The sequence below is a fragment of the Excalfactoria chinensis genome, chromosome 2, assembly GCF_039878825.1.
Source record: "Excalfactoria chinensis isolate bCotChi1 chromosome 2, bCotChi1.hap2, whole genome shotgun sequence".
Taxonomy (NCBI): domain Eukaryota; kingdom Metazoa; phylum Chordata; class Aves; order Galliformes; family Phasianidae; genus Excalfactoria; species Excalfactoria chinensis.
In genome coordinates this window covers 77,032,383-77,282,666 of record NC_092826.1, presented here as the reverse complement: position 1 = coordinate 77,282,666, position 250,284 = coordinate 77,032,383, and the positions used below count along the sequence as shown (strand labels likewise).

At 42.4% G+C, this 250,284-nt stretch overlaps 3 protein-coding genes across 8 annotated transcripts; 1 reads left to right on the top strand and 2 right to left on the bottom strand.

The window, feature by feature from the left end:
• Positions 1-23,491: 23,491 nt before the first annotated feature.
• On the top strand, positions 23,492-40,779 carry LOC140247895 (uncharacterized). The gene is made up of 5 exons (XM_072328098.1): positions 23,492-23,628; positions 25,923-26,149; positions 27,102-27,258; positions 29,698-29,867; positions 40,073-40,779. Exons 1-5 carry the CDS (start codon positions 23,492-23,494, stop codon positions 40,777-40,779), a joined length of 1,398 nt encoding a protein of 465 aa, XP_072184199.1.
• An 8,797-nt stretch (positions 40,780-49,576) lies between these two features.
• PHLPP1 (PH domain and leucine rich repeat protein phosphatase 1) lies at positions 49,577-183,519 on the bottom strand. The gene is made up of 17 exons (XM_072329061.1): positions 182,152-183,519; positions 108,831-109,027; positions 106,363-106,488; positions 93,457-93,623; positions 83,976-84,122; positions 83,267-83,497; positions 81,133-81,335; positions 79,526-79,586; positions 78,465-78,560; positions 74,498-74,653; positions 65,955-66,155; positions 64,860-65,022; positions 60,385-60,515; positions 57,339-57,443; positions 56,202-56,396; positions 53,512-53,740; positions 49,577-51,624 (listed from the first exon to the last, which is right to left on the bottom strand). The coding sequence occupies exons 1-17, from the start codon at positions 183,266-183,268 to the stop codon at positions 50,497-50,499; spliced, it is 4,653 nt and encodes a 1,550-aa protein (XP_072185162.1). The 5' UTR covers positions 183,269-183,519; the 3' UTR covers positions 49,577-50,496.
• Positions 183,520-206,861: 23,342 nt separating this feature from the next.
• On the bottom strand, positions 206,862-249,517 carry ZCCHC2 (zinc finger CCHC-type containing 2). Of its 6 annotated transcripts, none has more exons than XM_072329473.1 (15): positions 248,451-249,517; positions 237,538-237,649; positions 234,243-234,319; positions 232,583-232,654; positions 229,400-229,512; positions 227,123-227,217; positions 223,677-223,760; positions 221,946-222,003; positions 219,479-219,617; positions 218,012-218,076; positions 217,058-217,152; positions 214,588-214,716; positions 212,393-213,901; positions 211,307-211,379; positions 206,862-206,936 (listed from the first exon to the last, which is right to left on the bottom strand). In XM_072329473.1, exons 1-14 carry the CDS (start codon positions 249,393-249,395, stop codon positions 211,312-211,314), a joined length of 3,561 nt encoding a protein of 1,186 aa, XP_072185574.1. In that variant the 5' UTR covers positions 249,396-249,517; the 3' UTR covers positions 206,862-206,936; positions 211,307-211,311. The 6 variants fall into 6 exon arrangements, with proteins under 6 accessions (XP_072185574.1, XP_072185575.1, XP_072185573.1 ...); XM_072329474.1 differs by lacking the exon at positions 206,862-206,936 and adding an exon at positions 209,996-210,078; XM_072329472.1 differs by lacking the exon at positions 206,862-206,936 and having other exon boundaries at positions 210,543-211,379.
• Positions 249,518-250,284: the final 767 nt, after the last annotated feature.

The following is a 250,284-nucleotide window of genomic DNA, read 5'->3' as shown; positions in this document are numbered from 1 at the left end:
AATGGCAACTTCTTGAAGGACACTTGGCTATCCCTACAGCTTGAAATGCAATTGCCTCTGCCTTGTAGACATGCGTTTTCAAGTTACCAGTCATGCCATCGCATCATAGTCATGATAGCATCATCCTATACCCTACTATGTGTCAACTCAAATACTTTTCTTTACGGATGTGTGAAGTTTAATCTTTGGGGCTTGCAGGAAATTACTGTTCCAATGATTTTCTCAGCAGTAAAAAGTTTTCATGGCTACTGACACAGAAACATCAGGAGACCTTAAGTGCCTGCTTCTACAGAGCAGAGCTGGAGTCTGAAGACCTGACCTGCGTCCCACTTTAGGGCTCATATCTGCAACTAATCCTGTTTACTTACAGAGTTCCTCCAGGGGTTTGAAACCAATTAAATGTGGTCTCCAAATCCCTGAAAGTTGAAAAAGATTTTAATTCTATTTGGCAAGAAACAGACCTCAGCTGAGTTACAAATTAGCTCTGACTATCCTTGCTTCTCAAACCAGACACCAAAATCAAGTTCATTTTCATAACACAGAAAGAAAGTGAGCTTTATCCTCCTGCCCCTTGCCCTCAAAATTATTTCATGCTAATAATTTCCTAAGACTGTCTACTGAAGAAAAGATGAAGAAGAAACTCCTCTATCTGGACAGAGACTCTCTGACACCTTGATCTCACAGGTGCCTACTGTCATTTCAAGTGAAAACAGGGTGGAGGAAAAAGGGGAGGGTGAAGCCATCTGCCCCTGTTAGAAATGCAACTCAAGTACAGCTAATGCAGAATACTCGGTATACATTTTTATAATCAGACCTGTGTTCCAAGACCGGGTGTGTTGACGTATGTCAAAGCAGGGCTTTCCATGTGCTCGGAGGGGGCCGGAATTGCTGACGAAGCAGAAGAATCCCAGTGTGTTGCATGGACTGCTCTGCGGAATGGACATCACCATCTTCAATCAAACGCTCCTATTTTTTCTATGAAACTTTTGAAACCCGGGATTTGTGGGTAAATGGACATTCAGAGATAGAAAGAAAAGGTTTTAAAGCTCTGAATGTAACGTACCGTACAGTGCAGAAGTGCTATAAGGGGTGAAAAAAATAAAATAAAATACAGTGAATAAACTGTAGATTCAACCTCAAGATTTCAGATGGATAACTTTGTGGCATTATATGCAAAATATCTCCATTAACTTGGGAATGTAAGATGTTCAATGTTAAGGCTGTAGTTGATGTTGTGTCTTCAAAGCTGCTTTTTTTTTGTTTGTTTGTTTGTTTTAAGAGTTGTACATCTCAGCATTTTTACTGCTACTTAGTCACGGCACCTACACTTTGTGTGAGCAAAGATGGAACGAGCTTGCCTTTCCACTTTGAAATTACTTGTAATTTCATAGAAACATACAAAGGAGGTGTTTCGAAGATCACAAAAGTGGGACTAAAACTAGGATCGATTTTAAAGAAAAGAAAAAATGTCATAGAATCAGATGCACCTGCAGTGTTTTTAGAGTTTCTGTCAGAAGTGGGCATATGTGTGCAGGATTCATATGAGAAATATTTGAAATGGGAGCAACCAAGTATTGCGGATTGAGTGTGGGCTTTGTTTTTTTTTTCAGCTGCGAAGCTGAACGTGTCTGAAGCTGATTTCAAAACTGGAATTGGCTGCTATCGAGCTGATGTTTCATTCCACAAGCTAGTCTTCGTTTCAATTTGTGCCCATACGCCCATTAAATTTCATGAACTATTAGACCTCAAATTGTTTCAAAATTGTTTATTTTATTAAAGGTTTACATTGTCAAAAGTAGTAAAAGAGTAACTATCAATTCCAGTGCTGCTATACTACCAGGATAATTTGAATGGGTTTTATTTTTAATACCTTCCAATGGCAAAAGTTTTTTAAAGCTGCTTTAGAAATAATATGAAGACGACACGTGATGATACACATTTAAATGAATATTGAGGATTTTGTGTTCTGTTGTGTCTACTCACTGGACTACCCAGTGTATTGGTTAATGCCAGGCAAAAAGAAGAGTCACAATGACTGTTGATGATTTTATTTTATTAAAGAGCTAATGGAGTTTTCCCATCCTGACTGCAGAATAGTACAGTATTGTGGCTGCATTAGGTATAACGGTAGTTGATAATACATTTATTAAGAAACATAGTAGAAACGTTGAATGTATATAAAAGCTTGAACTTCTTTAATAAAATCCTCTCCTCTCACTCTTGCATTTCTTTTGCAATAATTCCTGTCTTTTATATTCCTCATCACATCTTCCCATAGAGGTTTGGTTTTTTCCCCCCACAGATTGCCTTATAGACTTGCATGCTCAAAGACTACACTTGAGTAAAAATTCATCCTCTGTCACTATGTGAACACACACACTTGGCCATTCCCAATGTATCCAAGCCGTCAAAGCAGAAAGTGAAGAGGGAGGCTTCTGAGGATGGTTAGGTGTGGAAGACCAGAGGACAACAAAGGAAGAGGCCAAGAGGTAGAAGCAAAGAGATCATTGAAATACCTCCCTGCTTAGAGGCGACTGTTACAAGGAATTGGTCCATCTTTCATTCTTTCCCTTGAAAAAGGGTGATGCAAGGGCAGAGTAACCCATTACAGACTCACTATGATTATTTTTCAGTAAAAAACTTCATTAATGCTGAAGGCAGTCTTTTGCATAACAGAAAATCCTTAGGAGTTTGAGAGCAATACTTGATTTGGCTGTGTTTAATTTATTTGTCATTAATTCGTTTCTGCTTCATTTATTAAGAAAATAATGAAGGAAAATGTTTTGTTCCTGGGGAAAGAAATAAAAAAAGTATCTGTGCAGTCCCTTAAGATCTGTTACAGATCAGTATCTTGGGAATAAACGGAAAAACGAGCAAAGTAATCTGCAAGGTCAGTGTTCTGGAATCAGAGCTGACACAGAGGATGTTTCTTAATAGAACAAACACTGGATCTAGCAAAGAAGGAACAGGGCTTGGGGGGTAAGGGAGAATAATATACAGATAGGGAAGGGGCTGGAAGATGCAGAGAATGACACTGGTGTGTAAGAAAATCTCAAGTTTCAGGCGATGCAGGAATCCACCCAAGATGGCCTGAAAATAACTTCTAACTAAAACCAGCTACGAACCCGTGCACTGTGATGTGACTGCAATTACTAAGAATGTTCAGCTACAGAATTGTTTTAAAATTATTCTTGAAGTACCCACTCATTACAAAAGCTCATTTGTTTGCTGTTGCGATTTGAGATTACGCAGCCTGAATAGGATTGCACTAATAGATGGAAAAGTGTTTCTTTGAAACCAGATGTGCAAAGGAAACATCGATGTGGTATGGTTCAAAGAATACAGATCCAGGACACCCAAGCATACAGCCTCCCTAGCTGAGTCACTGGGAGTCAGATACGCATAAGGACTGCGTGCTTTGAGCCTAAAGCATGACACTATGCTTAGCCATGCACCTGCATCCAACTTAACAAGCCTAGAACTCCTATTGATTATAAGTGTAGTGAAGTAGCATGTTTAAAGCCTGTCTTTTTTCCTCTCTCTGTCTTTAAACAAGCTAGCAAAATGATTCATTTGTATTACAAGTTAATGGCTCGGTAGTATATGAAAATTTAAACATCTTTTGATTTATGAGTTTAAAAATTCTTTCTCGTTGCAAAAGCCCAGCTTTGTTTTTCATTCCTATCTCTTTCTCAAGCAAGGCTAAACAAAAGGAAGACAAAGGAGCCAGTTTAATCTGTATTTCTTTTAAATCACACTCCTATACTAAGTTAATGCAGCTTCATCACACAATGAAACCTTTCTTGGCAACTTATACAGCATTAAGAATTCCACAGGAAAAAAAAAAAAAGTGTATATTTTTATAATTTAATTAGCATATTTTTTTTCTTTTTCTTCTGAATATTTGAATTTTAATTATCACCAGCATAAATGTACATAAGCAGATATCGTTTATCCAGTACCTTTGGATGATGTATGTACGGTAATGTAGTTTGTCAGTTTATCATCATTTAATATGATTATGTCGTTCTTTGTCTTTAAAATGTTATAAGAACATGCTGCCATTAAACTTTCCATGTCTGTCTAGTTAATATTGTGAAAAAATAATAAAGCACACTGTGAGTTACTTGTTTTGCATTTGACTTGTTTAGGATTGGTTGATAAGCCATGGCTCCAGTAGTTATGAGTGCAGTCTTGTCAATGAAACATGGCATTTCCTTCCTGCTTGTTCTGTTGACATTCTGCTCTGCGTTAACATCTTCAGGCTACAGTGACAGTGTTGACGTACAGCTTACCCACATGTGTTCTCTGAATCTCAAATATGCAATGATTTTGTAAAGCCCCCCCGGAACTGGGAATGCAACCGAGTTTGAGCTTTCCTGAAAACAAACAAGATCCTTGCTAAACTCCATGGCAGCAGAGATGACAAACTCTACATCTTTGAGGTTTATGTGACAGAGAAATATAAGAAAAATTTTACATTTTTACTTTTTTTTATGCTGTGGTATATTTTTGAGCTAATACCAAAATGTTTAATAGATGTGCAGGAATGTATATATGAATGTATTTATAACATTCACCTTTGTCCAGGGGCTGCCCATAAGATCAGGGGAGAGATGATATTCAGTGTAGCTAAGGTGGGTCCTTGGTCTGCCTGGACTGTCATGATGGAAGATGGAAGAGCTCTCTGCTTGCTTTGATCATTAGCAGACTGGTTAATTGGGTGCTTCATGTTCCTTAGCTATAACTCCCTCTCATAGCACCCCGTCACACTCACTACAACACTCAGAGCTGCGGGGCTGCAAGTCAGTGCCTTGACTGAGATTATCTGCAGGCTGATGTAGTCTAAGCTTTTCCTTCACTGTGGTTCACACTGGCTGGAACCACGGATTTAGTGAGTCTGTCAGCTCACATCACTCCTTTCAGGAAGGTTCACCAAGACTTTGAGCTTCGAATAATACTTTGGGACAAAATCACTTCTAAATGGGATTTACTATGGGCAGTGCTTGGAAAAGCACCAATGGGCACCCTCTGAATACAGTGTCAATTATGCACTAAAGCCATGCATCAGAAGTATCTGTGCTGCTGGCAGCTGACAAAGGACAGGATTTTGTGTTCATTCAGGCTGTTAAGTTCTGTTACTACTTTTCTTCTTTCTCTTGATCCCAAAAAAGAGCAGCCAATTTCACATCTGTGGACACAACCTCGTGAAGCTGTTGATTCAAGAAAGCAAAAAAAAAGCTCCAGAAAAAGCTACAATCAGTCAGTACTCCCCGGCATTCATCAAAGGTCTCTGTGCCTCAAGATACAGTCACCCAGGTTTGATTAGCTGCTGCTGTGTGAAATACAGTACACAGCCATGTCATCTACTAAGGAGACCCTGAGGATGCTGCCACCCGCTCTGTCTCATGTTTCCAACGTCTTGTTAAAAGTGCCATGAGACTCTTCTATTTCTTTACCAGAACTACTTTCCATCCTAGTGGAAAGGAGCTGTAAAAACATATCAGCAAATCTCAAGAGGGATGAGGGGAAAATAAAAGTAAAGCATTTTCATTACTGCTGCAGGTTTGTCACAGTCCTGTTTAGATACAGGGAGGTGTTCAGCTACTCTGCCTCTAAAAGGCTCATTTTAACTGGCCCTTAATTTGCAGATGTTGCCACACGCATTCAGTGGCTGGAGTTCATGTACAAAATAATAGCTGAATTTGTTAATAAGTATTTAACTCTAGGAATGTACGCAACTACTTGAGGGGGGTTTGCAGCCTAGCATGCTCAGTGCGCTGTCATGCGTGCCCAGCTAGTGAGTGGCTCGAGTTAGTCGTTTAATCCCTTTCAAGAACAACTCAGACACACATGCACAAACATCGACCCTTATGTCTGCATCCTCGAGGACAGAGAAGGTGGAAGAAGGCAGCCTGAAGCTTTCTGAAAGAAGCCACAGCAGAAGAATGCAATAGATTCTGTCCTCCTAGCTCAAGGACTGAACTGCTGAGCAGAGAACGAGGTTGCAAATTGCTTTACAAGTCAGGAAGCAAGCAGATCTGCAGTTCTGCATATACTGCCATTTCTTCCCTGACTATTGTATGAGACTGAAAGAAGACTGAAGGGACTTGGAGAAAGGTATCCTCAGCACTGTCTTATTTCAAGCTAAAACCTAAGGAAGGAACATGTGCTGAAGTCCCTTTAAGGAGGTTAAAGTAAGTTAGAAGGCCCAGGTAAATTACTTTAGTGAGTCTCCTTTTTCTGCCTGTTTAGATGATTCCAGTTATTGAAAAAGCTGGGAGGTGAGCACCTGTGAGTAAATGCCTACCTCATTACTGGGACAAAGCACAGTGTGCACAGAAGAAAAGGTCAGAATAAAGACAAAATGAACATCAGACCTGATAGCTGGGGAGGGGTTTGGCAACCTGGAAATTACACTGGTAGGAGCACTTTTAAAGCAAGCTTTCACAGGCCTCTCTTTTCAAAATATACACCAATGGTTTCAAGCACTGTAAATCATCAGAGAAGTTCCACTGCTGGCCGTGTGCTGCAGTCCCTCTGAGACAGCAGGCTCTCAGCCTGGTAGTAGCGGTAGTTCCTGCTGTTGTCTCTCGAGCTTCTTCAATATTTAATGAGAATGAAATTTATTCCAGTGTGAATGACTGCTGGATAACTGCTTGCCATTTGAATTTCATGTTACATCTGACCCTAACAGGAGTTAGCCTTCTGCTCATAAGTAACATTTGGTATCAAGAAGTCCCTCTGAGGAGACCTTACTCAGGTCAAAAGATAGAGTAGTCAAGATCTGTGCGCTGCAACAAACTGACTTGCACAGCCAAACAAGAAAAGATCATGTGGTTCTTAGTTTACTGCACCTTGCTAAAATTGAGTGTGAGCACTAAGAACATTCAGAACGGCTCTAAGAAACCTTAAGAGGATAAGAACACAAGAAGTTAGTAAAACCATTAGTATTAGTATAATATTTTTTATTATTACTATTTCAGGGCTTCCCAAGGTACAAGCACACTCATTTTTATCCTGTGGAGCGGGGAGTTAGGCTTGATGATCCTTATGGTTCCTTTTTAACTTAGGATATTCTATGATTCTGAATACTGAGTGGTTTTGCTAGCTAAGTCCAACCAGATGATGCCTCTTCACCTTCAATGGGAAACCTGCTCTGGAGCCTACCCAAGCAACTCATTAAAAATGTATTGAGTTGCCACTCTGCCACTCGGATATGCTAGAGAAATGTATTGATTTACCCTCTCCTAAATGTGTCCTCCAGATCTCCCAAAGCACACATGACCACAGCATTGGGAACACGATGTCTTGATTACTGTGAGAAACACTGAAATCAACACTTACTCCAGCAAGTCATGGTCTTACAGATAAAAATGTACATCTGGAGCCCAGAACTGGTGCAAAGCCTTGGAAAGCCACAGGTGACAGAAAGAAAAGCCAGGCAATCTATTGGTTGGTTGGTATACGTTCAAGGTTCATCCTGATTACGGAAAGGCATGTGATTCTGTTTCTGTCAAAGCAGCAGGCAGTTCATACATAACACATAAGGTATTTAGTCTGGCTAGAGGAAGATGAATTCCACCTGATTCAGCATCACCTAGTTAGAATGACACAAACAGGCTGCATCCCATTTATTGTAAATCTCTACAGCAGAAAATTAGAAATAATTGGTTGACTTGAGCCAGCAAGGGTTACACTGGGGCAATAGGTTGTGCAGTGCATTTATATTCTTGCGTACCACACAAATACATCATATTTCTTCAAAAACTGCTTTTTTTGGTCAAGTACCACGAACCCTCAATTTGGATTTACTGTACTACCAAAATGCAATAAGAAATCTGCATGCATAGAGCTGTATGTCCTATGCATATGAACAGAAGTAGTAAAATAATAATAATAACAATGACTTCTGGGTAGTTTGGAAAGGAAACAGTGTGAAATTGGAAAGTAAACCAAAGGATCACATGAGATGCCCTAACACATGATAAGGCATTTTGGAAATAAACTTTACAGTGTATTTCCACTCACTTCCCTCAAGACAGCATCACTCCAAAAGGCCAGGCTGCATCACAACACTGTGATCCCAAGTGATGTGATCTCATAGCACTGTTAAAGGCAAATCACAATGACTTTAAAGTCTCTTCCCAAACTGCTCCACATCCACTCAACAACAAAGAACCCAAGAGCAGGAACCAGCAATGCAAAACACATCAAACAACCCAAAGCAATAGTTTTGGCAAGCAAGCTTTTGTAGCATAAAGATGCCAGCACCCTGTAAAATGCCCGGCAGGCAGAGGAGAAGCCAGGGTACCGCATCATAATTAATGTACTTGGATGCTTTTCACCAGGGACTGCAGCACAGACGCTTTCTGTAATTCTTTCAGCAGAGCCCTGTTAACAGCCTGTGCCGTCTGCTTCAGTGCGCAGACGGTGTGGCCTGAAAGGGACTGCTGACTGCTCTGTTCTGTCCTCTCACAACTCTGCTTGAAGCCAAAACTGGCAGAAAACCAAGGTGTTCTCTCATGAGACTGTAAATTAATGTTGCTGAAGGAAACAGGCTTGTAGTTCATGTGGTTCAGAGCTTGCCTTCCATCTGGCGTCTAACTCCAAATTCCCTCTGCACCTAGGAATAAAGCAGGTGAGGTGTCTGGTCCACTCAGCACCCCCTACACATTACTGATTTCCTTTCATCCAGGTCTTAAAAAAAAAAAAAAAAAAAAAAAAAATCCCTGTTCTTGCTATGGTTTTGGAATGTTAGAGGGATTTTTTTGCACTTAAAAAAGCAGCTGTTGCTGCTTTGCAAACTTTCTTCTCATTAGGTAATTCATTTAGTGCTAGCAGAACGCACAGCCTCCTCCAACACAGCTCTATAAGAAGCTGGTTATTAGACACGTAAAAAATGTGAGTATGAGAAAGAAACAGATGTATTTTAAACAAAGGGGCTAAATTTTAGCTCCTCCTGGCTCCTCCTCCTCACAGACAAGGTATTTAATAAACCCTTCACACCAGCTGCTGACCACCTACATCAGCACTCCTTTACATTCTCCCAGTATTTGCATTAGGGACAAAAAAATCAGTCTTTAACTGAGGCAGCACTGCTTCCAGTTACATCTCAGTCACAGCTTCCAGGTGTGGAACTAGATTTCAGCCTTGTTCCTTTGTGTCTGCTTCCTTATTCTCCAGCAAGATGGAGGGGGAAAGTAAGGCAAAGTCAGAGATGCTCAAGATGCTCAAGAAGCACATATAGGAAAGAAAAAAAAAGAAAGGATGCAGCTACCTCCAGAAAGAGATGAGACAGTCTCAGAGTTTTAGGTAGATCCAGGCTCCTAACTCAAGAACTTTCTCTAACTCAAGAACTACTCCCACCATTATCTACTGCAAAACCCCCATCAGCATTAGCTGGGTTAAGACCTACTGCATGCACTTGAAATGGAACCACCGGTAGCAGCAGAACAGATTTAACTGTTTGTTACACAAGGTTATTCCACTACCTAAGAAAGGCAAAGGTCTTTCTTCGAATATTTTTGCTTTTCTTAAGCTCACGTTGATGATGGGGGAGGGCTCTGTAGCTGGAAAAAGTCAGGAAACAGTTGGAAAGAGTCAGGGAACAATCCCAAGTCCTGCTCCTCCCTTACTCTGGCAAAAATACAGCTGTCCCTTTACAATACGTCTAAGTTCCTTTGAGAACCTCACCAAGATACAGTCGCAAAGGTGCTGGAAAAATGGAACATAATACATAACTGCTACATGCACTGCAAGTGAGCACAGCTCATGCAAACACAGATGTGTCCAGGTCTGAGCATTACCAGTATCTTCGCTTATTTTGCACGCTTGGCTAGTGATGTTTTACCTGAAGCTTTCCCAACTCTTTCTGGAGCTCACATCTTCATGCATCTTCAGAAGCTGGCTATGAAAGACATGATCCAATTGCCCCAAAAATGCTCAAATTCTTTGCTACAGAAGAAATTGAAATAAAATAAAAATTAATAACATCCTGGCTCAACTCATTTTTTTGCACTTGTTAACTACTTGGGAAGAACAGACAGTCAAAAATATGTCACTTTTGGCAAGCAGAAGTATACACACCCACACAAATAAATACCTGTCCTTCATTTTCAACTGCGTGTCCACTGCCAAATCATCCTTTCCTTTACTCACAGCTGACAATTGCACAGATGTCTGTAACGCAGCTTACTCATAAAGACACATTCATTGCAAGGAGATACATGACAGACTTCACACTTAACAGTTGTCAGCATAACTTCATTAATATGTCTTAAGCATCCATTTGCCCACCCCCACCCACTTCAAAAACAAAATTAAAACCCACTTCTCTTCTGTCATCACATCCTCCAACAACCATCACCACTCACTCAAGTGCTGGGAAAATAACTCACTTCTTTTTCCTTAATCTCAGTTGACTGAGCCTTCTTCCAATAAAAGCAGTGTACAAACAAGCTCAAAATCACAAATGAAAGAAGACATTTTTATTTCCCGAAGACCACATCTGTTGATCTTGTTGACCCTTCCAATTAAGTGCTATGATTCACCAGTGACTGGTAGCACAAACATACATTCACATCCTAAATTCTGTCAAAACATTACAAAATTAGACAGCACAGAGCAGCTACTGCTGTCATTTTCATGATGTGCCCATGACGACTGTAGCTGGCAAAACAAATGTCCTGGTGTTATAAAATTCCCTTTAATGCATAAAGTATTTCCTAGAAAAATAAGCCCGCATATTTCAAAGACAACAGGGTGCTAGAGGTCAATTATAAATGTTCTCTACTTGTTAGAAGAGGCCTAAATGCCCTTGCTTATGAATCTGAGGGAAGCTTACCTTATTGATGCTTGAGGTAGCAGCCCCATATGAAAACTACAAAAGGGACAGGACACTAAATAGGGATGCCTGTATCTTATATTTGTTTAATAATGATCTGAACACATAATAGTCTACAGACAAAACCAACTATACAAAAAAAGAGATGTTGGCAGATTTCATTTCTCTAGTATAGACACTTACCAGTCAAAGCTGTTTATGACTCATGCTGATGTTAAGTTTTATATTAAAACAATCAATTAAACCACCTGTTGGTGTCACCAGTGAAAAGAATGATAACGAATCTGAACACACCCACTTTGCCATAAAGGTTTATTGACAGCAGTGAGCATGGACTCAGTTACAACACTGTTCATGACCATGGACTCAGTTACAACACTGTTCATTTCTCATGCTCTGAATAGAAACAAAATGTTTAGCTCCACTATCTTTTTATGATTAAATGATCCAAGAGACAACTACAGCACAGTGAGTTCAAGTAGGACTCAGTCATGCAGGTGAGGGGTTTCCTCCTTCCTCTTTCCTCCCTACTCCTTCTAGGCTTCAATTTTGCAAGATGTTTGCAACTTTAAATCCTGGAAAGAGCTAAACGTGTTGTGAAGCTCATACAGGTCAAGCCTTTGATGACCTTCTGAGCCGGAAGAGTGCTACAACCTGAAGGGAATACACATGCAAGGAGGTGAGACACCAGCAGACAGAATTTTCCCTCTCTGTTGAATTTGGCTTAGGAGGGAGTCCCAAGCCTAAGAACCATCCCACTGGTGTCTTGTTGAGCTTCTTTTCTTTCTCTCTTATGGAACGTGGTGGGGGAAGGATATTACACAGCTAGAAGCTCCCCAGAAAACCTTGGAATAGCACTCTAGTGGAAGAAAAAGTATAAATCTATGGAGGTTCTGAAACTACTAAAACTGCTATATCAGAATTGCAGAGTATAGTAAGCTGGTACTGAAGGCTGCAAAGTAAGAAAAAAATCAAGTTCTGGAAAACAAAGTTTCTCTATTACCACATATATTTTAGTGGGCAGAAAATCCAAATTCATAGTTACAAATGAGAACTTGAGAAAAATGCAGTCATCCTGACAAAAGCAAATATATATATATATATTGCAAAAAAAAAAAAAAAAAAAAAAAAAAAGGTCTAAATGCAAAAGCGCTTAATGTAACACTAACTCTGGTGCTGATTTCTACTTGTACAGCCAGCTCAATGCTGCTGAAGATTTAACAAATGATGTAGCGATTATTTGATTGCCCCTTAACACCAGCTCTAAAATAAAAGGAGAAAAAAAAAAATAAATCACTTTTACATGCATAGAAAAACAAAAAAATTGCCTTAAAATGTATTTTCCCTCAAGCAAGCTGTAAATTGTTAGGTTTCAAAACAGACAGAGGAATCTAACATAATTTGTCTGGTTTCTAATTGTTAAGATAATTCATAATTAAAAGCTGGATGGGGCAGAATTAGGTGCTAGGGAAAGATATTTGGGCTTACATCAACCATCTGAGTGGACTGAGACCAGATGAAAAAGAGAGAACAGATCTGCTATTAAACTTCTGCCTAGCCTTCACTGGAGCTGTTGTTACAAACTTCGAGTACAGCTGCACTTAATGAGTTTGTGTAAAAGCAGACATCATACAAATGGGAGAAAGTAGGAACTTCATCCAATTAGATAAGAGAGTTGGCCAGCAGCCTCCACCAAACTGAAAAGCTCTTCCAATTTTAGGGATGAGAGCTAATTATAACTCTATTTTTGTGTGCGTGCAATGCTACTAAATTATTGAGAAATATTGTCCTGTCAAAGAAGTATGTCATCTGCACAGACTTGATCATTATAGATAGAGCATTTGCCAGAGAGAGTGATAAGCCTTGATAACAACAGAAGGCATTCTGCTGTCAAACCTCAAGGGTGCAAATGGCTCCCCTGCTTGAGATTCTTCTCAAATCACTTCTTTAGTTTATTCATTTGGGCAGCTGGGTGGAATGGCAAGAATTTCTGTTTCTCTTCTTGATAGTGAGGTTGCAAGGAAGGCATATGGGCAGTGGTAGCTCCAACAAGCGTACTTGCTGGAGAAAGCTACTTCGAGACATTCACCATTGAAACTAGTATACAGACTGGGGGACTTTTTCTCACTCTTTTTGTTACCGTACACAATACGATGAAGAGTCAGAAGCAGCTGGATGTGAATGGATAGAACAGTTCTCACTGCTGCTTCATACTGACCAGCTTCTCATCTGGAAAGTGTACTCAATGAAAAGATGTTCCTTCTTCTGATGTCTCAGCAGTCCCAACACACCTCCTGAGTACATCACAGCACATCACTCCACAATACAACACACCATAGCTACTTTGAGTGCACAGCTCCTTCCAGCCACAGCCTAAACAGCCTTTTTGGCTCCATGTCGAAGCAGGCCACACAGACACCTCCCAGCAACACTGTCCATTGAGTCCAGTGATTTTCAAGAACCAAATGACATTTTGTATAAGGAGAAAGAAGAGTGATAGTGCGTGTGCTCATTTAGTGAAAGTGCACACTCAGGGCAGTAGGGAGGGGAAGTGAAATTAGAGAACATATTAACTGAGCATTGGAAAACAGGCTCAAACACTGGAGCTTTTTTTCCCCTAGTTAACTCTGTTATTTCACTCCACTTGTGATGCCTTTGGAATAAGGGATTTTGAGCACCGCCAAATAATGCCACTTTAATAGCGTAACTCCCAGCCCTGTGCTTGCTGGCAACCTCTGTAGCCTGTCAGCAAAAAGTCAGCTAGTTTTCTTCTCAGGACAAGAGGAAGCCACTGAAACTCCCTGAAAGAAGACAAAAAAACAAAACACACAAAAACCAGAGCAGACGGAGTGCACCAGAAGGCTGAGACCGCTAATAGGACAGCTGTAAACTAGGATGAAAGACTTAAATACAGGATTAAAAGGGGGAGTGAGAAGAGTCCAAAAGAGCTGTGTTTGTATCTAATCAAGCCATGCTTCCTAAACAATACATTTTAATTCAATTATCTTACAAGCAAATAAACCAATTAACTTAGACTTATATAGCCAGTAAGAAAACAGAGCAAGAGGCATCTCAATAGACTTACAGCAATCTTCTGAACTTTGAATGAAGGCTACCAGTGCAGTTCCTAAACTTGACACAGGCAAGAGAGAGGTTTAAGGCTTCCAAACAAAGATTCACCATGTGAATTAAGAAAGACTAAATAAAAGCTGAAGAGCCTTATTAAATGAAAGGCAAATCACCAAGAAATCAGCTTTCGGGGATCAGCTGAACTGCTGCATTGTACTTGCATGGAAAATTACCCAGCAGCTTTTTCTGAACCAAGAAACACAAATCAGTTTTGCTCAGTGAATGCATGAGCCAAACTCTTCTATTGTGATGGTTTCAATAGAAGCTCAAATAACTTTGACAGCCTGGAGGGGGAAGGGTGTCTCTGACCCAGTTTCTATATTACAGTGTAGTTTGGGTGATGGTGGTACGAGTGTTTACAGCAGAACCTCTTCTCTTCAATTTCCCTCTCCTGCTTGCCCACCATTGCTTTGTTTAAATAATCCACAGCTGTTATCATGCGTGCAAGAATAAGATTAATTGAGCTTAATGATTGCTGGCGACTTCTTATATGCATTCAGCTGGTGATGTCTTCAGCGTAGAGGCCCTTTACACAGTGTAAGAGGAAAATTTGTCTTTTACTTTGGCTTTCTCATTTCATATCCATTTTGAAAGCAGAATTCTCGTTTCCTCTGGACATCTTTGCTTAAAACAGAAATTCTGAAGGTCAGACCCTCTTCACTCAATGGAAACTACATGATTTTTTTTTAGGCTCTTGGCCAAGAAGTTTCTTGCTACTTCTCACGCCACTGATCCAGGAGAAAACACGACCTCTCCTTTGTGTGGAATGACAAGAGGCTGCAGAGGCAGAAAATGAAACTACTGAACAATGCAATAAATGGTTGAAGAAAGACTGCGCATACACAGGTGGCATGGAAACCTGGACTCCCCTTGTACAGACATGTAAGAGCAGTGTTCCCTCAAGGCACCAGGGCAAGGAGTGAGACAGATGAATTGGGATGAAAACACTAAAAATCTGAGTGAGAGTGGCAAAATCCAAATGATATAGATGATACATGCAGCTAAAATGATAGACCTTTCACACAGCAACGGCTGAAATATACTTACGACTCTGAACACCCACAGTAATTATTTTCTCTTTAAAAAGCTCTCGCTGCTAACCACATTTCAATGCTGTTTTTAACAGATCTTGAATTATTATGAACCCTCACTTGTCTGCTTTGATATGTCACAAGCCATCACTAACCTGACAGCTCGCTGGCAGACTTTCAAGCATTTTCAAAAATAAGAAACCAGCCTCACTACAAGTGCTTCCTCCACTTCCAGCCACCGAAACAAAATCTAATTCGGGGCACTGGAGACTGCAGAATCAAAAATAAAGCTGAGAGAAACTAAAAGGTTACACTGATAAAAGGAATGGAACAAAGAGGGAAAGAGCAGTAGGAACAGTTTTATGTTAGCCAATAGACTGCTCAGAGATGTACACTACGGCAAGGGGTAGCTCAAATTTTAAGCCCTGAGATACCCAAATGACTGCAATGCACAGGCTGGGATCTCACCAAGTGACTTGCAGAGTGGGTGCATTAATTTGGGGGCTACTGCATAATCCAAACCCATGCAGCAGGAGGAGGTGAGCCAGCAAAGAATGCTGAGGATATCCTTGTCTAATCCCATCAGACAGCAAAGCAGCCAGACACATAAGAAGCTGTTGTCATCAGATGCATGAACTTTTCCCTACTCTCTCTTACTTTACTTGGCTAAAGAGTGTTGTCCAAGGTTTTGGTATGTGGAAATTGGCTACTCTTGTAATAGTCAGGTATATTCATTCCAAAGTGAAGAAGAATAGACTAAGACTAGAGAGGGGAAAGCATGAAGAAAAAGATGCAGTGTACTTTTTTTTCCCTCCCATAAATATATGTATTTGTATTCTCATTCTGCCTGAGAAATCAGGTACCTGTTTTGCTTTTTTTTCAGCAGCTTTTCTTCTTTTTTTCTTCTTTTTTTTTTTCCCATTGAGGAAGAAGAGATAGGTTGGAACATTTTGATCATACATCTTACTTGCTTTGTTTTAATCCAACAAGTTTGATTTCATTTTCTCAAAATGCATCTTTTGCAAGCATTGCATAGCATCTGAAAACTCTCATTTGTTAAGGAAGAACTTATGGTTAGAATGTTTGTCCATTTTTTTTGGCAATTCCTTCTTCATAAGAACTGTGTCACTTTCCTGGGACATGTTAGTATGCTAATTTCAAGGCTGTTTTGTTTGCTTGGAGGACAGAGACATAAATATGCTGCCATACCTCCTAGTTGACTTAAGGCTATTCACATACCTTTGGGCTCCTCAACTCCAGCTATAAAATGAGTATTATAGCAACTTTTACTTTACAGAAACACCATGGAGGAAGAAGGTATGAAATAACCCACATGAACCAGGCTTTAAAAGGAGGCTGGAGAGGATGATGATTACTTGGTTCAGATTGACTTAACTATGATGTGAACCTGAGCAAAGCGGTGTTATTTTCAGAACAATCAAAGCCTTAAGATGCTCCTACTTTTGCAAACAGCACCACAAAATCTCTAATGGATTACAGATAGGCAGGACTTCTGTTTTATATCTCAGCCAGAAGACAAGAATCATCCTGCTTCTCAAAGGACTAAAAACATGTCGTGGGTCAAACAGACCGTAAGGGAACACAGCCAGTACTACAGAGTCAAGACCTATGGAATAAACACCATAATTCCCAAAGCACTTCAGTTTTATCTCCAGTAGAAAAGCCAGGCTCAGCCCTGCTTTGCTAATGGAATATGAAGAGTTTTCTGCCTGTGATGTTGTTTAAACACTATTTGTAGCTCCCCTCATTCAGTTTACAGTGTTTTCTGAACAGGGTCTCGGCCCCAACAAAAGATGATTTAACTTACTTGCTTGTCTTTGAAACCCCTAGTCTGGATTTTTACTCATCTTCCACTGAATATTCCCTCCCAAGAGCTGACCTGGATGCAGCAGCAAGGCAGCAGAATGGAGCGCACATGTGCTCACAGCACCCAGCCCCAGGAACAGGCCTTCAGCACAGAAGAGAGCCCAGTGGCTTCTCTAAAGCAAATTATCACCTGGTATCAGAGCTGGTGGGAAAGAGGAAAACAGACAAAAACTGAAAAAGCAAAACAGACGATTAAGGAGTAAAGAATGGCAGATGAAACTAAAAATAGTCCCCTTGGCAGTTATAAAGGAAATTCGTTTGACAGGAGGCTGCTTCTTTTGTCAAGAGTGGTTTGTTATGCAACAGATGATACCAACACCGGCTTCTCTTATCTTCATTGTCAGTTTAACTGACAAAAAGGAGCTCAGTTTAACATTACTGGAGCCACAGCAAGACTTACCATTTGTTTGTTTTCAGGCATGTGAATGTTTTAAGAGACAGCCCAGGGATAAATACTGGTGAGAAACTGTGGAGCAAGCCCAGCTAAGCAATTCTGTGAAAATCTTATGAGTACAAGTTCATGATTAAAGGCAGCAATTAAACCCCTGCCCACTGCTGTTCTGGTTCCCCAACCTCCCACTCCGACATTACCAAGAAGGGAATCACAGTGACTTTCCTGCACAATGGGAAGCTTAATGCTCACAAGTTCTTCCACACACAGACATCCAGGGATGTCCTTTCCTGTCCCCTCTGTTGTGCTTCTCACAAGAACATACAGGGCTGGAGCATTCTGGACAAAGGAAAAAGTAAAATATAAATGATCAAAGTTGTTTCATTTGCTGGTGAGGTCTGCTTTTCCCTTATTTTTGGTCCTGATGCTGAGCATTTGGTAACATTTACTCCTCTAAATCTGAAGGTAAGAAGTAGAAACTAAGAGGATTTAAAGACACCAGCTTAACATCTTCTCTTTTCCCAGAGGGAAGTGATGGCAAAACCGTGGAGAGAAGAGGGAGAGACGAGACTCACAGCAGCTTCCCTGGCAGTCCTCCACAGGCGTGCAGGTGAGGCTGCGTGTTCCTTATTAAAGCGCCTTCTGGCAGGCACGCAAGCTTTTAGAATGCCTGCTGATTGTGGCTGCCAATATCTGCTGGTAAGGAGGTAAGCAAATTGCAGCGCGTCCAAGTTAAACAAATAAAGGCTGGGGCTTTAAAAAGCACCAGAGACCCACATAGGCACACACATGCTAGGTAAGAGTGAGCACTTGGATACAATGTAGATGCAAGTGGGAGTGAGCACTTGGATACAATGTAGATGCAAGTAAAAACTACTCTAGCTGGTCTTTCGATTGGGCTTTCCTGAAATGCTCGTTTTCAGACCCAGTATTGTGCACTAAACAGTGGGTTAGTTGGAAACAGGGCACTCTCAGCCTATTCCTTTCTCTGAGGAAACGTTCAGCAGAACGAGCCTGTAGCCCAGCAGTCTGTCTCCTAGGTGAGCAACTGAAGGCATCCTGTGTCCTGAGCACCCCAAGTGTTTGCTGGGAAGATAAGCAGCGGAGTGTAAGATAAATGGGTGATTAGGTCTCCCAGTCAGAGGAAAGCCTTCAGTGAAAAACACGGGCAGATTTTAGCTTCTTCCTTCAGATTGAAAGCATACCGTGTACATGCAGGAAATACTACAGACAGATATATATATTCTAAAACTTTCTAGAAATAGCTCGTTCCGTTTCCCACTCAGTGAAGGGAGAACTCAGTGCAGATGCTGCCCCACAACAGGCACACCTGTCATTAACGGCTCAGGCCACAGGATGCCACTGTTGCATTTCTTTTTCAGGAGGTCAAAACAGAACTGCGACAATTGGTGTGAACTGGATACCTAAGTTTAATGCCCCTTTCCCCCCTTTTTTAACACCGTGTAGACATTTGCAAATGTTACGGCCTCAGGCAGTCCAGATGTAAATAGCTCAGTCCCACAGTATTGTGTGTTTTGATCGGGAACAACATGTTTGGATACCTTTTAAGGCTACGTTATTGCACACAGCATCTCTGCGCCTTCATAAATTTTCTACGGACTAGAACTCTTCCCAATGGCTGCCAGGAGTGTTGTCTCCAATCCTGATAGTTTTGACCACAAAACAAATCTCCGCTGTTACTGGATTTTATCTACGTTCAGATGAGAAAAGAAAAACACTAGATGGGAGAGCAGATAAAATGAGAAAGAAGGCAGACTGCTCATAATTCTTACCTCTTGTAAAAGAGGAAAGAAGCTCCGACCATGTTAATAAAACTTCACAAATATTTTACTAATATAAATACTTTCATATAGAAGTCTGGAATGTAATGTGTTCATGCCAGCAGACAGTAAAGTGGCTTGAGCTCCCAGAAAGCTCCTCTTGCTGTAATTTCATGTGATTTACAAGCTGGCACCTAGAAACATGCCCAGGACAAGAGATTTCCAGACAGGTAAAGACAGAGGCTCTTCACCAAGCTATATCACTGTGACTTCCAGAGCAATGCATGGATCTGGGCAGGTTCTAAGTGTCTTTGAAAACCAAATTTCAGTCCTGAAATATTTTTACGTTTAAATTGTAAACTATTAAAGAAAATGGTGTATGGGATTGCAGCTTCTGTGAGATTGCTGATCTCCTGTTTTTCCCTTGTGAGAATCCATCTGGAATACTGCAGGCAGGTCTGAGCCCCCCGCACAAGAAAGATGTGGAACTGTTGGAGTGGGTCCAGAGGAGGCCACTAGGGTGCTCAGAGGCCTGGAGCATCTCTCCTAGGAAGACAGGTTGAAGGAGCTGAGGTAGTTTGTCCTGGAGAAGAGATGGTTCCAGGAAGACCTCACTGTGGCCTTCCAATACCTAGAGGGAACGAGAAGGAAAATGACTTTGGACATGGACTGATAGTGATAGAACAGGGGGAAATGCTTTTACGCTAAAAGAGAGAAGATTTAACTTAGATGTGAAGAGGTAATGTTTGATTCAAAGAGCGGTGAGGCCCTGGCACGGCTGCCCAGAGAAGCTGTGGTGCCCCATTCCTGGAGGTGCTCAAGGCCGGGTTGTATGGGGCCCTGGGCAGCCTGAGCTGGTGGCAACAGATCTGCCCACAGCATGGGGTTGGCGCTGGGTGGGTGTAGTGGAAGTGCTAAGTCATGGCTTGAAACAGTGACTGAGCACCTGGTGGGAAGGCAGGGCCAACCCAGGGGAGCTCAGGTGCATGCACAACTGGAGGGGTTGGAGCCAGGATCTACCCAATCCCAGACCTCACTGAAGGGTTGGCAGTGAAGGTGATGGTATCTCACTGGAAATCTCTGCCTATATAAAGCTTTCTGAAGATAAGCAGCTCTTTTCCTTCATTTCTGTCTCCATAGCTGCTGCATTCAGGCTCAGCCTTGTTTGCTGCAGCCAAAGACTTTGCCACCCCTAGTATTATTACTCTACTTTCTATCATGTTATAGCGTGACAGTGGGCTTTATGGTCCCTTCCAAATAAGCTTGATGCTATGATTGATTCTTTTAAGTTCAGCACAACATAGATGTAATTCTTGATAAAGGACTCCTCAGAAAGGAGGAGAAAAAGAAAAAAGGAAAAATTTAACATAACCGATCTCAGATTTCAAAAGCCATTTTGATTTTGCTCATTACTTGCAAATAGGAATGATGGCTTGCAATTGAGTGTAAGAACAGGAAAGAAGAAAACGAATGATGAAGTTTTCAGATACAGCTTGGGTGGCCAGTAACAGCAGGACTTGAGGAAAGTCAGCATGACAATGACAGATGTAATGATGCAGAGTGTTACAGATGCTGATGTTATAGCTGCATAGTTCAAGCTGATATAAATAAGAAGGGGCCCATAGATTACATCCTTCTGGGATTCAAGGCTTCACCCTCACAGCCTGCAATGTGTTTTGGATGTGTTCCAGAAGCAGCCTATTCCCCAGCCGGAGGCTAGATTGTGTGGCAAAATCCCATTTTTCTGTAGGCCATACTGCAAGATCTTTAAATCAGAAATAAGTAACTGCTCAGCAGACTTTGGGAAGGACTTAGCCCATGGAAAGAAACAACCACCAACCAAACAAGTTATAGGCTACCTTGCACAGAAATAAAAGAAGCCTAACAGTGGTTTGCTATGCTTTAATAAGAAGGGTTTGTAGTAGCATACAGTAAGGATTCCTTTTGCTGAAGAAGTACTTGGTGTTGTGCTGTTTTTCCCTCCATGACAGGAGAAACTGACCAACACATAATGAATTACTTTGTTTCAAAATTCAATTTACCTCCATCCAAAAGACTAGAGATTTCAAAATCATCCTAAGGAAGAAAAAGCAATAAAAGAAAGCCTTCAACCCAAATTCTTTCCTTCTTGTTTCTAACAGCAAACAACAGGCTTAGTGTGAAAGCAACACTGAGAGAGGGTAGGAAAAAGAATTTCCAAAGCTAATTTTAGTCCTGCTGATCTCAGGAGCTCAGTGTTCCCATCAAACTGAATAGACTCCAGTGGGGTGCCCCACTGTCTAGCTGGAGAAATCTACCCACGGAGACCTGGTTGTGGCACCTTATACCTTACGTCTTGTTTGGTTTTCAGGGTTGTTGTCATTGGGTGCTTTTCTTGGGTGGATTGGTTGGGTTTTTCTTCTTCTTCTTCTTCTTCTTCTTCTTCTTCTTCTTCTTCTTTTTCCTTTGAGCAAACATCCAGGACTGCATTGATCCAAGACACAGATGTTACCTACTACAGTAAATCACTAGGAAAAAATCAAAATGTTTCACACTTCATTTTCTGTAAATTACTCCCTCTGGACTCAGCATTCAGCCAAAATTCATCCACAAGAGCTATTTCTATTAAAGGGAGTAACTGATGGCACAATCAGGTATATCCTTGATACAGAACTGTTTCTTCACATACAAGAGGGTGTTTTTCCTGCTAGAAGTTAAGAAGAAACAATGAAAGCATTCTTTTCCTTGATGGTTTCCATCTAAATTCAGCCAGTACTGTATCCAATCCTTCCATGAGCTTCCTATTTTATTATTTTTTTTTTTTCACTTGAGAAACATATTCCTACCACTTGCTCTGCTTATTTCTTCCAAACCATCTTCCTGTACTGTGGGTTGTTTGGTGGGTTCTTATGTCATATATAGATAGCTCCACTAACTATTACCTCAACACCTTGTATTCACTTCATATTTCCTCAGGGTAAATCCCTTTGGTTATACATTTAAGATTTGAATGTAGACCTCAGCACGTAATTTTGGGTGGATTTTGGCTCTGTCATTTCAGCAACTTGGTTCCATAACGACCTTATCCACTTTTTAAACTCCTTCTTATCTTGGCTGTCAGCTTCACTGAATTTTATCCAGTCTATAATCGCATCCCTTCAGCTCCACACAGTCTTCCATCAAACAAAAATGGCACCACCCTCACTCCTGTTAGCCCAAAAAAGACACGCTTTATCAAAACCACTTGTTAAACTGTAGAGGTTGGCTGCCAAGATTCTTTCATATTTCAACCTCTTCTTCCACACAAAAAAGGAAATCTATTTCCAACCAAGTCTTCCTGTGATTATCATTATTTTTTTACCCTCCATCTAGCATATTTCCTGCCACCAAGGGAGAAGTATCCGCTGTTGTATGAACCTTGCTTATGTAAGGGGAGTCAATATTCCTTGTATCTAGTGTCAAGAGCAGAGCAGATATCCCTTGCCAGATGTAAATTAAGAAAGGATTTTCCAAAGGTTTCCATCATACAGATGGGAGAACAGAATTAATATAAGCACCCTAACCGTCTTCAGCATGAAATCTGGCAAACTGTCCCACACTACCTTTAATTAGAGACTTAGATTAAGAAGCAGTAAAGCACTCCTGCTATTAAACTGTCTGCTACCAGAATCACAGCCTCAAACTGAGAAAGCGTTTTATTCATTATGTGAGTCAAGTGAAGTCCCTGGTAATTGGAAAAAATATACAGTGTCACATTCATTTTTAAGAAGGGTAGAAAGGATGACCCAGTGAACTATCAGCATTTCAGATGCTATTCTGTGCCTGAGATCATGAAAGATCATGGAAGAGATCATCCTGGAAGCATATGGAAGGGAGGGAGCCAATACAAGACAAGCAGCACAGCTTTACCAAGGGCAAATTCTGACCAGCCTAGTGGCCTTCTATGATGGTGTGTATGGGTATTTGATAATCACAGCCTGAACCTCTGATTAATCATCTGAGGCAAGTGTCAGGTCAGCTGTTGGAGCACTGTTGAGAGTAATTTAGCTGTGCTCCCAGAAGGGGTGGAGCTTGACTCCACCTCCTCTAGACCTCATTTAAGGGCTGACCACCACTAAGGCAGCATCTCTTGGAGATTGCTCCTTGGTGGAGATTGCCTCAGCACTTCCCAGTAAATGAATCCACATTGGTGAATTTTTCCTTATAAATAACCTTTTGAATGTCTGTTACCATCTTTGTATCATTCCACCTTACATGGTGTAACTGCATCAATGTACAAGAGAAGAGCCACTGATGTAATCTATCTGGACTTCAGGAAGGCATTTGACACAATCCCCTGCAACATCCTTCTCTCCAAATTGGAAAGATATGGATTTGATGGGTGGAATGTTTGATGGACAAGGAACTGGTTGCAAGATCATACCCAGAGAGTAGTGGTTAATGGCTCATGTCCACACGGAGATTGGTGATGAGTGGTGTTCCTCAGGAGTCAGTATTGGAACAGATGTTCTTTAGTATCTTCATTAATGGCATCACCAGTGGGATCGAGCACACCCTCAGCAAGTTTGTGGATGACACCAAGCTGTGAGGTGCAGTGTCGTAGAATCATAGAATGGCCTGGTTTGAAAAGGACCACAATGAACATCTAGTTTCAACCCCCCTGCTATGTGCAACCACCAGACCAGGCTGCTCAGAGCCACATCCAGCCTGGATGCAGTAGATGTGCCATCCCGAGGGACCCAGACAGGCTGGAGCAGTGAGCACAGGAGAAAAAACCTCATGAGGTTCAACAAAGCAAGTGAGAAGCCTTGCACCTGAGTCATGGCAAATCCTGCTTTCAGTACAATCTGGAGTATTTAAGGATAAAGCACAGCCAAGAAGGACTGGTGGATGACAAGCTGGACATGAGCCAGCAATGTGCTCTCACAGCCCAGAAAGCCAATTGTATCCTGGGCTGCATCAAAAGAAACATGCATAGCAGAGCAAGGGGAACAATCCTGCCCCTCTGTTCTGCACTGGTGAGACCTCACCTGGAGTACTGAATCCATATGTGGAGTTCTCAGTACAGGAGAGAAAGTGACCTGTTGAAGCACATCCAGAGGAGGGTGACCAAAATGATCCAGTGGATGGAACACCCACCTGATGAGGTCAGGCTGAGAAAACTGGGCCTGCTCAGCTTAGGGGAGATCTGACAGTGGCCTTTCTGTATATGAAGGGAGGCTATATAAGAAGGAAGGGGACGGACTCTTTAGCAAGGTCTGTTGTAACAGGATGAGGGGAAATTGTTTCAAACTAAAAGAGGAGAGATTTAAACTAGACATATGAAAAAAGGTTTTTCCAGTAATGGTAGCAAAGTACTGAACCAGGTTTCCCAGATTGATGGCAGATGCCCATCCCTGGAGATATTCAAGGTCTGGCTCCACAGAACTCTGAGCGACAATATGTCACAGTAGGTGTCCCTGTTCATTTCAGGGGAGTTGGACTAGATGGCCTTTATGGGTCCCTTCCAATCCAAATGGGTTTATGATTTTGTGAAGTAACTAATGGTAGGCAGTAGCGTCTTAAGCTGCAGTTCCACATTAAAGCTTCAGTTCCATTAAGCACTCACCACTGCCAAGAGAGGTAGCCTTCTCCCCACATCCCTCCCCCAGTTTCTTCCCTCTGAGACGTGCTTTTGCCAAGTCCTTGTTCCAGCACACATTTGATTGCAGCACAAAGCCAATTCATCTCACTAAAACAGCAGAAAGTAAATTGGTTTTGGCTGGAAAGCAAGCTGAATTGGCTTACTATGTGATCAAGTGAGCACCAGAGTTGGTGCAAGACAAAGAGAAGACAAACTGTATGGCTAAAAACAGGAACAGTAAAAGAGGACTAGGAGAGATGGGAACGGTAAACAGCAGAATAAGCTGTTAACACAGTTCAACTGGAGCAGGAAATCATAGCCTTACTCTGCTCCAACAATTTACAAAATGCATGTGCAAGTACTCAGTTCCCATAGCCATCTCCTCATTCCAGGGGCAGTTCCTCTGATACCCACAAATTACTTAAAGGGGATTTTGCATTTAGCCCTACAATAGGGCCGCACTGTAACAGCCGCACATCTTAAGCCCAAGTTCAAGAAGCACTGGTACCCCAAGCGCGTTGCTGTATAAGCCTTTGGAAAGCCAAGGATTTTTTTTGTCCCAGCTCTTCTCAGGGCTCTGCCTTGCACCACGGGCCTCAGGAAACTTTCCAAAGCTGCAGATTAGCTGGGCACCGTGCCACGTGAGCCCCACCATCCTACTGTTCCAGCACCGACAGCTCTCTCTGTGGGACTGCACAATGAGCATCCAGTACACAGCAATGCCAGTTCACGGGTCTGCCCATGGCTCTCTACACAAATGGAGATATCCCCTTCCAAAAAGGCTTTGTGTTTGTTGGTTTTTCAAAGCCTGCGGACAGCGGGCATCCTGAGGAGCAGCACAGAGTTCCTGTGGGGAAGCATCACAGGCTGGAAGTGCGGGGACACAGCCCTGGAACAGCCACACATTGCTTCAGCAGAGAAAGGACTTTCAGCAGAGCGTCACAAAAACAGACTGTACACTGTGTGCTTGCACGGTCAGTTATCTACAAAGCAGCTTTACACCTGAGGGAATGAAGTGGCCAAGATACCAACTAGTGCCACAGCCTTTGAACAGCACGTTGCCACCCATCTGGACCAGTTTCCTACATTTTGTTTTGCTTCATGCCCTCCACATCTCGCACTGCAGGCCTTCCAACCCCAGGCACTGCATGGAGAGGAAGCCGGCTTTGATAGGAAGAGAAATCATTTTAAATAGGCAGCTGCCTGGGAGCCTGAATTCTCATTTTACTGACCTTCCAGTTCTGTACCCTCTCAGGGCCCCCTCTTGCCAGGAAAACCGAGGCCTCCGTTTATTAAAGAAAACAACGCCAGGGTTGCTCCACGGCCCCGAGGTTTCGCTCTCCCCCGTGCCTGTGCCGGGCGGGGTGACAACAGGGCCGCTGCCTGAAACCGAGCAGGTATGGCGCAGGTGCTGCTCGGCGCCAGGGGCCGCCTCCCCGCGGAGGGAGGAGCGGCGGAGGTGGAGGGCGGACCTGGACTCAGGTGAGGGGCGGCGGGGAGAAGCGGGTCGGGGGTCCGCGGGGAAGGGTAGGACCTCGGCCCGCTGCGTTGTGAGGTCTTAGCCGCCTTTCAAAGAGCCCTCTGCTCCAAACAGAGGAGCCGAGCTTTCCCCGAGGAGGAGAGTCTCTTTGTTAGTTCGCCGGAAAGAAAAATCGACTTCTTTCCTTAATGGCACCCAGAGGAGAGTGAAGGGAAGTCATTAACTAAGTGAGGTCTGAGCTTGATCAGTCAAAACCACATCGACCGTGGGTGCTGCTGGGGCTGGCAGCTGGAGCTGAGGGGTGCAGAGGTGCTTGTACTGTGCGGAGTGACCCGTCACAGCTTTGGGCTCAAACAGACAGCCTTCAGCAGGATCTGTTGCGGCAGGACAAGGGAAAATGGCTTCAAACAGAAAGAGGGGGCGTTTAGATTGGATATAAGGAAAATCTTTACAATTAGGTTAGTGAAGGACTGGAACTGGTTTCCCAGAGAGTTAAAGGATGTCTCCCTCTTCCCCTCCTCCATCCTTAGAGACATTCAGGTCAGACTGGATGGGGCTCTGAGCAACATGATCTAGCTGTAGGTGTCCCTATTCATTGCAGGGGGGTTGGCCTTTAAGGGTCCCTTCCAACTCAAACGATTCTATGATTCTCTATGTGACCAACGCACCTTGTCCTTGAAGCAGAGGTGGGAGAGTAAGAGCATATCTTATAAATAAATTCAGTGTAAGAAGTGTTGAATATAGAAGAATGTCCTGCTTGATCCATAGGAAAAGGTAGAGAAAAATACTCCATTGGAGTTATTTGTAGTTTAAAGAAGTTTACTTCCTACTCTTCTTAAGGAAACCTTTACTAAGTCTGGAGTCAGCATGACATGGATGCATTCTGTGGGCACTTGTCAATGAATAACTTTGAGTGGAGCTGTAAAATGAATCAGTTTTATTCCTCTGGTGCAGGAAGTGATTTTTTTAAAGAAAGAATACATGTAAGAGACAAGATGGCTCATGCTGGGAAACCATACCGAGATAAGCAAGGCAGTTACCATGAGAAATGCGGATTTGAAGGATACAAGGAATACAGAAAACCAGGAAAACCGAGCCCATACAATGGAAGGTATGTTTTAGCACCGTAAAGGAGCGTATCACAGCAAACCTGCTACATTTATCCTTTTGTTTGTTTGTTTTTCAATACATTCACATTACAGTAGTAAAGAAAGCATTTGAAATCGTGAAGCATGAGAATAACACGTTAAGAATCAGGAAACTATTTTTCACTTTGAAATTTTAAACAGTTTTTAATCTTTCTATTGAACTCCAGGGTAGCTGCAGGCTAAGAGGAAGCAGAAAGAGGCCGTGTGACACAGGCAGACCTGTGAATTTCATAGGGTTGTCTGGATAAAGACAGATCACAAGTAGATAAAGTACGGCCGTGGCTCTTTGTACAGCTGCTTAAGGGATTGGTCAGCAGGTCACAGTAAATCAAGTCTTGCCAATACACATTGTATTCTTAAATGTTCCAGCAAAGGGACATACTGAATGTGCAGGTTGGTCTAGTTCAGCTTTGAACAAGTTGATGGTAATCCAAAACAGAATCAGTTTAAATAGTTGCAGTCAATAAATGTACTTATTTCAGTGCCTCAGGTGGCACATCATAGCAGGTCAGCCACCATCAATGCAATAAGTAAATAAGCAAATAGAAAAATCAATTCTTAGGATATTATACTCCTCCTTTCAGCCTGGATGGCCTACAGCATATTAGAACTGATCCTAGACTGTTTTTAATTGAGGGCGTGCTGCTGGCTGCTTTGTAGGAGATCTGCAGTTGTAAACATTAGCAAATGAGTTCCGACAGAAAGGTGTTCTGCACACCTGCTTAGCCTATGGGGGGCATGTTTGCAAGGCAATAATAGAGTCAAAGGGCAGGAAGGAGATGGGTACAGTAAAGGTTCTTTAAAAGCTGGAATACTGAAATCCATCCCAATAATACACGTTTAAGCAAGAAAAAACAGGATGAGAATAAAAGCAAGAACAGCTGTAAATCAAACCACTTCTTCTTAGTAAGGCTCTTCTCTGGACTTCCTGCTTTTGCTGTTGCTTATAAATGACAGGACACACTGGCAAATGGGAAAAGGAATATAAGGGCTAACAGACCATCCCCTGTATACACTGAGGATTCGAGAAAGGGAAACTGCAGCTACAGATCTGTAACAGCCATGGAGATGGTTCTTAGAGTCAACCAAGAAACTGACAAGAACCAGCCTTCACTGCAACTAATCAGAAAGATTTTTCAGCTTTTTGTTTTTTTCTTTTTAATGGAGTTTGGCTTAACAACATTTCCCCTGCTTACCAGTCTTGAAAAGAATAACTGATTTTGTAAGGAAGTCACAGTATTTTGGCGAAGTCTTAGATTTATTGACCAAAAGATCTCCAGATCCCATAACTGAAGAGATGGGAAGAGTACTGTAGGAACTGTAATTTGGGTGCCTAATGCTCTCATCCCTTGTGAGCCAAAACTATCTGGCCAAGGTATGTCTTTCACAATGCATTTGTCTGAAACTTCTATAGTACGCTTTCTCTCAGTGCTGAGGAGGAGTTGCATCACCCTGAGCTGGAAAGTCCTGAAGGAAAACAGGAGCAAAGGCAGCCAGAAGAGGCCCATTTTGAGGGGGGAAAAAAACATCTAGAAGAAAGATGTTGTTTTTTGGGTTTGTTTTTTATTTTTTTCCTAATTGTGCTCAGATACTGAACATTAGGGGAGGGTTGTTTTTTTTTTTTTTTTTTAATTTTGTTTTGCCTATTTTGTTTTCTGGCAAGTAGCAAGATACAATAGAGAGAAGCAGCTGCATCAGAAAGTACCAAAGGGATTGCTTTCAAGTTAACTGGAAGTCTTATAAATCACACGGCTTATTTAATTTATGTGACACAGCTGCGCAGGATGCCTTGGTGGTTGCACAAGACCCAGGACAAAGGTCAGAAAAATCAGGAATGTTTCAGCCAAAAAGAGCTGTTGGCAACTACACGTGGAGTTGTTAGCATTGGTCTTGTTATTGAAGGTCTTAATTAAAATGTAAAAAACTACAGTGAACATGATTTAGTGTGAACGCATACGATAATATTTTTAAGTTAAACCTGGAGTTGGATGAAGATAAACCATAGTGCAGTGATGCTAGGAAACAAAACTACAGTTGGAAATGCTGATATGTGGATAAGAAACTCAAGATCGTAATCAAATAGGAAGGCTTAAAAAAGAAAATGTGGAATGAGACATAAAATGCCTCTTAATAACTCAGCGTCATCCAGATGTACCTTGAAAAGTCAAGTTCAAATTCTCCTTCAGATGAAGGAGAATGTTGAGATTAGACCAAGCGTTTACAAAACAATTTACCGTTTCTTTTAAGCTAAGCGTTAACTCATTTTAAAAGATCCAAACACACTTTTCACGCAGAATAATGCGTAAATCTCATCAACCTTAATGTTCATTAGGCTTGAGGGAGCCTATATGTCATTGCAGCATGATCTAGTTACTGTATATTACCCATTTACTCCACTGCAGGTTAGCACAAGATACCCGTGGTGGCCAGAACTCAAGGGCTTCCACCGTTTGCTCAGAGCCGTACTCTAGAGCATCAGCAGCATCACAGGAATACTTTGACCCACCACCACAGTATTACCCCACCAAGGAAACCTTGTCGATGAAGTGTTCAAAGGTATGCACAACAAGAGGTATGTGCGATAAGTTCTTCTCACACTCTCTACCAACTCTGTATTTAATCCAGTCATCACTGGTGCACCTTTATAAAATAACAGCATGTGAGGCAGAACTATTTCACAGACGTGTAATCCAGTAAAACAGCTCTTCAGAAATAACTGTCATTTTTTCATAGCTAGAAAATGGGCACAGTGGGGAGAGAGGGGGAGAGAGATGACCATTAGTGTGGGGGCAATTCAACCTTTACATTTAGCAAATTCAATCCTGTAAAAAACAACAACGAAAAAAAATGTAGCTAAAATACACATTTCTCCTTTAAGGTTTTGGAAAGGCTCAGTACGGTCTAAGTGGAAGGCTGAGGTTCAGAGTCTTTGGTCAGAAGCTGATAAGGCTTATGAAGAGCTTAGTGTGACCTGTACTTTCTTTTCTCCCATTTGCTTCTCATTATTTCAGTGCATCAAGCATCATTAACATTTTCAAAATGTCCCAGATTTGGATGCATCACTTGACGATGATGATTTCACTCCCACCCCTCCCCCAGGTATTGCTCAGTATTTTCCAAAAGTTTAATGGCCGAGCTTACAGTGGAGGAGGGAAAAGAGATCACATAGAAAACAGACCCCTTAATTAGCAGATCAGTTTCAAAAAACAAAACGAATAGAAATTGGAGGTTGGTAAAATCATGAGAATTGGACCCACTCAGCGAACTTCTGAAAGTACAGACAATTTGGTGCAGTTTCTTAGAATTGTTTTGCAGCATTCTCTGTTCCCTGCAATCAGATAGAAAACATTGTAAATGAAAAACTAACATGAACTTTTTGAAAGGAAGTCAGTGCATGTGAGCTACGACTACTGACAGCGTCGAAACTTCCTGGAAATGCTTTTTAACTCTCTCTTTCTTTTGCCAATGGTTTATCAGCAGTCCTGTGAAATCCCCCTTCCCAATTGCCGTAATTTCTGAATAAAGTAGTATCAAACAAGGACGGGAAATCAAGTGACCTACTGCAGTCTCTTCCAAAGCAACAACTGAAATGCGAGCCTCAGCCCCTAAGTGTGCATCACTCTCCTTTCACTACGTATCTTACTTTTCCTTTTGCCCAGCACTATACGGATGCTTTTTGTCCAAGTTGCCTGGTTTGTCAAACTATAGAGGAATTCTAGACAACCAGAACTCTAAGCAGTATTTACTTCAGCAAAACACCGTGCTTCTTGCCTGCAGTATCCCAAAAAACTAATGTTGAGGTTTCACAAATGGACTGGTATGAAACCAGTGATCCTTCTAGCACCGTAGCTGCAAGCTGTAGCTGGAAAAAAAGAGAAACACTTCTTGTGTCTTTTGTTATTGCCTCCTTCCCTCTCTAATCATCTCCCACACTTTTTATTTTGTTCCTACAACTGCATTAAGAAAATAAACCCAACCAGAATATAGTGGAAGAAACAACTGCCAACTGATTCTAATGTCTTTTGCCATCAGGAGCATTTGATAGCATCTAAGGAAACTTCAAACCATTCTGCTTCGTTTTAGTCCTTTCTTCTTAAAAAATAGAAGGAAAAAACAAAACAAACAAAAAAAAAAAAACCACAATAAAAACCCTGTTTAAAAATGCTGTGAGCAATTAACAATTCAAAGCTGTGTAGGTAGGATCACCTGGGCAGCAGTACCAGATTGTATAAAGATTAAACATCCTCCCAAACTATATCTTAAAGTGCAAGTTTGGGAGGAATGTAGTAGTTTGGACCGATAGCAAGCAAGCTGTCCTCTGGAATACTCACTTCAGACTGCTGGAATTTTCTGAACTGAAAACCAGCATGCACTTCACTTGTGTTTCATACCTTTGTACTATCTCCACCTGTTTAATTCTAGGGATGCGCTCGCATTCCACTGCTAACAGAGGTGCAACTCGTGACAGGCAGCACAGAACGAAGATTTCTCTCTTAACTCCATCTGTTTAAAACCAGGCATTTCCTTGTTTTCATTTAACCACTACAAATCTGTGAGGTGATCTTTCCTTTTATCTCATGGGAGTTTGTGTCCTTTATGAGCTTTTGGCTGGAGGCTTTACCACAGGCTCTCTGGAAAATCAGATACACTACCGCTTGGATTGCCTTTCTTCTTGCATCTCCTGATTCTTTTGAACCACTTCCCTCTATGAAAGTTTTGACTCTCCCTTGCTCCAGCTTTATGCATAGTTTCTATGTTTATATTTAATAGGAAAGTCACACCTGGGGATCAGCAGGTCACAGATTCAAAAGACAATAAAAACAAAGAAGTTGGCCACCTTCTCCCTCTGTATTACACAACAGCTTATAGAATGGTGTCAAGCTGCATAGGCATTCAATATGATTGTATGAGAACTGGAAATAAACTACTCTTGATAAAGACAAACCATTCATGAGCTGAGAAACTAGTGCTTGGGTTAACCATTTCTTACAGCTGAAGCACAATAGCATATGCTATTTTAAAACAACACAGAGGTTTTGTCCTTAGAATACTTAGTGCTGAAATTCTTTAGGAAAAACACATCCAACTTGTTTTTCACTGCTGGTGCAGATTAAATTTCTATAGTTCTGTCTAATGCTTGGGAAGATTAAATTAGTGATAATGTTTGCTTTGTCAAATTCCTTCCTTTTGGTTACCAGAGGGAACATGAGAAGTGTTTGAGTCTGGCTGCCATGCTCCTTCCTTCACGTTAGAGAGAACAAAATCTGTGCCAAACTCAGGAGGGAAATGCTGATCTTATATTGGTAACGGATATTTGGTCACTTTTCCTCAAAAACTTTATCTTACGTACATCGATGTGAATGAGGTGGAGTGATGTGACTGTAGTGTAACACTGCTTCTAGTTTTGCTGAAACGGTGAAGGTAAACCAAATTTCTCCCATCCTCAGTCACTGGCAGACTCAGAAAATAGAGTACTTTTGCCCTGTACAGAATTGGACTTGTACTAATCAGAACTTCAGTACTAACATTTTGTTGCTTTCTAATTCTTCAGCCCAATTGGCAGATAAGGGAGGTAGCACTTTAAAAGATGAGGAGAAAAAATGGTCATCTGTAACTGAGTAGTAAAAGTACAACTGGATCTCTGGTCTTTGCTGCCACAAATAGAGCTTAAAGAGGGCTTGTGAATAGTGTCCGATTTCTTAAGCATATTGTAGGTGCTTCCAAACTATCATGTCTTTAGCCTGCATTACAACAGCTGCAGTTGTTAAATCCTTCAGGCTGATTTCCTTTCAGAACAAGACAGCGTTATCGTTTGTCACAACAATAAAAGCCTCTGACTTCAAACATAGGAGGAAATATCAAACCAAATTTATTAGGAGGAGGAAATAGAATTAGGGAGTAACAATGACTTTCTCCAAGATATACTTGTACATTAACAAGCCAGCATTAATTCAAATGTAAACATCTATAAGTTTTTGTTTTCACAAAGCAGTCCATGTTTTTCCTGTAGCTCAGGATGCTGGCAAGTACTCTTAGAATGGAAAAAGTACAGAGGTGAAAAGTCACCCTGAGCAGAGGGATCTCACTGTTAGACACCCGCTTTGAGGAATGCCATTGTTCATAACAGTTATACTGATACCATTATGGTACAGTATTATGTCCTGATGCTGTTCTTTGAGAGTCTGATCTGAGAGCAGGAGGGAAAAATACTTTGCAGAACACTGCATAGCATCTGATGCCGTGGGGCTCTGATGGCAAGGAAGAAGTGTTTTGCAGGAGGCATCGGATTGAATTAAAAGCCTTTCCGTAACTCTACTTACGTAGGGTCATTAAATGTACGCAGTGCAGATAATTTTATGGATTAAAATAAGTGTTAGAGAAGTATATTCAGCAGTACAAGATAGATCTTTTCAACAGCGTGGTCAATAGGATACATATGTTTCTGTGGAGGCACCTAGTGGGATTAGTCTTTATCTTCACATTTTGCCTCTGCATTCTTAGCTCTTTTAAACTGTGCTTAAAGCTGTCATATGCTGTTCCTGTAACAGTTAATTTATTTCAACATATTTTTGCTACGAGGATGGAGCACTGCATTCCCCTGTAGCTCATTTGTAGTTAGGCTGCATTCCCCTCCTATCTCTTGCAATGTATATTTAAATACAGGATGACTAACGCGCTGAATTTGCCATCACATTTTTTAATCCTGGAATTGGAAAGAAAGAAGACATTTATAGGAGGAACTGGATAGAGCTACACAAATGAAGATAATCCAGACAATTCAAAATGCTTAATGAAAATGGCTCATTTACAGGATAGAGTGCATAGCAGAGCTGCAGGTAACCTTCCTGTTCCGAGAACTATTTCATATGGAATTAAGTCTTGTTTGCTGTGAAATACAAATAACCACTTAGCTCTATAAAAACATGAAGGGGAGCTACAGTAGATACAGATACCAGTTTCTACCTTCAGCAAATAGTTGCCCTGTCAAGGTATGGGTCTTGACTCTGCCCATGGTCCATGGTTACTTGCTGGGAAATCATTGTTAAGTTTGCACTCTACCAGTGTAAAACAAGAGTGATACCATCCTTCTTGCAAGACCGCTAGGTTTTTTCTTCCTTTCATTTTACTCAAATTCTTAGAAGCAAGAAAAATGCTTCTTTACATAAAGTAGCTCTCAAAGCTAATTGATGATACAGCAAAGCTATGCTGTATTAGATGTGGTCGTATTTCTTGAGCAACTGATCGCAGCTGCTTTAAAGGAGGAAAATCCACCCAGTCAGGAATGCTGCTTACCAGGTATGACAACCTACAGCTTGTGAAGTGAGTAAGGAGCTCCAGTTCACAGGTTCCTCCAACCTGATCTACCTTCAGCCAGACTGTGGTTACTTACAGAGCAATAACACCGCAATCTTTGTACTTTCAGAAGGTGGCCACATTTCAGTTTGAATGAAAGGAGTGCCTACAGAAAGTTGGCATAAGTAACGAGCCTTTCATTGTTTTCTGGTCCACCCAAGTTTGTTTCAGTTACAAGATATTTGTTTTACTACTTGACGGAAGCATGGGTACAGTAGGAAGAAAAAGTGCCTTTTCCCAAAAGGCAGAACATGAGGTGACTGTGCCAAGACCTACCAGCACTACAGATATGTCTAAAGCCTTTCACAGACGTTGCATTTAAGTCAGTATTACCAAGTGCTACAGTTTAATGCACAACCTTCTACTTTCTACCTCTTAGAGGGTTGTGGAAGGTGGTTCATGCTGGGCTAACAGCAGAAAAATTAAGAACGTGCTTAGATGTGATGCTTGAAGGAGCTACTGGGGGAAAAGAAAAAAGTAAGAGTAGCATCTAGGCAGGGAAACAACCACTGAAACTGTCTCAAAGGCAGGTAAACCAGTTTCATACAGTGGTGGGAAACTGTGTGGGGATTGATACTAGTTCTGCAGTTCAAGCCAACTCTTTTCTGTGACAGCTGTATAGAGCAGGTAGGACAATAGTTGTTCAAGGGAATATTACACACAGAAAAAAAAGAGACTGTATATTTGGATTTGAGTATTCCAGTTATGCTTGTGTGACTTCTGTGAGTCATTGAAAGCAAGGCTGGTTATCCTTTGAGATTTCCTAGTGGAGAAACTGCATTTAGTAAAGCGGGACAGCATATTAGAAGATAGTTGTTCCTTTTTTCTGGAGCACATGAATAATTAAATTTTCCCAGTTTATAGCTATTTCTCCCTCCATTTCCAGTAAGATGATATCTCAAACAAATGAGCCTACACGTAGTGGGCGCTTATGTGCCATTAGAATTCAGTTGGCTTTGAGTACAAGGTTCCCTTGGGTCCTTTGAAAAGCCAAGATTCAGTGAACGACTGTTGGTCTCACATTGCCTAACTCTTGCTTTTAGAGTTGTTGTTTTTATTCCTTCTTTGAACATCGGGGAGATTTCAGCATAAAAAGCTTTCATTTCAGTGAAAGCTAAATCCCACCAGTGACTGAAGAACACGGAGACCTACACAGACAGTGGTGGCATGGGGAAGGTTTGTTTATGAGAAAGCTCTCACAGTATTGCCCAGTGAAGCTGGTTTCATTCTCATTACTGGTTTCAGTCAGAGTAAGATCTTGCTTTGTTCTGGTGTATATATAAGGGATGTGATACCATTAGCAAGATAGACAGTTTAATACTTTGCTTGCAGCTTTAATATTTTAATCTGTTTTGACTGTTATCTCCATTTCATTTCCTCTTCATTCTCCTCCAGTTTTTCTTCCTCACTGTTTCTGTCACACTTTTGTCCCCTTCCTTCCAAAAGGGGAATATCTCTCTTCCTCTGATGTTTCCTCCCTCTCCCACCCATCACGTTCCTCCTGCCAATTTAGCCCAGAGGTGACCAAAGCTATGCACCCAGCTGTGTACTTACCCTCCTGTGGAATGCAAAACCTGCACTGTCAAGAGAAGTTCAGTGCATGAGATCCTTTTCAGGACTGACTGCGGCTTTTGTAAGTCACTATATTTGGTCAAAATACTTGTCTGTTCCTTTGGAAAAAATCAAAACAAAACACAAAAGCCACCACTGCCTCTGAAAAGCAGACAGCTACCCAAACTGGAAGGCAAAACAACAACTTTCAGTGAGAAAGGCTGAGTGAATTAATTTTACTGTGTGTGCCATAGCCTTTAGTTCCTCTCTTCTCTTTTCCTCGAGCGACCCCTAATGGGATGTGGCACCAATTTTCTGTGTGGGTTGACAGAGTTTCCTTATCCTACCTGCTTGCCCTGTGCAAGCCTGTCCTGGTCTATGCCCCGGCACTGGGACTGAGGTGTCCAAGAGGGACAGCTGGACACCTCTGAGGCTGCCGGTTGGATAACGCTGCTCCTGGTGGCACCTGGCCTGCAGTGGAAGCAGAGAGCAAGCAAAAAGGCACATGGAGAAAACAGATGTAAAGTACCTGAAAAATATACAAGGAAGTTAAATGGAGAGGAAGGAGTGATACCAAAAGTGTCAGTGAAGAGAAGGAGTCTGTGTGCAGTCAGCTGAGGGAAAAAAAAGTGACTACTGTGCCAAGATGCAGTGGATGGAGACACTTTGAAGGCTGCATCTACTTAGTCAGGCCCTTATGAGGTCAGGGGGAGTTCAACAGAAACAGCCAAGACTGACTGTCCTGCAGATGAGTTTTTGTCAGCTACAGAAACACAGGGACAAATGTGAATTGACCTTATTACTTTATGGACACATATGCATAGCCGCACCGATCCTGAATGCTTGGGGTTGTTCTGCTACAGGGGGAAAAGCCTCTTCACAACTTTACTGCATACATATGAGATTCAAACACCTGCGAGTTACTGGTTACCACAGTCAGATGCAGTATAGGTTTATGAGACAAAGCACGCAGATTAAACAGCTCACCACACCTGAAAGGGAGAATTTCTGATTCTTCTTGGGCTGTGTTATTTCCCCTGCTCAACTTGTGCCAGCACAATTGCTCATCAGACCCTCTGTGAGTCACTTCAAGTTGCTAAAGTAGCAGGAAAAAACAGCAGCACACAAGAAAGGAGCTGAATCGTTTCCTGCTCTTTTAATTTATTAAAACAGCTCTTGGAAGGACGTGATGCTTGGCCAGAGTATTGCTGGGTAGGGGAAGAACACGATGACTGCCCAGCCAGCCAAGGAGCTGTTAGAGTAAGGTCAGCTGCCTGTGGATCTAGGTGCCTATAACAGCCTGCCTGCTTGTTTTGCTGCTTTTAAGCTCACTGTTTGGCATAAGACAAAGCCATTGATCAATGTGCTAATGCCATGGCAGTAGCCAAGCATGCATGCAATACAGAAGAGAAAAGAAAACAGTGAATAACAGATAAATAATATAAATTGAAGAACTGCATTTGATGGAAGAAAACCTATTTGATACAGCAGGTATCCTACTCGTGGCAGTAAAGATTGGGTCCAAACAGAGCTAACGGTTAAATTGAAATTATCATCCCCTGCAGATTTGGATTTTATGGAATGAGTGAAGCAATCCTCTGGAAAGCTCCTGGCAGCACCTACAGCTTTCTAGATTGCATCAGTTCTTCTCACCTGTAGTGTTGAAAAGCCGAGTGGAAAAGAAGCATGGGAAAGAAAGTGGCAGTCCAGGAACCCAGACTTGAATCTCATAAGTTTCTCAGTATGGAGGGGGCTCATTCCCCAAATCAGCTGTTCACTATGCTATTTTTATAGCTTTTAGCTATAACAGATAACAGGTCCAAGTTATACAAATCCTTTAGGGTACCTAGGTCAAGATCTGAACATACTGTAGGGCTTGATATTGCCAATTGAAGGCTGCATAAGGCCTTGGGAATTCCCATTAGTAGTCCACTTAAAAAATTCTGCTGGCTGCCATCACAGACCTTTAATTCACAGCTTTGTTCTACGTAGGTTTCATCATGTTAGGATTCTCCTCTGACATGGGAGTTCTTGTAATTGCACTTTCTTATTGTTTTTAAGTCAATCCACACATTGCAGATAACTCCTGGAGGAGCTGCTAATGAACCTCTTTTCATCCCTTCCACTCCAATCAGTTTTACAGCAGGCATGTGTGAAAGCTGTTCAGGTACATATAAAACCCACCCAACCTGAGTGGCTGCTTTAGGCCATTTTTCACAGGTGCCATAAAGCACCTACTACTGCAGTTAAAAATACAACAGCCCTCACTGGTTTTATTTTTCATTCCTTTGGCAAAGGGACGCATCATGCCAGTCCTACAGTAGCAGCTCAGTGAAGGCAGGGCTTTGTATGAATACTTAGGAAGTTTTGGAACAGCAGCACTGAGGATTGGAATGGGTTGTTTTCACAGAGTTATAAATATGGGGAGATTTGCAGCAGGTGCTAACTCTTAACAACGGAAAATTGCCCTTTCTAAAGCTCAGCATGGGGAGGTACAGGAAAAGCTGATACTTAGCATAGCCAAAGGTCCTTGTCAAACCACCACAAGCACCTTCCAGTGAAGGGAAACAGCAGCAGGAAGGTACTTCTTGCCTCAGCCCTCTGGGAATAAGAAGGGGTAGAACAAGAATACCCAGTAATCCATCATCCCTCGTGCACTGCTTCAGCCCTTTCTTTTAAGACCATAATACAGCCTTGACAGCAACAGAGCCACAGCTCAGGAGGAAAATCACAGAATCACAGAATTGTAGGGGTTGGAAGGGACCTCTAGAGATCATCAAGTCCAACCCATGCCATGCTGATCAATGTTAATAGCATAAAATGAAAGTCTGTATGCAAGACAAAGATCCCACCCTCCACCCCCTTTAAAGGCAAGCATAGGACAGCTCTGTCAAGCATCTTACATTCTTGGCTGTCAGGCTGCAGCAGGATAAGTCTCAAAATTCAGTAATTAGCTTCAGGACTTGAGGAACAACACGTGATACACTATGGGTTTTCATTTCCTGAATAGGCAACACTAGCTGTGCTACGCTTCAACATCAGTCATGTTTACTAATCTTAGTCTGACCCCTAGTGAGCTGTCACAGAATAATCAGATTCATCTAAGCCGTGCTGGTCCTTCCTGACAGGCATCTACCATTTCTCCTAAATTACTCTTATCAGTAGCATAGCACAGGGCAAAGAAGATTCAAATTAGAAGCCATAAAGCTTTCTTTTGAAACTGGACACGTGTAAGAGAATACACGAAGTATCAAATTCCCTTACCTCAATACATCAGGTATTTTTGTTCTCTTCCCCCGCTTTTTCTCTGCCATCAGTTTCATTAATATTTATCAAGAGTTTTTATTTCTGAAAGAGATGAAGAAGAGATACGTAAGACATTGAAATAACAAACCCTTAGGCTCCAAAATCGTGTCCGCTAAAGCAGTAAACTTTGAAGGACCTAAATAACTTGCACGATTTGTTAAAGCCGTCGGAGGATTGTAGGGTTTTGTCAGCTTTCACCTCTGCGTTTTGTTCAGACTGTTTATGCCAAGTAGTTACAGGCCAAAATACAATCGTTATTCGCTTTGCTTGGCAGTAACACAAGCGCAGTAAAATCTTTATGGATTTTTCCCCTCTCGGAGTCCCATTTATCAAACAAGCTGACAAATTTTTAGAGAAGTAATTTGCCCCGACTTCTGAAATGTGCCCATGAGACCTGACACTTTTTTCCCCCTCCCTTCTTCCCCTGAAAGAAGCACTCTGTTGTTGCTGTAGCCTGGAGGATTGTCTCAGTAATAGCGCTCTCTGGTTATGTTTTTGGATGTACTTTTATCACCCCCAGTTTGCTCGTGATTCTGATATCTCTTCCCATCTTTCTGCTCCTTGCAGGCATTTTGAAGTTCGTGGAAATCACCGTTAACCTCCTGGTGCTGATTTGTGTGGGTGCTGCCCAAGCTTCAGTTGCAGGCTTTACTTCCGCTGGCGGCTTGGGCATCGGATCCTTTAACCTGAATTCAGCCTACAGCCCCTTCGAGGGCACGGAGCTCCGGGAAGTGAGGGAGCTGGACATGCAGATCACCCAGATGAGAGCCCCCTGCGTCTACGGCGGAGTAGCCTTCAGCTTAGCAGCAGCAGCGCTCACGCTCGTCTTCCTCGTTGTGGGGGCAAAACCCATCCACCGCCTCAAGATGGGGCTGCTCGGTGGTGAATGCGCCTTCAACCTGCTGGCTGGTGTGGGCTACATTGTTGCAGTTGGTCTCTACTTGTATCTTGTCACCCAGGTGAACTCCACAGAAGCTTGCAAGAGGCGAGAGAGACTGTACGCACGCCGTGGTTACACCTCCATGAACTGCGTGGTCCAGGGTGGTGATGCAGCTGTTGGCCTCTTTGGTGTAGCTGCTGCCTGTTTGTACTTTGCCAGCTTTGTGGTCTGCATCCTCGCTATTCGAACTGTGCGGGCCTTCCGGAGTCACACGGCCAAGGCTCAGCACAGTCCCAAGAGCAGCGTTAGAGACAGAAGTGTCAGAAATGACCGCCCCATCCGCAGGACCTCTGAACGCTCCCACAACATCCAGGCTCTTGCCACATTAGTGTGAAGTCAGTTGTGGACCTGTGCCAGAGAACAGCAGGCTTCAGTGAGGGGCAGAGCACTAGGCTTTTTGCCTACTAGGCAACGAGTCCATAATCCCCTGTCCAACAAGGTACTGGAAGTATGTCTCAAATCACCAAATGTAAATAAAATGTAATAAAATAGATGCTGGGAGGATATTCTAACAAGACTTTTTTTTCTTTTTTCTTTTTTTTTTTTTTCTTTTTCTTTTCTTTTTTTTTTTTTTTTTTTTTGCATCAGTCTCTCAGACAGACTCCTGCCTTTAAAATGTGTTTGATTCTAATGTTTCCACACTGCACAGAGCAAATCTGAACAGAGGACTGTTAACAGGTTGTAATTGCAGTGGTGCCAAGCCGGTGTTAATAACCACTCCCTTTATTCTCTCTTGGCATAAGGAATTGAATATAAATCCTGTATGGGCAGCCAGCTGTGCAGAGAAGTCCTTGAACAGATCCCGTGCCTGTTGATGCATCCTGTTGGTTTAAGCCACAGTAGTCACAAAGCAGAAGGCACTCAGGAGCCTTTCTGAATCGCAACCTGAGCTACACTTGTGACCTGTTTCACTTGGAACAGTGAAATATTTTACCTTTCAAGTCATGGGGTCATCACATGGCAATCATGTGCTCCTGTCGGAATGCTGCCAAGATGAACTAGCTGCAGCTAACTTCAAAGGCAGTGTCTGGGTCCTGGCTCCAGGTCTGCTACGTTTTTCTCATCTCACTGAGCGCAGATCAGATGGTAAGAGGCAGCACATGTGTCAGCTATCCTCTTAATGAAGATACTGCTTGCCTCTGTAGCATGGTTTGGCTTGCTGACTACAGCTGATGATGAGCAGAGCCCAAGTCAGGTAAGCGCTGGCTGCCATTGAGCTTTTCAAGGAAATTCTGTAACAATGACAAAATGTTCACATATCCTTCCAGTATCTAAACATGAAAAGCATGAGTGAACAGCCGTAATTGTGTGCCCCCAGGGTCGAGAAAATAAGAGAACATCTTTTAAGAGTCCTCTTTTTGAGGAAGATAAAATAGATCACTGGACTTCATAGATGAGAGAGTGAGAAAAAAGGGCTATTGCTGGAGTACATAAGATTTGTCAGCTTGTGGGGAGGAAAGAGGCAATTTTGAGTCTGGCTGTGATCTTTCACTTTTGTGTAGCTCAGAATCACTGTCTAGATGAGGCCCTTCTGAACCATCATAGAGTTCATTTGTTTTATACATTTTATATATACCTGTATACTCGTGCTTACAAAAACATATATCTCAGAGTATTATAGTTGAGCTAATATTCACCTAACAAGAAAACATTACAGTTCTGATAAGGAAATGATTGCACAAGCCTTTACTGCAAGTATTTAACATTGATATAGTATCTTAAACATCTCTTTAATAATCAGAACATAAATAAGCTCTATAGCATGACTATGGAGCAGACAGGAGACTCCTTGCAAACTTGCTTTGACTTGCATTAACGATGATAGCCATGAAATTGAGGCTTTGATTTCTAGCTCTTTGCCCAGAGCCAGGCCTTCACTGTGAACAGTAAGAGATGGAATCCTACAGGGATATCTGGCATCCAGCTAAAGCCATAACTAACCACTAGTGGTTCAAAAAGAATGTTTGACTTCCATCCATCTTACCGCCAAGGCAATCCTGTCCTTTTCTATGCAACTCAGCTCCCTGTCAGTCTCATCTCTGCCTTCCGCTTCCTACTTTTACACCAATCGTTGGTCTTGGCCTCTTCATGCACAGCTGAAGGGCCTGCTCCCTATCTCAAGACTTAACCTGCAGCCCCGGTGTTTCCTTTCAAAGAGCAGAAGGTAAGAAGTGAGAAAGCTTCCTGGAACATGGGCTTCCAGGCCTCTCATGTTAGCAGGCTTCACCTACACAGTAAGAAATACCCACTGCCTTAGTTCCTTCCATTTGTTACGGTGTTGTAGGGACTGGTGGCTCTCTTAGTCCTCCTAGATGCAGAACCCTGGGGGTGACTCAAGTCTCAGCTCAGATTTCTGGATAAGGTTTGGCTACTGTGTTGTCCCATGATGTTTTCTATTGTAAGAAGCAGTGAGCCGTGAGCAGATGTGCCAGATTTCAAGAACAAGGTTGGGTCACTGGGCCTTCCAGATCTGTGTGGCAGGAAAGCATCCTGCCTGATGAATGCCTGCAAAGACCTTGTTTCTGCCCCTCACAGAATCACAGAGGTTGGAAGGGACCATCCCTGGGTCCAACCCACTGCTAAAGCAGGTTCCTTCCAGGACATGGAGAGCAAGTGCACCACAAGCAGAAGGTCCAGAAAGGAGGTCAGAGCAATAAAGAGGGCCCAGTGATTGCCAGTTTCTCCACTCACCTTCATGGAGGGGCATGTAGCAGAGGCGAATACAGATCCCAGGATTACTCCTCAGAGGACTCAAGCAGGGAAGAGGAAGCTTTCCTTACCCTCAGGGCAGGCCATATACCAACCAGAGGAAACCAAGATCCCTGCCCACCACAAGTCTAGGCCTGGGGGTCTGCAAGTGCCCTGGACAGACAATCTGTGTTAGGTAGAATTCAAACCTGCATTTCTTGTGGGTCGCATTGTGGGCAGACAGACTTTCAATGTAAGTTCCTCAAAGTGAGTCAATCCTGCTACATCAGGAAGCCTTCTGGGGAAGCTGAGCGGATTCAGAAGCTTCAGAAAGAGGAATGAAAGAACAACTACCCCGACCTGTGCAGGTGCCAGGTGCAAGTGTCAAAGCTGGATCTGCCAGGCAGGAGAACAGCCCCACTGCAGATGGTCCCTGGTGCCAGGCACTGGGCTGACTGAAATAGATGATTTATCTCAAAGTCACCCTGCACTCCTGTTGGGTTTAAACTATCAATTCACACCTGTCTCCTTCGGTGCAGGAGCAAACAGCTTCAGTCAGTCTGGGAGTAAAAATCCCATCTGAGCTCACAGACATTTGTTATCCAGAGAGGAACCCCTCCCACGGCCTCAGAGAGAGATGATCTCAGTCAGAGCACTGAAATGTGAAGTCATTTTTCTGACAGAATGCCTCCCCGTGCCCTTGTTGTGAGGAGGAAGCAGAGGGCACAGATATTTGAGATGTCTGTGTTAAGAAAATCATTCAAGAAAGACCACACCACTGATTCTGCATCCCTCCGCTCTGCACAAACGGCTGTGAAATGTTCATCCCGGTGGGCTGCGACTCTCTGAGCATCCGTTTGCCCGACTGTCTCCTTTATTCAAATAATTGTCTTAAAATTAATTCAGTCTGGGGAAAATCTATTCCAAAATGGAGCAAATTAGCATCCCAAGATGCGAGCTGCTTCTTTCTCAATGTGAAAGGCAACACTGTGGGGGTTGGGGCCAGTGGAGAAAGAAGATATTTGCTCCTGAAAATAGGCTCAACATAACCTTTACATTTACTAAATAATTCACTCATCTGGAACCATAAAACCATCACAGCTAGAAGGACTGTGAACATTCCCAGAATATATTAACTTTTACCATGACTTGAGCCTTTTCCAGGGCGGTTTGAGTGTATCTGATGCAAAGAAACAACTCTGAACACAAACCGGTTGTGTGAGAGCAGAATTCAAAGCTCAGCTTTAAGGAAACTGCGATCTCAGTTTACGTGAGAAACTGCTTCAAAGCGATGAGGATACATACAGGGATTAGAGAACCGAAGAACAGCTCAAGTGGAAACTGTCCTTTTGTTAATCCATATATTTTATCCCCAGCTCAGCTCTACCTTCATCTGAGTTTGTCTCCCAGCAATTTTCCGCCTCAACTCAGATTCACTGTAAGTTGAGCTCTTACTGCAAAGCGGGCCTTCTGTAACTCCCATCTCTCACCTACATTTGCAGATCTTACACATCCCCTTTCCTAAAGCTCCGGTAAGTTATCAAATAGGACCGTAACCACGTTGCTTATGACAGCTGGGACACTCGTCATTACTCACCTCTTTCACATTCATCCATCTCCAGGAATAGGTGGTATTCAATCTGTTACAGTGGCTTAATGCCTGCCCAGCATAAAAGTGTCACAGATGCTCACCGTCACCCGTCATAAATAAAACATGAGGCTCCTTGCAAGGTCTGCAGATCGTCCCTGCGTTTGATGGAATTGGTTTTGGCGTGTGACAGTGCAGGACTGGAAAGTCGCTGGATGCCCTTCATTACTACAAATGGGCTATTGATCTCCAGCTGTGCCATTAGCACACATTGCACCTGCTGCTGGAGCTCATAGGACATGTTGGAAAGCTTAAGTGAGGGGAATGCGTCTGTGCACAGGTAATTAGTCTCTCGACAGAACGTACAAAGGCTCACAAGACAGACAAGCACAGGTACGGACCACTTGTCTGAAACAGGCTTTGAAATACTACTTGAGAAAGGATAGCAGAGAGGTTAAGACATCTGCATGAAAGCCTCAGTTTTTGCTAACCCATATTGCTATCCAAATTAAACAAGGACAGCTGAAGTGCAGGAGGAAAAAAAGGGCTGAGATTCGCCCTGCTGCTTATTGAGCACTGCAGGTTCATTAGCTTTGAACACACTGCGCGCCTCGCATATGCATTACTCATAGGCTTCCCACTGTAGCCAGGTTTATAGTACCAAGAGATGCCTGAATTCATCATCTGTACACCCACAGCACTTTCTGCCCACACAGCCCTTCTCTGCAAAGCGTTGAGGAACCCGGGGCAGCAGCTTCCCAGCCCTCAGTGTGTGGGGGCAAGGCTCTTGGCACAGAGTGGATGACAAGAGCTGGCAACAGAAAACTAAGGAGCTTAGGACTTCCTAACTGGAGATTGCCAGTGTGCGCAGTCACTATTGGGGTGCACAAGCAGTTGGAAAGGTGTTATTCCTTCCTGGAAATCACAAGAATGTGTCTGTGGGCACGGCTGCCCTGGCCTTACCAGGAAGCTCCTGCCACTGCCAGTGCTACTGCTGTGCAGAGTGTTGGGCCGAGCCAAGGCTACTGCAGAATGGCTTTGTCCGTAGGCGTGAGCAAGGGCATAGGAGACCGGGTTTCACTTGGGCCCTTGGCAAGGAAGCTGTAACCATATTCTCTCATCCCGTGGTAACACAAGGGGGAGCCCCTGTAGTTTTCAATTAGCAACGAGAGCAGCAACACATGACTTTTTACCCCACATGCAAAAGCTCAGCTTCAATTACAAAGAGAGGCCTGAAAGCCACTTCTTACCTTCATCACAAGGAGAGTGCTTCTAGCCCAGACAGGTGCAAGCCACAGCTCACCAGGAGAGGAAGGAGCAGCAGGCTGAGTGACTTCAGGCTCATTTTCCCCTGTCCTGCTTTGTCGATTCAAGGCACATCAACAACCCCACGCAAAGACTACGCTGGTACCAGAGGTGACAGAGAAACCTCGTGGTCAAATTCTGCCCACTGTGATGAAAGAACAGGACAATCCATTTAGCCCCTCATTAAAAGGCTCTGCCACAGGGACTTGCCAACTCCCAGCAATCCCATCAGCTGCCTGTGCTTGTGCCCAGAAGGCACAGTTTTGGCTGCTAGGGCATGAGCATCTATTTGTTCTTAACCTCAAAAAGGCATAGTTGGTTTTGCTCTCCGTTGCCATCCAATTTTAAATACAGAGCACCTCGGCATCTATTCTACGTATGCAGTTCTTTGGGATCAAGAGAAGCATTAACCACATGGATTTTCTCCTGTCTCTCCTTTGTAGGGTTTACAATGAAACAGCATCTTATAAGTCACTGACTCACACACTTCTGCTGTACCAGCCTTCCCCCATAGCTGCGTCTTAGTTTTTCTTTAAAGCACTCCACAGCATATATTGAACCAGTGAAACAATTCCATCTGTTCTGTGAGTCAGTGGTGATGATTTCACTGTTAAAACACAGGGACTTCTCTCTGTGCAGCTGTGCTAAATCCAACAAGAGAGGAAAAGGGCATGCCGTGCTCAGAGCACCAACTCCAGACGGCACCACAGCATTGGGGCCCCGCTGCTGGAGATCCATCTAGCCCTGCCTGGCACCTTACAGGCCATGGTCTCAATCGGAATTATTACAGGATGGCTTCCTAGCACCACTGTGCCCTCACACTCATGCCCAGCTGTCCCTCCAGCACATGCAGGTTCAGACACAACCCACAGGTCCTCACTGCACAGCAAGTGCCAGCACTCAGGTAACAATTGCATCAGTCAGAAGCAAATCGATTAATCCAACAATACCGCGACAAATTGGCCCTGGAGCAAGTCAATTGAATTAAAAGGCAGGACAGCAAAGCAGGTTAACTGAGAAAAGCGTTAACACAGTCATTTAATGGAAACCTTGATGTCCTGGCTCCAGTCGAGTGCAAAAGATTCTTTTTGGGTCAGCTACCGGCCACACACCCCCCTCCAGCCAAAGCGCTGGGACACAACTCCAGCTTAGAGCTCAGATCTGCTCAATGAAATGCTCAAGGGCCATCCCCCGTTAGACAAGCTCATCTCTCCATCCACAGCAGGCAACATCTAGGGAAAGCAGGCTGACTGGGCTAAGGATGCTGTTTTATTTGCTCCTTTAAGTCCTGCTCCATTGCTACAAATACCTCAAGTCTTTCTACACCCCTGACATGAAGAGCTGCAAGCCCAGAGCTGCAAGTTTGAAGCCAAAAGACATCATCAGTGACTGGTGCAGAGATACAGGCAGAGACGCGGGATCATACGTATCTGTGACACCTGGCAAGGCAAACCACAGCCTCTCAAAATGATGAGCAGATGCCACTGTCCTCCAGTGTTATTACTGTCAGAAGCTAGATCTTACTTTGTACGGGCTCAAACACCATCCCCTCAGTGGGGCTGACTGAAGTGATTCAGGGCACAGGACACGAAGGCCATCCATTCAGATATCACTAGAGGACAGCTGGTGTCAGGGGAATTCTTAAGGAATGACTTCAGATGGTGCGTGACACTTCAGTAACACCTACCCCCTCCTGGATGTGCTTCCAAAGTGACAGCGTCACGCTTTGGAAAACACACACGTACAATTTGCTAGAACATGATGCGTATGAGTTGAAAGCACAACGGCTAGCGAGCAGGCTGAGATCATTACAAAGAGAATGCTTAAAAGGTAACGTATGGGGCACTGCAGTAGCAGCACGGCCATCTCCAGTAATGAGGGAGACACTCTGCATGGATATTTGGCTCATTCCGAAAGCAATAAGCCACAGGAAGGCAGCAGCACCACAGCACTGGTTACCAATGAGCCCCTGCCCTATCCTGAATGCAAAAGCACTCATGCCGATGGGTTGCTCATGCACAACAAAACGCATTATGTAAGAGCACCACGGCAGAAAGCAAGAAGAAAAAGGTTTTATGCCACAAAAAAGACTTGCATGCAAGCAACGGACTATCTCCTCAATACCATCATATCTCCCTACTTAAAGTTACCTTCTGGGAAACAATGCAACTATGTTCACTTTCCTGCCTCCAGCTACCTACCTCCTCCTGTCCCTGCATTTCTGTTTGTCTCAGATACAGCTGCTGGCAACTTTCAGTGGACTCGGAAGGTTTGATTATAAAGGTAGCGTGGCTCTGCATTTCCTTCAGTCAAAAGCCTTCCCCTCTGTGCAGCACCCCATGCCTTACCCCTGCTATAGCCGTCCCAGATCTGCTAACAAATCTGCTTCTTTTCTCAAGTCAGGTAGGTCCTGATTGCTCAGATGGTCTAAAACGTTCTGTGCACTTAACCATAAACTCACGTACGAGTAATGCACCGAAATGAAGTCGGTAACCTCAGCTCCAGTGCTCACCAGATAAGAACACATTAACATCCTTTGTGAAAGAAGGCAGAGATGTTGAGAAAAGTCCCAAGTTGCAAAAACTGTACCTTGTTTTCCAAATTCCCCTTTAAGTCTGGAACAAAACACCCTTCACCCTGTTTAAAAACACTGAATTTTGCAGAGATGTTCCCAGACGGCCAACCTATTGATCCAGTTACAGGAAGGGGAACAAGAGGGCCCCATGAACACATCAATCCCTCACATTGTGACTGGTTGAGACAGACCACTAATACAAATGTCTTCTTCAGACAGACGAGAAACCCTCTGCCCAAATCCTGTCGCTTCAGTGCCACAAAAGCTCTGACTTTGGAATGCAGTTCTAAAAGGGACCATGCTGGAAGCAGTAGGCTTTGGCGTGCTCTCGGTTTTGGCCATCTACACCTCACCTTTAGAGACTGAGGAGGAAAAGCAAGCAGTTGGTTGGAGGCAACACTGAGGAAGGGCGTGGGACCTTTCCTGCAGGATTCACAAAGAAATGGCTATCAGTTTGCTATCAAACTGCTCATTTAACACATACAACCAAATCTGAGTTTACATAGCTAACTTCGAGCTCTTTTCCACCTTCTATTTTTCCTCCCCTCTCCATATCCCGTGTTCGCTTTCTCCCTTTCTTAGCCCATATTACCCCCTCATCGTTTCTACCTTCACTTACTCAGTCCCAATGGCATCGATTCAGAGCACTGCTCCTCTTCAGTCTTCTGGTATTGTCAATACTACGGTGAAGGGCAAATTGATAGCGCTCCATTTGTACTGAGAAATAAAAACTATGCTGATTCCTCATTGTTGTCCAGCATCTCTTAAGAGCGTTTTGCACAGCCATTGGGTGACTTGCTTGCTAAAATTTCTAAGAGCACACGTACGGTTCTGCAGTTACTGTGGAAAAAAAAGCATAGACTAAGATGGAGAAGTTTGAACCTGCCACAGTCTAAACAGGCTGTGGTATGATGATGAACTCCAGCAAGCTGCTAGAAGGCTGCTGCTCAGCTATTCAGACAAAAGCAGACATCATTTGTAAATTTCATATTTATTATAACAAAAATTATGACATGTTCATTTGTGCATTCGGCTTTAATATAACTCTTGGTTTGTAAATGTTCTACAGCAAATGAGCTCTATACAATCATGCTGGTTGTGGCAGCAATAAGGAACACAAATAAAACGTGTCTGTAAAAGGATAGAAAGAGACCAGAGCACAAAGTGGGTTTCTTTCAATGGCCTGTACCATCTAACTCTAGCTAACCTGTATGCAGTCGCTCCTTTCGCTGTGCTCCATGACCGCGGTCCAAAGAATTGCTTAAGAAAAAGGTCAGTTTTTCAGGTTGTGTCCTTAATGCCGAGGCTACAAAACATGTAAGCATCACTATACAACACTGAGCTATTTACAGTAATTTCCCAATCAACTGTTCTCTCAGAGAAAATTAGTGAATCTCAGTGACTTAAGTCACCTGAAAGAGTAAAGCAACTCCTAGGAGTTAGTCTCCATATTCTACAAATGTCTATCATTTTCAAGACCAAAAAAAGCCTTTTCTCTCAAAGAAATACAGTATTACAATATTACTTAAATCATTTAGCACTGGCTACTGCCCTGCTTTTCAAACAAAACAAACAAGCCATTTTAAAAAATATTACATCATCATCTGTTTCTCAGCAATATATTAAACCTTTTTATTATTTTTTGTTGTTGTTTTTACATTTGATATGTTAAGGGAAGATTAACTATCTTAAACTTTACTGGTAAAGCATCTCTAGAAGAAAGTCAATGAATATTAAACCTAACAAACTGAAAAGCTGCAGTTATCTGTAGTGGCAGGATAAAGAAAAGGAAGTGTATAAAGGAAACGTAGAAGGGAAACCCCTGCTGTAGCGTGCGCCCACTGGGTCCTGCACTCAAGTCTCCTTGCCTGTTCATTTCTGAGCAGTAGAATGGGTCATAGTGGCGTATCGTAGTAGTCTGCCAGGTGGTCCATCTGGTACTGCCGCTGCTGCTGCTGTTGCTGCTGCTGCTGTTGTTGTTCCTGGTGCTGTTTCATGATCTCCTTGACTTCTTCTTCCAGCTCTGGTGGGATGATGAATTGGTCATCTGGGTCCGGCTGTGCCGGAGCAGCAAAATATCCCCCTGTTTTTCTGAGCGGTGCGTCTGTTGCAACTTCAATCAAGTTATGGCTTCTCTCTTGGGGTGCCACAGAGCCGTTGCCCCTCCGACGCCCTATCGTGCCTGTGGCAGAATATTCGGCTTTCTTGGGAAGGCCGGGCTCATCTTCGTTGGCACTGATGACAATACCTTCATCACTGGCTTCCACAGGCACTTGGAGAAGCTGCTTCTCCTTCGCTCGGCTGCAATGGATGTCCACCTCCACTTCCACGCGGCTGCCATTGGTGAACACCCCCTCTATTGGCTCCTCGTCATCGCTGTCAAGGCCGTTGTCGGAGAAGGCGCTGGAGAACGTGGCGCTGGAGAGCTGCCGCTGGAAGGAGTTGGACAGGCAGACTGGATGCAGCATGCAGCGCTGCTCCCCAGGATAGGCTGGGCTGCTCTCGTTCATGGCTACCTGTGGAGGTTCATCGGAGGCTGTGGACCCCACCTCGCTGCTCATTTCTGATGTGGAGATCTCGCTGCTGATCTCTGAAGCCATGCCGCTGCTTGAAGATGGCATCCCAAGAGCATCCGCTGGCCTGTCCTTGATGACCACATTGACAGACTGGGGGAAAATGCCTGGGCTGGGGGGTGGGACCCCATTAAGTTCACAACAGCAGAAGCTGTCCTCTGTAACATTGAGCTGTACCACAACCGCACTGATACTGTCGTTGCAGCCATAACTTTGGGCCAAAGTGCAAAGCTTTTTGGCAGCTGCCAGTGCATCAGGCACGTTTCTGACTGCTTCCACTGCCTCATCCATTGAGAGGCTGTCCCACAGCCCCTTGCTCCCCAGAATGAAGAACTCATCTTGTGGAGTTAAGGTAATGGACTGGACGTGAGGACGCGGCACAACACTTGGGTGAAGGAATGTGTATCCCAAGATTCTCGTTGAATCTGTCACACCATTCACTTTGCCATCCTGAAATGAGAAAGGATAGAAAACTGGAAACAAGGCAAACAGATACATGGCTCTCCCATTTTCCTACATTTTACCTGTGCCTGTTTTTGTAGTATCCCAATTACAGCCATTGACTGATGGGCAAATGTAAAAGCGACTTGCAAGAAGACAGAGCTGGGATGAGAACACAATGATGGCTGCTTTCTAACCTTACACTCAGCTTCCTACACCCCATTGGTTTGTCATCAGCACCACCTATGCAGACCAAGAAAGCAGAAGTCTGCAACAAAGACCCATCTATTCTGCTCCTGCAGCTGTGAGAGCCAACTGGACTAATGTTTTACCTGTGAGTCAGAACTGTCCCTCCTTCACCCACAATATCTGGCTTTATACAGGGCAAAGTCATACACAGCTCCATTTGATATAGGGGCAGGTCATTCAGTTATGACTCTTCTCTTGCAGGTGTAACAATTGTAGGTTTCATCTTGGCTCATCACTTCAGAAACAAAAGTTCATTTCAAAAAGCTTCAAATGAAGGAAGTCAAATGCAGCAGAGAGCGAGTCTGCATTTTGCAGTCAGCTGCACTGTAGTGAAATGTTTTACATGCTCTAATTACTTACTGTGCTTCCACTGATAAATAACAGTTCCAAAAAGAGGAAGAGTAATGTTTGAAGGGAAAGCACCAGCAAAAATGGGCATATTTGGGACATAAATCCCATTCCCATCCAAATCCCAGAATTCTGTCCTGGTTAGGATCTGTGCTGCCAGAATGAGCATAGCAAGCACCTGAAACAGCAAGCCTGGTTACTTGGCAGCCTGTGGAGAGAGCTGCAGCCCGCTAATTATGTGATTGAGATGAACAGCAGAGGTGAGGATTTACGCTCATTCGTTGCATCTGATGACAGCAGCAGTTATTATACAGCAAGTAACCACAGAAAAACAAACCAAGACTAAAAAAGGCTTCCCCTTTAAAACCCTGTCAGCTTGTTAACTTCCCTATTAAGATTCTAACAGAAGTGATAAGCCATCAACGAAGCATGAAATCAATGAGTCATCTCAAGATTCAGCACAGAAATTTCCCTTTTCCTTTACAGAGCATAATGAGTGTGCCTCAGTGATGCATGCTATGTTGGAGTGACTCCTTTCTAACTTGTCACGTTTGAGATTCCAGTCATCACCTCTTCTTGGCAAGATTAACAAGCACACGATTTTATTACACACACATACCTGCTCATGGGTGTACAGCCATGAGTTTTTTGCCCTTTCCTCCCCCATTGAGAGCATACAACATTTCTCTGTTCTTGTGCATATGTCACAGAAGGCAACGCATAGCTGACAGTGGTGGCTTTAAGCTTGTAAGAAGGCAGCAAATAGCTTTCTCCCCTCTTACGGCCCTCCAACTGAGCAAAGGATAGGTTCTTCCTTTCAGGCAACTGCTGTCTTCAAGAGCCACTTGTCAGAGGGCACCTTTGGGAACAGACAGCTCAGACAACAAAGCCAATCTGCCAGGAGTAAGGACTCTCTTGCAGTAAGGATGAAATAGTTGCAAGTGCTCAGCTCTTATCTTTCTAGATTGAGGGGATCTTTATGACAGCACCAACACATTATTTGCTCTCGTCATCTCAAAGGGAAGGTGTCAGCTCCCATTTCACCACAGCATGCTCACAATAATTCACTCTTGAAAGCTAACCAAAATCTAGCATGGCAATTAAATGGAAAAACAACTTAATTGCATGACATGAACCACCTTGAAAGGAGAAGCGCTACGCTGGAAGTCAGATTATTAATACCATCTCTTACAGGTTACAAATGCAGATGCGTAATTTCAAATACCACCATGCAAATATCCTCAAAGGAAGCTGCGACTGGCAGCAGTCCTCCTTTCACCCACACCAGAGTTCTCTAACCTCTGTGATAATGGCCTTATGCTGCTTAATCCTCTTCAGCTCTTCTTCACAACTCATCACATAACACCTGGACAAAGGCAGAGGTTTCCCATTCCGGCAGAGTACAGTTTGGCACTTCCCCACATTTGCTGAGGTTAACGTGAAGCATCCGCCTGGGTCCATGGGATCATGTTTTATATGGCAAAGGACAGCAGAGCCTCCAAGCTTTTGTCCAGCTGTTCCAAGTTTCCTGGAATTTGAACAAAACACGGATTGTTCTTTAATTGAAAAGCAAGTGTTATGAGTACTACTGAGAAACAACTGCTATTCTGCAACCACGAGCACTCGGGACACTGACTATTGGATCACTGGGACAAAAACAAAAGTCTCCACTGAAGACCGTGACACTGTAGCAGCACTGCAGAGTCATCACATACAGCACTCAAGCTGTGTGCTATTTCCAGCGTGATGCAGATACTCCAATCTTAGAATCAATTTTAGAAAAATCTCTGCACTCCAAAGAGCCACACAGTCAGATCCCTTTCTCTGCATTTGAAAGAAGTCTACTTTAAAGGTCACGCAGAGGGAAACAAAGAGGGTTAGAGAAGTGCTGAGGGCTAATAAATCAAGTACAGGTAGAGCTCACAAAGAAAGTTGCGTTAAACAGAGTTTGGGCTCCTGAAGCTGAAGATTTTACTATGAAAAACAGTAATTTTAACTGTAGAGATCCTAGTTTTGAGCAGAAATAGAAATCATAGGTTCATTGTTTTGTGATGCCTTCAGAATAATGCTTTCAAAGATTCAATGACAAAAAAAAAAAAAAAAAAAAAAAAAAAAAAAAACCAAAAAAACCCAACAACACAGTAGCTATTATTTGCATGATAAGAAGGCACACTTTTTAGTTATCATGTTGGTTGCTAAAATGTTAAATAGTTTAAATTAAGACAAGGGAGGTTGACGTTAGATATTAGGAGGAAGTTTTTCACACAGAGGGTGGTGACACACTGGAACAGGTTGCCCATGGAGGCTGTGGGTGCCAGGCTGGATGTGGCTCTGGGCAGCCTGGTCTGGTGGTTGGTGACCCTGCACGTAGTAGGGGGGTTGGAACTAGATGATCTCTGGGGCTTTTTTCAACCCAAGCCAGTCCATGATTCTACGAAACAGGTTCTTTGAAATATTTGTTTGCTGTTTCAGCAGGGGTCACAATAAAAACAAAACAGAAACGAGGACAAAGAAGCATGGATAAAAGTAAAGTTTTCAGGATCCTGTCATTAAAATGTAAGTTCATTTCAATACTAGTAATTTTACTTGAGTAAAATGAAGTAGGACTGAAGAAAAAACCCGTCTATCCTTGCCAGTATGTTATTTATCAGGGCCTTCCCCTGCAGTAATTAAGAACTGGAAAGCTAATTACAGAGGTTACTAAAATCTACATTAAGGCTAAGTACAGCTGGCAACAACTTTTGATTCAAAATGCTGGGGAAACAACGCACAACTAAACTTGCACCCGGGCTTCAATATGCTTTTCTGTTTATTATTATTATTTTTTAAAGCACTTTAGGAATGCTGCATAGTATCTGTAATAATCCTCAATGAATGGCTGCATGCAACTAGAATGAATGCTATTTCTGGTTCACCAAAGGAATGGTTAGCTTACTTTGACTCGAGCCCTGCCTCCCACAAATACAGTTCTTTTGCAGGAATGTACATTCCTGTGAAAGTCCACGAGTGGGAAACAAAGCCACCAGTAAATGCCTTCAGTACTCAATGTTTATATTGTTCTTGAAGGTTTTAATTAGATGGCAACATCCTCAGCTACCAACCTAACCATGGCAATTATGCGAGGCAGCATTTTCTCCTTTGTTTATAGGGTTCAATTCCATCCTGCCACCCCTATTTCCCAATATCAGAATTTGAATATTTTCCCTTCCAAAGCTGTAGTTCCTGAATGACAAGAGATGCTACTTTCAACTCTACCTGCTTCCTTCATCTGGGAGCTGCTCATTTGCTTTCTCTTGTTTCCCTGACCCCTTCATTCTCTTTGCACAGTTCCCTCCATACTCCTCCTCCACTCAGTGTCCCTCCAAGCACAATTTCTTGTTCTGTCTAGAAGAGCGTGCACACACACAGGTCTCCAAACCGCCACACGCAGCTGCTGCTACACTCACATCTATTGTGTCACAGTCTTTTCAGATGGGTCTTGAACAAATAATATTCTTAGGTCAAAGAAATGACAAGACAGACTTTTTCTTTTTAGGGAGTTGGGAGTGCATGTTTTAATATTTGCATGGCTTTAAATAACCTGACTTGGTACAGAAAGAAACAGAATCAGCCCAAGCTCTGCAGGCAGTAATTGTAAGGAAATTTAAAAGATGATCAAGAAATTCATGACACTGTCTTGACTATAGCACATTCGGAGTCACAAGACAGAGAAGAAAAAAACTGAGGTTGGATATCCTTTATGTTTGGCTGTGTGGGAAAGGCTTGGGTTTTTTCCCCTCACATCCCAAAGGAACAGAAGGCAACATCCAAAAAATCAGCATTGAAAGAATATACAGTTGCCAGAAACTACCTTTCTCCCCCCCAAACCATTCCTCCCTCCCTCCCACTTTTTGTAGCAAGTGAAGAGCAAGACAATCAACCTGAAAAGGAACAAGCTGCCCAATGAGCGTACACAAGGTAAAAATAAATGCTTCAGATCCAAGACTCACCTCTGCATAACGATGAAAGTGTTGATCATGTATTCCTCTTCATTTTTTGTTTTCTGTAGCTCTTCCGCCAAGATGTCACTCATGGTGCACTGCAACAGATATGGTACTTCCACATTGCGGTCACCGTCAAAAACACCATAAAGTGCCTCTCTGTTGTCACAGAAGTTATTGGCTGACAGGGCTGCCACACACAACCTAGTAAAGCAAAGCAGAAGAACAACAAGATTGCTATCCAGCACTGATTTCTCATCTTGTCATTCTGAGAAGAAGCAGCCTGGTCTGAGAGCCAGTTTTAACTAATTCCTTTCACAAGTTCCTCACAATTGCTTTCTTCTGTGGAGAAGAGGAAGGCCCATTCAACAGTGCTAAAATGGGGAGATAAATGTATTGAAAATTCGAGCCAAGACCCAAAGATTCTTATTCCTTTTCTGCACGTGGACAGGTCTCCTGCTTGTATAAAACAAGCCTGTTGGGGGGGGATGGGGGTGGTATACATCCCAAACATCATTAGCTGAAACTTCACTTGCCCCACCAAGAGCTATCTTTATGACTCAGCACGTTGCTGACCAAGCTGTGTGTTAAATTAGTAAACAGCAAGTAAAGGTTTGCTTGGCACTTGCTAGGGAAACCTAGGTAGCAAAAGATTTCTACAAAGGTATTTAAGGAACAATAAGATTCGTCACTTTGCCAGTGACACAGAGACTAGCAGACTCTTGGTGTGTTATTTGTCAAGTGCTGCCTCAGTCACAGAAGCTCCACATACTATGAATATTCAGTTTTGGCCATTTTACTTCTTCCTTTAGTATCTCTGATTTGCTTGGTAAACATCCTTTAGTTGAAGATAAAAGAAGCTTTGCAAAGAGGAAAATGCTATTAAATGCCCCGATCTTTCGCAAGTACCAAAGGCTTGCATAGAGAAAACGCGTCAGTTACACTTGTCTCTTAGCAACATTCCTGACAAAGAAGAAAGCTGGGAGCCAGGCAGGGGCCCAGTATACAAATATAGAGTCATGGCATGGCCTCTGCCTTTGTGAGGCCCAAAACATCCCGAAACTGAAATAGCGGATCTCTTTGTATCTGCATAGAAGCGCTCTGCTGCTAGGATGCTTGTATAATAAGAACAACGCCAGCTCTTACTTGTTCTTAACTCCTGACGCCTCTGTGTAACCGTGACTCCACACAGCCGGAGCTCCTGAAGCATCACCAGCCGAGGGCTGGTCAATCTTGAAACAACGGATATTGCTGTAAGAAGAAAGGAAAAGATGCACTGGATTCACAGGCTGACACGATTCAGCTTAAAATCTAAGAACAGCAGTTTTTTTCTTCCCAGTTCTCAGCAATACATTTAATAGAATAAAACAAAGCAGGACATCTAAAGCAGTTACTCTACTGTGTCTGACTACAAAGAACAAAAAAGCAGTAAATAACGAAGTCTCTATAAGGGTGTCAGCTGCACTGTTTGCTTACCCAGCTTTTCTTCTCCCTACCCTCATCCCTAAGCTATTTGTTTACAGCTCGACCCAGTGGGAACACAAGGCCAATTTGTCACCAACTTAATGGAAGCCAGTATACGGAGTGATTTTTCAACTAAAGCCCTTCTCACTCATGTTAAGAACAAGTTCGTATGACCTGCATCATCCCCTAAATTAAAAGATAAGTCTTCAGAAGCAGCAACATGTAGTAACAGCCTACTACAAAAATGCCCACAAGTCAGAAATCAGCTCCATCCCAGCACTGTCCTGACTTGCAAGAGCAGGTCTGCAGACCACGCTGTGAGCACAGACCTTCTGCCTTCCATAATTTTACAGTCCAGATTTTACCTGGGCCCTTGATCCTCTGCCCTCCAATTTACTACCAACATAGCCTCTAGCCTGAAATTCAAATACCTCGCATAGCGCAATAAAGACTTGAAAAAGGACCATCCCTATCTGTTTATGCGCTTCTCTTCATAGCCTGGCTTTGCTGGGGAGGAATGACCTGCCCTGTGCTCCCTCCGCTCTCTTCCAAAGGCAGGGAAAGCAAGCTCCCTGCATACAGCAGGAACTTCAAAGGCACCCAAACCTTTCATGAGCCAAATGAATCATAAAAGGACAAGCAGAAAGGTCTAACTGTTTGCTGAGAGGATTCATTTTTCCCTATCCAAAGCCCCATCTGACCTGAGCACACAAGGAAGTCTTTTTCACATTTCACAGCCTTCCTCAAATAACCCGAGGGTCTGTCACTTCCACTCTGATTTCTTTTAATGCAAATAGTCAGGACATACATCAGCTAGGGCCCACTAAAAGCAAATAAGCCACAAAAATCATGTTAGAGCCATTGGTGTTTTGAGCCCTTGGCTTTGCAGCCCTCTGTGTGACAAACATAAGGCAAACACCTCACCAATGGCATCAGAAAAGAAGTATCTGATCCTGATCAAACTGGAAACCTGGATCTATTCTAAAGTAGCGGATGATCTACATCTGCCTGTACCTGCAAAATACTACGAAATACAGCAGCAAATGCACTTTCTTCACAGGCTTCTAATGCAAAGCACTTATCCTGCAGAGCAGAGGAGTTTGGATCAGAAGGGTTTTCCAGTTTCTTCTTGTAGCTGTGTTGACTGACCCTGGGGCAGGCCAAGGACCCAGGGCTGTATCACTGCTTTCCAGCAGTGGTTAAAAAAAAGAGAAAAAGCTACCTCAGTGCATTGCCTTCAGCTTCCTCACTGGTGTAATTACAAGGAGACCATGTGCTCATAAAGGAACAGTACCCAGCAGCATATCCTACACAGGGAGATGAGCTAAGGCTTCCATACAGTATGCTTTACTTTCCCCAAGTTCATGATGTTATAACTGAGACAGAAGCTCTTTCCTAAACATCACAGTAACAGCGTTTATTTATTCTTTTTACCCCTCCCCTTTTCATTATAATTGCTACTGAAATCCTTCTTATCAGAAGCAAGAATACATATTAACCTACTGCCTGTTTGATTCCTGCTGGGGCACAGATGGAGTGCTGCCTTTCACATGCAGAAGAAAGATATAAAAAGCACCAAGAGCACAAGTGTTTTTATGCCTGCCACAAAAAGTAAGGGCAAGGAGCATCTCCTCTCTCATGTTCAGTTGTGGCAGATCACTGTGCATCTATACAGACATCCGCTATATCCCAAAGGAGACCTGAAACACCTGACCTTGGCTGAAGGTTATTTACTCACACAAGAATAGGTCTGAAGTTGTAAGACAAATAATTTATTAAAGAATGAAAAATATATATGTATGCATAAGAAAAGTTTCTGTGAATTGTGTGAAGACAATGTAATATGTCAGTGAAAATACGATGTGGCACTGGGTGATGCTAGTCTTCTACAGCCCAGGTCTTAGTTTTGCATAACGCTGCTATAGGGCATGAAGCCTGATTAATGAATAGGCAAGAGATGAGCTTGCCTCTCTTGACTGTTGGACATACACAAGGGTCTGTGAGGGTCTGTAAGTTCAGGTACCATTAAGAAAGCTTTGGTAGCACACACCCACTTCTCTACAAATCATAGCAACATTCCATTTCTGGCATAAAATGAGAAGCTCTTTAAGAGAAAAAGACATCCCTTCCAGCCTTATTCCCCCCTCCTTTGTCTGCTGCAGAACACAGACTCTTGCTTTTTATCTATAAAAACTTATTATAATGGGACTTAATACTTCAGTGCTTGATCTTAAGCATTTAAAAGCAAACTACACAAAGCAACACTCAACCCTCAGAAGGTTATCAACCATTCTTGGTATCATTCAGTATTTAGGGATCAAAGAGACTCAGAATTAAACAGAGCTGGTGCAGTTCCCTTCAGGACGTAAGAAAGGCTAAAAGCAGCACCACTGCCCACAGATTATCTGTTCTAGTGCAACTTTTCTACCACACGCTGCAGGAGGCAGCACAAGGCACTTGGTGCATTTCAGTTACAAATGGCACTTGAGTCATAGAGCAGGAAACAAACAGACAGGAAGTAAACACAGCATCCCAGAGAGGGATATGATGGATTACAAGAAATGTTTTGTGAGGGGGTAACAGGAAGCACAGTGGCAAACAGATGAAGAAAAGAACATAATAATAAGCAGCTATCAGCATCTTAATGGTGCAATCTAACGTCAGAAGTAACATGGACATGAAACTAGTTCCTTCTTCTGCACCCTCTCCACTCTGTAAGTCAACTTACTTCAGCAGCTCAAGGGTTTTGTGATCCAAGGCCAATCTAGGGTTTCCAGTCAGGTCCAGCTCTTGCAGTTTTGGAGGCAAGTTTTCAGGCAATGTAATTTCACTCAGTTCATTGCAGCTTAGATCCACACACTGCAAAAGGAAAGCAATCAAATAAGAATCCAGCTGGCATTAAGATCAGTTTGTGATCAAATGCAGTAATGTATGTTGCTTGAATAGGAGAGACCGCAGTCAAGGCCTAAGATGATTCATTTAAGTGATTCTTCATATGGCATCTACAAAGTCTTCTTCCCAGATGCCTGGGACACCCAGAAACATGTTTGCTCCATTTCAGTTTCTGACCAGGTGTAACCTTATTGCAAAACTAGTAAAGCTTGTCTCTGCTCTTTTCAGGGGCAAATATGATCACCGTATTTTTATTAACAGATGAGTATTAAAGAAAAAAATGTCACTGATGAAAATGGTTTGTAATAGAAAATTATAATAGAAAAAGGAAACAGACAAATGAGGTTAGGAATTCTAAGATGCTGTCACAGCAATCTCTCCTCTGAAGTTCACTTATTCAGCACAGGTACAAACATATTCTGAAGCTGATATCTACTGAAGGATTTGGAAAATAAGAAGTTACAAATACATGGAGTGGGGCTGAGCAGAGGAAAAATAACGAAATACCAGAGCAGTTTTAAGTGTGGCTTTAACATAGAAGGATTCATGTTTAAACATGAAGTTATTTTAATAAGTAGAAAAAAATTAAAACTCAAGTATTTATGGCCTCAAGTTGCGCCAAGGTAAGTTTAGGTTGGACGTTAGGAAACACTTCTTTACAGAAAGGGTAGTTAAACACTGCAATAGGCTCCCCAGGGAGGTGGTTGAGTCACCGTCCCGGGATGCGTTTAAGAGCCATTTGGATGTGGTGCTCAGAGATATGACTTAGCAGAGGGTTGTTAGAGTTAGGGTACTATGGTTAGGCTGCAGTTGGACTTGATGATCTTCGAGGTCTTTTCCAACCTGAGTAATTCCATGATTCCAGAAAAAAATGACTGAAAACCAGCAGAGAATCCCACTGGCTATGCACCAGTTAAGTACAAACCAGGTAGAGCAAGTGCCCTAGAATGACAAAATCCCAAACCAAACTGTGTTAAAGTTGCATATCTGTATGGAAAGTCAGTACACAAAAACCTGAACAAAACCAGCAGGTATAGCAAGAAAAAACAGCCAAAATTTTATTAGAGGACAGAAGAGGCTGATATTTAACCAAGAATACTATCCACGTATTTCAGAATGATAATTTCCTATTTTCAACCTGGAAAAAAGAAAATAGACCTTAAAACCTCTGGTAAAACCGAGGACTGAATAGTTGGAGGCAGGCTACAGGGAGAATTTGCTTAGCTGCACACTTTGACTGACATGTAATTTCCAATGATAAAAAGCATGAAAACAAAAGTCTCTTAGGTATATTCAAAGACACCGGGTCCTAAGCTGGACAAAAAAAGCATAAGATAACCCAGTAAAATTTGGAAGAGAAAGATCTCCAAATGCTGTTAAATATATGCAACACACATAATGACCCAAATCTCAAATCCTGAGGTTGTCTGATACGGACGACTAATCATGTAGGAAGAACAAACTGCTGACATTATCTAAACTTGATATGGAAATCAGAATTTAAAATCCATCATACAAACTAAATAGCAGACAGCTTAGGAGAAGAGTTATGCAGATGAGCTTTTTTGTTTGTCTTTTTTTTACTTCTTTGCTGCTCCTTGCTGCTTCCAGAGAGCCAATAATTGCCTCTCAGAATAACAAAGCTGCCAGCAGGCCTTGCTCTGCTCAACACCATTGGAAATCTGACGGAAATGAAAGTATGAAAGTGGAATAAGGAGTACAAAATAGCAAAATCATTTCAATGTTTTCAGTACATGCCCAATACACTAAGGGTAGTGACAGTCTGCTGAATATCCCTTGGTCCCCATGCAGTGATGAACAGTTTATCCATCAAGTCAGGATTTCTCTGATTTGATTTGTATTGTTTGAAGAACAGGTTAGCAGGGACTTTCTAATAGCTACATTAAATGTAGTCCTTATTCTACTTTGTGGGCAAGTAGCAAAGCACATTTCCTAATTGATTCTAATTTCCTTTTCATTTAGCCCCATCCATGGAGTGTCAGAAGAACAAGAGCAACTGTGTGCAGGACACAATGCTAGGGTGGGCCAGGTGGTGCAGTGTTTAATATTCAGCATTTGCTCAGTTGCACAGGTGTAAATGCAGTGCATCTTGTCCATGGCTGACAGGGGCTTGAGTTATCTCCACTTGTGACTGACAGTGGGTACATGAGAACTCAGCACATGAGAACTCAACTCAAAAAAGATACCATGCAAGGTATCTCAGAGACATCCACAGAGCTTTTTGAGGCAGTGGACAACACAAAACTTCTGTATCCTGAACAGTAGCAAGTAAGATCAGCTTAGATACAGCTGTCTCACGAAATGACCTCATATTTGGAAATCCTGAAGTTACCTTAAGTGCAAAAGCATGACCTTCTGTAATTAGCTTTCCCTCTGGAACAATTTCAAACAAAACAGTAACTGCACTACTAGCTGTTCCAGTAGCACTGACTCAAAAAATGTAATGTCAGCCTCTCAAGCTAATTAAGTACAAAAGCAGAGCAGCCATTACCTCAGGTAACATTTTCCCAAGAAATCACGGGTGCTTGGATGCCACCTCAATTAAGATTAACCATTATGTATGACAATCACAGTCATAACATGAAACTATACAACTCTGTGCTTTGCTACAAGCAGGCTTCTTTCACCAAACTACGAAACCTGTACTCAAATTTTAACTTCTTAACTTGCTTTGGAACACTACAAATGCCCTCCAACATCAAAGAATGAGCTCCAGTTTAGCCTAATAATATATTCAGCCACAAATCAAAAGCTCAAGCTCCAGCCCTGACCCAGAAAAATCATCAAGAAGCCACAAGATACCCTCTGCCTACAAGCACAGCTATCTGGCAACAACAGAAGCTCATTTCAACTAAGTCAAAACCAGACTTAGGTATTGACTAAGGCACACAAGTGAAGTCCCACAGCACTGTACCCTATCAGATGAAGGCAGTCCCACTATTCCTGCAGTCCCAGAACTATCAGTGAAATCCATGCCTATTTCTTTCACTGAAGTAACTGTAGGGAACCATCAGAAAGAAAAAACACTAGGTCTTCATGAATGCTTTGCTACTCAGCTACAAAACATGGTAGAGCACCAATGCCTTTATAAAATACTCATTCCCCAAAACACAGGAACAGAAAGGAAGTTGTTGGTTATTCCTGATCAACATGTTTATGTTATCCTCCTTTCTTTTTCCATGGTTAAAAACGCCCTCACACTTTTAAAGAAATATTTACCGTGCAGAGCCTTGCTCTCCCACCCCAACTCTTCCTCTGAGAAGAAAAGTTTTACTTCTAATTGATTCTAAATGGCCTGCAGTTTCCTCTGACCATTGTTCCAGAGAGGGAGGAGTATTCAGAAATCCACATTTGTTTGAGATTTCCTGGCTAAAACCACAAAGCTCATCTTTTTGTGTACTCACTGTCCTCCCACTTCCCTGCATGACCCCAGACACTGAAGGACAGTGAGGAGTCTGAGAACTCAGCCTTTTATTCCGCAGACTGTAATGAAGGACACAGAAGTTGTTCTGATCTCGTGAATAGTTAACCAGTTCTCAAACCCAGGGAACAACTTTTCAGTCATACCAGAAGCTTGGTGCACTATGAGTTAATCTCTCAACTCTAAGCAATGGAAATAACATGCACCCCAAAATACTCTGCAATGTGGCCAAGAGTGAAACAGAAACTTAATTCACAAAAGCTACACAGTCGTGTTCTTCAGCACAGTCGAGCAAAGAACGTGTCAGGAAAAGTTTGGTAATATGCACAAGAGATGGATTAAGCATTCTTCCAGTTGTACAAAATGACTGCAATTGTGAAAACAGAAGTAGCTTGCCTAACTACCCAAATCTGGTGCTCCAGGAATTTCTCTCTGTCCCCCAGGCCTATCCTATTTTGCAGCCTCAGCATTTTTTAAAACACACACTCTAAACAAAGTCCCTTCCTAAAGAATTAGCAATTGCCAAAGCAGCAAGAGTTAGTTATGCATATTAGGTGTGTTAATTATGTATAGCTCTTGTGACATGTTTAAGTCATATTGCAACGGGCTGTCATAGGAAGACAACTAACACTTAATTGGCAAAGAAGATGGGATGTGGTAAAGATGAGTGTAAAACCAGATTTTGAGGCACTTCCTCCTTTCCTCTCAGAGGCAGGATGGGGGCGAATATTTTAAATAGTAACTCAGACAAGAAAGCAGCTGTCAGATCTCCGCAACTGAGAATATACTATCCTGCAGCAGCGAGAGACCAAAGGGGAGAACAGAATATGGTCAAGTGTGCATTACAACTGTATACTTCACAGCCTTACCTTTATTTCAGAAAGCTGCATGACTTCTGGGAAGACTTCAATGCAGTTGGAGTGAGCAATTACAGTATGCATGCGTCTACAGTTCATGATGGTTGTCGGAATGGCTTTCAGCTTGTTACCACTAATATCAATTTCCTCCAACTCTTCCAGCTTGGCCATTTTGCTACGAGAATGAAAGTTTTGAGATATTTTCTGTTACTACTGATGCATATTTTATTCTGAAGTGGTGGTAAGAGCAATGGTTTTCACTATTTCAGTCCAGCAGCGACTGTTGCCTCTCCTCCCATCAGATTCTAACAGTCATGGAATTAAACCTGTGCTTGTATCAATTTCCATTACGCTACTTTTGAAACAGCTTATTTTGCCTACATTCCCTTTATTCATCAATTCACTTCCACGCTTTTTCCTCCTTTCCTCCAGCTCCAGCTTTTCACTTCACCCCAACTTCCCCCCCTCCATTTTCTGGCACCCTGCTCAGCTCCACCCACTTATTCATCTCCCTCCTGCCACCGAAGCCCGGTTACTCAAAACCCCACATCAAGGACAGCGATGTCTCTTCTTTTATTTATTGGCATCTCCTTTCCAAGGTTGTACCCCATCAGCTTTACAGCGCATCTTACACTTGAAAGACTTCTGATTAAAACAGTGAACTGAGAGTACAGCAGTTCATCTAAATTGCTGCCAAGGGAGAATCTCCTTCAGGAGCACAAGGATTTTGTCCCAGTGTGGAAGGACATTCCCAGTGCCAAAGGACATTTCCAGACTGTTACGCTTACAAGTCTTCTGTGAACAGAATCCCACCAGCTGTAAGCAAAGTGACCGAGCTGGGGAAAACAGAAGGCCTCCTTGCCTGACCTTAAAAGTGTACTGCCATCATGCTGAAAAATACTCCAGGTGCAATCAATACACACTAACACTGTGTAACGCAAATGGGTAGCAATGTGCAACAGGGCATAGCAGATGAATCTACCCACTGCAATGTCACCACATCTGAAATACAACCTTTCCCACTAGATCACTGTGCACCTTAGTTTTGCTATGAATATGTTTCATGTTGCCCATCAGTGGGCCAGGGCAGTAAAACCAGTTACTCACCTTGCAGGGAAGCTCTGTAGGCGATTGTAAGCCATATGCAAGATTTTCAGGTGTGGATGGCCTGTTAGTAAGGGTACACATTTATCCGTGAGGTTGTTATTGGTCAAATACAATTCCTGTAAGATGCTATGGGTCTCCTCAGAAAGAGTGGCTGGGGGAAGCATTTCCAGTTTGTTGGCGGAGGCATTAAGAAATCTCAGGCTGCAAAGAAAAGTTGTGAAAGGGATTTCAGTTTTGTCTACAAGTATGAACAAAAATTACATTTGTAAGTTCAGATAGTTACAAAACAAAGGCCAAAAGCACAAGTTCTCTTGACAGAAAAATGAGAAATCTAGTCTTACACCAATAATACTTCTGATTCCATTTTTAAAGGTGCCCATTTACGTGAACAAAGCACCAGCAAAATGAGTGTGTCAAAATGCCTCTATCCCTTTAAAACCTCAATACAGTTAACATTGCTACAGATGTACCCTCAGGTAAGAACAAACCACATCATTTCCATATTTGTTCCACATAAAAATGAATTCCAAATTCATCATTAATGAACCATGACGGTATAGCTACCCTTCAAGTGACTAAGAAGTCATTGGTAAAGAAGTCAACTAGCTTCTCAGAATTTTAAATACTAGCTAGGGATTGTTATTTATATTCTGCTGTTTTAAACCTGCAGGCCTGAAGCAACTACAAAATATGATAAAGAGTCTTCTTTGAATATTTGGACAATTGAGATCCAACACCAATCACAAAAAAATCCCAAACAGTAATTTATCTTAAGTGTTCTAGAGAGAAACAGAGCCAGTGTTCAATTAAACTAAAAAGTAAGATGCTTGCTGATCTGTGCAGCAAGCAAGCCAGATCTGTATGTAGTTCTGGATCACCCTTCCCCTAGCAGAAATCCTTGTCAGTGTTTTCTGAATTCCACAACAAGCAGCAAGGACTGAACAAATAGGGAAAGGAAGTTACTCTTTCCCTCTCAGAGGACCCTTCCCAGGGTGGGAACAAGGCCTGCAGAAGAATAGGCATTGCCTGCTCTTCTCAGCAAGACTCTGCACCCAGATGATTCATATTCCGAGTGAGTCCGGTGATGGCAGAGGCAGAGAGGGAAACATTCTGTTGGTATCTTAAGGGTTAAAATTCACACAATTCCAAACAAATGGAAAATTAAGACCATTTAGCCTTTAATAATTAACCCTGGCACAACCGTGCCTTTTCAAGAGATACAAGACTGCTCTTCTTCCTTCCTCCTCTTGTGCTTGAACTTGAGCTACTGAAGTACGCCTGTCAGGCTGCAGCACCCATGTTCAAACCAGGCTGCAGTGCTCCTACCACCTAATGGGAAATGGCAGTCGCAATACTTCCAGTTGCATTTAAGAAACAGGACTCAGAAATGAGCTAGCTGAAGCCTACACAGCCAGAGATCAGGACACAAAAGGCGTATGTGCTCTTGTCATTGATCTTAAGAGAAAGCTATAAAATATTGATAGCTCTTCCTCTGCTCCACCTAAGCATGCAGCAACTGGCACTGACCTTTAGGTCTATTAATGAATGAAATGGATTTGCATGAGCCGCAGCTGGTTGAAACTTGCTCAGCAGCAAATAAGGGTCAGACATGCTACGGAGAAGTCACACGGAATGTCAAAGGATTTAAAAAAAATATATATTTCCATTAGAATCAGAAATCTCTCAGCACTGCACAGAACAAAAAGTAGGTTAGCTGTTTTACACAGGCAGAGGAGTCCACCATGGAGAAACAGCTTAATCCTCAGGCTCATTCATTATTCACAAGGGTGGTAAAACTCCAAAGGAGGAGGGGAAAGGAAGGATTAATACAGAGCAGGGAACAAGCAACTGAAAGGGTTTTTTCAATGTTATTTATTTTAAAAAGATGCTGCTCAATTTTGCCTGTTAGGCATGAACTACACATACATTAAACCCATTTGAAGTTGGATTACTAAATTGAAGCATACCACATCAATGGCCTCTGTATTTAATTAAACATCAACAAGCACACCTAAGGCCTAAAGTACGGACAACTACTGCTTGGACAACTTGCTTCTGAAATCCATGACAATCTTCACTCTTTCCACAGAAAAGGCACTTTGATTAACATTAAAGCCATGGTACCTTTTGTACTGCTCAAAGTACAAAATGGCCATCTCCAGCTCAGTTTAGAAAGGCTTAATCAATAAAAAGGTTTGAGGATGGAGGGAAAAATAACCTTTTACAGGAATAGGACAGAGATGAGAAAGTAGCAGCAGAACACCTCCCAGGAAGAGGCGCCTTAAGAGGAATCTGTATTTTGGGTACGTTCCATAGGCTGTAGTGCTTCACAGGTACCTTCTTTTAATGACTAAATGGGGCCACACAGATAGCCAACCTAGAGAACATCCTACAGCTATGAAGTTCTAAATGCAGAGGATGCAATTTTGTTCACATACAGCTAGCCCAAAACACAACTGCCAAAGCTTCAGGAAAGAACGCCGTTCTGATAATGCTGAAACTGATACAATCTACTGTATGGAGTACAAATGAAATTCATAAGAAAAAATTAATCAAAGAGTCTTGGCTGTTTCTGTTAAGTTTTCAACACTGATGGAACAAAACAAGAAGACTCAAGCTGTTCCTTCACTGGCACTAAAGTGGTTGAAATCTACAAGCTCCTGCCAGAAATAGGCTTTGATGCACACAGTTTTCAGTGGAAAAAGGAAAGAGTAGAGCTGTTGCCCTGTATCCTACTGCCTCCCAGCCTATTGCCAACAATGAAAATAAATCCCCAGTATTCTGACCTACTGCTTAGTGCCTTGATTCTAACAACACTTAGATGGGTGGAAGCATTTTCCCAGAAGCTTAGGACAGAAACCCTTTGGTAGCAGAGTATCTCACCTTTACCACACCTAACAAACACCTTCACATGCACTCTCTCAGCCAGGCAGCACTCAGAATTAGGATATTCGCACAGTAATCTCCATCTGTGTTTTAATTCTAATGATATCTTTTTGGAGAAGAGTATGTTGTTTATTTACATGTTCCTTTTGACCAGCTGCTACATTAAAATGGTGAAAACATTCCCTAAAGATCCTTCTTTCAAGATATCCTCTCAATTAAAAAAAGAGACACCATCCTTTGGGCAGGGAACAGAATGAACCAGCAGATTGCTCCTGCACACAGCTCTGTTGATTCTGTGCTGTTTTATGTTAAAAAAAAATAAATCTATTCTTGTCCATCGAGCTTCACCTTGCACTGATTTAACACAGAAGTCCTTTTTCAGCTTATTTTCACACCCCTGTTTCTCCATCCTCAAGCAGCGTGCCAGCTGCACATCTTATGAATGCCTTCTGGATTGTGGAAATTTACTTGGGCACAACTGTTCCCATCTCACTTGTGCGCGGACTTTAACTGATTCACGTTCCTTGAAGATATCCCACTCATTCTGCTTATCAGATGGGAGCAGAATGTCAAGTATTAAGCTCAGTCCAAAACTAATTGTTTCCCCTTCCAGTTCCACCCACACCACTACACCATAAGCTCAGCTCATGAAAAAAAATAGAACATCGCTACAGAAACTTGAATTCAGCAGCTTGCACACATACCGGATTATAACATAGTGAGGGGAGTATGAATTAACAAGTATGAGAAGAGTGTTGGGGATTAAGAAAGAAAGGCATTGGCAGAGAGCTGCCAGAATTCTTCAGCTTTGACAAGGTGCAAATTCTCCTCTGGTGTAATAATATAAACATTGAACTCTGGCTAGAATAAGTCACCTTTGGTTTTATGGGGTATTAAAGTACAATCCCTTGTTAGATGTAACTTCTCCAAGACAGAAAACAAAGGCTGTCCCAAAGAATACACTAGAATCAAGGACATGGACCGAATTCAACAAAACAGGCCAAGTGCGCATGCAGCATTCACATGTCTTTCCTATTTAAATCCTGAGAACTCTGAACTGAATTTGAACTTCTGAAAACAAAGATAGAAAGCCTACTGGAAACTGCTAAAGGTTCTATTTTCTTTTTTTCCTACAACATTCATGTCTACTCTAGCATGCACAGGGGCTAAATATAGACTGTTGTCAGGTTTCACTCATACAGCATCTCCCGGCTCCTCACCAGTTTCTGAGGCAGCCTGGCAAACCTGGCTTTGGCAAACCGGCAAACACAGCCATCACTGGAAAATAATTAAGTACTCCAAAACACTTAGGAACATCCAGCATTAGTAAGAGCAACAAGACAACGTTATCCTACGGCAAAGTAACAGCAAGACAAAACTGAAAGCACTGATAAATGTTGGAAAGAATACTGCTGCTGTAAAACAAAATATGCAGAGAAATCAAGTTCTCCAGTTTGGCCTGTGCCCCGAGATCTCTGTCAGCAGAGAGCAATCAAATCAAAATTTCTTCTGCAGTCCCTTCTGCAGAGACATGCCCTCCATTTCTGAGCAGATAATCCTAAAGTAATTTATGATTGAGGTTGCAAATGTGTGAGAAAGAAACATTCAAGACAGGTGTGACTGGGGAGAAAACGTCAAAGCAGCTCTGCCAACCTATTCGAAAAGGGTATTTCTGCTTCTGAAATAAAGAAACAACAAATACAGATGGAAATGTTCAAGTGAATCCTCTTTCCTGTTGATGAACTGCCAAAAAAAATAAAAGGTAAAAAAAAAAAAAAGCCCAAACACTTGACTCTTGTTGCTACCTCATCTCTTACTAATCTATCTTCAGCTGTGTCTGATTCTAAAGATAAAAAAGATACTGACAAATCCTCCTGCAAGCCCTGTCCTAACAGCAGTGAAATGAATGCAGCTAAGCATCTCTGCAACAAAAGTATGTGCAGCAACCACTGAAAGAGCTCTCTGCATTCATTTGAATTTGTTTTCTCCTTTACTTTTGTTGCATCTGTGATATGTACCAGTACTTGTATGAAAAGGCAGCAATTGCTGCGGGTGGAAATAACAAATATTAAGTGTAAATGGATCACCTTCCAGAACTCCAGCAAAAAACAAACAAACAAACAAACAAAAAGACAAAAAACAGCATAGAAAAGCCCAACAAAAATAGATTCAAACAACAACAAAAAATTCAAAACAGTATAAAACAGCTAAACAAAGTTGAAAAGAAGAATCATGAAGCAGCTTAGGGGACAGGTTCCAGATAGGCTCTACAGCTGCCATTACAAAGCAACAGAAAGCTCAAGATGGGCAGAGTACAGCTACACACTTTCACTATCCAACTACCCCTATTACCAATCTTGTGGCTCTTAAAAGAGCCTGACTATAGCTACAGCATTCATGCTAACTGGAAAGGGAAGCTTATGCAATGGGTAAACCCTTGACCTTCATCACTATTTCCCCATTTTTAAACCTAACCTGCCATTACAACACATGAAACGGGGATTTAAACAAAAGGTGCAGGGTTACAGGGGCAAGAAAAAAAGGTTAAGGATCTTGCTTGGGAGCTTTTCCCCCCAGCAGCCATAGCACTTGCATGAATTCTCTATTTCTGCAGCATCTGGTAATGAGATATGAACAGATTATCTGGCTGTCTCCATAGTGCTCATCTTGCCAAGAAAATCCCCACCCAGCAAGAGAAATCCATGCTAACATGATCAAGATGTGCACACTTTCAGCGTAATAAACAGAACCAACCTCAGTCTCGGTCAGAGCAATGTCTCACAGAAAAGACCTTGATTTCTCCTCAAATAACAGTTTAAAACAGAAGAAAATTTAAAATAATAATAATAAAAAAAAAGAAAATCCAGACCAAGAGAATGCATTACACTCTTCATCAGAGAATCCAACTTCTTAACTGGTTTTGAAGAATTAAGGGAGAAGACCGATCAATGTCTGTGGAGTTTATGAAGAAAATACATTTTTCAGTGTTTTATTTCTGTGAAAGTGACATTCCCTGTATGTGCACCAGCGCTCTGGCCTCCCTGCCTTCCTCAGATCTTCTAGATGTTAAAGCTCACCAGCACTTGCCCAAGGCAATTCAGAGCCACTTAGTTAAATAGGATCGAGAAGGAGAAAGTGTTCATAATTCACAGCATGAGAATTTGAGACAAGATATTATCTGTCAACCACATAGACTTGAGTATCTTTCTAAAAAACAAACTCATCTTTTCATGCTGTAAAAGCTAAGTCATTTTATGGAGAGATAAGGGTTCTGCAACATGACTTGTCCAACATTACATAGTGGGAAAAGATCATGGCGGAGTGCTCAGGCAACCCCTTTCTCTTGATGTGTCTGGCAGCACAGATTGTGCTTCCCAAGGAATGCTTTGAGAAGAGAAAATTTGTTTTTTTTTCTTTTAAAGCAAGCAACCAAAACTCCTCAATACCTTTCCCCAGTCCAGGCTCATGGCTACTGACAGATGCAAACATTTGAAAGCAAAGCAAAAAAGAAAGTACTGCAGGAAATTCCAAACCTACAACTCTTACACCGAGCTCTGATCCGCACTGCTATTTTCCTTCACATGCATCGCTTCTGCAGCATTAATAGGAGTGCCAGCATGGACAAAACATTGAATGCAGTCAAAAGCAGTAATGGGGTAGACAACATGTGAATCTCCTCACAACTGCTTCCGTACCACGAACAAGGAGGCTGCAGTGCCACAGCAGATAAGCTTTGTTGATACCTGTGCTTAAAAACACATGCCCTGTGCTGCCTGAAAGCTGCATAACATCAAGGCCGCAGCTGGGAAAAATCCTTAGGTCTGCATTAGCCACTTCAGAGCATGTTTTTCAAAAGAATTTGACAATTTCTTTTCAGTGCACATTCAGCCAATGTATGGAAGCCCAGCCCCAGTCTTAATTTCAGCCTGTGCTTTTTCCTTTTGGCATCACACACACACAAAAAAGCCCAAAACAAAACCTCAGACCAACTGTCCATAGCTCTGTAGCCCTGTTTAAAATGGTGAGTTGTGACCGAAAAATAAATTATCCAAATTCTCACTCACTACCCAAACTGCACCAATCCGTATTCCAGCCCTACAATCTATGCATGAAATTTACAAAAGGATTTCTCTTTGCTTTTTGAGATGCCAGTAGCTTTCTGAACCTGATTTGATGATTCTTTCCACGTTAGCAGACAGGAAAATGGTGCTTTTTGTATTTTAAATAGAGCTAACTTAGCAATCGTCAATAAAAAAAACTTGCACAAGGTTTCATTTCTAAAGTTCATACAATCTCTATTGTACAAGAGTCTGAGAAGTCACCTACAAGACCATTACAGCTGCTGATGTGAAACTTCCCTGCCACATGAACAGACTATGAACTTCACCATTTTTAAACAGAAACATAACAGGTAATCACGATTATTACAAGCGCAGCATTGCTAAGTTTCGTTGTTTTGACTGCACTTTACATGAAAGCCTCAATTATAGCAATAAATTAACACTGGAAAAATTTTGCTGGTTATCAGTTTGTTCCTAAGGCTGTACCCTACTTAGGGCTTAATGGGGACAGGCACGCAATAGTCTAAAAGAGAAAGTGTAAAAATCAAGACTGAAATGCCATGATGGTTGCCAGAAACAAAACTCTGTCCTAAAGAAATCCCTCCTTTGGGACATAATTTCCTTGGATTCAGCAACCTTGAAACTGTGAATCCCAAAAAGTTTAAACAGAATGTTCCCACCAGAATGAACAGTATAAAAATGGGGGGGTTTAATATTCTTAACTAGACAATAATTTGTGGTAGAGAGAGACCATTGTTCCTCTTGCTTCTTTGCATCTCTCCAAACCTAGGAGCTAAGTGTTCCTTCTGTTGCAGTTCAGACCAGAAATAAAACCCTGCAGCACAAACTCTGACTGTTAAATTATGTATAGGCTAAAATATTCAGAAATACCAAGACTATTTGTTAAAGTGCAGAGGTGCAAGGAACACTGACACCAAGCAGGGCAATACCATCCACCACCCAATTATGCTATGAATCCCTGGTATTTTAATCGCAGTCACTTCACAGGATATGTTTAGATCAAGGAAGAAAGATTATGAAGACTTTGAGACTACAGGAACAGCAGTGCAAAAGCAAGAAGCCAAAAATCAGATGAAGTGGTGACACCAGCTAAATTAGCGACAAACATTTGAAAGGCATAAAAAATTCACAAAGCGAGGACACAGGAATAACTGAGTTATTCTGACAGCCTTATGCACAGATCTTGTTTTGTTTGATGGGTATAAATAAGTTCTAGCCTGTGACTGAAGGGATGGAGTGGGGGTAAAGCTTTCACACTCCATCAAGCAAGACTAAGAAATATATATTTAAAGAAACTGCCACTAGCTCATCTCAGTGTATGTAGTAGAAAATAGCATGTGCTTCTCTTTACAGTTGGATTTCAAGAAGTAGGTGTTCCAGCAGGAGCTCAGTAGAGGAAAAAAAGCTACCATATAAGGCAACAAAACTAGAATAAAAAGAATTTGTGTTTTGGTCCTTCTCACACAAGGCTTGGCAACTTTCAAATTAGAGGAACCCTCACATTACCCTTTCAGCTATGAAATGAAACACAAAGTAAGGTTTTTCACGCACAAGTCGGAATTCCTTTACATTTACCTGTCAGCTTTCAAAAGTAGGTTAGATGGCAGCTCAAGGAGCTGGTTGTGCTGCACATCCAGGACCTCCACTTGCGTTCGTTCAAGCCGATCTGGTAGCCTTCCTAACAAGTTATGTCCTGCCAGCAGTTTACGCAAGCTGCTGTTGTAAAACAACCTGCAAAAAAGAAAAAAACACCCAAAATAAGAAAAATCTCAGCTTAAGGTCTGCTTAGTGATCTTCAGTTTGATGCCACAGTTCATTACAAGAAAGTGATTCAGCCAACTGATTAGTAGACACTGTATTAGTTACACCCAGATCTGAGAATATCTTCCCACTCTCCACCAACTTCTTAAGAAGGTAAAAAGGTTGTTCAGAGACAGGTAAGGAGATTTAAGGATGACTAAGGAGTGAAAGTAGCAAGAAAGGGTTACCTTATTGCAGTGTATAAGACATGAACATTTAACATGACAGTGAACTAGGGTAATTGCTAACAAGGGCTGCAAAAAGCCTTGCCTGTGGGATCCCTCTAGATAAAGAATTTCAGAAGTGTGGGTGAAACAAGTCACCTCACAAACTTCATAGTAGTTGATGCATCATGTACCGATTCAATCCAGTGCAGTTCCCCACCCCATGTTTTCCTTTTCCCTTAATACCAGACAAACATAAAGCCTCCTTTCCAGTTCTACAGCAAATGAAATTTATCTAATCGGCTTTACTTTCTTGAGCTTTTACAACCGATAGATGACCCCAAGTCCCATCCCCCACTCTGCTTTTGTGGGATGTTAGGGTATACTAGGGATAGGGAGAAAAGAGCAGTATGAGGGGAAAGACTGGTTATCAAACTGTAAATCTGTGATATAAAACACTTAAAGAGTTTAAAATCTGCACCAAATAACCTCAAAAAAGGCACAAGTGTTGATTTTGAGCAGAAATCACTTTCAACAAATTAAGAAGAAAAAAGATTATTCTGTCTGCCACCTATCTTAGATTCCTGCTGCCACAATCTTTAATCTGGCGAGCCTGAGGGCTGTGCTGACCCATTTCAAGGATTCTCAAATTACTCAGCATTACAGCAAAAAAAAAAATCTTCTTCCCTCAGTTTCAATGATCCATAGACCCATTAAGGGCCTTCCTCCTCCCTCTTTGCTACAATCCATCAGGTCACTGGATTACTGTGCCAAAATAATCAATGAAGTATGCCGAGTATTTTCCCCTTGACAGATACGGTCATACTCCACATCCGCGTGCCAGTGTTAACAGTTATCTCAGTTGGCTGGATCATCTGAATTATGACCACGGATACAGGTCAACTGCCAGACACATCATTCCAGAAGGCTCAATACAGGGTAAAAAGATTTATCATACAGACGTATGCGTATTTATCATGCTTTTTGTATTCTATATATATATATATATATGTTTGTAATTCCAATTTTACATCAATGTGAGAGATTTTATAGGATCTGCCTCCCTATTCTACTTCCTTTCATAATCAAGACTGGCTGGTATCACCAACACCAAACACTACAGGGAAAAAAAAGCCAAACAACAAGAGTTGCAGGAGAATATCTCCAGAAAAAAAAAATAAAAATCACACTTGGGGTTTTTTTGGCTTGGTGGGGGCAGTGCCATTTTTAAATCAGCAAAGCACAAGTCACGGTGAAAGCCTTAACAATCCTCTCCTGTATGGAAATGCATTTTATAAATAATTCAAAAGAACTAAGTAGGCCTTTGGGAGATTTTTTTCTCTCGCTTTCAAAGTTGCACAACCACCAAAGGAACTGCACTCCTTGAAGAAAACTTGAAGCACCAACACGCAGCTGAGGAAGCTCCTGACAAGCCTGGGACAACCAATTCTCAGGCCGGGTGAGGAACCAATCGTTCTCCCTCTGAGCAGCCTCCCCACTTGCCTGATTGCCACTGAGGCTCTGATGGGATCTGATGGTTTAAGTCTAAGCACGCTGCTCAGCATCAGGCATCTTTGTACAAAACATGGAACTGGATGAATGCTTTCACGAAACCTTTAACAAGCCAGCATTCAAGAGAACGCAGCCTTGAATATAAGCAGATATTTTCAAAAAACGGTCAAAAAAGAAACAAACCAAAAATATATACAGACATCTGTTCACCGGTGGCAGCAAGGTCATTTTGGCAGCCCTTAATTGAAACATTTCCATTTTTCATCGGGGAATTCTCTGACATCTGTCCCATTATGATGAATTTGTCCTGCTTTCTTAAGTATCCTTTTAGTTATTTTTCAGTACTTTTAAAGCAGAAATGGGCTCCATTATAGCCCAGCAGCATACATTGCTCCTGTTTCCTTTGAGAAAAACATCAGTATGCAGGCCTCTCTCTCTAACTTTTTGGCTTCAAGGCTGCTTTTCTATGTCAAGGGGGGCAAATAGAAACAGCCTCAACCATAGTTTGTTTAGATTAGATGCAACCTTCAGCCTTCCAGGAAATTACTGGACAGTCAAGGCTTGAACATTTGTGGCTAGGGTTGCAAGCATCCTCCAAGGAGTGAGCTGTTTGTTTACCTGATGTGTTTTTAGAGTGCTATTCCATACAGGGAAAAAAAAAAAAGCAAGCATTAATGTACATGAACTCTTACTGAGCACTCATATTTTTCTTGATACTTACACGAAGTATATATGCCTGAGCTGTTTGCATTTGAATTCAGAGCCAAGTTTCCCTAAACGTTAATTAATGTTTAAGGCCATGTTTCAAACTGAGCATTAAAAATGAGCTGACTTATTAGGAACTAAGCTATCTAGACACATACTACAAAGAAGAGCTTTCAAGAGATAAGCTGTTTCCTGGGGTTAATGATAAGATGGCAGGAGAGACAAGTGGGATGTTGACTGTACCTAGTTTTCAGCTAATCATTAATCTCCCAAAGATATCCGGTATGCCTTGATATTCCTTGCTGTTATGAAGTGCAAATGAAAGGCAAATGAACTTTGGCTCCCCCCACCTTCTGAGTAGGTGCAAGTTTCACTTTGTGTGGAAAAAACAGTGTGATTAACAGTCTGTATGTTATGCCATTAGTTTGCTCAGTAAATCTCCTCACATCCTTTTCTGCCCAGATTCCTGAAACCTATTCTCTTCCCACCTCCAACACTAAATTCCCAGACTCAGACAACACCAACTTTTTTGTTTCTGGTGCTCTTTAGCGCAGCACAGCTTCATAAGTAAAACAGCTCTTCACGCACTATCTGTCCAGTTTTCAATGGCTCTCTGTACATCCCCACGCATTTTCAACACTTGTACCCAGCATGCTCTCCCTCTTTCACATCATCTCTTTTGAAGCACGCAGCGCAACCAGAAAGGACAATTCTTTTCCACTGAAGTCAGGCACTTAAAAAAGCTCAAAACCAGAACCTGACTGGTATTTGGACTGGGACTATCTAGAAAATAGTTGCAAACAGCCATTCATTATGTAACTGATTTCCCTTCTTGTTCACTTCCTTTCCTACCACTTTACCAACTTTTAGAGTCTTGAAAGGGAGATGATCCTTATATTTAATGCAGTTACTATGCATGCAAAAGCCTACTTGCTTTATGCAGCTTTACTCTCTCCTCTCAACCCTTTTTCACATCTGAAACTCAAACTGGGCTGTAAAACAGAGTCTCTAGGCACCACTAAAACAGAAATAAGTTACAAGTCCTGGATGTCTAAATTGTCATGTAAAGTTATGGCTGTAAATATTTAATATTCAGTATTAAAAATGAAGGGCTTTCCTCCCTGAACAGCTTCAAAACTTCCATCTGGAGTTCAAAGGCACTGTTTTCTCTGCATGAAAGTAAAAGAAGAAAGGCTCAGTGGATGCTTGTGGCATGATGACACCCCACAAGGTAAAAAATAAAATCAAACAGAAGACAAAATTTGCCTGACAATCGCTGGAACAGACTAAACACTGAATCAGCAATTATTTCTGAACTGCTTATCTTGTACCACATTCTGCAGCTGGTTTGCAAGACTCACCGGGCAGGCAGCTCACTTATCCGATTGTGGCCAACGTCCAAGACTTCCAGTTTTCTGCTGTCACATACCCACTCAGGCAGGTTTTCCAGATTATTTCTGTGAATAAATAACACAATGAGGTCTACCAGATCATTATCGAAATGCTTCTCCTCCACATATACTTCCTGCGATCATATCCTCTAAGGACACTGCAGTAAGACTTACAGTAACAGCATAAAGCTAACACATTATTACCTCCCAAGATATGTAGCCTCTAACCAGGAAAGGAAAAAAAGCTGCTTTCCAAGTATTAAGGAAGGAGTATTAAGAGTATCAGAGTATTTAGAATGAAGTCATCTTTCCAAAGGAAAGGAAACTATTTCAGTGCACATTTGTGAGACACCCTTCAAAAAATACTCATGGGCTCCAGTGGAAATATCCCTTTGATGCCCCACAAATTCAATTTTGAAACCCAGTCTGCTGCTCTTCACTAAAGAGAGTAAAACGTTCAGTGCATCTATCTTAAAAGCTGAGGGTTTTGTTTTTCTTGCACTTTTCTCCACTGAAGCTAGCCATTCTAAAAGTTAAGTTCTTTAAGTTTTTCCAAATAGCTGCACTGCAAGCATCCAGCTACACACAGTGGGGCACTCGCGTATCCTGCCTTAAAGACAAAAGCCAGTAGTGTAAAATAAGTGTACAAAATTGATTGCACATGCATTCACATATCCACTACTTCAGTTAGCATACACAGATGCAAAAATGGGCATCAAATCATATTCAAGCTCTTGCAGACTTTAAATTCACAAACAGGACCCTCAACACACAACATCATCCTCAACAGTTTAAAAGAGCTTTAAAGCAGGCTGAAATTAAAAAGAAATAAGTTAAGAGGAAGCAGGGAACAGTTGTTGGGTTTTGTTTTTTTTCTACTGGACAACAACTGCCTTTGAGAATCAGCACTGTTGTATCTCAAGGTCCAATCCCTACCTCCACTTCAACTCAGTAAAACACTCAATGTTCCTTCTCCATAAACTTAATTAATATGTATTTCACAAACCTAAGAAAAAAGAGAATACTCTTACCTAGAAACATCCATGTAAGTCAGGTAATTAGGAACTGGATACACATCAAGATGAACAAGTTCTAGGAGGGGAAAATAAATACGATAAAGCTTTGCAATTTGCTACTCTCTAATAGGTACTTTAAGTAGCTAACACTCAGGTTTCAGAATAAGTCAGTAAACTAAAAAATCTGATACAGGTCTGGTCTTTTTCTTCCCCCTCCATTATTATTTCTGAGTATGCTTGTTAAATCAGGTTATATTTGATATGACAAATACTACGTAATTCATTAGAGAGGAGAGAATAGAGAGTTAAAAATTTTCCCAACAAAACCCACTATTGCCCCAGATTTGTAGCTTCACTTCTGCCACCCAGGTTTATCTGCTCTTGCCAAATAGTCAGTACTCTATTTTTTTTCTCCCCTCCACTAACAGTACAGCCATGGATTCTTTGCTCTGAAAGAGTAAGCTAAGGAACACTTCCAGAGTCCTCTAGGTTATTATGAGGAGACAAAACATCCATTACCCAAGAGTTTCTGGTTACAAGTAGTCATATAAACCTTTCATAGCTCCTCAACTACAGCCAGCAGCATATTTTGATGGCCTCTATGGTTCACACCCTAAACTTTCAGGTAGCTACGCTGATGCTTAGCACCGATGTTGAAACAAAATCAGCAGATGATTAAGCTTACAGAAAATCCACTGAAGTGGATATAATAAACATCACTGTTCCTTTGGAGACAGTCTTAAAACAAAGTGGCTGTGGGTGCAAAGAGAGGACAGCATCATGCTCTTCCTGCTGGCAATGTGACCAAACAGTTGATAGCAAGATCCAGGCTAACTTGGGTTCTCAGCTCACATTGCACAGCACATGCTCAGATTATATTAACTTTCCTTAGCTACAAAGATTATTACATGAATATTTTATGAAAGCACAGGCCTGGATATCGTTAAGATGACAACCAAGCACTGCAGACTGTTCAGAAAATTCACAGTTGCCTGAGCTGGTGTTTTGTTTATTCCACACCAAACTACTCCAACCAATAACAATGGTAGTGAAAATTGAGTATTCTTAAGTAACAGCAGCTTCTACAGAGAGATTAAACAAACCTTATTAATGGAACACAGGAAACATTCAGCTGGAAAAGGCTATGTCGTTTGTATTATAGAATGCAAACAAAGTTACTCATGATAGGTTTTGCAGCTTTCCAGCAAGAGTAAGCAGTTAGAAGTAGTAGAAAAATATGTTTAGTTTGTCTCACAGACACTTGCCCAAACTTGAAGTCCAGGGAGAAACAGTAAATTCCTTATTTACTTCATAAAACACGTAAGTGACAGCTTCAAGACCCCTCCCTGCTGACATAGAGAATTCTGGCCCAATTTCTAAGATTTTCATGGTTTTGCGAGCTCCACATCAGTATTATAGTGCTACCTGGAAGTCATTTCTGAAGCTCTGAGTTGTCAATAACATGACATAGCATACGTGAAAACCTTTTATCCCGGAGTCATTTCAAGAGACTGCTGACTCCTCTCAGTTATGTGTACTGTATTCTATAAGCATCCCACAGAGAGCCAGGCACAAAAGCCAGAAAGCAGATGACAACACAGCTGCCCTGGAAACACACTTACCATTTGAGGAAGCATACAGGGCTTTGAGAAAATATCCACTGATTTTCAGAGTTACCAGTTGATTTCTTTCACAGTGTAACACTTCAACATTGTTAAATATTGTTGCATCCAGCTCTCCAAGTTTGTTGTCTCTGAGGTCCAATTGGGTCACGTGGTGGAGAAAGTCTATTTCATCAGCCTCCAATCTCCTAATTGAATTCAATCTTGAAGACAAAAAGCGAGATTAAATGTAGCTACATGAGAGGGTCCTGCTGACAAACTAATGCTCACTCCACCATCGGTTGCTCAGGACTAATTTCGCACACCTCAAGGTTCTAATGAATTTTGATTTTCAAGTAAGTTTTCCTACCTCGTGGGATTTCAAAAATAGGATGGATCAGCTCTGTTGTTTTACCTATCATGAGAAAAGAATGATGCCACCAGGCTTCTTTCTGTATTACCTTGAAAACCATTGGTAATAAGCTCAACAAAAATCTAAGTGCTATTGTTACCGTGTCTATAAAAATAAAAGATAACCTGTGCCTGATAGTATGGAAAAGATAAAACCAAAGGTGTTTCACAAGCATCTCCTGGAAAGATGAGATCCTAGCAGACAAGAAGTCTGTAAGTGTTCATGTCTCCTACTTTATTGAAAGGCCAAACTGAGACTCATGAATTCCCAGACTTGCTTGCCACTTCATCATGTTCCACACTGGAAAACCAAGCAAAAACCCAAGACAAGTGGCTCTGTCAGATAAAGAAAACAGTTGTTTATCACACCTTCACTGCAGTGCAGTTGCTGACAACATTCAGCAAATTCTGGAGAAGTTACAATTGAAACAATATTATCTTGTAATAGCTATATTTGAGATGGCAGAGTACTTCAAAGAATTCCAATTCTCAGATCTGAACAGAACACTAAAGTCAGTCCACCAACTTGTGTTGGCTCGTTATTCCTCCTACTGAGCATGAAGGTACCTACTTACAGTTTTGCTGTTGCTCTTTGTTTCAGGAGTCACCCTTTATACAACAGCTGTATGTTTTCAAAGTAACAACATTTTTCCACTGAATGAAATTAGGGAATAAGCTCCATCCACCGTCACAGGCTACTCTTTTCTGCTTCCAATTTACAAGGCAGTGCTCACTTCTGATTTCGATGAAGCAAAACACTTCTCAGCACAGCAAGTACAGTTTACGAACATAACAGACATGAGATAGCCAGGACAGCTTTATAAAGACCTTTGAGAAGTCATAACGCCTACTTCGATCACTTTTGTACCTTCACAAGATACAGTCTTTGACTACACTAAAGTGAACCACACTGGTTAAATAGCAGATCTTAACAAAGGACAGGAGAAAGTGAATTAACAAGAAGTTAAAGTTATGTGTGATAGAGAGGTGACTTGTAATCATTTTATCTATTTTCTTGACATACTTATGCTGTCCTTTCCTTGATTGCAAAAGCTGACAACTACAGAACAGTACAGCACATTAAGTTTTACCTGGAATGGTTACATTTAGCTAAGCAGTTACAAAATCCATCACTATTTGGATATCATAGTAAAGGTTACGCATTCAGCCTTGCTCAACTGCTTGCAATACCTGGGTTCTCCCAAGACAGTAAGAATGGCCAGCACACAAAAGCCATTTGTAATAAGGATCTCTTTAATATCTGCAGAAGGCATCAATGAAATACTATCACTTGTTGTGGACTAGGCTTTGTAACACACCAAGAAACATGATCTGTTTTTGCCCACTCACTTCAAATTCTCTTATCATCATCTTACATATCTGTAATATTACAGATAGAAGCTTTTTTCAGATAAGTAACTGTAATTTATAGTATAGTAATACTGCACTAACTAGAACTGCGGGAGACATCAGCATTCCATGCACCAATTCATTTGATCTTTTGGTGTAAATACTCATGTCCTTCAAAACTCATGATCCTAACTACTGATCCTAAGCGCAACCTCTTCCTCAAAGAAAAAACACTATGTCTTTGCAAGTGCTGCAAGTTATGCAACAGTCAGAAACATGAACTAATACAACAGATTCATGCCCAGAGGTTATTATGACAACTAAATAAATTGTTTCAATACCACTAATTTAGATTCAATTTAGATTTCTTTTTCCTCATTTTTCAAATACCTACCTTAGGTCCACATGTTTAATGTGAGGCATCCTTTTTAACACTTGCAAGTTGAGTGTATCCACACAGTTTCCTGACATACAGAGTTTGTCCATAGCAGTCAGCTTCTCTAATACTCCTGGAATGTCAGTGAATTCATTGAAGGACAGACTCACATAGCTGAGCTGATGCATATGCTCCAATTCATCAGGAAGGGACTGGAGAAAGTTACCATCCAGCAAAAATGTCTGCAAGCTATTAAAGATGGGGGGAGGGGAACGGAGAGTGAAGAATGTGAGTGACCTGTTAAATCACATATCCTTCCTATAAACACACAAGTCTGCTGTGGTTACGGTGAAGTAAAATATACAAAGGGCAGAAGAAAAACAAAGGAACAATGGTTTAACATCTGCTACATAAGATACTGAGCAATTAAAAGCCTTGCTAACTATGAAATTTTGGCCATGCTAGTAGATACCTTCAAACACCTCCACATATGTGATGACTGAAGCATGTAAGCAAAGCGTATTAAATACTGGGCACTTGAAGAGTTTCAGATACAAAGAGAGCTTACTTGTAGCACAGAACTGTTTCTATATAGATCTTCGAGACAGTTTCCCCTGACACAACCCAGTTAAGTTTATATTGCTTTTCATAGCAAGATTATGTGCAGAGTCATGTTTATTGCCTTTATTATAAGGCTGTGTACATTAAGTTTTAAGAAAGTACTTGCTTGTGCATCTCGCCTACAACTGCTGGAACATTTCTGAGGGCATTGCAGGACACGTTGAGCTCCGTCAGGGTTGGGATACTGCAAACTGCCAGTGGGAAGTCTCCTAAATTATTATTGGAGAGGTTAAGGCTCTTCAACTTGGTGAATCTACAAAGAGATGAGAAAAAAGCAATGAAAAAGTAGTGAAGCATAATACACACCAAGTTGCTTTGCAACAATTAATGCAAAGAAAGTCTGGTTATTTAAATAAAAATCACACGCGCTTTTAGTTTATGTACTCCGAACGAGCACGGAAACTTTCAGGTACTTGAGTTCAGTACCACTTGCAAGAGGATCAACAATGTTAAGCTGATATAGGAAAATAGGTCCTCTTGAACAACACACTAAATGCATGTAACACAGATCGGATCCTTGTAATCCATGTAACATACTTAATTTCTAAAAAGGTCTTCTGTGGCATCTGATCCTGTACTAAGCACTGCTGCATTTCTCAACACATTTTCTGATTGTAAGACCACTTTAGTGATGCTGGTTACGAGGTGCAGGAAACCTCACTTATTTCAACACAGTTTTGTTTCAGCTCCATTCATGCAAACAGATACTAATGCCTTTCAAACAAAAAACAAACTCATTATAACGCATCAGGGTTTGGATTAAATAAATAAATAAATAAATAAAAAGGAAATAAAGCAAAATTCAAGTAAGACTTCTGTAGCGACAGACAAATTCTCCAGATTTTGATTAGGTGGTATCCATCAGGATGTAAAAGCTTGATCTCAAAATGCTGTCCTTGACATTCCACAAAACTCAAAATTCCCCTGGTTTATCCAGTCAGTCACAGAAGCAACTTGTGTTTGCTCACCCTGTTAAAAATGACCAAGGATGAACAAAATAACCAAGAAGAGGACAATTCAATTAGCCAGCACGGACATTCAGCAGTGTTATTATGGTTGCCTAACAACCACTGGGAGGTATGCTGAAAGACAAGTAAATGGATGAAAAGATCTGCGTCAGAATCTGATACATGGGAAGAAGTTTCTTTTCTGGCATGGTTTATTCCGTAATATTTTATTTAAGCTTAATTTTCCCTTCATTAACTCTCAAGCTCTTCATTTTGTAAGCGAGCTTTTATATAACATGAAGCAAAACTGCACCTACAAATCCTTCCATTTCACATGAGAGTAATCTCAGATAGTATGTGCCAGTGCATCCATAGCCTCTGTACTGGCCCAACACATTCTCATCTCAAAGCACTTCTTCCCCAGTTAGAAAACAAGAGCAGAAAATACATTGAGAATTAAGCCACTTACAAATCTATAACACCCAGGCCACTGAATGCCAACACGAAAACACAAATGGTTTCTCCATAGCACATCTCAAAGGGGATGTGGATTTTACTTAGTCCAAGAGACAAACTAAACACACTTAATATTTACAATTGTTTCAAACAGACATGGGAATACTGAGCCATCTGTTGGAGAAGATGGAGACAAAAAAGAAGGAAAACTCATGGACAGAACTAGCATAGATTTTGAACACCCCATACTATGCTGGAGGCAGAAGAAGTTTGGAACAGAGTTAGATGGAGAATAAATGAAATCTTGCAATCAAATTACTGCTGCAGGGAAAAGAAACGCTACCGTGCAGAAACAATGACTAATACATCTCTAGAGGGAGAATGGTAAAAATAAAGAAGAATGCTAGGGTAAGCTAGCTGATGCTAATAAGGGCTGTTAGCCACACACGCACAGAAAAAATTAAATGAAATACCTTCCTATTCTCCTATTTTAGGAGAAAGGGCTTAAAAATCTTGAACCTAAAAACTAATACCCGCTATCCTGCATTTATCTTGAAGATTACTGTAGTCTTAGGCCAAAGATAGAATGCCATCCTCAGCTCTGGTGGGACAGCTGTTCCTCAGCTTCCTCAAAGTCAGCTACAAATACAAGTGCCAGTGACTATGAAAAAAGGCATTTCAAGTGAGTTTTTCAGTACTTAGGTGTATAAAACAGTGGTGAAGACAGGAAGTCAGTAAGTAAAATCTGACGAAGAAGTTTAAAAATGCAAACATTCCAACTTTCAAGTCAACCACAAAAAAGAATTAACTCATTTAATAATCAGTATGTAGGCTACAGCCTTTGCCTGTACTACTCTAGAGCCTCAGGAACAGTTTCAGGGCTTCTGCCCATCAGCCAAGTGAAAACTACAGTCTACTAGAAGACTCCAAACACAATCTTAAGATAAAATTACAGAAGATCAAGCTGTTATATTGAGAAAAGAGGATTTGAGGTGGGGAGGTAGAAAAGGAAGAAGCTAAAAATACATGTTTACATCAACAAGCATCAAGGCAGGGTTCAACTTAAATGTTTTTCTGCATGCATTCTCTTGTGAAAATCATCCCAGGTCCAGGGGAAACATTTTTTTTTTGAATGTGTTGTATCTTTACTATCCTAAGGTATGTTTTAATATTAAGGGTCTTCTGTGACTTTATTTGTATACTGAACTACCAGTTAATCTAATTACTAAGGCGATGAACTGTACTGGTCAACTGGTCTAAATAGCACAAGTAGCACCTCCAGTACTGTATACATATAAACCAAAAATGCAGAAATAAGCTTATGTCAAATAATCCACACACACACACACAAAAAGCTTACTGTTAAATTGTACTTAAAGTTGGAAGACAAATACTTTAATTATGCTCATCTGCAACATGCTAAAGTCACATTCCTTCTTACGGAGCAGCATCCAATTACAATAAGCAGCAACATGTGCCCAAAGTTAGTCTGCCTCTCATCTCTGATCACTCATATGCCAAGCTATCTACGCCACAAATGGGTGAGTGCACTCCCGTTATGGAGCACTGCCATGCAACACATTTGAAACGCTGAATTGTTTACAGTGCTTCTCATATTGAGATAGATTTACAGTCAGTAGCTACGCTATAGGTGCTGCTGAAGCTATAAATCACAAATGAGAAAAATATTTGACAGACTTCATTTTTCTGTTGCTGTTGAGTTTACATGACGTTGGCTTTCAAGCATTTTACAGAACATCTACGCTGTTTTCTCACCCCCAAGTCTTTACTCCTAACAGAAGCTGGGGAACACATTGATGTTGCCCCCACAGTGTCACAGGAAAGAAGGAAACACTGTTCATTTGAGGTATGACAGTGTAATAACCTCACATCAAGTCAGTATAAATGAATTCCTTCCTCTTCTTCTACCCTCCCTGGTTCTAGGATACGTTATTCCTTAGAGAAAGTCAAACTGAAGAACAACACTGCTTGACATGCTGTGTTTGGTTAGCTTAGTAGACCTTCTATTGTAATGACCAGCGTAGAAATACTCATCTGGCCAAAAATAGTCCTATATTAAGCTAGAGCAAAGCATGCAAGTGTCAGCTCTTGCTTTTAAACACACAACATGTCTGAACACTAATTGCCATAATTGAGAAAAAAATAAAAATAAAATAAAATAAAAAAGCGTACTTAATCCTGAAGCTGCCACTTCAGGAGTGGTATTAATTTGACATATGCAAGATGAGGAGAGGGGCTAACAAGAGTCGTTCATACCATGGCAAAGCAACGAGCTGACACACTAACTTCAAATTCACATCTACTTGATGTGCACAAAGGAATTTCCATTATACGGTACAATACTTGTCTTTCAGTATGCTTGGAGTAGGGTAAGTATGCTCAAGATGGCCATACACCATGACTGGAACACAGTCAAAAAGCCTAGCCTAACAGAGCCAGGCTCAGCTTACTCTTACCAAAAGCACTTTAACCCTCATGTTATACTATAAACCCAACAGAACACACGGCCTACAAAGAGACTCAGACTACATTAAACAATTGCTTTCCTAATGCCATCTCCAGCATTTGGTTTATCTGATGATTGTGCTCTGTGGTTGCAGTTGACCATCACTTCAAGCAGCGACACTGCTGTCCCTCAGCTCCAGCATCATTTGCTAGCAGAACTATGGCACATGAATCTCCGCCTTCATACATGCCTGCTACTTCAGCCAATAACTTAATCACAATAAACAGTCCAATTTTCTATCATTTTGCAGTTACATCTGATTCATCCACCCATGGTATTATCACCTAAAGGAGCAGCGTGTCAGAAAAAGTTCACAGCATCTCCATTTACACACAGATGTGTAGCTGCAAGAGCCTTAAATAAATCAAACAATTAATATAAACTGTTCCAACTCTCTTGCTCTGCTAAGCTGAACAAGGGAAGACCGGTTCTACAAAAGCTAAGGAAATTCACTTGGATGCCTCAGGTGAAGGCTTTTCCTAACTGAGGTCAATGGCAGCACTCCAAGTTTGACTACAGAAGAGTTTTCCACAGATGATAGCAGAGAACAGGAAGGAGGAACTCTCTTTTGCTGGACAAGACTCCTGTTCATCTAGCAGCCAAGTAACTGATGTCACACCGCACAAAACCAGCTGGAATAAAGTCATCTCAGGCAAGGGGATCAGTTACAGAGTTTGAGAGAAAAGATCGATTCTGCTCAAGTCAGAAGAAACTTGAACAAATTCACCACTGCTTATCACATTCCCCGTCAGTCGAATGGATAAATGAAAACACAGTTGTGCCTGAATTTTCTTGTTCTTCCTTTTTCTTAAGCCCCACAGGGAAGGGGAGGGGAAAAAAAAAAGCCCCACACAAACACACAAAAGGAAAACATCCAAAAAACAGACATAGCTGCAGTTTTGGTATTTTCATTACCCTTTATGCCAACGTGCCGGACAGTCATCCTGACATTTCTCTCCTCTCCTTCCATTTAATAATATAAAAGAGGCAACAATTCTGGCATGCAGACTTGAGTCTATATGCCAAAATTAATTGGTAGATTGCCTTAAAGAGACTGCACTGCAGGAATAACCTTAAGTCCAGGCAGTGATTTTTCAAAATAGAATCACAGATGTTAAGCCAAATTTGGACCAACTTCAAGATAACAGTAAAGCTCTTATTCTATTACAAAGCTGCTAAGACAACAATAAAGACTGGAAAAACAAAGAAGGCTTTGTTAGAGGAAATAATATAAATCTGCATTACCGTTCTTTGTAGTTATCAGTTTCTTGCACATACCTAGAGCACACTGCTTCATTAGAGGGGAAAGAATATCCTCAGTGAAAGAACAAAATTCCTAGGAAAGTGAAAATGTGTTCTCCTCCATATTGGAAATGCATATTTGAGATGCAAAAACATGAACTAGGGGATGGGTTTCCAACCTGAACATGATGACAGGCCATTCAGAAACATTTATTTCTTAAGACTGAACTGAAGTGTGCACGTGAATAGTTATTAGTGCAGCCCTTCAGAGCACGGTCAATCCATGAGGCATTCTTTGTGCAATACGTGCTGCTGATAGCCTCCAAGTCTTTATAGCTGAAGCAAGGAATCAACTCTTCACACTATCTGTTGTTAACAAGCAAGTGTAACAGCTATTAGAAAATAAGCATTATCCTAATAAGTTATTACATGTTACCTCTAAATATGTGCATGTTGAAACTCACGACAAGAAAAGCCTCACTTTGGAAGCCATATTGAAAAACAAAAGACAAGTCAGATTGGCACAGTGCAGCATAGCTGGATTCCATACACTTACTATTTTTCTGATGTGTTATTTAAAGAGATACGACCATTTTTAGCTCAACAGTTCCACTGAATTGAATCTGGTTAACAACTGCAATGTCTATATTTGCAATACATTATTTTAAAAAACGTGATTTTATAGCATTCTTCTTAGTTCCACCTATTTTTAATCCTACAACTACTACGGAGTTTACTGCTTCCAGACTAAAAGCTGCTACCTTTCAGTTGGAAGTCAGGAGGAATTTCAGAAACACTTGTATGAATATCCAAAGTCCTTTAGTCTTCTCATACACTACAGAATCAACTTGATATTACTGCCACTAGCCCAGAACAATTCCAGCTGAGAAGACAGATAATTTCTGAAGGGGCTCTGGGAAAGAAAAATACCAACTGATTTTGAGATAAAAATCCATATAATCACTAACAATCACAGCTGGAATAATCGGTCTTCAGATAAAACTATCAAGCATTGTTTTCTTTACTGTTAAAACACACTTTGTGACTAACTACATTTTCTCCCTCCTCACTGCTTTTTGTTTGCTTGCTTCCCTTACATCAGCCCTGCAGCATGACAGGATTAAAGATCTACATACAACTTCCTCTTCAATATTGACAAGCAAACAGTGTTTTCGGTGCAAACAGTTATGTTTTTTTTTCCCCTCAATCACACTGACTGAAACAATTATATATACAACGTGCCCAGCCCACTGAAACAGAACAACAGTAAACAAAGACTGTGGCTTATTCATTTACTTCAAACCTCTCCAAAAGTAATAATCCCAAATTGTATGCGTTTCAAGAAAAAAGTGGTGAAGTTTGATTGTAGATAAGGAGAAAGAAGTCTGGGAACAGTGTACACAAGTCTCAACTTTATGGTATATTTTAACCATTAACTGACATTAAAACAATGCAAGTTGTAGAATTTGTGACAAGACAACATAATGTCTTCAGTCGTTCCATCTGTGGTGTACTGTGGCTAAAAGCCCCAAGGGATTTATGGTTTATTTTGACTACAAGGCTATTCATAGAATCATAGAACAGTTTGTGTCAGAAGAGACCTTTCAGATCACCTAGTTCCAACCCCCTGCTATAGGCAGGGACACCCACCTCCCTCTGGACCAGGTTGTACAAAGCCCCATCCAGCCTGGCCTTGAATGCCTTCAGGGAGTGGACACCCACAGCCTTGCTGGGCAAACAGTTCCAGTGTCTCATCACCTTCACCGCAAAGAATTTCTTCCTAATATCTAGTCTGAATCTGTCTTAATCTACCCTCTTCCAGTTTAAAACCATTTCTACTCATCCTGTTGCTACATACCCTTATAAGAAGTCCCTCTCCAGCTTTTCTGTAGGCCCCCTTCAAGTACTGGAAGGCTGCTCTAGAGTTCTCTCTACTTTAGGCTGAAGAGACCCAACTTTCTCAGCCTGTACCCACAGGAGAGGTGCTCCAGCACTCTGATCATCTCTGTGGCCCTCCTCTGAACCTGCTCCAACAGATCAGTGTCCTTGTGCTGGGGGCTCCAGAACTGGATTCAGTATTCCAAAAGGGGTCTCACGAGAGCAGAGTAGAGGAGCAGAATCACAGAATGACCCGGGCTGAAAGGGACCTCAAGGATCATGAAGCTCCAACCCCCTTGCCTGGCAGGGCAAGAGTCACCTTCCTCAACCTGCTGGTCATGCTTGTCCTAACATGACCCAGGATACACTTGGCCTTCTGGGCTGCAAGCGCACATTGATTGCTCATGTTGAATCTTTCATCAACCAGCACCCCCAAATCCTTCTCCTCAGGGCTGCCCTCAAGCTATTATCTGCCCAGCCTGTATCTGTGCTTGGAATTGCTCCTACCCATGAACAGGACCTTGCACTTGGCCTTGTTGTACTTCATGAGGTTGGCACGGGCCCACCTCTCAAGCCTGTCCAGGTCCCTCTGGATGGTATCCTTTCTCCGTACAGTGTCCAATTGCACCACTCAGCCTGGCGTTGTCTGTAAACCTGTTGAGGTTGCCCTTGATCCCACTGTCCATATTGCTTACAAAGATGCTAAATAGTGCCAGTCCCAACATCAGCCCCTGAGGAATGTCATTCACCACCAGTCTCTACTTGGATACTGAGCCACTGACGACAACTGAGCATGACCATCCAGTCAACAAAATAGCGTGCAGCCTATCCATCAAATCCATTTTTCTCCAAATTGGTGACCAGGGAGTTGCATAGGACACTTCACACATATTATCACAGAACACATCTTTAACTTCTAAGTACTTAAATTAGGGAATTTCTCAACTATAAAATTCCTCCTATCCATCCTATGCAAACCCTAACCCTAGGTTTTATAGTTGCCTTGCAGTAGTTTGAAGGAACATGAGTGAATAAAAATGACTTTTGATTTATCCGATCAACTTCTAACCCATATAGCCCGCAAAAGTTTTGAAAATTGTATTAAATTGGATAAAGAAAAAGAAGTCATACAACTGGCAATGAATTGTCAACTTCTCCAGATCCTCCCTTAAGTAAAATCTAAGAAAACAAGACAGTTCTCCTCTGTTAACTGAAATCTTTCTCCCTTGCGTATTCAAACCCACATTAGTGATGAAAATCGTAATCGTTTACTAATGCTGACTTTCTGCAAGACTTTTTTACTATTCCTAAAATTGCAGCACTAAGAGAACATTAAACAGACAAAACATCACCCATCACATTATTTATAAATGCTAATCCCAGACAGAATTAGCTGCACGCAGACAAAAATATTTAAGTATCTCCTATACACTTTGTCATATTTAGAGAAGACAAACGTTAAAAATTACATTCATTAATTGCCTATGTTCATCATCTGATCTGTGCTAAAATTTCCACTTTTGGAGTGGAATTTCCATATTTGGAGATCTATACCAATATTCACGGAACACTTAATCCAGTATTCCTCTCCAAACTGTTCATAAACTTGTGGGAGCACTGCCTACTTTGTGAAGTAAACCTGTGGGGTTCATTCATCTTCCATTATGCCAATTATTTTGTTCTTCCTGAAGAAAATTGGAATTACACAAAATACAAAAGTCAGAATAATCCATCTTGCATTTTTTGGGTTCTTTTTCAAAAAGGAAAGGATTTAGAAATGTGGTTTCAAACATGCACTTGAACTGTCTATATCTACAAATATAATTCTGATGTATTCTGCAATTCAGTTACCACTGAAATTAAAATCACAGGTTTATATTGAGCATAGAAAGTTTATCTTTCTGAATACAGAAAGCCTGCTGATTCCACAATTCTGAGACACACACATTAAATCATTCACATCACTGATAGCGCTGTTATCTTATCTTTCAATTTGTTACATTCTTGGTGAGCTGCAGTGGAAAGAACACCTGGAAGGTCACTGTTACTAAGGAAGAAAAATTACAGTTGAGCAGAGAAAAAAGATGACAGGAATCTGGCTGAACTTATTAAATCTTCCATCAAGACTTTCTTAGCTTGAGAGATAAGAAAAACTCAGAACTGAAGTCACACACAGCCTTGTCCCCACCTAGGACGTTGCTGTTGGGAAACTCACCAACTCATTCTCTCATGCATGCAACAGATTCAAGGATTACAGTCTGGCCTCAGCAGGTTATGTACAAAGCAATTCACTCTGAAACTGCATTTTAGATTGAAAATGGCTTCCAGAAAAGAATGCAAACACTAAGTTTCTCATTAAATTTTATCTGTTTCTAGCTAGCACACAAAATTCACTGATTTCCCAAGCCCTACAACCTGATCATTCCTATTAAGGAGGAGGTACTCATTATTAAACCAGCATCACTTAAGGAAAGTTCTTGCCAGTGGTCACCTGGCTCCAAGGGCAAAGAAAAACCAGTAGAACCAGTAGACTTTACCTTTGTAATTCACTAAGTGCTCTGCTTGCTGATGGGCTAGGGTTTAGCTTCAGGAAGTTCTGCTTTAAATTGAGATGAGTGAGGTCTTGGCTATAAAACAAGTTGGCAGGCAGATGCTCCAAGCTGCAGCATGAAAGATCCACTGAGCTTATGCGCTGTGATGCAACCTGGAAGTCAAGAGGTATACCAATACATTAATACCTTAATAAAACAAAAACATTTCCTTCACCTCTACTAGAACAAGATAAACTGTTTTTAAATTGCAGCCTAAGTCAGTGTCAGCTAATTCCACACAGCTAATGTCACTGCTGCAGGTTGATCCACAATCCTGCTTCACCTGAGTACTAAAATCAGGTCCACAGATAGCCCACAGGGGGACAGTGCAAAGCTCTGTCAAACTAATATTGAAAATTAATCCATTTTCATCAATGAAGTGGGATACTCTATGACAACAAACAAACAAACAAATAAATAAAAATAGCAAAAAAGATATTTGACAAGTAACAGCAGAAAAATAATGCACAAGTCCTCTCTGTTATAACACAGCCGGTCAGAACGCTGAGGCAGAATATCACCATCATATCCCAGCTTCAAGGGTTGACAGCTGACAACAAAGAGCGGAAGTAGTTATAACGTCTATATACTACTGAAAAAACAAAATCAGAACAGAAGCAAAGCACTACGCACTTCTCATTGTATTGGAAAACTGCCAAGGGTAATTGATAAAGTAGATCTGTGAACACAACATGCTTCTCCAGAAAGGAGAAGACAAAGTCTACGAAGGCCACAGAAATCAGGCACCTAGAGTTACATAGGGCTAGCATTATTCCACAGTGCTGAAGAGTGTATTAAAAAATGCTCTCATACAGTCTTATTAAAGAGTCACGGAGTTACCTGTGTCACAAAGCACCACACCTCACTGAGATACAACACAGTGAGGATGATGGGCAAGGAGATGGGATCAAGAACAGGAACAATGAAAGACACGTTTGTAGCAGACATGGTCTAGATTAAGGGAGAAAAAGTAAGCAACTTTACCAACATCTTACATTTCTGGGGCTGCACAGCAGTACAGCAGTGATGTGCTCTGTTGGCCACTCACTGCAAGCAATGCAATCATTTTTGCCACTGGCACTTTGATTGGCCTCACATGCTATGAGTGGAGAAGTACAAATACATCTAAGGGCCAGAAAGAAAAATAAACCAAAAAGCCTTCATAAACAAAGCCCAGTGGCAGTTTATAAGAGTCTCCAAACTCCAACCAAGGAGATATAATCTAATCTTCTGGGCAGAGACACAGCCCTTTCCACAAAGGATCCTGAAGGGAGACAGATGATTTTTTGTTGGCATAAATGAAGTAGCTTGCCACTGAAAGGAAGGCCAAGGACTTTTTTTTTTCTTCCTTTTCATTCCCTCCTTTCTAATGCAAGCTACACAAGCCTGAGGATAAGTGGGCTCTATTACAAACACACAGCCATGAGCTTCAAGAGGAACAGACGGTGCAGTGTTTTTCCTCTAATAATCCAGTCCTCCAACATCCATCAAAATGCTTCAATTTTTGCTACTCAATTAGTTCAGTCCTTTTGTCATTGTTTTCTTCCTCACACAGTACTAGGAAAAAAATTAGCCATAATCTATTCCTCAGCAGTCATTTCCGAAAGGTAAGTATTACACCTATTTATGGTGCCAGAACCTTCCCAGTACAGTGCACTTCTCATCATGTGGAAAACTCTACCAATGAAAAAAGCACTGACATCCATTAAACTCCAAGGAGAATGTGTCATTTCATGTGTAATGCTTACACATCCTGTTGCTCCAACTACTTGTTTGGAATGTGATACGAATAGCAATAAGCAACCCAGCAGTACTTAGCAAGGCCTGTCAGTCCAAAACATTTTAAAGTTCCAGAACTCATAACTCAAAGTGAACCAACAACTCCACATTCTACTGTGGTCTCAAGAAAGGATGCAAATACTTTTTCTGTGGGAAAAAAAATATATATATATCTGTTAAAAGTGTTTGTTTTTACAAGTAACATCCCATTTGTGTGGCTTTTTATGTTGGCTTTGTTTGTTTTTAAAAGCAGCCACTCTGATGTACAAAGAATTTCATTAATCATGCCACTGATAAATTGTACAATGGCTCTTCCACAGATAACTCTGAATGTTGAAAGAGCATTTTAAGTGGAGTTAGTTCTGGAATTGGCTGTAATTTTATTGAAGTCTTCTTTTGTTGCTGCTAGCAAAACAGCACTCTAAGAATCATCTTCTGAATCATTACAAGGAACACTAATATAAATAAACGGTTATTCTCATAGGCAGAGATAAAGTCTTTTCTCTTTTTGTTACTCAATAGTGCTCTGTAACAAATTCCTAGAGAACAGAGGAAAAAGATGAAAAACAAAGAAGAGTGGCGAAGAACAACCTCTCATTCACCAGAAAATTTCATCAGTTGTTTTGAAGTTGAATATTGAAGTTCTGAATAAGGGGATATTTCAGTCTTGCATTTCAACACATTTAAATGCAGTAAGGCTGCTCGTGCATTTGTTTGCTATTGTTTATTAGAAGCAAATAGTTCTTCCAACACATGACACACTTTTTAAACAAAGAACTGGTTTTCTTCTACTCATTTGTAGGGAAATCACTGCAGAATCACAGTGATAACAGGTAAGAAATCTGACTGGAACACCCTCTCACAGGCAAAGAATAAAACATATGCTGAGGAAGAGATATGATCTGCAGCAAGGAGGGTTTCTATGAGAAGAGAGGAAAACAAGACATTCCATTGTTATAAAATATCCCAACAAGTTATTTGGGTTGGGTTCAACAAGTCTGTGCTCCAACAAAAATACTGAAGAGCCAGTGCGGTAACAAGACTTGACAGAAGTGCTTTCCAAATAGATGTGGAACAAATATTAAGGTCTCACTATGGCTTGTTAGGTGTTTCATTTTAAAATTCTTCTGAAGAAAAATATAACTGTTCTAAACGCTTGATATGAAACCAAATGCAAAGGTAATTATTTTCTCCTAATCTAAATTAAAATGAAGTAGAAGTCTTTGACGCAGGATCTGATGCAACCTTCAATTCTGATGGTTGGACTAGATGATGCTGGAGGTCTCTTCCAGATTTCCAGATCCTATGAGAGCGTGTGCATGTGTGTGCCTACATACCTCCCCAAACAGGATGAAGCCATTGCTCAGACAAATCCCTCTCGAATGTCTTCTAATCACATCCAAATCTGCACTCATCCCTGACACCTGCTTTCACACAACATCCCTATCACATTTTACTATAGAAAGAAATGGAGGGAAAGGTTGGGGCAGTGACATTCTCCATGATGGTATGACACAGTCTCACTCGCTATCTTTGCCAGAGAAGACGTGAAACAGCTTCACAACAGTGCAGCTCCAACACATAGCCAAGACCTGCACTTCTGAAGTTTTATTGGATTTTTAATCATCGGAAATACAATGAAACATGATAAAACATACAGCTCCTCCTCACTTCCCAAATCTGATTTTTAAGCACTTTACAGTCAGTCATTTCATTGTGAAGTCTTCCATTTTAATACCAGAGGAACTGCAGCACAGTATGGCCACCAAATAAAACTCACTTACGCAGCCCTGGGTCTGCAGCATCTTAAGTTTTTTGTGTTGTTTTCTATTCAATCTCCAGGTGTGTACAGCACACTGAAATGCAGAATCCAAGAAGTGGTATAGAACTGTAGTACATATGACAGAGAGCCTTGTATCTACCTGCTGCAAACACCAAATTGCTGTCACAACAACTTTTTTTGTGTTAGCAATAAAATGCATCTTTATTCTGTGAATACCACTACAACTAATACTGCTAGAGAACTCTGCCCCTGCACGTGTCCTGCTGCTCTCCACCTGAGAGCCGCACAAGTGACAAACAACTAGGAATCTCCCAAATACGGATACTTCTTTTTAAACATGCAGTGTTTGTGCCACAGTAGTACTTAAAAGGATAAAAAGCTCACAAATGTCAGCAATATCTTAAAAGAAAAATAAGTTTTCATTGAGGTATTTCAATAATTGTTTTGTCAAGAAGGAGTCTACTTTAAACATGATGAAAATGCAGTATGGGTTCACTGTGGCCCTTCAGTAGCTAGCTATAGAACCCCAAATATTTGCATCGATCCATATTCTTGCCTATTCTGACTCTGCTGGGCTCAAAAACTGCTTTGCTTTGTCCAGCAGTATAATAGCACCTCTGTCACCAAGCTGTGCAACAAGTCTGATTACAGTCTTTGTTTTAAAGCCTTGGCAATATTCCAGAAATGATCTGTCGCTGACAATGGATGTCAGCAATGGACGCAGCTGAGCCCAGCTGTATGGACAAACACAAGCCTTGTTTACACAAGACCATCTTTTGGTGTGACCTGCAGAGTGAATTCAAACAAATGTAATTATATCTTTTTCCTGTTTACCCTCAGCCCATTCCCCACAGCTCTATTCAGATAAGAAATTACTATTTAGGACTTCAACAGAAGACAATTAAAATAACTAAACAGCCCACACTGTGAAGGCAGCCAAATTCTCTATTTGAACAAAGATATGTTAAATTACACCTGCTGTAGACATGCTAATAGAGAAGTAGTATAATTTTTCTCCTCTAGGATTTGTTTTTAAACAGCTTGATAACCATCACATCCCACCAATGTACACATAAAGATTAACTAAACAGTTACACTTGAAATGTCTAAACTAGCCACTTAGAGCAAGAAAGCTCTCCTCAAAACCAGGTTTATTTCAAATCCTAACCCTCCTCTCCTCCCTGTTCCAGTGTCACAGCCACATACAGTAGTGGGACCTTCAGAGCAAGTCACACGGCCCCTGCTCCACCCTCAAGAGCTAAGAAAGTGTGCAGGCTGCCAAGAACTTTAATGGAAGAGGAAAGAAAAGAAATAAGAAGGGTTTTCTGTTGCTTTAAAGCCTTAAATTTGTGTTTTTTAAATGACAACTCTAAAAACAGAAACAGTCCGAAGGGTGAAAAGTTCAGTGCTTTTCTGGCCTCTCCATTTTGTTTTCCTACCGACGTGAACACAGATGTATACTGACCAAAGCTAAGGGCCTTGAAAAGAGAAAACAGAACTTTGCAGAGGCTTGAAAACACCTCAGCCATTCAGAAAATGTACAGGCACAGGTGAGAGCAGGAACTGCCTACTGAAACCAGTGGTGGCAGCAGGCACACGTGATATTGTCTGCCAGCAGTCACCATCACTTCTTAACCCCTCTGTTCTCCCAGGTGAGGCTCAGGGGCTGTGCAGCAATACAGACAGGAATCTCCAGCAAACACTTCGTCTAGATGAAGCTCAGGGACACAAAGGTTGTTCTGCTTGCCCTGCTCTCCCCTCTTTAGTTCTAAAGGAAGATGTATGCAGCATGCAGAAATGGCTTATTTTGACTTGAGGATGTTATAAAAAGCTGTAGGAATCCCAATGAAGATAGCAGTAACACACGACCGTGTGAGGTGGGGGGTGCGGGGTAAGATGTGTGCAGGTAGCAAAGCAGAAGTTGCACTCCTTCACCCTGTATGATGGAAGCCCAGAAGAAATCACACAGATGCAAAAGCCAATGACCCAGGTTAAGAATCAGAACCCGGCAAGTGAGGATTTATCAGAATGATGGTGTTAGCCCTCTGTCGTTTCAAAATGTTTAGACCTGCCTCAAGTAGTTATTCTGGGACAGCAGTAATTTCTGTTCCCTCACAAGGATAACTGCTTTTCTTTTACAAACCCAGTACTGACACTAGGACTACACAAGCAGTGATACTAATGCTGCTGTCACACCTAAGGTGCAACCCAGAGTTAAGGGATGGTACTTTGCTGTAGCACTGAACTTCTTATAATTCGGGCATACAAATCTCCATTTGGCGGAGCAAGGAATATTAAACATCCCCGAAACAGCTTGACTTAAAACAAGTTGTGATTCACCACAGAATTTTGCAAAAGAAACAGGTGAGTCTCCCAAAAACAGAGAAATACCTTCTTTTCCTCAAGTAACTTCTGTTAGATGTAAGTCTTTAACTAGACAAACAGCTGCACAGCCAGTAAGCTTGCAATGAGCAGCTCTCCAGCAAAGGCTTTCTTTCAGTGTTTGCTATAGACTGACTCTTGCTAGTGAAACTGCCAGCACTTCCCAAATTCCTTCACTTGCCTGACTCTCCCCACTCCCACCAGAAGGGGTACTGGTTGGCTTTTGGTGGGCATTGTTTGCTGGGTTTTCTGGTAAAATAAGCAGCTACGGTAGGTCCTTGATTTCTGACATAGTTTTTCCTACGCTGTTGTACAAACTGCATCACATGGACTAATTCTGCAATAAGATTGACTATTTTCATGTCATTATTTCATGGTAATTTAGAAATGCCTTCTAACCCATGGTGTTGGGCTTTTTTTTATATACCAACAATGAATCTTGTTCTGCTGGCCTGGGACCTAAAACTGGTTATCAGAACTTAATCCCTCTTGTTGGAGACCTTGTTCCTTCTCCCTCAGCCATAGGAGGAAGAGGCCTAGCATACCTAAAATTAGTTTTGCCTAATCTTTGTCTTTCTTTCTCCCTCTTACTATATGGGTTAGAAAGGTTTTCAGCCATTCAATTTCATTACTGACTCCGATATAACCCTTCTTATACTTAACTGCTGTGCAGTATGCTGGTTCCTGCAGCCTCCCACCACAGGGAGTGGGATCTGTTCACCACAGACACTTAGGTCCCCTGGGCTTCGTTAAGAGCAGAGTTACACTTTTTCTGCTCAGTCCCTACCACCAAAGGCTACTGAAAACACTTTGGGGTTCTCCCACATTGAACTCAGCTTAAAAGGTAACATCTGCAACACTTCACACGGCTTCTAGCTGCAATCTATATTCTTTCCCACATAAAAGCAGGAATTGAATAAATTCAGCTTCAATATCAGAAGCTGATTTAGAGGCTTCAAGAATCATTACTTGAAAGCTATTCCAGATGTGTGGGTGATAACTAGTTCTCCATTCTCACTCTTGGCACATTATTTCAATAGCTACTCTTTACTGAAGGCGGCAATAAGGACTATAGACCCAAAATTTCAGCAAGAAAAAAAAATAAGAAGTGAAGCTTTAGTGTGACTAGAACAGAAAGTAAAAGAAAAGGCTTGGTCAAAACTTACACCACTCGGAGCCAGCTGAACTGTTTTTAAAAGGAAAAACAAACAGCAAACTACAAAGCTTCCCTCCTGAACTATTAGAAGAGATACTACAACAAACAGAAGTTAACTTCTAAAACATCAATTGGCCTCTAACAATGAAAGGCATGAAAGGATAGGTTTTGCAGGGAAAGAGGAGAAGGAAGAATACTTTCAAGTGTTATAATCCAAAGAGAAATGAAACTGGCTTGAAATTTGTTTTGCCTCATCTGTTGTTTTCAATGCAAGTCAACAAGAGGCCACCCATAGCCAGAATGCGCAGATATCACTGCAGAACAAAGGTCCCAAATATTGAAGTCTTCACACATACACAAAAAAGGAAGTCAAGTTCCATACAAAAGGCAGAGGTTTGTTTATGCTAGAATCCTTGCAATCACTGCTAAAAGGAAGCTGTGATTTTATTTTTAGGGATCTATTTTTAGAGAAGGCATTATCTCAGTATTGTCATTTTATGGTATTAAAGGGAAAAAATGGTTTCCTTTTTCCAAACTTAGAGTCACCACATTTCCTGTAAGAAAGGAAAAACATAAAGCAAAGAAGACCACACCAAAACAAACAGAAAACCTCCCCACAATGGAAAATGAGAAAATCTTTCAGGGATCTTCTTTCCTGTACTAGATAGTGAATCAGTTACAAACAGGCTACCGATACCTTTTAGTCTTGCAAATTTGAAGAAAACTAGATAGCTGCTGTTCTCAAATAAATCCTTTTTGAAGCGCCTTGGATTGATGAAGGGTTATTTTTAGAAGATGCCATTGATGTTGGAATTACACCACACTACTCACTCTTAGGTCATACGCTAATAGAGGTTCATTTCCAAGCCTCCAAGCACTGCTAGCATATCAAGCCAGCTCCTGCAGAGTCACACATTCAGTGACCAGCAAATCCCTGACCTCCAACCCATCCCCGACATACACATAAACATGGTACGCTAGAATCATGACCATACAGTCAAACACCCCTCCAGAGAAAACAGGTTTGGTAATAACCCTGCAATTAAGGATTTTCTAAGGATGGTGCAACTCATTGCAGTATCTAGAAACACACGAGAAACAAAACAATTGGACAAGGCAAGGAAGGTATAAGGTAGGGCCAATTTAACCATGGGACTGCTGATTTCAAGTTACCTCTACAGACTGAAGGCCACACTCTGTGTTAAAACGCTCTGTAATATCTGTTTTCCACCCACAATTGATTACCTTCCAGTATCTCAAGGGTGGATGAAGGTATTTGTCTTATCAGTAACACACAATTGCTACTCACTGTATTTCCTCAGAACCATTCCCATAAAACACAGAAATCAATCAGCACAGTCTCCTGTTTTGGAAGTATATTTGCAGAACTGCGACCAGACTCAAGAGTCAATTTTAAATTCTAGAGAACTTCTTATCTATAGAAATGTGGTCTACAACACCAGCCTTGTATGTAGTCAGAACTCTTATTTTATTTCTAATGAAGAAAAACAATCACAGGACTTCATAGACAAGCTTCTTTGTTTACTCATAGCTAATGCTTACACTACAAGATGCACTGTATCACATAACTGCTGTAGCAAAAAACTGCCTAGAAGAATGAGTGAAGCAGCTACTCAGAGCAGATCGACCACAGGGAAAAAACACTACAGAGTGAATCCTGCACGGCTGTTTTAGATACACCTCTGTATAAGCTTAAGATGGATACAACTGCTTTAGAAGTCCCTTCACTATTTGTACAAGATAAATTAAATTGAGATTTGTTTTTGTTTTCTGCAAAAACCTTCTTTCATAGTGCAAATGGATTTACATACATACAGCATGCTCTGCCCTGACATAAAAAGAGTAAGGCCAATATGGCAGCATGTCCTGCTTCCTTCAGTTTGCTATTCTTGCTCTTTTTAGAGCTTTTAAAATATAATGTACACTGCCAACACGATTTACTCTATCCTAGCAGCAGGATTCGGTTGTCCAGAATGACACAGACATTTCCAATGCAAGCTTAAAGACAAAGGTTACTGAAACAGAGGGGAGAAAACATTCATACAAAGGTACACAGGAGAAAACTCTCAAGTTTTAGATTTATTTTTTTTAATAGGAGTGTTGGGGACTTTTATTTCTGTATAGGTACAAATCTACCCTGGCATGCACACCCCACTCAACAGCTTACTCCCCAGTAAACACGCTATTACTAGAGCAGCAGCTGCACAGTGCAACTGTGGTCAAAGGACAGCAGCATGCCCTGTACATCTTCATCTACCTGTATTACACGCAGCTATGCACAGGCAGCTCACATGAAGCAGTCATGCATTATTCAGTCCTTGTCTCTCATTGCCACTTCTTCTACCTGCCCCATTGAACTGAACGCCACAGCGGGAAATAGTTGTTGCAAGAAGCTGTCAACACACTTCCTGCCCTTCCAGAGCAGAAGTAGGGGAAGTTCTGCAGGGTCAGATAACTCAGCTCAGCATGCACAGGGATGCATGCTGCTTCCAAGAAAACAAAATCGTGCACCGTACCTTTACTTCGGCTATGCAATACTAAATTTCTGAGATAGATGTAGATGTCTCCTTTTAATTGTATGCCTTGGGATATGGAGGACTGATAATTCTTTTTCCACTAGCTAAATCATCTATGCCATTAGTCATGTAGTAGTCAACACATAGCAATGTCACGCACTGAAAAATGATTAACTGAGTGTAGCTGTTACAAGTGCCATACAGCAGGAGCACACCGTCGCACCCCAAAAACAAAGGCTCACAACTGCAAGTTCCACCACTCCGTTACACTTCACACAGCAAAACACCCTCTCCTCCATCATGTTAAGGGTGCAGCTTTTTAGTTTTGTTCAATCAACCCACCCACCTTCCACAGTTTTGGAGGCAGTGAAGGAGGAAAGCCCTCATTATGTATTCCTCATTGTTAACTGCACGTTCTCCCCTTGTTCTTCTGCAGTTTTAATTCAAGTAGTAAACAGTGGAAGAAATTGTGCAAATACCAGCACCACCATGTCAACTTTATGCAGATAAAATTCTTCAAAGCCACAAAGATGTCCTCCTACCCCCCTCGATCCTCATTACCCCCTATGGTTGTATAAGCTTATTTTTCAACGTTTGGCAACAGAGCAAGCATATTAGATCACAAAGGACCAAGTTTGTTGCTCTTGTTTTCCTTTTGAGTTTCCTTAATTAGGACTCCAGTATTTGGAAACTGAAAGGAAAGAAAATGCACTCTGGTACAGCAAACTATCAATATTAACGAAGAAGGCACACTTCCAGCTTTTAAAAATATTCTGATTGAGGTTAAATCTGCATATCTAAAAGCGACCTATTTGGAGTAAGTATGCCACCAAGTTCAATATTTAGGGCAGTACTGGTGCAATAATTTTAGTCAGCTCTAAATGCAAGAGCTCTGTTCACCTCAAGATAAGCAATCATACAAGAAAAACAATCAAAAAATCTATTCATAAATCTCTTCCAAAAATGTACCGGGGCAGAGCATCAGAGCTGCCTTGGCTAGGATGTATTTGACTTCTAGAATGAATCAGATTATACCAGAGTGATGTTCATTTTCAATTAAGCTAAACCCAACTCACCGCAAACACAAATTCAAATCTTCTCCAGCAAACATTTACTTGTTGTAGAAGTGACACACTAAGATTTCTCTCGTTCTGCAATGCTCCTAAAAAGTCAACACTGCCAATATTCTGTGGGGAAAAAGACTGCAGAGCAAGCATTCTTTGCAATGTCTCCTTTCATGATTAAGCCTGTTATTCACAAGTTAAAATAGCACCATTTGGCTCTTCTGAGGTACACAGACAACATGAACTATTTTTCCATAGTTAAAAACTGAATGGAAAAATTCTAATGAAATATTTTAGCTGTGATTGCTTTCTGTACTAAAATTTACATTAAAGCAATTATCAGAAGCCTCTGTTTTCAGCAGCATGCATCAGGAGCATGAAGGACTACAAAAAAGCTATCAGTTAATGTAACTAAGTTAATGTCAACATCAGTTTCAAAACTAATGCCAGCAAACAACAGTTATGTATAAAACACACTTAGATATGACTCAGAATTTATAAAAGCGCAAGCATCTTATACAGGTTCCTTTTCAATCGAGGCTGCGTAACCCACAGAACACAACTAGAAGCTGTACGTTGGAAAGCCACATTTTCCCTCCTAAATTTGCTTGCCTTTAGACATACAACACTTTATACAGCATTTTTGTGGTTAGCAAGAGCATTTAAACTTCTCTGAACTCAAGACGCTTTTGTGTTCACAACACCTGAGGCAGACTACCCCATATAATTTTATTTTGTCCTCTGCATGACAGCCTTGGTTTGCCTGAACTACAAAACAGAAAATGAAACTTATTTGTGCACATAGACTGGGAATGATTAACCTTACAATTAAGCTTTTGGGCATGGGTAGCGTCAGTTGGAGTAAGTTAGCACTACTAGTTTTTCTGTTTCTATTCTTCAGGAACTGTTACACAGCACAGTGCTTCCCACACAACTGTCTTGCATACAATCATGCTTGTGTCTTTCATTCTAAGGATAGAAAACCCAAACATTAAAAAGGCAAATAGAAGTGGCAACATTCTGTCTCCAGGAATCCTGAAAGCTAAGACTCATTTCTGAGGAGATGAAGGAGTGGTGGGTTGGGGAAAATTAAGCCTCGCTTTCTTCTTGAAGTGTGTTTTACCAAAATGTATAGTTTTCTCAATTCTAAGGGTCTGAAAAGACACAAACTGCGTATTTTATTTCTACCCTTACATAAGAAAAACAGGAGGATCTCATGAGTGCATGGGGATATGTTCTCATACTGGCTACCTTCCCAATGCTGTTAGTCATTTGGATGAACCAGAGAGAAAAAGGGAAGCACAGCAAGGCACCGAGTGAGCTTATGCTGCCAGTAATTCAGAGGGGCTTTCTGGCTATTTATCTCTACTTCTGAAGTTCATTGTTTTACACTACTTTTTCTCACTCATTAGGTTTGCCTTTCATTTATCTGATGTCAAAGCCTCTGGAGATGAAAGGACATTACTCTCCCAGACAGAATCACAAAGCAGCAAGAACTCAAGAATCTGCCAGACCACACCTTACCATCTTGCAAATGTGCACTGGGGATTTGTACCTTGAGTCTGAACAGACCCAGCAGGGATGCCAAAACAGAGCCCTTTTAAAGAATTTAAAAACAGAGAAATCACAAAGGATAATTTAAGCGATGCATGCGCTAGGAGGTGCAATAACTACTGCTCAAAAGAAAGCTTGATAAAATAATCAAGTCTCTTAAGAAAGCCCATGCAACTCAGGCTGTACCACTGGCAATATGCTGGACAAATACATCACCGCAATCTAAAAAGACCAAACAGTTCTAGTGTGTCATAAACATTTCCAAATAGTACTACACAAAACCCAATTGCTTTAACATAGCAAAGAACATATCAAGTAATAACTAATAAACAGATTAGGAACCACTAGAAAACCAAAGAGTGCCAACCGCACAACAAAAGAACTTGCATAGTATCACGGTACAGAAGTCGCAGCATAGACAGAAAAAATCACGTTGCTATTACCTGTTATCAAGAGTTCCCATAGAATTCCGCTCTCTGTGCGCTACAAAGAGCAGCACAAGCTCATAATAATGTGAACCCAGAAGATAACATTGCTGTATGGAGGACAGAACTGAGGGTAACACTTTAAATTTCATTCAGGAATTGATGCTCTTACCTTTGATGCTTGTCGAAGCCATCGTAAATATTCAGTGAAGTTATCAAAACAAATGTAGTAAGTCTGGCTTTGAGGTCCAGAAGAGCTAAACGCTAAGCAGTGCTGGTGCTTTTTCACTTCTTCCACCTGCAATAAAGGCATAAAACCGTTAGTGAACAAGAAACTAAAACCTCCCTACAGAGTAGCCCAGAGAAAATTAATGTGTATACAGGAGGAGCTCTTCAAGTAGAGTTGTACTAAAGCCTCTCAAGTACTTAAGCTGGATCTTAACTGTCAAATACTCATGCAATCTACACAAGCAAGAACTAAGAACAGAAGCAAAACCTTTAAGCTTGCTTGTCTGTTTTCCAGAATACCAGATAAACTTCTAAAACAAACAAAATGTCCGAAAAAAAAATTCCTCGCCACATCACATACGCTCTTGTCATATGACAAAAAGACATGCAAACTGGAGATGCTGCAGGCAGATAAATTTGGCAACAACTTGAATTTGAACTGATAGTGGATGGCAATGCTGAAATAAAATATGTTGCTGCTATTTTCAACATTTAAGATTTCTCTGGAGATTGTTTCCTTTAAACCTAATTTTTTGGTGGTTTTTTGTTTGGTTGGTTTTTTTTTTGGAAATTCTTTCCCCCATGTATCTGAGCCTTATTTCTGGTTGCCATCTTCAGTACAGCATGTAAGATATAAAGAAACCATTATAAAGAAGGAAATTGCCAAGAATGACATCTTAAGAGGCTGAGCACCGTGGAATGCTTCCTATCTACAGCTATCTTTTCGCAACCTAAAGGAGCACAATTTATACTTTTCATTATTAAAATCAAGCTTAACCAAATGCTTCTCTTACACCCCAATTAAATTCTTTGGCATTTCTCAACTCGCTAAAAACACCCCAGAATACATCATCCTGCTACCACACACGCGCAGTCCCACACAACTTATGGTCTCAGTGCCTCAGCGCTGCATTCTGGAAAGCCTTTGCAAACCAGGAAGTGCAGAGTATTTATGAGGTTTAGAACGAATATTTTCTGAGTAATAATTTAAAAAACACTAAGTTCCGTGCCAAGCATCCTCCACTCAAGCTTTGTCAGCAGAAGCCCTCAGTACATTTTTTCTCTCTGCTTGGTTCTCCTTTTCTTTTAAAATTTGCTGTCAACTTTCAGCTTTAAAGTCTTCATGTGTTTTTGTGATGCATTTCTGAGCAAATACACTTTTTCTTTTTTAATTAAATAAAAATGTTTTCCTCTCAAAAAGAAGGCCAACGAGGACCAGAACTCTGCCCTGTTCAGTGTACTGCAGCCAGGAATACAGCTCACTGCCAGAGCTCACATACTGCTGCTAAAAAGAGGCGAAAAATGTCTCTACTTTGGTACCTCCATGGAAGAGCTGAAAAATCATGGAAGTGTGAGAGAAAAGAACTCATAGAAATTATTACTGTCCATTCTGCTAGTATATAATGCACCAACTCCGGTCTGCACATCTTGTATCAGGAAGCTTTTTTTCCTCTCCCAATAACTCCAAAGAATCAAACTTAACAGTATACAAAGTAAAACAGCATTATTTCAGGTGTGAATTCATTCTTAGACCAATGATTCTCTTCTTACCTTGGCTAATTAAGCCAGCAATAGCACACTGAAATGACATTCAGGCTGAAACAGTAACAGTATCTTACTGTCTTCAGTAAAGTTCCACAGATCTAAGAACAGTTGAAGGTGGAAATGATCTCTGACAGTCATCGCGTCCAAACCCCCTGCTCAAGCAGGGCCACCTAGAGCAGGTTGCCCAGGACCACGATCAGGCAACTTTTGAACATCTCTAAGAGGGAATTTCTACAACTTTTCTGGGCAGCTTAAGTCAATGCTTGGTCACTGATATAGTGGGAAAGAAAAGAAATTCCTTGTGTTAAGACAGAATCTCCTGTGTTTCAGATGCTTTTCATCAGAAAACAAAAAGCCAGTTTCAGCTTTTTGTAGAAGAACGTGTTTGCTGCTGCAAGCTTATATTCCATCACCACACAATAATGCTGAAAATGGAAAAACCAGAAAACCAACCCAAAACACAAATAAAAACTGCTGTTACTGCTAATTTTCAGATCTTAGAGTAACACAACATGGATAAAAACTGATGAAAAGATGTGGTAAACTTCATACACAATACAGATTCATGTATCCTTTGTGAACTTTTATGCATATGAAACACTATTATGTGTATAAAACACTGCACGCAAGGCAGTTGAATGTATCCCCCTCACTTTTCCTTAGCATTTCAATCCAAACATTCCAAATCATTAAGTATGAATTTTACTCAAATTAAAAATTAGTTCTATACTCTTGATTTTCTCCCCCAGAAACAAGCTTTTGAAAGGCGTTAGGAATCATGGTAAATGAAGGTGATCTCCTCCACAAAATAAGAGATGGGGATTAAGGAAACGAATGAATAAAATACAACTAAAAATAAAATCTTACTTTGCCACCAATTAGAGGGAGGACATGCATCTTTCCCGTCTGGCTTTCTTTTACTGATGAGACAATTAGGCATGTTCCACAAAGGATAGCTTGACGTCTTGTCCATCTGTTGACTGGCAAATGTATTTTCCCTTTTCGAACATTGTACATTCCTGAGAGCTGAATCCGCTCGGAGCTGCCAATGCTGTGGGGCTTTCCTGAAATGGAAACAAAAACATCCATTTAATCATGGAAAATTTTTGCCTCTTTCATTCAAGTCATTCTGGGACTTCATCATCAAGTTCTTTAGCTGTGGACCACAGTGAAATGAGCGACAACTGCTTCAGAATCAAGTAGTTGATACTTTGTTACCTTCATTTGGTATGTGCAAAAGGGAGTGATGTACTGCATGCACACTCACACCTTTGCATTTCTATCCATCCTTAACATCACGGCTGAATAGCTTCAATAGCTACAGTATACAGTTCCTACTCTTTCTCCAGCCCATCTGTTCAGTCCAAACACCAGAGCAGAGGTAATACGCAATGAAAGCCACAACGCACACAGATGCAACCCCTGAAAGACCCTACTTCGGTCTGAGAACTTCAAAGACGGTGAAGTAGTTTTGTCTATACTACAGTGAATTCACTATTTATGATATAGATTATTAGCAAGGCTAGCAATTAGACCAAATGTGTTCAATGATGGTTTATGTGGCTCAGATTCTACTATCTATTAAGAATATTCTATTCTGTAAAAAACATCATTAGTAAGGACAACACAAAGACAAGAATCTCTCTCATCTCTGTAAGAGAACTAAGTTCTTTTAGGATATGGATAGGAAGAAGCACAATTTACTCATTCTAACCTGATGAATTTATCTATTTCAAGTTATCATATCAAACCCTGAATAATCCAGTCCTTACATTTGGATTCATCCAAATATACTAATATAGGTAAGGCAATCATGTTCAAGTTAACTAAGTTGAAATTCCTTGAAGGACACCGGTGGTAGTTAAACTTTGCAAAGGAGCTCTCATGGATGAAGAACCAAGGGCTACCGTAACCTAAGGTAGCTACCAAATCACAAGGCAAGATAAACCATTCATTTTCCTACACTAATACTTAACAAAATTCTTAAATTAGTAAGTCAAAGCATTAATGACTGGCTGGTTCTCCAGGAAAGCGGGGAGTTCGTTGATCCTCTCTTCTAATTCCAGTATTTTCAGAACAGTGCTAATTAAACTAAAGCAGTGACAAGCGCTGCACACTATTACTATAACTTGCTATTACTAATCTTGTGTTCGTACAACAGCTCTTTTGTCTTCATGAGTCTGCTCTTGCCTTCAGATTGCTGACAGAAGACAGAAGACACCTACCCTGGTGGCGCAGTGGTATAAAGTGCTGCTTGCAGCACCGGAGGGCCCGGGTTCAAATCCCCCCTGTGCCGCAGGGGGTAGAAGTGCCGCTTCGCTACACAGAGGGCTCGAAACCCGGGAGTTGGGACTCGATGATCTCTAAGGTCCCTTCCAACTCGCACGATACTATGATACTATGATACCATATGGCCACCCCACTATAGTTCTCTCACCCTCACCTGCCTCATGCCAATTCTTACCCATGCCTTAAGAAGTAGTCTTCCTAAATCTTCCTTACAGATTAATACGCCAACACCTAGGCATAGTTAGCCTCAAGCCTTGCCCCATTCTAATAACCAGTAGCATTAAGACTACCAGTGCCCGCTAGTAGTTTGGATCTGCTGGAATGTTACTCTTGCTTGAAGCTAAAAGACAAACCTCCATGCTAATAAAAATCTGGATGCCTCAAGAAAGCAGTAACTTCATTACCAAGCAAATTCAGATCCAACAATAGAAGCTGCGATTAAACACTTCTCTTAAGCCTGAGAGAACAGAAGGAAGTAGCAAATATCTATTCTTCATAAAGCCATAGTACTGTTAGGGAATACAAGTGAGTAAAATAGATCAACACAACCCTAACTAAACAAAATACCAAATCAACATGTAATACAAAAATCACAGTTGCTAAAGTAACTGACAGTTTATCTAGTTCATGCAAAATGATGGACTTGACTCTGCAAAGCACTGCTCAAAGAATCTGCTACACAACAAAAACACAATAAAAATCTCTGTAATGGAATACAAAGTGCCTGTGAATTGCCAAAAGTATGGTTGTATAAGGAACGGTCATCAGGACTATGGACAGTTTGAACTCAAGAGTGATATTTCAACTAAGTTCGTCTCCCACGGCACATTTCTGGGCGGAAAACACCAATCCTCAGAAGTTCTTTTGGATTCCTAAGTGGGTAACAAAGAACATGAGATCCCCACTGCAGTGCTGCAGCCTTGGCATGAAACATGAGAACACTCAGAAACAGAGATGTAACATTACCCTACGTACCGTACTGGCAGAATGATTACTGGGATATGACAGCAGGTGCTCGCTCTTCACAAAGGGTGCTGGAAAATTAAAGAATCTTCAGAAAAGCTACAAGAAAAGAGCCAGGAACCTGAAAAGCCTGTTTCCTGGAACCAGATTAAACCATTTGTTTTCTTGAACTAGCTCCATGAAGTTAGGTACAGCTGGACCTGTAAAACTATCCACTAGCATCTACATGGAAGTTCTTCAAACTTCAGGTAAATTCAGAGGTAGTTCAGTTGCAAGTCACATTAATAATTAGCGTCACTAGTAAATGTTTACTAGAAAAGCCAGAACAGAGCTATCACAAAGTCTCCATGCTAGGTACGAACTGTACTTCCCTCTCACATCACAGACAGATTTGATGGGAAAATTACCAGGGTGAAAGTTTTTACAACAGTACCTTCAACTTCTAAGCACTTAGGACATATTTTCCTAACAAATTCTGCCCATTGCTACATTAAAGCTAAAAGATTCTTGATAAGAACATACAAAACTAAAATATTGAGCCTATTTCATTATAGCAGAAGATTTCTTTCTTCTTATTCCTGCCTACACCACCGCATAACTTGCAAAACCTACATCTGATGTTGGATCACACCATGTTGCCTGAGATGGAATCAGCTCATGTATCATTCAGTTTTCTTCCTTGTAAAGGGTCATTACCATTCAGACTTAATAGTATCAAAATGCTTCATTATCATGCAAAGAAAAAAACGAACCTCCAGAAGCTGCTGACTTCTTTTGTTTTTAGCTAGAGGTTAAGTAAATATCTCTAAATGAACTTAAGTTCTGCAGGTAATTCAGAGGAAAAGCTGATTGAAAAGAAGCAAATTTGTTGACTGAAAGATAAGCCCGAACAGTGCTTAAGGGCTCAGCAACTTGCAGGCAAAAGAGCACATAGGTAAGAAAAACTGAAATGTGAGCAGGTTATGGAATTACCACCACAACAAAAGAGGGATGGGACTCGGTGCAGCAATCCTAACGCTCACTGCTCCTCACTTCACCGAGGAGAGCAGCAGGTGGCAGAGTGTCACGCCACCCACAGCCAGCTCCTGCCAGAGCACACCACTGGCACCGAGGGAACAGGAAGGAAGACTCACGTGTACCCATGCACTTTTTACAACTTAAAACATAATCCAATGAGAAGGCCCCAGTAATCAGTGCAAACGGCCTTTTCCCTCAACAGGAACAGAAGGGATGGGACAATACGAACGTCACCAGCATATCTTTAGGCGAAGGATCAAAGAGTGCAAGTTATGATATAATCAGAGTGCCACCACCAAACATCAATTAAGCAACCTACGAGTGCTGGTGAAAAAGGATCACCTGTTCTGAAATCATCCCGCCTCAAACCTCCCACTTGAGATTCAGAAGACAGTGTGTGATTCATGTTAACGAATTTCCTTCAGTTTTAACTATGCCCAGAGGGAGCCGACGAGTTTCCAGTGGGCCCTGTGATATACTGAAGCTGACAGTTGCACAGATATAAAGGTAATGATGATCCTTTGTGACTTGAAACACAAATTCAGATCCTGCCAAAAGCTTGAAGATAATCACCATCGCCTCAATCAGAGTGGAGACAAACATGCCAGAGTATCTAGAAGACTTGCATACCAGAAAATGTTTTTCAAATGCTAAGCCCAACCAGAACAGTTGGAGTGTTTTAGCAAGAAACCAGAAAAAGATTATTTTTCATTCTTGTCAGGACTCCAAAACTACTGCAGCTCCTAAGCACACCCACAACAGGACTTTTGTTCCGCACGAAGCATTAGAGGAGATGCCTCAAGGAATTACAAACAGACCACTCATTTGGCTATCTTGACATTCATGGTTGAATTCCTCTCAGTTTTAGCTTGTCCTAAGTCCCGGAGGGAAACTACTGGTATTTAAAAAAAGGACAGAGAAAAGCAGGGAATTTGATCAAAATTCCCTATTCTCTCTAGAACCATGAACCATTCACAGGAAGCATGGATGGGACACCAGACACCCTTCAGTTATCTTAAAACACAAAGACTTTGCAACAAGCAGCTTGAGGAAGCCACCACTACACCATATGCTGACTCTGACCTAGTGCAAAGACTTCAAATCTTACTAAATACCCACAGCCACTTGCTTTGGATGCTGAGTAGAGCTCTTCATCCTAGCAATAGAAGGCATATGGAATATATTACCATCAGAAATTATGAAATACCAGCTCATTATGGGACATAAAGAGTATGTGGAGGAGAAAGCTCTCGAAGCTCTACAGCTGATTAAGTTGCAAGTACTTATTATTCCAGCCGGTTTGAAAAGTACAGCCAATGAAGTCTGCTTCTAAAAAACTATTTAAGACATTACCAAAATAAGAGTGGAAGAAAGTGCTGACATAAAGAGACGCGTTTACTTTTGTGCAGCAGGTTTTATTTTTATTGCTAATGTCGGTCTGTCAGAATGAAAGCTAGCAGTTCTGAGATGCACGTGGCACAGCTGGCCGGCTCAGTGGAAGGACCAGGCTGCCTTTGCTGAGCAATCTCAGGTCCTGGTGGTATCAAAGGCTGAATGCTCAGTGGCAGTGTCCAAGTTCAAGGCTTTTCAGAAGGGACTGAAGGACTCAGTCTCAACCCTGATTTAGGGTTGGTCTTTTTCAGCTGCAGCTGGGTCAGTAACAGAGGTCGATACACTCATCTGCACATGTCCGGGCCCTTGGACTAAGGCCAACATTGCATCAACCCTACCACATCAGCTGCTCACTGTAAGCAGTCCCTAAGCCCTTTTAGGCAAACCCAGCTGCTTTCATTTCTTGTCTCCTCCTGACCAAAAAGAAAGGCCACAGCAACAGCCCAGGGTGAGCAGTTTGGTATGGAGAACAGAGGAAGATCACGCAGAGGCCAGACCTGCAGCAGTCACTGGAGAGAATACGTAATTAAGCCCACCTACGATTTTCAGTAAGTAATTTTAGAAACAAGATACTTCCCACACTAACACTTAAACATCAAGTGTTGCATTATTTGTTTTTTTCCCCCCCATATCTACCACACACAAGTCAAAAGCCAGCAATCAGTTTGAAGACGTTGCTTGGAATCTGGTGAGGAAAGCCAGCTGGTTTCCCAACTGATGCGGTGAAATCAACAGAGCAAGTGGACTCCTGGAACACTGTTCCTCTGACTTGGTTTTGGGAAAAACCTTGCCCTAGCCCTTCCTACAGACCCAACAACACACAACCACCACATGCATAGAATCACCGAGATCGGTAAAGAAATGACCTCCAAAATCATCTAAGCCCAACCATCCACCTACCACCAGTATTTCCCTACTAAACCATATCTCTTAGTACACAGCAAGAAGAGGCTGGCATACCATTGCCGAACCCTTACTACCAGATTCTTCCGCAGATTTCTACTTCTGCCCAAATCCTTTAATTAAACACAGAGAAAGCTATTTCCTGCAATACTTTTGAAGCATTTCAGTCATTTAAGGTTGCTCCCCCTTGCACTGCAGTCACACTAAGCATAGTCGCGATGACTTCAGGCAAGGTCTTGGTGCAATGAGATGTGTAAAAATAAAGCAGTGAGGTGGATTTAGAAAAATAATTATAATAATGGCAGCAAGCACAGAAAGCACAAAAAACGCAAGTAAAAATCCTGAAATTACTGTACTGTTCTCATTTTTACTTAAAAGAAATATGAAGAAAGCCTACTTAAGAGTTCACATGCTAATTGTGGGTTTTTTTTCCTTGCTGAAGGAATCACATTTATCATTTAAGAACAAAAGTACAAAATTAGCAGGTTTTACATTTATTCATATTCAGTACCAAGAATTCAACTAGTAGTATCTATCAGCAATCAGAAGATATTTTTGCAAAGATAACAGATAAACTTTACCTCATATATGCTCTAACTAGCAAAACCATTCCAAAACTAACGACTTGGATTTTTGCACACAAATCTGCTTAGACTCTTACAAATTCCTACAAGATTTAACACAGCTGCTGATTGACTCTGTATTGCTCTGTGGAACAGGTGTTCAGACATCATCACATAGCTTCTACGGGCACGTAACTATTAGCACAGACTTTTACAGTATTTTGGTGCCCTCCATATTAATATGAGAGCTGGGCTAAGAGCTGAAGTGGTTTACTTCTTTAGAAATCAGTAGTTCAAGCCCTAGTACTTAAAGCCTGACACCTTTTCACAAAAGACACAAAGCATTATATATATATTTTTTAACTGTCTCAATTCAGCTTTTTTCTTAAATTAATGTTCTCTGTGTGACAAACAGAGTAGAAGACAGATAGGCTTTCAGTCTTTATGAAGCCTATCCCTGTTTACTGGAAGATCATCCTTAAAGACAGGCATCATCACTGGATGATATCATGCAATAAAACATACAGTCACCAGTTCTATAGGAATAATCCTGTGATTATTCCTATACAATTCCTATGTAATTCCATTTACATTAAAGTTTGTATGGATTTCTTAGTACAGAAAGCAACTCTCCCTCTCTTTTTTCCCCCTGAAGTTCAATTTTTATTCACTTGATCATTTCCTGTATCTTATTCTCAGTACTTCCACACAAAAGACCTGAAAATACGGTATCAGAGACATTGCAAGCAAAATTTAACAGTATTTCTGTCAGGTATTGGGTATTTCTTCAGAGGAAAATAGTTGTAATAGATATAGTATCAAAAGCTCAGTATCAACCTGAATAAGCCAATAGCTTCTGAGGGAATAAAAAGGAACAGTAATTCAGCAGAACACGCTTAGACTCATTACTGACATAGCACGACTTCAGTGCCAGGATGATTTAGGTGCAATGGTGAACAGGATACTGTATGCAATTAAAAGCAAGAAGCACAAGTTCATCTGGATTACTGTGCAGGGGTAAAAGATCCAAAGCCTTTGAATCCAATTGTTTCATCTTAGCAAGTGAGTTGAATATCTAGCTGTTCCTCAGCATTTTGAAGCTTTTTATCAGTTAAGTAGTAAAGCACAAGCAAACAAAAGCCGAAGACTTACTCAAAACCTGCCTATTCTTAAACTCTTCATCCCATCTTCAGCTTTCCCTACAGGAACTCTTGTGGCTGAAACAGAGGTCTCCACACTCAAACTCAGCCCACAGCACTTGCCACTCGCTCTCCTCACTTATCTGCAGGAAATTTAAGCAAGCTGCATGCTGGCAGACAGGGCTGTTTTGAGAAAAGAATATGACAACACTCAAAGCACATTTGATACCTTCAGTTTTGCATGTATTAGAAACAACGGAGTGCAAGTTGAACTCTAGTATTATACCCAAATACTTAAATGCTTCAATTTGAAGAAGGCTCATAAAGCTCCATTCATAAAGAATCTCTATCAGTAGTAAAGCTCAAGTGGGAAAGCACAATATCCCACTTCTGCAGAGAAAAGATAATTGAAATACCTCGAGAAGAAGGAACCATCAGGAGATGTCTTCTTCCTCCCATGTTTGAACAGGGCTGTAAGAAACCTTATTGGTATCCAGGATTCCTGGAAGTACCATCTAAAACAACCTTCTCACCTTGAACTTCAGATTCATTTAATGAAGATGTTCAAGAAGTTCCTCAGTGAGATGTTCTACCAATTGTTTTGGCTTAAAATAAATTTAGAGCAGCGTCTAATACAGAAAATATTTGTCCCTCTATCCGACCGCATCTCTTGTAATTCCACGACTATTTTATCAACACACTTCATGCTATCCCTGATCAGGATTGGGATCAATTGCATGCACTAAAATGTTGAAAAAGTTTGCTAGCGTTATCACAACTTGGAAAATAGCACAACTTTAGTAGGACAGAACAGAACCCAATGACTTTTGAATTCACCTTTCCCCCTCTCCTCCCCAACTCAATCCCCATAAAGTACAGTTGAAGAGAACGCTGGAAATGCACTTTTTGTGAAGTCATGCCAAACTGACTTCTAGTTATCATACTCCCAAGGTGCAAAAAAGCCACAAACAGAGTAAAATCCTTGGCATTCTAAGTCTAATGTAATTGCTGTATTGGCAGAAGCTCTGAACTAACCAACTGTTCCAGGCAAAGCTGGAGTCTTGATGGAATTCAAGAGCAAAGTTGCACTGATGACTCCACTGAAGTTAACAGCAGCTTTCAGGTTTTATCAGCATTAGATGCTCAACATGAAGCGCAGCAAGTAAGCTCAAAATAACTACTTGAATGCACTCTCTGCAAAGGAGGAACAATGACAGCCCCTGGCAGAAGTTCTAAGTTCATCTATACGCTTTAGCATTACAACAAAGAAATCTCTGCTCCTTACCAGCAGGAGTTGAGCAAAGCTCCCCACAGCCCCACAGTTCCCTGCCTTAACCTGAGGCTGAAGTATGTGGACAGTCAAATATTTTAAATATATGGCTACAGAGGAACAAGCACTTTTGAGCACATTAGATTAAGCATTGTTTAATATGAATGTCACATATAATACAAATGTTCTCTGTCAATGTATTCTAGACTAAAATGCCATAAACCTCAAGATGATTAAACTATTTTTGCATGTTAAATGTATTCAAGTTCCAAGTACAAAGATTTTCTACCTGCTCTCTCATTAGAAAAAAAACTAAATTTGGTATTCTACAACATATCTAAAAGCATATGGTGATCTACATTCCTATAAAGTTAAAGCATTTTAAGTATGACATTTCCTACAATAGACTACTGTACCAGCACTATTGTACAGATCAAAATCTAAATGCAAGTTTCATTATAGGACCCGGCTGATGAGCATCTTATGTCAAAACAGTTCTGTGCAGTATTACAAAGCTATTACTAGCACATATCAATTATGTCTAGTATAAAAATCCCAAATAATTTTAAAATGAAATAGTATTTAAAGATGTTAAATGCTGTCTGGTAAAGTCCCGTCAAAGTTTATGAGTGTACAAAGAAGGCCAGATTTAAAACTGTCAATGCTCACGAGCATTACCTAATAAGTAAATAAATAATGGAAACTGTAGGTAAAACAGAGTGGTCACTTCAAGTTACAAGAAGGCAAAAGAAAAAGAAAAAGAAGGGGAAGGGGAAAAGGGAAAAGGGAAAAGGGAAAAGGGAAAAGGGAAAGGGAAAAGGGAAAGGGAAAAGGGAAAGGGAAAGGGAAAGGGAAAGGGAAAGGGAAAGGGAAAGGAAAAGGAAAAGGAAAAGGAAAAGGAAAAGGAAAAGGAAAAGGAAAAGGAAAAAGGAAAAAGGAAAAGGAAAAGGAAAAGGAAAAGGAAAAGGAAAAGGAAAAGGAAAAGGAAAAGGAAAAGGAAAAGGAAAAGGAAAAGGAAAAGGAAAAGGAAAAGGAAAAGGAAAAGGAAAAGGAAAAGGAAAAGGAAAAGGAAAAGGAAAAGGAAAAGAAAAAGAAAAAGAAAAAGAAAAAGAAAAAGAAAAAGAAAAAGAAAAAGAAAAAGAAAAAGAAAAAGAAAAAGAAAAAGAAAAAGAAAAAGAAAAAGAAAAAGAAAAAGAAAAAGAAAAAGAAAAAAGAGCAAGCATATTAGTCAGACAAAATACACATTGGTTTTAAACACTGAATATTTCTAGTTCAGCTTCATTAACACAAGATTTTAATGCAATGACTAGAAGGAATTCCAGCTGGGCAATGTCCCTGTAGACCAGTCTTACTCCATCCTTTAAAGCCAGCCAGCTCAACTTGCTAGGTAAGCATACTTGTCCTACTTAACTTTTCTCTTAACAGCAAGGGCATCTGCAAAGAGTTGAGCAGAAAAAAGGATGAAATTGCAGCAACTGGATCAACAGGTGCCCACAGAAAGCTTCACTACCTTGATTTCTGGCTGCTTACAGCTGAGGAGGTGTTTCAGTTGCTGAAGAAGGTGCCCCATTGATCCTCTCTCAACTGACTTGTCATTCAAGTGTTTGAGTTTTTAATTTTACATGACAAAGGTTGGATTATGTTGACATACATTAAACGTGTATGTAAATGCATGCAAATATGCACTAGTAAAAGTCAACTTACATAAGAACTCTGTACTTCAGAGCACATTTCTGAGGGGAAGAAAATAAAAATAAAAATAAAACAAGGAAAAAACGGCTGATTTTCTCAAGTAAGAGAACAAGGAAACAGTGGGGAGTGCGAGATAAGTATCACAAAGAAACATGAAAGGGAACATTTTTCTCAGTGCCCTTCTACTCCTGGAAACAGAGGCAGAGATGATTTATCACACTTCCCCAGATATCAGGATTGTCACTTTCTTCTGTTTTCCACAACAGAGACTAGAAGTAACCAGATAGCATATGGGAACTGTCTACGAGCGCATGTCATACAGCTTCATTACAAAGAGCAGGAAAAATAGAAAAACCAGAAGAGATTGGCTTTTTCCATTCCATCCGAATTAAAATAAACTATTGCACATGAGTCATCCCAAACCCATCAGTTTTCTGTCCAGAGCACTCCAGAGGTCCATGAAAGTACAACTCTAAGTGCTAGCTAATAAGGCACTCAGAAGTTAAGAATTAAGAATTCCCTTTTTGTGCTACACAGCTCTGCAAGAAAAATACTGAGAGTTTCCACATCCATAGCAAGAGAAGAAAAAGCCTGTGCAAGGGTCCAGTTTTCAGGCACACACTCCCATTAAGAGCTCCCAAAACCACTTCTAAGGCAGGAAGTTCTGAGATAAAATTAAAACAAGATCAAAATTCAGCTTCGACAGGAAAGTGAGTGTGCTAAAAACAACCCTGTGAACTTGAAGTCAGAGTACGACTAGCTCTGGCTCACGATAATTTTAGAAAGAGATCCCTAAGTATTCACTTTGAGTGCGCTGCACAACACCGGCAGGATCGATTTGAAGCTGGGGCTACTCTGCAAAGCTCTCTGACCATTACCCAAGTGAGTCTGAAGTGTCCAACCACACACCCGAGAAACCTATCCCAAACACTGAACGCCTTTACTGGTGTTTGACAAGACCTTAAAATACCAAGAGAGAAGAGCAGTCCAGCTGGACAATGTTCAGTGCAGTACAGAGCACAGGAAAGTCTGTTTATGTATATTGATTGCGGTCAGACCATAACATTTCAATTTTCTGTCACAGAAATGAATGCTTTCCGTACCATTGGAAATATATATATATATATATATATATTGTGGCTAAAAGACACTATTTGAATTGTGTACTCAGAAAAAGCAGAGAAACTCCAACTGTCCCACCACTCGATCCGTGTCCAATACTAGCATGTAATGTCCTCTCAAGGAAAACAAACCCCCAACGCTTCTCCTCCCTTCCAAAAAGTACAGCATTTTAAACTTAACATATCTAAATCTCATTAAATCTGTGTTGAACCCTCCATCCTGTAAGTAATCACAATAAAAACTAAAATATGCAAGATCTTATGTAAGCAGGCCCTATTTTGATCCACCCACTGTGACAGTTCAATTGTCTAAGTGTTTGGGTTCTTACGAAGTAAGAGATCATATCACATTTATTTCTCTGAAAGTCACTTCACAAGTTACCTCCGCGCAGTGGAATGCAAATGGTCTCAATTTTACAAGCATGCTCTAACAGCAAAAATCCTCTGCTATGTAATCTCAGCAACCAACGTGCTGAATTCAGCGAGAAGGAACGTGTGAGCCCGGATCAGAACACTTCTCTTCGCCTTGCCTTTCCACAGCTCTGCCGTACTACTGCGTACATCCATAATACAATGGTCCACTTCAGAAATCACTGCTAGATCTGACCCTTCTAGAACATGCATGAAGCTCACTGCCAAAAAGAAAACCAAACCAACACAGGAAAACTTCATGATGCTGTCTCATCCACATACACTCACAGGGTTAAGTTTTAAAGGCACTTGGATAGATTTTGCAAGCTATCTTTCCCAAAATACTATCTTTATTAATTCATCCACCTGCTCGCTCAGCTTTGAGGAAGAACTGAGACTCCTGAAGATTTTTCTCCCCCACACAATTTATGTTCTACACATCTTCATCTCCACTCCAGAAGAAAAAGATGTTGAGAATGTATCATGCTTGTAAGCTGGCTTTCTTTCTTTCTTTTTCTTTTTAATCCTATGCATAAATGGCATATCAGTTTCATTTCTAACACTGGAGAAACAAAAATCTGTTCAGTGAAATTTATTATTAGTGGAAAAAACAATCTTTGAAGTTAATTACAACTGAACTATTTACTTTGCACAAGAAAAGCGTGTCGGGTGCCAAATGTAAAACATGTTGCCAGCCTTCAAATTGATGCCACTCTATTTTACTTCAGTAATATTCAGAATGGTATGTATTTTTAATGCAAGGTGCTGCCTCGTGAACTGAGTTAATGGATGATTTAATTAATTTTCAGGAATGTAAAGTAGAAAGAGATTTCCTGTAGCTGGACAGTTCATCTTTGGCTACAGAAAGGACAGTGGGAACTGAAACATACAGAAGTACTCAGCTGAGGGCTTTTCTAGAAATAGTAAAAGACAAAGAAAATCCCATTTATTTTTCCTGTGTTTCATTATTATTTGGATATGCACAAGCCTATAAAATGAAGGATACATGCTTGAATGCAGATTCCTTTAAATCTTAAGCAAAAACAAGCAAGAGGGAAATACTTCAAAAGAGGACACGTTGCCTCACTTGTTACATGTGAAAGCATACGAGAAGAGATAACACTAAAAGAAGACATTGCAAGAAGAGAAATCAGACAAACTAATTTTTATCAGCTGCATTTGAAATTAAGCCTGCTCTTCTGTTCTTACTAGAAAGCTGATGCTGGCCTGCAGCATTCTACAGGATCCGGGGAACGGGGCTAAGCCCCCAGACAGGGTCCATTACTCTGCCCACACAATAAAACTCATAAGCCTCAATCAGCATTGGCAAATGTATCTCACAGCACTAGGCAACACACCAAGTCTGCTGAAATTTGCCTGCTCCCCCAAAGAAAAAATGGGGAACAGCTGCTCAGTCAGCTCCTGCTGCCCAAACAACCAAATCTGTTCTCAGTTATAGGAACTGTTGTCATCTTCACATGGGGATGTTATTATCTTCATGTGAATTTGCATGTCTGCGTGTGCTGTTTCATACAGAAAGCTGTTGCTGCTGCCACCAGCAGAACCAACTTCTGTGAGAAACAGGGGAACCACATGCTTGATGACACACGAAAAAGGCAACTACAGACAGGAATGCACTGCTGTCAAATCCAGATGATGAGAGGAAGACTCAGACCAGTGGAAGCTCTGCAAAGATTTAGCAGGAAGCATAGCAGGAACGTAGTCTCCACAAGAGGGAGAAGGAAAATGCTCTTCTCAAGTGCACCAGTCTGCCTTGCTCTAAATCCTACTCACAACTCCATGCACTGGCCTCCTGCTGGCTTCTGAAGCAAAGTAAGCCAAGCAATGACCTGAAACGTAATTAAGGGAAAGGAATTATGTAGTTTACCTCATCCCATTTGAATTCTGCATTTTAAGTCATAGCACAAAAAGCTGTTTAGATATAAATTTGTCTTACTGCTCCACTGAAGTATTTTCATGAGAACTGTTAAGATGGCAATCCATGAAGTGAGTTCAACATTTTGGTTCACATTTACTTCATCATTTTCCTACAAAAGCATACAATTGCCTTGACTGTTGACAAATAAGGAAGCTTTGAGCAATCACTGTAACTGCATGCAAAAATTTATACAACGCAGCATTTGAGCAAAAGTCATTCCCACAAGTTTTTGCCCTCTGCTCTTGGTGAGAATTAAAACTTCTGCCTTTAATTGCTGTTCATTAATACTCCTGTTTTCCTCCCACTTTCTCTGCTTCTGTGTTTCAATTTTTGTCAGTTATAGGGCAGAATTCACCATTGTTTCTCTCCATAAGCTGGCTTCAGCAGCGATGAACCAACTCAAGTCCCATCCTAAAGCTTACCACATAAACTAAAGTTGAGTTTTATTAATATGACAGAGACTGCTTTCCTGAAGCTACCTCAAATTCCTGGTAAAAATGATGCAAAACACATGATGATTAGATCACAGCTCAACCGAGAACTGAGTGTCCTGTCACACATCATGGAAGCTTGACAGGCTTCACCACTTGAAAATACTGAACAGTTGTCACAACAAGGTAAAAAGGAAGCAAAAAGATATTTAGCAAAGCTTTGGGGAAAAAAAAAAGGTGCTAGAATTGTAAGACACCTCTGCAGAGATGGCTAATACATTCTAACACTCACAGGTGTACAGAAAGCCAACAAGGACTTAATCAGGAGATTAAAAAAAACAACCACCCTTCTCCAAAACTCAGGCTTTGTTTGAACTACTGACGTGGAGATATCAGCTTCAGGAAAGTGTTAACAGCTGTCACATGGTCCTGTCTCACTGAATCATGAAGTAGTCATGAGTCCAAGCACTTTACATGGTTTCAAAATCATTTAACCGTGGAAAACAAATTCATTGATCTGCCAGCACCTGATCATTAGAGCAAACAATTTTTTTTCCGGATGAATTGCTTTGCTTCTTAATCAAGCTCTGAAAGGACTTATCAACTCGAAACTAGCAAGCCGATGTAACTTATGCATTTTAAAGCCAGAATGAAGACCACTTCTACTCAAAAAAAAGATCCCTGCATTATTATAGTTTTTACTGGAAGCAATTATGACATAACTACAAAGGTATGCTTTCCCAGGACTTCAAACTAACGCAAAAGAGGCATCCTGAATCCATAGGTGGTATCACATTTTTGCCACTGAGGATTACATGCACCAAAAATTCTCATGTTCCCTTAGTAAAGATTGCTTGTGGAGAGCATGGAAGTAATCTCAACACACTGTGCTAGGCCTCAGGATAATAGATTGAAATGCTAACATTTATCGCCAGCTTTTCTTGCCTTCTAGATTTTGTTTTATTCACCATTTCAGAAGAAAAAAAAAATCCACGTGGACAAAATTACTTCTAAAGCTCTCAGTGCAATCTGAAGTAGAGCAGCTGTGTTCATCCAACACTCATTAGGAGAAAATCTGTTTGGGAGCAAAGTAAATACAATTCCACGCAGTCGGACTTTCTTCAAAATCTACTTGCAGGCATTATAGTCTCAACTAACAATTGTCACAATGATAACCTCAGAACAATAGCTCATATTTCTTGGAAACAGTTGCAACAGATAGCTTCCCCCATGACTAAATGTAATCATCCTGAAGACGGATCAGAGAGAGAGTCGTATCTCTTCCATAAAGGAAGGCTGCTGAAAGCTAAGAATGTTTCAGCAGCAGTTTTAGGGGCATATCTGGTCAGAAGACTGCAATAATGAAAACGGTGCATTCTGGAAGTCTACCCTTTCCAGAGAGCAAATAATCTTTACCAAGTCACCTTCAGCTTTACCTGAACAACTCTGAAGAAAATAACAGTACTCCTGTTAAACAAGGCCAGACGCACAGCATTTTATGTACTCCTACTTTCTTCTTATGCTTAAGACGAGTAATGCTACATGACAGTAGAAAATTCATTACTTAATTAACAGGAACAAAACACTTCTAAGTGCTTTCACAAATCTAGACGTACTGAAAGACAAAAGATGATACCAAGAGCAGGACTTGCACTTGTAAGACTCGCAAGAAGCTGCAGGTGCTCCTCTGACAAAAATAAGGGTCATACCAGACAGGAAAAATAGGGAATGCTGCAAGGTCCTCTGATGGCTATTTCCACCCAAGTGGGAAAAGCTTGCCTCTGGTATACTGCCTTCTTATGAGGTTTTAGTTTCAACAGATATTCAAAGCACCTATACCACACTCACTGACAAAAGAGGGCTTCAGTTTAACAAAATTCTGTTAATCTGACAGATGCTCATGTTTTATTTAATATACCAGGTATACAATGTATTGTCTCTTCTCCGGGAGGGTCAGTCAGCATCATAAAACCGCACATCAGAAGTAACACGTTAAAGCAGGCACACAGAAACACTCCAAACACGAACAGAGAAGTGGATTCAGAGCAGGTATTATTCAGTCTTCTACATTACTTATCACACTAAATGAGTAGCACCAGGACTATACACACAAAAAGGTAATACACACAATAAGGTAAAATAAGCCAGTGTATTTCTGAAGTAGAAAAATACCCAACCACTGCACCCCCCAATAGTTCCTTTCTAGAGCACACTAAACCTTGAGGCTCTTTATTATTTCTTTAAGGCTAAATTATCACATACCTAAATATTGTCAGCTGCAAGGTGCAAAATGTTCTATGGACGGCCATTATCAGCCTTATCTATCCCCAACACACCTCCTGTGTCACTATGTATCCCCAGCTCTATCCTACCCTCTTCTTCTGTTACCACAGATGATCCAAATAACATCTTCCAGCCTGCAATTATAATGAAGTTCGCCTGATTTTCTTTCCATTTTATTAAAGCATTGCCCCAAGACTTGTCATCCCACTGCTCTGAAACAAAAATAGTACGCTTTTGAAAAGAACCCAGCCACTTGTTCTTACAAAAAGGAGATTATCGTGCCAACACAAAGGTTGTTGTTTCTAACCGAGTTACTCAAGCATCCTGCAATAAGCCATTCAGAAGTTCATCGTTACTTGTCCAAACAGATTAGTCATATTAGTGCTGAAGCAATGGCATTATGTAAAAGGCTGCTTCTCTCTGATCTGCTTCATTAGCTTCAAATCATATTCACGAAATACAACATGCTACTTCAGCATGTCTGCGGCAATCAGCAGTTAAAACAATTTATTTTACCATCATCCATGATATATGAACACATGGGTGGCCAAAGTATAGCCCAAGGGTGCCAGGCTCGCACAGCTGCATACCTATCCGGAGCACAAAAGGTGCAGCCCATGGAATCCAGGAGCAGAGGTTCTCATCCCTTCGTTTCCAATTTAGTGGCTCTGTACAGCCCACAGTCGGGCAAAGGCAGCAACAATGTGCTGCTCCATTTTCTAGAAATTGTGGGTCATTCATATCTGCTGATGAAACCCAGCAATTCTTCAGCAGACAGAATTTAGATATTTATTCAACCTGACAGAATCAAGCTACTTAACAATGGGAAGAGAGCAGGGATAAAATAATGGGACTGGGATGTTATTAAGTAGAGAAGAGGTAGAACAAATACTGACATACCCCATTGTTCGTCTCAAATGTGCGTTATTGAAGTCAGCCTTTGGAAACTAGGACAAGTGATCTGAATCATGAAAAAGGGCTTTCAAATATATCCTGTCTGGTCTTTGTTTGGATTTGAAGAAAGCAAGCAGCTTCCCTGAGTTGGCAAGCGCATTCTCAGAGCTCTTCTGTTAAGACCCATTTCAATTCATCCATTTGAGATAGAACATTTTCCACAGAAAACAGGCTAAAGTTAGCCTCTGGATTTGTCTTCTGCAAGAAACCACACAAGTTATGGATGTTGCAGTACGTAGGCCAGACAAAATTTAAAGATTTACTGAATAAAAAAACAGACATTATTATTTATAGGATGATAGTATTGTATCTGGGATCCTAAACCTGAGTCCCAAGGTTCAGTATACACATTATACTGCCAGCAAACTGGCTCCCTGGCCATTTACCTGATACATAAAGAAAACCTGATCCTGCAACTGATTAAGAAAACTCTTAGCTGTGGGTCAGACCACACTGACAAATTCAACCAAGTCACTCCTATCCTCGCCTGTTTGTGAAGCAATTCATATTTTCAAAGACGCTACAATTTCTGATTCACAATCCTGTGCATCTAACTAGCATGAGCTGCGTAACAGTCTTGGTGCTGATACCTCTGGCTCTGCAAGCCCTCTGCCCCACTCACAATGCTACCCAACAAGACTCTAATTTAGACTACTGGGGATCTCAAACTTGATCTAAGCATATTTATCTGCCTATAGGCCTAATAAAACATAGCATCATTTTAAGAGATTCTCATTTATGTATTTGTGCACACTGATATTCAAAGTCTCAGAAGGCATTTCGTATTTGAGGAGGAATGTATGCTGCTTATCAGAGAATTCCCCCAAGCCTGCTGCACCAGCTGTACAGGATGACTTTTTGGTAGATGGGATAAACCACAAGACTGCACTGTCAGTAAAGATTTGCCTTCCCTAACAACCCCCTGCTGGCTTTAGAGAAACTAGTTCCCCTCTTTCAGTACTTAAGAAATTTCACTTTTTACTGGATGAGAGGTAATGGCCTCAAGTCACACCAGGAGAGGTTCATGTTAGATATTAGGAAGATTTTCTTCCCTGATAGGGGGGTCAGGAATTGGAACAGGCTGCCCAGGCAGGTGGACGAGTCACCATATAGATGTGGCACTGAAGGACGTGGTTAGTAGGCACAGTGGGGATGGGTTGATGGTTGGACTGGGCAATTGAGAGGTCTTTTCCAACATGAATGATTCTATGATTCCACTGGAAAAAAAAATTAATATAAAATAAAATTAAATTAAAAAAAAAGCTGTTCAAAATATAAAGCTCATGAATAGCTAAAACTAAATGACATGTTGGAACAAAGCATTGCTCTTCCAGAGGGCTTCATCCCTTGAAGCATTTAGTACTGCTCCCACCATCATCTACACACAGCAACACCAGAGCTGCCCAAGCTTGCAAGTTAAAAGCTAAAACATTCTGAAAGTGAGGTTATGCTTTCATTTCTATCTCCGTTTAGCATCACTGAGATCCTCAAAAAGGACCAAATCTATAAGGAGCAAGACATGCAGTTTCAGGAATTCCTTTCCTGTGACACTAAAACCAAAAATAGGACTCCATATTTAGTGCTTTTTGTTCTTCCATTCTGGATTGAGAACTTGGGAAGGGCAGATGTAGCATCAGAATTTGCCGGACAGTGATTCAAGGTTAGTGGAGTGAGTGCTATTTCCTAACTTGCAGAAATTTTCCAGTCTTCCATTGAAGCAGGAGACTCCCCAGTTTAAACACATTTATACAAAGACCCTGTTTATTCATTAACTTCAATTGGTGTACCATACATAGCAAAAGCGAACACACCACACCAAATCCCAAAACAAAGAATATTTCCCACCCGAAAGCACTGTACTTTTTCATTAGAAAAAGGCAGACATATACCAGACAGGCATCTTAAATACCAACTCCCTGACCAGCCTGGACTATTTCTAGAGTGCTCCTTTTGGTATGTTCTATTCCCGTAAGCACGTGAAACTATTTTCCACATGCCTCAGGACACAGCCCAGCACCTGGAATACAATTGCTATCCCAAATCACATGATACCAAGACAAAAGTAGTGATATTACACCAAAACTCATCACAGTGTCATAGACACCTCATAACCACAGTCTCCCAGTTTTTTCCCTTTTCCATTTTCTTCACACAAACAGGAATTTCCAGTGGCTGCAACCTCAGCGTAACGTACCGTGTTGTTGTCAGTGCCTTGAAAAACTATAGGTAGATCTATTCTAAGAACAGTGCTTCAGATTTAGAAGTGTTTGTCACGTTTTTCTGTATCGTGAAGTCACCCTCCTCACAGAGATCACCAAGAGGGCACAAAGCTCTTAGTCATAAAGGAATCAGCAATCCCCTACCACATGCAATGGGAGACTAATACCAGGATGAGAGAAGACAACAGGTAATGACACCCACATGATTTCAACTATAGAAGAAGTATACAGATGAAGATCTATTTGCAGACTACTCTACATGGCATACTAACGTGTTATCCTGCTCCTCAAGCATATGGGAGTAGATATTAAGCTGTTACAAGAAGGTGAGAAAATAAGAACAGCCACCTGCTTCAAACTGAAGTTCTCCTCATGATTGCCTACATTTCTTGACATTAGGCTTTCTAGCTCTGCGTGATTCTATTTGCCCATGTTCACTTCTTGACCAGGAATCACAAGGAAACAGCTCCTACATCCTACCTGTAAGCATTTTTACTTTCTGTAGTTATAAAAAACAACAGTTAAAAGACAGAAGCACTGAATAAAATAGGCCCGTACTTAGATGAAAGAGACCTTCAGTTCAGACAACATGGATGACATTCCACAGTGTATAATGCGGTTTTGAAGAACAGAGAATAAATCTGTCACTTAGAGACAGATAAGGCTGTCTTTTGAAGAGCCTTGATGCTGACAAACTTCAGCAGCTACAAACCCAGCTCAGATAAGATTTCCTCAAGTAAGCTCGAGGTTTAACATGAAGTATGTGTGCAACGGAACCTCAAAGCGGCTGTATTTAAAAATTGCATCCCCTTACCAAAAAGGGTCTACGTGTAACTCACAGTTGTGATGAAAAGGTCAGATGACCCATCTCAAGCCTGAGATCAGGGATGATGTAAGAGTGAAGTTTCAATGTTTGGAGCATGTTGTTTCATTAGGGACTAGGAAAATAGAACAGTTTTAGTTCCAACTTGAAATTTATTCAGTGAAGCAGAAGAGAAAAAAAGCCACCCATAATTTTAAGTGCTCAAAATAGCCAACTTCATCTAGAGCTTCCAGGTGATAAAGTTCTTCTGTAACATTCATAAGTCAACATTTTGTCCCCAAGTACCTTAAACCAGAAGAGCAGGAATGAGCTATAGTCCCACCTTAAAATGCCTAAAATTATGCTGGCAACATCAAAACAGCAATAGAGTTCACCACCTTAAAAAGGCAAACAACAAAAGCTGAAGGCTGCTGATGTTGGGCACTTTCAGAGCCAGCTGAGAATTGGCTTCAGCAAACACTGGCCACACAGAAATTGTTGATCCCCTCCAGTGGCAGAGGAAGCTGAGCTTGCAGCTGAGCAAAAGTGACAACATAGCTCCCAAAAAGCATACTCAAGTTAACATCTACTGCAGGCAGAGCTTACAAGAGTTTGAGTACATGCAATCTCTATTTATGCCCTAACTGAATGCTACACATCAGGAGACAGTCTGCCCTGAAGCAAGTATAACCAACATCTTGCTGAGTTAAGGTTGCTGATTGTTCATTTACCTCTTCAAAATCCTTCCCCAACAATTCAGGCATTTCCTACCAGATTCAGCTTAGCTTTAATTCCAAGTCTGATGTCAAAGAATACAGCTTTCATGAACTGGAAACGCAGTTTTGATATGACCTAAAACCCCACTCAAGTCCCATAGCCTGTGTTTCCTTCTTACAGCCTAAACCCAGGCAAACTCCATGACCAGAGGACAGAGATATTTTATCTCTTGGGCTTTTTTAGGCTTTGTTCTTAAAATAACAGAAGGACTGCTGCAGGCAAGGACATTAAATGTCACATTCACACTGGGTAAGGGGTACAGGACAGTACCAACTTAGCAGCGGAGACGAAAACCCCACAAGTGCATCACATACACACACTGCTCTTTGTCTAAGATTGGGGTTTAAACCGCTAGCCTTTTCTCTTCCTCTCTTCCTCTTCCTACCAAATACACATCTTAACTCTTCTTCGTCAGCTCCCGCTGTGGAATGCAGACAGCACTAATTCCACAGAAGCAACACCAACCCAAGTCAGTGGCATTTCTCAGAGTCAGTCACCAGAAACAATTGTACCAGGGGAACAAGCTTCATGTGCAAGATAAGAAAGTAAAGTACATTCTGAGAACAAGTACCAGCGTCTCAGGAGTTTAAGAAGAGTTAGCCAAATTACATGGGAGGAGAAAGAAGTTTTCTTGAATTTTACTTCATCAGTGGTTTTGGAACAAAAGATAACGATTACGCTACCTTGTTCTTTCTCTAAAGGAAGAGGTGGATCCTGTCTCGTCATGAACTCCACACTGACAAAATAAGTGGCCACAAGATAAAGAAAGAAACTATAAGCTGCAAGTTAAACATTTATCATTCCAACTGCCAAAAAAAAAATCATGTCAGTAGCTAGTGTTGTGGCAGTTGTTATCCAGTGACACCTACAACTGCTAAGCATTTAGGTCTCAAGAAAATACAAATATACATGCAAATATATCGCAGCCCCATAAGCCTTTAGTTTGTCCATTGGATTTCTAAGGGCTGATCAACTTTCCCATGTCTCACTTTTTCTAATTAAAATTGCACTAAATCCTGCATGCTGAGGAATATACCAGTGGTTCTCTGCATCCACAACACAGCTTGTAGCATGGATGGCAATGCCACTTCCCTGGAGCTGGAGAACATCTTCACTAGGAGAGAGGTGGAGGGAAAGGTCCCTGATAATGAATTATCAATTTAGCAGCCTAAGAAATCTGTACAGTAGAGAAACTCAATTCACCTTCCTATATAAGGGAAGAAGTTATTTTAGAACTGACACGCTCTTAACATTTCTGACAACAATTTCTGAAGCAGTCAAATATTTTAAGTAGTCTCACAAAGTAACATACAGGGAATCAGCTGCTGGAAGGGATACAAATTTGGTATCTATGGCATAAGATATAGCAGACAACAGAAAATACAGCAGTTACTGAACGTATCATACTTTTTAATATCCTAGGGAAAAGCAGCATGTATTGGGCAATCTAAGTTTTTCTGTCACTGCTATGGGTCTGTCGTGTCAACAATAATGAAGGATTATATTAATCTTTTAATAGCATTTCAGCAACAAAAGATGTAAGCAAGGTCTCAGTAGAGCTTCATCAACAATGTTAACATGAGTTTTGGAAATCACTGCAATTGCTTGTCTTCATGCCCAGGAAAGCAGTCATATATGCTCTGCAGCAAGGTATCTGGCTCCTTCTTGTTCATCCAAGCACTGCGAATGGTTTCACCCTGTGGCTGCTATCTCCCCAACAGACCTTCAAAATGCTCATCCCCTTCCCTCTGTTCCAAGGACTGCCAGGAATGGTTTCTTCTCTTTACTCATGTCTGACCCTCCCCACCCCCCATGAAATGTCCAACCATCAATTGCATGATACCTAACAACAATCAAAAATTTGAAGAGAATTGTTAACTTTAGCGACAATAAAATAGAATAAAGACTAATTAGTGTAATGGTTCACTTCCTATACTGCCTAGCCATCTTACATACCACCTCCGCACTCTGAATACATGAGAGCAGGCACTTCCTTTACGGTTCCTCCTCAAACCATAATTACACGACACCATGCATCCAGATGAGCAGCAAAATTGTCTTAAAGTATTCTCAACCCTTCCAACCCCACTTCTGCAGTACACTTCCACAGCATTCCTTTTCTGCCTGCCAGCCCTGACATTACACTTGTTCGTGGGAATGCAGCATTGGCCTGACCATGGAATTATTATGCCTTCCCTTTTGAGTTTTTCTAAGCCATTATTGCTTCTTATTGAATTTCCAAGTCTGATGTTTGCAGGTGACTTCTACCGCATGTAATAATTTAGATACAAAACAATAGGTCAGGTGGCAATCATATGAACAGAATACTTATCAACTAAACCACGAAGCCATAACTGCTATGCAGTTTCAAGTTATAATGCTTCAATCAGGCAGCAGAAGCACCGGTATGTGTGGTTTTAAGAGACAACACTAAGAAAAAGCACAGGAGAGCCATAACAGAGCATGCAGCAAGTAAACTCTAAGGCAAAAAATTATACAGCTACCTTCAGTTAGTCAGATGTTCACATTTGCATGTCAGCATCCGAATCAGAGTTCTTCATCATTTAAATAATGTCATAAAGATCAGGGAACGAACTCATAAAAAGGCAAAGGGCTAACAACAATTGAATGCTGCGCATCCTCAACCATGTGGTCTAACCTGAATCTTTCTCATGCCAAAACAGCTTAGGACATGTACAAAGCACACACTGATCTCCATCTACAGGTAGGGAAACTTCCAAACACACTTCCAGAATAATATTAAAGTGACTCACCTATAAGAAGAGGATCCCAAAGCTTTCATGAAACAGTGTTTCAAAAAGGAAGAAATCAACTGCAATTCATTGTGTTACAGGCTGTATTATTTGGAAAATATTGTACAATAAGCTGTTTGCCTATAAAAAAAAAGCATCACTGAATATAGCAGCATTTAAATCAGCACGTTCCAGACTTCAGTTCCAATGCAGGTCTCTTCCTAAGCATGAAAAGTCTCTGCATTACTCCTTCCAACCAACCAACCCCTTCCAGCTGATACAGCTGACTGATTTAACTATCTGTCCAACCATTCTGTGAAGCAGAAAGGTTGTTGAGCTGAGGCCACTGTGACAAAATGAACAGCAGTACAAGGAGTTACACTACGGGAAAGTGCTAAAACAAGCTCACACCCTGCTTTTACAGTGCTCTAAGGGCTCTCTGCCCAAAGGTTTACTGCCACAACAAATGCCGTGCCTGAAAAATGTGGTATTGTTTCTCCCCCTGGCCAATTAATACAACAACAGCTAGAAAAGTCACGGAAAAGCAAGGTTGATAACACTGAGTATGACAGTTTATCCTCTCCAACATGTAGTGAGCACAAGGCAGCCTGAGACAATCTGGCTGTCACAAAAGTATCAGATATTTAAACTTCAGTTTATTTCCTTGGATCAGTAAACACACAAATCACAACGTTTCTTCTTATATTGTCTTTACCTGGGCAGTTTGAATGTACACTCCCGCTGTCATGCTAAAGAGTCCTGATGTGGTTATTTTTATGCTCCTTTAAACAGATGCATTCCATCCCACGTGCAGGGTCAGAGGTGGCACCTTCCCGCTCCCTCATGCATTTGTTTCTGTTCTAAATTTGCTCAGAGCTGGCTTTCACTTTACATATCTTGCAGAGTTTAGAGCTTACAAGCCCCAGTACAGAAACTGATGGAAGAAAAAAAGTAGCAGGTGGGATTGTATAACAGCCCCCTACATGACAGATACCTCGCAAAGTACATTTAACAATTTCTGTGGTGTTGTTGTTCCTGTTTTGATTTAAATTATCTAGGAGCAAACTATACAGTCTGCAACTCTGTTTACCTACCATCATCTCTTACTCCAAGCCCAACAAAAAGAACACTGGCGACTCTGTCATGTGTTTGAATGCAGTTCTCATCATCTGGAGACACGTTAAGGAAGAAAAAGCTCCCTCTCTTCCATACAGAGTATAAAAGAGTTCTACCTGACAAGATATCCTCCAAAACCTCAATGAAGGTTCCCCTCTACCCAGGTAACGCATCTGTCAAATTTCTGGGATTACAGGGAAAAACTATCAATGAATTCAGATCAAGTTTGGAAAGTGTCACCCAGCCCAACAACAAGGTGTTAAGCAAGAAAGAAAAACCCTGAGGAAAACTAGGCTTTCATTTATACTAGCAAGCCTCAAGCATGCAACTCCCTTCCCACAGGGCTCAAAACTCTTCAATTATCACTTCTCAATTTGCAATTTACTGTTTGAACCCCAAGGCTGCTCGCTCTCAAACTTCTTCAAGCTTCAGAATTTTAATTCAAAAAGTCAAATGCAACAGCCACAGCTCCCTAGTGGTATATTTGATTCTTCATTAAGCTTAGGGGGTTTTATTTACTTTGTTTAAATTTAGCCTAGTGCAAGCAGAACAGCGTACCAGAGAGAGCTTTACAGTCGCAATCATTCTTGGGCCAATTACACTCCTGCAACCTCCTCCTTCCAAGGGGCTCAGACTTATCTACAGAAAACAGACTGAAGCAGAAATACTGTCACAGGCTTAGCAGCGTTTGCTCTGCCAGAGGCTTGGGCACCCTCACTGCAATGAAGGCCAAACAGTAATGACTACAATGCTCTTTCTACCCTGCAGCAATACTGCCCAAGATCACACACACTCCTATGCTGCAAGGTACAGGTGGTAATTTTACTGAATATACACCTCCAAAAATCCCTCTTATCTGACCAGATATTTGTTCGCTGCTCACATTCCTTGCCCTCCCATCCTAAACAGGAACATGAGAAGTAAAAATAAACCACATGGGTGCTAATTCTTTAAGATTTGCAGCTTTCGTAATTAAAACTTTGCCTCACCCTGGCACAGCGCTGCTGCTTATAGCACTTGTAGCATACTGGGGACAACTGCAAGGGAAAGGTTTTAAACAGCCTCCTTTATTTCTTCATCAACAAAGAAAACACAACTAAGATACAGACACACGTTTCACAGATGGTTTGAGGTTGGAAGGGACCTCTGGAGGTCATCTGATCCAATCCCTCTGCTCAAGCAGGGACAAGGTTACATTTAGATGACTGCTCCATTAAGAAGCAGAACGAGGAAATGTATTTTTCTGTACTCTCCCAGAAGCAATATAGTATAGACCAGGTACTTCTCAGTCATTTCATAGCTGGAGAAATTTAATTACCTCATTGTATCTACATTAAAACCATTCCACAAGCTAGGAAGTCGACTTAAAACAAAGCACAAGTTCTTCATCATCCTCGCTCTCAAAATGAATTTTATCCTGAAATCTCGTCCCTTTTTACTGGTTTTTGAAATTACACAGTTTAGAACATGTAAGAATTATGTCAAAACAAGAGGTAAGGCTGGCAAAACTTTAGGAATGTACCCTGCGTGTTGTTCACCTTGTTTCTCAGGCATCAAATTTAACCAAGGAATGGCAGTCACATTCAAGCGCGACGGCTCTCCATCTCCCAGCAGAACTCAAGCAGGGAAGGCAGACAACTTTCATGGCTGTGCCAGGACCTGCAGCTTAAACTGAGGGAAAAGAGGGAAATGTGCAGGAAGTGGAAGCAGAGTTGTATAGCCTGGGAGGAATACAGGGCTGTTGTCTGTGTGTGCAGAGATAGGATTAGGAAAGCCAAGGCACAGATGGAGCTGAACAAGGGATGTGAAAGACAACAAGAAGGGGTTTTACAGGTACATAGGCAGGAGGAGACAGGCCAAGGAGAGTGTTCCCCCTGATAAAAGGTAATGGGAAGCTGGCTTCCTCAGACATAGGAAAAGCCGAGGTACTCAGTGAGTACTTTGCCTCAGTCTTCACTGGTGGTCAGGCTTCTCATGTCTGCCAGGACCATGCATCTCTAGGTGAGGGTGTAGGGAGTAGTTTCTGTTCCACTGTAACGGTGGAACAAGTCCAAGCCCTCCTCATGAAAATGAATGTGTATAAGCTCACAGGGCCATCTGATATCCATCCTAGGATTCTGAAAGAGATGGCTTATGTGGTTGCCAAGCCATCATATCTGAAAAATCCTAGCTGTCTGGTGAAGTCCCTGGAGACTGGAAAAAGGGAAACATTACTCCCATTTTTAAGAAAAGGAGAAAGGAAGATCCGGAGAACTGCAGGCCAATGAACCTTTATGACTGGGAGAATCATAGAGCAGATCCTCGTAGAAGCTATGCTAAGGCACATACAAGACAAAGAGGAGGTGATGCAAGACAGCCAGCATGGCTTCACCAAGGGCAGATCTTGCCTGATCAGTCTGGTGGCCTTCTATGATGGAGTGACAGCTTTGGTGGATGGGGGAAGTGAGATGGATGTCATCTACCTGGACTTCTGCAAAGCATTTGACATGGTCCCTCTCTAAGTTGGAAAGGTGAGGATTTGAAGGATGGTCTCTACAATGGGACACAGCCAAAGGGTTGTGATCAATTAACGGTTCTTTGTCAGGGTAGAGGCTGGTCACAAGCAGCATCCCTTAGGGGTCAGTCTTAGAATCGGTACTCTTCTACATCTTCATCAATGACACAGACAATGGCACTGAGTGCACCCTCAGGAAGTTTGCAGATGATACCAAGCTGAGTGGTGCCGTCAATACACTGGAAGAAAGGGAAACCATCCAGAGGAACCTGGACAGGTTGGAGAAGTGGGCCCATGAGAACCTAAAGAGGCTCAACGAGGTCAAGTGCAAGGTGCTGCTCTTGGGTCAGGACAACCCCAGGTATTTATACAAACTGGGAGAAGACTGCCTTGAGAACAGCTCTGCGGAGAAGGACTTGGGGGTCCTGGTGGACAGAAGCTGGACATGAGCGAGCAGCACGTGCTTACAGCCCAGAAGGCCAACCGTGTTCTGGACTGCATTAAAAGGGAGGCGATTGTCACCCTCTACCCAGGGTGTACTGTGTCCAAGTGTGAACAGGTCCAGAAGAGGGCCACTAAGATGATCAGAGGGCTGGAGTATTTCCCCTACGAGAAAAGGTTGAAGGAACTGGGATTGTTCAGCTTGGAGAAGAGAAGGCTCTGGGGAGACCTCATTGTGGCCTTCCAGTACTTAAAGTAAACATAAACAGGAGGGGGAACAGCTGGTTATGAGGGTGGGTAGTAATAGGACAAGGGGGAATGGTTTTAAACTGAGACAGGGAAGGTTTAGGTTAGATATTAGGAGGAAGTTTTTCCACACAGATGGTGGTGACACACTGGAACAGGTTGCCTAGGGAGGTTGTGGATGCCCCATTCCTGGAAGCATTCAAGGTCAGGCTGGATGTGGCTCTGGGCAGCCTGGTCTGGTGGTTGGTGACCCTACACAAAGCAGGGTGTGTGAACTAGATGATGATCACTGTGGTCCTTTTCAACCCAGGCCATTCTATGATTCTATATGATTCTATGATTCAAGGTAGTTTGCACAAACCAATTTCAAACACTGCCTTAAACATACCCTGTAGTATAATATCCATCATTTCCAATTATTGTTGGGGGAAGAAGGGAGAGAGAAAAATTAGGGTCAGAATATATGTGGTAAGAACTTTATCACTTCCAAGATACCGATTATTATTTAATTACTGCTACTGAAGGCAAATTGTTTGAAGACTGCCTGCTCATCCTCAATTCACAATCTTCTAAGGATTGTGGAGGTTCAGACTTCACCTCCCATCAGAAGATGTATATCATATTCACATAAAGATAGAAGCAACTAAACCCTATGGAGAAGCAAATGACACTAATTATTCTAGGCACTCTGAACAGTTACATTTTTAGTTTAATGAAATAAACTCATGCTGTTAAGAATCCAGAGCAGTCAGAGCAGGCAGGCAGGCTTCATTCCTGTGAAGTTCACAGCATCTGCAACTAACAGCAAGTGATGCTGAACTAACTAGATACATTGTAGTTACAGATGGCAAATATTAGCATCACTCCTAGAATAAATAAGTTAAATATGGAAAATTACCTTAAGGTACTTCAGCAGTGATTAGGTAACATTTTAGTGATTCATCTTATTACTGTAAACCACAGGAGATCGGTGTTCCATCACTAGTAAGGTTATAACAATTCACAACTACCACAAGAGGGACAATTGTGATTCAGATGTAGGCCCATTTAAAGAAGAGATGCTCCGGGGAAATTTCCATCTACTACAGAACTTGAGCACCTCTGGATTCACTGGTGATAGCCAGGATGGCAGTGCAGACAGGAGAGAATTGGATTGTTTTCATCTGTACGGATACCCTTTCATTCTGTCTCCACCAGTTAAAGTATTTTCGTGGTGATGGTGAACAAAAAAAACACTTGTAAAATAAGCAAGGGAGAAGGCATTTATTTTTCAAATATCAAAGTCTTAGGAAATGGAGAAAAGGTTGGAGGATATCCACAAGAACAAGCAATTGCTTTTAATCACACCAGGAAGTGCATAAGGACAACTTGTAAGTAGTGTAATTACTGCTTCTGCTTCTCATAAAGGATTAGTTTTTCTAATTACTGCAAATATTTTTATTGCCACAATGCACACTGAAGAGTAAACAAAACTGAGGGAACAGCTCTCACAGTCCAAAGGACAGAAGGAACATATCCAGCAGTGCAGGCATTTCAGATTGTAAAGTCACTGGTCTTGCAAGTTAGCACCCAGCCCTTTCTTCCCTTTCTCCTGCAATCCTCCCCCTACCGCACTGAAAGACTTGGTTCTTAATAACAGCAGTGATTTTTTACCAGCTCTTTCCATTCAGCTCCTCCATAACTGACTGCAGTATCACCCCTCCCCTGCAACTTGCCTTCACATCTTTCCATTCAGTTAAACCAGATTTCATCGAGACCAGAAAGCAGAGCAGCTGGGATACAGACATGCCTGCCTCACTACACCACGACTGTGCTCGTTTATGCTTGCTCCAACTACCTTGTTTATGTCTTGTCTATACAAAGATCTCCTGGGCAGGAATTAATATCTTGTACAATGCCTAATATGATGGGAACCCAATTCCAATTAATCACAAGCACTTCCGTAGCATACGCTATCAATGTTAGCTCGCTTATGTACCAATTTTGTTGCTATTAACAGGCAAAAGCAACATTTCCAACTAACTCCGCTTATTGAAAAAGCCAGCTTACACCCCAAAGCTTCTTAAAAAGAAAAAAAGACTTCTCTCCTCCTTGCTCTAAAGACTCTTTTTCTCTCTTTTATTCAATACTTATTTCAATGCTACTGAATCAGAAGAACTCTAGTTCTAGAGTCAGGAAAGTTGCAATGCACTGAAGAAGGTCATGAATTCACCTCCAGCAAAGCAAGTATTGAAGGTCTTACGGGCTGGAAGCAATTGTCTTCAAGCATACTGGTTTGGGAGTTGGTAAACTAGGCACGTTCATATGAAAACAACAAATATTGTAACTGTTTTTGTTTTAAAACATCAGTTTTTAGGGGATTCATTTACAAGCATAGTCAAAAATTTCAACTGAAGTGAAGCTTCCAGGATGGTTGTAGATAGTTTCTTCATATTGTTCAGTAAGACATTAAATATCAAATCAACTCATCCAAAGATCAGGAAGGATGCAGAAAGCCAAGGCGAGGAATTCTAACAAGAACTACTTAGCAATACAGAGTTGAGTGGAGAAGATGAAACAACATGAATGTCAATACACAGGGATTTTAAGCCATAAATGATTGTGTAGGTTCAAACCAGCTGATCCTTCTGACATGCATCAGAGCTCAATGTACCTACAAAAGCCACAATCCATCTGGCTAATCATGTAGGTGAGTACCTTCCCAAACCAAGCCACTCCAGCTGCTGACAGCCAGTCTTGTGGATGGCATTTTAGTGGAACATCACTATAAATCCAAAGAGGCTTAAGGGAAATGATCTTGTGAAGACCTACTGAATAGAGTCCAGCCAAGGAGAAAGATCTGGTGCCTATGGAACATCTATTCAGGTTGCAACACTGAATGTAAATAAAGTGTTTGTAGGGGGTAAGTGTACCAGTACAGCTGAAAAACTGTACCCAACTTCAAGTCCAGCAAATCACAGAATCACCAAGGCTGAAAAAGACCTCCAAGATCATCGAGCTTCAACCATCCACCTACCACCGATATTTCCTCACTAAACCACGTCCCTTAGTACAACACCTCGCTTGAACTCCTCCAGAACGGTGAGCCTGACCAAGCCACAGGCTGCAAGCCTCTCCAAGAGAATATCGTGGAAGACAGTGACACTGTTGAAGGTTTTGCTAAAGTCTAGGTAGACTACCTCAACAGCCCCTCCATTATCCACCAAGTCAGTCACTTGATCATTGCCACATGATATCATTCAAGATGACCTGTTTCCTAACCATCCCTGGCACTGAGATCAACCCGACAGACCTGTAGTTCTCCAGATTGTCCTTATGACTCTTCTTGTAAGTGAGTGGGAGACTCACACTGGTAAGCCTTTAGTCCTCCCAAAACTCTCTGGCTGGCCAGGACCATTTACAGATGGTGGAAATTGGCTTGGTGACTATTTACGCCATCTCCCTGAGGTGGATCCCACCTGGCCATATGGACTTCAAGCCTGCCTTTTTCCCTTGTAATTTTCTCCCTGCATATCCTAACAACTTCTTTGTACTCTCCCCAAGATGCACATCCCCTTCCTTCACAGGAAGCAGACTTTTTCTCCCACAGTCCCAGCAAAAGTACCCTATTCATCTACATCAGCCTTCTCTCCTGCTGGCTCACCTTATGGCACAGAAGGAAAGCCTGCTCCTGAGTCTCTAAGACTTCTTCTTGAGGAGGAGGACCAGCCTTCCTGGACCCCTCTCCCCTCCAAGACAAGCCCAAGGGATTCTCCCTACCAGTGTCCTTAATAGTTCAAAGTCCATCCTCTGAAAGTTCAAGGTAGCAGTTTTGCTGACCTCCCTCCTGACTTCACCAAGAATAGGGAACTCTGTTTTGTGGTCATTGCCCAAGACAGCTGCCAACCCCTGCATCTCTCATCAGTGCTTTTGTTTGTGAATAGCAGGACTAGCAGGGCACCTCCCTTGGTAGGCTCTCTTACCAGTTGCATCAGGAAGCTATCTTCCTAGTCCTTTCTAGAGTGCAGTTGATCACTTTTTGTTGCTGTCACTGCAGAGAACTTTGCTTAACAGTGGGGAGCTGAAAAGATGTGAATGTGTTGTTCAAGTCTAGTCACTCTGTAAATCCTTAAAGGCTGAGCTATCAAGAAAACACCTCAACCTAAAGTCATCTTCAACCAAAGCAGCAGACTACATTTCTACAGTGATTTTTATCACAAACATTAAAGTAATTCACCGTACAGAGATATACATTCTCCCAGATGTATAAAACCTTAACCTGAGAGCATCCACCTAGCCTTAACAACTTTATTAGCCAAGCATGTCTGGATTGTCACACTTCTAAACACCTAGTTTGGAGGAACTCACACTATTAGAAAATGTACTGGCAACAGTAGGCAGATATTATTTATAGCAGATGAAAGGAAGCAATGCAGGAGGTCATCCTTAAGTTCAGAAACATTTTATGGTATATGACTTATGCGCATGGCTGATTCTGATTTCACACTTCAGCCTTTTTCCCTTGCACTCAGATTTGAGATTAATGCTCCATTTAAATAAAAAACAGATATTTAAATTTCTCCTTTTTTTTTTTTTTTTTTTTTTTTTTTTAATTTTCAACAGAGAGACTATCTTTATGAACAGGATAAATTCTAACAACATGCCAGAGAGTTAAGTCTTAATCACAGAATCACCAAGGTTGGAAAAGACCTACAAGATCATCCAAGTCCAACCATCCACCCATCACCAGTAGCTCTCACTAAACCATGTCCCTCAACACAACGATGTCCAAATGTTCCTTGAACACCTCCAGGGTTGGTAACTCCACCACCTCCCTGGGCAGCCCATTCCACTGCCTGACCACTCTTTCAGAGAAGCAGTATTTCCTAATGTCAAGCCTGAATCTCCCCAGTGCAGCTTGAAGCCATTCCCTCTAGTCCTTAAGTATTCTTATCAATCTTCTCATCTAAGCAGCTACAGTGTCATTTCTGCTTCTTGCTCCAGTAAGCAGAAGCATACCCTCCACTTTCACTCCATGCTGGCCTGGTGCAAGAAAGAACCTAAACCCTTCCAGATATCAGCCAAGTGATTTTTTCCTTTATTTTCTAGGTAAGGAAGTTGTGGGGGAACAGTGTCCCACAGACACCTTTTTTGGTTCTTGGAAAGTAGAAGGAACAGAAGTATTTAGCAACCACAGAAAAGCAGAGCAGAAGAGCCACATAACCTACACTACTTACTACTGGTGCAACACTGCCTTCAGCCACCACAGAACATTCAAGGTAACACTTAATTCATAATCAATATATTGTCTTCCATGCCTGTAACAGAGCTTACATTCCATCTCCCTTCTTCAGTTCTTTTTTTGTCAAGTATGTTTAAAGATGAGAGCTTGCAAGAATACAGAAACCTAGAAGCAACTCAAAACAGCTCACAGGAAGTCTCATACCTTTCCATGTGGTTTTGCGAAGCTAGGAAACAATATGCCCTGCCTCAGAGGCTAAACTCCACTGAGACACCTCTTTCTTACAGATAGTTCATTTTTGAGAACTGCTGCGGTTGCAAAGAAAGTGTCAGCAGGGTTTTGGATGATGTGTTTTCTATGCACATTCATCCCCACGTAATTAATAACTAAGTAATCGCAAATCAACTCAGAATCCTTCTGATCTCTTTGGCAAAGAAAAACAAAAAACAAGAAAGCCACACACTCATAAGAAATTACTTATGCTGTTTTACTCCTCTTACACACCACACTCTTACACTGCCAATGCCTCCTCTCTTCCCAACAGCCCTCATCTAAGCCAGTTGCTTCAACTGTTCCCATGTATATACTTGTCTTTGTAACACCTGGGAATCCTAGTCATAGCAATGGTACCCACTATGCTAGATGATATCTACATAAAAGCAGAAAACTTACACCCACAAACAAAAAACAACCTACAAGACATGCTTGTACCAGGCAGCTCACTTCTCCCCTGTGGCCACCTCTTCCCTGAGCATCTCCTGTGAAGAGCATGACAAATGTGTACCACCGTGAAAATGCAGCTATCAAATCAATTGCCAGACAGAACAAATCCAGTTTGTACTTACTGTTTTAATAGACATTACCTCAGTCACGCTCCAAATACAATCTGAGAAATCTGGAGCAGTAGAGAAGCAAATGCACCATTTCACACTTTAGAGTAAAAAGAGTAGTTCACCTTTTCACGTTCTCAGAAAACAAAACCTCCCTCTAACAACTACAGCTTGCTTCATTTGCTAAGGATGGTACTGTGGAAGTGAATTGTTGCTATTAGGATACAGAAACCAGATTCAAATGGGGACTACTCTGCAAACCCAGTGTCGACTACCATTTACCATCAGCTACTTGTTTCCTAAAGACATGAAAACTTATAACTTCTGGTTACGGCACTGTAACGAGAATCACCAAAGCAGCAGTTAGCAAAAAGAAGTTCTACACCAACTCTTTCAATGTCAAGGAAGTTTCCTACCACCATCTAGATGTCTGGCAGACTTGATACATGCAGAAACATTAAGGCTCACTCTGTGCCTTGCATGTAGCATATAGTTCCTTCCTTTCACAAGCGTCAGAGCTGTCATCTCCTCTTTCCCAGCTGTTATGTGCTCAGTAAGAAGTCATCACAAATTTCACTGAGTATCAACAGAAGTCATTAGGCCTGTGAATACTGCCACAAACACTCATAGTAAAGAACTCATGCTATGCCAAGTAGTAGTTAACACATTGAGACTCCACTGCGGGCCTTCACATCCTCAAAATTACTAGCTAAAACTTAATGCAAGCACATGAGGGAGAGATTGGAAAAGAAGGGATACAGTGAGATTCTTTCATTCTGCAAGAGAGCATTCACATAACTCAAAGAGGGACTTCACTCATGTATAACAACAACGTGAGAAAAGGAGATATTGCTCTAGAAAGAAGGAAAAAAAAACATCCTCCAATTAGCAGCCTGTGCCTTATTTACTTTGCAGATGCTCTGAACAGTTCATTTTTCACCAATGCCACAATGACTGTGTCACATGCTTGCAATTACCACCATGAGACAAGTATCATCTTCATCATTCTGCAGATGGTTAAGATGAGAGACAGCCTTGCCTTAGGCCACAATGAGTCAGCCGTAGAAGGAGGATCTCATCTCTCATTCCTCAACTCTTTCCTTCAGACAGCGAAGTTTTACTACTCCCACTATCTTAAGAATTGATATCTTGACTTGCTAAAGTGGATCTAATTAAAAAGATCTAGAAAACGGGAAACAAACAAGTGCTCATCCTCAAAAACAAAAAACAAACAAAAAAAAACCCTCTAAGTAAATTAGTGAGTTCCGTGATAGAAAATAAGAATATAAAATAATTCATTCCTGTTTAGTTAGCTACAAAGCCACTCCCTCGCCTGCAGCCACAGCTTTAGCTTTCACTGCATTGCTAACTTCTCACAAACAAAGTGTCAGCTCAAACTTTCCCCTTGACAAAACGAGCCTGATCTGTGCATGGGTCATCTACACTACCTGCAAAAGATGGACAACCCAATGCTTGTGCTCCTTCATTAAAAAAAAACTAGTATTAGCTTTACCTCCAGCTTCCCAAGTACTGACTAAAACAGTATTTCATTTTTAGCTAAACTTATGCAATAAATGGTAGAAACCCGCCTATTTCAGGACTCTTTGACAGCTACGGTTTCTTTCTGCTGACAATTTACAGACAGTTCACCTTTGTAGTTCATCTACAGTGGACAACAGGAGGTTGAACAACAAAGCAGGAAAGCCCAGCTCTAAACAAACAATGCACATTTTAAATGAAGGTTCTGCTGTTGCTTTTTTGATGTAAAATATACTATTATAGAAACAAATGCTTTCAGTTTGGCACTCCAGTTCACTCTTTCCGACACACATTAAGAGGGCAATTGCTTTGCATAAGACTGAGCTGACAAAGCATGCAGTATTGATGTAGCACTGAAGTTTCTGCCAGCTGATTTAGGTCTTTGATGTGGCTCAGACTGTAGGAGCATCCCTGACACAGCGCAACAATGTCTCTGCCGACAGGAACAGCAGGACTCCTTGCAGCTGCAGATCTAGGCTGGTCCATTCCAGACTGTAGTCTGGTGGTAGGGTTTCCTCATCAGCATTAAGCTCTTTTGCTCGCAGCGGGCAAAAAGTGTTTAAAAGGGATATTATACACAATATTTAAAGCACTGCAGACTGAACTTTTCCCTCTTTTAGTGAAAGAAAATAAGTAGCAACTGTTTTCACTGTCTCTAAAGAAAGAGGAAGAAGGTTTCGTCAAGCAACGTCTGCAACCTGGACAAGACAAACAACAAGCTGAATTTTAACTGTTGCTTTTGTAGCCTGTGTGGATCCTGGGCTACAGAGATCACGTACATTTAGAGCACAGGGAAGACGTGGCAAAAATTGTTACACTTATTCATATTCCCTTCCATCCTTCCTGTTCGCTCTTTCATATCCTCTTCACTGCAGCTCTCCTGCTTTGTAGAGTCCCAGCTGCTACGATAGAAACACCAGAAGCTCCCATAGTTTCCCCGCTATGGCTGTCAACCTTTGTTTTCCTAATCTACTCCCCCCACTGGGTATGTTAAGGAACAGTGTTTGACTCCTGCAAGTTCTCCAACACTTGTGATTCGCAACAAATAAAGGCAAGTTACATGTTTAAAAGCAAGTCCTACAATAACTCAGCTGCATCACTTCAATGCTGACTTGGCATTACATGGTACACAGTTTATTCAGGTTTTCTTCAACTACAACACACTGCACTGAAGGCATTCTCAAGGAGCTTGTATCATCTCCTTCAGCTTTGCCGTGATGACACACGTACACCTGCAATGCAGGAGTGCAAACATACATGCATGCACAGAAACACATCTCCTATTTGAAAACAACAACCACCCACTTTTGCACGGAAAGCTAGTAAGGGGAGGGGAAACAATCAGCCTGCTCCAAAAAAAGAACTTCTGTAAGAGAAACTGAAGTTGTGCTACTCCAGGATCCCAGATAAAAACTGCTGTAGGAGAGGGATGAGCCAGTGGTGAAAAGACTCCCGAGGCCGGTAAATAACAGTAGGCCTTACTTTGCATTAAGGCTTTAAAGGCCTGGTGACCAACCCAGGTCTGCCTGCATTGAGCTAGGGGCCAGTTCAATAGCTATGACAGATAATCTGCGTGATGTGCACCACTGAAAGCAGGTAGGTGACATTCAGACCAAAGGCCTTCATAAAAGGCTACAGGTTTCCTACTAAGTGAATTCATGACTTACATTAAAAAAAAAATTCATCACCCAATCAGGCAATCCAGATGGATTACCAGAGGACAGAAGCCTCTATTAAAAGTTAATATTAGAAGCGTCAGCCAGAGACCCACTGTTGAATAATTCAAAGCAAGAAAAGGTCTCTCCCACCTCTCAGCACCTGCTTTGAGCAATGCTTTGTCAAGATGAAACAACCGGTTCCAGCAACTGACGGCAGTGCTGAATACAGAATGAAGAGGCATACAGAAAATATAATAAAGTGAGAAAAACTTAGCTGCATAAGGCCTCTGAACTCTATGGCTGGAACCAGGGGAAGCCGTTTTTAGCAGCTATGTCTGAAAACCTTTCTGCACAATTGGAAGAGGACTAGCAAACAGCAGTCTTCCACATTCATAGTGTCACTCTGATAGAAAAAAGCAGCTCAGTTTCAGAAAGCAGGATTTAAGATACTCTTTCGGACAAAAACAGCTTGTTTGGAACTACAAGCAAGCTCAGGAGCAGTCGTTTTCAGCATTTCTTCTGACTGTGAAGAACTGAAATATACTAGCCATTTCTCCTTCACTTCACAGTTGTATCCACCGAGTCAAGTCTCAATACTTTCAGGCCTAAAACATTACCCTTTTAACTTTCCAAGCCTGGTCTGCCTGCTATGCTTTTTTTCCTCTCTCCTCAGTAATTAACAGAAAACAAACCGAGAAGCAGCTTAAGAATTTGCCCTGAGTTGGCTGAATTAGCACCACAATTTCTGTAAAATCCAGTCTTCACACTGCGACATAACAAAAGCTGAAGCAACTACCTGACACAGAGTAAAAAACTGACACCAAGTTTAACAGAGAAAATGAGGAGGAGCTTACAGTTTTTTCTCCACTCCCTGCTAAAGATTTTGCAGAGGACCATCCAAGTTTCTCTCACCCTCCTCATAAAATACAGTCTTTAGAGCTCCCTGCATAGCAGCCAATACGTCACTGTTGGCAAAACTTCATCTTGTACAAGAGAAACCACAATTCCATCAGCCTGCAGTACTAAAGTGTGCTTTAAGAACATTCAGACGTGGCTTTGCAATTAAATCTAAAAACCTGTCATCAGCCTATGCAAGCCTAAATAGGAAAGGTACCAATTACCAGAACTCCCCATTATTCTGTACGCTGCTAACTTAGAAAGAGCACGCACCATCAAAATTCCAATCGACATCGAATACAATTCTTTTCATGCTGAAGAGCTACAGAGATGCTGAAAGGAGCGATTTTCCCTGCATACCACTCTTTTCTGCGATTTCATGACTCAATTTCTCAGAGCAATCCTACTCAGTTTTCTAAATTGAACCAGCTACCTCTGAAGAGAAACCACACAATTATTAACAAAAACAGAACCACATAATCTGCCCGTTCTGTGTGGCAGGGAGAATGCAGCTACATTCAGATGTCTAATCCACTCACTCAGTGAGTAAGACACTATTTTTTACAGAGTTGTGTACAGAGAAAATTACTTCTGGAAGGTGTGTTGAGTACCAGACAATAAATGACAAAGAAACACCTGCAACCAGGACATGCAGCTTACACGGAGCTAGAATCAACTGCTCCATGCCTCAATTACTAAGTTTATTTGAAAGGTAAGAGCTGGTGAGACAAACCTGCTTTTCCTCACCAAGGCTCAAGATGTTTTCAGCTTAAAAGCCTCTACAGGAGATTTAGATATAAAGAGTCCAGATTCAAAACTCCAGCAGCAATAGAAACCCAAAAATAGCCTCACTGGAACTGTCTACCTCAGAGAAAAATCTTGTTTAAAACGTATTAATCAGATGCCTACACTGCCTTTTTTGTGGTACAGAAAATTAGACTTCAATTCCAGTCTTCCAATAATTAGTACCAGGGCAACCACCCTAACAAACACATATCAAGCTCCCTCGTTCTCCAAGACTGCACTAAGTATTTGGCCAGAAATGATGCAGGGACTCCTCTTCTTGTTATAATAAAATATCCACTCCTCCACAGAGCCCAACAGCTACAGCAAGAGAAAAATTTATCTCTTTGACACACAGTTCGAAGCCTGCAAGAAGTAATTTCCTAACCCCAAAATACGCATGACAGCTAATGAGATTCCAATACAGGCAAAGCACAGCACTGCAGACATTTCATCCAAGAACAACTGGTTACAATTCAAACACTTTGTTGAATGCTCAAGTAAAGATGAAAATACAGGGATAGAACATAACATTTTCAACATGAGGATCTGCAACCTGGTAAAGCCTGCGAATGGAACACCAACCACTGAAATATAATGCACAGTAACGAAAAACAACAAAGCTTCTTAAATTAGATGCAACACCAGAACTGGTGTTCAGTTCCCTATTTCAAGCACACTGAGCTTGAAAAATCAGCATTAATATATACATATATATATATGTATGTTATTTTCTTTTTGTATCATATACAAAAGGAGCAGTTTCTGTTTCTGCTGCGTAGTCAAAGAAGTCCTTTCCTATTAGCATCTCAGAAGGCCAGAAGCTCAATGTTTCATACGGCTGCTATCTCCCACCAATGCAGTTTCCAAGCTACTTTTCCTCAAAGTATGCGTACAGTAACATTTTTAGTTCCTGGAAAAGCAATACAGAGGTCTGAAGATTTACAGTGGAAGAGTTGCATGTATGTATTCCAGCAATTTTTTATTATTATTATTTTTATTTCCCCAGGATACTAAAGTGCTAAGATGTTAACACTCCTCCTCTAACCAAACATGCATACAACCCCACTTCTTCCACAGGAAGGAAGCTTACTTCCCTTAATCGTAGAATCACTCAGGTTGGAAGAGACCTTAAAGATCATCGAGTCCAACCACAACCTAACCATCCTACCCTAACCAACAGTCCTCTACTAAATCATGTCCCTGAGCACCACATCTAAATGTTTTTAAACACATCCAGGGGTAGTGACTCAACCACCTCCCTGGGGAGCCTATTCCAGTGCTTAACAACCCTTTCTGTAAAAAGGTTTTTCCTGATATCCAACCTAAACTTACCCTGGAACAACTTGAGGCCATTTCCCCTCCTCCTGTCACCAGTGAGAAGAGACCAACCCTGCTCTTGCTGTAAGCACCTTTCAGATATTGGAAGAGAGCAATAAGGTCCCCTCAGCTCCCTCAGTCTCTCTTCATAGGGCATATTATTCTTCAAGCCCTTCACAAGCCTTGTTGCCCTTCTTTGGACCTGCTCCGGCACCTCAACATCCTTTCTGTGCTGAGGTGCCCAAAACTGAACACAGCACTCAAAGTGAGGCCTCACCAATGCCGAGTAGAGGAGCAGGATGACTTCCACAGTCCTGCTCACCACATCACTCATGATACAAGCCAGGATGCCACTGGCCTTCTTGGCCACCTTGGCACACTGCTGGCTTACATTCAGCCGACTGTCCATCCTTCCTGAAAGCGATTTAAGTATTTTTCTTGAGGTTTCCTACAAACAATCAAGCAGACACTATGTGGAAATTGAGCCCAAGGAGACTAACCATCTCACCAGCAACTGCATCACTATCTTGTAACAGAAAGATGTCTAACAAACCAATGCCAGATCTGTACTAGTTTTGGCTATATTGTACAAGTTATAAAAATTGAAATGTTTTAGTAATTTAATTGCTTCAGAAACCCGAATGCTTTTCTTGCCTTTCTCACTATTTGCTTCAGGGGATGTAAATCAACACATCACAGTCCATGTTTATAAAAAGCCTTCTCCTTCTCTTCCCACCCACCCCCTTTCATCTTATAAGATGAAATTAAAATAGAAAAAAGTACTAATGAATCATATATACTAAAGAGAGGGTCAGTCCTTCACCACCTAAAATAAAAGCAGAAGTGTCTTTCTAAGAAAGCAACTGTAGCTCATGCACATCAGTACCAATACGACATCTCACACCTCTACCACTGATCTGGAGAAGCTGTGCAGTAGGATCTCTCCCAGAGATATTAGAACACAACTGCCCTAACATAACAGCTTCCACTCTTCTCTGAAGGGAGGAGACTGTGACTGTGAAGGCCCATGGGAAAGGAACAGGCCTTCTCCAGTACTGTCCAACCCAACTCTCAACTCTTTCACAGCGCTCAGTGAGATGGGAGAATGCTTCCCAGCACATTTCTATTGGTACTCTCGCATGACAACAGCAATGCTTCCCTGCACTTCCGTTTCTGAAGTAAGGGTCCACGTAGTGAAAGATGAGCCAGTATTTCTGCTAACCCTTGCATTTCATCTACTTGTGGAAGAAGGTAAAAGTGTTCTGAAGAACCAGGGGATGAGCTCAAGGACATGCAATCACTGATAAAAACAGCTTAGTTTTGTGAGCCTACAAATCCCCTAGCAGGGGATGACACCAGGAATTCCTTTAACCTTTCTTTTCTAAAGCTGAACCCAATCTGAAAGGAACAGGATTTCCACTCCTATTGTCAACAACTTCTCAGAATAGCTAATCAGCACTTAAGAACTGCTGTGATTAGAAATCAGAGCTATAGAGTGTGCTTTCATTGTTTTCTGCTTCTCTGACAAGGAAAGCCTTACTGATTTCCAGGAATGTTACAGGATGAAAATTCGGGATGAAGAAATGACAAAACACTGCATAAACACAATGAACAGATCCACCACACAGAGCCTCTTTTTACCTCTGAGCTAGATGCTAGATTGCCAAAGCTACAATGACTAAGAACAAAAACCTAAGCACTGAGGTTAGATGTCTCCAGCAACAAAGTATCACTTTATAATGAGACCCACAGCTTATCACAACCATCTCAGACTGGGGAGCAAGAACGAGATCATTCCAAGTTGCCATCTCTGAGTCTGAAGCCCAAGCCCTCCTTCCCTCAAAAAGATACGCACTTGAAGGCTGCAAATTTCTAGGGAAGCAGAGCTTCTTGCTGTAAGAAGTTGCTTAGTATGCTATACATCTCTTGGAAAATGTGACAAAATAGTCATTTCTGGACCGTGCAAGGCATCCACTGTGTCACCTTCGTGCCTATTAGCTCTTGAGTAATAGCTAAGGAAAAAGAACACTGGAATGTAGGACCCTCAACTATTAGGTAGTTTTTGTAAATGATATCAGGAACCATTTCTCTCCTCCCCAACTACCACGATCAATATTTTTTTAGTCAGGACTATACATAAATCAATGTTTAAGATCTACAGCAACAAAGGAATCCACACGTTCAGCTGCTTCTGGAAGACAAATACGTCATGCTGTTCCACAGTTACTGAAGACATGGTGACCATCCACTGAAGATGACAGATGAGCATCAGGACTTAAGGCTTCAACTGCCATGATGCAGAACACTTGAATGATCACTTCTAATGCCTCCAGAGCAGCAAAAATTGCTCCTGTGCCTACACATATAATTCCTGTAACTCCCGATCAGTAAAGATCCGTGCATCAATAAGGAAGACACAGACTGAAAAATCACTCAGACAACAATATTTACTCGGTTCCAGGCCACAGAAGTTAAAAGATAGCTTTCTCATTAGCGTGCTATGTGTATCTTGCTAACCAGCACCATCCTCCCAAAAACAGTAAAACTGAAACTTCCGTGAGGTCCAATTACACGGAGACCTCCGCTAGAGATTGAGAAGAGCAGACAGGAACAAACCTATATCATACTCTTCCGCATGAAGAGAGGGCACAGTCTCCCTCTGCAGCCTGGATAATATCCAGGAAAGACAATGAAAAGGCTGAAAAAGAAAGAAGCAGAAAATGGCTCACTTTTAAGAACTCAAGTGTCCTCTTTTACCCTAGTAATTACAGAACACAGCATTCATTCATCCAGAAGACAAGAGTACAATAGTTGTTTGTTATCATCTGTGTTACAATCTAGCATTTATCTAGGCCTGCCACAAGCAGAACAGAGCAAAAAGCTTAAGGAAGAACTGGAAGTCCCACTAGAGGTAAGAAATTACAGGCAAGAGAACAAGAACCAGGACTGATGCTCTGTCCGCAGCTCACAGTTTAACCACCTGGGAATCTACTTCTTGAGCCTGTGTTTATCAAAATCTCAACTAAGCAACAGGCTTCACTGGTCAGAGCACAAACCACAGAAAACTGCTCAATTATAATCTACTACTTGACATGGAAGTCTGTGTCCTGTAGAAGAGGACATCCATACGCTTCATCATTAGAAATCATCTATCACTACAAATTCCAAAGCCTGTAACCAACAGAAACGAAGAAGTTAACATTTGCATTTACACAAGAACCTTTTCTTCTGATATGGCCCCTTACCAGATCTTCTACAACGACACCTAATCTCAAATTGTAGAAAAGCAACAGGTGTTCCCTTCCTATGCTCTTCCCAGCAGAGGGGTTCATGCTCTCACTGCTGGTGCTGCATCAAGATGCATCCATTTAGATTTTTCCAAACTGAAGACTTTCACACACATCTGACCTAATGTCCACTTAATTTCAAAAACACCACCAGATTCACCTATGCTGGTGAGATGAAATTGAGCAGTCTGCTATCAGACACTGCCAGACAGAATTTTAATAAGCACTTGGTTGACCACCTAAAACAGCAGGTTGCATCGCAAAAGCTACCTTGTTTATGATGAAGACTAAGGTGGAAAAGAGCTAGTTAAACCAGTGAGCTTGTCTGCCCAAGCTTCTGCAGAAAGAAGTCCAAAAACATGGAGGTACTGCACTGGAAACAGGAAAAAGCAGCGTCTATCCCATGCTAAAGGGATTCAGTCTTCAGAGGATGAAAGAAACAGGACTTCAGAAACATCCTTGAATAACGTCCTGCCCAGAAACAGTAAGAAAATTGAACATCAATACATACTTCATCCCTCTCCTCTATTACAGAAACACAAGTAACACTGGTAAGCATTTTTCTAGACATACTCTGTTGCAAAGGGTGCGACCCACTGTTATACTTACCGTACTAATGTTTTATACGCTTAAATAGCGTGCACTGGCTAAAGAAATGTAATCAACTGAATACAAATATTTGTTTGGACTGTTGCAGAACAGCAACATGTATTTTTTCCAGAGGGATACACCGGGTTGAACACATAATTACTGGTTTGAACATGTAATTACAAGCTCAACTGTAACAATACAAATAGACTAAGCCTGCACTGTTTAAGTTTCTCATGCTTAGCCTTCCAAGTCAGACCCCTGAAGCCAGAATTACATTCACAGAAGACAAACTCTTTTTCCTATATGGTCAGAAATATAAACAAGTTTAAGCAAGCTTTCAAATCCCGAATGATCAAATTCAGAGTTACTCAAGGGTAATTTGTCCACCTCAAAAGTTTTAGCTCAGGCACAGAAGTTTTATTTCCCTTCCCATCACATACTTCTCATAGCCTACTATAACAATAACACCACCAACAGGCAGGGCATGGGATGGAGCCCCCAGCAGCCTGATCCTGTGGACAGTAACCCTGCCCAAAGCAGGTGGTTGAAATCAGGTGTGCTGCAAAGACCCTTCCAACTCGAGCCCTTCTGTGAACCTATGATCTGCATCATCAAAAACACATTTGGTTTGGTTTTGTTTTAAAGTAAGGCAGACTTTCCCACTAAGTTCTTTTTCCCAGCTAATTCCCTTCTTGTCGAAGTCCCAAGATCTCCTAACACCCTCTTTGCTAACAACTTCCTGCCAAGTAACAGCCATACATAGCTTCAGGAGACAGTTGTCTGTACTTCTGTTCTTCCTCTGAAGAAATAAGTCCACTTAGAGCCAAACCACCCGCAGCCACAGCTCTTACTAAGTAGGGCATCCTGCAATATGGGTACAATTTTCACACTGTACTTCCATCTAGGATAAGTATTTGTAGGAGTACACACAAGAACTTTAATCAAGTCCATTTTCTATGTTTTGTTGTACATTCAAAAACTACTTCTGTACTTATCAGTAATACACTCCAGAGTTTTTATGGGAAAAACACAATTTCATACTAAATCTGCAAGGGTCATCTCCCTAGTGAACCAAACCACTGGCAAAACTGCATGCCCAAACAAAGAATTCTGCTATTCTACAGTCAGTTTGCAGATAACAAAATAAGCCCAGAAGCATCTGATGCACATGAAGTAACACTCAGATCTTCAAGACTCCTGAAGAAGCGGCCTTCCAAGGTGCCAGCAGCATAGTCATAGGCAGTCCCAAGGTTTATTCACAATCCCACTTGCTAAAGATCACAGACATGTTGGTTGGAGGGGCCCTCAGGAGATCCAGGCCCCCATCCTTCAGTCTGAATGGCAAATACATCCAACTGTGAGCAGGTAGCCCTGGGGTTGGTCAGCATAGCCTGAGCCACCTCTGGGCTGATCCTCCCAGAAGCCACTTCTGAGCACATGAAAGGCAAGGAGGTGACTAGGGACAGGTGGCAGTTTTCATGAGGTTAAGACTGGCAACAAGACAAGGGTCTGCGCAAAGTAGGTGAAGTAGGTGTTGTTTATTACAGTTTAAGCAGACCGTTCTGTTTGGTCTCCTGCTGCATCCTCAATCTGGTGAGATAAGGACAATAAATGGACAATAAGGCACTGTACCAAGAGGCTCAAGGACCTTACTGCTCTCTGCAGTAACCTAAGGGTAGTTGCAAAGACAGAGTAAGAATCTTTTCAAAGATCCACAGTGAAATAGCCTAAGAGGCACATAGTTAAGACATAGGAAGCTTTAATGAGACTGCAGGAAAAGCTTTTATAATATGAGAGTCCATCCTTCAAATCCATACCTCCTCAGTTTAGAGAGAAGGATGTGGTGAGGGACCATGTCAAAGGCTTTGCAGAAGACCAGGTAGATGACATTTGTCACACCATTCTACTATCCACCAAATCCATCACTCCATCAGAGAAGGCCACCATATTGGTCAGACAAGATCAGCCCTTGGTGAAGCCACACTGGCTGTCTCGAATCACCTCTTTATCTTATATGTGTCTTAACACAGCTTCTAGGAGGATCTGCTCCATGATCTTCCCAGGCACAGAGGTGTGGCTCACTGGCCTGCAGATCCCTGGGTCTTCCTTTCTCCCTTTCTTAAAAATGGGACTTCACCAGACAGCCAAACTTGACAGGGCAAAACTCTAAACAAGCTTTAATCTAACCAGACCTGCTCTGAGTACAAAGTGAGACCTAACAAGGTCCAGAAGTCATCCTGCTACCACTTTGCCTTGTTTTGCCTGCTGAAACTGAGAGCCATTAAAGTAAAAAAAAGAATGCTGTGGAAATGGACAGCTCTGCATGAAAGATGCATTAACACACTTTGTTATGTATATGTTAAGTATAATAAAGAAAAAAACAGCTCCCAAAACAAAGCTCATGCATAAAACACCACCCTTAACTGCCTGCCTACCAAAGAAAGATGAAATTAAGCATCCCGAAAGGACACAGATTACAAAATTCCCATGCTACATTTTAAACTGACAGCAACATCTTATAAGATAGCTAAAACTGAGCAGGTATCACTTCAGTTCCCCTCCGCCCTGCTTGCATCAATTCCCACAGAAAAAACTAATACAAGATTTGAAGCACCAAAAGCAAGCGAAGTCATGGCAGCACTTGCTGGATGGAGGCCAGGATCTCACATATCCACTCAAGCTTGCATCTCCGCAGACACTGTTTGTTCCTACCATAATTGAGTTACGTTCTACGCAATGAGAAGGTGAATCAATTATGTTCACCACTAAACAGACAAGCTAAGTATTCTCTCAAGAGTTCAGGATTTGTGCAGTGACTCCTTCAAATCATGTGTTTGTTTTTTTCTACCTCCTCCTCCTCCCCAGCCCTCCCCCCCCCCCCCCCCCCCCCCCCCCCCACCTTTTTTTTTAAGTAAAGGACACCAATTCTATTCTCTCTTCCCAGAAAATTCCTGTGCTCACAAGCCAATGAACAGGCAGGTGTTAACCCATGAGGGTCAGGCAGCTGGCTCTGCCCATATGAAGTTCACAGCAGACAGTATCAGATAAAAATTGACATCTGTGTGTGCCCCGGTGGCGCAGTGGTAGAATTGCTGCTTTCAGCACCGGTGGCCCGGGGTTCGAATCCCCCCTGTGGCGCAGGGGGTAGAAGTGCCACTTTGCTACACGGGGGGCTCAAAACCCGGGAGTTGGACTCGATGATCTCTAAGGTCCCTTCCAACTCGCACGATACTGTGATACTGTGATCTAAGCTTTACGTAAGAGCATATAGAAATCCATGCAACAAACAACCACCAATTCAGCCATTACCTTCAGAGCCTCCATCAAATTGAAGGCTTTTTTGTGCAGTGTTAGCACTGCTAATCCCATGGTAATTCATAATATTTTAGAAGCTAATATTCCATGTGTATAGCAATGCTGCCTTATTACTTACAAATGGAACTACAAATTGAAGCGAATTACTGCAGCAGGATATTAGCTTTCAGCAGGACTTATTCCACTGCACTCCCTCAAATGGGCTACATAGGTTACCACAACTCATTAATAGAAAAGCCAGATTAGAGAGACATTTCTGTACTTGATCATGCAGCACATTTGAAACTGAGTTTTGTCTAATCACAGAAGTCTCTGAGCACCTCAAGCATTTCCTGACAGTCCCACAGATGCAAGGATGTACACTAGGACAACATATCCAGGTATCATATGTATTTTTAAGTCAACTTTTCAGCTAGAGAAAACAGGCACACAAACCTCTCAAGCTATGTGTTAAAGAGCTCTCCCTTTAATTTTAAGACCGAATTCATCTGTATTTAGATTAAGCATCATTACTATCATAACTATCAAGCAACTCAACACCACTTCTATCGCAGTGAATATCCAAGTTTTTTGAACTTGTGAGCTGTGGTAATTAGACAAAGCGCACTATTAATGCTAAGATAAGAGACACCCTAGACAGATAAATCCCAGTCCTTATAAAGAGTTGATAGCCTTTTACGAAATAGTTTGTGCGTCTCTTCAAAGAACATATCAAACACCTGTAAGGAAAAACAAAGGGTAACTGCTCAGAGGGAAACTCTTAGACTAGATTCTCAATCTATACTGATCTATCCTCCATTTCTGACAATAATGTTTACAGAATTGGAAGTCAACAAACCAAGTGTTAATTTGTGAATTAAGGAGTGTCTAAACAAGGTCATCTAGTACAGCTAACATCAGCTTCACACAAAGCAGTTCTTTCTGGCAGAATGGAGAGTCACTTGCTGAGGTTCTCCAGTTGAACTTTCTGCTATTAGAACCTGCTTCCTGTGCATCTTTTTAAGTAGATGAAATGGAGAACAACAGCTATACAGGAGATGCTGTTATAGATAAAGCCATGGTGAACTCTGATATACAAGTGACTCACAATGTACCTCTCAGCTCCCTTACTTCAATGAAGTAATTGCAGAACAAGAGAGGAGCTACAACAGCTGTGTGCTGGAGAACAAACCCTGCAGCTGAGCTGCAAATTCCTGCTGCAAAAACAGAGTGAAACACAAATACTTGCACAGGGTTTTTCAATGTTTCATAAACTTATTTCAAATCTCTTTGAAACAGCTGTTCAACTCTGGAATAGTTAATTTATTCCAAAGACACAACACCATAGTCTAAAAATACCAAATTAATCTATTAACCTTGATAGTTTTGCTTAAAGCAGCTTGAAATCCTGCACATTCAAATACATACAAAACCAACTTGGACAGAAAAATGTATTTTAATGCAGAAATGCTAATTAATCTCAACTTTGAATTCATAGGAGACTTCATCTCCTAATCACCAATACAAACATTGGTAACTCAGGTTTTTCTCTCTCACATGCAGCCCTCACATCTAAGCTAAGAGTTTTCCTTTTAATATTTGAGAGCACGACAAGAACAACGCAGGATAGAAGCCCCACCATAAGTCAGTGCTACTCAGGCCTTTAAGGACACCTCATACCTACATTCTTTTTCATCACGCATCCTGCCCTTCCTCAGCTCCAGAAAGACTTCTCTTGTTTTCTCTTCTTGGAAGAGTCTCAAAACAGTTTCTATAATTCTGCCTCCATTTACTTCTGCATTATATTCAGCCAGATTCCAAGAACACACACCTAATTTGTGAGGAGTCAGCTGAGAAAGAAGGCTGCTTTCAGAAATCCAAGAGATCACATCCATATGCTTTCACCAAGCAGGAACTCTATACAGTTTTTGATCACAACAATTTAATTCCAACTGCAGCCTCTATAAAGTAAACTCGTCCCTTTAGCTCATATCAATTAGTTTCCTCCTCCTTAAAACCACTTCAACAGAAATTCAGAATCTAGTTGGAGACATTTCCAAGTCCATACTTGAACTGATGGCCTCAAGGATGCATCTGCCTTATCACATTGATAACAAAGGATAACCTTTTAAGCACCAAATGAACCCAGCAGAAACAAGACTATATTTCACTTTATTCCATCTTGGAACAACAATTAATTCAAGAGCCTCATTAGAGAAAGATAATGTGAGATATCTGCTAGTGGCAAAACTGAAGCTATGAAGAGACCCTTTTAAGTCTTTTAGATTATTTTTTAACTCCTTTTAAGTACAAGACTTGTGCTGCACAAAGGCTTTAAGATCAGCAAGAAAAGGCAAAAAGAGTCATCTTATTTCACTGAAACAAGCACATAAGTTTACTGTTAATAGATAGGACAAAGGACATAGAAGGGAAAGTGAAATTGAGTTTAAGTAGCACTTCCACCTTTGCTAAGGCACTTATATGCTACTTGCATGTCATTGCTACATTTCCTCTGAGCTAAGTCCATGTTCTTCATCAGCCCAAGACAGCTACACCCTCACCTTTGACCACAAGGGAAATGACTGTGTATCTGTAGACAAGGTACTTGTCTATGTCACCAAATCTATTACCCTCTAGTGATCAAGGGCATCTAGACATTAAGAAAAAAGAAAGAAAGGTTAATAACACTAGACAAATCATTATTTAAGCCACATTAAATAAATACCTACAAAAGTATTTACACAATTAAACACTTTTACTTAGCACTGTATATCTAAGATCTAGGGTAACCCCAGTTCCTCTTTACCTAAACAATTCACCCCTCATAAAAGGGCCAGCAACTGACGATTTTTTGTTCATTGATACCTAAGCACTACTAGGACAATCACACTTACCTGGTTTTAACATCTTAGTTTCATACTTGTCTTTTTGTTCCCTCACAGGTGTGTGTATATATATACATATACATACATATATATATGTATGATATGCAACTAAATACACACAAACATCTTTTAAAATACAGTAGCAGGCTGCTACACATTCAGCCCTCTATTACTGTGCTTCAGAAAGTTAACCAGGTTCACTCTCCTACAACAGTTCTGGTACATTTTAGTTTAATGGCCTTAAACACTGTACAAGAGACCAAAGCCATGCTATTGTTACCAGTGCAGTTGATAGCAGGGAGTTTTTTGTCCCTGCAACACTCCCCTGTTAATACATTTTGTACACTGCCTTCCTCCACCCTCAACTTATCAAAATGAAAAGGCAGAACAAAGTCTTCAAGCTGACCAAGATGAATGGGTTTAAAAACCAAAAAACAAAGCACTGTTGCACAAGTGACAAACTACACTGGAGTAAAGGGAAAAGAGGAGTAAGCAAAATGTAAAATTAGTCACCAATTACTTCCCATAGGAAAGGCAAGAAATAAAAGCAAGCTACTGAGTGCATGTAGTAGATATATGATAGTAGCTACAAGTTAGAGCGGGAACACTTTTAAAGCAGTCTGGTATTCAAATGCTTTCAGTGTTTTGGGTTGTTTGCTTTGTTTGTTTCAAAGGACACCAGAAACACTAACAAAAAGAACTAAGATATGAAATTCAGCTTCCCAGACTCAATCACACCAGGGAATCTTCAGTACACACATGCCTATCATTTACCAGCTCCATCTGCTGCTCACCAAAGAAGAGCTGACAGGGCTCATAGCGATCAACAGTAACCACGGATGTGGTGACCATGAAATACTGGAGTTCAAGACCCATCAGTAGAGGCTTTGAGCAGTAGATTGGACTTCAGACCTCATGAGGTCCCTTCCAGACAATTCTGCACCTGTAACCACTGAAGTCTACAGTTTTAAAAGCTGAAAGAAAACCATCCCCTATCCCCTACACAACTTCCCCCTAGCACCAAACCAGGGTATATTCCTTACCAAGGAATAGAAAACGTGGTGTCCTTCAAGGAAAGGAGTTTTCTTGAAGAAACTGTTGGCAAACAACTGCCTGACACACTGTATTTTATGGAGTAAAAAACCCAGGGACAGCAAAGCAATATCAGATTTTTCTCTAGTAGGAAAAATAAATCTCAAAATCCATGTTCTTCAATGGAAAGGATCTTAAGTGCTATGAAACACTGCAACACTGAGACAGGATGTCATCATCTCCTAGACAGTACAGCACACTTAAATTTACGTCTGCTTTTTTTGTGCACAGCCCATTTGTCTCCAAGGCAGCCTAGCTCTGAAGACCTTACTACAAGCGGCTGAGAAACTTTGAGACAGGCATATGCCTAACAAGTGTTCACTTATGTTAAGAGTTGAATCACATTTATTGCTTACATTTCACTTCAGAGATGGCTCAAACTACACTGTCTTAGATGGAGTGAAAGCACTGAGTTTTAGCTCATGTTCAACACCAAACATCTGGGTTCAGATCAACTTCTTGTCAACCTCCACTATGCCAGCATCAAAAGTAACTCCCACCCCAACGTTGTATATTCCTTCCTCAATCACCTGTAGTGTTCCTTTCCTCTGATAGTCACACACATTCAAGGAAGATGACCCAGGGCCAGAACTATGTGCAGTACTTCCACAGGGATTAGTATACCTGTGCATCATCCCATTATAAATGGACGCTTTAACTGATACTATCTTAGTCTTCCCAATTGAGCTTATAATGGAGATGAAAGAGGACAAAGGCACACCGCGACACCCTCCTTCTGCATGCTGACAGAACCACTGCAGAAGGACCTACACGTTTACTTTTATACAGCAGCACCACTTCAAAACAGTCAGTTTACACAAGACGGTGAAATTTAGATAATTCTCAGATAATACTAAGATAAGGTTGTTTAAATCAAACAAGAACAAACCCACTACAATCACAAACAACAAATATCATCCAAACTATATATTAGAAAAGTATCTTTTTCCAGTTGGATCTTGCAAAGCCATACAAGTCAACCTTATATTTATTCTGGAGATCCACAGATAATGCCCTAGAAGTTGAATGGTACAGAGCACCATGCAGATAAAGAGGGAAACAACAGTTTATCCTGGGTGAAATAGAGAACTCTAGAAGAACACAGCGATCTATTTGGTGCTTTGCCTTCTTTTTCAGCAAGGCAGGTGAGAAGAACTTTGTTCCCCTTCCTTGAGACCTTCTGATAGAGGGTAAAAAACCAACAACAAAGCAAAAGGAGCTCCTCAAGATACTACATCCATTTGAAGAGAAAACAAAGTAAGAAATAAGGACCCAACAGTGGTGTCAAATCCTTAGTTTAATAAATCTACTAAGATATGAATTTCTATGGCCTTAGAATGTCTTCTACCATACTCCGGATCCAGATAATGCCCATAGACATGCCAACATGATAGTAGCATTACTTTGCAAATTACCCTAAAGCAATTCTCTAATCTGCACCAACAATTCTACTTCGGAGATGAGTAGGATACACTGTTTTGTTTATGCCTGGAGCTTAAGTCTTTAAAAATTACGCAAGTAAGGGCACCCAGGCTTAACCTTCAACTTTTGTGCTTAGAAGAGTGGTTGTCTTAATTTTCAATTCCTCCACAACACCAGCTCATTTTTAATTGTTCTTTAAGACTTTTGGAAATACTTTAGTTACAACACATACTTTGTAGTAAGGAAGTCTTCTACAGGGTTAAATGTATTTCAGAACGCTAAGCAGATGCTCAGTGATGTGTCAACAACATGAAGGAGAAGGAAAGAAAAAAATCCATCTCCTCTCCACATTGAGAGTCTAAGACAACACATTCCTTTTACTCATCACATCAATGCAGTTCCCTTCATTATAGAAAGGAAGTGCAACCATGTACAGCCTTTATATATATTATATGAATCCTACGCAAAAACTACAACACAGAGCTACCTCAAACTTCACACAGCAAAGATACTATGATCAGCTTTGTCCCTCTCCACCACAAAACTGCACGCAACTCATCCTTTCTCAGCATCCATACAGTAAAGGCAAAACTGGAGATAAAAGTTTCCACTCCAGTAGAGCTAAAGTCACGCTTCCATAATTAATAGAGAATAACCACACAGGTTTGATGTATAACTAACATTACACAACCTATGAGGGTGTAATATATGGATTGGATGGTATGTTGCAGGAGGTGTAGGAGGACACTCACTGAAATAGGTATCATGTAAATATTTACATGTCTATTTTTAAGAAGGCTCAAGTTAGAAGCCTGTGAGAATTCAGCAACTGTTAGAAATACAGGCAAACTCCTAACTTAAGATGCTACAAAAATAAGATTAAGGTATTTTAAGAACAAGATGTCACATCACTACCACCAGTGCATTGTGCAATCCCAGCACAACGGGCACTACACACGGAACATTTTTAATAACAAAATGTACATGCATAAGAGAGCAGAGGGAGCACTAATCCTTGCTCAGTTATGCAGAAGACATCCGTGGGCACAGTTAATGGTACTGACATTACTTAGCCTTACTTATGGATCTCTCCATAGCCTTCGAGTACAAATGTTGCAGAAAGGAGACGATAGAAAGCATTGTTTGCTGAACACTACACATCTGAGTCCCTAAATTATGCTTTTCAGGCTCAGTGTTTACGGGCAACAGGATAAGATTTTCAGTCCTCCATTCAAGAGCCTATAGAAGGCAGTGTTGGAGGCATGCCCCAGGGAACAGCACCTGGCCCATGCAAGCACGTATGATCAACTGCATCAAATGCAGCACCAGGGAGCACTGCAAGAGGACTCCAATGCAAGGTCTCGTTACTGTAGCTGAAGATCAGGGATGAGGGAGAGAGGAGGAAAAAAGCCAAACAGATTCCTTGACATAACATTCTGGTATCATTCACAATAGAGACCAGCCAAACTTGAGAGAATGCCTATTAGTCCCCCTGTTAGTGGGGTGGAAAATACTACTCCAACAGAGAACAGATTAATCACCACCACCGCAAACACCAATAGCACTAATAGCTGCATCCAAAACAAGACTCTTCTTTCAGAAGGCTTATCCCACTCCTATGTGTTTACATGGACTGAAAGAAGTAATGCAACAAACACGATTCTTCAGTACATAGATCACATACATCTTCAGTCCCGAGATCACATACGTTTTACTTAACCCTGCTAAGCAATCTAATAAGTACAAGGCAGGGTCTTCTCTTTTGATGGATATCTACCAGAAGAGTGAAACAACAAAGCCCCACCCCAAACTAGGCCTTAGGAAAGCTGCTCCTTCATGAGCTTTTCTAGAAGAAGCATAACAGCACTGTCCTCAGTACAGTACCCCCTTGAAAGGAAACAGATTTTGTTCCCATTCAGCACAGAGCAGCCCTTTGGCATTGGCAGGTCACATTTCCCTGAAGCTGTGCAAACACTGACGGGTTCCCCAGGGCTTTTGAGAGCTGCAGTCCAGTACAGCGTATAAGAACTTCTCACAAACAATTAAAAAGCACGATAATCGAGAATCCTTCCCTTGATGGAAGAAAAAAGAAAAAAAAAAAAAAAAAAGACAATCTGCTTTCTATTTAATTAAAAATGAGTGATTTTTAAACAGGTGATACAGCAATCAAGAAGGCAAAGCAGTGGGTGAGCAACTGCACTGCTCCCCTGCCAAGAGTTCTGTATTTGCTTTCAGCCTACTTTCCACTAACCCCCCCCCCCAAACTGCCCCAAAAACCACTACAATGGGAACTCAGTTGCCTATGACTGTATTTTTTTTTCCTTTCTGCAGCTGAAAGCACACGCAGCCAAAAAAAAAGCTGCGGTAAAAAAATCCAACAATCACAAATATTTAATCTCAGTAATCTAGATAATTGCCTCTGAGCTTGAAAGCAACACTCTGAAGTCTGATTAAGGTTTAAAGTGTACAAAAATTAGAACAACATACTTTATCAGGACTGTTTACTCAGCCTGTTATGAAAGCTTGGCAAAATAAAGCTTTAAGATAAAGATATTCCAGCAGGACTTACTTTCTTTCCCTTCTAATAGGATACTGGACTTCCTGCCCTCTATCCCCCTCATGTTTAGGAATTTTGTAATATCTGAATTCTGCATTTAGGATCTTCAATTTCACAAAACTTTTTCTTCTTTTTGCAGGCAGAGGTGAAGGGAAAGGAAGAGCAGAGTCCTTCAAGCAACAGCTGGATTCCTTGGCAAATTAAAAAGCCTCAGGAAAAGGGCTCCACTGAGTTCTTGTAACTAAGCGCACGCTGGCTTAGAGCTAACGGGAGGCTCAGTTTTATGAAAACAAGTGATTAGCAGCCTCTGAAGTTTCAGATGATTTAATCCAGCTATCTGCTCATGCAAGCTATTAGAAGTTCCAACATGAGGGCCACCTCGAACACCTGTGTCAATACAACATAAACACCAACTGCTTCAGACAAGCATAGGGGTGCACCCAACCCTTCTGTCAGAAGGTTCCTCAGAGAAGAGGTGCAAGCACTTGCTCACAGTGCTGCCCAGCAACACGCTGCAGAAACCAAAAAGCTCTCAGACAGCTGCCTGGAGGATAAAAAACAAAGTAGGTCTCCACGCCACCAGCGTTCACATCCCAGCTTCCAGAACAGGACTCCCAAAGGAAACAAAGCCCCAAGGTTACTGCTTGTACTACAGGGAAACCCAGGAGGCTGCAAGTGAGGAAAGGACCTTTGGGCAAAGACTGCTTGTGAAGGGCAAGTCAGCTGAACACCAACATGCTTCTACTGTATGTTTGCCTACTGTCCACAGCACGAAGTCAGCTTTCTGACAGTAACCCTATAGCTGGCAGGAATCCTTGTATGCAACAGAATGACACATTACATACGCATTGGGTAAGGAGCTTCTTTCCTGCAGAATAAACCTTACACTCAAGGGCTCTTGGGACAAAGGATTTCAGTGCTTGTATCTGCAGCAATCAAAGCTGATCGGTGGGCATAGCCTAGAGGCTACTCTTTCACTGAGTCATGCTTTACCAACACCATCTCACTTGTGGCTGCAAATGCTCTCTCAAACCATCACGTTGCCTCTTTCATAGGCAGAGTCCAGAAAACACCAGTTCCCCACTACAGCTTTCAGGTCAGAACCATGGAAAAAACATGTGTGCTAAAAAAAACTTATTCATAATTTTCAACAATACGTGGGGGAAGGACCAGAAGACACAACTTTGGTCAGCTTTCCTATGTAGTTTCTAAGTTGAAGATGCTTTTAAAATATAAATGAAAGCAGACAACATGGTGCAACCTTTAGAGCTACCTAAGCTTTTCTCCAAACAAGTAAACAAAAAATAATAAGCAGGAAAATTAGAGATAGTTTTACCCTATACCCAATAACCCTAGGATGTTAGCGTCTCAGCCAGATGAGCATCCACCATCCTCATAAAGGGTACAAATGCTGAAGACCAAGTTAAAGGAATATATGCTAGTAATGCTGTACTTTCCAACAAGGGTTTTAGTACTAAAACTTTCTCAAGAACAATGTCACACAAGTTGCTAGATGTGCACAAAAACAGAAGAACTGAAGGAGGCTTACCAGATGATTGGAACATGGGAGAATATTCTCCAGCTGAGTCTCCTGATTTGCTGCAAACCAACTGCACAATGGCCTGCACATTATGCTCTTGCAAAGGACAGTACAACACTGACATTAAAAGTAAAACCATGGCAGATAAGAGTTATCACCATAATAAAGTATGTCCAAGAGTCTTCTAAGTTAAACAAGATGAGAGGGAAATTCCAAAGCCTAATTTTATCCACTTAAGTATCTAGATACACAGACACGTTTGCAGAAATATTTTCCATTCACATGATGGCTACAGCATTAATAACTACCTTACAACATTGTGCTAAACACACGCACACTGACAAGTTTAATCTTACAAAGGTGCATGTCTGAGCAGAACAAGCCCTACACCACCAATGGGGGGAGGAGACAAGTGCTTCATTAGAAACAATACATTTCTATACTAAACTCATCCACGCATCATGTCTCTAGTCACATCATGACTCCCAGTCACAGGGTGTGAAGAGTGCATAACCCCAGGTTAGGAAGGCAGAGGGATCAACAGAACCCTACAGAGAGTGGTATTTGTAGGTGGGTGCTACACCACATCAAACAGCTTGCAGCTAATACTCAACTCACTTATATAAACCAGAAGCTAAACAAAAAGACTTGGCATTACAGGAGACTCTTGAGTATCTTGAGTATTCATCAAGTCCTACAGCTAGAAGGAGCAATAGTATAACCTGAAGAATTCTAGTATCTTACTTTGTAATAGCAGTTATTAGCTCACCATGACATGCTATAATAACAGAAAAGGGAAGAGAATTAGCCTTCCAATGAAGTCCACTTCTCCGCTTCCTTATAATTGTAGACTTTCCAAGATAGCTACCTCTCCTTTAATATTTTTGTGTTCTGACAGTAGAGATAAGCTAATTTAAAAGCATTCAAGCTTCTCTTTATTTTCTCTGTTTCTCCATTGCTCAACACCAACCCATAATCTACTCTCATTTTCAATGATGCCAACTTACTTCTTTGCCTCGTAACGGGAGTTTTATTTAATGTGCAAACCTTCTCTCAACAGACACACTCCCTTCCTCCAATACTCAAGAGTGGGTAGAAGAGCTGAATAGCAGAATAGTGGGGAAGCAATGAAGAGCAGCAATTTCATCCTCCTTTTCTCCTTGTTTTCACTAGAACAATCCAAGCAGCTGGCAACGCGTTCCGCACAGTTGCGTGTGGTGATGTGTGCCATAATCCACAAGTCAATGTTCCTAACAGACTGTGATTCTAGAAACTACAGCACCTTAAGAAAACTATTCTATTCATGACAGCTTAGCTCAGGAGGAGGATTTCAGACCAGCCTCTAAAACGCACAGAGGTTGAAAAGAGAAAAGGGCAAAGTACTTATCACAGACAAACAGAAAGATACCAGAGTATACAAAAAAATGCTTTTCCTTACAGAAATTACAAAGGAAAGGAACACAACTCTAGCACCCATTTCAGTTTTCAGAATAACAGGAAGCTGTAAGTAAGCACCACAGTGGCAAATTAAGCCTTGTAGCCAGGGTACCCTGCGCGTGCCAGCATACCAATAAAGATGAGATCTTGCAACAGTAATTATGTTGCATTAAGGTAACCTAAATTTAAGATGTTTTGAAGGGTACACTATCTGGTTGATTTTGTAGCCCAGCACAGGAAAGCATACTTCACACAGCTTTTCTTTCTAATTTGCAGAGGATCCAGATGCAGAACTTTACCAAGAAATACCAGATCTGAGGAGAAGTCTTAGCACAGTTCTACTTGTTTTGGTGAAAATGCAACTGTCTTGCAGATTATCTGCCTTATTCACCTACCCGCATTCTTCCCAAGACCTGCCAGCTTCATCAGCAGAACACCCTCACTGAGAAGTCACTTTCCTTTCCTGCTATGCACTTTACATATGTCAACTCTGTCTATCACTGTGGTATCTAGTTATAAAGATAAGATACCACAGATTAGAGATGTGGGGGAGCTCCTAAAAAGTGAAGTGAATGCATAAGCTGTGCACAAGCTGCATTTTGTTCTTCCTGTCTGCTAGCTCTGATTTTCTCATGGCTTTCTCAGTTTTGTTCCACCTTCTTTTCCTTTCAATCTCTGCCTTGATCTGGACAGAATGGATTGCTGGTCTGAGGCCAACAGGATGAAGTTCAGCAAGACCAAGTGCCGGATCCTGCACTTTGGCCACAACAACCCCAGGCAATGCTACAGGCTTGGGAAGAGCAGCTGGAAGGCTGTGTAAAGAAAACAGAGCTGGTTGGTCAATGCTTGGCTGAATATGAGCCAGCACTGTGCACAGGTGTCCAAAAAGACCAGTGGCATCCTGGCTTGTATACTGTTGCTAGCAGGAGCAAGGAAGCGATCATCCCTCTTGCTCAGCCCTGGTGAGACTGTACCTCAAGTACTGTGTTCACATTTTGGGCCCCTCACTGCAGGGAAGACAGTGAGGTCCCGAAGCATGTCCAGAGAAGGGCAACGAAGCTGGTGGAAAGGTCTGAAGCACAAGACTTATGGGGTACAGCTGAGGGAACAGGGATTGTTCAGCCTGGAGAAAAGAAGGATTAGGGGAGACCTTATCATCCTCTACAACTGCCTGAAGGGAGGCTGTGGTGAGGTGGGGGTTGGCCTCTTCTCCCATGTAACTGACAACAGGACTAGAGGGAATGGCCTCAAGTTGCACCAGGGGAGATTCGGTTTGGATGTTCAGAAATACTTCTACAAGAGAGTGGTCAGGCACTGGAACGGGCTGCCCAGGGAAGTGGTGCAGACACTGACCCTGAGATGCTCCAGAAACATGTAAGTGTCACACTAAAGGACATGGTTTAGTGGGGAATATAGGTGGTAGGTGGATAGTTGGACTGCATGATCTTGTAGGTCTTTTCCAACCTCAGTGATTCTGTGATTTCACCTAAACCCTACTACAGGCAGAGAGCACAACTCCACTCCCCTCTGATGCCTCCTGCATCAACTAGGGCATAAGCCTCTTCTCCCATGTAATTAGCAATAGGACTAGAGGGAATGGTTTCAAGCTGCACCAGGGAGATTCAGGTTGGATGTTAGGAAATACTGCTTCTCCAAGGTAGAGGTCAGGTGCTGGAACAAGCTGCCCAGGAAGGTGGTGGGGTCGCTGTCCCTGAAGGTGTTCAAGAAACACTGAGATGCTGTATTGAGCAATATGGTTTAGTGGGAAATACTGATTCTACCCTTCCCTCATACCAAAAAAAACCGACTCTTCCACCAGCTCCCTTCTCACCAGGCTGTACGTACACAGTTCCTCATCCCCTCCTTGAGAAAGCACCAGCAGACATCTGTAAAACAACCATAACATAGTGGCTACAGCACTGAAACTCCAGCAGAAAAGGAATTATTTAACTTGACCAAGTACAAGCAGCCAGCTAGCGCATGCCACAGTGCAGTTTTCCTCATCAGACCAAGTACTTCATTATATACTAGATTGCCTGTGCTAACAGAGAAGTACTGCTCTATCCCTGTTCAGACAAATCCTAACATACCAAAGTATTCAGCTAACTTGGGGCTGTGGACTGCAAACTTCTCATGATTCTTCACTCCTTCTCAAGGGCTGCCAAGTGTATAAACTGTTCCCATTATTTACTCACAGATTAACAGTTGGTAAATTGGTCCCAGAGAATCACTGAAGAATTTTCCTTATAACTATTTCCCTTGCTTTAAGAAAAAAAAAAAAGCCAAGCACATAACGCCTCCTGCCCACCCACCCCCACCCCTGAATCAATGTGAGAACTTCCTGCACTCAGAACAGCATGAATAGAGCTGGCAAGTAGTCAGGGAGATAGTACAGGCCCATGAATGCGCTGAATTCAGCTTCTGTGCTGCCGTTAAATTAAAGGAATTCAGGAGCCTCACAAAGGCTTGGTTATTTAATTATATTATAAAATAAAAGGCTGAATCTATTAGACAGCATACGAAAGAAACTCCTTCCCAAGTGCCTGTGCGGAACACGCAGCCCCAGTGACTCGGCCTAACCTTCTCCCTTTCCTCAGGGCGACATCAGCGCTGCCTCTGCTAGCACCCGGCAGAGCTGGCTGCGGTGTGAGAGCACTGCCTACCTGCTGGGACCACAAGCCTCGAAACTACATTGCTGACCAGCTGCGTGGCCTTACCATGGGGATGTTTCACCTTTGCACTTTGTTTACAGGGAAACACCTGACATTTCCAGACAAGCTACATCTTTATTTACCGCTGTATCTTCAACCTCGAATGCTGCATTGTAAATGCATCTAGTTAAACAGGTCCTTGCTTGGCTTCAGCCTCCTTCAGTAAAAATTATAGGAGACACGTTAACAAGAATAACTACAGTCAAACAGCAAGATGTTAAAACCTCTACTTTCCCAATCCTGTGCTTGTTATCTTCCATCCCCTTATAATTAGCCAGGAATGGATCCACTCTACAGTTTGCCTTGCAGTCTCAAGGACACAGAACAAAAAAAAAGAAAAGGAAAAAAAAAAATAAAAAAAAAATCAAGGCAGCTTCCCTTACTGAGGGCTCTGCTCACCAAATCTCTCAACAGCCTCGTATAACAATCTCCTCAGTACGAAAGACACAACCCCACTGCAGGAGAGTTCAACTAAGCGCCATCAAGATGATGAAGGGGCTGGAGCATCTCTCCTGGGGGGAATAGGCTGAGAGAGCTGGGACTTCAGCTCAGAGAAAAAAAATGGATCTCAGTGCGTACTAAAACCACAAGAGAGGGAGGAAGAGACGGAGCCAGATCATTCTCAGCAGCGCCATGTCAGGGCAGGAGACAACAGCCACAGAGTGGAGCACAAGAGGTTTCCTCTGAACACCAGGCAACACCACTTTACTATACAAGTGATGGAGCATCAGCACAAGCTGCTTAGAGGTTGCTGACTTCCCTTCTTGGAGGTATTTAAGAGGACACAGACCCAAGGAACCTTTTCTAGGTGGCCCCACACAGTGGTGGAGTTGAGCCAGATGAACTCCATAAGTCCTTTCCAACCTCAGCCATTCTCCAACTTCAATACAGATGTAGGAAAATAGATAGGATGAGAATAGCAAACAGTAGAATATATTAGATTGACCCAGGGGTACAGTACACTCATTCTTATAGTTCAGCCAACCTTGTTTACGACTTGGGAACTCAGCCTGTTATGTGTGACGCCACTCCTGATACCAGCACCTAGTCCTCACACCATGAAGATGCCAGCCACCAACCAACTCACGCAGATTTGAAATGCTCAGACTAGTGCCATCTGACACAGTTTAATGAGATTCATAACTACCACACCTCACACCACCATGCATTCCACGAGCCATCAAGAATGAGAAGCAAACAAATATTAACATTCACAGCAAGAAAGCCATGCATACTTACCTGCAAACCAGTACCCTCTGGGATATATTCTTCTGAACACGAGGTGCCAAAAGAATGAGGGTAACTTCAAGACTGAGACACAAATACACAAGAGAGTCCGACAAGTCAAACCGGGACATTTATGTACAAATGATAAGACAAGGTTTGCATAATCTTTCATTAGGGAAATAACAAAGTATCGGTTCCCTGCTACTGAGGATGAAAGGCACCGCAATACTCTGATTCAAAAAGGTTAGTAGGCATTAACTTGATACCATGCCATTCATTTTGGTACAGACAGCATCTACAGTAGGTGAGGGAATTTGACAATAGCCTCTGAGCACCTTTGAACATCTACATATTTTGCTGCAAAGCCGTGTCTGCAGAGAAAGGTTCAAAGGAGTTTCATATGAGTACGTGCCTTCCACGTTTAGAAAAAAATAGTGGATACAAGCTACAAAGTGCTCAACAAAAGCAAAATCTGAACATTAAAAAGAAAAACAACAAAACAGTGCCAGCAATAACCCACAGGGTGCCAAGACACAGCAGTCAAATGAACTATTGAAGAGTCCAATAAGAACTCCACTAAGGGCTGCCAGTGTTCACAGTTATCTGAGAGAACTGTCTGGAAAGGCAATTCACCAGTTCTTTTTGACACGTTCAAAAACCTCACAGACAGAGGACTACATATATGCATGAGGATATTTCTTGTGTTTAGCGGCAGGTAAATGTACATAACCCTCTCCTGGACAAACATGCACACTGAGTTCCCAGCACCTGCTTATTGGGAATCCATCCTTCCGCAGGGTTACAGGAGGAGACCAGACTTGCTCCGTGCCATATTCCTCAGCAGCACCTCCCTTAACAATTCAGAAAGGTCAGAAGGCTAACTACATTTTTTTAACTTGATCCACTGATGGTATTTAGCTCAGTTGGTGACAGCAAGTAGGAGGGCAATACCAAATGCTTTAAGTCCTCCACGTTCATTGCACACATTCCTCAAAAGCATAAGCCTTACTGAAGTGCCACATGTAATGCCGCTGTTTGCCAGTCAGACCGGTATGAAAGATTCAGCATGTCCAGTCAGAGGTTCAAAGAATTTAACAGCATGAACTCTTCTACTATCAGCCCAAATTCTTACTATGTCTGACTAGGATTCTTTTTGCTTTCCTCATCAGTTTACAAATTCTTCTTATTAAAAATAGCCCTTTGATAAAAATCATACAGGCCCCCGAAAACCCTACACTTGCAAAAGATGCACCGCTGGGTGAAGAACATACACATAACACAGGGTTCTTATTTAAATTTTTCACATGCTTGATTCTGTAATAAAGTAAAACCTCTTAAAAAAGAAAACAAAAACTTAAACCCTTAAACTCTTTCAAGGGTTTGCTTTTTCCTTTTTACTACATCATTGCCTTATCCTTCACTGTTAATATACGCATACACAACAATTCTGTTGCAGCTATGTACTGTGATCTTCTGAAGGCAATTCCGCTTAGTTTTGCGGCCCCATGTTACCTGGGGCTGCAACTAATGCTCTTCTCCCCATGTAACTTTGTGCAATTGCTTCATACACACACTTACGAGGGGGGGGGAAAGAAAAGTAACACTTAACAAACCCACCACAGAGCCACACAGATCAGTGGGCACTGTAGAGAAAAATCCTAGAACCTTCTAGAACTGAAGACAGAATTTGTTGCACAAAATCAGTTCAGAAATGCTACCGAGAATGTCCCAAAAACTTCCTGCATGGAAGCCTGGCTGCATATTCTAGGCTGAAAGGATTCCCACCTCTCAGAGTGTAAGTAGTATTTGCTATCTGCCAGCAACTCAAAATATGCCTCCTCTTAATGCCTAACTGAAGATGCAAGGGGTGCTGGAACTGCCTACGCTCCAGCGGAGCATTACATAAAGGTACACAACACACACGGTGTTGCAAATTAAGTACGTATATAATATACCTCAGGCTGTAGTAAACCATTCTCTCTGGACAGTTATTTTGGCACTGACAGGAGGAGTATGACTTAGTCCACTGTAGACTACAAAGCCTTCTAATCTTTCTGCTGCGATATCTAGCAATACTGATCTGCACATTTTTGTTCTAGGCTTTATTTACCAAGGAAGAGTTTGGAAGATTATAAACAAACGAAGATCTTTTATCCCAGATTCAGAAAACAAACATTCTGAAAAATATTTCTTATGAGAGACATTCCAAAGATGGAATCTGCAAATCGAAAGAAAGCAGAACAATGTAACATAGTTTTCTTGTATTAGCAGGAATTAAAGTTGTCATTTGATTAAGAAGATTAAAGAGACACAAACCAAGCAGTCCTCAGTGCTACGGTCTAATCTCAAGTGGAATGAATATATTTATACAGATGATTCCACTGTTCTTGAAGTTATACAATGAAAACTGTTTCTGTTATTTAATAGTCCAAAACATATCGCACTATTTTTCAGCTGATTCACACAGGATCTGTAGCCTGTATCTTCCATTTCTGTTGATGAAGACAAGAGACGTGATTTTCATGTCACCAAAGGAAAAAAAAGATAAGACACGTCCACAGCCACTTCACAGAGTTTGAACACTTCAAAGCGTTCAGATTCCCTTTCTCAGCCTGTTCTTTCTTTTATTAGCTATGACACCCACAAGAAAAAAGTTAACTACTCACCCTGAAAGGATATAAGCTCTGGTCTACTTTTAACCTTGAAATTTTAATCCAAGCCAACAACTTCGAGTTTCACACTTTTACCAAGTCAGCATACACTAAATCCTCAACCCTAGGACTGAAGTGAGGAAAAACCTTCATGTAACTGCATATTTCATAGCTTTCAAATAGCCTTCTGATGGGATCTCTGAAACCTTAAAATGCATCTCCCACACATATAATTAACTTTACAGTTAGGAACATCCTGTTTGCAACACGTAAACTATCCCACCTTGTGCTTACATCCACATAACTACAACCATGTAACACTGGTATAAGAAGAACCTAGCGGTTCTAACTTGTTGAGTACAGCCTTCCTTCAGAAGTTCAATACTTCATTCATAACAGCTTCTATCATTAAGAGTTTTATTACACCAGGCAAGCTTTATAGAACAAAAGACAATAATGACATGCAGTATTAGGCTGTCTCAGATAATTATAATTCACTTTCACAAATAAAATGATTGCTCGCTGGGACTGTCATCCCCTAGAGGTTTGTTTGTCCCACTACATAATACACGGCAAAAGGAAAAATATGTTTCTCCATCATTTACAATTTGAGTTGATAAGCATCATAAAGTTACTGGCTGGATCCAGCAGGGGTTGTTTACAATCAATTATCTTCCAACGAGCAGCAGACTGCACACACAGTATCTTTGCTGTTTGTAGGACCCTTCCCAAAGCCCAGTGCTCCTACCTATTATCTGCTTTAAAAGGCTAGAGAGGATCACACAGGAGGAAAAAAAGCCAGTGTCAGGAAAACAACAAAACATCATTGTACAGCAATCTGATCAGGAAGCTCACTGTTCAGTTGGAAACTTACTGGTTTCAAGGTAGCATTAAAACTGAGGAGCTGCTCATCTAAGGCTTATCTGAAAGCAAACTCTTTGCTAGCAAGGACTTCAAGGTTTTCTATACCATTTATTTTAAAGCAAATAATAGGGTGAACTAGGCATAGTTATTGTTTAAAGAAGCATGCAGCTTTTTGAAAGGAAAAGGACTTGGTATTATTCTCATCAACTGAAGGTGCCTGAATCACAGGTTTTGTTCTACTCTTCAGCAATCCTCCCCTCGCCAGAGCACGCATTCAGAAGAGCAGTGGTCTGCTATTTATCTTAATTGCGGGTCTTACTATCGCTTTCTCTTTGGACACAAAGATTCATAAATTGAACAAACAGGAAGAGAAGCTGCATTCAGATTACATAATTAGGCGTATGTAAATTGCACCTACAGCCTCAGCTCCTGAACTTCAAAGGCATTCCAGCTCCTCATTACTCCCTTGGAACAAGGCCCGTTGTTTTGTTTTTATTTAAATAAGTTGGCATAGCACTTGGAGCGCTTGCAGATGAGAGGCACCGCTTAATGCGGCGATTATGGGGTTTCGAGAGTTACGGATACAATTCAGCGCCTAGTGAAGTTGGTGGGAAGAGTCCCATTGCCACTGGACGAGGCCGAGAGCAAGTAACAGCCTCCAGGCTCAGAGGGCCAAATTTACCTTTGGCCCACAAAAAGCATTAAACTTTTAAAAGCCTCCTCCATTCTACTTGGATGTTTGAGTCTGCATCTCTTCGACAGCTTCATTTTATTTTCCTTCTATACTGAGAACTAAGCTAGATGGGATTGGAGAGAAAAATCCCCTGAAACCGACTATTTTAAATCGGTATGTAGGTAGCTGTTCTTAACTGTCAGATCAAGGAACGCACAGTTAGTTGGGCAAGGAGTATTTTCAGCATCCCTTCAAATATGTCGAAGCCAGCTGGAAGAAATTTTACTTCCCCATCCACAGGAGAAGCTTCAAAGACAGTATGCTATGCTGTGAAATTAAATGACTCTTCAGGAAGTCTTCCTTCTTGATTTAAAAGTTGTCACTGCTAAACAAAAATGTTCTCTAAAAAACTATTTTCGCCCCCAAAAATAATGGGGGCGAGTGTGAGTTCAACAACCACAGCAAATGCATAAGATATCCACCTCTTCCATTCTTCCACGCACTTGAACCACACTGACAGGATCAGAAGGAATCAGCAATCAGACTGAAAGGGCCAGGTCAACAGGAAAGCAAGAAGAATCCAGATTGTGGTCACTGGCAGAAAAGCTACACTATCTAAAACCAGTGACTCTACGTGACAGTGGCAGGGAGTACGGCAGGGGCCACCATACCCATGCTATCTTACAAGACTCCAAATGATGATTGCTGACCAACTGGTTTTGTTTTGTTTTGCTTTAAAGGTAAACACTAAAGTGGGGGTGACAGCTCAGACACCAGAGAACGTTGGTTTTACTATTAGTTTTGCCTACCTGAGATCCCAGTTGGAATTCCAACTGGACACAAGAGCATTGTCCATTTACAACCCACATGTGTCTCTCCAGGCTGTTAGGACAGCTGCTGAATTTCAAGAGGCAAGTGATGTCCATTCTTTGCATGCAACATTTTATCACATAGTAGTAAAAGAAAAATGGGGGGGGAGGGATTGAGGCAATTTGAGATATATCATAAAAAGACTTAAGTCTGAAATTCTCCAATATCTAAGATGGCTTCAGCAATTAACAGCCGTGAATTGGCACTCAACAAGAACCAGCTACTTTTGGAAAACAGAATCTGTGTTAAGGCAGCATAACTGGAGAAATGACTGCCCAACTGGGAAAAATAAACTCTCCAGTCAATAGGTTATTTTATAGTGAAAATATAAAAATTATGTTCTCCAAAAAGGCAATGCTGTAAATTACACCAAGAGTAGAACTGAGGACTTCTGAGTAAGGCAAAAAATAAAGAATTTTCATATAAACATTTCCTGACATAAAACTTGCAGGGCTTAACTACCGCCGATCTATACACAACTCGGCCATTACCATGCAGCTGGAATTTCAACTCCAGTTTCCAATCTCACTCATGAGTATAAGCAAGAGGTTATTGATTACTTCTAAATGAGGATGTCTTCCTCCTGTGAAGTTCCTTAAATATCTTGTAAAAAGCCAAGCGTTTCAGAATTCCTGTCTTAAAACCACATCTAGAAGGAAAAGTTAAGACATTAATTCCCGAGTGAGTTTAAATCTTTTTAGGCATTTACAAGGGTCGGCTGCACTTCCCTCGAGCATCACTGAGGAGGAAAAAAATTAGCTGGAATTACATATCAAGATAGTGATGCTTACCAATGACTTCAGTGCATGTGTCCCTTCGACTTGAGCTGGTTTCCCCACACAAACTGCAACTGACTGCAAGCATCGAAGTATGTTCCATTCCAATCCACACACACACAGACATCATAAAATAAAAGAGCAACCAAAAAGAAGGTAAACGCAATATTCGGTACGCTGGGTCAAAGAATAAAGTTATTACCAGGCTATTTCAGACTCAGCTTCACAGAACTGAAATCCCCACGTGAGTAAACGTTCTAAAATGCAGCAATAAAAGCGAGTCAAGGGAAACAGCTGAAAACAGACACATGCAGAGACTTATTTGATCTCATCCAAAATGCCAGTGTGCCGCATCCCACAAGCAGAGAAGTGATTAAACACTGAAGACCGAGTCAAAGCACCTTTGCTTTCACCGTCCAAGGCAAATAGAAAGTTACAAGTCAATTTTGTTTTGTTTTTTTGGCTAAAAACTGATATACTTAACAATTAACTCCAACACAAAACACCCTTGAGTGCAGAAAGATTAAAAACACAGCTGATAGCATGTAAGGTACAAGTTCCTTCCAAATCAAAACGCTAAGTGTAACAAATAGCACTCCTACGTCTACATTCCTCTTCTGCAAAATCCCATGGACATACACTTTCCAAACCGACCTCCTCAGACATGCTTTTTACCTCCTTGTCTTCTGGAGGAATACCTGGATAACTCACAACATCTCTCTTCGCATTGTTTAATTAAGCCACAAACCAGTTCTCAGTAGTTTAGAAGCACATGCCAGGTACTACCATTATTATTTTTGTACTACTATCCTTTCTAGAACCAGGTACCATTTCAGCTGCATTGCAACCTGCCAGTGTCCTAACAGAACAGATGGATGTTTTAATTGCACAAAGGCATTTAGGTACACCAGCAGTGCCACCAGAAAGAGAACGTTTATGCACGATTTCAGGAAGAAAAAAAGAAGGAAACAGCTGTTGAGATACATAGAGAGGGATAGTAGCAGAATACAAAGAGAAGAAAAAGGAAGAAAAAAAGATGAGTGCTGCACTCCCCAGTGCAGATCAGTTGAGGAAACTAATACTTTGTGTATATACTTTCATATAAAAAACTGAAATCCATGTGTCGGTACTTCACACATACTTAAGTTATGGATGCTAGCCAGGAGCACAAGAGAATGTAAGAGCTGCAAGAACCGCTGTACTTAACAGGTGTTACATACCAAGGCTTAGTGCTGGAATGCAGGGGGGGCCTTGCAGCTATCTGCACTCACAGCCCCAGAGCCTCACAGAACGGCCTGCCTTGGGAAGACCCCATTCCAACTGGCACTCCTACCTAAGCAAAGGCTATCGCTGCACAGGGACAGGTGGAGCAAGCACAGCACTGCTGCCATTTAACACCATCCTGCAGAACAGGACAGGAAAATTCACTACTTCGGTCATGCCAAGATTGCCTTGTGTTTCAAACACACGATGTAATTGAAATGAAGTCGTTTTCTGCAGTGGGAAGTTTTCCATGTTTATTTTTCTTGCAGGAGATACAAACACACACAAAATCACAAAGTAAATAAGACGTACATCCAAACCACACCGGGAAGGGAAGACAAAATGGAAGACCACAGCAGCCCAATGGCAGAGGATGTTTTTCACCATAAACATCATGCAGTTATCTTAAATTGAGTTTACCAATGCACTTGTTAGCTAGGCTGATTTATTCACTATGACATGCATGCAGCAAACAGCCAGCAATTCAGTATGTATTTCACAAAATGCTGCCAGGTCTGTGGTGTTTCCAATATCACTAAACATCCAACACCCGGAAGCCTTCATTGGACCTCAATGGCCACACGGGGTGACCCATGCTACACGCTCCCACTCTTACCTTCACACTGAACAGGGCAACATTTTCTGCAATGAAGTTTCAGACAAAGCTGGATTGGTTTCTCCTCTCAGCCTTCTAAAAGGTCACATGAGCAACAAGCCTCTTCATAAGCAACACCTGACAGCCGGTTGCCAAATTAACACCCTTAATCACATCTGGCATTTCTTCGTTGTTTTCTGCCCACAGGCAGTCATCTACTGGAAAGTGATACATCTGATGACACCATCAGGTGCAGAAGCCCTATGTCACATCAGAGAGCAGACAATTTAACGATGGCCGAATGCGAGAATCAGACACCATCACCTTTCAGTAGGAAAGCAAAAAAGCCTCAAAAGTCCACTGCCCTGAGCTGGTCTTAGAAACCAAGACCAAATCTTTCATGTCCCTTGCCATGTAGATGCTCCACAGGGCTGAACAGGACTCTGTGCTTACTCCTGACCTAGGGTCTCATAACAAGTAAGCACCTCAACGTTTTATAAATGGCTACATTGGTGTGTTAGCCCATTTTCCTTTGGCACACAACTTACAAAGAAGGCAAGGCCACTGGGAGAAACCGCATCTTGCAACAACTATTTTTACAGAGCAATAAGGAATACTATAACTTGTTTTCGAGAAGCCTTCTGGATCACGGCCACCGTTATGGTTTTAGGAATAGTTTAGTAAGTCTGACCTAATCAGTCTCCCAGCTACAATATCAGGACTGTAATTGCACTATGGATTCTTATAGAGTTCCATAACCAGTAAAGGAGTATCTCAGCAGAAAGCTATTTAACTATATCCTTTTAAAGAGAGATTAAGTACTGCAAACTTTGAGGACAGTATCTTTTGTTGAGATGGATTTCAACGCAGGGAGAAGTTGACGTGCATGGCTAGCCACTAATGCCCAGTTCTGCTCAAATCAATGTTACAGGGGGCAGAATCAGATGCTTACATCTGTAACAGGCTCTGTTTTAGTAACAGCATTATTGCACAGCAGTGCTCAGTCGAGAGACTGAAGAAATCGAGCACGCTCAGAGTACGAGAAGTAGAGGAGACACAAACCAAATACGAGCTAACCACATTTTAAAGTGAGTCAAGACAGCACCACAGGAGGCATTTTTACATTCTCAGTGTCACATTTTGTTTTCTGAGCCTCTTAAATTCAGAATACGGTGTTAAAAAAAAAAGCCATTTCATTGCAGAATGTCTGTGAGGAGCTCCATATTGAGAGAGCCGTATCATCGCTGTGAAAGCCCTGACCCTCTGCTCTCTCCTAGAGTTTTCTTTTCCAAAAAGCCTATTTTCACAGCTTTCACAGCTAGAGAAATCACCGCCACACAGTAATGGCAGAAATCACTGGCTGTATCACCTTACTTTGTTTGGAATTTTTAGCATTGTTTCAGTACTGAGATCTTCCAGCCTTAGAACGCTCTCTCCCCAGAAGCAGAGAAGCCCAGAAGCTATCGCTGCACTCTCCTCTCTCCACACTCCGAGGAGATTAGGGAAAAGAATTCTTTGTAGATGCAAAGAAACCAGCCTCGGTTTATGCCATTTTACATCGGTACAAGACCAGGAGCAAATCCTACTGAGACTGCTTGCAGGAAATGACAATTGCAGGGGGACAGAGCTGCTGGTTGCTATCGATTGGGACAAGCCAGCCTGCCTAAGCCAATGAGTCCAGGGCAAGCAGGAAACCACCGCTAAAGCATTCCCTCGGGTATTCCTGGAGGATCATTTAATCCAAAAGGTGCTTCCAACACCTTAACCCTGCAGCCAAAATAGACTCCCGAATTTGATGCGTATTTCTTTTTTAAGTCTCCTTCCTTTCCTCCCTTTCATCACCCAGCAGAAATATGAAAGAACATAAGGATGTCAAAAGGAGCAGCCAGGACAGTTGCAGGAAGTCAGCAGATGACATACCAGCAATGCTTCCTTCACTCTTTTGGCTGGAAACAGTGCGCTACAAGCACGGGATCACAGGTGTTTCAGGTGTTGATTGCAGATCCCCCCAAAGAGATAAAGTTTTCAAAGAAACACTGCACTTTTGAAGCGCAGAGGCACACTGCCATGGTATATGGAATTACATAACGCATTTGCATTCATTTAATCCTATGTATGCTTACAGATTTACATTCCTATTTCAGAGCCCAGTACACGGAAGCCAAGGGCGCACAAGCTATGTAAGCCATCAGGCTGCGACACCGAAATAAAGCAGCCGCATTCAGCAGGTCGAATTCATCACTTAACACGCAAAATCTACATGCAAACAGGCGTCACTGAGTTCCTAAGGCTGACCGACGTCTCTTGCTTCTATTTCCTACAGAATTCAGCCTGTTAGGATGAGGCAACTTAAAACGTGCCCGCGCATTCCCGGCCGCCGGGAGCATGGCAGCAATACTCCCTCCAGCACCACCTGCTGAACCCCACCCTCGCCAGCATCGCCAGCCCTCCCTCATCACCCGGACGCAGCAGTTATTTCAGCTCTTTCCCTATCTAACCCCGACCTGTCAGCTCCTCGGCTGAACGCCACTCGGTATCTTCACACAAGAGATATTTTTAAGCCGCCGTAAAAGAGCACCGTTGCATAACCGCGACGTGGGAGCTAACTTTCCCACCGACACCCCCCAAAACCTCGCGCCCAAGGCTGTACGGAGAAGCAGCCTCGGGCAGCTCTCTCCTCCCGCGACGAAGGCTGCGGCAGCCCGTCCCCACAGACCGTGCCCGCAACCCGGCAGCCAACCCCGCGAACCCACCGCCGCTCCCAACGCACGAGGCGAGCAGCAGGCTGTGCCCGCAGGAACGCATCGTCCTCACGGTGGCCGCAGCGCAGCCGCCCCCTAAGCCCACGGACGAGCCGCGGGGACGGCAGCTCCCTTCTCCCCGCACCCCCGCGGCCCTCCTCGCCCCCTGCTCCGCTACGAGACAACGTCAGAGCAAAGCTCTGAGCCGCACCGCGGGCGTGACGCGAGGACCCGCGCGTCCCGACTCACCGGCGTAGAAACGGATGAGGCAGCCGGTCTCGGCGTCCATGCCCTCCTCCTGCACCCGCCACAGGTCCCGGAAGCCCAGCTGCGAGAGGTAGTCGTTCTGGATCTGCAGCGGCTTCTCGTGGCCCTCCAGCCGCCGGCTGGTCTCCCCGTGCAGCTGCACGAACAGCGCGGGCGGCCCCGCGGGCGCCTCCCGGCCGCCCCCTGCCTCCGGGGACAACTCTCCGGGCGGCGGGCGGCCCCGGCCCGGTCCCGCACCTGCCTCCGCGCCGTCGGAGGCCGCCGGCTCCGCCTCCAGCTCGTCCGAGGAGGACGAGCCGCCGCCGCCGCCGCTGCTGTAGGGGTCCAGGCGGTCGGAGACGCTCTCGGCGCTGGGGCTAAAGCTCTCGCAGTCGGAGCCCGCCGGCCCCAGCTCGCCCAGCAGGGAGGGGCACGACAGCGGCGGTCCCGCCAGGTACAGCTCGGCCGGCGGCGCGGCGGGGCTCGGCGAGACGCCCTCCTCGGTGCCTCCCGCGGGCGGCGCGCCCCGCGTCCCCCGCCGGCTCCCGGGTCGCTCCCCTTCGGCCGGCGGCTCGGCCGTCGCCGCGGCGGGGCCTTCCTCGGGCGGCGGGGGCTGCGGGCCCGTCTTGCCCGGCACCCGCACCACGCCGCCGCCGCGCGGGCCGGGCTGCTGCAGGCGGGCGGCCACCTCGGCCGCCGTGGTCTCCAGGGTGCAGAGCACCGGGCGCAGGTAACGGTTGGCGTGGCGCTCGTAGACGTGCACGCAGCCCCGCTGCAAGTCCCGCCGCACCCAGTCCCGCTCCGGGGGCTGCAGCGGCTGCAGCTGGCGGGGCGGCTTGGGCAGCAACGCCTTCCTGTCCAGGCTGCGGGTGCCCAGCGGCGCGCCGGCCGCCGAGAGGTTCCTCTTCAGCCGGCCCCGCCGCAGCAGCAGCGAGCCGCCGCCCGCCCCGCCGGGGGCCGCCAGCGCCGCGGGGGGAGCCGAGCCGCCGGCCGCCCCCCTCCTCCTTCGCGGGCCGCCGGCCGCCTCCGCGCCGCTCTCCGTGGCCGGGCCCTTCCCGCCCGGGGAGCGCTCCGCCGCTTCTCTCGCTCGCTGCTGCTGTTGCTGCTGCGCGGGATCCATCGCCCGCGGGGCCGGGGCTGCCGCCGCCGCCACCGCCCTCCTGCCGGGAGCGCCGCTCGGCCGGCGCGGGGAGGGGGGATAGCGGGGGGGGGAGTCCGAGCGGGGCGAGGCGCCGCGCCCCGGGAAGGAGGGGGGGGGCTCAGGGCGCAGCGTTCCGCCGCTGCCCCCGCGCCGCGCACCCGCCTCAGCCCCGCTCCCCGGCCGTCGCCAGCGCCATGAGGGAGGCGGGCAGCCAGCGAGCCCGGCGCCGCGCCCGCCCGCGCCTCATGAATATTAAGCGGCCCCGCCGCTCGGGGGAGGCGGCCCGCCGTGACGACACCGCTCGCGCGGCGGGGCGGGGCCTCGGCCATAAACACAGCGTGACGCCAACATGGAGGGCAGCGCGGGGCTTGCTGGGAGGCGCAGTCCGCAGCCGTCCCACACAGCGCGGCGACTACAACTCCCGGCGGCGCGCGCTCCTCGCATTCCCGCCTTCTGCTCTGCCCGTCCGTCCCTCAGGCGAGCGGTTGCCGTGACTAGATGGCCGTGCTAACCCCGTCCCGCCCGCAAATAAAGTTGCTTTAAATGAATGGCTAACGTGGGTTGGAAGGGGCTGTATCTGCCTGAGCTCATTCCTTTTTCACACCTTGTGTACAATGGCAGCAAAACTTCATGCCAGAGACTCACTGGATGCTGCAGGGTAGCAGGGCTTCTGGTGCAGCGCTGAGTGTGTTGCAGCCCGATTCGCTCTGCTCCCCACATTCAGTGTTAATTATCCCTGCTGGTTCAGACCACCCTCACGCCACCAGCTTCACAAAGGTTACCCCAGGTCTCCTGGTTTACATGTGCGAGAAAAACACTTTATGTGCAAAGGCACGCACCGACACACTCAACGGAAGAAGACGGCAAGCTCTGGAGACGTTCCTGTTAGCGGTACCACTGGAAAGAAAAGGCGGTGTGTGGAAAACAGCCTGCCACCCTTGGAGTAAAGCAGAGACAGAGAGAGAGGAGCTGTGCTTTTCTCTAATTGATCAATATCTGCCTGTTCACGCTCACAAAAGGATCTAAAACATGGAGATCTTCAGATACGTCTTAGGAATGCTGAACTGGAAGGGAGGTTTCCTGGGACATCAGGTGTGCCCCCATCCCTGGGATCCCAGGTCTCCCTCCCTAGCTGTTGTCCTCTCAAAGCGAACCAAGTGGGTCTGCCCTCAGTACCACCCCTGTGGTCAGGAGCTCTCTTCCACTTTTTGTTCTGAATTTACACATGGGTGGTTTGTACCCACATGTTCACATCGCCCTTTGACTCCAATAGCTTTTTTTTGTTTTTAATTCTGAGTGTCTGCCCCCAATGTACTTACAGGCAGCTGTCATATCCCTGAGCAGTCTTTCCTAGACTAAACAAACTCCTTTTGCCTCCCAAGGCAAGATAACATACACAGTGCAAGAACACTGATGGTGGGCACCCCGTTCCAGGGACACTCGAGGTCAGGCTAGAGAGGGACTATAAGCAACTCGATTTAGCTGTGTGTGTCTCTGTTCACTGCAGCAGAGTTGGACTAGGTGACCTTTAAAGGTCCTTTCCAACTCAAACGATTCTGTGATGCTACGATAACACAGAGTGAAGGTCATTTCAGTAGCCTCGGGTCAGGCACGTGGTGGGGTGAGCTGGAGGAGCTCCTGCCCAGCCCTGCACGATGCTGTGAGCCGGCGAGGGGTTGAGCTGACCTCACTTCTCCTGCTGCTTGGCTGACTTACTGCTGCCCCGGGCCTTGCTAATGAAGGGCTTTGGGCAATTAAAAAACCAAGTAGCAGTGCTGAGGTCCAGAAGGTGGAAAATTGCTGGATTTGTCTCTGCTCTATGAAATTTGCTCGAGAGCAGGAAGCTGCAGTTATTTAGGCTTTCTGTGTTGTACCACAGGGAGAGGAGGCAGCACGCTGTATCCCTCCCCGCTTTCCTGAATAGTCAGGCAGTGATTTCTCTAACAACCCAGCATCTCCGAACACTAGTGGTACAGAGCCAGGTCGTTTTTGCTTTATGCAGGGAAGTGCATTTGAAATCTTGTCATTACATGCACGTTCAAATTGAACTCTTAGGCGTACGAGAAAACGGTGCCATTCTCCATTTCCCAGTAACTGATCAATGCTTTTTAACTCTCTTGGAATTGTGAATGTTGCAGCGGATTAACCACTGCTGTGAGACGTGGGAATGGAGCTTCTGAAATGGATTTTTGTCAGGAGGGAGTGGGAGGCTGAAACGCACATCTTCCTTTTCTAAAGTTGGATTGATGATGGCTATTGTGAAGAATGGTTAAATGAAACGGGATGGTTTGCAATCTGCAGTTTTCCAGCCGGAGTCTGGCAACCTTCATGAAGAGTTTTCTGACTGTAGGAGCTTTCTACAGAAAAAACAAGGGAATAAAAAGTAATTTATCACAGATTACTCTGATACCGTACCAAAAGTCTTTATATCAAATGAACAAACTGTACGTGCCCGCAGACACTGGCAGGAAAACAACAGAAGGCCTTGTAACCCCACAATGACTTTTGTGTAATATACCAAGTTACCGGAGCCAGACAACATACAGCCTTTGTAGAATCAGTTTTGCCATAAGCTGTACTCAAAGAGAATTTCTGTATTGTATCAAGCATGCAACAATTGCCCAATTTGTTTTTTTGTTTGGTATTTAAAGAAAGCCTTTCTACAAAGCATGCCTTCGTTAAACGGGAATTACTGAATCCGCACTCCTCGACTGCGGAAAACTTGGCTGACAAGTCAGTTCTGGATGAAAAGCTGATGAGCACCGAGAAATGCTAATGTGGGAAAAATTCTATTCATTCTTCCTCTGCTATAAGTCATCATCAGTGGCGCTGTTGAATGTTCATCCGTGATTTAAGAAGGTATAAATCACCCTAGTGATTCCAGTTAACGCGTGAAGCTGGGGAGGGAGTTTAGAAAGAAGGAATTTCATGTCCTTTAACGCTGCAAAATGCTAGGGGGCTTGTTCGGCTCTTTTTAGTAGCCTGTTTTTCTAGTCTGGGAGATTTCCCCTACAGACATGGAAGCAAGAGACTGATTTCAATGTCAAAATACTCGAGCAAAAGACAGAACATTTGCCACTGTGGAAATAATTCAAAGAGCAGGAGAAGGATGAGCAAAGGGACCGTTTCCAATTGGACGATTTAATAATATCCTTCTTTGTGAAGGGAAATTGAATGTCTTCATACGGAAGCTCTTCTGACAATAATACTTAATTTTATCAGCAGTGAATGATTTGCAGTCTTTAAAATGCTAGGTATGCACCTGTACGCCTCATCAATCGGTGGGCTGTCACAATTGTAGGAGCAAATTGGGTATGCACATAACAAGGAACAGAAAATTTACACTGATTGCTGCTCCAGCTGTGAGCTTAAACACAACGCGTGTGCTCCGGGCTGCTTCTGCTCATCCGGGAGTGTAAGGTCTTCAGCATAGTAAGCCATTTAGGATGGTGCTTATTCAACAAAACTCTTAATTATAAATGTGCTTTTAGATTCAGCATACGATTAAGAGCCGTTCTTGAACAGAGAAGTTTCCATTAATTGATGCCTGAAATAGAGTCAGCCTTTAAATTATCTAACAGGTTGTACTTGTGTTTTTATATTCAGGAATGGCAGAGTTGCATCGCCTGCAGGCTTGTTTGTACTTACAGCCCCCTAAATCATTTTCAGCAAGGCTTAATCTGTGTTTCTCATTCCAAAACCACTTCCACTCAAGTTATATCAACACTACTGAATGTTATTCAGCTCTACACCTCAAAGCACTGTGCCTTTCTGGCTGAAGGAACATCTTGCCCCTGCTTATCCTGGCCTGGAGCTGGGCACGGCACTCCTGTTGCAGTGGTCAGTTGGCGCACAGCATTATCTGCCAGCAGTGTGTGGCTCTCCCATCCACGAGGAGGAAGGCCTTTACTCTTGCAGTGCCTGTGGTGGCCACTGAGATTTCAGCTTCTGGCAGAGCTGAGCTGTACTGCACCCAACACGGTACAGTTTTCCTATGCAGTCACCAGCAGTGTGGCGTGGAGATCCTTTGGTTGCACAAATGCTTCCCCGTTGCGATGTACGCAGTGTGTTGCAGTGTGCCAGCACTGCAGTTGAACAGTTCTGAAGTGCCGTTCCATTAGCAAATTGGGGAATTTCTTCTCCAGCACAAACTTCTTGGCTCTGTCATGTATGAAGAAAGCAATTGACAGAAATAAATACCAGCTTCCCCATTGCTGAAAACCACGTACCAAGGAAACAGATTCAAGCAGAAACACCGGCTTCATTGCCAGGATTGATTACAGTGCTGTGCTATACATTCTAGAGTCATATTCAATCCTGTATTAAAATGAAAGCATTCTTTTACGGATTTTGTTTTTCACTTGTGTTGATATTAATTGCAAAGCTAGACCTTCTGATTCCCAGTGGATTCGGCAACCTCTACACACTAATCCTCTTACTGCATCTTTGGCTCTTCCTTTCTCAGCTGCATATTTTGTTTGGTATTTTTTTTAAGGAAAAAGAGCTTCATTTTCAGTTAGATGTTAATGCACTGAAAGATTCTCTTCCAGAACTGTAGAAATCCTTCCATGTAATTATTTCATTTTATCTTTCGTGCTCGTATGGCTTCTTAAACCCATTTTGTTTCTGAGCCTTACAACTCCTGGAGGTATAGTACTCATCACTGCTGATAGAGATGGATTATGGTGGATTCACTAAGCTGTAAGCGGCGCAGAGACTTGGATACAGTGTTTTTACACACTATCTAACCCTAACCAGCACGGCTGCCACATTTGAAATGACCCAAGAGATCCAGACATTTTTGGTATCAGTTTCTATGCGGTTAGTCATCTCCCACTGATTCACTTGGAAGCGTCTTGGCCAAGGGATGGCACTGCCTGTTGAAGGGCCGTACATGAAGGCCTTTCACTAAAGCCGAGCATATTTTTCTTCCATACTGCACATTTGGCAACAAGGCTGGCTGAGAAAGTGCATTCCTGTTAATGTTTCTTTATTAAGGCTTCTCCCTTACATATGTCACTTCAGTATGATATGGTACCCTGTGACTCCGGGGCTGCCCCGGCAGCCGAGAGATGGAAATGCTCTTCATTAACAGGAATTATGCCTTAAGAATCTCAGGTATTTCTTCAAGGCAGTAAAAGTCTATCTCCTGAATGCACATTGTTTACTTGTGAATGAATATGCACTGATGTGAGAACAGCGCCATGGAAGATAAACCTTCCAAATACGTTACTGATGATTTATATCAGTACAGAGTGCTATCAATGGCTGCATAACAGTACACATGTAACAGCAATTTACTAGAAGTATGAGCACAGAGGCACATTATGCACTTTGAGGGAATTATTTAACTTTATTTCTTGAACTTGAGAGGTGTACCTTGTTAAATAAAAACAACAACAACATAGAAATCCTCCAAGGAGCTTAATAAAATAAAGCCACATTGTCAGGACCAACCTAGAAGGTAGTACTAAAGTAGCCATCTCAGCAGTGGAAGTGTAGTTGTAGGGCTGTTGCATCCAGATTTCAGTGAGGTGAATAATGAGTCTGCGCTGTAAGCTTTGCAGATGTTGGCCAAGGCACAGCAAATCATGGTATTTATTTGGCCTCCAAACTGTTTCAGCAGCATCATTCTGCTTTCAGCTTCCCAAAGGTGCCCTGTGTTGTTCTCTGGATGCCACAAATAGAGCTGAATGCTCTGTGCTACTCCACCTGCTCTGGCCAGAGCAAAGATAAGCAGGTTCCCCAAAGGAGCACAAATTCTCCTTGCTACAGCAGAATAAGTCTCATCTTTTGCAGGTACATAACACCCAGCTACCCTCACTGGTCCATGTTCTTCAGGGTACCAAGGACCCATGACCTACCTATTGCCCAGATCGTGATGCATTTTGTGGATAAAATATTCCTTGGCTTCTCGAGGTGACAGGTGACGAACTTGTGAAAACCCTCGTGCAGCCGAGGACTGCGGTGCTTTGAAAGTCAGCTAGATCTTTTAGGAGCTCTACAGCTGCCAACAGTAGGGATAAGCCACTTTCATAACAGGATCGCTTCAAATTCCACCTGCCTGGTGTATTTCTTTGGCACAGCAGGCAGCTCTGTCCTGCACCAACAGCTGGTCTGGAATTCGGTGCTGTGCAAAAGTAACCTTTCAAGCATGAATTTCTGATAAAGGTGGTTGCCCAGAGCAAATGATGAAGGCTTTTCTCGCAGAGATGAAAAAGTGGAGAGAGAGAACCAGGCTGGCAGCCGGGGCAGTAAGCAATCGGCGCTGTGTTTTGTTTTGTTTTAAACGTGGTTGAAGTTTTACCCATGCAGGAGAATTGTGTTGCAGCAGAGAAGACCTCACCATGGAGCGTTTCTCCCCATTGTCTGCAGACGGGCTGCTGGCAGCACTCCCACCCACAATGATCTGGCACAGCTGGCCTGCCAGGATTTCTATCTGATGGCTGAATGTTTTGTGCCATGCCTTTCTTGGCTGCCTCTTTATACTTTCTCCATATTAGATAACGCAGTGCACAAGAACCTCCAGCAGATTCTCGCGTGATGGGAGGGAAACCATTTACCACATCCTTCCCCCACACTACGGCATTGCTTTCAAAAAGCATCATCTAATTACTAGAATGTGAAGCTTTGTCTTTGCTTGCTTTAGCCAGAGCTCTGCTGCCTCTGCTGCCTCCTCTCCATCACATGCCCTGAGAAGAAAGGCACTGCACTCACTACCTCTTGCTGGCTGCAGTTCTCCAGCACATACAGAAAGTAGTGGCTCAGGCTGTGCTGACTCTCCCTCCATCCTTTGTGCCATGGAATGGTTTATGAAGGAAGTAATCATGCTGAGCCAGCGTGGCTGTGGAGAGATGGAGGCCACAAAGGCATGATGTTGCCTGAGACCGAAGGAAGCCAAGTTGTTTGGAAAGTCTCCACATGACTTTGCGCTGGAGCAAATACATTCAGTGCAGAGGGGAGGTGAACCTCTCCCAGAGAGTGACAGATGAGCTAGAACGTGCTGAGAGCTGAGATGGATGTTTCTCTTTCCTCTAAGGTCTCCTTGCTGTCATGCCTTGAGCAGAATCACTGAAGAGGTTGGACAGAAGAGACCCTGGAGGTCATCATTCTGGGAGCACCGAGGTGAGATCACATTGCCCAGAGCCCGGTCTTACACAAGGCACAAGTCAGGCAGGGCTTTGCAGGCTGAAATTAGCAGCCTGACTCACAGGACAAAAAACTCGTTGTCAATGAGATGGCTGCTGAATGCGCATAACAACAGACTGTCAAACAGAACTAACCAAGGGCTCCTTTCTTTCAGGAGCCGAGTTATAAAAATCATTTATGACATTTCCAATCTATGTCCTCTCAGGAGAATAAAGGTGACCACAGAGGCTGAAACCACTGGTCTTGCCAGCAGTGTCCTGCTGAAGGAGGCTGTGCCCGCAGCACGCCAAGGGGACATGCAAGCAGTACGGCAGCAGGCAGTGTGGGACAAGCAGCCCTAGAAACCCTTCCCAAAACTGCCACAATGGGATGCTGGCTTCTCCCCAAAAGCCCAAGAGTGTAAATCCCTTCCAGAGCCCTTGTTTATTTTTATGTATGCATTACTAGCCCTCCAGCCCTCTTTCAAATCCTGCTAAGCTTTTGGTTGTGGTGACACTCAAGAGGAATGGATTCCACTGAGTAATTGCACGCCGCGCAAACATTTATTTCCTTTTTATCAGTTTTAAATGCATTCCTTTTCAATGTAATTGAACGTTCCCTTGTGTTTATACTGTGAAAGCGAAACCAGCAGCATGTGTTTATGAGGGCATTTGCTGGACAGAGGCTGAGCCTGGCTTCCCACAGCTCCAAGCCAGGGGAAATCACACAGAGAAGAATAAGCAGATCAATGGTTCAGTTTAAATCAAACTCAACAGTAATTTGCAACAAAGGGAAAATCTTATTCTTGAGCATTTTCATAGGAAAATTAGTCCTTAGAACAGGAAAAAAAAAAAAAAGATTTATTATTATTTTTTAATTTATGTATTTTCCCTATTTTCCATCCAGGAATGATTTCATACATTTCCTCTCTTTAAGGGAAAAATCAAGCAAACACCCTCACCCCGGCCCTTTGTTCCAGCTGGAAAACATACACAAGAACACCTCTTACTAAAGGGGCTAATTAAGCACATGATCCCTTTTCCCCTCACATAAAAGCTGCTGGAAAGCAACCCAAGCAGTGTCCTTATTATAGCTGTGCTCAGAAAGCTCCTTCCTTGGCAGGGGAAGGGTACTTGCGATGGCAAGATGAGTCTGTTCCCACATTCCCTGATGCGCCGGGGTCGTATCACGTTTAGACACTGCTTTACCAGGGAATAGCAACATGGGCAGAAGTGTTTATTTTTGGTGTCAGGACATTTCAGCAGATGTTCCAGGCTCAATTATCCCACCGCTTCAGCCGTAACATCGCATTTTTCTCTAAGCTCCACTTATTTGGCTGAAACCCTTTAGTTGGAAGACACTGCCTTCTGTAAGCTGGAGCTTCAGCACGGTAGAGCTTGACAGCTACCTTTGGTAAGGAAATTTATCTTTTTGGACTGATTCCACAGCCCAGCTACAAATCACGTTTGGCAAACAGTTGAACAAAACAAGCTCCTTAACACGGAGTATAATACATCTGCCCATTCTTAGACTATCCAACGCTTGAAGGCAGGCTCATTAGTCACAAAGAATAAGTCAGCATTCAGATAAACGACGCTTCTGCAAGGCAGGAGAAGTCTGCATTCAGCATCATCACGGGGAAGGTGAGTGTCACTGAGCGTCGGGAAACAACACAACACATCCCACAGCTCCTGAGTCACAGCTGGGAAATGCAGCACAGCAGTTATTCCACTCTGAGGTCGACCATGATGAGCTGAGTTGGAGTGGTGGGTCATCTTAAGAAATGGGGATCGCTTCCCTCATTTTGACTTCCTGTCTTTTCCAACTTCATAAGCACGCTATGGTCACCATTCTTTCCTGCACCGCCTTGTGGAAGAGAACCGCGCGTCCGTAATATGTATAACATAAATGTTTTAAACGCTTTCTGAGCACCACACGTAATTTAGTGTAAATGAAGTTGAAAATAACTAGGAATAATGAGCCGAGCAAATAATACAGAAACCGGCCAAATGCTAAGTCAAGCAAGGGAAAGCAAACACTTCAAGAGAGCTGAATCATTTGCCTTTAAAATCTACCTGAGCATAGAAATACATCTCTCTCATGTCCCCTGCTTTATGAGCACACGTACATGCTGGTTGGGAAGAAAGCAGGAGCTGCCACTGTACCGCATTGCCACCTATAGCAAGATGTGGCAGCTTTCTGCTATTTCTTCACCGAAATCCAATAGAACAACAAGGAGAGGAGACACATTAAAGTTTTATTCCATTCGCGGCAGTATTCTCCAGAGGAAACAGTAATAAATTCCCTACAGTGTGACTGTCTAAATAGATTATCCAACAATTATTATTAATTATTAATTATCCGGTGACTCAGAAGCCACCCCGCGGCTGTCTACTGCAAGAACCCTACAGCTTTTGCAACCTAATGATATGATTTGCCAAATTACGGTGTTGCAATGCTAAGCCATATGAAAGGTTAATGGGAGATCGGCGTGATGAAGTGATACGAATGTCTAAGGTCGTACCTTGACTTCCTGGCAGCAGGTTGTGAAAAAGCAACCCGAGCAAATTCAGTGGAAAACCAGTTAACTTACAGATTGTTACAAGAACTGAAATGGGAGCTGAAGGCATTTTAAAGGGTCTGTGGAGGGATTTGTGAAGATACCTTAAAACAGTCCAGTAGGTGACAACATCTTTTCTGTTACCCAAGCACGCCTCTTCCAACCCAGCGTCCAAGTGGCCGGGCTGAGAGCTGTAATTCACATTATCTAGGCACATCCTCGGCTGCCCATGTTTACCACACAGGAAAACAAGATTGATTTCTCATTCTTAAGCACATTTGTAACGTCTGTGCAAATGAATGTAGGACGCATCCCAGTAAGATCAATATTTATGCAGCCTACTTTGGAAAGAACAAGGGAGTTGCTTCAGCGCAGCAGGGGACCCACTCATTGGCTTTCCTGCAGTTTCCTCTTTTCCTCCTTTTCCACACAGTTTGCCTGCTGGGTGCTCGCTGCTGATTAAAAGCGGTGCTAATGAAGGGACACCCCCAGGCCACCTGGAGCAGTGGGACCCCATACGGTTGCACAGCCAAATGCCCATAGCTCCTGTCCGCAGCTTCCTCCAGCCCCATCCATCTGCTTCTCTGTGGCTCACGGCCGCTCACACTTCATGCCACTTGCAAAAGAGCAGCAATCAATTATCCTAATTAAATGCAACGATGGAATATTGAATACCGTGGTTTATTTCCTGCTCTAAAGGTTCACGTCTTTCACATGCGCTTTCCCCACGTTGCTTGTCGCATCTGATCTTGTGCATTAATTTTGTGTTATAAACAGAGAGGGGAGAGTTGAGCGGTACCCGCAATAAATCAAAAGGCAGCAAGGAGGCATTAAAACATGCCAACCTTTCCACAGTGTATCAGTGTTTAAAAGCATCCCCAGCAGCATTTGTTCCGGCTCTCACGTCCCTGGCTCTTAGGAGGCTGCAGCTTCACCAGTCACTGGCAGAAGGTGGCCTCTATGAATTGTCTTCTTTCCGCCCTATTTATCAGGAGACTTTTTTTAACCCTGACTGGAATAAAGTTAGAGGCCCTCGAGCTCACCTGCTGCCATGGGGTTCTGCTGAGCTGTACGTGTCTTTAAAAATAAACAGGAGTTCAAGATCAGCAGCTCCAAAGTAACCATACCCTCTGATTCCCGGAGCTGGTTTAATTCTCCATCCCATAAAGCACACCTCGCAGATATAAAACCCATTCACAGCAAGCATTATTTTTTTTCCAAGGGGCTCCACCACGATTCTAGCATTACAAACTCCAGGTTATTAATGAGCCTTCATTTCCATGGCTGTACCACTGAAATGCAGCATTAGCAAATAGCACATTGAATGCCTCTGCTGTAAATAGTTCAATTTTCCCGAGGAGCTAACTAGGCAATAAGAGCCCTGTCACTTCTATGTTGACAAAGTATCTTCGTTACTAAGTAACTATAGAGATGTTTCTCTTCTTCTTGACGTAATTACAAAGTGCCTTTCATTAGCTGGTGAAAATGTTCAGGCTCAAAGCATAATTCCTACAACACGCTTCCCTGTTTGCAGGGGATGCAACTTGCGGTGACCTATATCAGCTAAGAAGATTTCCTGCTTATTTCCCAGTGCCTATAGCCCCTTACAAACGGGCTGAGAAATCTGCAGCCGCCTCCCAGCCCGCCGGCTCAGCCCCCGCTGCTTTTGCTGTATATATAGTTTCAACAGATGATTTTTCCTCAGTGCTAGGAGGTGACAGAGGCTCCGCCACCTCCCAGACAGACTGTCCTTCACCCCGCTGCCCCGACTGGCTGTACATGTTAGATTTTCCCCCATTGACTAGCCTGAAACTTCCTCGCTGCCTCACGGGCAGAGGAGGGCAATTCCATTCCTCTCTTTGGCATGTTGCAATGGCCTTCTTTCCTCCTTCAGGCAGGACAACAGCTAAAGGCAGCTCTGCTTGTCCTCCATCACATCTTACAGATGACTGCTTGCAGCTCGGACTTTGTTAGCCAGGTCTCCAGGTATCCGAGGTCGGAGTATAGCCGCCAGCCTGCAAATAACTGACTTCTGTATGGCTGCCAATGCACAAATAGCTAACTTCTGTACAACCTCCTCTGCCTTCCTCGCTAGGGGCACCTGCCCTCATCCTTTTGCCATTGCTGTTAATTGCATCATCCACCCACAGGCAGCTGATGCTTCAGGGAAAGGAAGTCAAACATGAAAAGCACCAGGCGTCCCTCCCACCAAAAGGAAAACCGCCAAAGATCTCCCATTGCAGCATATTTATTCACCATTACTGCCAGTACGGCTGCTCTGTGGCTGCTGGCGGTCCCAATGCCCCATGCTAGTGGCACCTGGATTCCACCTCAACTCTCCTCCCATTCCTGTGCACTGGGGCTATGCTTGGCACACAGCTCACCAGCTCCATGTGTCTTCTGCCCACTCTGACCGCCTGGGCTGGAGATGGATGGGGACAACAGCCAGAGGGGGCGGGTGGGGGCAGCAAGCTCTGGGGCCACCCACAAACCCAGCAATCAACCAGCCGGTTCCACAGAAATCCACCTTTTCTTCCTTCTCTTTGGATGACAAACAAAAAAGAAACTTACATCAACACGGAGCGTCTCTCTTCCTTGTTCACAGAGATCCCTACCTGCAGGCAATGGCAGCCTGTAAGCCCTGTCACATGGCTGCAGCCCGAAGGGATTGTGCCAGGCCCTTGCAGAGCGTGCAGTGAGTAGTGCCACTACTCCATCTCTACACCCCTCTGTACTCCAGTTAGTATCACCGGCAAAAAATAAACAAACAGGAAAGAATGTTTATCAGTCTATGGAAGATCCGTCCCATTTGCTTCAGGCTACACCTATCCGTGCAGTTAAACATTTATTGACCCCTGTGCAAGTGCAGCCAGAAAGCTGAACTAAAGCCGAACGTTTCCAAACAGAAGCCAGCTCACGCTGCCAGAAGATGTGGTGCTCAAAGGAAATTAAGATGAGCAAGATTGCAAAACTGGGATGCCTGCACTTGCAAATGCCTTGCAACAGGTCCAACAATTACCTGCCTGGTGCTGTTGTTTTACCTTTTGCCTACCACTGGGTATGCAGTTAAGCTCATTCAAGTGTGGCACTGAGTCACCTCATTTGTCTGCAGCTGGTTACTGGCCATTATAATTATAACAATAGTGTGATACATGCGAAAGCACGCCAGTATCATGTGGATGCCTTCTTCCTGGAAGCATTCAAGGCCAGGCTGGATGGGGCTTTGAGCAACCTGGTCTAGAGGGAGGTGTCCCTGCCTATAGCAGGGGTTTGGAACTAGGTGATCTTACAGGTTCCTTCCAAACCAAACCATTCTATGAGTCTGTGATCCTATGATCCTACAATCCTATGATTCTGTGACCATGGTGGCTGTATTTGGTATTCTGTCCAGCTGCAGCATCACCCAACAAGAGCCTGGTTGCAAAACACTCGTGGTTGAATTAAGAGCAATTTGAAGGGCAGAGTGGAAAGCTCAACCACATGCAAACTCCCCCTCATTGTGCTTGCATCCTCCTTAAATGCAGATGAGCAGAGCCCAGGGATTTTTTCTTTCCATCCAGATTGGATTTGGGAATAAATGATGTGTGGTCTCCCGCAGGGATTGGTACTGGGACTGATGCTCTTTCATATCTTCATCACTGACATGGCCAGTGGGATCAAGTGCACCCTTAGCAAGTCTTCAGCTAACACCCAGCTGTGCAGTGCAGTCGACATGCCAGAGGGAAGGGACCCTTCTGTCTGATACAGACAGAGCCGGTCACGCTCAAGCAGAAAGCCCAGGAGAACTTCAACAGAGCCAAGTGCAAGGTCCTACACCTGGGCCCCAGAAACCCCTGTTATCAGCACAAGCTGGGGGATGAAAGGATGGAGCACAGGCCTGATGAAAAGGACTTGGGAGTACTGGTGGATGGGAAGCTTGACATGAGCCAGCAGTGTGCCCTCACAGCCCAGAAAGCCGACTGTAACCTGGGCTGCATCAAGACAAGCGTGGTCAGGAGGGCAAGAGAGGTGCTCCTGCCCCTCTACTCTGTGCTGCTGAGACCTCACCTGGAGTACTGTGTTCAGTTGTGGAGTCCTCAGTACAGCAGAGACGTGGATCTGTTGGAGAGCATTCAGAGGAGGGCCACAAGAACAGTAGGTAGGATGGAACACCTCTCCTACCAGGACAGGCTGAGAGAGCTGGGGCTGTTCAGCCTGGAGAAGAGAAGGCCCCAGGGAGACCTGATAGCAGACTGTCAGTATCTAAAGGGGAGCTATAAGAAAGAAGGGGACAGAATCTTTAGCAGCGTTAATTGTGGTAGGACAAGGGGAAACTGGAATAGGTTGCCCAGAGAGGTGGCAGATGCCTCTGAAGACATCCAAGGTCAGGCTGGACGGGGCTCTGAGCAACCTGATCTCACTGTAGGTGTCCCTGTTCATTGCAGGGGAGTTGGACTAGCTGGCCTTTATGAGTCCTTTCCAACCCAAACTTGTCTGTGATTCTATGCTAAGAAAACAGGGGAGACCAGAGATTATAACAGGTGTCAATACCTCCTTCCCCAGCTGCTGTATGCATCCAGCACATGCTATCCAAGAGTGATTTTCTAGCCCTCCCCCCCCCCCCCCACCATCCAACTTACAACTGATGCCACCAAGTAGCTTATTCTGTAGCAGGAGCAATTTCCCCCAGTCCTTCATATATCAGATAAGAGTTATTGCTGCAGTTTGGCCAAAAATCCTTAAACTGAGCGGCTGCGTGGGGATAACAAAAGCTGTGAATCAGCTACAAGAAAGAGCGGAAAAGGAAACAAGGATTGTATCACTGGCTGCACCTCAAGTGCTAGTGGGAATTTGGCCTGTGTGCAGCAGATTGCAGATCTGGATGGGTGCAGTGTAAATCCTGGTCGCATCTTCCTCCGGCACTTGGTGCTGCTGCTAAAAAACATTCAGCTCTCAGGTTCTGAGAAGAGTTTTTTGCCAGGTTTTTAAGGAAAGTAAATACACGGAGAGAGAAAAGTAATTATGTGTATCACATAGATATGTCTATGCGAGACGATCACAAATTCTTGCTGATGATTTACTGCCACGAAAAGCAGAACAAGTGTCAGCGCTGTCTCCTGTGAATACCCTGGATGAGATCTGAAATCACAAGATTTTGCCTTTCAAATGTTCCTCATTGCAGCAGGCCCCGTGTTTACCAAGAAACATCAGCTATAAAGAGAGCAGGCTCTGTTTGCTGCAGCAATATACCTAGAGCAATCATTTTGTTGTTTTGGAAAATCCCTTGCTGTTTTCCTTGTGTATCTGGAGAACAATTCCTTCTTGCCAAGACAAAAGAAGACAAAAGCTCAGGCTATCCTAGAACCACGCTGTATGCTTAATTCAGTTATGGAGATCCGGTGTACAATGCCAGGGCTGCAGACAAGATGTGAAATCTCATGGCCTTTCTCAGGATTGAGGACAGATCCTGGCTCAGCATTTGTTGCAGTAACGCATGAAGCCCTGGCATGGAGCATAAACTAAGATTCATTGATAGTGGCTGCAGCTCCAGGGGCAAGGAAAAGTCACATCAGAACAATACACTTCCTACCCTCACAGATCATTTTTCCCACCTAACCCCGGAGCCAGGCTCGCTCTCCCTGATCTACTTTCCACTGGAGCTGCCTTGCAAAGGTCTGGCAGCATCTCCTCTCCCCCAGAAGCAACCAGGTGGTCACAGTGGGACGTGCTGCCCTGGGGAGCCCCTGACATACAGGGAGAAAAGTAGGACTTGGTGTCCTACCCCAGCAGACACCAGGTATTCATTAGCAAGTGTTCCTCAGCCTATGACAGGCAGATTAATCTCCATGTAAAACAAATGAAAGACCTTTAATCTCTGTCGGGATGGTTTCTGTGGTGCTCACACAGGTAACGTATGGGGTTTTTAGTGGCCTGGGCACGCTTTGCTACCTGAAATCAATTAGTCAGAGTTCCTTGATCTTCAGCATGGGATCCTGCAATTGTGCAACTCTGGAAAAAACCTCCCGTTGCACAATAATATTTGGTGTCACCTCCATCTATAATACAACTGTGCAATCAAGGCTGTATTGCGAGCAGCGGCCTATTTGTACATCACACATACCTCTCCCTGCCCGCCTGCGTACAGCTGCACATACCAAACGCTGCCTGCCTGCTGGGGCAAACAGCGGGCAATCCTCCTTTCTGCACGGGGTGAGATGTGTGAGGAAAATGAGGCCAGAAGCTGAAGTCTGTCCCTGGCCGCCTTGATACGTATATAACCACCAGCGGGGAGGACATTTCACATAGGGAAAAGATGGCCGGGCCTTGCCCCAAAATACTTCAACCCCACACATTCCCTGCCCCAAGAGAACCTTTCAGAAGAAAATATGAATCACTGCACAGTGATTTGACTTCTTACACCATCCCATAGTCAACAGGAATGGCCATCGGACCACGTCATTTTACAGATACGTACGGACCAGCCCTCACCTCAGAGCTCTCACAACACTTCTGCGATGAGCAGACAGCAAGTGGCCCTTCTCGAGGCATCCAAGCTCTTACTCCCACCGAAACCAGAAGGAAGAAGTCAGCCTTGAAGATCTGGCTTAAACGAAGCAGGAGATGACCACACAACAGGTTGCGTAGTGGTGGAGAAGACAGCAATCCTGATGTCTCCCGAGTCCCAGCCTTCTGCTCCTTAAGCCTATATTCATGCCGGGATGCTTAATCTCCCAGAAGCTTATGCTAAGATTGCTGTGTTTGTTTAAGTTTTAAAATGAAACCTAATCCCCTACAGGGAACCCTACATCACTGGTTGTTTTTTTTCTCCCCAGCCCAGAGGCAAACAACCCTACAATGTCTCTGCAGATCTGCTGCCACAGAGGAGGTGAAATATGATTTTTTGTTGGTGCTTTGTTTTTTTTTTTAATCCCCTTCATTGATTTTTTTTTCCTGGGTTCATGAAAGGTTCACAATGGAGACTGATGGTCCCGTGGGTACGACCATCCATTTTAAAGGCCTTATTTTGCTTTAAAGCATTGGAGGATGGGCTACAATAAGAATGGTATGGTCAGAAATGCCCAAGGGCTTGTTCCCGCCCAAGAGGCCTCCACCATTTTCACTTAAAACATGCTTTTGACCTGATTCAGTTAGAGCAGCAGAGAGGGGAGCAGCCATTTTACCTAAGCATGGCGCAGTTCATTTCAGGTGCAGAGGACTCAGGGGGATCGCGCTTCACCATCGGTGGACGGAAGGACACGCTTCCTTCAGGTCCTACCGTCCCATCCTAATCTGTGACCATCTGATTTGTCTTCTGGACACCAGGAGGTTGGGCTCCATCCCCAGTGTGTGGATGCTGAGCTACTGTGTGAGTCACGGGGATCTTCTGGGCACTGAACCTTGGGGACCAGGGCCAGATTTTGGAGACAGGAGGGCTCCTGCCAGCACCGGGTGGCAAGCGGCCACATAAGGTCACGTTTTGGCCACCACAGAAAGCAGACCCAGGAGCTGTGTCTGGGTGTGGACCTTGACCACCCGCATAGCTGGAACATTACCCTGTTGCCCTGCTCCACATCTGCTGGAGATGTGACCTGGTTTCCAAGCCACCTCCCGGCTCTTGGTCACGACCCTTTCAGTGACCTCGTTCTTGGAAGTGGGTAGGGCGCGTAAACTGGAATGGGAAAGGGGAAAAGGTGAATGTACTGACAGAAGACTTGCAGCACAAGGAATGTCTCTGACAGCTTCAGCCTAAAGAAATGCCACGTGGTGACCTTACCATGTCCCGCTGGACTTGCTCCAGTGGGTCAATGCCTCTCTTGTATTCAAGGAGCCTGTAACTGGACACAGTATGCAAGATGTGCCCTCACTAACGTCATTTGCAGATGCATTTTCCACACAGATGCTCGCAGTTTGTTTGAGGTGGTATATTCTAACTGTTTTTAATAAATTTAACGGATTTTCTCATCTAAATATGCTGCAGACTAATGCCAGGCATATGACATTTAAAAGGATCCTTCCCCTGAGCCCACAAGGCTACACCCATCTTATCTAGTTTCTAATCCTGATTGATACGAGGCTCTGGGACAACCTTCTCCTGAGAGAAGAACACAACCCAGCCTAATTACCTCCATAAGGGAACTACGGTAGTCTAAAAGCTTACAGGGAGAGGTGAGCGATGATAGAGGCTGTGCTTTCTGACCCAGGAAGGCTCTTCCTTACCTCTAAGTGTTTCCCTTTGAAGAGTTTAACAGCAAAGGCCGTTAGCCTTGACAAATCTGCACTCGCAGCTCATCCTCCTGTGTCAACAGGCTCAACGTGCTTGTGGCTCAAACCTGTGCTGGGCTTCAGATCAAACCTATGAGGTGGGCGCAGCTGCAGAGGCAGCCTCATTGTCACTGGGCTTCGAATCCCCTGCTCTCAAGGTCTTGCCGGACAGCCCTTGGATAGGCAGGATGTCCTACAGCTGAACTGCACCTTGGCAAAGCTGCTTCGTATTCATCCTTCGGGGCCCATTTCTGCCTATCCTACAAGGCAAGGGTAATTCACGAGGAAGGAAAGGCATCTTATAAAACATAAAGTGTTTTGTTGGCTTCTTTTGTGTTTTTTTTTCCCAAGGAAGCCTGGAAGGCAGAGTGACAAGATGCATGAAGAGACTGTTTATGTGGACAAGCAGCATGGCCTATTTAAGAGCCAAGTGAAAGAGTCATTATTCTGGACTCCCATTCTGATGTTAACCAAAAATAAAAAATGTCAGGATTTGGCAAAAAGACCACACACAGTCAAGGAAGCAGCGCTGGCAGCAGGGAGGTTAGGCCAGCAATGGGCTCTGAATGGGAGGCCAATGAAAACTGAGCTTCCTGCTTGAGAAAACATCGACCCGGCACTTCCAGGAGCAACTGACACAAGCAAAAAGCACTGAAACACTTCTGCGAGGCAGACCAGCTGAGTACAGAAGTTTAGCCAATTACTGCTGCGGTCGGTTCCCCCTTCAGAAAAGTTGTGCACAGCGAGGGGTAGAACTGTCCTGGATTTCAGGCCAGCCACAATCACACAGCCTATGTGGCACCCCTACATGGCACCTTGGGCTGGGAGCACAGCGGAGTTGCCCTTATCTGCTGAAACTCTGGAAGTCCTTGCAGAAGCCAGAACCAATTTATACCGCGAGAGTGCAACTGGTTCTGTCCACAAAGCAGCAGCTGCTGTTTTTTATGTTGCCATTGGAAGAAGCTTATCTCTGGTTTTGGAGAGGGGAATAAGGGATGAAGTCTGGGAGAGAAGGACCAACCCTGTCCCCCGTGCACCAAACCTCTCACTGCTGTGCTGACGCAGGTGGCAGTGAGGGAGGAAGAGTGTTTGGTGGGTCTAAGGCAGGGGATGAATTTGTTCTGGCGTTGATTTCAGGGCGGAAGCCTCAGTAGAGCAAACACAGAGCAGTTCATGCAGCCAGATGACCCGGCCCTCCACCGCCATTTGCTCCCTCTGCTTTCTGGCATGTTCCTGCAACGTTTTTCTGAGCCGGAGGCCAGAATTTCTCAAGCACCTAAAATCATGCGCTGTAATCAATCTGGCTTGATTGTAATTGCTCGATTTCTAACACCAGACCTGCACGCTATAGTTGTTCAGCCCTCCGGTAACAAAGGTCCTCGGCAGAGCAGCGGTGACTCAGCACACCGCTGCCCCATTTGGCACAAGCCAAGCCTGGATTCCCTCCAGTGGAGGGGATTCACGCTCTGACTCGTGCTTAGCAAATAACTCAGTGCTCTCAGCCCACCTTTCCCACCTTTTCCCCAGGACCACATTCAGAATGCAGCCATGTACCCACACACTTACAAAGAGGACTTGTTCCAGAGCTCCACCCCACAGCCCCATGCCCATCTTTTATAGGGGCACAGATGTAGCCCTGGGCTTCTAACCTACATCTTCCACCTTTCCCTCAAACCAAACGTCCGCAGTGGACAGCATGATCTGTGACTCCAGCCTAGCAGTACCTCTGTTTACAAGCCACACAAAAGAGGACAGAAGTATCTCTGTGTCTCATAGAGATGGAATTATAATTAATTCCAGAGGATTCCTAAGCGCACGGATAATTTGGTCTTTAGGAGTATTTAACGTGCTGTAGCTACAACCTTGAAGCACTATTTGGAAACCTAAACAGGAAGAAAAGCCCCACATGGATGCTTCCCCAGGAGTGCAGAACAAGGTGAGTTTCCACAGGAGGAGGACAGGGAAGGCTATGAGCACCGCCCTCCCCGTGGGCACTTGGTACCTTTGCCCCTTGATCCAGCTGCAAAGGACATGAAAGGGGTGTGGTGAAGGATCTCCGTGCTCAGGCCAGCTCTGAAGGTGATGCCCCACAGTCCGGGTTTCACACGTTTACAGAGAGCACTCAGACATACCAGTGGTGTGTCTGGGAGGTCACTGTTTAGCCCCCCAAGCTATGCCAGGTGTGATTTCTACCCCAGCTAGTGTGTAAGCCTCGTGTTTCCAGTTGGTTCTAATGCAGCCCAGCTCAGCTATGCTTAGGCCTCTGGATCAACAACAACATCCTGAGTACACCATGTGTCTCCATCTTGAACTGTGCTGATTTAGAGGGTCAGCATCTTTTTGCTACCTATTTTCAGGGATCACCTTGCCTATATCCATGCCTCTACGTGCTGTGTTCAGTTTCAAGCCCCTAAGGGACATGGTTTAGTGGGGAATATAGGTGGTAGGTGGATAGTTGGACTGCATGATCTTGTAGGTCTTTTCCAACCTCAGTGATTCTGTGATTTCACCTAAACCCTCCAACAAGCAGAGAGCACAACTCCACTCCCCTCTGATGCCTCCTGCCCCAGAGACAGGGCTGGACCTTGTCTCCTCAACACATGTGAAAAGACAAGGCCAGTCTGCTTGGTGCTGGGAAGAAAATGAACCAGGGGAGTGAACTCATCCCCAATCGCACTGCCTGAACTTTTAAAGCTCTAAGAGCCAAAGCATGACATCATCCTAATGTGACATGATGATAACAGTGCAGAAAAATGATTGCAAAAATGAACAGATAACTCTGAGAAATGACTTACAGCCATGTTAACAGCGACATCCAGCAGCATCAGAGCTGAAAGTGAGGATTTGGAGGTTGACCCCATTGCTCCACTGGAAGCAAGCAATGCAGGACATGGTAGAGGTGGTTGCGGTTTGAGGCCAAAAATGAGAAGATGAGACCCAACGTAGCCAGCACTGTGAAACTGGAGATGAACAGACAAATAACGCTGGTTTTCATTTGGATAACTGTAGTAAGGTGAGCCCTAGTTGCTCATCCCTGGTGCTACCCAAGGCCCCACCTGTGAGCACCTGAACAAAGTCATTATGCTCTTAACAGATGAAGCAAAGGGCAGGCAAAATCAGACCTGAGAACCAGCACCTTGTAGGCTGATAACACCTCAGGCAGGTAAAAAACAAACTCACTCAAAACCCATCTGCATCCACATCTGTACATCGGTGCCATGGGATCATTGCTGCTCTTATATGTGAATTAGATCTATGTGTTTTGCCTTCCCCGATACAGCAATAGCAGTCTGCAGTGAAACCCGCCCTCTTTCACCTGTCCTTGCTCCCTCAGGCTCATATGTATTTTAATAGGCCTCAAATGAGTGGCAAAATACATAACCGCATGGTTTAATGGCTTCCGTACTGCTACAGAAATACTTGCACAGAAGTGTAGCTGGAGAGCCCTGTTTGCTTCACAGCTGGCTAAATCAGCGCTGCATCATTCTGCCTTTGCATTTGTTGCATGACTGAAGGAAGAGAGTATCTACTACGGCATTTGACCTGAACCTGCCTTAAATATTTACTGACTCTAATGGCCATATTTCAAGCTATTCTTCCCCAGCTCTTTTGCCCTCTCCTCAGCTACATTTTGCTCCTCAATTAATCGGGTACTTAAAATGGTGTTATCTGCAAACTGGATGACTTCCGCCCCCTCCTCTTGCCCCCCATCCTTGGGCTCACAGCTAACAGAAAGCCCGTAGGAAGCAAAGCACTGCCCAACTGCAGGGAGGCTCTTACACTGGTGAGATGGAGAGATGACCTTCGTGAGACACTGGAGAAGGCTCCACAGAGCTGCAGGGGCTGCTCCTGAAGGGAAACACTGGCCACCCAGCTCAGCTGGCTGCCCCCTGGCACTGAGCAGGCCTGGTGGCAGGCCCACAGCCCGGCAGGGCCACCAGCAGCCCCAGTCAGGGAGCCAATGCAGTGCAACATAAGAGGAGCAATGCAGGGGTACCAGCAATGCAGGCCCACCCAGGGACCCTTCAGCCACAGCCAGGCCTAGGTGTGTAGGCCCATGGACGAAACAGGGCTGCTGGTTATGGCAGGGGGGTGCAGGCCCCAGGAGGCTGGCAGGGCCATGAAGGCCCGTTAGTGCTCTCCAGCACCAGCTCTTTGGTCTGAGTTTGGTTGGGTTTTTGTTGGTTTGGGGTTTTTTTTCGCATGAGTTTTGGCTTGTATTTTCTCCTGTCCTGCACTGAGGATCCCTGCCACCTTCTCCCTCTCCATCCTCTAAACTCTCGCATTTCCTTTCATCAAAGGCACGGCCAGCTGTAATAACAATCCTGGCACAGACAAAACAGTTACCCACGGCACAGCATGCAAACACCTCAGCAAAGCAAAGCGGCACTCTGTACAGCTTAGGAGCTCTGAAACAGCATTAATTTTGCTAAAGGGCTGAGGGCATTTCCCAGCTCTCAGGTAGCAGCAGGAGTAAGCTGGTGTATCCCTACAGACAGACACTGAAAGAGCTCACTAACAAAAAGGAAGAAAGCATATGGAATATGTTACTCACAACAGCCATGGAAGCGATGAGCTTTAAAAGGTGCAGAGGATACTAAATCCGTTTCTAAACAAGGAAACTTTGAAAAATAGGGGGTGGCTGACCACTTGCTAACACTGACAGGGCTTGGCCTGCGCTGTCCCAATCCTTGCACTCAGTCACGAGAGAATTGCTGGTGAGGAAGGTTTTTGCTTTTATAATTCAGCAAAATGCAGAAATAAAACTTGGCAACGAAGTTTCTTGCAGCTCAGACCTCTACTGATTTCTCAAGCAGCCTGTGAACTAAACAGAGGGTTGGCCATCACTCACAGGACAAGCCCTGCTGAAGGGAACCAGTCTCCCACCTGCTAAGCACCTCCTGCTTCTGGTATCTATTGGAGGCCATGGTGCTGCTGGTGCAAATACAAGTGTGGGTCACTTAGGTTTCCCAACTTTCATGCAGACAAGTACAGTGGCTGAACACGTTTATTGTTTGCTGTCTCTCGATTAATTCCCGTTCTCTGCATCCTGCACCTGAGAAGTCGCAAGAAATAAGAGATCTTTCCTTGAAGGGGAAGAAAAAATTCATGGCACAGCAAAGAAAGACAGCACCATGAAGGGTGCATTAGCTAGCTGACAGCTCTGGAGAGCCTTAATAATAATTAGGAATGCTGTAGTATTTTAAATGTATTATTAGCCTCTTCCAAGGCCACATAAATTAGCCCTGTGTAGATTGCAGGAGGCTTCAAAATCCCCTTAAGTGAATGAGATGCTCAGCTTCAACTGTGCTTCAGTGCACAATTCAGTTACCTTTGTCCCACACAGACCCAATCACTTACTTGCTGATCTTGGCTATGAGCCGGATCCGAGCTCAGAAATCCGGGTGCAATGTGAAATTGTCTCACCTTGAGCCTAACCCAGTGCCCAATGGTATTTTTTGCTGCAGCTTTCCCTCTCCCTCCTCACACATTCCTGCTGTTTTCATTCAAGGTTTTTATTTCATACGGTGACGGAGGCCAAGACTTCCCGATCTGCACACACGCTTTGAGATACCTGGAAATCATCGTCAGAGTGCACCTCAGAGCAGATCTGGACGTCAAGGAGCTACTCAAGTCCCGTGAGGTTTTCACCCGAAGCCCTGCCACTGCTCAGCTGCCTGCTCTCGTGCTGGGGCCTGCGCGTGTCCTGTAAGAGAGCTTCAGAGAAAGGAAAAGAGTGTTTTGATAGCGACACGATTCTATCCATCTTACAGCCTACTCTATGTATACAAGTCATTCAGAACTTTGCTTCGGTCAAAACAAGGAAAAAAAAAACAAATCTGTTGAAAACATCATTGTTCAACTTTCAAACTACCAGTGGTGTAAAATAAGACTGCTATAATGTAAGCATAATATTTTCTTATGTAGATGATATTTCATTATGTAAAGTACTATATTTTCCCCCTAAGGAGTCTCTGACAAGTATTTTAAAGTCAAACGTGAGTGGAAAATAAGTTTTTAAAGCAGCAACCCTCATTTTTCACCAGTCATATCAATTTTGCTTAGCAACACCCTCTATCAGGAAAACAACGTATTTCAGTGGTCAGCAGGAAAAAGTGATTTTAAATCAAACAGTAGAGCGCGGAAATGAATGAATGAATGTACTAGCAGTACCTTACTTGGCATGCTGTTAAGAAACGGCTACTCTATCAGTTTACCAAGAGTTAAACTATTTTCACAGCATGTAGTTTTATGATTTTATTGCCCAGCTCATACAACAGCAACCCTCTCTCTGCTCTGGCCAGGGAGCACGTGCAAGCATTAACGACTACAGCTTTATTAAGCTCCATTGCTTGGTCAGCATGTCCCTGGGCCCAAGACATTCCAGACAAGTATATCATCTAATGTTAAACCTTACAGTGTGAATCCTCATATCCCAAAGGACAACCAGACTCCCTTGGGAAGTGTCCCAGTCTGTTAGCAAGCCATATGGATTTCAGAAAGCATTCCTCGTTATAAGAATACCAATATCTCAAACCATTTCTAACTACTGATAGCTCTTAAGATACCACTTTCATATTTGGCTGCAGCTCTCCAGGTATTCAACATTCCCTATGAGGTCTGGTCTATTTTAATAGTCAAACGGGTAGTAAATATTTCAGATACACTCTTAGCACACTTATTTTTCAAGAGACAATTATCTTCTTCATGGTAGAACATACTTAAACATGAGATAACAACAGAGAAACCGATGCAACAAATATCACTAGCCAAAGAAATGCCCCAAACAAGCTCATTTTCATAGCATGAAAGTGTTAAAGTCAAGTAAGACTGAAACACCTCACAGATTGTCTCGGAAGCGCCAATATATTCAGCTGCTGGAGTTATGCTGCCACCTATTGTGAAGATGAATCAAGGAGATCCACTTCATTTCGTTAGCACAACAGATCTGCAGGAACTACCACTGGACTCTCTCTTACATCCCCAGCAAAACAAGCAGCAGAAAAATGGGGCATTTTATAGTATTTGTGGTGCCAGACAGAGGGTAAGCATTTTTAGATGTTTCAATTGATAGATGCAAGCAAGATCTATTACAGTTAGGACTGCTTGCAGCATAAACAGTGTCATTCAGGCAAGCCAAAGTGTTGCTATCTCTGGTGGAATGGTAAGCAGCAGATTCCGTTTCCAAAGTAATACAGTGACTCCAAATGCCTTGCACAGACACACACACCTATGGGAGGGGCTAAAAGATCCTTGAAGAAACTCTGTGTTTGCACAATGTTGTTTTGGTTGAAATAACCACTTATTATACAAGTTGCCTGAGGAAAAAAAAAGGTTGCACTCATGGTAACTTTGAGCCTTCCAATGTTAGTTGTTTCTTGTGAAATAGGGGAGTAAGCTGAGATAAAGATCCTTGGCAGCCTGTGGTCCTCAGCTCCGTGGATAACTCACATTAAGCACTAGGAATTAAGAGCTCCAGCTACAAAGCAGAGAGAAAGTGAGAGTAATTGCTACCTTCCTGTTTTTCAGAACTACTAGAAAACATTCCGGTACTAATTTCAGACCACTCAGCTGTAATCTACACATCGCTAAGCCACTTCTCTAGCCCCAGTATTTCCTAATGTCCTTCTATCTATTTTATTCTATCTATTTTAGCAGCTGGAAGTTTCCAGTTAACGCACACATTATACAGAGGAGCACAACTGACTCAAACATACCAAATACAAAAGAAAAGCATGTTTAAGTTGCATCTCACCTCAACTCCAAGAGCCACCAGAACAAAACATGGACATAACCACTCTAAAGAGCTTTGGTCAACATCCCGGACCTATCACAGAAGGCCATCCTCCATCTCCCAAGAGATCTATCTGCCTTGGAGTTCAGAGCAGGGGACGGCACCCTGACTGCAGCTACAAGACCGCTCCTACCTTAAGTCAAACACAATCATCTCCACCTTAGAAGCGACACTCCAAGCAAAATGGTAGCAGGCCAAAAACGTTCCACAACCCCAGCCCTGTACTGAGGGGCAGACTATCACTTCCATTTCGTTGCTCTCAGCGATAAAGGACAGCGCTTGCACGCGGGTACTTTTTTTCTTTTTTTATTGCTGTTAAGTCAAGGAAAAAGGTTGCATAAAATCCAATCTCTTCTAGAAATATAAGTGACCTTTCCAGTACATTTCAAATATCAAAGTATATGGTAAACATACAAATAAAGAGAAGGTAACATACCTCCTATTTACAGTACAGTATTTTAAATCATAAAATAAGTTCCATAAAGTACAACTGGCAGGTAATTCACAATACAAGTCCATTGGTGGTTTAACACCCTCACTTCAACTCAAACGCAGTTCATTCATTTCAAGTGGTCCAAAAATACCCAGATCAAATAAAAATTTTAACCAAAATAATTTTCATTTACTACTTAAACTTTTTTTTGTTGTTGTTGTTTTTTTTTTGTAATTTCTTTTTTTTTTTTTTTTTTTTTTAAATTAAAGCTTTCGTCTACCTCCCTCCCCAACCCCCCCATCCCCCCTCCAAGAAAAAAGTTCCAAAATGTACACTGGTGCTATAAATATAAATGCTACCTATGAAGAAATGTAGTCATCAAGCTTTCCTCTTCAAGTTTCTCGTTTGTTTAGCTATTTATTAGACGGCTGAACCAAAGATCGATTTTATCTCATCCCTCTACCGGACACCAGCTCTCAGTTTTAAGTAAAAAGATCTCTGCCATGAACTGCGAGGAATGCCAAACCCTATGGATATACAGCGGTAGTTGTTCATCGGTGTTGAATGCAGCAGTCAAAAAATACACTCGTCTTCCAGATAACCTCAGTGCACTTCAGGAAATCAAATATTACCTGGAAGCAATTTAGTACATATATTGGCTTTTAAAAATAAAAATAAAAAATACAGCAGCATTAAACTTACTTACTCGTGATACTGACGTGATTAATACCATCTTAACACTCATTTCAGTCTTTCACATTATACCGTAATTACGCATAGTGGTAAATTGTTATAAAATAGTGACTTTTGCTATTTGGTAGACAGGTTCTAATACTGATACCTGACTAGTTTGTAGAAAACCATAGCTTCTGTTCAGTTTGAAATAAAACGTTTACATTCTAAGCACAATGCAACACTGTAATAGTTTAGGAAAAAAAAATATTCCATCAAGTAACGGTCATTCTGTGTCGACACGATGTAGAACAGCTTTAGAAAAGGAACAAAATGCTGTCAACTTCCATTACAAATGCAAACACACTGAGTACAACATTCATACCAGTTTTTCACCTTTTTTTTGTTTTTTCTTTTTTCTTTTGCTGAACATACAGGCTAAAAAGCTACAATGGAAGAAAAATCTGTTAATTTAAGCTTGTTTACCTTTAAAAATCTGTTCAAGTCCGCACGGTTTCAGCCACTTCCTGCTCTACGTATTTTCATTTATTTGGGGCTCTCAAGAGCTGTGTATGTGTACTACGATCGGGTACAGCACACATCCAGTACGACGTGCTCCTTTGGACCCTCCTAATAGGACGTCTGAACATCTCCCCTCAATTCACGAGCGTTAATTTAGAGTATGGGCAGGGTCTGTATGAACTGCGCTAAACACTCATGCAAGCCCAACAAATCCACGTGGACAAACAGGGAAAAGAAAATAAAACAGCAGCATATAGAGAACAGGGAAGGGGAGGAAGAAGATTGTGGTGGGGAACGTGACCAACTTTCTTCTTTCACCATATGGCTGCTCCATCAGTGATGTCAGAGGTCAGAGACTTTTTTTTTTTAGATGCAGTAAACATTGCACATGTCTCAAGTCTTCAGTGCAAAAGCATGGTTCGAATGCTCTTTCTGATTGTTTGGCTGTGTGTCTGAATTACATGCATTACGCAAGCCTTTTGTAGAACCAGGAGGAGACCAGGGACTCGGCTTTCTTCTTTTGTACGGAACAGAGGTGCGATAGCAATGAAAAACTCCAAAAGAATATAAAAGTGGGAATGTCCCAAAACACAAGACCACCCCCCCACCTCCCACACACACCTTCCCCCAATTCCCCAAGCTTCAGTTTAAGTAGGCAATGTTTACTTGTTTCAGTCTGCAGAATCCAAGGTATCATTGGAAGGGGGAGGGGGAGGTGCGTATCTCAGTCTGTAAGTGCCTAAAACAGGAAAGAGAACTACTAAGTCACTGCTTACAATTAAAACGGATTACAAAACCACTACAAGGTATCAAAATGGACATGCTCTTCAAAAGGCACTATCATCCTCCAGTCCATTTAAGGTAGGTCCTAACATCTTACACTATTTTCTTTCAAACGTTCACTAAAAATGTCAGTTTTTAAAAAAAATATAGACAGCAGATACCAGATTTTACCTTTGTTGGAAAAATACAAAGAAAAGGAGACCCCATCATGGCCAGTCTTTCCTGTTCCGCTCTGACCAGACAAGTCAAGTCAGAACGGACGCAGGCCAAGAACCAGAATCAGTTTACGATCCACGTGAACACTGAGTTTCCCCTGGCTTTTTCCTTTGTTTTTGCATGGAGGAAGAAATGGCACACAACACTGAAGCCATTCCTTCAACTTTTAGTTCCAATTGGTTTCTGCCTTTTTTGCTGTTAACTTGTCTGAGGACTTCAAGCATACGACACTTGAGGATTTCATGATGGGGCACGGAGGATGGCTGGTTGTGCAAAGGTAAGCTTTAGAAAAGTTAAATTATTAAACGACCATTTTGTTTCTTTGAATTCTTCTAAGTCATACTATAGAGAGCAATTGATATTTTCTCTGCTTTGCGCCAATGGATTCTCTCCAAAGAACACTGACAGGAATGGAAAAAATTGAAACGACATGCAAACCTCAAACGTAATACCAAAAACAAACGAGTGAAACGAATGACAGTTTAGAACAGATAGAGTTGGAATTCCCAGCTCTGAATCATGCTCATTTTCTGCCTCGTGCCGTGAATCCTTTTACCTTACGCTGTTCTACAGAAATTTGAAGCAGAGATAGGATACTTTGCAGTTTTAGAGCAGGTCACTAATGCACAACCATTTACACAAAACATACACACGCACGCACACCTTTCTGCAAGACCAGAAACAGCACATTCAGTTAGGTAAAGAGAAACTGCTAAACTCAAAAGCAAGTCCGCTGGGAGTTATCATGATTACCTTGTTGACTGGCCTCCATGGATGACTGCTTACAGTCCTGCGCATAGTGTCCACTTACACCACAATTGTAACATGAAACGTTCCCATTCTTCTTGGGTCCCGACCCATTTGTGTTGGCAACTACGTTAGGTGCTGGATATACAGGATAGAACCTCCCAAATCCTGCCATCTGCTGCATACCATAGTTGGCTTGGCTCCCCATTACTGGGTCATGCATAAGCCCGTTTGCATACGGAGACTGAGGCAGGAAGAAAGGAAGCTGCGTTCCATTGCTTTGATGTGCTTGATTGAGGTAGCTGCCATTGCAAAGTGATGGCAGAGTGAAGAAAGATGGAACTCTGTAGACTTGTCCATGAAGTGGGTTATGATAAAAATAGCTATTAATCTGAAGGCTTCCATTGGTCCCACAGCTACACCTACGTCCACAAGAACCACAAGGACCAGATCCCAGCTGCTGTGGAGGTAACATTGTCCCATTAGTGTTATTATTTCCAACAGCGTTTATGTAGGATGTGCTGTCGCTCTGTGCAGTGCTGTGTGTTAAAGCAGGGCTTGGGCTAGGGGCAGGGCCTGGCGTGTGTGTAGGTATTGCAGGAGGAACGGAGGACTGGATCTGACCAACACCTAAACCAGCTGACTGAGGTGGTGAGGAAGTTGCTACAGTGTTTAGCACGTTTGTATTCTGGTTGGGCAACACACTGGTAGCATGAGGACTGCCTGGCAAAGCGTATGAAGCTGGTGGAGGTGGCGGCGCTGCTGTGGAGAGACCAGCTGCTGGAAGAACTACCTTCAGATTGGTAGGCTGAGGGATTGCTCCGGGGTTTCCCTCAATGTGAGGCACCATTTGATTCAGTCCTACCACCTGGGATGCAGGCTTTGCGATGGGATCTGTAGTAGGAACTGGGGATCCTGGGAAACTACCTGGGTTGTGGACTGGGATAAAGGCAGTATTTGGTGATCCAATACTTAAGTTTCCTGTCGGCTGCTGTGGTCCATTAACTGTGCAACTTTCTGACGATCCCTGTGGAGAGGGCATTTTCAATCTGTGTATTGCCAAATGCAAAGCAGGGCTACCAGGCTGGACAGAATGCGGGAGAAAAGTGGATGGGACTGGCAAAGGGGAAGCCATCAGCTCAAGGCGCTTCTCAGGTTCGCCAGAAGTCACTGGGCCCATTCCACCAGGAGGTGAATTTGCAGACTCTCTCACCGGTGAGACAGCAACAGGCGTGGTAACAAGCATCCCCATTGTCTTCCCATCTGCGGATATGGGGGGCGGGACAACTGCTTCAGGCTTTTGGGCAGCGCTGTGCATCACACAGTGTAAGGCAGGCATAAAGGAAATGTGTTGAAACTTTGCATTCAAAGGATCTTCTGAAAGGCTTCCGTTTTCACTATTCGCTGAAGAGATCTGAGCAGACGATTTGTTCACATTGGATGAACTGACAGCACTGTAGCCTGTAAACCTGGTTGTGTTTTGATTTCCAGAGTCCTCAGAATTGCTGTCCGTGTCTGTGGAGAAAGCAGTTTGTCAGTCAGAAGAACAAACTGTATTAAGTCTCACCCTGGACTTACTCACCCATATAAAACTTAATGGATTTGATGACATAGAAGATAGTTACGCCTTTCCGAACTAGACTAACTTTGAGATTATTTTCAGTCATCCAGATCAAGCTAGGTCAATCTCTGTCATTTGTCTAAATCACAATGCCTGGCTAGTGTCTTGGATAACTACATTGCGTCTTTAACTTCGGTAAAGCTGCAAATGTGAACAGCAGTAAAGAGGCCAAATTAGGAGTCTGTATCTACGTAGAAAGACATCAATCAAGTTTGCTCAAATTCAGGAGTGACAAATTAAACGTTCAATACAAAGAGAAAAGACCTCTCAGACACACTGGCATAGTTCTATAATTTTATATAAAATAAGTTATTTGCAGTGCTGCTGAAATTTCTCAAGACACCACAGTCAGAAAAACTGGATGTCATGTACAACACATGCCTACGTGGTGGTCTAAAACTCAAACAGCTCCTGCTATTTGCTAGAAGCCCTCAAACCATACAGTCACAAAGCTCACAAAGTAAAACACCAGCCACAGCTAGTTAAATAAAAGCAGGTAATAAAATGAGAAACTAATTAATACAAGAAAGAGATTAGTCAAGGAATATACAAGTTCGTGCACACTCTCCATAAATCCAACCTCTGTCTTTTTCTTCTTCACTATCAAAGCTTTCCCTCCCATCGTGCCGTGGACTAGAAGGAGAACTGTAACTTTCAGACGATGTTTCTCCACACGTATCGTGACCAGATCCAGTGTCCAAATTCAGATCTAAAAACAAAAATAAGTACTTTTATTTTTAATTTCAGTGTACTGAAGTAAGATTACTTTGGTTTGCTGACATCAAGGTAGTTGAAATTTTCACTTGTTAACCTGTAATCCTACTTCAATGCACCTGTCCCCTGTACTTCCAGAGCTGTGACTCCTCGCACTGAGGACTAGTCTTGTCCTCAAGTTTCTGATGACTGAATCCTTCACATCAAAGGAAGGGACAATGAAAATTCACATTTATGCAGAGTAGCAAAAAGAACTGTCCTCAGAAATTTTGTGATGCTTATAAAAATTGTACTACAGTAATATCCACTGAATGGCAACAACCAATCATTTCCAGTCAAAGAGATGAAATACTCTATGGTAATACCAGCAAAGACAGAAAGTTAACTCAGCAGGCAAAAACCAAATAATACACCTTTTCACAGTGAACTCCTCAAGAACAGGATTTAAGCAAACTGCAACAAGACCCGTTTCAGGAAAAACAGGTAAACTACAAAAGCCTCTTCTAGATTCTGAAAGGAATCATGGGAAACTCATTTGCTGGAAACTACATTTCTGGGTGGGTTTAGAAGCTATTAGCAAAGTCCAGTATGTAAACCAAAATGCTCTGGATTTTGAGTTCTGCCTCAGAGGTGAAGCAGCAAGATGGCTTCATGCCCTCACAGTCTGTAGGCCAGATGCCAGCATAAAGAAAAACCCACTGCCCAAAAAGCTCAGTTAACAAAACTTCAGGACAAAAACAGAACACTAGGATTCATTTATATTATAAGTAATTGTAAGAAAATATATTATTAACTTATTATTACAATTCCAAATGTAACAGTTTAGGTTAAATTACTATAAAGTTGCCATGAAGTTTTGATTTTTGATTCTTGCAACCGTTTTCCTGGATTAAACCTGCACTTGGTCAAGTTATTTTAACAAGCGTTTTGAATTTCTAATATCACTGAAAACCAAAAGCTTAAAGTCCTAGCCACAAATCTTCCAAGTTACAAGTGTAATTAAGGGATGACTGACAAGCTAAAAACAGAAAGCGAAAATGGAAGAAAATATGAATTAAGAGCTACTGACTCAAAATAGGACATTTCAAATGATGTCTCCATACAATAAAGCTAGGCAGAGATTCAGACTGAAATGTTATTCCCCACCCCCACCCAGACCACCTCTCCATAGGTTGTATCAGATGACATTTTGATGTTTGCATACAAAGACAGGTAGAAAGCTAATCCCCAAGGACTGAATTGCTTCCAGCAATTGTGGGTTGCAGTTTCCTCTTGGAGTGGCCTTAACTAGCCATTCCTATCAAGCAGGCAGTTTCACATCTGTAGGTCAGCGTGTTGCAAGTGGACTCCTAAGGCAAAACACTCCTTTTTAGCTTTGCAAAGTATCACACAAAATTGCACAGCCTCTGAAATTCATCAGGTTGTAAACACTCAGTGTATTTTGCATGACAAGCACAGCAACCAATCAGATATGCGCACAGAGAGCTGTCCTGTAGATTATGGCTTCTATATGTAGATTTCTTACCTACAACTTTTTCAGACTATATTGTTTTTGTTAACCTTGTGAACTGTGAATTCTTATAGTTTCAGTCAGATTTTAACACTGTTTTTACAAGACAAAAACTGCTCATAAAGCACATGACAGTAATTCAGCATGAGATCTACCTGCAACTCTCAAGTTGAGAAGTGGTGACAAAGTATGAAGACTGCTTAATGACTGCACCCCAAGCAGAAACAAGCACCAAAAAAGGCACTCTGTAAGATGCTGTCAACACAACAGCTTATTAGGTGATATATAAAAGGCAAAGTCTCTATCAATTTTCTGTTATGAGAATTAAGTATAAGAGAGATGAGGTTGCATCTGATATTAGGAAGTTGCAAAAACAGCAAGACAGCAAAGCCAGTGGGTAATGCAGCCTTTTGATAATTGATAATAAAGCTTGGAGGCTCAATTTAACGAGACAAAATGACACTTGTGTTGTTTATCACTTACTGGTGTACAGAAGTCTTGGCCTAGACTCTGGATTTTGCTGGATTACCTAAAGTTGAAAACCCCGCTAGGGCAGCACACACAGCTCTGTGTGGTAGCTCAGTAGTTACCTGCTTTACACACTCGAGTTCAACAAAATTTCACAAAAGACAGTTTTTACAAAGTTCCTCATGGGCCGACTTCACATCAGAAGGAACCAGTGAACCGCAAAGAGATCCCAGATGACATGAACCTGGACCTCCACATGCTCACATTGCTCAGTTTCAGATAGAAGTAGTCCAAAATGAATAAACCAGAGAAGGTGAACATTTTGTTTTGTACAGTCAGTTTGGAGGAAGCACTTTACCTTTTGCTGTCCCTGTACGGATGTGCTGTGATGCTGCAACTCTAACTCCATTTGTCCTGTTATTCAGCCGGCAGTCAGCCTTCTTTGCTTTCTCCCTATATAAATAATTCACATGTTTGCTTCTTTCCAAATGCACGTGCACAAATGAACAATTATGCATGAAAATCAAATGTAAACAAAGGCAGTAATTCCAGGCTACAAACATTTAAGAGAAATAATAACAAATGTAGATAATAAACAGGTAAAGGCTACTAGTGCTACATCAGGTATTATAATGCCAGCAGCGTAACTAAGCACTCTGAATGAGGATCTGACAGAAAACACACTAAAAAACAAAAAGGAGGAAAAGAAAAAGAAGGGTGCAGCTGATTTTGAACTCTTCCCTGAAAGGTGACAAATGTAATGGAGTAATACACTAGATGAGCATAAAATCATGTGGTTACAGAGTAATGAAAAGTCCAATTGGAATCAGGCAGAGGACTAAATACGACTGAATCTTTTTCACGGTGCAGGATTGTTCAGGAATTCTGAAGTCCTTTAATGCACAAATTATCTTCAATAAAACATTTCAACATGTTACGACCCACTGAGTAATGTTAAAGGTTGCTGGTAAACCTTCCTTGATTTTCAGTGTTTTCTGGGCAGCTTTACACTTTTAAACTTAATAATAAACATAAAGGAGAAAAAAAAGCAATTCTGTACCAGTTAAGAACCTACTTCTTTGTCTGTTCACTAAATGACAAGTGGTATTTTAGGAAATGAATGCACAGAACTACATTCTGTTTTTACATTACTTCTTTTTATAAGATAAAAGAAGGAATTTTATATAGACTAGCCTCGCAACATGCCAGCTATCCTTTCACCAACTGAAAAACAAAGCATCTAATTGACTATACACTTTGAGTGAATGCATTACACTTTGTTCCTCTATTACTGGTTACATTGAAAACCTACTTTTCCAGCTGTGGCTTTCCCTTCTTCTTGCTTACTGCAGATAAACTTCGTTTTTCCCCTGTATGCTAGACAGAAAACACAAGGATGGCAGTCAAAAAGCAGAACTTCTCTCACAAAAAACAAAACAAAACAAAAAAACTAACAAAAATTACCTCCTAGACTTCAAGGTCTGCAAGTCACAATTGGTGTGCTCACAGGCACCGCAGTCACACAAACAACTATTTGCATAGTGCAATCGGGCCTGCAAAACTACGTAAATTATCTTCATTTATGCTATGATCAGCAGGGACTCAGCAAATTGCTACTTCCAATTTTTCAGAAGATATCACAGAAATTACTGCTGTGAGTAAGCTCCAGGTCTTTCCTTTTGAGGATAAAAACCAATACTTTTAATCAAACATCCCCTAGCATCTTCTTCCCTGAAAAGGAGTTGCCTCATCAGAGTTAATAAGGCTTGAACAGATACAGAACCTTTCGATTTAACTGGAATTCCCTGGCTGGGGGGAGAGGGAACCCATGTGGTAAATTATTCTTAAATAGCAACAAGTTATTTTTAGATCTTGTCAAAACCAGTGCTCAGCCCTGATTGCTGCTACACTGAACTCTGCTAAATACTACGTATAAACATACCAAAAAAATGACAACATCTGCACTTTTCTGCAAGTATACTATTAGTAGTTGCTGGTAACACCTCCTGTTTGGCAAAGGAGTAAAAACTATGACAACTCAAAAATAACGTCTACCTATGCTTTATGTGGACATCTTCAAAATGAGAAGTAGCTTTTCCTGATACAGTATATCAAATTTTCCTTGCCTCAAACTCGCATATTTCAAGCTTTCATGATGTCTACCATTTCAACTTTGAATGCAAATCTCAGTTCATTGCCCAACTTTGTGAAATAAGGAAACTGGTTTTAGTTGGCTTGTTGCTCCCAACACAATATCTAATGCTGAAGTTCTGCGCATAGAATAAAAGCAATATTAAGCAATTACTAAGTAATTCTAACATTAAAGGTCTTCCAGATGTAACACTGAGCAGTATTCCTTTCCTCAATTTCAGTATTACCATCGTATTGATAAGCAATTATTCTTCTCCACTATACTCAGATACGTATAGTTTAGTTGTTAACGTAGCTTCAATTTTGTTCTTTGCACTAACACAACGTCCTTGGTACTCCTGAAATCGTCTCTGATGACAATGTTACAACAACAGGAAGGTGTCTGATTAGCAATGAGCAACAGACTTTTCTGATTACATCATATTGTACTACTTCAGTTATAAGCTCAAATAAAATCTGTTCATTTCAAAAGACAGCGGTAAGTAAGAACTGTGAGGCACTTTCTAACCTAGGTACGTTCTTCATCTTTGAAAGCTAAATGTAACCTAAACGTAGCAAACCGTCTCCTCAACTGTGAGTCACCTCCTCACTTTCTGAACACTGCTTCAGACAAAAAAATACAACGCACCTGGTCAAGTATGTTTGTACAGTGCTCCGGGTGCTGCTGGACAATACAGGTTTTCCTTCTCCAGTCCACCACCCCATTTTGCTCAGAGTGCTGTATGTTAAGGCTATCCAGTGAAGAACACTTTGCACTGCTAGTGCTGCTGAAATGAAAAAACAAGTTACGCCAATATTAGTAACAGAGCTGGAATTACTTTATACTCACTGTTTCAGAGAAGAAGGACGTGGCTACTTACAGATCATGCCGCAACTGTTTATTTGAATTTCAAAACAGTCCTCTTGTTTTGTATTTTTACCTTGAATATTGCTAGTTTTGAGTAGTGCTGGGAAATGGGAGTTGTGTTTGGCATTTCCTTTGAGCCTTATTATGCCTTTCACTGAAGTTTTTTCTTAGCAGTTGTTAGACAATAGCAACTTTCAACCAGGTCTGAGAGCGCCTCTCAATGAAGACTGCTGGAGAAACTGTCGGGGTTCTCACAGCATCAGTAGGGCACAAAGACCTACAAACCGTTGTCAAGGTATATCAAAGTTACCACAACGTGCACGTCACCCAGTTCCCACGGTGGCAGAAGCTTAGATCCCTCCAAAGCAAAAGTTGCTCCTTAGTTCCAGCAGCTACTTACCAAATGCCTCTGAAAGAAGTGCTTCAGCTACTTAAAAGACGTGCAACAGAATATTTCAAGAAAATACCTCAGACAAATGGTAAGAACACAAGGAGGTCCCTAAATACAGACCTGAGTCCATGACTGCAGAGACACGAGCAAAGTCACTTAAGAAACTTCTGCCAAACAGAGTTAGGTGAACCTGCTGCCAACTTTGTCATCATTTCCTATTAACTGCAATACTAGAGAGTTTCTTATTGCTCAGTCTCATTCCCTTAAGTAAACTTCTGGACACTTCCAAGAATAAGGCCGCTATACCAACTAATATCAAAAATAGATGGACACAATGTAGAAATCATCTGAAGTGAACAGGGGAGAATTAATAGACCTTTAGTAGTTTAGTAGTAAATGTTTCTCACTCTTAAACAGAAAATACTAGCCAGTGTAATAATTTCACCGAGGTATGTGGAAATGTTTGCCTCAGTTTATCAAAACTCTTCCAACCAAAGCCTCATCTGGAAGACAGATCCTGAACTACAGTCAGCTTCACCAAACTTTACTACAAATGGAATAAGAAAAAAAAAATCCTTGTTCTTACAGTTATAACTGCATGACAACAAGGTTGAGCTGAACTCTTTATGACTTCATAATACAATTTCTAACCACTGGTATAATCAAAGATTTTGTAAAGATCACACTCTCCTTCTGGGCACACAGAAGTTTAGAGTAACTAGGAGGATTTAAAAAAAAAGCAAACCAGAACAAAAAAACACGTATGTTGTCATAGGTATCAAATCATAGAATCATTTGAGTTGGAAGGGACCCTTAAAGGCCATCTAGTCCAACTCCCCTGCAATGAGCACAAATACCTACGGCAAGATCAGGTTGCTTGCTCAGAGCCCCATCCAGTCTGACCTTGAATATCCCAAAAGATAAGGCTTTCAACACTTCTCTGGGCAACCTGTTCCAGTGCCTCACTGCCCACATTGTCCAAAACTTTCTTACATTCAATCTCAATCTTCCCTCTTTTAGTCTGAAACCATATCCCCTTGTTCTATCACGATAGACACTATTGAAGAGTCTGCTCCTTCTTTCTTCTTAGCCAGCACTCTGTTGTGCAATGGTTATATGCTAATTATTTTAACTCCAGGTAAATTTTTCTCCCCTGAGATAAAAACACCTTACAGATAAAATAGCTGTGAAACATAGGTTAAGACTGTCAACCATAGCAGAAACTGTAACAATTTGCCTCTTAATACGGTTAAAAATATTGCACAACCATGTGCAAACACCTCCAAAGCTTCTGGTTATTTGAGTTAACAAGTGAATTTGCATTAAACGTGCTTTCCCATACAAGAAACCTATGACCTAACATGGTGAAGAAACACTTTCATTTACAATGGATGTAAAACAGCGAGGCAGACGCTTTAGCTGCTAAACAAGGGAAAGGATGGACTGCCTTTTCCTAGCAGGCCATAGAAAAACTATACAACTATAAAAGACAAGTTGAGAATCAACAGCAATGGAAACTTTCATATAAAAATGCATGTGAGGGTGCACGTGGGAAAAATATATAAAAACTATGTTACTTAAAATAACAAATTCATAAATTCATAAATTCTGAAAATCTGGAAAAGAAGAATGACCAAATGATCCACACTTACAGATTTAGAAGTAGTTTATTTTATAACATTTTAGGTAGAGTTTGTAACAGAGAACTCTACATTACATACACCTTTCTAATACAGATTACAATAACCAATAGCACCCAATCAAGCAAGTTTTAATTTAGGAGGAAATATATGCTACCAAATCTCTAAACAATGGAAGTTCAGACACATAGCAGACACATCACATCCCAGTACCTACTTGGCAACGGGACTTTTTCCATTATGTTTCTTGTGGACTGCTGCATGCTGCATTACATCTGAAAGAAAAAAAAACAAGGCAAAATGCATGATTCCAACAGCAATTCCCATTTCACCTTCTAGATCAGTCCAGCAAATTCATCTTCCCATTGCTACCAGGAACTTGGTGTAAGGTTTCTCTATTAAATACACTAGGCTTAGTTTATAGTGCTCAGTTTGGCAGGTGTTGCATAAAAGGCAGATCAGTTTGGACAGACAGCAGGATCAGCATTCTTTACCTTCAGTTTCACAGAAGAATAAAACAGAAACATAGAAGCTATAATTTTGCTCACCTCTGTATTTAAGCATAAGGACTGCATGCGTGAGTATCAACCAGCATGAAGGGATGAAGAGAAATGAATTCAGTCAGAAAAGTACAGAATTCTTAAATTTTTTCTGGACTGCTAAAATCTCTAAACTTCATGTTATTGACACATTCTGAAGAGTGAATGAAGATAAATCTTACACAGAAGCATTGCATTCTGACCCTCAGAAATTTCACTGTGCAAGTAAAGCTTTACAAATTAACAAGAAACAGAAAGAGAGATACTGCCTCAAACAAGAAACCTGGACACAAGGCCTGCCTATTTTTTAAAAAACAGTGGTTAAACTGTAACAAAAGCAACTTTTCCCAGTTGCAAGCAGCCATCACTTTGCCTGAACTCCTCTCAGTACAACACAGAAGTAAAAACCATGATCTGGAAAAAAAAATGCTGATTTTTAAACTCCTGGTAGCACTTTGCACAGATGGTACAAAAGGTGCTCTGAATTGCATTTAGCGCTTTACCAATTGAACAGATTCCTTTTACGTCCAGTATACAGAAGCATTATTTGAGCTATTTCCAAACATACTATATATTTATTTAAGTGTACTCTTAACTGTAAATAAGAGCATAGTAATAACTTTTAAAATAAAACTTGTCTGACTGCATATGTGGACTACTGATGGTACACAAGCTCACCTGCAAGCTTATTAATGTGTAAGAGGGTAAGAGTGCTGTCATTCTATGAAAGCCAGCGTATGTGCCTATGCTCACCTTTCAGCCCCATTTCTCTCTTTTCCACCTGCCAGAAGATCATTCATACTTATCTACTACTCAAAACAGTGCAGAACTGGTCGGACATCCATTTCAGAATGAAACCGCTGACCAGCCACTAGGCTGCTAGTGGTTTCTGAGCTGTGTAGATAACACCAGCTTTCAGACAGTAACCAATGTTTGTCATAGACCCAAGTGATCAATATCCTTATTAACTGGCCAGAGTATAAATGCAGCACGGGCTAAGAATAAGAGGTAAACATCAACATCCTTTCATGTGAAACTAAAAGCATATTTGACACATTTATAGCAAAACAGATCGCTGCACTCACTTTGTAACCCAGATAACTGAAAAACAGGTAACAACGTGAGAAGTTACAAACATGGCTCATGTATATTGTGAAGTGTTTCTTTCTGGTTGCTTGACAGAGCTGGGAACTTCTGTCTCCACGCTGTCTATAAACAATCCCACTACTGGGATTATTAGCAACTCCCTAAGGAAACTGCTCACAGTATGCAAAGATTCTTCATTTACACAGCACATTTAGTCCCAATCTCTCAGCTCCATACGAATGAATGAGCCAACTGCACAATTTACAGAACTGAGAGTGTGGTAAAATTGCTCAGAGAAAAACCACCTTTGAGTACACCACTACCTTCCTCCTGACTTGAAGCTTCTGAACTGTCCTCCTTGAAGTGTTCTGGTGCTTTAACCGTCTTCAAAGAGGGTTGTAAGTTACCTGCAGAGAATAAAGTTCACGTAGTAACTTTATAGATCTTGAACAGCTAGACAGCTCCTGAATGCTTGCAGTGAACTGGAAGCCATGGAAATGGATGACTGAAGTTACTGGTTTGAGCATGGCAACAATTTGATCATCGTTTGCTTCAAAGTAGGACACCTCCAAGAGGAGATGCTTTCCATTTGAAAAGCAACGTGCAGAACAATTTCAAAGCTATGGTGCAATTTTAAAAGCTTAGGATTGTGATTATAGTTTCAAGAATACTCGGTATTACATTGCAGTTCAGATTTTCTATTAATAAGTAAATAAACAAAATGTTCAGTTACAGTTGTAAATGGCAGGAGCCTCACTACAGTTACTGTAATTTTTATGCAATGAGTTACACAATTCCAGTGTTAAATCATTCATGTGCCAAAGGAGACCTAATTCAAGCTAAAGTTTTCTGGTGCCCTTAACACAGTCTCAATGTATTATTTTTGCCTTTTTATGCCAGGTAGGATGACAAAAAGAAATGGCAATAATATTTACAGTTTTGTTACAAAAATACCACAGCCACACTCTGAAAAAAAACTAAGTTCAGCAATGTATCTAACTCTAGAAGTCTTACTCTTCTCTTCTCAACTAGTACAGGAAAAAACATCTGCAAGCTGCTGATCAGGAGCCTGAAACGTTAGGGAGATCCTCCTGAGTACTGTCTGAACTGAACAAAGCCCAAGAGATCATGTCCTAATGAAGTCTACTGGGATTAAGAGTTTATGCCAGCCTAAGGAAGCGTTGAAAATAACTGATGTTATGAATGAGGGGGAGCTAATTGATTCCCTCCTTAATGGAACCATGACAGCATACATAATTACACTTAGAGAATGTATTATTCAGTGTGAGATTCCAGCTATTATTTAAGGTACACAGATCCTCCCCTGAACAGGGAATTCATTCCACGTATTTTTAATAAAATCATACCTACAGCATTTGAGTACTTCAGTAAATGAATACTTTTGCGCTTCCATGAGAAGATATTTTATCCTCACTGCTAGCGATTGAAGACCAACTAAAGTCACAGCTGCTTTGTCTGCCAATTACTTCTGCACACTCAATTTGACAAGTGGAATGAGGTTTTTCTTAAGAATATGCTTCCTCTGTCTCCCCTGACAGTTACTGTATTCAAAATATGCTACCAAGGCCTAAATTGCAATTGTCAGAACTTAGCAGGATTTCAGGATTGCCAAACAGGAAAGCTGTGAGAACAGTGGCCAGCAATAAAGAAAAGTCATCAGTTACTTAACTGTGGCAATTCGGATGAAGTGGAGGATGAGTGTTTTTGTCTTACTACAGCAGCTGCACCACAGAAAACATGATGGTGCGTTATCTCACAGAAGCCACCCAGACCCCCTCTTCAATTGAAAAATCAAAGAACAATTATACATTTATCCCACTATTTGTCTTAATTAAAGTTTTCCTTAATATCTAACTCAATACCAGCGCCCTGAACCACACCAATGGGCCTTACAGTCTCTTCCCCTAACCTACTGAGGACTTCACCTGCTCAGGAGCAGCCCTGACATGATGCTATGACATTTTGGGTGAGACTGCCAGGAGATGCCTCATCCAAGGCTTTCATCCCTTGGCTTAGGAACTGCATTCAAGCTCAGGCCTTTGCCTGGAGTATGCTGCAGTCATGCCGTGCCTGGCCATGCGCCACACTGATGCTGTTCTTAACCCTGACCTACTGACTCTTCTGCATGACTCACTGCTGTGTTTGTCTCTGGATGTTTCTGGTAATCACCAGACTCTTGCCTACTCCTTACTCTAACCCGGGCACACTGAGCCCAATGGAAATTTGCTCTCCTTTCTGCTGAACAAATTCTTCACCTTTTCTATCCTTCACACATTTCAGATCTGACAAACCCTCACAAACTTTTTGCAGATACCGCTCTGCATGAATCACTCATGCCTTGCAATAATGCAGTTAAGGCCACTACAATGGAACTCGGCACTGAGTCTTCCTCGGATCATTTCAACAATTCACTAAGACCATTTTAAAACTACGATCATGCACAACAATGTATTTACAACTCCTTCCCATCTAAATACAGCCCACAGAGCACCTATCATTAATGCCAATCTTTCCAGAGCTTAGAATTTCTTTCCTCCCCATGCAGATTCTCATTAACAAAGGCTTGCCAGAATTTTTCACAGCAGCCAGTTTCGCAACCATCGTGGTCTTTGTTTGCTTAACTTGCTTATGAAACTGACATATAAAAACATCTTAATTGTTACTAAAAACAGCAACAAAATCACAAAATGACATCTACAGCTTCTCCCGTAATCACAAAGCTCCATCTGATCATGGAAAGAATACATCTGATACATCACACAAGTCGTATCAAATTTGTGTCAGCTGTCATCCCCCTATTTTCTTTCAAGCATTAACAAGCAGACTGCTTGAAAACTCTGAGTTACACAGTTCTGTACAAAGATCTGCAGCTTCTGAGGCAATGGTCTCACAGTCAATGCTTTAACTGTCACAGTTAAGTCAACATGCATTGAAAGAAGGAAAGATTCAACAGAAACAAAGACCACACCCTAAGGCAGCCATACAGAGAAGCGAAGCTTGGGTTGCACAACTTCGAAGGCAGAAGTGACAGATCCACCAAGGAAACACCTGCAGTACAAGTGCTCTGAAAAATATCCTGTATGTTCTGAAGTCAGGGCCATCCCATTACTTACACACTACGCAACCAAGCCCAATCTTAGTTTAAATACCGTAAACAAACCTTTTGTTTACAAAATAAATAAATTATAGATTTCATTTTTTTGTGTGTCAGTTCAAGACTTTTGTTCCAAAGTTTATAACAGCTTCATTCATTTTCACAGGGTTCACAAAAAAGACAGTGGTAGCTTTAATGAAACAACAGCAGCAACACAACCATGAAGAGAAGTCTCCTTTTCCCTTCACGTCATGAAGTTTTAACTAAATTTCTGAATGGTCAGAAATGGCTGCATTTCTCTTCAATGCCACCGGCCCTACTGCTGAAATGGAATCAGAGCAGGGAAGCCTGGTGCTTTTAAGATTCCTTTTAAGGATCAAGTCCCAGACAGACACACATTATTACCTATTCTGACAGTATGGTGGCACGCTAGAGAAAGAACAAAAATAAAAGGAGCTGATGGTTCACAGCACATTCCCAATGTCTAAAGCATATGTATCTCCTGAAAAAACTACTCATCGGTAACGAGTTCAATTATGCCCAGTAGAATACAACACAACATGAATAAGTAATTTAAAAAACATAACTAGGCATGAAAGGAAGAATCACTTTTAACAGACATTTCATTACACAAAATAATAAGGTTTTTCTTACTGTGAGTGTGCAAAGATTCTGATGAAATTGATTGGAAGAAGTTGTATACTCTCTGATTCTGCAGAAAAGCTTGTGATGTATTTGAGAATAGCTGCCTGAAATTTAAGGGAGAGTTTGTTAAACTGTAAGTAATATTCCATTGGAAGTATACAAAATACTACAGTACCACTGAAGAGCAAATCTGACACTTCATAGACAGCCTAAGCACTTGACCTTGTAAACTTGCATATTGTGCGTACAGAAGTCTAAGGGCTACTTTGAAGCTTTGGTGTTCAGTGCTAGTGTGATACTGGAGTACAGCCAATGCAAGAGGTTGGTATGATGGATGTTTTAAATTAGAAAGGTACATACAAGAATTTAAACCATCCTAATTCAAATCTTTTAGCCACCTGTAACATTATCAAGAGGAGTATGGACAGATGCAAAGAAGCACTGAACCTTCATGTGTTTGGTGTATCATTTTTTTTTTTCCACAGAGCGCACATTACTTTTTCACCAGCAACGTACCTGGTCATTAAACACATTTATTTACTCTAAAAGTAACACCTCCTATCTTTTTATGTTGGCCCACGACATCAGAGGCAGATGGTGGTGGTACGGCAGCAGAGGTTAAGCCTTCCTGCCAAAATTCCATGACATGTTGCCTTATTACAGACGGCAGCAGAGGGGCTGTCTGACAGAATGGCATCTGACATGGAAGTGCGTATGTAGTGAAGATGTTATCGCTGAATTCCTCCATGTGGAAAAAAAAGGCACCCACTGACAATCGTCAGCACTCACTGAACATTTATAGAGACCAAAGAGTAGATGCGAGCACAGTGAGGTGGTGGGTGGTGCATTTCAGTGGTGGTGACAGTGATGTGAAAGACAAGCCACTTTCCAGACAGCTACACGGATTTTCATGAGCACAGCATGAAGGCTCTTGTTCACTGCTGGCAAAAATGCACAGTTAACAGTGGCAACCATTATGAAAAACTGTTTCGTAGCTGAAAATTTGTTTTACCTAACAGTGTTACTGCACTCTTTATATCTGTTGCAGTTTCTATGGAAATAAATAGGAGGCATTACTTTCAGAGTAACCTATGTGTATATATTTCTGACCAATCAGGTGCATAATTAAGACCCTCAAATATTTATGCTCAACTTACACTGTAAGAAAACAAAAACTTTACACAGTAATGGTATTGTTTAAAGATTATTCACACTGTATTTTAGCATAGTCACAATGGGTTTGTAAACAGTAATTTCAACTCCATGCTGTAACACAGTTGGATATGTTCACAGGGTATCCTCAAACAATCTGTGGGGTCTGTAATTATTCTGCTGTTTTACAACCTTTTTATATTATAGATAAATCCTTCCTAATCAAATTCTACTTAAAAGCAGTTTGTTCATTTAAAAACTGAATGTTTATTAGTCAAAATTGATCAGGTATCTGCAGAATTTAGAGCAGGAGCTTGACAAGCAGTGCCTGGTTACTTCAACACGTACTCAAGAGGCACTCTGTCTAACCTAATAAATCATCTCAGTTATTTGAATAAGGTTGAATCACCCTAACAGAGAAGAACAAACCTAACAACATTTATAACAAATGCAAACAGAACAAGGGAGGTACACCCAAATTTATATTGTTTTCTTAGTTCCAGGATTTGAACAATACATCCCTCATCCCAGCAAGTACTCTCATCACTAGACAGTAGGTCTTATCTTAAGTATCTTACTGTCTTTTTTCTTATAAATGTGTGAATTGTATTTACTTTATGAATATGCCTTATTACCACTGTTTGTTCTTTTACAGGTGCTGTTCTGTGTCATTCTGCCCTAACTTAAAATCAGAAACTGAAGAATCATTTTTAATACTTATAAATATATTCTAGTATAATCATAGAATCACAAGGTTGGAAAGGACCTACAAGATCATTTAGTCCAACTGTTCTTCCATCACCATTGCTACCACAAAGCCACTAAACCATCTCTTGCAGCTCCTCATCCAGATGTCTCTTGAACACTGCCAGGGACGGTGACTGCACCACCTCCCTTGGCAGCCACTCCAGCATCTGAACACTTTCTATTCCTTATATCTAATCTATACCTCCTCTGATACAACTTGTGGCCATTTCCTCGGGCCCTGTTTGTTGCCTAGGAGAAGAAGCCAAGCTGCTCCTCATCACAACCTCCCTTCAGGAAGTTGTAGAGTGCAATGAGGTCTCCCTTGAGCCTCCTCTTCTCCAGACTGAACAATCTGTGATAACAATGGAGATCACAGATCACACTCACCTGATTATGGGCTCAAGATCAGCATGCCTTCGTTCTTCCCTCTTCTGAAAACCCTGATTTAGTGCTCTTAGAATGGTCTTGTCAAATGCTTCAGAAGACAGTTCCTTTGGAAGCTGTGAAGAAGGTGAAAAATGTCAATTACTCATTTCACACATTATCTTTGTTCGCCATCAGTCTTTGAATCTTTTGTTATCAACAAAAAACACTACTGTTCCAGATTGAATGAGGTAATTTGAAGACTAAGTACAACAAATTATCATAGCTTAATTTGCTAGAGAAACGCTTTGCTGTAAATTCTCACATGAAATCCAGGCATAGGAAGCTTTAAAACATTCTTTAAAGAGAGATGGAGATTCAGAAATTTTTATGTTCTTTTTTCAGAATAATTTACAGCCTTTTTTGTTTGTTTGTTTTTTCTTTAATCTTTTCACACAAAGAAAGCAGGTCTGAAAATAACAAGAACAAAACACCAGGGAGGACGGCATGCACTGTACTCACTACCATCATGAAATTATTTCAAAGAAAGAGAAGAAAAAAATTACATTATACAGTGGGCAATACTGGGATTACTCAATATAAGTCCTTCTCCAGCTGCTCTTAATATCCAAGTTTGTCATCAAAATTCATTACGACCATTTCCAATCACAGTGAGACTTCCTGATAATCTAGTTTATAGTGTAAAATTATTGTTACTAACGAGCACATCAATCTTAAATGAAAAATTCTCCCTAGAGAATTAGAGAATAGAGAAATCCCTACAAGATTTCTTGCATTTACAACTTCTAAAACATGCATTAAAGTATATGGAAGCTGGTTAATTTATTGAGCAAAATTAATAAAAATACTAATTTATTTAAAATTTGGTGCGGTAAAAAGAAGACAGTCATTGCAGAAATGCTTTCCCTGCACTTAAAAAACTATTACTGACTTGGTTAGCATCTGCCCTAAGTTATGATCAACAGCTCCAAGCAATTTACACTACAGTAGCATGTTCCTTTTGTGTCTGGAATACACTCAGTCCAGAGTGCCAGATGTCAATTACACATGCTAGAGCTGTAACAGCAAAGCATTAAGCAATTCTTTAACTGAATGAACTGCTACTAACATACAGGCACTGTGTCTAATGGAGTTAACTGCTTGGTAAAACACGTGAAAGGAAATGCTGGAATCAGGATTAGTATTATTAGTACTAGTATGAATACTGTTAGTACTATTAGTATTAGTACCATGACATAACATCTGAAGTACGTGTTGGCTACTAAGTATCTCTGACTAAAGCATTTGTCAGCATTAACCAAATAGTAACAAAAAGTTACTGTGCAAGCATGGGGAAGAGTGCACTTCCTCCTATCCTCCCGTTCTGTGTTTAATTTTACCTTAAGAAACAGCTACAATTATTTTTGCTTTAAAACTTTGATTAAAAGGGATTCAACTCATTCTGGCTTAGATAAAAACAAGTCTAGGTGCTTACTACCTTACCTCCAGGTAATGCCTTGTTACGACAAGCACATTTGTCCTTCCACACACAAGGGTAATTTCCTGCACACAAATAACTTTCTATGCTTATTACCTAATGGAAGGTGTTTTTTAAATACAAGGCACCAAAGCTACTGCACTTACTACATTAGCTTTTCTCACCAATGCTTCTTGACTGAAAACTTTCTTACACAGTTATCTTACTTCTACCTACCCACAAACTTGGAATTTCCTATCAGGAAGTTAGGCCATTCCTTTCTGTTTTAGGAAATAAGTGTACTACTTAACACTAACAGGCAGATTGGAAAGAATACCAGAAAGCCAGGAGACCTTCACAGCATTCATACTTCTTACACGCTTTTAAAAGCAAGAAACAATTGTTATCCTACTATTTTCAACAATTCCTTCTTTCTTCTATTGGCTATCAAACCACTACAAACCAAATAGGTTTTTCAGCTGTGCACATTTTCCACAGAACCACCTTAACAAGCTCGTAACAGCTTGTGGTTGTCTCCCTCCTGTTCTGCCACCTTCTATCAATCTAGGCTCTCTCAGAGAGGGAGCAGTCAGCCAGCACAGGGAAGCGTCGATCAGTCAGATATGACAGCTCTGCAACTGTACGTGTTGGATCCTGTTTGCCTTACTCCTCCTCCTATTCCCGGAAGCAAGTAGGTACCAGGGAATCCATTTCATAAGCTTGTGTGCATCTTTGAAGGTAGAACAGGAGGTGTGCAGTTCTGCAGGGGATCTCATACGACAGCCCTGCTTTTAAGGTTCTATTTGGGAATAGAGGTATTTTATACAAGTAGTTGTTAGCTTTTCTCAAATTTAACTCCTCGGGCCAGTAAATGTGCCTTTGTTCTGCCAAAGAACATAATGGTTAAATTTAAAACTGTTACACTTAACACTGCCTAATTAATTAAAAACAAGAAACTATGCCATTAAAGTTCTTCTAATAAGGACACAAATAGGCAAATTAGCAGTGTTTGCACCTGTGCTTTAATTCTGTGGGAAATATTAAACGCTTGAACAGCCATTTTATGGTAGTGCATAGTTCTAACTATAAGTGTAGTTTCCCAGGAGAAGATAAATCTATTCATGTTCTTATTAATAAGAAACTACTAATATTTGTCAGCCTTTTTTCTTATCTTATTAATAATTTTATTAATGATCTGATTAATGCTGATAAATATCTTAAGTGTGGGAATCAAAGAAACATGGCCGGCCTCTTCAGCAGTCTGTGGGGACGGGATAAAGGGAAGCAGCCATAAACCAGAGCATAGGAAGTTCTGCACCAACATGTGAAAGAATTTCTTCGCAGAGAGGGCAATGGAGTACATGAAGAGGCTGCCCAGAGGGGTTGTGGATTTTCCTTCTCTGGAGAAACTCAAGACACACCTGGACACATACCTGTGCAGCCTGCTGTAGTGGGCCTGCTTTGCAGGGAGGTTGGACTCAATTGATCTCTACAGGTCCCTTCCAGCCCCTACAATTCTGTGCTAATTTACACCATCTGAAACTCCCCACATATTTTATTGAGTATCTCCACAATACACGTTATCTAAATGTTTAATGTAATTGTTAAGTACAAAACCTGGTAGCTTGATTTGGTTCTGCAATCATATCCTAGAAATTAGAGTATTCCTAAACAACACCTGAAGCTATAAAACTGATGTGTAAACACTACTTTTGTACTTCAATACATACTTTTAGTAGGAATTCCTGAAGCTCCTGGTGTGTTTTTGTTACACATGTTACTGAAAGATCGGACCACGTTACCTGGGTAATGAAGGTGAAGAGAATGAGTAAAGTTTATTTTTTCCAAAGATGATACCAATTAGTTGATTTTAACACTGCCATGATGATCTCAGTAGAAGAGTTAACACTAACAGTTAATTGAATACCAGGCAAATCAAGAATAATAGCGTACCTTTTCAGACAGGTACACTGCTCTTGAGCGTACATTTTAAGATCACTTTAATGTTATTTGTGGCTAAACATAAGTCCCAGAAGATTACTTTCTGACTGGAAGAAGCCAGGCAGAAGGCTGTATCATTATAGGACTTATATCAAACAGCTGTCCTTAACTTCAAAAAATAAAGCAGAGGTCTGTTGGTCAGACATACTGGATTTAGTTCTTGCTGCCATTATAATTAGTCAGAAAGTAGAAATATATATTTCTGCTTATCATACATATAAAATATGTTTTATCTGCATTGGTCTTGAATCTTGTATGGTCATATAGAACTTGCTGTAGGGTACCACTCATACAAAATACTACTGCAAATTACTGAAGAAGTTACACAAGAATAAGATGCATTTTGATACATGATTCTATCAAATTTTCAGTAGTTTATGGTTCTGACACAACACACAAGTATTAAAACAGCACCTTCACATGCATATTTTGAGAGAAAAAGCAGCTTGGTTAGATGAATGCTGCCTGGCTTTAAGTCTACCTCTGGCCTTAAAATTCCCATTACGTGCATGGTGCAATAGGAGTGGACATGATAAATGTAAGTATTAATTTACTCTGAAAAGCAGATACGATAATGTTAACCACATTTGATCTACAGCATTCTTTTGTGCGCAGATCTTGTACCCTACCAGATTCACATCTACTGGCCATATGACCGATGATGTTAGTCAATCCTTGCTAAGGAAATGCCAATTCAGACTTGGTTAGAACATCACCACCAACAGCCTTAGCAGCTATTATTTAACAACTACAGCCTTTAATATCAGATCTCAATACTGAGAGCCCATTTTCCGAAGTAGCGAGAAGGAATATTTCAGTTTTATTTAAATTTTAGTTATACAATTGTCTTATATGATGAATGAAGATGATATTATCATACATGAAGACTATCCTGGAAAGACAATTAAAATATGTTAGCATGTTTGGTTTTTTTTTCAGAAAATGAAACCAAACCACAACAAACAGTTTTACCAGGAGCCATGCTTTTCTGCTAAACATTCATAAAAGGCATCTGAGATGAACATATGACTCCAAGTAATACAGGGCTGAAGGCACAAGAACTGCACTCCTTCGCCACTTGACCAAACAATCAGTTAGCTTCAATTTGCTGTGCTTGCCTCAAATTAGCGAAAGCCAGGTTTCCTGAAGTAATGTCACACACCTGACTGCTGTTAGTGTTTTACATTATCCTATATTATGCCCAAGATTATACAAAAAAAGCCTACTCCGCACACAGAACCAAGGGAATTGTAGGATAATTCCAAGAATTTCTGGAGAGCCTAAAGTAATTTTAAAAGGCCTTCTGAGCAGGTACACGAAACAAGCTGTATGCATCTTCAGTGCACAGACATCATGAAGACATTGGTGTGCCGGAGGTTATTTGCTTACTTTGAATGTGTACTCCAGATGTTTGTCAGCCCTTTTTCTTGGTACTCCTTTCAGGGTTATCTTCTCAATGTGTACAGCTGAAAGAAAAAGAGTTTACCAACTAAAATTTTACACTAAAATCACAGTTTAAAAACTTACCTACTTATCTAGCTACTCTGAGAAGTGCCATACATTTACTGACTCAGAATACCTCCCTCCTCTTCAGATGCTATTTTACTGTAACAAACTGTAGGGGGCAGGTAGAACCTTGTTCTCTACAACGTATTTCTCTGACCTGACCACAGTTCTTTCATTGAAGATCACAGGAATTTGTGCATTAACCAAGAACTTACTTGGCCCTAAAGTCACATACATACAACAATGTAACCACTGGAAGTGAAAAAGACAATGAAAAAAAGTCAATATGCATCTTTATTCTGAGAAGTAACAAGTGCTGAAAAAAATCCCAAACCAAATCACCTGGTGACAGTGCCTTCCACATCTGTTTCTGAAACATCAAATAGTGGTGAGAGCAAACTAAGAACCACATTTCTAAAAACAACTTAGGAGGAAGAAAAGTCTTGGTGAAGGCCTCAAGGAGACAGAAATGAGTGTTAGCAAAGAGAAAACAAAGAGCAGAAGGCCACTGTAATCACATCAGACAGAGTACCAGCAGACTGAACTGAAAGAGAAGCAGAACACCTTAAAGCACTTGCTGCTTTAACACTCCTGCCCTGAAATGCGCTGTACTTAGGATACAGACAAGTTCTGGCCGTGACATAAACAGCAGCAACGCATGGCCTTCAAGATCTGGAAATGTTCTTGAGAGCACAGAACATTATCCAGGTAATACTGTACATAAAAAAATCTGTATATAGCTGATGGGTGTACCAGCTTTTTTGCTACACTATTCTAAGAGTTCAGCAGAACATTGTTCCTTTACAGGCACCATCACGACAAGTAAAAAAAAAAATCTTATTTAATAACAGCTTCACCAACTATATATCAAAATTCTCCCTTCATAGTGCTAACACTTTCAATTTATAAGTGCTTCCCTCCCTCCCCCCGCCATGAGACATGTACTGGGAACTACTCATAACAGCTACAACTACCAATTTCCTACAAGTACTTGCTACAAAGCATATCCTTGGAGTTTAATGAATTACCATTTCACCCATTTGAAACACCTTGAAGTATCATCCCTATCTGAACGTGCCAGACCTACGAGAACCAAGTACATGCAATATCCTCAGCAGAATAATAAGGAAGCACATAACCGTTGCAGTAGTGTTACAACTGTCTGTTCTTTTCTTGGGAAGAGTGACAAATACTGAGTTGGAGCAGTGTGTGTATTGGCTGTGACCCTCTACCCGGAAGTTAAATAACAGGACAACTGGTTCATTTTTATCAATTAATGAAGATTAGTTACTGTAAAATCAAAGAAATACAGGACGAGCTAAGGATGCTATTAGAACAGGCTATGGCCTAACATTAGTTTTGGCTAATTGAATCTTTTTAACAGCCAGTGTTTAAATCAATAACATCAGCTGGGCTGATATTCAACAGTTAATTAAAAAGTTGATTCCCGTGACTGGAACTAAGAATAATGCTTTAATTTCCATTATTTCCCTACATGCATATATTTAACATACACTAATTACAGAAACTAATCACCAACATTAACATTCACATACAGACATGCATTTTTTTTTTGGTAATAACATTGTGTTTATTTTGATCTATTGGATGTTATCAACACGAAATATATTTGCCCTCTACCACAAAGACATCTTACAACACATGGTAGTACCTTTAACTTCCTCAACGTCTTTTGCTGCAGTTAATGCTCAGTCTTAATAAATGACACGGCAGGTAATTACTGTGTTGTTGCAGGACAACCTTAGCTTCACAGTTTCAATAGGCTACTTTAAAATCTTGTTTCCATAATCACATTTTAAATATTCTAAACAGCTAGACCGAGAAGAATTGCTTGAATACACGAGCCAATGAGGCGTGTTGCATCTCTAAATGTGTTCTCAATGCAGCATATACAGTCAGGATGATAAAGTCAAGCATACGTGACACTGTTTCCATTTTAAGTATTATTTAAGATTTCAGAGAACCAGTATCATTAAAATTAAAACAATTTATGATCTGTGCTGTTTTTAACCCACTAAGGAGACCATAGCAAGGACCCTCTATCACAAATCTAACATATCACTACCACAGAATTATTCTGATTCCTCACAGTAGTTTGTTAATACGATAATACAATTACTGAGAAGTATTTAAGCACTTAGGTAGATTCAATTATTCAACTTTGCTTCTGTTATTTAATTGAAGAATGCTGCTGCTGAGTGAGTCTCCCATTTCTGTTTCTAATTTGTGAAGATGAACATTTTGTACTTAGAACTCTACAGTAGGTTTACAAATATGACTGTTGTCTGTAATCTCACATAATCTTTCTGTTTTGTTTGTTGTTGTTGCTTTTGTTGTTTTGTTTTTCCCAAGGAATTAAGACTCTCAAACAATAATCAAACCCCCACAAAAGGACATTTATCAGGACAAAAGAACAGCAGGCTTTTCCCAGATCACTAGCTCCTCACTAACTGGAGGATAGTGTAAGCTTCCCTTGAGTAAACAAGTGAACTGCTAATCTTGTTGAAGAATAAAGGGTAAGAATAAATCTGTTTTCAATACTGCTCATTTATTCAAAGTGTTTTAGAAATCACACTAATGTTCTGATCCTGCTCCTAAGCCCTATCCTTACTCTTCCCAGCAGTACCAAAAGGTGATTTACTTCATAAGTTCTTCCACTTCTCCAAACTACCATTCTTCTAAAACCTCCTAATGTGTCTTTTTCCCTTCTTTATTCCTTTGTTTTTTAAGACTAATCAAATACAACTGAATGATGTGGCAAAAGCCATTCACAGACTCAAAGTATGTTTAGTTTTGCTTCAAAAAGTTAAACAACACTAATACAGCGACATTACATTTTCTTGCCTTCTCCCAAATACCACATCTCTTTTTTTCAGGAGGAAGCCCATTTCCAAACAGTTTTCATACATGCAACCGCTAGTATTTAGCAACTAACAAGGATGATAATATGTCATAATAAAGAAAAGACCAAGTAATGAGCAGAGAAGCTAACAAACTTACCAACCACTCCAAATTCTTATTGAGTAGAAAGACAGATACAAGAGCTGGTTAGTTACAAGCATCTCTAACTAACCAACACTTCCACAACCCCAAGGTGAGTTTCACCTTCAAAAAAAACCATCAAAGAACTCCTCAAAAGAAACTGCAGACTACATACCTTCTCGCTGAGGTCTATGGGAAGCCATCGGTAGTCCATCATGAGGTGCTGTGGTCCGTTCTAGCAAACTGGTCTCATTACTTGACGTGCAATCACTGCGGGAAAAGTCATCCTAAATTGAGAAGGAAAAAAAAAAATAAGGAAATGTATTAATAAAATGTAAATAATCCAAGCACACTCTTAAGAGCGGAAAACACTCCCATAGGTTATATTAGTTATGTAATAGTTATATAGTTCTAATAGTCTCTCAGTGTTGGAGAACAAACTAGGCTGACCGTGCAAACCTCCATGATCATCCCAACCAACCATACATCTACCACCAATATTTCCCACTAAACCATTTCCTTCAGTACAACATCTAAATGTTTACTGAACACCTACAGGGATGGTGATTCCACCAGCTCCCTGGACAGCCTATTTCAGCACCTGATCACTCTTCCAGAGAATATATGCTTCCTAACATCCAACCTAAATCTCCCCTGGCTCAGCTTGAGGCCATTCCTTCTACTCCCATCACTAATATGAACCTATATAATTTTTCCCAAATAGAGATAAAGTGTTCACATATTAATTCACTTATCCTCCAGTGACCAAATGCTGTTAAAAACCAAACCAACCAGACAACATAAAATTCAAAGCAGTGTAATGCCTCCAGTGACTTTAGAGGTAACAGGTTTTGCCAGTTGACCAATGTAAGTCTACATTTCAAGGAAGTGACATAAGTAAGTTAGATGGAGAGCATTCACTTCACTGCAAATATTTAGGTCTGTATGAAAACTAGCAAGTAAAGAAATATCTAATTAGAACTTCTTAAAACAAGTAGTTACTGAAGGAAATGGGTACTTTCTGAAGTAGATACATATTAAAAGTTCAAAGCTTCTTCCTCTCCTTGAGGGTGAAGAGCGCTATTCCATTACAACCTTCATAAAACAGGGGCAGAAGATCAATCCTTGGCAGAACTTTGATCATTTTTAAATAAAGGAAGCAAAAGGTTTTGCAAATAAATGCCAGAATGTGAAAGAGTTGCTTTTGTTGTGTTTTTGTTTTTCCTGAAGGACTCCTGATGGGACAAACCAGCAGATAAGACTCATTACACCTCGTCTGATATTGAGGATCCAAGACAGACACAAAAAGACCACAATGAGGAAGCACAAGTGTCAAAACACAACAAAACAGTTTGTGAATTTTTCAATGAACTATACAGATTTGAGGGATGTTCCAAATATAACTTGCTTCATTTTGCTTAACCAGCTTTACATCAGTCATCATTGGGTATAAACTGAGGTACCTCCCAACAATACATACAACTCATTGAGGACTCAGGTAAATCCCACCCTATGCGTACCTATCACTGAATGTTCACTGGATAAATCCATGGCAGTATAAAATCAGCACCAGCATGCCTTTAGATTGCACTACAAATGGGCAGAACTGAAAGGCACTTCAGCTCCTTCACCCAAGACAGCATTTGTGTACTATACTGAGCATCAGCCATTTCAGCTTTCAGAGCAATGCGAATTAAGACACAGAGTGCTCGTTGCATCAAGCTCACCAACTTACACCAACCCCTAGTCACTCAGAAGACAAGCTCAGCAAACTTCTTTACTGACCAAAGCATCACTTCATGCTTCAAGTGTCTAACAGCTCACAAACATAATGTCAGACCAGGAACAAGAATGGGAAACAGCTGTTTGTCAGATGGACTGCATTTTAGCAGCTCTAGCAAATTTCCAAGCTTCACAAGTGTAGCCTGGTGAGAGCCACTCCAAGACCTCTTGTAGACTCCCACTGGCACTGTTTTGTCTGATATTTCCTAACACCCAAACACATAACCAAAAGTGTTTGGTTTTTAAGCGTTAACTCCTGGACATGCAACACACACAGAACCGTTAGCATTAAATTCACACTGCTAAAACAGATTTGCTTAAGACTGTCCATACTAGTGACTAACTGGCTGTGACCAAACTATATTAACAGACTCAGTGCATGTTTTGGTATGAATCTTCCTGATACGAAAGCATAGAACTGAACCAATTATTTTTAAGAGGTGAACATCCATTGCCTGGTAGAAGCAAAGTTTTACTTTAATGACATCCATGTGTTTTGCCAAAAGCAGCTTTGAAAGCATCCCCACAGCGTGCAGAGGGCAACAGAAACTTGCATTTATTCTAACAGTAGCTCTCCAACTATTACATTTGTGAGAGCTGCAGGCAGTGCTGCACTCATTTTAAGGAGTCAGCTGAGATTTACACCTGATCATCACTTTCTTTTACTTAAAAACAAACAAACAAACAAACAAACAAAACAGAACAACCCACAAAAAGATTTAAAACCAATTCAAAATCGGATTTTATTTTGTTTTTTAAATCAGGACATTTGTTTTATTAGCGGAAAACTAAAAGTCAGTCTATTCTAAGAAATAACTAAAGCAGAGAAGTCAAAGAATTTGTCGGCAACCCCTACGGCTACATTCTCTGTATACGGTGAACTACTCTCACGTTCAAAGGCTCCCTCTAAACTGCAAAATAGTGCATGCTTCAAACCTGTATTTAAACACATCCTGGCATCAATATTGTGATAAATAATTGTAACCATGGAAAAAAATAATTCACTTGAGAAAATCTTCAGCTGGCAGTTTAAGCCAATATTACATCCGTGCATTCTGTGAATGACAGCTTTCATAAGACATGACAGAATGCAGGAGATACACAGAAATATAGTTAGATAAGAGCCAGCTTCAGCCAGCTCCAAAATGGACCTGCTGCTGGTCAGTGCATAATGCTGCTGGCACATCCATGATAACGTATTTTAGCATGGATAAAAAAAAGCTATGCAACAGCTGTGAGAAAGAGCAGTGAGTAAAACATGAGTGAAGCAGCTCTGCAGGTCCCGTGGTCAGTGTAGGAGGAGCTCCAGGTACGGAGCAGCCCTTTATCACTGCAAAGCTTTCTACACGTAAAGATTCACCGTGGCTTGTAGTGCTGCTGCTAATGATTAAAATACAGTGAAGCAAGAAACGTGGGTGGCCACAAATGAGCTGTCAGATAATTAATCTGATAATCTCATAGATCTTTGTGACAAGCCAGAGCATTAGCTGTATTTCCCTTTGAAAGTGAAGAAAACAGTGCTATAAAAATTGTCTGCTCTCACAATCTAGATGAGAGCATCGCAGCTAGAACACCATCCCTCCTTGGATGGTTGAAACAGTTCTATATTAAAGACCTAACGCTTGAGATGTCTTTTAGTCATAAGACACAAGCATCAATTGCTGACAAAGGTGAGTCATACTGCTCAAGAGGACACTGCTCTGTTAAACTAACATATGTGAGCTAGTCTACACACAACAGATGTCCACACTGCCTTCTATTAGCATAGACTGCTGATGAAAAAAATGTCATGCTGGTATCGGTTTGGCAATATGTAATGAAATCTGTTACCGGATAGCATTCTAACCATTGTGATTGATGCACATAAGTCTTCTGATGTTTGCACTGCACTTTCATAAAAGAGCTATTCACGCATCAGCTCTGATGAGCACTAACAAGGGAAACCTGCTTACAACAGTTGGAATAGCTTGATTGGTTCTACATGCCGAAAAATGAAAGCTTGTTTTTCTGCAAGACTTCAGTCGTTGTGCTGCTAGGAACAACCTAGCAGGCTGTGCAGATGCAAAGCGGCACCACTTACTCGTTCATGAACAAGCGGGAACTGGAAAACAGAGCCAGATGCCAATAAACAAACATGAAAGAAAGCACCTTGGAAGGATCAACTCACAACCACAGCAACATCTGTACCTTCGATAAATTTGAATAACATCAGAGTAATCTTTATGAAATTCACAGAATCACAGAAGACTAGAATATCCCAAGTTGGGAGACCTGGTGCCAGCTGTGGGACCAAAGCTACGATTCACTGAAAGCAATCTTTACAAGCTATTGTCCTTATTGCCATGCTGTTACACAACAGATGCAGAGCCTCGTAGCCATACTGGCACAAAGGCTCAGTAAGATTTCTTGCAAAGTAAGACAGCTGAAATTCCGCATTATATATATGCTGCTGAACCTTCTCCTGAGCATAAAGATGAAGCCTTGAGACTCAAGACTGCATGCAGCAGTAACTGCTCTCTATCACTTAGCTCTTGCTGTTGCTTGAATATAGAGATAGCACATTTATGCCATCTTGTACTTAAATGGAAATTCAGCACATGCATCTAATACTCACAAATGCAAAAATACAGGGCAGAAGCAGACCCAATTCTTGAAAATCTGTTCAACGATGACAACTGTTGATGCAATAGATTGTCTCCCATGCAAAAAAATCCTCTTACTGTCTTGAACAAGCTGCAAGCCACATGCAAGACAAAACTGAAGGCAACTGCTCAAGTGGCATTGATGCTAAGTTACACTCCAGTTTGCAAGCTTTCAACTTCACAATTGCACCAGTCATGCAACATTAGCTTATGGGAGGTGTCCCCACCCATAGCAGAGGGATGAAACCAGATGGTCTTTAAGGTCCCTTCTCACCCAAGCCATTCTATGATTCTTCTCTGCTCAGGCCACATCTGGAGCTCTGTGTCCAATTCTGGGCTCCCCAAAACAAGAGACATGGACATTCTGGACAGAGTTCAGACAAGGGGTCACAAAGATGATGAAAACACTGTAGCACCTCTCCTGTGAGGAAAGGCTGTGAGAGCTGGGACTGTTCACACTGGAAAAGGCTCAGGGGGATGTTGCCAAAGAGGAGGCTGAGAGTGCAACCAGGAGGGGACACAGCCAGGCCCCAACTGATCAAAGGGATATTCCATACCACATGGCATCATACACTGCAATAAAAGCTGGAGGAAAGAAGGAGGAAGGGGGGACACTCAGAGCAATAGCCAGCATTTGTCTTCACCATTATCTGTGATGAGCTGTGCATTTCTAGAAGCAGCTTAACATCACCCTGCCGACAGGAAGCAGAGAACAGATTCCTTTTGCTTTGCTTTTGCGCACACCTTTTGCTTCACTAGTAATCCATCCTTATTTCAGCCAATGAGTTCTCACACTATTATCTTTCTGATTCTCTCCTCATGCCACCTTGGGAGAATGAGTGACTGTCTGTGTGGTGCTGAGTGGAGCTGCCTGCAGCGCTTAAACAACATTATCTACAAGAGGCAGCAACAATATACTGTGAGGGACACAGAAAGCTTCCCAAAAGTCACCAGTTGATTTGGGAGGGAAAGCAAACCATACGAAAGCTTTAACAACTCCAAACAGATCAACTTGTAGCAGTGCAAAATCACAACAATTTTGAGACCAAGTGTATACCAATGTCTAACACAGGATTATTAACTGAGACTATCAAGGCCTGTGGTAACTAAACTTGAAGAATCAAACATCTCAGCAACAGCAGTGATTTTCAGTGCTGGCAGAAAGCTTCACTCTGTGTTCGCTAGACACACACAAAGGTCTTCAATACTCATCTGTGTCCGAATTTTTACCTGGATCTAACCCACAACTTCTGCCCAACCTAGCTAGTCCGTGACAAAGTACAGATCTCGAAGCTAAAGCCAGTGATGCAGCAGTTCAGATGTTCCTGCATCTCTCATTGGTTGCTCATCCCACAACTTCGTATAGCTTCAGAACTGTCTGTTGATTAAGAAGAAATTTACTTGAATGTTCAGCCTGAGACACAGCAGTTATTCTCACAACCACCCAGACCGATGGAAAGACAGAAAAATGTTTGCCCCTCAGGAATGGTTCACTGAAGTACAATTAGTACCGAGAGGTGACAAAGCCTTCACCACTACTTCCAACTCCTGACAGGGAATCATACATCTAAGAGGCATAGTTTAGAAGTATTCTTTCACGTATAGCAGTTCTAAACAACAAAAAAATCTGTCATTCTCTTTTCTCTCTCTCCTAGGATAGCTGTGAAGGCTTCAAATCTCTTTTCACAATTAAATGTATTTTCAATTCCACAACAAAGGACAAGACTAAAAGGCTGAGGAAAGTCAGGAAGCTTAAGAAGGAATATACATTTCCAGCCAAATCTTTGAGCTCGTCTTCTGCAAACTTCAGTCTCTACAAGTATAAACAATTATGATCCAGAAGATACTAATGAACCTCATCAAACCAGGGAGGAAATGTAGATATTTAGCAGTGTCTTCTAAAACATCTATGGACAGACATCAATATCAACAAGCAAATGGGAGGCAGAGATTGAAGTAGAGAGAAATCTACATACTCTAGTGCTTTACACTTGTCTTACCTCTGGAATCTGCACCTTTTTCTTTAGAAAGAACAAACTGAGAATCCTCATGACTACAAGCCCATGAAGATCCTACTGACTTCCTTCCTAGAAGCCTTCCAGTAACATTTCTGGCCATCCTTAACTCGTGTTTCGAGTGAGAAAAAATTCTGCTAAGTGACAAGGGTGTTATGGACACTAAGAGAGCATGAACACTGTGTCTCTCTGTGTGCAGAACACATAAAATGTCACACCACAATCTTAAGGATTTCTGCCAACAATGAAATGACAGCTTTGTGTTTCTGCCTCTTATTTAAACCGGACTCAGCAAACACACCCTCCCTCACACCATGATAAAACTGAGTATATTGGTCCACTGCAGATTCAAAATGGGATTGCCTGTATTTTCATTCCCTCATGGCTTTTGGAATCTAAAATTAAGTTCTAGTACCTTTCTCAGCTGCAAGTCACTGAAGATCAATCATAAAAGTACTCTTCTCCTTCACAGACAAAATAAACTATAAATAGAACCCTATTAAACCATGTATTCTGTAAGCAAAAACTTTCCCTTTGTTTCTAAGTAGGGACTTTTGCTGCAAAGAATCCTCAAGCCAGCTAATTATAATGCTATTCACCAAACAATTACCTGCAGGAGATTGCTTATTTCAATAGAACCTCAGTTCTGTTACCATCAAGTATGCCTGATTAAATGCTCCCATGTCTAACACAGGCCACATTTGTTACGCTAGCATCTATTCAGACCTCCTCCGGCATTTCAGCACTCAAATCTGAGATCTGGAATTGAGCAAGACAGATAATAAACTGCATCAGCTTTGACCTTTATGCATGTATTAAACATATATAATCAACACAAAAATTAAGCCGTGTTCTTTGATTTAAAATGATTATACGTAATAGTGACATCAGCAGACATTTTGCACATTGGTAAGTTCGGCTTGTGAATACAGATGTGTATGCTGCAGGTTTATTTTTATATGTAACTCTAGATTCAAAGTTCACATTCTGGATGGCTTAATTCACCAAGGGCTTGCTTACCTAACTACACAAAGTACTTCAGAACATTTAGTTAAAGAAACCAAGTTTTTGCAACTACAAAGCAATCCTACCCCAGCAGATCCCACTCCATCAGCACTCTCCCCAATGTCTTTGAATCTACCAACCACTTTCAGCTGAATTTTACTGTAAAAGGTTATCACCAAGAAATGTTAAGTTCTTAAAGGATAATTGAAACAGGAGACCAAGAGTAGCAATTCTATTAATCTTCTGTCAAGAAGCAACTTTAATGTGAGGTCAATCCTATCAGAAAACAAAGACCCTTACTAAAAGACACGATCAAAATCACAGCGGGGAGGGAGAGAAGTAAAGTCATATATATACAAATAAAACTTTAAACTCTGGTAACCAGAGCATGTAGCCATCAGTCAAATTCTTCACAGGTGAACGTCTTGAGCACCGCTGCTCATTGTAAGTATGCATTGTAACTCCTGGAAAACTCCAACAATGCCATTTTGTTGGACACCACACACAATTCACATCTCAGAACCACAGAATGGTTTGGGTTCGATTTGGAAGGGACTTTGTAGCCCACCTAGTTCCAACCTGTGCCGTGGGCACGTCTACCACCCACCAGCTCAGCTGCTCAGGGCCTCATCCAACCTGGCCTTGATTGCCACAAGGGATGGGGCACCACAGCTTCCTGGACAGCTGTGCCAAGGGCCCCTCTGCCCTCTGAGCAGAGAATTTAGGACACACGTATCACTTAAACTTTCCTTCTCTAACAGCCGATCTCCCTTGACCTATCACTAAACCTCCCAACGTAGAGTCCCGCTCCAGCTTTCCTATGGGGTGCTGTTAGGTCCTTGCTCAAAGGGGTTCACGCCATGAAGGGTACAGGAGAACTGTCAGATCGGTCTGGAGCAGAACTAATCTCTTCTAGAGCCGATCTCACACGACCAATGTTGGGCGTATTACTTCACCCGTACAAGGGTAATAGCTCCCTCCCAGGCTCGCCGGGCACCGCTCAGCAGAGAGCCGGGACCACAGCGGGAGCGGAGGCTGGGATCCGCCCGCGCCGCTACGTAGGCGTGGAGCGACGGCGCCCTCCCGTTATGCAAGACGGGGCTCCCCGCCCCCGGCCAGAGGGAGGAGAGGAAGCCGCCCTGCGGGCACGTGACAAGCGCGCAAGCCCCGCCGCCGCCATCTTGAACAGGGGCGGGAAGCGCCGGTGGCCGCCGTTCCCCGCGGCGAGACCCGGGGAGGGCTCGGGCGGCGCGACCCGCAGGACGGCCCGGTCGCGGCCAGCGGGGTGGGAGGAGGGCGGCGGGAGGGGCGGCGCGGTGCCGCCATGACGGCTCCGTCCTCCGCACCCCAGAGACAAAGCGGGAGGTCACCCCTCCTCCTCGCGCCCTCGGGCCGGGACGGGCGGCGGGCCGACCGCTGCGGCGCCATTTGTGGCTGCAGGCGGCGTTCTCCTCCGTAAGGCCGTTTCCGCCATCCCCCTCCCCGGCCTGAGCGAGGAGGGCACGGCCGCTGCCCGACGTCTGAGGGGCGGATCGGTGCCGGAGGGCCCGGCCGGGGCACGAGGTGCTGCTGGAAGCGGGGTAGGAGGCTGAGTGCCATGCCGCACAGGCTGCCCGGCCCTTCCCACCCGAGGCCGGCCCCAGCAGAATTCAAAGAGCTCTTTATAAAGCATCTCGGAGCGTGAATGCGCTGCCCTGAAGGCACTAAATTTCACAGATTAAAGGAGGATAAAAAGCACGTGGGCACCTGACAGCATTTTAAATCAAGTCCAATCTCACAGTATGGCCGCATTTGCAAAGGGAAACCTTGAACCACGCTAACTCCGTTACCTCAAGTGTGACAGCCGAGGGGGTTCGCTACACACGTGAACTGAAAACCCTGAGCCAAAGCCCATCGATGCCTCTGCTCCCCTTTGGCCATTAATGCCTGGAAACAGCTTCACTCTATTTAAAATTTAAAGAAGAAAAAAAAAACCCACAGCAGGGATGCGACTTCAGCCCTGTGCAGAGCAGGGACTATGTGATACGTATGTTCAGCCAAGCTGGGCCGAGCCACTCGGCGTTCCCTCAGTAAATGAAACCACTACAAGTTGGAAGGCTGTGTTCACACCGCAGCCAGAACGCTGCACAACGCAGACTTCAATTGCAGTAGGCTGTGGCAGTCAGCTCCCCGATGCCCTCAGAGGGGCTCTCAACAGCTGTGCCCGGGGCACCAGCTTCGGCCAAGCAGTGTGTTTCCACTTACTGGTGCTAAAGACCCCATGAGATCTGAGCCCAGCCTCGCCGCTTCCCGCAGCCCCCTCTTCTCTCCCTGAGAAAGGACTTCTAGGGATAGCTAGACTTGGTGCAGGCCAAAGAGCCAAAACAAACACTTTTTGGACTTATGCTATGAATCCGTTATGATTTCAGTACCATAACATCCACCCACTGATCCGTGACCTGCCAAATGTGCTTTGGCCTTACAAACGATACGAGCGTTTTTACTGAAGCATATTTGAAGTCTCAACAATTCATCCCCATGTCCCTTCCCAAGAAAGGGGCTGCAGGGCTGCAGTTCTCCAGGGGTGGCCGAATGGGACAGCACTGAAGGCTAACATAAAAACAACTGTTAGCGCTGCTTTCCACCTTCTCCTGTTAAGTCCCCAATGAAAACCTCCCGTGTCTGTCTCAGCGGTCTATCTGCATTCTAAGTATCCATCTTCCAGCCCTTTCTTCCTCTTTGCATGAGAGGCCATCTATAGACCAAAAACCGTAGAGCTCCAACACAATGCCTTGGTTGCATAAATACGAGGCTGATTTTTTTTTTCCCTTCTCTTTTTAAAGCAGACATTCATCAAGGGGGCAAACCTGCACTTCAATACAGCTGCTGCAAATGAAGGTACTCTGGTGCCACTCAAGGAAAGTCTGTGCTCTGGGACTGTTGCCTTTCAGCAACAAGTGGCACATCTGTGCTCAAGATGTGCCTCGCTGCCTCCTGACAGCCACCCACAAATTCAGCTTTTCTTTCCACAAAAAGCTCCAGTTGTGCCGTTTCAGTTTGCCCCTTCACTAAAATGACTGCCAAGCCTTTTCCCCAAGGCCTTCTGCCACCTCACAGAATGCAGCTTCGCAGAGATGCAGTCTGACAGACACCGACCCTCAACTGCTGCCCTGGTCCTTGCCAAGCCCTCGTATAATTCTCACCGGGGAGGAGGAGGAAAAGCAGGTTCCATGTAAGATTTATTCCAACACCTCCCGTTGTCCCAAGTCCCTGGTGAACGTTCTGTGGTTCCTATCTAGCATTATTACTATTATTTCTATGAGGAGAGTTAAGCTGCCTTGCCATCAGGCCTGTGGTGTGTGAGGAAGCCTTCCAGGCCCTACGAGCACTCAGCATCCTACACTCTGCCAAGGAGAAGCACACCAGAATGTTTGGCTGGCCAAGAAAGAACCATTCGCCCCGCACTTCTTTAAGTCACGCTCAGGCACTATTATGTTATTATGTCACAACACACAACCTGAAAACCGGAGGGGGGCAAGGAGAAAGCGGGAGAAAGCCACAGCCCTGTGGGAGGAGAGGGGGGGGGGGGGGCTCTGCTTCAACCGCTAGGAAGTGGGGAAGGGCCGAAGGGGAGGGGAAGAGCAAGGAGCCGAGCACGGCGTTACCTGGGCCCGGTGGCGGCCGAAACCCTCTTCCTCCTCCTGGTCCCCGCACAGGGCCCTCCGCAGGCGTTCCAGGTGCTCTCGCAGCGTGACCCGCTGGTGGAAGGAGAAGGCCGGGTGCAGCGAGGCCATGGTGAAGAGCAGGAGCAGCTCCTCCTGCGCGCCGAAGCCCAGGCCCTGGGCGGCAGGGAGAGGGCCCTGTCCGTTCTCTCCGGCCCCGTCCATCACCACCACCATCTCCTCCTCGTCCTCGGCCCCGTCCTCCTCGGCGGCGCCCGCTCGGGGCCGCCGCGCCGGGCAGCTCTGCAGGATGGAGTCCACCTGGGGCAGGAGGCGGTGCAGGCGGCCGGCGGCCTCGCGGTTCTCGGAGCCCAGCAGGGCCAGGTAGACGATGAGCTTGGAACGCACGGCCGGGTCGCGGAAGTCGCCCAGCTGCCCGGGGTCGCTCAGCCCGTTGGCCTTGGCCTCGGAGTCGCGGAGGCAGTGGTAGTCCTTGCGGGCCAGGTCCTCCAAGCAGGAGCCCAGGAAGCGCAGCTCCAGCGGGTTGCACAGGTCCAGCAGCCCCACCATGAACTCCAACCGCTGCGCCGAGCCCAGCACCAGCCCGAACCACTCGTACACCGTCTCCTTGTCGGTGCGGGCCGCCGCCGCGCCGGGGCCGGAGCCGCCCGGGAAGGCGGAGGGCGGCGGGCCGGGCCCGGGCCCCGGCCCCGGTCCCAGGCCGTGCAGCTGGCTCGGCCGCTCCAGCCCGCACCCCCGCCCCGCGGCGGCTCCCCCGCGGCCCGGCGCTCGGGGCACCTGCTGCTGCTGCTGCTGCGGCGGCGGCGGCGGCGAGGGGTGGCAGTCCGGGGCCGCGCCGGCCTCCTTCAGCCCCAGCGCCGCCGCGGCCACCTCTTCCGCCGCCGCCCTGTGGCTCGTCGGCTTCAGGGGCAGCTTCATCTTCAGCATCCTCGGCGCGAGGCGGCCGCCAGCGTCCGACGGTGCCCGGCGGCGGTCCGGGTGCCGCGGCCGGGCCGGGGGCGGCGGTCAGGCGGGGCCCGGCGGTCAGGCGGAGCCGGCGCTCATGCCGCTGCGGCCCTGCCGGCGCGGGAGTAGAGGCGCGCGCAGGAGCAACGGTCCCGACGCGCGCGTCCGCGTGCGTGAGAGGAGGGGGGCTGAGGGGGCCGGGGGGGGGGGGGGGAAGGGGCGTGTGCGCGCGTGGGGAGGGGGCGGGCGGTGGGGGAGGGGCGGGCCTCGCTGGCGGCGGCGGCTCCCGCAGCGCTTCCCCCTCCCCTGACCGAGCGCCGCTGCGCGCGCCCGTCAACCCACCGTCGGCGCTCGCGGCCCGAGCAGACCGAGTGCGAGATCGCGGCGAGGGGCGGGGCCGGCGGGGGGAGGCGGGCACAGCGCCCGTCGGGCCTATCGGCGCACTCACGTCAGCGCGCTCGAGAGCGTGTGCGGAGCCCCGCGCCCGGGCCGGGCTGCCGGCTGCGGCTGAGTGGGGAGCGCCGGCCGGTCCGGCACCGCCGGGCTCTGAGCTTCGGTCGGTGCTGCCGTGGGGGGCGGCGGGCGTACCGCCCTGCTGTACGTTCCACCTGCCGATCCCGTCCCTCCGTAGCAGAGGCGTGGCTGCGCTGGTGCATCCTGGGTTCTGTTGGGCTCACACGCAGCTCCGCGGCTCGCCTCAGAGCCCCGATAAAGAAAAAAGGGATTTTCCTGAAATAACGCCATTTGCTGCCAATGAAAGTGAAAGGTGTTCAGCCACAGCCCGCAGGAGTGGGCCCAAAGGCTGCTGTAGGACAACGCTGGGTGCAAACCAGCTGGTGCGAGTGTTTGCATTCCTAGTGCGATGGGAACC

Excerpts from the sequence above, each read along its gene's own strand:
- PHLPP1 (XM_072329061.1), bottom strand. The coding sequence starts at position 183,268 with ATGGATCCCGCGCAGCAGCAACAGCAGCAGCGAGCGAGAGAAGCGGCG. Across the intron at positions 81,336-83,266 it reads ATTAAACATGTGGACCTAAG|ATTGAATTCAATTAGGAGAT; the intron begins GTAGGTATTTGA and ends TTTGTCTTCAAG. Across the intron at positions 60,516-64,859 it reads TGCAGCTTTCTGAAATAAAG|TGTGTGGATCTAAGCTGCAA; the intron begins GTAAGGCTGTGA and ends TTCCTTTTGCAG.
- LOC140247895 (XM_072328098.1), top strand. The coding sequence starts at position 23,492 with ATGTCCACACGGAGATTGGTGATGAGTGGTGTTCCTCAGGAGTCAGTA. Across the intron at positions 23,629-25,922 it reads TTTGTGGATGACACCAAGCT|GGCCCCCTCTTGCCAGGAAA; the intron begins GTGAGGTGCAGT and ends GTACCCTCTCAG. Across the intron at positions 27,259-29,697 it reads CCGAGCCCATACAATGGAAG|GTTAGCACAAGATACCCGTG; the intron begins GTATGTTTTAGC and ends ACTCCACTGCAG.
- ZCCHC2 (XM_072329473.1), bottom strand. The coding sequence starts at position 249,395 with ATGCTGAAGATGAAGCTGCCCCTGAAGCCGACGAGCCACAGGGCGGCG. Across the intron at positions 234,320-237,537 it reads CCATAGACCTCAGCGAGAAG|CTGTACACATTGAGAAGATA; the intron begins GTATGTAGTCTG and ends TTTTTCTTTCAG. Across the intron at positions 211,380-212,392 it reads CATGGAGGCCAGTCAACAAG|GCACTTACAGACTGAGATAC; the intron begins GTAATCATGATA and ends TTCCTGTTTTAG.